Raw genomic sequence first — 243,793 nt, 5'->3', positions numbered from 1 at the left:
GTGCTTGAAAGTTTGTGGTGTAACGGTGGTGTAGTGGTTAGTGCTGTCGCCTCACAGCAAGAAGGTCCGGGTTCGAGCCCCGTGGCCGGCGAGGGCCTTTCTGTGCGGAGTTTGCATGTTCTCCCCGTGTCCGCGTGGGTTTCCTCCGAGTGCTCCGGTTTCCCCCACAGTCCAAAGACATGCAGGTTAGGTTAACTGGTGACTCTAAATTGACCGTAGGTGTGAATGTGAGTGTGAATGGTTGTCTGTGTCTATGTGTCAGCCCTGTGATGACCTGGCGACTTGTCCAGGGTGTACCCCGCCTTTCGCCCGTAGTCAGCTGGGATAGGCTCCAGCTTGCCTGCGACCCTGTAGAACAGGATAAAGCGGCTACAGATAATGAGATGAGATGATATATATTCAACTCCTTAAGCTGAATGAGCATGAACTCTATCTCCTCATTGCTCCAGAAGTGCATGTTTCTACTACTGTTGTCATGCCGACCGAGGCTGTTGTGTTTCCCGCTTGTGGTCTCGTCACTCGTCACTTCCGGAAGGGGCGGTGCTGAAGTAAGTAGCTCGACTACGTAGCTTGATAGGGTTTACATGCACTAAGTAGCTCGGCTACAATCGCATAATCTAGGTCGCGTAGCTCGATTACGAGAAATTCAGTTCGGTTCGATTTCAGCCGAGCTAAGGTGTTTCCATGGCATTTAGAACTTCGATTTCAGTCGAGCTACGGCAGAAATTCGATTTTCTCTATGTGCATGTAAACGCACTGAATGATGGTGCACTTTTACACTGCCATCATCGAATCCATCCCCACCCCCTCCATCACTGTCTGGTCCGCTGCTGCCACTGCCAGGGCCAAGGGCAGACTGTAGTGCATCATTTGCTCTGCTGAGAGGATGATTGGCTGCATCCTTCCATCTCTTCAGGACCTGTATGAGTCCAGGACCCTGAGGAGGGCAGAAAGAATCGTGGCCGACTCCCCTCACCCCGGACACAAACTTTTTAAATCACTCACCTCTGGTAGGAGGTTGCGGTCCATCCGAACCAAAATCTCATGCCACAAGGCCAGCTTTTTCCCCACTGCAACTGGCCTGATTAATAAGGCCAGAGACCCAACTGACTCACCTCACACTTTCAAACTGTGACATTCATGCACTTTGTCTCTGAACTGCGATTTTGCACATCTCATGGTCATGCAGGGCTCGACATTAACTTTTTAATGCACTTGTCCAGTCGGACAAGCAGCAAGGTTTTTCACTTGTCCTGACCAGAACTTTTTTATTACTATGTATTTACTAGGTCAATGAAAGGAAAGTGGTTAACAAAGTTTATCAAAAAGCATGTATTGGTTATGATAATCATTATACTTTAATGATTTATAATTTTTTAATAAAACTCAAACTTTAAATGTAACAATAAACAAAAACTATCCAGTGCCCCATGATGGTGCATGTGTTGTTATAACCCATTACCTGATGCAGTTTTAAGAGTTAGACTCATCCAAACTCGAAGCTTCTGGAGGAAATAGAGTTAAATCTTGATTAATCCAGTAAAATTTGAAGTATAAATTAATTTAAAGAAATGAAACAAAAAGAAAACAAGTTGGATATGATAAGGGTGACAGAATCACGCTGTGAATGAAAACAAACCGTAAGTGAGTTCGGCACTGTCGTAAAATTCCCCTGAAATATTTTACGACATTTGTGATGGTTAATGTGAACCATTACCATACAAAAGAAAAATCCAATGAATGTCCGAATGAAATGAAGCTTCAACACAGATATTTATTTTATTGAGGTATTTTGATTGCCATTTTTCTTATTTCTATGAAATCAAAGTCTAATAATCTAGAATTAGATATTACAATGTGGTTATTTTTACACACACACACCTGCTGTGCTCAGTTTCCCTGGAATTTCCGAAACAAGAACACGGCCGGATCACTGAGGTGATTGAACTACTTTTGTTGGAACTTTATTGATGTAACTCTGGAATTATTACTATGAAAATGGTGATCTCATCTCATTATCTGTAGCCGCTTTATCCTGTTCTACAGGGTCGCAGGCAAGCTGGAGCCTATCCCAGCTGACTACGGGCGAAAGGCAGGGTACACCCTGGACAAGTCGCCAGGTCATCACAGGGCTGACACATAGACACAGACAACCATTCACACTCACATTCACACCTACGGTCAATTTAGAGTCACCAGTTAACCTAACCTGCATGTCTTTGGACTGTGGGGGAAACCGGAGCACCCGGAGGAAACCCACGCGGACACGGGGAGAACATGCAAACTCCACACAGAAAGGCCCTCGCCGGCCACGGGGCTCGAACCCGGACCTTCTTGCTGTGAGGCGACAGCGCTAACCACTACACCACCGTGCCGCCCCGAAAATGGTGATTTTCAACAAATATTCAACTTGTCCCATCAGACAGGCAGATGCGAATTTGACTTGTCCAGACCAAACGTTTGGTTGTCCCGGACAGTCAGACTACCATTAATGTTGAGCCCTGTCATGTCATACATGATCGTTCTGTGAACTTTTATTGCACATTCCGGCACACACTGTACAGCTTGGCTATTTATTTAACCCATTGCACATATTCTCTTCTTCTCACACATTCATGTCATGACTCTTCTTTATCTTCATCATGTGACCATTCCAGGACATACTGTACAGCTTGGACTTCAAAACAACCCACACACATACTCCTTAAATATGTCTATTTTTCAAATTTGTATATATTTGTGATATTTCTTAATTTTTTTATTCAATGTATATAACGGGTGCTCCGGTTTCCCCCGCAGTCCAAAGACATGCAGGTTAGGTTAACTGGTGACTCTAAATTGAGCGTAGGTGTGAATGTGAGTGTGAATGGTTGTCTGTGTCTATGTGTCAGCCCTGTGATGACCTGGCGACTTGTCCAGGGTGTACCCCGCCTTTCGCCCGTAGTCAGCTGGGATAGGCTCCAGCTCGCCCTGTAGAACAGGATAAAGCGGCTACAGATAATGAGATGAGAATTTATATAACCACTTTTGTCTTTTTTTTAAATCCTTCTATCTTAACTGTTCAAGCACCAATCACCAAAGCAAATTCCTTGTATGCGAGAACATACTTGGCAATAAACTTGATTCTGGTTCTGATTCTGATGCCTTTAATCATGCCTGAAAAAGTATTTTTTTTTCTCTCCATACTTTATTACTCATTTTCAAATAACAAAACAGGCAATATCTCTTTTACATACACTCAACAAAAATTCCAAGCAGCATATGACATAATAATAATAATCTTCTTCTTTTGGCTGCTCCCGATTAGGGGTCGCCACAGCGGATCTTTCATCTCCATTGCTCCCTGTCTTCTGTATCCTTCTCTACCACATCTGCCACTTTCATGTCCTCTCTCACCACATCCATGTATCTCCTCTTTGGCCTTCCTCGTTTTCGTTTGCCTAGCAGCTCCATCCTCAACATTCTCCTTCCCACATGCTCTGCATCTCTTCTCAGGATGTGCCCATGTCATCTCAGTCTCATCTCTCTGAGCTTAATTCCCAAGCTCTCCACATGTGCTGTCCTTCTGATGTGCTCGTTCCTTATCCTGTCCAACCTCGTCACTCCCATCGCACACCTTAACAGCCTCAACTCCGCCACCTCCAACTTTGCCTCCTGTCTCTTCGTTAAGGGTACGGTCTCCAATCCGTACCTCACAGCTGGTCTCACTACTGTCTTATACATCTTACCTTTCACTTTTGCTGGGACTTTCCGATCACAAATGACTCCCGAAATCCTTCTCCAACTGCTCCACCCTGCTGGCACTCTCTTTCTCACCTCACTATCGCAGCCCCCATTTTCCTGCACAGTTGACCCCAGGTACTTGAATTCACCAACTTTCTTTACGTCTGCTCCTTGCATCTTCACTACACTCTCATCCCCATTCTCATTGATGCAAATGTATTCTGTGCATAATAATAATAATAATGAAAAATCTCATCTCATCTCATCTCATCATCTCTAGCCGCTTTATCCTTCTACAGGGTCGCAGGCAAGCTGGAGCCTATCCCAGCTGACTACGGGCAAAAGGCGGGGTACACCCTGGACAAATTGCCAGGTCATCACAGGGCCGACACAAAAAAAAAAATCTATAAATTAAAATTCAAAGGGGGTTTAATCAATACAGTGCCTTGCAAAAGTATTCATACCCCTTGAACTTTTTCACATTTTTCCACCTTACAACCACGAACTTAAAAGTTTTTTATTGAGATTTTATGTGATAGACCAACACAGAGTAGCACATAATTGTGAAGTGAAACGAAAATGATAAATGGTCTTCAAAATTTTACCATTCACACTTACGGTCAATTTAGAGTCACCAGTTAACCTAACCTGCATGTCTTTGGACTGTGGGGGAAACCGGAGCACCCGAAGGAAACCCACGCGGACAACATGCAAACTCCACACAGAAAGGCCCTCGCCGGCTACGGGGCTCGAACCCGGACCTTCTGACTGTGAGGAGACAGCGCTAACCACTACACCACTGTGCTGCTAATGAAAAATCTCATCTCATCTCATTATCTGTAGCCGCTTTATCCTGTTCTACAGGGTCGCAGGCAAGCCGGAGCCTATCCCAGCTGCCTACGGGCGAAAGGCAGGGTACACCCTGGACAAGTCGCCAGGTCATCACAGGGCTGACACATAGACACAGACAACCATTCACACTCACATTCACACCTACGCTCAATTTAGAGTCACCAGTTAACCTAACCCGCATGTCTTTGGACTGTGGGGGAAACCGGAGCACCCACGCGGACACGGGGAGAACATGCAAACTCCGCACAGAAAGGCCCTCGCCGGCCACGAGGCTCGAACCCGGACCTTCTGACTGTGAGACGACAGCGCTAACCACTACACCACTGTGCTGCTAATGAAAAATCTATAAATTAAAATTCAAAGGGGGTTTAATCAATACAGTGCCTTGCAAAAGTATTCATACCCCTTGAACTTTTTCACATTTTTCCACCTTACAACCACGAACTTAAAAGTTTTTTATTGAGATTTTATGTGATAGACCAACACAGAGTAGCACGTAATTGTGAAGTGAAACGAAAATGATAAATGGTCTTCAAAATTTTAAACAAATAAAAATCTGAAAAATGTGGTGTGCATTAGTATTCAGCCCCCTGTACTCTGATACCTCTAAACACAATCCAGTGCAATCAATTGCCTTCAGAAGTCATCTAATTAGTTAATAGAGTCCTACTGTGTGTAATTTACTCTCAGCATAAATACACTTGTTCTGTGAAGGCCTCAGTGGTTTGTTCGAGAACACTGAAGAACAAACAGCATCATGAAGACCAAAGAACTCACCAGACAGGTCAGGGATAAAGTTCTGGAGAAGTTTAAAGCAGGGTTAGGTTATAAAAAAATATCCCAAGCTCTGAACATCTCAAGAAGCACTGTTCAATCCATCATTCAAAAATGGAAAAAGCATGGCACAACTGCAAACCTACCAAGACATGGCCGTCCACCTAAACTGACAGAGCGAGCAAGGAGAGCACTGGTCAGAGAAGCAGCCAAGAGGCCCATGTTGAAAGACAGGCATAAGAAGCCATGTAGGGGACACAGCAAACATGTGGAAGAAGGTGCTTTGGTCAGATGAGACCAAAGTTGAACTTTTTGGCCTAAATGCGAAGCGCTATGTGTGGCGGAAAACTAACACTGCTTATCACCCTGCACACACCATCCCCACTGTGAAACATAGTGGTGGCAGCATCATGCTATGGGGATGCTTTTCTTCAGCAGGGACAGGGAAGCTGGTCAGAGTTGATGGGAAGATGGATGGAGCTAAATACAGGGCAATCCTGGAAGAAAACCTGTTGGAGGCTGCAAAAGACTTGAGACTGGGAAGGAGATTCACCTTCCAGCAAGACAATGACCCTAAACATACAGCCAGAGCTACAATGGAATGGTTTAGATCAAAGAATATTCATGTGTTAGAATGGCCCAGTCAAAGTCCAGACCTAAATCCCATTGAGCATCTGTGGCAAGACTTGAAAATTGCTGTTCACAGATGCTCTCCATCCAATCTGGCTGAGCTTGAGCTATGTTGCAAAGAAGAATGGGCAAAAATTTCAGTGTCTAGATGTGCAAAGCTGGTAGAGACATACCACAAAAGACTTGCAGCTGTAATTGCAGCAAAAGGTGGCTCTACAAAGTATTGACGCAGGGGGGCTGAATACTAATGTACATCACATTTTTCAGATTTTTATTTGTTTAAAATTTTGAAGACCATTTATCATTTTCATTTCACTTCACAATTATGTGCTACTCTGTTGGTCTATCACATAAAATCTCAATAAAAAACTTTTAAGTTTGTGGTTGTAAGGTGGAAAAATGTGAAAAAGTTCAAGGGGTATGAATACTTTTGCAAGGCACTGTATATATTGATATGACAACTTGGCCAACATCATCCTCTCCCCCACTACATCCACTGAGTCCAGTGCACAGCCCAGGACAAATCCTGTCTTCCTAATCAGTTTGTGGACTGGTGCCAACGGAATTCCCTCAGATCAATACAAGTAAAACCAAGGAACTGGTGGTGGATTTCCGCAGGACAAGGTTCTCTTCACCTACCCCAGTGAACATTCAGGGAAAGGACATTGAGATCATTAGGAGCTACAAGTACCTGGGTGTTCATCTGAACAATAAACTGGACTGATCACACACACGCCCTGTACAAGAAAGGCCAGAGCAGACTCCACCTGCTGAGGAGGCTCAGGGCCTTTGGAGTACAGAGTCCACTTCTGGACTCTTTTTATGACTCTGTGGTGGCATCAGCCATATTGTCTGGAGTTGTCTGTTGGGGAAGCAGTATCACAACAGCAGAGAGGAAAAAACTGAACAAACTGATTAGGAAGGCAGGATCTGTCCTGGGCTGTTCACTGGACTCAGTGGATGTAGTGGGGGAGAGGAGGATGTTGGCCAAGTTGCCATCCTTAATGGCGAACACCTCCCATCCACTGTAGGAGACAGTAGCAGCACTAGGCAGCTCCTTCAGTGACTGGCTCCTCCATCTGTGGTGTGTTAAGGAGAGATACAGCAACTCCTTCCTCCCTACTGCTGAGAGACTGTACAACCGGCACCTCACCAAGCACAGCACCAATCACTCCTCACAATAATGAACAATACTGTCCAGATCACTTCTACAGCCATAGAAACCCCTCTGAACGTATACTGTGTGCACTGACTATCAGCAGCAGTACTGCATGCTTTCGTCTAAAGTGGGGAACGGGGTGCTGCGCCCTCTTACTCTCGGTGTGCAACCCCTTACCGAAATGCCGATTGAACCCCAAGTCACACTTAGGCCATGCACTTATATGCTACTGCACAACATGCAATCTTTCTCAAAACAATCTTTTGTCTGTGAAAACATCCCAGCAACACCACGTGACAATGTGTCTAATCATCAAATACGTTATAATTACTCCCAAAATATTCCAATCATAGTAGATACACCGTCAGATGGTCCAAAACAATCTGAATCGGCGTTTTCCAGACCGAGGCGCCATGTCGTTTAGTTGTTTACTTGTCGTAGCTGCTCTCGCGAGATTTGACATAGGTTACATATAAGGTCAGCTGACTTGTCGAGCGAGATTTCTCGAGACTGAATGACCTTTCACCCACCAGCGCGGGAACTTTTGACAAAAGAAGTTCGCGAGTTGTTTTCGTTAACACTTGGGCATTTAAAGATGTCATCCCGCGGCACGAAATGGAAGAAAGCCAAAGACTGTCTGGGACAGAAGATGACTTCTTTTTTCTGTCACAAAGCGGATAAAGATGTTTCCGATGGCGAGATCGCGACAATCGAGGGATCGTTCCGTGCCCTCATTGAAGGACATGCCAACTGAGCGCTGTGACAGCGGCGTCGCGGAATCTGTGACGAACGAAGACCAGATGTCTTGCTCTGATGAAGGCACCAAGTGTTCAGTGGAAAAGCAAAATGAGAAAAAGGCAGAGTTCCAGGAAAAGTTCAAGTTTTTTTTTTTTTTTTTAAGCGCGCTTACATTTTTTGCATGGTTTCAAACTTTGTGATTTGGGTTGGATTCCAACTTTACAATGTTTACTTTTTTAGTTTCCTTTTAAAGAAAATAATTTTGCTCTGGAAATTTTTTTTTCCATTTTGAACAACTAACTCTACCTTATTCTAGTATAAGAAAACAACAGATTTCTCTGGTGAATGTTTAATACTTTAAGTTTGATTAATTTGAATTTGAATTATAAATTTCAGTTTGAATCATGAGGAATTAGTATTATGTGCAATTTGAATTATGAGGTATTAGAATTTGAATTAAGTGTTGTTTGTGACAAAGTTTAATTTTCTTTTTCAATGTTGACAAATAAACAATTTGTTACAATTTCTCTCTCAGATAGCCTCAGAATGTCCCATTGTAGCCTCAATTTTTCAAAGGTTTCGCATGGTGGAACCCCCTCTTCCGCACCATCCCCCCCCCCCCCCCCCCCCCCCCGGTGCGCGCCCTCATACTAAATTTTTCTAGAAAAACCCCTGAGTACTGTACAGCAAACTGCGAGCTACACATGGTTAAAATGGCTCTTGTGTAATATACTGACTTACTTGTGCAATACTATCTGGGTAATACTGGTAATAATACCTGTGCAATACTTGCACATGCAATACCACGTTTGTAATACACTTAGGTTAACTATATATCTGCAAACCATTTAATTTATGCAAATTTGTTAATTTTTTTTATCTCTAAATTTGTAGTTTATTTCTTTATATATATATATATATATATATATATATATATATATATATATATATATATATATATGAGTGATTCCACGCTTATGGGTACTGAAATGGGGACATGAACGTATTTTTAAAAATTCACCTAAAACCATTTCTTTTTTTACCATCAGGTCACAAAACATGTAATCTTTAATGAATGATATGTTAAAAGATAACTTTAATTTTCTGAGATGTAATAAAAACATATTTATATGCCAAAGTCAAGCCTATGAGTTCCAAAATGATGTCTGTTACATTACTTCTGTTACGATTGTCCATCTCGCGTCTGTTACAAATTAATTACAATCTAGCTATATACCATGTTAATCTTATTGAAAGAATGTGTATGTTTATTCTACTACACATGTTTATTAATTATATTTGCTAAAACATCACCTTCCTATGTTTCAAAAAGTAATTCTACATTGTTAAAATTGAGAATATATATGTCCACAACACTTCTGTTACGTTCTGACTTTGGCATATAAATATGTTTTTATTACATCTCAGAAAATTAAAGTTATCTTTTAACATATCATTCATTAAAGATTACATGTTTTGTGACCTGATGGTAAAAAAAGAAATGGTTTTAGGTGAATTTTTAAAAATAAGTTCATGTCCCCATTTCAGTACCCATAAGCGTGGAATCACTCACATATATATATATATATATATATATATATATATATATATATATATATATATATATATATATATATATAAAATTACTGCAACTTCGAGAGTCTTAAGGCACTCTATCATTCTTGTTAAGGACTTCAAGAAAACTTGCAAATCGTTCTTAAATGCTACAAACCGACCAAACGTTTGGTTGTCCCAGACAGTTGGACGACTGTTAATGTCTGTAACTGTCATACATCTTCATTCTGTGAACTTTTATTTCACATTCCGGCACACACTGTACAGCTTGGCTATTTATTTAACCCATTGCACATATTCTCTTCTTAAACTCTTCCCTCTTCTACTTCCTAGTTACGCGCGTAGGAACCGTAGCTGAGCAACTGTTTAAAAAAAAAAAAATCTCCATTTGTCCATGCCTGGCAAAGTAGTCGACCACAGAGGCTCCAACTCTCCCGCTGTGGGTGGGAGATCTCCCGCTTTAGGGAACATTTAGAAAATCCTCCCAACCTCCCGCTGACAACATAAAAATCTCCCGCCTACCCTTACTACCCATGATTAGTAAAACATATATAATGTGATACGTTTATGTTGATGAAAATTAATAGTTGACTTTCCACTTTTCGTGGTCTGACATTGTATGGGTGGACTTAAGTGTGTACCCTGCAGTATATGCCGATTCCCTGGTTGGTACACCGATCGGTGTAACGGGAGGATTGGAGTGAGGCATGCGCGTGCAGATCAAGCACGCATATGAATCGAGCGGAATTTGGTACGCCGCGGGGTACACACTTGAGCCCACCCAATGTCTTAGCAGTTACCCATAAAGCATACAGATGGCGCTATTAATGATACACGCAAGAGAACGAGAAAACCCGCGACACTCAACCATTTTGTTTTTTTTTTTTGCGTCTGCATTTATCGCCTGCTTGCCTTTAACTTTATGTTCTCTTGAATGAGATAATGAAACGAAGTTCCGTTGGTGGAAATGGCGAAAGCCAAACTACAAAGAAAAAATATCAGAAAATCTCATCTCGTTATCTGTAGCCGCTTTATCCTGTTCTACAGGGTCGCAGGCGAGCTGGAGCCTATCCCAGCTGACTATGGGCAAAAGGCGGGGTACACCCTGGACAAGTCGCCAGGTCATCACAGGGCTGACACATAGACACAGACAACCATTCACACTCACATTCACACCTACGGTCAATTTAGAGTCACCAGTTAACCTAACCTGCATGTCTTTGGACTGTGGGGGAAACCGGAGCACCCGGAGGAAACCCACATGGACACGGGGAGAACATGCAAACTCCACACAGAAAGGCCCTTGCCGGCCACAGGGCTCGAACCTGGACCTTCTTGCTGTGAGGCGACAGTGCTAACCACTACACCATCGTGCCGCCAAAATATCAGAAAATCACCAAGATAAAGTTCGGATCGCCCGTTGCGATGGTCGCCAGGGACGAATGGCAGACTATTTTGGACGGCAGCAAGACGACCCTATATCTGACAAGGTTAGATCACCAGACTTTAGATTCTCACAAACTTGTCTGACTTTTTCAAACTTAGAGAAGAACATTATCATCAGAGAGTCTACCATTGGCAATTTATAATAGTCATTATTGACATTAATACTGACTTTAGGCATATTCAAGTTTGGTCTATAGTCACTGGATTTATCTAGATCTGTTACTATTAATAAAATTTAATTGACACGAAATGGGGCGGCACGGTGGTGTAGTGGTTAGCGCTGTCGCCTCACAGCAAGAAGGTCCGGGTTCGAGCCCCGTGGCCGGCGAGGGCCTTTCTGTGCGGAGTTTGCATGTTCTCCCCCTGTCCGCGTGGGTTTCCTCCGGGTGCTCCGGTTTCCTCCACAGTCCAAAGACATGCAGGTTAGGTTAACTGGTGACTCTAAATTGACCGTAGGTGTGAGTGTGAATGGTTGTCTGTGTCTATGTGTCAGCCCTGTGATGACCTGGCGACTTGTCCAGGGTGTACCCCGCCTTTCGCCCGTAGTCAGCTGGGATAGGCTCCAGCTTGCCTGCGACCCTGTAGAAGGATAAAGCGGCTAGAGATACAGTAATGAGATGAGATGAGCCTCTGCGACTACATTACCCACTTTTTACACAACACTCAGTTTTTCGTATTTCCGCTATCACTGGAACTGACACACTTTTAAACCAATCAAGTTTTGCTAACTCACAGCGCCCAGCAATGAGGTCAATACCAAATAACGCGACATTATATACATAGTGCTCTAGATAGGGTGCAGTATTCATTCATTATAGTGTGGCTATGTAGGGAAGAAGGAAGCGTTTGGAGTTCGGCCACGGTTCCTACGCGCGTAACCAGGAAGTGGAAGAGGGTAGAGTTTAAGCCCCGCCCTCTACATGTGAGTCGCCTTTTGCACCACGCGCTGTCGGTTGAGGAGAGACGGAACCGGCGGGGAGAGGCGACGTCATACAGACAGCTAACGTTCGAAACATTCGACCGAGAGAGAGAAAGAGGAGACGGCGGAGACTGATTAGGTACAGAGATTTGTTAAAGATATAATGAATTAGGTTAGTGTGTTAAAAAAAAAACAACAGGGATGGTTTGGTGTTTCTAAGGGCAACCAGATAAAGTCGTGGATTTGGGTGGGAAGGACCGGAGGCCTAGATTTACCGCGCACTTCCCCACTGAACAACACTTAGATCATGTCCGAGGGGTCATAATTTTACTCTGTGGCTGTTTGTGAGTCGTGTACATGAACCAAGAACAAACAGAACACATTTCCGGTGTGTATTTTAAGCTTGGTGCTGCGTCAGGTGAGCCTCAGTCAGGTCAGCTAACGGTAACATTGACGCTGAAAAAAATCAACCAGTCGGCCTCTAAACTGCTCTGATTTTTAAACAATGCACAGAAATGTCCATGCTAAAGCAAGCTGCCAGGGTGTAATGTGAATAATGTGGTCTTTAACCAACGTTAATGTTCCTTTTTTTCTTCCCCCCCCCCAGGTACTGAAGTGATTAGTGAGCTGGGAAGATGGCGGACGATCCGAGTGCAGCCGACAGAAACGTGGAAATCTGGAAAATTAAGAAGCTCATTAAGAGTTTAGAGGCTGCTCGAGGGTATGTGAACGCGTCCGAGCTGTCCAAACAAAGTGTTGGATTTGACTATGAATAACTGACCGGATGAGTGATTTGCTAACTCGGCTGCTAATGGAAGTGCTAGCTGATTAGCCGGGCCTTGGGAGGAGTAGCGTCAGCGTTTACGTTAACGTGACAGGAACCGGTAAATGAGCAGCAAGTCGGGCGTTTAATTTCTTCCTAGAGCTGGGCTGGAATGTGAATGAAACGCAGCGTAGCGCAGTGTGTTGATTTTGTCGCTAGCCATGCTAAGTCGGTGTAATTTTGTTGGACTAGCCGGTGGTGCGCGTGACTGGAAGTTGTACTACACGTCAGTCAGAGTGCGGTGCGGTGCGGGGGGAAATGTAGCGGCTAGCTAACCGCTAACAGCGCGGTAGGTACGGCGACAGGAATTAACGTCCTGAGGATTTACTTTTACAGCGCGTTTCGGTGCCGTTAACGCGGTTCTTGGTCGGTGTGTTAGTGACTTGTACTTACTTGTGGCCGGTTTTCCTTTGTTTTAACCGTGTACCGGTTGTTTGTGCTGCTAACAAACTGGCTGTAGCCGGTATGAGCTAGCAGCGCCTCAGAAGGGCTCACGCGCTCAAAACTGACTAAACCAAAGCGCGAGCTCTTCTTGACATGAGCCGCCCTGGTCACGTGGTTTTTAATGTCACTTATGCATCCGGTGCCAACCGTTAGTTTAGTGTGTGTGTGTGTGTGTGTGTGTGTGGGGAGGATAATAGTGGCACCAAGCAGTCTGTGTTTAAATAAGCCATGTGGAAAAGCAGCATGCTTCACTGCCTTTAACTGTTCCTTTTGTCTAGTAGTTATGGGCTAAGGACACACACACACACACTCTCTCTCTCTCTCTCTCTATAGTCCTTCATTCAAGGACAGTGTGTGTGTGTGTTGGTTTTGGCCTTTCACTGTATATAACATGAGGTTAGAATACTGTACTGGACACACACACACAAAAAAAAAAAAAAAATGGACATTTTGTTCGAAACTGACCTGTGGCGGGCACGGATCCGATTACCGTTCTGCTGTGATTTACTGAAATGATCGCCTATTTTCCGGGCTTATAGATAAGTCTTCCGGATTTACCCAGAAATCCGGATATTTGACAAAACTCTTGAAAATCTCCGGTTTCCCGAATGGACAAACTTATGCCGCTTTTCCACTACAAACGCGGCTGAGCCGTGCCGTGCTGAGCGGGGCTGTTGGAGTTGCATTTCGACTACAACCGCGCTGAACCGTGCTGGCTGGAAGTGGGTGGACACATTGGGCGGAGTTAGCGAAAGTGCGTGGACGTCACGTGATGTCGTTAAGCGGCGCAAACAGTGACATGAGTGATCTTTTAAGCGGTAGTCTCACGACCCGAATAGTAAACAATAAACATGGAGTCGTTAGTGTTGCTGGTCTTGGTGCTGTGGCTTGTTGTCACCGACAACGCGGACAGATACTGGCAAGAGCGTATAGATGAGGCGAGGCGCATAAGGCTTCAGAAATTCTCGTAATTCTCCTCCTTCCAGGTTTACGGTGTTTACAGATCCCAGCGCGCTCGCGGGTTCGTGTGTGGGCGTGTGAGGGCACTTCTCCTCACCAATCAGTGCACAGGGGAGTGTCTGCTCATGCCCCCAGCCTCACTCGGCTCGGTTTGGCTCGCTTCAGCCCCACTCCAAAACGGTGCGAGTTTTAGGGGCTAAGCAGGGCTGAAGCGAGCTGAGTCGTGCTGGTTTTTGGTAGTCGAAACGCGAGCCGTGTCGGGCTGAAGCGAGCTAAAAAAGGGTAGTGGAAAAGGGCCATAAGACCAGCACGACTCAGCTTGCTTCAGCCCCCAAAACTCGCACGGTTTTGGAGTGGGGCTGAAGCGAGCCAAACCGAGCCGAGTGGGGCTAGGGGCGTGAGCAGACACTCCCCTGTGCACTGATTGGTGAGGAGGAGTGTCCTCACACGCCCCGCGAGCACGCTGGGATCTGTAAACACCGTAAACCCGGAAGAAGGAGAATTACGAGAAGCCTTATGTGCCTCGCCTCATCTATATGCTCTTGCCAGTATCTGTTGGCGTTGTCGGTGACAACAAGCCACAGCACCAAGACCAGCAACACTAACGACTCCATGTTTATTGTTTACTCTCCGGGTTGTGAGACTACCGCTTAAAAGATCACTGATGTCACTGTTTGCGCCGCCTAACGACATCACCTGACGTCCACCCGCTTTCGCTAACTCCACCCAATGTGTCCACCCACTTCCAGCCAGCACGGTTCAGCGCGGTTGTAGTCGAAATGCAACTCCAACAGCCCCGCTCAGCCCGACTCAGCACGGCACGGCTCAGCCCGACTCAGCCGCGTTTGTAGTGGAAAAGCGGCATTATACCGTGTCCACACTAGGGATTTTGTACCGATACGAAACTATACTAAGTAACTTTAAAAACGCACAATGGAATTCAACACGATATCACTTTAGATCCATGCATATATTTGAAATTTATGATATTGTATGTAATGCACACACACATCTTGAAACATCGATAAAGGACATTTATTGTCAAACTCAAGAATTAATTCACAATAAAAAAATTCAAAGTGACAGTTGGTCCATGTTCGGACCGTCATGCTGGAGATTCTGGGTCTGTGTCGTCCAGGGGTCTCAGCAGCAGTGACTGAGGGTGTCAGGAATCTGTCACGGAGGTGAGCTAGCCTGATGTGCTGATCCTGAACTGGCGTCGTGACTCGAGGCTGACCAGGGTGTGGACGATCCCTGGTGCTCCCTGTCTGTCTGTAACGCTGACTCAAACGGGAAATGGTCGAATGATGAACACCGAAGTGCCGGGCGACCTCTGTCTGTGTACTTCCGGCACGCAACATCCCGATGGCCTGTTCACGTTGATTTTGGCTTAGGCGTGGCATCTTCAATAATGACAATTTTCCCATCATTTCCCCCGGGTATTTATAGGCAAGATTGTGTGTGTACAGTGTATGCAAAATTTGTTTGAAAATTAAAGCCTGTCCATGTCATTGACTACCCGAGTCATATTGTACGTTATTGAGTACAACTCCCTTAAATTCTGATTTGAGCACAGATTTGGAACTTATTCGGGCGGAACGAAGTTATTTTTCCATTGTGATATATTTCTTTTCTTCTTGAGATAAACTCAGCACGAATTCAGCAAGTTTTATCAATGTGCATTTTTAAAGTTACTTGGTGTACTTTCGTACCGCAACACCTGTCCACACGAGCAACTATAGACCCCTTTCACTGCCGTCACCCGAAACCGGAAGTAAACAGACCCTGCGCCATTTTGGAAGACCAACAAACTCGTGATTAGGGGATAATAACGGCAGCGGTATGTGAACCCACGAGAATAAAGTGGAGTGGCAAACGACTTAAACAAACAAATCTGAGCTGTTTTATTTATGATTTATTGGCCCAACAGTAGACTTGAAAGAAACCTGTGTGAGACTTGGCAAAAAACTGTGGATATAATGGATAAGTCTGTGCATGATCTGCGGACACTTTGAGGTAAGCAAACGCAAGAAATTCAGATTTAAAACATGCTAAAGTGGCCCCAAGTTGATAACTGTATGAGGAGCAAGCCTCCCAGACTTCTACAATTTAATAATAATAATAATTTAGGATGGTTTGGGGCTTGCTCGCTGCTGCCAGGTTGGTTGTTGAGTAGCCTGACTTTTTTTTTTTTTGTTGTTCTTGCGTGTGGTATCATTGTTGACGCGAGGTTGTTTTTTGAACATGCCAATGCGGACACGATTTCCCCTGATGAGTTATGACTTCAGACGCGATGCGTGTGTGGAGGTGTGGAGTCCGCGTGATATGTGCGTAAGATAGGCTTCTCATGTGTTTGGAGATCCGCGCTCCGAGACAAGCGCAAGCGCCCCAAGGGGATAAAAGGGGCACCCCGAAAATATCGGCATAGTTCGAACACTGAGTGTAGGCACTGGGTGTAAACAACAAATAGTTTACAATGTCTGGGTAGCAAACAGATGTCAGAATTGGTGTCCGGTCCTCCTTATGTTTCCATTCTCCCTTGCCGCGAGTCGTCTTATATGGGTCAAACCCATCAATCACAGCCAGTTTCTCCACATACCGTGCCCTTTCTGCAGCTGGTAATGTACTCACATAACCCGAATTATCAGCCATCGTGTCACTTTACTCTCGCTCGTACTTTGTTTTATATTGTGAGTGCATGTACTTGGTCTTCCAATATGGCGCCTCACAAAATCTTGCGGCGCGGTGACATCATGTGAAAGGGGTCTATACCGGTACTGTAGCGGTATAACTGTATTGGTACGAAACCCACAAATGTATGGGTTTCGTACCGGTACTGTAGCGCTTCGCTGTAGTGTGGACAGATGAAGCGGCTCTGTATCGATACAAATATAATGCGCAAAGTCACACACCTTAATCGATGTCTTCGCTGAATAAAATAGTGAAGAACGGAGATTCGTTTTCTTTGTTTCTTTCTCAACTGCCTCGCGCGTTTTATACGATTCGACTGAATAAATGACCACCAGAAATACAGACTGTACATTGACAACAAAAAGCACACACACGTCGTTTCGTCCGCCATATTCTCGGAAGGAAGTTACTCGGTAACCATGGAAACATTTCGCGCACGCGCATTTCAACTACCGTGAAAGAAAACCACAAGCATTTCTCGTTAGTGTGGACAGATGCACTAAACTGTATCGGTATACTTTGTATCGATACAGTTATACCACTTTCGTACCGGTATAAGTGTGAACACAGCATTATTTTTCGGATTTTTCGCGTTCCTAGACGTGGCGTAATACTTCGCATCGTCCTTGCATGGGCGCCGTCCTTAAATAGCCCAAACGTAGCTCATTGATTAAGGGGTCATTGTTGTGGGGTTCTTTCGAAAAAACAGGCTCAGTCGGAAAATATGGTTGTGGGTTTTTTTTATTGTCCTCACTTCACCAGGTGCAAGCAGTGCCAGTATTTACAACCCAAAATCCATATAACATGAAGGAAACAAAAATTAAACAGAAATGCACTATATACACAAATGGGGAAGAAAATAAAAGAGCTCTTCAACAACTCAAAACAAGACTCCCTGTTACCTTCTCCGTAACTCACCACATTCACCTAGTAGGGCCCAGGCAGCCCCTTTTTATACCCGTAGCCCCTCCCACTAGGCCTCAAAAAAACCATAAACTACTTCCCTTCATTGTAGTTTTTTTTTTTTTTTCCATAAATAATCTCTCCAAACATCCCACAAAAATATACATGTACTATGACCATGGCCAGATTGACATTATTATTAAAACATATTATTTTGCATCACCTGACCCGTCTTCCCCCGCGTCATTCCTCTATATAAGTGACTCCTATTCTCCCGCCTGGTTTTGCCGCCGGAAGCGGATGGGTAGGTTATGGTGGTGCGTTTCTATAGACTGGGTAAGTTTTTATCGGTTTGTGTATGCGTGTGTGTGTGTTGCGCCACCGCAGTCAGTGACGGAGCTGCTCCGTCACAGTCATCCATAATTTTCATCATTATCACGAGCGTACAAACCGTACGCGGGGGGGAGGGGGTTAATGACCGGGCGTACACTTTTTTTTTTTTTTTTTTTTAAAAATGAAAAAATGATGATCCGTCAATGTGCGAATCGGCGGCCGCCATGTTAAAAATTTCATGCCACATCGGTGTTGTCAGCTAGCTCTACACGCTTTCTTTCTTCAATACAACAACGGCTGACCCAGATTTTGACCGCATTTACAAATTTGTGAATGGCAGAAATACCGCTATTCACAAGACTCCTTCAAACGAGTACGAGCAGTTTTTAAACATTTATTGTTTCCTGTATTCATCTGAGAAGCGGCAGGAGGCAGTTAGGGCAGGACAGGCTGCTTGGAAAGAATCAAAAACGAACGTTTCAAAGCCAAAAGGCAACGGCTCCCCTTAAAAAGACAGTCCCTAATTTTCAAAAATGAATCGCCTGCTTTCTATGAAAACTTGTGGACCTGTCTTGTGTCTTCTTTTCTTCTCTTGTCATTCTTTGTATTGTCCTGTCATCCGATTTTAATAAGTAATACAAGACATGGTTTTATTTTGAATTCCTATTCCACGTAGATCCATCTTTTTTTTTTTTTTTTTTGTCCGCTAATAATATACACTTTTTTTGGGGGGGTTGCTCAAAAGTCTACTCTTTGTAGACTCATGATAATGATGAAAATTATGGATGACCCCTAAAGACAGGCGTTCTTTGTTAACGGTGTGCGTGCCGGAGCTCGTTAGGCGCACGTGCTAAGGCGTGCAGGACTGACACCGTTCTACGCAAGCGCAGCACAATCGCACTAGAAAGCGTGTTGAAGCTGCCAGTGGAGCTGCAGTCTTTTTAGTTGCGAATTACAAGTATTTCCTCTTGTGTTAATAATTCGCCGTGTCAAAACAAGCAAAACTTTCCTCCTCCTTTCGACGTGAAGAGAGGTCAGCAATTTATTATATATTTTTTTCCATCAAAGTTGCATTTTGTGGTTTCGAAGCGAAGTTTTAGTGCCGTTTCTAGAACACAACATCAAGAAACCGTGGAAGAAACAGCAATAATGGAAGAGCCGGTTTCTAAGCTGCCTAAAACTAGCAATGGGAATTTTATTTTTTGTTACATAATGCACTCAGGCTGCCAGTCAGTGTGTGACGCACACGAAAAATCCTAGCCACGCCCCTGATTTACATGAGAAATGTGGTATTCATTGGCGTGTTTAAATTTACAGACAATACGAACTAATGTAAACAATTGGCTTCAGCTCGCATAAATCTGAATTGGAACTGTTTAGTTCACTTTAGCTTCTGCAAACGCACAACTCGACTAAAAGATTGATAAACGAGGCTCAACGTCCCCAACACTGAAACCTGAAAGCTTTAGAAACTCTAACAGACCTTTACTTTAACAGCACTGTTTTGGGATTTTGCTGAGTTTACCGTCAACTGTCTGATTTTTTTCAGAGTAATGAAGTGTGTAGCAGGAAAATCACCGCGTTTTCTAAACGCACTCCTGAAAATTACTCATTAACTCGGGGAATTAAATTAGATATTTTTGACATGTTAATCATTAATGTACATGAAAGAAAAAGGCTTAAAAGGTATAACTTGTTTTAGTGAAAATAAATAGTAAAATGCACTAGAATGCAGAGTTTTGCGTGTTATTACAATATTTTCAGGGGACGTGTCCCCCCCCCCCCCCCCCCCCAATCTTAGTTTGACTTTCAAAAGTTCAGGATTTTTTTCTTTGCTCCACTTTCATCTCTAAGGGTTGCATACAAGTCAAGTCACAGCACGGTGGTGTAATGGTTAGCACGGGCCTTTCTGTGTGGAGTTTGCATGTTCTCCCCGTGTCCGCGTGGGTTTCCTCCGGGTGCTCCGGTTTCCCCCACAGTCCAAAGACATGCAGGTTAGGTAAATATGGGACGGCCTTGGGCTGAGGTGCCCTTGAGCGAGGCACCGAACTCCCAACTGCTCCCCGGGCGCTGATGGCATGGCTGCCCACTGCTCTGGGTGTGTGTGTGTGCGCTCATTGCTCACGTGTGTGGGTTAAACATGCAGAGAGGAAAGTGTGTGATGAATAAAGTTGTGCTTTTTTTCTTTTTCAAGTTTTTGTATAGCGCTTTTAACAATAAACATTGTCGCAAAGCAGCTTAACAGAATTTGAACGACTTAGTTTAACCAAGTGGTTACTTCAATTGCACACCGGGGCGACCCGAGTTCAACCTGCTGGCACTGCCTGATGTTTTGGGGCGGCACGGTGGTGTAGTGGTTAGAACTGTCACCTCACAGCAAGAAGAACCGGGTGCATACAGAACATTGAAATAAATAAAATGAATTAAAATTCCAAAAAATTATAGTTACACTAATGCAGATCATCGCCGCCTCATGCATCATCAAAATTTGTCTCACGGCCCCCTTTCCCATGTCACAATGTCACTGTCGGGGTCAGCGTGGCTGCGTGTATTTTATATGGGCGTGCCTTGAGAATTTGCATACTTCTGAAGGGTGCCGTGACTGAAAAAGGTTGAGAAACACTGCTTTAGGCCTTGGTAGAGCTGGGCAATAAATCAATTTTATCGATTAATTCGAATTTACAGTTAAGGACGATGTGTTTTTTATGAAAATCGTTTTTCTCTCAGTTTTAACTTCCACCACCGACACTCCTCTCTGCGCATGTGCAGAATGGATCAGGCACGGACACTATAGCCCTCCTCCCGTGCGCTTGCCATAGAGACACACAAACAACATGGCAGCGATTGGGGGGGAAAGCTGCAACTTGTGCCCAAGAAAGGAGTAACTTCCTCCGTGATCTGGAATTGGTTCGGTTTTGCGGCATCAGACGCAGACCAAACAAGGCCTCGTTGTAAGATGTGTTTGAAAACGGTTGCCTCCAAAGGAAGCAGCACGACGAATTTATTCCAACACCTTAAACAGAAGCCTGCAGCGGAGCGGGAGAAGTGCTGCTCCCAGCGGAATGAAAACAGCCGCAGCACAGCACGGTGGTGTAGTGGTTAGCGCTGTCGCCTCACAGCAAGAAGGTCTGGGTTCGAACCCAGTGGCCGGCGAGGGCCTTTCTGTGCGGAGTTTGCATGTTCTCCCCGTGTCTGCGTGGGTTTCCTCCGGGTGCTCCGGTTTCCCCCACAGTCCAAAGACATGCAGTTAGGTTGACGTGTGGCGGCCTTGGGCTGAGGTGCCCTTGAGCAAGGTACCTGACCCCTGACTGCTCCCTGGGCGCTCTGGTGTGGCTGCCCACTGCTCTAGGCGTGTGCATGTGTTCACTGCTTCAGATGGGTTAAATGCAGAGGATGAATTTCACTGTGCTTGAAGTGTGCATGTGACGAGTAAAGGTTTCTTCACGGGCACACCATCCACAGTAAAGCAAGCAACCGTCCCGGACACATTTTCGAACTGTGTGCCTGATGATAAGAATGGGGTGCGGTGGAAGGCAATCACAGATGCTACCGTATCTCATCTACAAGCTTGTTTTTTGGCTGCTTTTTGGTTTCTGGTTGCACTTTAACCCCAAAGGAGAAATTTTATGGAATCAATTTTGTGCCAAAATGTTCATACAATACTTTTGAAATATCAAACAAAAATGATAAATCAAAATTTAAAAAAAGTCAGTTTTTTAGACTGGCAAACAAATTATTCGTGTAATCGTGCAAAATATCAGTCTATTACTCTTCAGAAACCTTTTATTTTTGTTCCGCGTCTTTCTCAGTTTTGTTTGACGTAATTTATTTTGGTTGCGATTCCAGCTTTCTCGTTTGCGCTCCCTGACTTTCTGCTTGCAGTTTTGGCACAAACTTCCCGTGTGGGTGGGCTGTCCAGGAACGCATTCCCATTGGCTAACTTGTGTTTGACTGACAGCTACGCTCAGCGATTCCCTACTCGGATTCTGGCGGACTGTTTGGCGAGTGACCGATCCATTGACGGTAAACAAGGATGGAGTGGACTTCAGTGGCGACTATGATATTGAATTAATTCAACAAAGTGTAAATGCGGGACAGATGTGCTGTATGTGTTGCAGTAGTGCACATTATGCAGGCGTGTTTAACGTTAGCAAGACAGCTATTATATTGGGTAGTGGAGCGAAGGCTAACATTTGACTTGCCACGAAACACCTGCATAATGTGCACTACTGCAACACATACAGCACATCTGTTCCATTGCTCATTTCATGGGGGGGGGGATTGCTGGTATGTGCCGTGCAGGAGTGTCTGCCCAAATTTTTGAGGCTGAGATGAACTTATAGTTTTTGATTTAAAAAAATTTTCCAATATGTAATGCCCATTGTACATGCCTGTTCTTTAATTCAAAATCCCCATCTCGATCTTCAGATTGACCATATGGTATCTGTATTACATTACACAACATCCTGTCCAGATAAAACCTAGTTAGTTCACACAACAGTTGAAAGGGAAGTGATGAGTGATGTTGAATGTTGCCTGCTTAATATGCAAGACCTCCTGCTGCCATGATAACATCAGAAGAAAGCTTAAAGCCTAGGTCACAACCGGACGTACGATTTTTTTGGCCGTGCGATTTTTGGCGTTTCCCAAATCGCTGCTTTTTTTTTTTTGTTCGTGGAGAAAGACGCACGTTGGCCGTAAGTTTGTCTTGCAACCTGAAAAAAACGTAAGCGCCCGTAGAGTTTGTTTGACGTGACAAAGAACCTCTGCGGCCGGTCTGCGGCTCGAAAATCAGCACGTCACACGCGCCCTCCGTGCGTTTCTTGCGTTTTTTGCACGTGGACCAGCCGTAGGAGCACGTACGGCCGGTTGTGACGAAGCATAAGAGAATTATATGATCAAGCTTTTTTCTGGTTTGCACTTCATTTTAAAGGATTGGAGTATTCAAGGACATGAATAGCAAAAATGCAGAAATATAATACTGTACAGCTCGTTTATATTAAAAGGTGCATTGATTTTTTTTTTTTGAAATCAAATGTGAATTGATGAAAAGCAAGTCTCTTGTACCATATTAATCATTTTCACCTGGTAGTCCACCAAGAAGGGGAATTTATTTCCAAATACATTGCAACTTTTTGCTGATAAAATTAATGGTTTTGGGGTTAAAAAAAAATAGCCAAAAATCATTAGCTCCCGTCTCCTGGGCCCCCACCGGGGCTCTGCCCCTGGGCCCCCCTGGGTGCTTGTGACCCCCAAACCCCTGTCTTTTTTCAGACTTTTAAAATATTTTTCATTCTCATCCCCGCTCTAAGCCAGGTGGGTATAAAGTTAGATTTGTCCATGTCCAAGTAGGAGTGTGATATGGAAAGATCTTGCGATACGTGAGGATATTTGCACGACACAGGATGCACGGTTATCCTCCAGGCATATAATGCAGGAATGGGAAGTGTCATCTGGTGACTTTTTGTGGCTAGTGTCACATAGAGGCGAAGCGAGGCCACTCTGTCATGTTGTAAGAATGAGTGTAACAAGCAGGTGTTCCTATAAAAATGGCCGGTGAGTGTATACAATTCGGCTCACTATTTGAAATGAATGGACGAGACGAAAGAAATCGCTTTCAGACATGTTTATGCTCATTACCGAGGGAAAGTGCGTTCCTATTTTAAAATATACTCCAGGTCGTCCCCCTTTCCTCACCACCTTCGGCCAGTGGGTCGCATGTGTGATGGAGATGCAACGCACCTCAGAGTTGTTACAGGAAGTTGTCGAAAAGAGTATTGAGACCACTGAGCTCTAGCGCTGGGCCTTTTCTGGGAAATAAGAGTTTGGGTCATGGCGACAGCGTGTGCATGTCAGCCTCGGTTCGGAGGTTTCAGTTTCGAAAACTGTAAGAGCTAAGACTAGAATAATATAAAGTACAGACACTTGGTATATTTTACTTCTGTTTTTTTTCTTTGTTCATTTTTGGTTTACGCTTTATTTTTGTGGCTACTGCCTCAGAGTAAATATATACGGGTCTGTCTCAGAAACTGGTCTCTCATTTGGGACATTATGGCCAAAAAATACATTTTCTAATTTTACTTTTTTTTTTTTTTGCATTTACCCAACACTCAATGTTTCTTTTGTCATGTTTAATAAGAATAAAGATAGCATCTTGCTTTATCCGCCTTCCACTGTGGAAAATTTTTTTTTTTGATTACAATTCAAATGCTTTTGTAAAATTGATTTCCATATAAAATAACTCTGTCATGAAGAATTAAAGCCCCTCCTTCACAGATGAGTGAAAATATTGAATAAATTTCCTCTTTCTGATTGCTTGGGTTAAAAATGCCAAGTTATGATGACTGAATTGATTTTTCACTTAAATATGAATAATATGATCCATTTTGGGTATTTGATATGGCGAAATACAGTAGGACACAATGGAAAAATCAAGAACACACCGGAAAGATGAGAATAACGGCGGTGGTAAAAGAACAGCGACTGTACCGGCTGAAGGTCGCGCGGGTCTCTGCTGCGGCGCGCGAGCATAGGGACGTCACTACCGCACCGGACGGAGCGTGAGGCGGGGGCGGGGCAAAATGATTGGCCGTAGATTCTATCAAAAGTTCGATCTAAATTGACCATGGTTGCAAAATATCGGCCAAAAATACGCAAACACGACAAAATACGAAAGTAAGATGAAAAAGAAACATTCTATTGCCTTATACTGCAAGACTAAAACAAAATAAAACTGTCAAAACTCACCTTTTCAGCGATAACGTCCGAACAGATCACTCGCGTAACAGAGAGACCGCAAATGGAAGCACAGTCAACTTCTAACTGTTGGAGTGGAAAATTCCATTCTACACATGCAAATTGTTAATGTGTGTCCTTCCCCGCACACAAATAACACGCTACGGTAAAAAATAGACCACAACTCATTTTATAGCTCAGAAATTCATACAGGCGGCACGGTGGTGTAGTGGTTAGCGCTGTCGCCTCACAGCAAGAAGGTCCGGGTTCGAGCCCCGGGGCCGGCGAGGGCCTTTCTGTGTGGAGTTTGCATGTTCTCCCTGTGTCCGCGTGGGTTTCCTCCGGGTGCTCCGGTTTCCCCCACAGTCCAAAGACATGCAGGTTAGGTTAACTGGTGACTCTAAATTGAGCGTAGGTGTGAATGTGAGTGTGAATGGTTGTCTGTGTCTATGTGTCAGCCCTGTGATGACCTGGCGACTTGTCCAGGGTGTACCCCGCCTTTCGCCCATAGTCAGCTGGGATAGGCTCCAGCTTGCCTGTGACCCTGTAGAAGGATAAAGCGGCTAGAGATAATGAGATGAGATGAGAAATTCATACAAGACCAGCTACCATCGTAACATATTCTGTAAGAAACAGATTCTATACCTAACTTTCAGCTTTCGTTTTAAAAAACAAAATTGCAGATTTATAAACTAATGTTTATACGGCGTAGTGATTTTAAGTTACTGCTTTTGGTGAGGTCGTGACCTTGACCCTGAGGCTTTCCGTTTAGATCAAAACACACGATCGTATCGGTTTTGGGTATGTGGAAAATGGAGTTACAACGGTGATCAAATATTTTGCATGATTTATTACGGTTATGATTATTCTGTGAGCGCACCAATCCTTAGGTGTATAAAGTTACAACTTAAAATACAATTAGTGATAACTGTAGACTTTTCAGTGGACTACAACCTTGTTAAGCGAATGCGATGTAGTCAAACGTTTATCATGTCCCAGATCAAGCCGCCATTTTTCCACAAATTTGCAGAATTTTTGCCAAATTCTGAATAGAGTATTCACATCAAAGATTTAGTTTTATCTGTAGTATTTCTTTCAGCATTTTATTTCAAATTAAAACCAACATCACCATTCAAAACCGTATAGTTTATTGACTGAGTGGGGAAACCCCACAGTACCCAGTTTCTGAGACGGAGTAATATGTGAAATTTACTGTATGGACATGGTATCAGAAAACAATTTTATTTATAAGCAGTAGCCACGTACCCATAGAGTACCTTTTTTATTTATTTATTTTATTTTTTTGTTCGCAATTTTCCATCAAGTCAGTAGATATATTGGTTATTTTTTTATTCTGCTTCCAATGAAAGGTGGTTTATTTATTTAATGCTTTCTTTCATCACGGCTTTTATATGCTTAGGAAAATCTTTCTTGAGGATGTTTGTGCAACGCACCATGCAATAACACGTTACACAGCGAGACGAGGGCGAAGTCTTTCAAAACTCAAGGACAGTGAATACTCACTGGGCATGCTAACTCGACAGGACAATATTTGATGGATTATATGGCATTACAGGCTTAGTGTCTAGATTGAGTGTGTTTACTGAATATCTCTCTCTCTCTCTCTCTCTCTCTCTCTCAGTAATGGGACCAGTATGATTTCGCTGATCATCCCTCCGAAAGACCAGATCTCCAGAGTGGCCAAGATGCTGGCTGACGAGTTTGGCACAGCTTCCAACATCAAGAGTCGAGTTAACAGACTGTCTGTGCTGGGAGCCATCACCTCTGTACAGCAGAGACTCAAACTCTACAACAAAGGTGCGTGGGTTTGTTTTACTTCATGACCACCTTCACTTCCTGTTTGAATACCGAAGGAGCTTCATGGTTTGGCGTGCTGTACTCGGGTGTGTCGAGCTCCATCCAGGTTTCTGTGAAGCTGCTTTGTGACCGCTTATTGTTTAGAGCGCTGTAGAAATGCAATTAGATGATGGACATTAAAAGTAATTATTTTTTAATGGGGGGGGTGGCATGTACGACTCTACACACAACCCCGATTCCAAAAAAGTTGGGGCAAAGTACAAATTGTAAATAAAAACGGAATGCAATGATGTAGAAGTTTCAAAATTCCATATTTTATTCAGAATAGAACATAGATGACATATCAAATGTTTAAACTGAGAAAATGTATCATTTAAAGAGAAAAATTAGGTGATTTTAAATTTCATGACAACAAATCTCAAAAAAGTTGGGACAAGGCCATGTTTACCACTGTGAGACATCCCCTTTTCTCTTTACAACAGTCTGTAAACGTCTGGGGACTGAGGAGACAAGTTGCTCAAGTTTAGGGATAGGAATGTTAACCCATTCTTGTCTAATGTAGGATTCTAGTTGCTCAACTGTCTTAGGTCTTTTTTGTCGTATCTTCCGTTTTATGATGCGCCAAATGTTTTCTATGGGTGAAAGATCTGGACTGCAGGCTGGCCAGTTCAGTACCCGGACCCTTCTTCTACGCAGCCATGATGCTGTAATTGATGCAGTATGTGGTTTGGCATTGTCATGTTGGAAAATGCAAGGTCTTCCCTGAAAGAGACGTCGTCTGGATGGGAGCATATGTTGCTCTAGAACCTGGATATACCTTTCAGCATTGATGGTGTCTTTCCAGATGTGTAAGCTGCCCATGCCACACGCACTAATGCAACCCCATACCATCAGAGATGCAGGCTTCTGAACTGAGCGCTGATAACAACTTGGGTCGTCCTTCTCCTCTTTAGTCCGAATGACACGGCGTCCCTGATTTCCATAAAGAACTTCAAATTTTGATTCGTCTGGCCACAGAACAGTTTTCCACTTTGCCACAGTCCATTTTAAATGAGCCTTGGCCCAGAGAAGACGTCTGCACTTCTGGATCATGTTTAGATACGGCTTCTTCTTTGAACTATAGAGTTTTAGCTGGCAACGGCGGATGGCACGATGAATTGTGTTCACAGATAATGTTCTCTGGAAATATTCCTGAGCCCATTTTGTGATTTCCAATACAGAAGCATGCCTGTATGTGATGCAGTGCCGTCTAAGGGCCCGAAGATCACGGGCACCCAGTATGGTTTTCCGGCCTTGACCCTTACACACAGAGATTCTTCCAGATTCTCTGAATCTTTTGATGATATTATGCACTGTAGATGATGATATGTTCAAACTCTTTGCAATTTTACACTGTCGAACTCCTTTCTGATATTGCTCCACTATTTGTCGGTGCAGAATTAGGGGGATTGGTGATCCTCTTCCCATCTTTACTTCTGAGAGCTGCTGCCACTCCAAGATGCTCTTTTTATACCCAGTCATGTTAATGACCTATTGCCAATTGACCTAATGAGTTGCAATTTGGTCCTCCAGCTGTTCCTTTTTTGTACCTTTAACTTTTCCAGCCTCTTATTGCCCCTGTCCCAACTTTTTTGAGATGTGTTGCTGTCATGAAATTTCAAATGAGCCAATATTTGGCATGAAATTTCAAAATGTCTCACTTTCGACATTTGATATGTTGTCTATGTTCTATTGTGAATACAATATCAGTTTTTGAGATTTGTAAATTATTGCATTCTGTTTTTATTTACAATTTGTACTTTGTCCCAACTTTTTTGGAATCGGGGTTGTAGTACCAATCAAAAGTTTAGACACCCCTTACTCATTCATAGGTTTTTCTGTATTTTGATTATTTTTGACATTTTACAGCAATACTGAAGACTTCAAAATAGCATGGAATTGTGCGGTTACATTTATTTTAGGTTCTTCAAATTAGCCACCGTTTACCTTGACGCTTTGCACACTATTGGTATTAGTTTAACCAGCTTCATGAGGTAGTCACCTGGAATGCTTTTCAATTAACAGCTGTCTCGTCTAAAGTTAATTAGTGCAATTTCTTGCAGCCTGAAAGGAGAACTGAAGTCATTTTTAAACTTGCTTTATTATTTCTTAATTAACGTGTTATTCAATTATGTTTTTGGTTTTAGTAACCTTATATCGTGACTCGTACTGGCAACTAATTGCAATTAAATATTACACTTGGACTACGTTCAGACTGCACCCTGAAACGACCCATATCCGATTTTTTTGCCCATATGCGACCTGTATCCGATTTGTTATTGACAATCTGAACGACACAGATCCGATTTTTTCACGTGCGACCCAGGCCGCTTGGATATGTGGTCCTAATTCCGATGCATATCCGTTATTTTCACATGCGACTGCAGTCTGACCGGACAGGTCGCATTCATGCGACCTACACGTCATCAACAAGAGACAAACGTCACTATTCTGCGTTGGCTAATCCCGCCTCTTTGGTGGAAAACAACAACATTTGTACAGTTTTCAGAATTTAAATAGACTTTTATAGAATTGATCAAGCTAATGGTGGATTTGGTAGGGACCTGGATGTTAAACCATCCTGTATTACAAGATTATAAGATTGTTCTGGAAATTTCCAGTAATTTGACACCTTCGGCCTCATTACTCTGCTGCCCACATTAATCAGATTATTGTGTGAGTTCCGCTGCTGCCACAAAAACCACATCGCCAGGTCTCGCCTCATCTCCATGCTTTACTTGCAAACTTGAAGAGTGCGGGGGTTTTTTTGTTTACGTATTACGTAGATGTGCTTATTACGTGTCAATTTGCGCATGCGGGACACTTTTGGGTCGTTTTCCGTTCATATTGGAGATCGCATACAAGTCTCATATAATTGGTAATGTGAACGGCCTAACAAAAAAATCGGATTTCACAACAAATCGGATATGGGTCGTTTCAGGTTGCGGTCTGAACGTAGTGTTATTGGCCTGTTCGGTTTTTAGCCGTGTTGAATTTAGTGTGTTTGGTCCACGGCAGGCGTCGCTTATCCGCGCAATCTTCATGAGACTTGTGTGAAACTTCGAAACATGAAGCGTCAGCCAGGTGTTGGTGCCACCATTTTGAAAACTGTTTTCCAAACGAAATATTGCACAAAAACGAGTTTAAATGACGATTCCTGCCTACTTTTTTCAAACTTTCCTGATTGCTATCAAAGCAAACAAAACTTCTGGCTTGATTACATCAGCGTTCGAAAGAGGGCGCGCGCGTCTTTTGACAACGTTGGCAGATGTCGGTCACTTTGATTTCCGCTGTACGTTTTACTTCCGTCCTACGATGTCTCGCACAGGTCTCGACGAATCTCGTTTACAGCCATCGCTTTGCCATATGGACTGATATATTACAGAGCATATTTCAAACACTCATAACTTGCTATAACAGTGACAAAATATCTATCAAAAATGCATTCCGATATTTTTAATAAAATGAGTTAAATAGAATTTTGATGATAAAAAAAATTTGCCTTCAGTTCTCCTTTAATGGGTTTGAGATCAAACATTGTGTATGTGAAATAAATAAAATAAGGGGGAAAAATAAATAAAAATATACACAGACAGGTGTTTTATTGAGAAACCCCGCTTGTATTTTTCATACGAACTACATCCAGGATGTTGAACAAATTTTCCAATATCTTCACTCATGAAGATATAGATGGATTTTGATTAACTTGTGTAATTTTTGTTTGTGAATGTGTCGCTGTAATAAGAAAATTACATGTTGGCTTGAAGATATAGTTTATTTTCTTGTGTTGAAAAACTCGTATTTTTCATACGGAATCCATCGTGGATCTGAACGACATATTTAAATAATATTGCTGGTGTTGAGTGGTACATCAGATACACTACCGTTCAAAAGTTTGGGGTCACCCAGACAATTTTGTGTTTTCCATGAAAAGTCACACTTATTTCCCACCATAAGTTGTAAAATGAATAGAAAATATAGTCAAGACATTTTTCTGGCCATTTTGAGCATTTAATCGACCCCACAAATGTGATGCTCCAGAAACTCAATCTGCTCAAAGGAAGGTCAGTTTTATAGCTTCTCTAAGGCCAAGTTTACATTAGACCGTATCTGTCTCGTTTTCTTCGCGGATGCACTGTCCGTTTACATTAAACCGCCGGGAAACGGGAATCCGCCAGCGTCCACGTATTCAATCCAGATCGTGTCAGCTCCGGTGCTGTGTAAACATTGAGATACGCGGATACGCTGTGCTGAGCTCTAGCTGGCGTCTCATTGGACAATGTCACTGTGACATCCACCTTCCTGATTCGCTGGCGTTGGTCATGTGACGCGACTGCTGAAAAACGGCGCGGACTTCCGCCTTGTATCACCTTTCATTAAAGAGTATAAAAGTATGAAAATACTGCAAATACTGATGCAAATACTGCCCATTGTGTAGTTATGATTGTCTTTAGGCTTGCCATCCTTCCACTTGTAAGTGGTAAGTGATATGCGCTGGGATCTCACACACAGCGGCTCAGTCCCGAATCACAGCTTGTGCGCTTCACTCGCGCGCTGTGTGAGCTGCGCAGGGCCGGAGTGCGCACCCTCCAGAGGGCACTCGCTGTTCAGGGCGGAGTGATTTGGAACGCAGGATGCCTGCGGAGCCGAGCGTATCCGTGTATTGGTGTTGCTGTGTGCACGCAAATCGTGTATTGGCGTTGCTGTGTGCACACTAATCGTTTTAAAAACGTTAATCTGATGATCCGCTGATACGGTCTAATGTAAACATGGGCTAAAGAGCTCAACTGTTTTCAGCTGCGCTAACATGATTGTACAAGGGTTTTCTAATCATCCATTAGCCTTCTGAGGCAATGAGCAAACACACTGACTACGTTTACATGCACGTCCAAATCGAGCTGCTGTTGGTAATCGAGCAAAGGGTCCCAGCAGGGGTGCCAGAGAAATCCAATCCTACATGCACAAGTGAAATCGGGCTATTGTGCAAGGTGCATTGTGCACCCGAGCCACACGTGGCGCTACACGCCCCATCGTGTTGGTACACTTCCGGTTGTCGTCATGAAGAAGAGCTTATAGTGTTGCCAGATACTGCTGACGTATTCCAGCCCAAAACATGTTCAAATCCGCTAAAATGCACTTAAAACCCCCAATCTGGCAACACTAGGTTCCGTGTTCAAGCTGTTAGGCTTACTCGAACAGACTGTATGGCTACAAACTGTCCGGCGCAGACCACTGTTTTGTAAGACAATTTATTTTGCACAATAATATTTTTCTAAAGTCCATTTTTTGCTTACAAATTTTTTTTTTTTTGCTTACAATTTAACTTGTCTTAATAAACACACAAAAAGTTCAATTGTTTTGTTTTTATTGACATTCTTCAGATGTTGGACATATATACACACACACACAAATACAATGACTTGTTTATGTACACAATTCACAGCTATGCAACAGCTGTACAGATGTATTTGGTGATACAGTAAGTGAGCTAAATTTGAACAGTGCAAACAATGCCACAAAAAGAAAAGATTCATGCCGTTGTCATGATTCGTTGTCATGCCGACCGAGGCTGTTGTGTTTCCCGCTTGTGGTCTCGTCACTCGTCACTCCCGGAAGTAGCTCGACAACTAGCTCGATAGGGTTTACATGCACAAAGTAGCTCGGCAGAAATCGCATAAACTAGGTCGTGTAGCTCGATTCCGAGAAATCAAGTTCGGTTCAATTTCAGCCGAATTAAGGTGTATACATGGCATTTTGAACTTCGATTTCAGTCGAGCAACGGCAGAAATTCGATTCTCTCTATGTGCATGTAAACGTAGTGACTGTACCATTAGAACACTGGAGTGAGAGTTGCTGGAAATGGGCCTCTATACACCTATGGAGATATTGCACCAAAACCCAGACATTTGCAGCTAGAATAGTCGTTTACCACATTAGCAATGTGTAGAGTGGATTTCTGATTAGTTTAAAGTGATCTTCATTGAAAAGAACAGTGCTTTTCTTTCAAAAATAAGGACATTTCAAAGTGACCCCAAACTTTTGAACGGTAGTGCAGCTAGCATGATATTGAATGAGTCTTAATTATCATGCTAGCTGAATGGAATGCATCTGATAGACCATGAAAAAAGGCCTATTATTATTATACATGCACATTCCCTTGGTGTTCAGCGTGTCGTCTTTTTTTTTTTTTTTTGTCAGAATCATTTGTATTTAACGAAGCAAACCTGGCAGCCATGTTTGTTTACAAATTGTCAGTCGCTAGTGTGGAAGTTTCATGTCTCTGATGTGTGACACGTGTTGATAGCCATGCAGTATTGTAAACCATATTCAACGCTCATTCTCCGTTGGGTAGAGTGGTGTAAGATAAACGATATACTAACAATATTGCATGCTATCAAACCAAATAAATGAAACCTGCTAGAAGGGAATAGAACGTTTTTATTCCATCGAGAAAGTGTCCTGTATCTATAATAATCACTGATATTTCACTCCAGTGATGTCACTCCCAGTGTTTTCTCGCTGACTTGATGCAGATTGTGAAAATGTGTGTTCAAACCTTTGATTGGTAATGCTGTGTGTGTATATGTATAAGATATTCACAAATGCGTATAATTTTTTCATTCTAATATGCACAGACCAATTTATTCTCGCTTAGTTTAATTACGTTTATAATGTATAGGGCCAAATTACTCAATTCTGATTGGTCAATCAAGGAGGGCTTTTTTTTCCTTAACACGGAGCCATATTTCTGAAATGCTATTGGCTAGTTCGTTGCTTGGTTACGGTCACAAAAATGAGCAAATTTTGTCAACAAAATGGCTTTTGTAAAGAAGTTCCAATAAAATTTTGTAAACCACTTTCAAAATCCTCATGTCGCGTCGCCGTGTCGTGATGAAAGACGCTTTAGAAACTGATTCAAACGTGCAAGATAGTCTCGCACCCTGATTGGTTCAGAAAACGTGAATGACAAATGTTGTGAACTTGAATGGCTTCCGAAGTATGAATTTGGCCCGATATGTTATAAACAAGCAGGGTTCAATTCAGGTTACGTATCAAATTGATCAGTTTATTCACATGATTTCCGAAGCATCTCACTCGATGTATTGTTTTGATGAATCGCCGGATGTTTCTATTCAGAAAGATCGATGTGCGCATGCGCAATATTCCACTTGCGAAACCGGCCAATACCGCTTTGTGTATTTGAGCTGAAAAGTAAACGGTCGTGTATGATTGGTTTTAATCGTGTCATACACGTGGATTTGTTCACATTTCTGTTGGCGGGATCATTCTTCAACTGTATATTTACGATGAGTGTGTTAATTTCCAAATCTTTGAATTGTTGTTGATGGTGTTCATTCTATAGCCGAGCGCGCGCTGGCAGGGAATGTGCGCCTGCATGCGTGTGGATTGACAGGGAGTGAGGTAGGAGTGGGGAAAGTTATCTATGAAATACCAAGCTGTCAAATGGCTGCTAATTAGGTTACCGGCTGTATTAATTAATTAGTAATGGGAGTTTAGGAATTTGAAACATAAGGCTCTATAATTTAGATATAATTATGGATTATTTGAAATTATTTTTTGACCATTAAATACTATACAGGAGCCACACTGAATAATTAGACAATAACAATTAATCAGTGGAGGATATACTGTATATTCAAAGTTAATAATTTAAAAATGAAAATATATATAATTTTAATTTTCTGGTTTTCAGTTTCTCATAAATTGATTAATGGAGTCCAGTTTTTTTCTGCAGTGAATAGATTTTTGTGTTAAAGCAATTCTGTTGAAATGATTTCTTTATTGGGTATCAAATAGGGCTGGGAATCGATCCGGATTTCCTGGATCGATTCGATTTCGATTCATTAGGTCACGATCCGATTCGATTCGATTTGATATCGATTCATGTTCATATTGCTGTATTGTCACTTTAAAACTTTTAAATAAAAACTGACCCTATTGACAAACAGCTCCATGTCTGTTTGTGCTTGTATCTGTGTATGTGTAAGAGGGACACACAGACGAGTTCAAGTTTGAAAGAAAGCTTATTTATTTTGGAATGAAACATTTCCAGGTTTTATTTGAAGTCTAAATCAAAATTATGACATTTGGTGGCCCTCTTTTAGTTAAATAACATACCCAGGTCTGGGTTTCTGACCACAAAAAAAAATAGCTCATCAGTCAAGAAATTACTGTCTCGCTTAGATAATTACTGTCTCGCTTAGATGTTTTCGGCTGGGCAAGACGTAGCGTGGCTCTAACCTCTTTACTAGTAGCCTAAACCCAGCATTTTCGACTACGCTGTAGGGGCGGAGGTCTTTACAAATAAAGATCCCGACTCCCTCTGTAAGGCTCATAGCACGCTTAGACTGTGGGGGAAATTTCACACCAAATGCATTTTCAAGTGGCGTCTGCTTCGCGTCAGGTTTAGCACTAGCTGTCTCGGGGTGGTGCCTGGATAAATGGTTTCTTTAGATTGGTGGTATTGCCCAGATATTTTACTTCTATTTGGCACAACTTGCAAACTGCATTCATTTTGTCCAGTTCGTCTCTGTCCTCATACCGTTTGAAGCCGAAGTGTTTCCACACATCCGACTTCATCCCCAGCGGTGTTTTTAACCGGGCAGCTTCGTCCATCATCTTGTTTTCTTTATAAGTTTCGTTTTGCCGGCACCCGCTTTTAGTGCGCTCCTTGCGCGTTGGAGGAAATAGTCCCTTGCGCGTTCGAGAAAATAGTGTTATAGGCACTTGGAAGAAATCGATTCACATGTTGTTGGATCGATATCGTGTTTTTTTTTCGCGTGAATCGATATCGAATCGTGGATCGAATATTTTTTTTTTTTTTGACCACAGCTCTAGTATCAAACACTTTTTTGCGATAAGTTTTGGCAATCATTTATTCAGAACCTTTCTATTTTAGAAAATGTCTCTCCTGAAGTTTGGCTTCACAAGGGACATAAGGAGGTTTTCATAAGATATATTATCTTGCCATTTGATAACTAGATTTCAGTGTATAATAATCAGTGATTTACAGTATTAATCAGTTCATAATTTCTACTCTATTGGAATATATTGCTTCTGAACTTCAGCATAATCGGTGAATTATGGTATCAGTCAGTCTGTTTTACTATATATTTTTTTGAACTTTTGCCTCAGTATATCAAGTATTGATTACTTTTGATTCATAGATATTATGCATATGTTGTGAATTCGGAAACAAATGCAAGAAAGATTGTTGGGTTACAAATAGTTTGGGTTTTTTTCTCAAATATTTTTTCGGACAAGTAAATTTCCTTTCAACTTGCCCGACAGGACAAGTGGTTTCAAAAGTGAATGTAGAGCCCTGACAAGTAATCGTATGGTTCCTCGTAAAATTAAGGATCAATTTCACTCGTGATTTCGAAGTTTTGAATTTGCCCGAGTCGCGAAAACTTCGAAATCACTCGTGAAATTAATCCTTAATTTTACTGGGCCCCATATGATTACCTATATATATGCAGATGTGGTAACGTTTGTGGCCAGCATAAATGTTTGGTGTAGCTTTTTTCTTTCCTCCTTTCCTTCCTCCCCTTGCCTGTGGCAGTATGGGAGATGGTGTGATTCGCTGCTTTCTCAGATAAAGCAATGGTTAAAGCGAACAAGAATAAATGAGAAATTTGCCTGGCATGAAAGCCACTTGACTGAAGGGGAAAGGATTCGGGGCATGAAGGATGCTTTTGCATCAGTTACCAGCTTGGACCTGCGAGTTCATGAGCCTCGGGCCTGAGAGCTGTTTGAAAGCAAAACAGTGGGTTGATTAAATTTTTTGGTGGGTTAATGGTGGAGCTGCTCACACCATAGGTTTGTCTTGATGGGTTTTTCTTCCTGTTGCTTGGCACACATCCAGGAAGGCAGGGGGGAAAAAACAAAATCATCCACAACTGTGCGTTTCTGTCTGTGGGATCTTCTTGTTGGCAGTGTTGGAGTCTGATTTGTAAACCTTGTTTATATTTTGCAGTGCCCCCAAATGGTCTGGTAGTCTACTGTGGTACCATCGTGACTGAAGAAGGCAAAGAGAAGAAAGTCAATATTGACTTTGAGCCTTTCAAACCCATCAATACCTCGCTTTATCTCTGTGACAACAAATTTCACACTGAGGTAAGTCATGCATTTGGATGAGTTTCTGCTGCGTGAGACAGCCCTCATGTGTGTGTGTGTGTGAGGGAGAGAGAGAGATAACGAGTGGGCCGTGGAGGTTTGATTAGTGTTCTTTCAGCAAAATTCAACCAGTTTGAGGTCAAAATTGTTTGTACATGTAAATCACATGACCGCCATCAGCAAATGACGGTAGGATCAGCGGTGCCGTGCTGCGAAAATCCGACGGGCTGCTTGTTTTGTGACCCGTCGTTGCTTGTAAGTAAAAAATAATTATAATACATAGGGCCAAATTACTCAATTCTGATTGGTCAATGAAGGAGGGCTTTTTTTTTTTTCTTAACACGTGGCCGTATTTCTGAAATGCGATTGGCTAGTTCGTTGCTTGGTTACGGTTACAAAAATGAGCAAATTTTGTCGTCAAAATGGCTGACTCAGCAATTTTGTAAACCACTTTCAAAATCGTCGTGTCGCGTCACCGTGTCGTGACGAAAGACGCTTTAGAAACTGATTCAAACGTGCAAGATTGGTTCAGAAAACGTGAATGACAAATGTTGTGAACTTGAATGGCTTCCGAAGTATGAATTTGGCCCGATATATTATAAACAAGTAATCGTATGGTTCCTCGCAAAATTAAGGATCAATTTCACTCGTGATTTCGAAGTTTTGAAATTGCCCGAGTCACGAAAACTTCGAAATCACTCGTGAAATTAATCCTTAATTTTACGAGGAACCATACGATTGCCTATACTAATAATCCAGTGTTAACATTACAGCAAATGAATCAGCTGATTAAGTAAATGCCATTTCAGTGAGTATAAAATAATAGTCACGTGTCGAAAAGCAGAGGCAAATTGAGTAAGATAGCGTCGCAAGAGTGGCAGTTAGTTGCAGTAGCTCAGAGCATGTTTGTGTTTTGGTGTGTTTCTTTTTGCACTAGTCTCAGTCGGAAGTGTGCACCTAGGGATGTACTACTCGTGAGACTGTGCATTTGTATTTTTCTCTTTTTCTTTCTGGGGCTACTTAAATCGGCATCAGCGGACCCTTTCAGCCACGGCTCCATTGTTTACACTCGGGAGCAGCTGTTAGCACTGTGCAACACCAAGGTACTCCCCGTGGAAAGACCGGTGATCCCCGCGGAATTAAGGAGAAGGGGATGCAGAGCTGGAATGAAGTGCCAGGAGAAGAAAAGACTGTATAAACCATGCATACCGTCTGTCATCATGGGAAACATAAGATCTCTCCCTAATAAGATGGATGAGCTAACGGCGCTAACCAGGCTGCAGAGGGAGTACCGGGAGTGTAGCCTTATGTGCTTCACAGAGACTTGGCTGAATGAACTCTCACCGGACTCGCACGTCACTCTGGACGGATTTCAACTCGTGAGCGCGGACAGGAAAGCCAAGGAGAGCGGTAAGAGGAAAGGAGGGGGTATAGCGATGTTTGTGAATGACAGATGGTGTAACCCGGGGCACATCAGGGTAAAGGAGCAGTATTGCAGTAAAAACATTGAACTGCTAGCGGTTAGCATTCGGCCATATTACCTCCCGAGGGAATTCTCGCACGTTATCGCGATAACTGTGTACATCAGCTGCTGCAGCCTGTGAGCTCTTACACACTACAGTGTCAAGGCTTCAGACATCGCACCTCCAGTCCCTGCTACTAATCTCTGGTGACTTCAATCATGCTTCCCTGTCCTCCACTCTCCCAACCTTCACTCAGTCTGTGAAATGCCACACCAGAGACAATAGAACTTTGGATTTAATGTATGTGAACGCCAAGGACGCATATAGTTCATCACCCCTCCCCCCGCTGGGCCGTTCTGACCACAGTCTGGTTCACTTGTCCCCTACATGCATGCCTATGGTGAATAAACAACCACCCACCAAGAGGTATGTAAGGAGCTGGTCTGAGGAGACCAGTATGGCACTGATTGACTGACTGCTTTGACACCACGGACTGGGATGTGTTGTGTGAACCTCATGAGGATGACATTGATAGCCTGACAACCTGCGTCACGGATTACATTAATTTCTGTATTGAAAACACTGTGCCAGTCAGGAAGGTACGGGGTTTTCCCAACAATAAACCCTGGGTGACCTCTGAACTAGAAGCCCTATTAAATGAGAAGAGGGTTTTTAAATCTGGCAACAAGGAGGAGATGAGGAGAGTGCAGAGAGAGCTGAAGAGGGGGATAAGGAGAGGCAAGGACAGCTACAGGAGGAAGCTGGAGGAGTGCCTCAAGGGGAGCAACACCAGAGGTATGGAGAGGCCTGAAAACCATCTCTGGCCATACAAAGGACAGTGGGAGGGGCCCTGTATCTGGGGGCCAGGACTGGGCAAATGAGTTGAATCTCTTTTTCAACAGATATGACTGTGCCACCCCACCCTCCCCCACTCACCATAGTCCTGACCTGTCTATCACTCCACCACCACCCTCTCCCCTCATAATACCTCTGACACCAACAGCTCCCTCCTCACACCACATCACCCCCCTCCGCTCCCTGCCAGACCAATCCACATACTCCACCCCTGACCTCACTCTACAGGAGTCACACCTCGGCTACACCCCTCGCCTCTCCATAACAGCTGATCAGGTGTTAAAGGAGCTGAGGAGGATCAAGACGAGGAAAGCTGCTGGCCCTGATGGTATCAACTCCAGACTGCTTAAGGACTGTGCAGATCAGCTCTGTGGGATTCTTCTGTACATTTTCAACCTGAGCCTCAGTCTGGAGAAAGTTCCACTTCTGTGGAAAACATCATGTGTGTTTCTAGTTCCCAAGACTGCGCACCCCAGGGAGCTCAACCACTTTCGGCCAGCAGCTTTAACGTCTCACCTAATGAAGATCATGGAGAGGATTGTTCTCTCCCACCTCCGACACCTGGTGAACAGTGAGATGGACCCCCTGCAGTTCGCATATCGACCGGGCATTGGTGTGGATGACGCTGTCATTTACCTGCTACACCGGTCACTTTTACACCTGGGAGCACTGCGAGAGTCATGTTCTTTGACTTCTCCAGTGCTTTCAACACAATCCAGCCATCACTGTTTAGGGGGAAGCAGGAGGGAGCTGGTGTCGACTGCCATCTGGCTGTATGGATCATCAACTACCTCATTAACAGACCGCAGTATGTGAGGCTCCGCGATGGTGTGTCTGATGTGTTAGTCTGCAGCACAGGGGCTCCACAGGGTACAGTGCACTCTCCTTTCCTCTTTACACATCTGACTTCAGCTACAACATGGACAGCTGCCACCTCCAGAAGTTCTCAGATGATACAGCCATCGTTGGACGTGTGTCAGAGGGGGACGATCTGGAATACAGAGAGGTAATCACCAACTTTGTCGCCTGGTGCGAACTGAACCACCTGCGCATCAACGCCAGCAAGACAAAGGAGGTGGTGATCGATTTCAGGAGGACGGCTCCTCAAATTGCACCAGTGAACATCCAGGGTTTGGACATTGAGATCGTGGTGGACTACAAATACCTGGGTGTTCACCTCAACAAACTGGACTGGACTAACAACACAGATGTCCTGTACAAGAAGGGCCAAAGCCGTCTCCACCTGTTGAGAAGACTGAGGTCTTTTGGTGTGTGCAGGACACTGCTTAGGACTTTTTATGACTCTGTGGTGGCATCAGCGATTTTCTACGCTGTGGTCTGCTGGGGCTGTGGAAGTTCAGAGAGGAACAGGAAGAAACTTAATAAACTGGTCAGAAGGGCTGGCTCAGTCTTGGACTGTCCTCTGGACTCCATTGAGGAGGTGGGTGAGAGGAGGATGTTAGCCAAGCTGACATCAATCGTGGAGAACCCCTCTCACCCCCTACATGAGGCTGTAGGGGCTTTAAGCAGCTCTTTTAGTAGTAGACTGCTACACCCACGGTGTAAGAAGGAGAGATACCGCAGGTCATTCATACCTGCTGCTGTCAGACTTTGGAACACCCACAACTTGTAATGTAGCACCAGTAACCTGTTTGCCGTTATATTTTCACTACTTCACCACTACTACCTCTGCCATCTCTCATCGATGCAATTATGATGTGCAATAATATAGGCCTTTATGTGCAATTTTTTCCGAGCCTCTCAATAAGGCAATGTTTCTATACTTTTTCACAGTAGATAATGCAAATAGCCCTCCGTATTTAATCTTTCGTTTGTCTAATTTTATTTCAGTTTTATTTGCCATCTGTATGACATTTTTCTTGCTACTGTAACACGTGAATTTCCCCGATGTGGGATGAATAAAGTGAATCTAATCTAATCCTTAAAGCCTTGATACAACAGCCCCCCCCCCTTCCCCCTCTTCTTTTGGCGCATGTGATTAATTCACATGTCGATATATATTTATTAGCTGTTTTTGTCATGTGTACTTTCACACAATGTCAATATATTACGCAGCAAAAAAAGTGACTTTCTTTGTTGCATCAAGTTCAGTTTTTCAGAGTTTTTGCACAGCAAATAAACGCATCAGCCAATCACATTGTGCAGGACATGCACTATATTGCCAAAAGTATTTGCTCACCCATCCAAATTATCGGAATCAGGTGTTCCGATCACTTCCATGGCCACAGGTGTATAAACTCAAGCACCTCGGCATGCGGACTGTTTTTCCAGTTTGGAGCTGCCCCTTCCTCTTCCAACATGACTGTGCACCAGTGCACAAAGCAAGGTCCATAAAGACATGGATGACGGAGTCTGGTGTGGATGAACTTGACTGGCCAGCACAGAGTCCGGACCTCAGCCCGATAGAACACCTTTGGGATGAATCTGAGAGCCAGGCCTTCTCGTCCAACATCAGCGTGTGACCTCACAAATGCGCTTCTGGAAGAATGGTCAAAAATTCCCATAAACACACTCCTAAACCTTGTGGACAGCCTTCCCAGAAGAGTTGAAGCTGTTCTGGCTGCAAAGGGTGGACCGACGTCATATTGAACCCTATGGATTAGGAATGGGATGTCACTTAAGCTCATATGTGAGTCAAGGCAGGTGAGCGAATACTTTTGGCAATATAGTGTATGTCACATGATGTCAGAAACAGCCTCGAGTGTCGCAGTCTGCTTTTGATGCATGCTGGAATCACTCGTGTCCAGGAGCTGAGCGGCTGTATTTCTGTCTTTAATCAGTGGTGTAGCCTTTCAATTTCAAAGCAGTCTTTATTCTTTTCACGTTCAGGTTTTGCATCTGTGAGTAGAAGATTGGCAAGTTCACAAAGTCTGAGCATGACCAGGGACTAGCTGAAAGGGTTTTTAAAATTTTTTTTTTTTTTTTTTTTTGAGCAAAAGCAGAGCAAATTCGCATGCAAGTTGTGCTGTTTTGAGAGAGAAAGGGGAAACCTGGCAAAATGTGAAATGAATGAATCAAATCAAAGTCCTTCCCACGCCATGTGGCGCATTGGGCAGCGCCGATCTCCGTTTCCGTAGCTCTCAGCCTCTCGCCTATTACATAGCTAGGGTTACAGTGAGGGGGCTGGTCCTCTGGTAACCACGAGAGTTTGACTCCCTACTCGCATCTGTATTGCAGCGTGCCTTGCCAGATGGCAGTAGGTACCATTTTTATGATGGTCTTTGGAATGACCCGACCGCGAGTAGAACTCGCGATCTCCCGATCGAGAGGCGGACACGCTACCCACTAGGCCACGAGCCGGTGAAATGAATGACTACTGCTCTCAAATTGAAAGACCACGCTCTTGATTAAAAGTAGACGACCTTTCGATTTCATAAAATGAGTGAAATTTCTGTAATATCTAAAAAAAATAATAAAAACCCAGGCCATTCTGTGGCTGGAACATTATTTAATTTGAAGGGATTCCCGAGCAAATAATGTGCATGAAATCGCTCGCTTTGCATGGTCAAGCAGACCGAGGAAGTCCGTGTGCGCATGCGCAAGTTTACCTTCTTTCTTCTTTTGGGTTTTCCATCACGCAGCATCCAGTGTTGCGTTACTGCCATCTACAGGTTTACCTTTGACCGTGCACTGACAGTTCTGTCGCTAAACAAACAGCTGATCACACCGAGGTGCTCGCTGATGCCAGTATTTATTAGTTTGGGCCTGCATTTTGTTTCCTTTCCTTCGCAACATAACTTTTTTCTTCTCGCTTTCCGTTACTGTAGTCGGTCTTTGACATTTCATTCGCACACTCGCGTCCTTTATTGTCCTCTCCCGTTTCAGATTTGTATCCCACAATGCCTTGCGCGAACAGAGAAAGCCCACCACGTGATGCATGATGTAGTATCTTGCATTGGGTCATGGTGAAGCAGGAAAAAAATAGTGAAGAATTTAGGGCCACATGGCTCTAAATTCATTAATTGTTCTATTAAAAAAAACTAAGAAAACTGGAAGTCTGTGATTTGAATTCGGTAGCTTTCAGTCCACTAAACAAAATAATTGGGTGTCGGGAACATTCTTTTTCTGACCTACAGTTGAAAAATCTGGAAGTCAGTCTAGCTTTAAAGATGAGAACAAAACTCCATATTTTTCCACCCATGAACACAACCCCGTGAGCGTTGCTAATTTTGTGTAACGTCCCGTTTCTCAACTTAAACTCTTGAAATCAGATTGAAACTCTTCCTGTTTGCACCCAAAAGTTTCTTTAAGATCATGTCTATATTTTCATCACTGCTAGATGACTCCACCATTCACCCAGGACATGACTAATACTCATGGCACAAAACCAGCGTGAAACGAGCACGAAATAGACCCCTTGCGCATGACGTCGTGCATCACATGATGACTATTTCACCTGGGGAGCAAACGTACCATCTTTCCTGTAAGCAAGGCTTAATCTGTCTTAAAGGGGAACTGAAGTTATTTTTAAACTTGCGTTGTTTCTTAATGAACATGTTATTCAATTACATTTTCGGTTTTATTAACCTTATATCGTGACTCGTATTGGCATATTATATTACACTGTGGGTGGTAGAAATGGGCAACTGGACTTGCTTGAAAATTCTTGAAAACGTTTCACCTCTCGTCCAAAAGGCTTCCTCAGTTCTGTCAGATAAATATCTGATACTCCCTATTAGTCAGACAACTGAGGAAGCCTTTTGGACGAGAGGTGAAACGTTTTCAAGAATTTTCAAGCAAGTCCAGTTGCCCATTTCTACCACCCACAGTTTACTATGACCTGGATGATTGAGAATCTTCAGACACGCATCATATTACACTTATCGGCCTTTTCGGTTTTTAGCCATGTTGGATTTAGTTCGTATGGTCCACGGCAGGCGTCGCTTATCCACGCGATTTTCACGAGACTTGTGCGAGACTTCAAACGTGACGTGTCGGCGCCGCCATTTTGAAAACTGTTTACACAGCGGCCAGATCGCCACATCATTCCAATTTAGATTAATTTTGAGATTGGCCAGCTTCATCAGTGATGTTGATTATTCCATACGACTTCAAACCAACGTGGAGTAGAGAAGAGTTGGAAAGACGACAGAATAAGGACGAGTCCGTCGTGCTGGTATTTACATCTTTACTGTTGCGCAGTTAAAATGTTCCAGATCAGGCGGCTGGTGGGTTTTCAAAATAATAAATGCATGCGTGTATTCTTGTGATAATATCCTGAGCGCATTTCCCACATAATCCTCACTAAGGTTAAGGACAGCGCTACAAAATGGCGTCCGCACTATATAGTGCCTTATATAGTGAGTAGGGAGCGATTTCGGACACGGAAAACTTCCGACTTGATTACGTCAGCATTCGAAAGAGGACGTGCACGTCTTTTGACGACGTTGGCAGATGTTGGTCACTTTGATTTCCACTGTACGTTTTATTTCCGTCCTACGATGTCTCGCACAGGTCTCAGCGAATCTCGTTTATGGCCATCGCTTTGACATACGGACTGATATATTACAGAGCATATTTCAAACACTCATGACTTGCTATAGCAGCGACAAAATAGCTGCCAGAAATGCGTTCCTATATTTAATAAAATGAGAGAAATAGAATTTTGATGATAAATTTGCCTTCAGTTCCCCTTTAAATATGGTTCAGGTTTGTGCTGTTTTTGGTTGTTCCAATCGTTAAAAAAGAGAAAAAGGTATTCCCGTCTCCCTGCCATCAAGAAGAATGTTAACAGAGAGAAGCAAATTGTTCAAGAACAACTCTAAATAATAGAGTGCAAATAGCTCTGTAACTAGATGTCCTTGGGGTTTTTGAGTCATGAAGGGCTGGGAATACCATCTAGCCAACAATTCAGGTCGGAGTCCTTTTGAGGGTAAAATGCTTTGGCTTTCGCAACATTTTCTTCCCAGAAGCTGATGTCGGGGAAAATTCTTTCCACAAAGGTCCCCCCCCAAAAAAAAAGTTGTGGGGATTTTTCTTTTTATTTATTTATTTTATTGTATTTTTTTAAATACTGTTCATCCGTGTGGGGACTCTTCGGGGGAGGAGAAAGACGTTGGAATGTACAATGTCAGTAACACTTGGTCACAAATCTGCTTCGTCACTCCAGTCGTTTCGAGGAATTCTGTACAGATCATAACCGCTAATAAACTCTAATTTCTGTGTATATCTATCCATTGCTTCTTTCTGACTAAGGTTATCCAACTAACCCGGCAGTAAAGCTTTTTTTTTTTTTTATAGCTGTAATTTTGTTCGGATAGCAGACGTTGGGCATCTTCGCTCGTCTTCAGTATGTAAACCAAGTTTGCGTATCCCCCAGGACAAGGGTAGTGGCGGTTGCTAATGTAAATGTGACGTCAGTGCAAGGGGTCTGTAGAACACAACATATTAAATTTGCATTGGACTCGGGTGTGCGTACTTTTTGTGCAAAAATTTCACACTTTTTTTTTTTTTTTTAAACGTTTTCACAATTTTGTTGTATCCAGTGCGTGCCATCAGAGTGCAAGGAATACCTCAAGATGAGAAGTAATGTTTATTTGACTTTTAGCATTATCGCCTGTCAACAGTGTCGCACAAAATGGCTGATTTGTCCTGCTTTATTGCTCAGATTACTGACCTCGAGTACCGACCAAGCCATATATCTTTTTCTGCACACGTTAAGAAAAGGCTAAACTGCTGAACTAAAAATCCCCCACCCACAAAAGCTGCTCCTGCTATTATCTTAGTGCTCCCCATGCTGTTATCGACACTATCTGTTTCGAAACACTTGTACTGATATTCACCTTCAGTCCAACGCCTGTGGTGGGAGTTCACACAGTTTGCCAGTGTTGTAGTCGAGTCACTAAACCTTGAGTCCGAGTCCAGTCTCGAGTCCCTAGTGTTCAAGTCCAAGTCATTAAAGAAAATTTCGAGTCGAGTCCGAGAACAAGAGCCCAGATGCACCATTTGACGGCGGCTGTTGCTGCCTTTATGTGAAGTCGTCTCTGCTGCCGTGTTGGACGAACGTTCCTGCTCGACTGCCCCGTTTTAGTTAACAGGCTACAGATAAAAAGCTTGTTCATCGCTCAGCAAGCCCCGCCCACTATCAACAGGGCAAATAACATGAGAGAGGGTTAACACTAGCTAGTTCATCACTCAGCAAGCCCCGCCCACTATCAACAGAGCAATGAACATAGCGTGTCACTTCCTTCTCTGGGTGGAGTCTTGCCAAATGACGATTGAAGTTCGAGGTCGTCCCCGTCGTCTCCTCGATAGTTCTTCTACATACGGAACACACAGCAGTGCATTCCCCCGCACGAGGAGTCTGTAAAGCAAAGCGGACAATCCTAGGGGCTTCTCTCCAGGCATTTTAGCACCATTAACGTTAGCTTGTTCCTGAACATGGCGTATGAACAGGTGACTGTGCGTTCTCTTGCACAAAATTAGTATAAAAATTAAGATAAGCCTGCCTTTTATTATCCCACAAGGGGAAATTTACATTGTTACAGCAGCAAAATATATAGAGAAAAAGATGAGACAGACATAAATATCTTATGCCAAATTACTATGGCACGTAAAAAAAAAAAAATCAAGAAAAAATCCGAGTCCTCGTCTCCAATTTACGAGTCCGAATGCAGTTAACGCACGAATCCAAGTCAAGTCACGAGCCCTTAAAATTCGGGCACGAGTCGGACTCAAGTAAGCCTGCAGTTTGCCCATGTTATGGTGATGATACACGGGGCAACTTTTTGGGCAATGTTGCCGAGCAATGTTGCTGGCAATGGGCAACTAGGTGAGACACAGGGCAACTTTTCAGGGCAACTAACAATGGGCAACAACAGTTAGCAGCTAAAAAAAAAAATCAATGTCTTAATTTTTGCTGTGACCATTTAATCAAGCTGTCTGTTGTTTTTTAGAGCTTTGGTGAGGTAAATTCCTCCATATAGAATATTCAAATAACTTACCGGCGTAAAAACAGATGAGGAGTCTCTCCATCTCTTCACTCCACTGACACTCAGCGGCTGCCATATTTGTTTGAAATTTCTGATCCGAACCTCACCGGAGGTCACATGACTCGATACTCGCGTTCTGATTGGCTTATCTCAAAAAGTTGCCAGAGATCATCAAAGAAACAATGTTGCCCAATCTCAATAGAAAAGAGTCAAAACGCAATTGCCCAGCAACATTGCTTGGCAACGTTGCCCAAAAAGTTGCCCCGTGTATCACCACCATTACAGTAGGTCAGTTATTTTTTTTGGGGGAAAAAAGTGGATGTCTTTCACATTCCCAAACGTTATGAAAATATGAACAGTGATGTTTCATCCCCCCCCCTGAAGAAAGCCCGAATTTAAGCCCCACCCCGGTGGAAAAACCTGCATTAAAACAAACTGAATTAAATTATCTACTCAGCGGTTTCTAATGGTGATGATACACGGGGCAACTTTTTGGGCAATGTTGCCGAGCGAAGTTGCTGGCAACGGGCAACTAGGTGAGACACAGGGCAACTTTTCAGGGCAACAACAGTTAGCAACGGCAGTTTACAGTTAGCTAAAAAAAAATCGATGTCTTAATTTTTGCTGTGGCCATTTAATCAAGCTGTCTGTTGTTTTTTAGAGCTTTGGTGAGGTAAATTCCTCCATATAGAATATTAAAATAACTTACCGGCCTAAAAACAGATGAGGAGTCTCTCCATCTCTTCACTCCACTGACACTGAGCGGCCGCCATATTTGTTTGAAATTTCTGATCCGAACCTCACCGGAGGTCACATGACTCGATACTCGCGTTCTGATTGGCTTATCTCAAAAAGTTGCCAGAGATTATCAAAACCATTCAGAAAGAAGCAATGTTGCCCAATCTCAATAGAAAAGAGTCAAAACGCAATTGCCCAGCAACATTGCTCGGCAACATTGCCCAAAAAGTTGCCCCGTGTATCATCACCATAAATGTGTGCATATATTAAATTTACATTTGAATTGCTATTTATAAACCTCTGGCGACGAAGCAAGACTTCGAAAATTTTCCTCCTTTTTTGCACAGCAAACAGTAAATGAACGACTTGCAGGTCGGGTCAAAGTAAGAAATGTCAAACAGCGTGCCTTTTGATTGGTCAGAGGAATTATTCGAGCCAGGTGTTTTGGTTTTGTTCCTTTCTTTCTCAGCAACCACAAATCATAGCTGCTTGGCACCAAACTTCAGCTTGGGGTTCTATACCGTGCTTACAGTTTTCAGGTCTGTCGCACATCCACTTCCTGTTTACTGACGATGTATTTACGAAACGTATAGTGTAGGGTTGGGCGGTATTACGGTAAGAAGGTATCCCGAGGTATCCAAAAGTACCAACGGTATCGGTCTCATTACCATCATTTAAAAAAATATATAATATCTAAATAAATATGGAGTACATGAGGTCATAATATAAAATAATAAATTGAAGATCATCCCGAATAACTGTGTGATCGTATTTTCACTAATTCTATCAATTTCCTAAAGAAGTTCTCATCGCGTGCAGGGTTGTTTATGTCGTTACCATGGCAACCCTGCGTGACATTTGGAGTCTGACAGAAAGCTTCGCAAGAGACTGAGACCGGGGGTGTCATGGCTCAGATGGCTAAGGCACCGCACCATAAATCCGGGGACCCGGGTTCGATTCCGACCCGAGGTTATTTCCCGATCCCGTCTCTCTCTCCCCCGCTCATTTCCTGTCTCTCTATACTGTCCTATCTAAAAAAAAAAAAAAAGAGACTGAGACCGCGGTTGAAAGATGGCAAGTCAAGATAACGAGTTAGTGGCAAAAAAAAAATACAACATCGGCAGTGTGGCAGTGTTTTGGTTTCAAACCAAACGAAAAATCTAATATGTCCCCTAAGGCACACCATAGCCTGGGGTACTCCACTTCCACGAGATCTCTCCAATGAGTTGTGTTTTGAGTAGGTTACATGAGTAACAACAAGGTAAAATAATATAACGTATGACATTTGGGATGTGGGTAATAAACGTTTGAAATGTCATCTACTGAAGAAACGGAAGAAAACATCGTAGCGTAAACTGTTAGGTTTCTGGTGGGAATTAGCAATGCGCTTGCTATCTTTGTTGGGTGTGTTAAACCGTATGGATTTAAGTGGAATAATTGTAAGGAGTTATGTGATCAAGACAACGTTTTAAGCAAGGTAAGGCCATTTGATTATTAATTTCCCCGCCATGGCATGACGTGGGCCCATATGATTTTGCCTTGTGCAGCTACCACGCATTTGAATTAGGTTCGCCTCATTTGCGCTGAAGAATATGGTTTATCGCGCAGTCTAAACGGACTTGGGTGTTGGTTGATTTTTTTTTTTTTTTATTTCCCATGCTTGAAAGGGTATGATCCTGCTCATCATGTACTTTTTTTTGATGGAGTAGGTGAAATAGTGCTGGAAATGGCGTTTCAACGCAGACATGTGTAAACGACAGTTGAATGCTATTTTCAAGATGAAGGAAGAGTTGCGTGATGCTTTGAAATATCTCTTAATCCATTCATCAATGCACAAAATTCGCTTTGCTGCTTAATCCATACCACAATGCACACAATTCGCTATGCTGCTTTTAAATAGTACATTTGAGGCATAGGCGCACGTTACACAGTAGGCCGAAACTAAATATTTTTTTCTCGGTAATACCGTATACCCCGGGAAAACACAGACAGTTTAAAGGTATCAAAATTTGGATACCGCCCAACCCTAGTATAGTGTGGATTTTAAGACTTCGCAACTACAAATCACAACTGCTTGATTCATAATAATCCTTCGATTGTTTGCATTCTGACAGAAGCGGGAGCGAGGGGTATACGGAAGCGAGCAGTAGCTCACAGGTGATCTTGTAAAGTTCGAATATCGAATTGAGACTATCTCAATCCAGGAATTTTTGCGTGTATGTAGAAAGTGAAGGGTCGACTCGTTGCTTGCGAGTGTGAGCGTATGGAAAGGCTTTTAATTTCGCAGCCCGGGTGTACAGTGGGGCAAAAAAGTATTTAGTCAGCCACCAATTGTGCAAGTTCTCCCGCTTAAAAAGATGCGAGAGGCCTGTAATTTTCATCATAGGTACACTTCAACTATGAGAGACAGAATGAGAAAAAAAAATCCAGAAAATCACATTGTCTGATTTTTAAAGAATTTATTTGCAAATTATGGTGGAAAATAAGTATTTGGTCAATAACAAAAGTTCATCTCAATACTTTGTTATATACCCTTTGTTGGCAATGACAGAGGTCAAACGTTTTCTGTAAGTCTTCGCAAGGTTTTCACACACTGTTGCTGGTATTTTGGCCCATTCCTCCATGCAGATCTCCTCTAGAGCAGTGATGTTTTGGGGCTGTCGCTGGGCAACACAGACTTTCAACTCCCTCCAAAGATTTTCTATGGGGTTGAGATCTGGAGACTGGCTAGGCCACTCCAGGACCTTGAAATGCTTCTTACGAAGCCACTCCTTCGTTTCCCGGGCGGTGTGTTTGGGATCATTGTCATGCTGAAAGACCCAGCCACGTTTCATCTTCAGTGCCCTTGCTGATGGAAGGAGGTTTTCACTCAATCTCATGATACATGGCCCCATTCATTCTTTCCTTTACACGGATCAGTCGTCCTGGTCCCTTTGCAGAAGAACAGCCCCAAAGCGTGATGTTTCCACCCCCATGCTTCACAGTAGGTATGGTGTTCTTTGGATGCAACTCAGCATTCTTTATTCTCCAAACACAAGTTGAGTTTTTACCAAAAAGTTCTATTTTGGTTTCATCTGACCATATGACATTCTCCCAGTCCTCTTCTGGATCATCTAAATGCTGTCTAGCAAACTTCAGACGGGCCTGGACATGTACTGGCTTAAGCAGCAGGGGGACACGTCTGGCACTGCAGGATTTGAGTCCCTGGCGGCGTAGTGTGTTACTGATGGTAGCCTTTGTTACTTTGGTCCCAGCTCTCTGCAGGTCATTCACTAGGTCCCCCCGTGTGGTTCTGGGATTTTTGCTCACTGTTCTTGTGATCATTTTGACCCCACGGGGTGAGATCTTGCGTGGAGCCCCAGATCGAGGGAGATTATCAGTGGTCTTGTATGTCTTCCATTTTCTAATAATTGCTCCCACAGTTGATTTCTTCACACCAAGCTGCTTACCTATTGCAGATTCAGTCTTCCCAGCCTGGTGCAGGTCTACAATTTTGTTTCTGGTGTCCTTTAACAGCTCTTTGGTCTTGGCCATAGTGGAGTTTGGAGTGTGACTGTTTGAGGTTGTGGACAGGTGTCTTTTATACTGATAACGAGTTCAAACAGGTGCCATTAATACAGGTAACGAGTGGAGGACAGAGGAGCCTCTTAAAGAAGTTGTTACAGGTCTGTGAGAGCCAGAAATCTTGCTTGTTTGTAGGTGACCAAATACTTATTTTACCGAGGAATTTACCAATTAATTCATTAAAAATCCTACAATGTGATTTCCTGGATTCTTTCCCCCCATTCTGTCTCTCATAGTTGAAGTGTACCTATGATGAAAATTACAGGCCTCTCTCATCTTTTTAAGTGGGAGAACTTGCACAATTGGTGGCTGACTAAATACTTTTTTGCCCCACTGTACCTGTACATGTGCTCCGGTTTGGTTTGTATTATAAACTGCTCCAGCTGTGCGTAGGCCAAGTGTACGGTTTATGTGCAGGTTTATTTCAGTGCCCTTATCTCTGGTGTTTTTTTTTTTTTTTTTTTTGGTGTTTTGGCACGATACGCACTTTGCCGCACAGTCGTTTCACTATTAATTCTTTTTATTTCTCCTTGCTTGTCTAGGCTCTGACAGCATTGTTGTCTGACGACAGCAAGTTTGGCTTCATCGTGATTGATGGTAGTGGTGCACTATTCGGGACCTTACAGGGCAACACTAGAGAAGTGCTGCACAAATTCACAGTGGACCTACCCAAAAAACACGGTACGCACACACTCGTGTGTGTGCGTGCGTGCGCGCGCGCGCGCGCGCACACACACACACACACACATACACCCCTATCCAGTAGCTCTGAATGGTCATTAGCTTGAAAGCAGTGTCCTCTTACTACAGTGTCACTTTCATTTGCCTTGTGTTGGAACTTGTATACTTGATCAGTAAAACATTGTGGTGCAGGAGGATAAAGTTGATATTTTTTTCTCTCTCTCTCAGGTCGTGGAGGACAGTCTGCGCTGCGTTTTGCACGATTGAGAATGGAGAAGAGACATAACTACGTGCGTAAAGTGGCCGAGACGGCGGTGCAGCTCTTCGTTTCCAACGATAAAGTCAACGTAGCCGGCTTGGTGCTGGCTGGTTCAGCAGATTTCAAGACCGAACTCAGCCAGTCGGACATGTTCGACCCGGTACGAGTGAAAACACATTTCAGTTATGCACAGAGGCTGATTCATTTCTTACATTTGGGGCCCTGCACAAAATACTGCAATTTCTGGCACTAGGAAACTGAATAATTCAAAGTATTTTTTTTCCTTTTTTTTTTTTTTTTTTAAATTAAAGTTCAAGCCCGATACCAACAAAACCCAGTGGTAGTTCGGGGCCAGCTGCTGCTGTTTTCATTATACATACCGCTACTGAAAAACACTCAAACACTGAAACACGGTGTGTTTGCGACAGAAAGGTATGTAAGGAACTAAATTCTGAGGTTCAGTGCGAACTGATGACATCCTTACAGTGTCACCATTCGTTTTGTTGTAATATAAATATATATATTCTTCTATTCTGTGTCTCCACTGGAGAAAAGGGCCACTGGTCTTGACGTTTTCCATCCATCCGTCCCTGTTGCATGCTTGTCTGGCTACATCGTGACATGAATTCCAACCAAGATGTTTTCTTTCATTCTCAGTGGTACATCTCGCTGCCTTTATCAGTTTCGGCTTTCGCTAATAAACGTTACTCGATCTTCGTCCCATCTTAAGGTGAATGTAATGCCTTATAATCAGCGCTCGAAACTAACGGTGTCCCGATGTCCTGGGGACCATAAAAAATGTCATCGGGACACAAAATTATCATATCTGGGACAATCCCGGGACAATGGAAAAAAATAGATCTAGAAAAAAAGTTCTACATTAATATTATTTACAAAGCCGTAACACATACGTAGACATTCACCTAATTTGTCAATTTTAATTTTAAAACGTTAACAGCGAAAAATACATAGTAGCTACACTTTCGATGCACCTGCATCCGTAGGCTACAGAGCAGCGCATTCTGTTCGAGAATCTTCGGCCGGAGTCCGCATTATATGGACTTGGAATGGAATTGCTACCGCACACGCTGCGCCGACTCTTGCCAGAACAAAAATGCTGAAGTGGTTGAAGCGGACCGACCGCGGGGAAGAAACTGAAAGCCCAGACATAATGTCTCCGGGACCTTCAGGATCCAAAGTGTCATCGCCTGGTCTGCAGGCAACGCTAGCAACTGAATGAACTTAATGAACACTGTTAGACACGTTATAAAATACAACAGGAATGATGTGGATGATATTGACGGAAGATACCGTTCAACAGAATAAGTGAGTTTTCTTGGTGTCTTTCTAGTTCAGAAAGTTTAGTCAGTCAGCAGCACAACTAGGCTCGGACCTGCCACTATGCTGATGTTGCTAACATTTGCACCCACGTTTCGGCAGCGAAAGTTCATAAAAATGGGTAATGGAAAGTTCATAAAAATGGATAACGGTAATGGATAACGGAAAGTTCATAAAAATGGATAACGGTCTCATCTCATTATCTCTAGCCGCTTTATCCTGTTCTACAGGGTCGCAGGCAAGCTGGAGCCTATCCCAGCTGACTACGGGCGAAAGGCAGGGTACACCCTGGACAAGTCGCCAGGTCATCACAGGGCTATGGATAACGGTAATGGTGAAAATGATAAGTTGGCCTTATAAATGCCAACAGATATTCAAGGTATAAGTAGATGAAATGAACATAAAAGGGGTCTTATTTTCAGCTAAAGTGTACTGCAGATGTAGGGAGTTGAAACATTTTCTGAATGAGCTAGTTGGCCCCTTTAAATAAACGGGTATCTATTCATACAGTGAGATCGCCAAAGTTTAATAAACTGAAAATGCAATAACTGTAGTTTTGAAGTAGATGATGTATAGGACATGTGTCGCTTGTGACTTATTGTAAAAATGATATAAAGGGTTCAAAATCGCATAGTTACAAATATAATAGTAACTTCATATGATAATATTAACCACTGGTTATTTCAGAGAGGAAAAAAATGGGGACACTATTGCTTCCATTCGGGACAATACAACACAGAATTCAGGACCACTGGGGGACACAAAGAAAAAAAGTTAATTTTGAGCCCTGCTTATAATGCTTTAAAATGAATATACATCATTATTAATTACCAAAATGAATGAATAAAGCAGGATAAAAAAATATCGTCAAGCACAAAACTATTGATAAATCATGGTTTCCGGATCCTGGAAAAAGGCAGCCTCTTTGCCCCAGGGCTAATCTCGTACGACATCACACATGGAACCCCGGTTATCTGGGTTATTTCGGTTCATCTGACGCCGTATTTGTTTACTCGCTGAAATTGGATATTGTTGTTGGAATCTTCTAAAAATAACGATGGGAAAGTGCTGCGTTGTGTTTGGATGTTCACGAATTTCCAAGAAACGAGACGAACGCGACAGTGGGTGAAGTTTGTGCAAACGAAGCAGGCAGGTTTCATGTCACCGACGAATAATAAATCTGATTCATCAAGTGTTCACCACCAGAGTGACCACATGGGAATTATTACGATTGGAGCAAAAAAAGAAACCCACTGATTTTATTAAATGACATTTGAGCTGACATTTGGGCAGTTCGTCGATTCCCCCATTATCACTCACTTCATATTTTCTTTCAGGAATTACACCAAGTCTATGTTTTAAAGATTATATTTCTTTATTTTTTTTTGCGGTCTGGTTTCCATCAAATCCTGCACTCTGGCTGGTGAGCGGGTCCGTATCCTACGGTACGGACCCTGGTTACGGACCTCTGGCGACTCACTTGTTCACAACGACAGCAAACATAGCAATTTTTGTCAACATTTGTCTTTATTTTTTTTTTATAAGATTTATTTATAAGATTATCAAAAATCTTATAAATGTTTGCCAGCATTTCTCAGGAGAATAGCATTAATTTTACAGCATGGATAGCGATAACGACAGTGTTCACAGCGAAAGCGAGTTTTACTACCCTGAGGAAGAAGAAATAAAAGAAAACATTTCAGGAGAAAGCTAAAAACCTGTAACTTGTTAACGCCGAGCAAAAACATGGCTGAATCCTGAATGACTCCTATTTGTATAAATAGGGGACTACATAGGCCGCAAAATGTAGTTTTTTTTTTCCTGCCATGGAAGTGCACTTGTATACTGAGGAGGAAGCCATTTGCATTACAGCCGTGAATGAGGATTCAAAATGGCAGCTCACCTCGGCTCGGCTTTCCCCTTCAGGCGCTCTCGTTTTCTGTTAGAATTTGGTAAAGAAAAAAATATATTATTTACCAGCTTAAGGTCGGGCCGTATGGTGAAATACCGTGACCTTGGCCTTAAATACTGACCTTGGCCCAGAGGACCTCGTTCAGTACTTTCAAGACCTCGGTCACGGTATTTCACCATACGGACCTCCCAGCTGGTAAATAACATGTATTTGGCAGCGGCCAGCTTAGAATTAAAAAAAAAAAAATCTACAAACCAATCTGTTTCCGGTTCTCTCTGGCTGGTGGTGCACTATCGGCGGTGAGTGGGACTCGTGAACTGGCAGTTTCTTGTCTTGGGGGCTTGAAAAGATGACCATTTACTCAGGAATATCCTTGATAACCTTCTGCCCCTTCATCCAACACATAAGAATCCTATTTGCTATCAGAATTCTCTCCAAAACGTGATTCCATATCGAGACGGGTCTCACCACTGCTGCACACATGAATAATACCTGGATTGTTAGATGTGTGATGTCACGCACCCCTTCAGGATCTTCTGGACGAGTCTCGGCAGATTCCGTGAAAATCGGCTGATCTTATTGATTTTCCATCAATTTATGGCCTTTTGGATCAGCTATAGTTTGAAAACACATGGTCAGTCAACATAACGATTGTTGCTTTGTGTAAAGGAAAAAATAGGGTTTAGGGATATTTTAAGTTCACTTTAAGAAGTTTAAAGTTTATCAAATACAAAAAAGGAAGGAATATATCATTTAAAATATCTATTTCTTAATTGTTTGTATTTTATAAACTTTCAGGCCTTTTTAATGCAAATGCTTTTTTCCCCATGTTTGAACTTGATCTGTATGGAATCAATTTTGTGCCAAAATGTTCATACAATACTTTTGAAATATCAAGCAAAAATGATAAATCAAAATTCAAAAAATAAGTCAATTTTTTTTTTTTAGACTGGCAAACAAATTATTCATGTAATTGTGCAAAATATCAGTCTATTACTCTTCAGAAACCTTTTATTTTTGTTCTGCGTCTTTCTCAGTTTTGTTTGATGTAATTTATTTTGGTTGCGATTCCAGCTTTCTCGTTTGCGCTCCCTGACTTTTTGCTTGCAGTTTTGGCACAAACTTCACGTGTGGGCGGGCTGTCCAGGAATGCATTCCCATTGGCTAAGTTGTGTTTGACTGACAGCTACGCTCAGCCATTCCCCCGGAGGCTGTTGCGGCCATTCCCTACTCGGATTCTGGCGGACTGTTCGACGAGTGACCGATCCATTGACGGTAAACAAGGATGGAGTGGACTTCAGTGGCGACTATGATACTGAATTAATTCAACAAAGTATAAATTCAATATCATAGTCGCCACTGAAGTCCACTCGATCCTTGTTTACCGTCAATGGATCGGTCACTCGTCGAACAGTCCGCCAGAATCCGAGTAGGGAATGGCTGAGCGTAGCTGTCAGTCAAACACAAGTTAGCCAATGGGAATGCATTCCTGGACAGCCCACCCACACGGGAAGTTTGTGCCAAAACTGCAAGCAAAAAGTCAGGGAGCGCAAACGAGAAAGCTGGAATCGCAACCTAAATAAATTACGCCAAACAAAACTGAGAAAGACGCGGAACAAAAATAAAAGGTTTCTGAAGAGTAATAGACTGATATTTTGCACGATTACACGAATAATTTGTTTGCCAGTCTAAAAAAATTGACTTTTTATTATTTTTTTTATTTTGATTTATTGTTTTTGTTTGATATTTCAAAAGTATTGTATGAACATTTTGGCACAAAATTGATTCCATAAATCAGCGCGGTGGCTTTTATTCCCGCAGCTGACCGTTCCATTCACCTTGTAAGTTGGTTGAATATTAATTAGTGATGTTAGTCGAAGTATAATTCTTTCCTGTTTGGGGAGTGTATTGTGGAAAAGCACATTTTGATACAGGAAATATTTCCCACAGGAATTTCTTCTGCATCAGCAAATATTTCAGCTTCATAAACTGGCCTTGGTTCCATCTCTGTGTTTTTCTGTTCAAAATTCCACAGTAATTACATGAACTCTACCACATTCAGGCTCTGAATTGGCGCCTTTTCTTCATCATTAGCTCATCCGGCCGACAGGCGATGCGTTTGTCGTCATGCGTTGTCCGTTCATCCACATTTCACAATCACTTCACTGATTTTGATTCTTTCTGGCAGGCATTATCTGCATGATGCATATAACTTCCACCCAGCTTTGCTTTATTACAGTTATTAATGAAGTTATGGACTACTTAAATTGCATATCCTGGAGCAAATTCCTTTTTTTTTTTTTTTTTTTTTAATATGAATGTTCCTTTACACACTCATCCAGAAGGGTAATTTTGCACAAGGCCATCTGTCTACAGCAGAAAAAAATAAAATAAAACGCGTCTGGAAAAATCCCAAGGGAGTCTGGAGCCAGATTCGTGACGTCACCTGTGGAAGCGCCAGCAGGCTGCGCGAGCTTTGCACGGTTTCAGTGCACAGCCTGTGTAGACCAAGCGCTCCCATTTCTCTCTCATTGTCCGGTCTTTTGGGAAACAATGAGTACTAATCCCATCAAGATTGGTGTTGCTACACCCTCCTACGATACATCTGTTAACCATTTTAATAATTACGCGATAACATTGAAATTTGCAGAAAACCACCAGGTCGTTTTCTCATAAACAAACCAGCGCTGACGTAGGATTCAGAGGGAGGCGTCCCGCATGCGACGTCACCAAAATCAATGTTTGCCGGGAAATCCAAACGCCAAGTTTTTTCAGAGGCGGACCAATTCACCTCAAATGGCTTGATTTCAACTGAATTTTTCTGGTATTGCGCAAGGTAAAAAAATTGCACAAAATGTGACAGATATTTGACCAAAGTTTAATATAAAATAGGAGAATTACATCGATCTCGCTCCTGAATTTACCCGTGATATGCACTTTAAGCCTTAATGAGCAGTTCAACAAAAATGGCTTCTTCACGGTCAATTCCTCGCCGTTTTGGATTCTTTCTGGCAAATAGTTAAGTATTCCTAAGGTGTATATAACTTCTATATATAGCTTGCAACATTTATTGCGCAAGGTGGCCCACTTTAGATTGTTCCTTCTAGGCCGGATTGAGCTATGCCATCATTGACGGTCTTGTTAATAATTATACCCCTGCTCTGAAGGGGGGGGGGGAGATACTGGTTTACCTCTGTCTGTCTGTCCGTCCGTCCAAAACACTCTTTTTCTCAGCAACCACAAATCCATAGCCACTTGTTCCTAAACTTCAGCTTGAGGTTCTATAGAGGATGTGCAGTCACGTGACCCGCACGTGTTTACTCCGCCATATTGGACGGCATCAGGATTGTTTACCTTGCGCGAGCGTAATGGATCCAGTGAGTAATCCCCAAGAAAATTCGGAAAATACCCCATCTACATCGCGCGATTACTTGTCTAAGTTTGTTCAGCATCTTGAAGGTGACGTGAGGCAGCGTTACGTGGAAAAGTGTTCCAGGTTGGGGATTGCAGATCCGTACAACTTGCCGCAATCCTTGTTCAGGGAAATTTGGAGCTGTGGTGCCGGCGATTTGCCCGATCTGGCCTACCATGACATTTACAATTTTCTGGTTAATCGTGAATTGTGTTACACTGGCAAAGCCCTCAAAGCTTACAAGAGCCTGGAAGCTTATAAATATTTTGTTGCGGGATGGGTATCCCAACTATACCTCTGGAAGGTTCCGAAGAAGAATGTCTACTTGATAACCTCACGGGTAAGTGGCATTAAGACGTTTATCATAAAGAGACTATGCAGGACGTTTTATCGTAGGAATGTTTGAAATCTAAACTCTAAAGTATGAGAAGAAAACAGTAAATCAGAAAGCTGCGCACATTTGCACAGCTTCTGCGAAAACATGCGTAGCTTTCTGATTTACTGTTTTCTTCTCATACTTCGTATGTTTCATGGACTGTAACAGCATTTGCTTATTTAGTAATTTTAATACAGAATTTACTCTGATGAAAGTATTCAGACACTCCAACGCACCCCCTAAAAAAAAATCGGATCTGCACGATTCAGCCGTGAAAAAGGCGGCATCCGCCAAAAGGCGCATCCGCCGTTTGCATCCCTGTTTAAACTCGTAGGTTAACCGACTTTAACCGGCTAATGAGGCTCGGTGGTCGGTCAAGATTTTTTTTTAGTTTTCGCCATCCCTACTATGGATTGGCCTTTCAAAGGCGTATATGAGCCAAAAAGATAAAACATTGTCATAGACTAGGCCAGGGTAGTAGGGCTAGGCATAGCCATTTTAAACGTTAGAGATCAAGCGGACTGGCGGCCACAAACACTGTTCTGTCTAGTTTCTGAGTTTGCAGTTATCATTCAATCCGAAAATCAACTTAACAGATGTACTAGGAGTATTGAATTAGAAGATTACACCTACCTGATATGAAGTGTTCACTACAAATTCGGCTGGTAGAACTGGGGTTCCAGTTTTCTCTTCGCACAGCGGACACCCATTTTGCGCGTCTCTCCTCGTCTGCGGGGAATCTATAAAATGACAGGCCCTCCTTTTGGCCCTGTCTATTGGTGCAACCAAATGCTGAACAAGATATAACCATTCTCAAAAGATCTACTCCCACACACTTGATAATTAGAACGGGTTCGTCTAAGTTCTATGCGCGGCCTTGCCGTCCAAGATGGCAGTTAAACAAATATCACGTGACGTCACGTGCACACACACTATACCATGTATACCATTTTCAGGTCTGCCGCACATCGACTTCCTGTTCACCGACTGAATGTATTGACAAAACACACAGGGTGGATTTACAGAATTTTCGTAACACTTCTCAACAACTGCAAATCACAACTGCTTAATATTTGGTACCGAGCTTCAGCTTGGGGTTCTATACCGTGTGTACCGTTTTCAGGTCTGTCCCACATCAACTTCCTGTTCACCGATTGAATGTATTTACAAAAAATATAGGGTGGATTTTGACACTATTTCAAGAAGCAAAGTGCTATTTCAAAATGACAGGATGCTATTTGAAATCCCTGGAGAGACACTGCTCTTTACTGACTTGTTTCAGGGTCAATTCAGGGGCGTTCACACAGCAACTTTTACTCCGGTGTAGCACCGGGGCTGCCCCGGTAGAGCGTTCACACGGTACAAAGTTATACCGGTGTCGCCCCTGAAAGCTGCTTAAACCGGTGCAAATCTAACCCTGCTCGGGAGGTGGTTTAAGAAATTTACTCCGGAGTAAATGCTAGTTTGCGGGGCAGCACCGATATAAAATGGGACGTCTGAACGCTACAGGGGTAGACTCACTACGCGTGAGGAGAGTTGATTACATACAGGCATTGCATAATTTGCATCCTGGTATTTTGCGCTTCCAAAATGGCGAATATCAACAACAGAACTGCGTGTCTTCCAGTGTTGCCAGATTGGGCGGTTTATGTGCATTTTGGCGGATTTGAACATATTTTGGGCTGGAAAACGTCAGCAGTATCTGGCAACACTGGTGTCTTCATCCACGTTGTTTTCCCGGCGCTTGGTGATGCCATGACAACCGGGAAAAGGAAGTACATTTTCACGCATGCGCATATTTCATTTCCGCATTATTACGATCATATAACACGGTCGCAAAAACTGCCGTGTGAACGCAAGTGGGGCTGCACCGGTGCTAACACGCTTCTCTCTAGTAAGCAGGTTTGTGACGTGTGAACGCTCCACAGAATTTACACCCGTGTAATGCCGCTTTTCCACTACCAACGCGGCGGAGTTGGGCTGAGCCGTGCGGTGCTGAGCGGGGCTGTTGGAGTTGCATTTCGACTACAACCGCGCTGAACCGTGCTGGCTGGAAGTGGGTGGACACATTGGGTGGAGTTAGCGAAAGTGGGTGGACGTCACGTGATGTCGTTAGGCGGCGCAAACAGTGACATCAGTGGCCTTTTAAGCGGTCGTCTCACGACCCGGATAGTCAACAATAAACATGGAGGACATGGAGTCGTTAGTGTTGCTGGTCTTGGTGCTGTGGCTTGTTGTCACCAACAACGCGGACAGATACTGGCAAGAGCGTATAGATGAGGCGAGGCGCATAAGACTTCAGAAATTCTCGTAATTCGTAATTCTTCTTCTTCCGGGTTTACAGATCCCAGCGTGCTCGCGGGGCGTGTGTGGGCGTGTGAGGACACTCCTCCTAACCAGTCAGTGCACAGGGGAGTGTCTGCTCACGCCCCCAGCCTCACTCAGCTCGGTTTGGCTCGCTTCAGCCCCACTCCAAAACCGTGCGAGTTTTGGGTGCTGAGTAGGGCTGAAGCGAGCTGAGTCGTGCTGCTCTGAGGTAGTCGAAACACGAGCCGTGTCGGGCTGAAGTGAGCTGAAAAACGGTAGTGGAAAAAGGCCATAAGATATATCGCAACAAAATACATCGGTGCAGCATCGATGCAAATATGTGCCGTGTGAACACCCCTATAGACCACCAGCTGAAGTTTTGAATAACTAATGAGGTGGATGTGATGTCACGTGAAACCCAGCAATAATCACCGTGCTTGAAGTTGTTGCAGGTTTGATCTAATTAGTTTGCTGGGCTACACGTGACGAGACGTTCCTTTTCTTGTTTTAATATCACTGCTCCCAGACACGTGGCCTGTAATTCTTGACTCCGTATCAGATCAGTAAATCGTGTGTGCTGTGTGATGTAGTGTCACCCACGCCGGCCTTCATAAACATCCTGTCAGTACTGTTTATCTTGGTGAACGCTCAGTTGTCCTTTTAATGCCTCCGAGTTTTTCACTTCACTGGCAGGTCATAAAAAGCCTTACTGACATCAGTTTGCAGCGACGTTCCTAAAAAGTCTCTTCCTCTCCTTACTTCGCTGTTACAAGTCTAAGTGGAGCGCTAAAACTTAAATACTATTATTGTTTGGTTTCTTTTTTCGCCCCTGGTTTTGACGCATATCATTTGGACTGCTGAAGTGTTCTGGGATCTCATATCTGCCTCGGCGACACTGCTCGTACCCAGACATGTGACTCAGAGCTTTATCATTTACTTCCAAAGCTAAAGTGGTATTGTGGCTTTGGGTTTACAGTAAATGCAGCGAGCGTGACCTCAACACGGAGCTGATTTTTGCATTTTGGGTTGATCTTCTCTGCTACCAATTACATGGGACTGTTGTAATGCCTGTCCACAGTTCTGTTGGGAATGTTTTATTTATAAAAAAAAAAAAAAAGTGCTCCACATACCCAGAGATAACCGCAGTATAACAGCTGTGCCTGTTCCCATGCGGCTTTAATCTCTACATACTGTACCAAACCCTACACGTTACCCAAATGCCGGAGCAGCCGCACCATCTGTTCTGCTCTTCTCGTTACTATTAATTGCTTTCTTTTTACTCCCAGTTATAGTGGCGCTTTTTCTTTTCTTTTCCCCCTTTGTATTGGTGACTGAAATCAAGAGCTGCTTATTTCAGTCACGATTTTCTCGCAGTGTTCGGCGTCACATTAATGAGAAGTTCACTGTGGAAGGATCACAGTGGAGACATCAAATGTTAGACTAAAGGTTCCTAAACGCTGCAGTTGCACGGCGTTACGGCAGCAGGGCTGATTGATCTGCAAGCTGACAAGCACGGTGATTATTGCTGGGTTTCACGTGACGTCACATCCACCTCATTAGTTATTCAAAATTGTAGCTGGTGGTCTATCAAAGCTCCGTTATAGAGCTGTGCGATATATTGAATATACTCGATATATCGCCGAAAATTCTGTGCGCGATATATAAAATTATTATATTGTAACTATCGAGTATTTTATGGTCATCTTCCGACTTGCATTCGTTTTGTGTTTGTTTAAAACATCTCTCTGTCCCTCAGGCAGTATCGTGAGAGGCTGCCTAAGGGTAAAGAAAACAATAACGTCACGCACTCGCCAACCAATCCCGCGCGACATCTCGGTGCTGAAAGGAACTTCTGGGAAGATTTTCTAGTTTCGGTTGTGTTGCCAGATTGGGCGGTTTTAAGTGCGTTTTGGCGGGTTTTGAACATATTTTGGGCTGGAAAACGTCAGCAGTATCTGGCAACACTGCCGGCGGGAAGATTTTCTGGTTCCGGTTTCCAGCGCTGACTCAGTTCGTGCAATCGCTGGTGTTGCGTAGGCTACCATGTAAGCTCTGTCAATTTCAGCGACAAATTAAAAATGGAAGCGGACGAATTGGTTCCTAAAAGAACGAGTAAGGGGTCAGTCATCTGGCATTTTTTGGATATCGCGAGGAGGACGTGGAACAGCAAATGCCAGTTTGTAAAGTGTGCAAAAAAAAAAAAACCCTGTCATCACGAAAGGCAGCAGCCGGAATTCTACACATCTGAGAGGCAGAGCCAGAAAACATTCAGTTCAAAAGTGTGCAAAGAGAAAAATGATGTTTTGCAGATCTCTCTTCTCTCCCTCAATCTCTCTCTCTATTGTGAATGTTCCAGTGGTTCTCAGTAGTCAGGTTAAAGGAACAGTCCACCGTACTTCCATAATGAAATCTGCTCTTATCTGAATTGAGACGAGCTGCTCCGTACCTCTCCGAGCTTTGCGCGACCTCCCAGTCAGTCAGACGCAGTCAGACGCGCTGTCACTCCTGTTAGCAATGTAGCTAGGCTCAGCATGGCCAACGGTATTTTTTGGGGCTGTAGTTAGATGCGACCAAACTCTTCCGCGTTTTTCCTGTTTACATAGGTTTATATGACCAGTGATATGAAACAAGTTCAGTTACACAAATTGAAACGTAGCGATTTTCTATGCTATGGAAAGTCCGCACTATAACGACAGGCGTACTAACACCTTCTGCGTGCTTCGGCAGCGCATTGATATCTGAGCTCCGTATCAATGCGCTGCCGAAGCGCGCAGAAGGTGTTAGTACGCCTGTCATTATAGTGCGGACTTTCCATAGCATAGAAAATCGCTACGTTTCAATTTGTGTAACTGAACTTGTTTCATATCACTGGTCATATAAACCTACCGTATTTTCTGGACTATAGAGCGCACCTGTAAATAAGCCGCATCCGCTCTATTTAAAAAAAATAAAATAAAAGATATACAAGCCGCACCGGGCTATAAGCCGCAGATATCTATGTTGAAAAATTAGATATTTACTGCATGTACAGAACGATTTTGTACTGTAAATGTACATGTATGTACCTGAACAGATTCTTTCCGAACAGTGCCTTTTAACACGGCAGCAACTTTGCTGATTAAAACGGAACAGAACCAAGAGAAAATAACCGGTATTTATTTACCTTCATTTCTCCTGTGTTTGAAACCACAAGTCACTTTAATCATCTTCGCTGGATTTGAAAATAATTACCAGTTAGTAATTTGTCGTGCGTGTTCTATCTGCTAAAGATCTGTTAATTCTTCTTTGCATTGATTTTTCGTCTATCTTATTTTTGATTCTACTTCCGGTTAGAGCGCCCCTAGCGGTGGAAGAAAAATCCACAGAATAGCCGCACCTTTGTATAAGCCGCATGGTTCAAAACCTGGGAAAAAAGTAGCGGCTTATAGTCCAGAAAATACGGTATGTAAACAGGAAAAACGTGGAAGAGTTTGGTCGCATCTAACTACAGCCCCAAAAAATACCGTTGGCCATACTGAGCCTAGCTACATTGCTAACAGGAGTGACAGCGCGTCTGACTGACTGGGAGGTCGCGCAAAGCTCGGACAGGTACGGAGCAGCTCGTCTCAATTCAGATAAGAGCATATTTCATTATGGAAGTACGGTGGACTGTTCCTTTAATAGCTTGGAGATCTATTTTTTTAAAGTAATTTAATGAAAGAGCACTTTTCTTATTTAGGCTAAATGTCTTTCTCAGTGTTGAGCTGCACTTTACTGATTTGAGCTCTGAGCAGCTCTGTATTGTTTTGCCCCTTTGTTGCAATTTTCAAGATTGTTTTTGCAGTTTGTGCCACATCTTCGTTGAATAAAAATAGTCTTATTTCAATTCAATTGTGATTAATCACCAACATGAAAATGTAAAATGTGTTGTTGAAAACCACCTGTAAAGTTAACCAAGAATGTTATTTAATCTGCAGGGATTGTAGTGAAAACAGTAAAGAGTAAAAGTTAGATTTCATGGGGTCCTTTAGAGGAGATTTAAATATATCGAGATGTATATCGTGAAATGGAGAAAATGTATCGGGATATTCATTTTTTCCCATATCGCACAGCCCTACTCCGTTAACAAAGCGCTTGTACGGAAAAGGTGCATTGCTCGCATGAAAAATGCCTTACGCTCGCGGCGTTCGAATCGATCAAACCATGAAACTGAAAAGTTTCTTCAGGGTTCCCTGTGAAGGTGAACGAACACAGGATTTCACAAAAAGACGTGGAGAAAGGTGGCTTTTGAACCTCTGACTGAAATCGAAGGGAGCAGAGTCGAAGCATGCTCGAGTTTGCAGTGATCACTTGGTGAAAGGTTTCTAAATCCCTCTCAGCTACGTCCTTAGTGTTTTCCTAGTACTTTTCTTGCTGTGTGTCGTTATTTTACAGTACCCTTTTTTTTTTTTTTTTTTTCTGGGGGGGGGGGGGTCACGAAGCGCTAAAGTCCCCAGCTGTTTCTTTGTTTCCTCCTCACAAAATCCATATGCATGAAGGTCGCGACAAAATCCTTCCCCAGCCGTACAGTTACAATGCGCCGTGATCACGTCTCCGTCTTGTTTAACTAAGATCCAGGTCTTTAAAGGGGTTTCTGATGATCTTTGTGAATGATTTAGCTGAGAGATAAGAGCCAACACAAGCGAGAATCAAGCCAACTGTTCTTTGTTTGCACTTCAACTTGCAGCGCTTCGTTGTAAAGACACGAACGAAAAACTTAAAGCATATACGCAGAACCATGGCCTCACTTTTTGTTTGTAAATGCCTTGAGACCTCAAGAATGGCACAGGAATAGTTTTAAGCGTTAACAATAAATCTAAGTCATTTTTACTATTGGTCATTTTATATAGGTAGTGGTCTGAGTGAATGACCTTGACGTCCATGATGTCGCAGTTTCCGCTATACTAAAACACAGAGCTGACTGCAACTCCGATCCTCCATTTTGAGTGAATTTATCGCCATGCCACATAGATGTGTTGCTGGGTGGTGCAGCAACACGACAGAAGGTGGATTTACGTTGCATTCATGGCCCAAGAATGTTCAAACTGCAAAGATTTGGACACGTTTTGAGAGAAGTTCACAGGCACATTGGGCGCCTACAAAGTGGTCTCTCCTCTGCTCTGCACATTTTACTGAAGACTCGTACGAGACCTCTGATGCGTTGGCGATAAGCCCGTATTGAAAGAGGGTGCAGTACCAACAATTAAAGGAAAAGAAAACTACAAGAAAAGGAAAGTACCGTATTTTCTGGACTATAAGCCGCTACTTTTTTCCTAGGTTTTGAACCATGCGGCTTATAGAAAGGTGCGGCTATTCTGTGGATTTTTCTTCCACCACTAGGGGCGCTCTAACCGGAAGTAGAATCAAAAATAAGATAGACGAAAAATCAATGCAAAGAAGAATTAGCAGATCTTTAGCAGATAGAACACGCACGACAAATTACTAACTGGTAATTATTTTCAAATCCAGCGAAGATGATTAAAGTGACTTGTGGTTTCAAACACAGGAGAAATGAAGGTAAATAAATACCGGTTATTTTCTCTTGGTTCTGTTCCGTTTTAATCAGCAAAGTTGCTGCCGTGTTAAAAGGCACTGTTCGGAAAGAATCTGTTCAGGTACATACATGTACATTTACAGTACAAAATCGTTCTGTACATGCAGTAAATATCTAATTTTTCAACATAGATATCTGCGGCTTATAGCCCGGTGCGGCTTGTATGTCTTTTTTTTTTAAATTTTTTTAAAAATAGAGCGGATGCGGCTTATATACAGGTGCGCTCTATAGTCCAGAAAATACGGTAAGTTCAGTTGCACCAATTCTCCTGGAGTGTGAGCCGAGGGTTGTTGCTAAAACCCGGGACGGGACCTGTCGCTCAGGCAGTGACCTCCCTGCGGTTGTTGCTAAAACTGGTGTCATCCCATCCTGGGTTTTAGTAATTGCCTGAGCCGAGCAGTCATGGCGGAGTACTTGGTACTTTCACCATAAATTCTTATTTATGTGACTTTTGGTCGATAGCTGTCAAAGGCCTCGGCCTTAAAACTGGTTCCTGCTGTGACGTCACGCACTCAGGGCTGGCTGGCTCAGTGGGGCAGCTTGAACGCCAACTTTGCGGTCAATAGATAGATAGATGGATGGATGGATAGGATGGAGATACTGTCCATTCATTTATTTAAAAATAAAGGTTTTGTGCATCTCCTTTAAAAAAAAAAAAAAATACTTACACGGGCAAGAACAATACAGGATTCATTCGGCAGTGACTTGATAGCGAGGTCCTTTACCCAGCCACATACAAAATAAGTTGTAAGCCTCCATACTCTTCCACACTTTCATCTGTTTTGTGGTGTAGAAGGATGTCTGTAACACCGGATAGTTCGAGATGTTGGGGAACTCGACTGAAGGGTAGTTTTCGAGATCGTATGACAAATCCTTCTTTCCCAGACTGTAGGGGTCGATTCCATTGCACATAGCAATCTTCTGAATATATCTAAAGCGAGCAGTGGCTTCTAGATTACGAGCGTACTCTGATAAGTCATCGCTGGTTGTTTGCACTACGGCAGCCGTTTAGACCACCAGCTATTTCACTTCCGGTAAAACCGCTAAGAAAAGTCACGTGACTGAAACCCAGCAATTGATCTGCAAGCTGACGAGCACAGTGATTGCCAGGGTATTAGCATTCAAGTTGATGCTTTGGAACCTGATCTGTTTGAGCGAGGTGTACTGATGAGATGCTGAGAGACCTGGACAGATGTTATGAAACGAGAGCTTTTCCTTTGAGGTGGAGAAAAAGGGCTCTCGATGGGTAATCAGATGGCATTGTGGCGGGGGAAACTTCTCAAATATCGGGAATTATTATACGTACAGGACACTTTTTCGATGGAATAAAAAGCCTGTATTCTGTTCCCTTCTAGTGGGTTTCTTCATTTGGCTCGATAACACGCGATGTTAGCATATCGCTTAACCTGCGTGTATTACTTCACTCTACCCAATGGTTGAATATTTATTTATTTATTTTGCATGTCAAGACAACATGATGTCACACGTCGAAAACGTAAAATTTCTGTGCTAGCGAGTAGGGCTGGGTCTCATCTCATTATCTCTAGCCGCTTTATCCTGTTCTACAGGGTCGCAGGCAAGCTGGAGCCTATCCCAGCTGACTACGGGCGAAAGGCGGGGTACACCCTGGACAAGTCGCCAGGTCATCACAGGGCTGACACATAGACACAGACAACCATTCACACTCACATTCACACCTACGCTCAATTTAGAGTCACCAGTTAACCTAACCTGCATGTCTTTGGACTGTGGGGGAAACCGGAGCACCCGGAGGAAACCCACGCGGACACGGGGAGAACATGCAAACTCCGCACAGAAAGGCCCTCGCCGGCCACGGGGCTCGAACCCGGACCTTCTTGCTGTGAGGCGACAGCGCTAACCACTACACCACCGTGCCGAGTAGGGCTGGGTATCACAGTCAATTTCCTAGATCGATTCGATTTCGATTCTTAGGGTTTTAAATTGATTAATCACGATTCGATTCAATCTGAATCGATTCAGTCTGCTCTTAAATAATGAAAATATCTCCATGCAATGCGTTGCAAAATACACGTCTTTATTTTGTAAATTTGACAGTTCACACGTAACTGAGCTCTGCTTGGCATATCTTGCAAACTACCTCGGTTTTATCAAGCTCTTCGTCCTTTGTCGTTTTAAATTTGAAATGATTCCGCACGTCAGATTTCATTTGAGACGGCTTGCCGAGCGGTGTTTTCCCTGCCTCAGCCGTGGCTCTGGCCTCAGCCATTTTGTGTGCATGCTTGAACGTCATGACGTGCGACTGCGCAGCTGCGTCATCACGCACGAGACGGCTGAGGGAGGAAAATCACACAACACACGAGATTGTGTTGTGGGAAAAAAAAAAAAAACTCGATCTCATGCCCTGTGAATCGATAGTGCGAAATTTAAATGAAATCGATTTTTTTTTTTTTTTTTTTTTTTTTAAACCCAGCCCTACTAGCGAGCGACTGTGACTATTTTTGTAAACAAGCATGGCTGCCAGGTTTGGGTCATTAAATGCAGAAGATTTTGAGAGAATTTTGAAAGCGAGATGCACTGAACACCCAAAAGGAATGTGTATGTATAATAATAATGATATTGGCCGGCGTTTTTCATGGTATATCAGATATATTCCATTCAGCTAGCATGATATTGAATGAGTCAAAGCCGACGAGCCAGCCAATATTCTTTAAATGTTAAATAAGTTTGTAATGTCAGTTACAAAACCAGTCCAGGACACCGTTAATTAATTAATCATGTTAATGATGAATATCGATCTGCAGTATACATTCCTTTGATGTTGGCAGTGGCCGGAAGTGGCCTGGTAGCTGCTCTTCGTTTCAGTCTGAAGTGTATGGAAAGATTTGGCTTTGTATTGACGCACAGGAACGTGACGGACTTGCGTGCCTTTGTTTGATTGCAGAGGTTACAGGCAAAGGTGCTGAAGCTGGTGGACATCTCTTACGGAGGAGAGAACGGTTTCAACCAGGCCATTGAGCTATCGGCCGAGGTCCTCTCCAACGTCAAATTCATCCAGGAGAAGAAACTAATAGGTACGTAACATGATGGCTCTCAAACATGAGTGGGCGAGTGGTTTGTTGATTTCCAAAATGTGATTCTTCTTCTTATTTTTGTCGAGTGCATTTAGCTCCTCTCTATAGGAGTGTTCACACGGCACATATTTGCATCGATGCTGCACCGATGTATTTTGTTGCGATATATCTTACACCGGTGTAAATTCTGTGGAGCGTTCACGCGTCACAAACCTGCTTACTAGAGAGAAGCGTGTTAGCACCGGTGCAGCCCCACTTGCGTTCACACGGCAGTTTGTGCGACCGTGCTATTGACCCTTTTCAGTCACATGACCTTTGTAAACGCGACCGCCATTTTGGACATGTAGTGGACTTCGGCTCGAATCGGTTTGAATGCGAGGAAGGCGACAAACGAAAAACATAAAAGAAAAAGGAGCGAGATGCAGAAAACACCTTCACTATCCAGCGATGTAGGGCATTTACAGGGCGAGCAGAGGGAGAGGTATTTGCAAAAATTGAGGTTAGCAGGCTTAGAGAACGACGTTTACCTGCTTCCACCAGGATTGCTCACTGACGTACGGAAGTACACCAAGCCCTCGTCTTTACCTGACTTCGGCCCACATGATCTGTATACCTGTGTCGTTAAAAACCCATCGCCATACACGTACACGCCAACGTCCGAGGTTCCGGAGCGCGCTCCGGCTTGCTCCAGGAGTGCTCCGGCCGAGGTTCCGGAGCGCGCTCCGGCTTTACTGGATTTACTAGTTTACTGTAATTATGATCCGGCAGCTATTTACACCGGATCCAGTGTAAATAGCTGCTGGAGCCAACGTCCGAGAATTAAGCAGCGCGCTCCGGCTTGCTCGCGGAGTGCTCCGGCCGAGGTTCCGGAGCTCGCTCCGGCTTGCTCACCCTCAAATTAAGCAGTGCAGTCTGGCTTGCTCGCCCTCAAATTAAGCAGCGTGCTCCGGCTTGCTCCGGAGCAAGCCGTTTAATTTGAGGGCGAGCAAGCCGGAGCGAGCTCCGGAACCTTGGCCGGAGCACTCCGGGAGCAAGCCGGAGCGCGCTGCTTAATTCTCGGACGTTGGCTCCGGCAGCTATTTACACTGGATCCGGTGTAAATAGCTGCCGGATCATAATTACAGTAAACTAGTAAATCCAGTAAAGGAAAAACTTGAGACTGAAAGGTTTTAACAGTCATCCAAATGACTGAACGTTAACATTGCTACAGTAACATACCAGCTATGATGATGTTGACATTAGCTAGTCAACAATAGCTACTACAGAAGAACAAAGAGGTTACAATGGGTTATTTTAGCCTATTTGGTTACACACTCGCTGCCACAGAATGTTAACAGCAATGTAATGCCTTTTCTGGCTAATTTTATTCGTCTTACCTCCAACAAAGTGGTCACTACACAAGTGCTGGTATGCCGAGGGCTGCCAATCTGTTAATGGCCGCTATCCGTCTTCTCCATCGGGATCCGATAAAATGATAACCCTTGCCTTGTTTGTTGATGGTTACTACATCCAGGTGCACAACAATATAGTGGCATGATGGAAGTCTTGCTGAAAGTAAAAGCTTTCTTTGCTGCCGTTCCTCAATGCTGGCTGTGGTAAACTACTGGTAGTACATGTCCAAAATGGCGGCCGCGTTTGTCGTGACGTCACGTGAAAAGGGTCCATACGATAGTAATCAGGGTTCTCCACGGATTGAAAATATAGGGGGGTGGGGTGAATCGGATGACCTTGAAACAAATTTGCATAAATTTACATATGTCATTTGCATAAAATACTCTCAAATAGTAATCATTTAGAATAGAGGAATCAATTGGACCGATGTTTTTGATGTTGACAGTGGAACGCTTGCACGTAAAACCGAATCGCTCGAGAGACATTTCGACAGAGTGTACGCACTTCTTCAAGAGCGACAGTAACCCTGACAGCCAGGTTATATCCTCACGGTTTCATAGGCAATATCACGCTTGCCGCACCAACTTTGAACTTTTTGTTTTTATCCTTTATTTCTCTGCCGACAATAACAATCCGTTATCTCGAACTTGGTGTCGATTCACACGTTATTATAAAGGCGTGTTATCTCCCGGCGCAAGAACAATGTGTCAAAAACGCCGAAGTGTGAAACGCTTATCTTAGACTATAATCGTCAGACTGACTAAACTAATTGCTGGTAAATGAGTTTCACACTCGGGTGTTGTCACGTTGTCGGTACTCCAACAGAGAAAGGCTATCTGTCACAAAGAAAACAAAGGGACGTCTCTTCCTCATACCTGCTAACCTTGAAAAAATTTTATGAGTACAATTTCATGAGTGTCCCTCACCCCAACCCGGCGCGCATGCGCCCCCGCAGACCAAAAACGCACTTTCAGTCCAGTTTTATTGATTGACCTTGGGAACATAGTCCAGTTTTGTAAAACATTCCTATTGATAGACTTTGGGAAACTGTTATTGATGGCTCTTGGGAACGTCCTTCCGTTTTGAAAAGCACAACAAACATTAAATACATGTGCAAATGAAATGAAATTAAACCAGAGCCACTCTTTCAAAATAAATAACACATTAAATTAATACAGTATGTAAAAAAGGCACTTTCAACACAAAACATGGTCTGCACAAATTTCCCATGCAATAGGTTTAGACTTCTGCATTTTTTAACATGTTGGAAGTATATTGCATTATACAGTAAAAATATTGCATTATACAGTACACTGCAGTATTTTGTAGTACGCCTTTTTCATGTGCAAACTATTGCATTTGCATTCGAAATATTGCATTTACTGCAGTAATACTATATAAAAAAGCATTTGATACTGCAGTACCACGCAGGGTTTTTCATAAGAGGGATGACCAATTTTCGACTTCACATCATCTGCAAACATTCTAGGCTACCACTGACAGAAGTTACCGACTGCCCTTAAGATATACAACACACTACGTTTTGTTGAGCACATCAACAAAGTGGTACTTATTAGGGCTGTAACGATATGCGTATCGAAATCGCGATACGCAGAGCCACGATCCGTATCGCGATACAAGAAGGCAGAATCGCGGTACACCCTTTCAAGCTTCTCCTCAGCCCAAAAACAGAGGCGCTTCCAAACTTCAATTTATGAATACTTTTTACTTTTTATTTAAATTACATTTTAAACTTACTTAAATTACTTTTATTTTTGTATATCTATTAGTAAGTCGTTTTTTCGCCGACCTGCGACAATCTTCTGCGAGTCACGCAACGTCCACACTCGCCACTGGCAGAGCATTCATGTCTTTTAAGCGGTCGCCATTCTGGTTGCGACGCAGGGAGCGAATCTGTAAACAAGCAGCTCATTGGCTGGCTAGGTGTGCCACAAGCCAGTCACAATCACTTGACCGGAAAGGCATGCAGTGTTGCCAGATTGGGCGGGTTTAGTGCTTTTTGGCTGGTTTTGAACATATTTTGGGATGGAAAACGTTAGCAATATCTGGCAACACTGAAGGCATGTCTGCTTGGGCGGAAGCCTTCTGCGGCAGTTACATTTTGACACGCGAGCAATGTTTCACCATAAAAATTCCGTAATTTCCATCTGTTTTCCGCGATCACAGAAAATCATTGGCCCGATGAGAGTGAGACAGTGAGAGAGCCACACCACCCCCCAAAAAAAAAATCTTAATGGATTTACACGATTTGGAAAAATTATTTTTTCAGAACCGAAAAAAACAGAGCTTCCGGCTCAACAGTATTATTTTGAGAAATAAAACAATCTTTGGATATACATTTGTTCATTTTTGCATACATATTACTCATTCTCTGCAGTGGTCTGAATTATTTATTAAATAGTTAATGTAAGTAAGTAAATGTTAAGTCAAATTTACTACTTTAAAAAAACATTTTTAAAAAAAATCGTGGGCGTATCGAATCGTGGGTCAAAAATCGCGATACGAATCGAATCGCGAGTTGGGTGTATCGTTACAGCCCTAGTACTCATCATAGTGATTCAATGAGAGCGCGAGAGGAATTGTAATCAGGTTTCGTTGGTTACCGCATCGAATATGCAACCTCGAGTGACGGCTTCCAAGTTAAATGAAGAACTTGCAAATGCACAAAATAACGGCTAGGAAGCTTGAGTACACGTGAAACACAACCGTTTCTGTTACAAATATAAAAACGACGTCTCTAACCGACGTTTCAATCCCCGACTCGCTCTAGCCACCTGGCTGCACCGCTGCACTCAAGTCAGAGACGTGAAGGAGGAAGGGGAGGGGCTGAAGAGGGCGGAGCCACACGCTCTCGAAGAGGGGCGGGGGGATCGGGCAAAGCGTTCCATTCTGGCTTTGAGTTTTCTCACAGATCAGCGGTATCAACTTCAGCAAGAACTTGACTGAAATGCGAGTTCGGACGATATGCGTACTTTTTAATGGGAAAACGTACAGTCGTACAATGAGGTAAAAATTCGTAGCAGCTACGCAAGATGCGGACAGGTTGGCAGGTATGCTTCCTTTTGTAAAGGGGCGGCAGAAATTAAACGGGGTCGGGAATCACAGAAAGGGGGGCGGCCCGCACCTCTAAAACCCCTCGTGGAGAACCCTGGATAGTAATAATGCGGAAGTGAAATATGCGCATGCGTGAAAATGTACTTCCTTTTCCCGGTTGTCATTGTATCACCAAGCGCCGGGAAAACAACGTGGATGAAGACACCAGTGTTGCCAGATACTGCTGACGTTTTCCAGCCCAAAATATGTTCAAATCCGCCAAAATGCACTTAAAACCGCCCAATCTGGCAACACTGGAAGACACGCAGTTCTGTTGTTGATATTCGCCAATTTGGAAGCGCAAAATACCAGGATGCAAATTATGCAGTGCCCGTATGTAATCAACTCTCCTCACGCGTAGTGAGTCTACCCCTGTAGCGTTCAGACGTCCCATTTTATATCGGTGCTGCCCCGCAAACTAGCATTTACTCCGGAGTAAATTTCTTAAACCACCTCCCGAGCAGGGTTAGATTTGCACCGGTTTAAGCAGCTTTCAGGGGCGACACCGGTATAACTTTGTACCGTGTGAACGCTCTACCGGGGCAGCCCCGGTGCTACACCGGGGTAAAAGTTGCTGTGTGAACACCCCTTATGTGCTCTGTCCGTCTCCCTCAGGTCGCTATTTTGATGAGATCAGCCAGGACACGGGGAAGTACTGTTTTGGTGTGGAGGACACGCTGAAGGCCTTGGAGATGGGCGCAGTGGAGATCCTCATCGTTTACGAGAACCTGGACACCATGAGATACATCCTACGAGTACATGGGACAGAGGGCAACGGAGCAGAGAACGGTAAACACACACACACACTGCCTGACACCATGATCATGCTGTAATAGAAAACAGCAAAGGTACACAAACACTGGTGCACACGCACACTTTTTTTTTTACTCCACAGCCCTGCACTTGGATCCATGAGCGATATGAGTGCATGGATCCAAGCTTGGGTACACACTGATGTGAGATTTGTTCAGTGAGTAGAAAGAAGTCAAGGGCAGTGGAGCAAGCTCTCTTCGAGCAGGATCATCCAGCTGTCAGGTGTGTGTAGTGTTTTTCCTGCATTCCTGACCCTGGTCTATTTGATTGTTAGCCTTGGACAGGACATCTTGTATCCTTTAGGGCTGTCTCAAACGATCACTCTTTAAACGATTAATCTAGCCATTTATTTTTTCGATTATTCAACTAATCTAACGCCTAATATATTTTGATTAACCTCATAATTTTATTGCAATTATTTTCCAGTTAGTTATTTAATATAACAATTTGCCCCGTCCAACACACACACACAAAAAAAAACCTTCTGAAATGTTAAAGGAACAGTCCACCGTACTTCCATAATGAAATATGCTTTTATCTGAATTGAGACGAGCTGCTCCGTACCTCTCCGAGCTTTGCGCGACCTCCCAGTCAGTCAGACGCAGTCAGACGCGCTGTCACTCCTGTTAGCAATGTAGCTAGGCTCAGTATGGCCAATGGTATTTTTTGGGGCTGTAGTTAGATGCGACCAAACTCTTCCGCGTTTTTCCTGTTTACATAGGTTTATATGACCAGTGATATGAAACAAGTTCAGTTACACAAATTGAAACGTAGTGATTTTCTATGCTATGGAAAGTGCGCACTATAATGACAGGCGTACTAACACCTTCTGCGCGCTTCGACAGCGCATTGATACCTGAGTTCCGTATCAATGCGCTGCCGAAGCGCGCAGAAGGTGTTAGTACGCCTGTCATTATAGTGCGCACTTTCCATAGCATAGAAAATCGCTACGTTTCAATTTGTGTAACTGAACTTGTTTCATGTCACTGGTCATATAAACCTATGTAAACAGGAAAAACGCGGAAGAGTTTGGTCGCATCTAACTACAGCCCCAAAAAATACCATTGGCCATACTGAGCCTAGCTACATTGCTAACAGGAGTGACAGCGCGTCTGACTGCGTCTGACTGACTGGGAGGTCGCGCAAAGCTCGGAGAGGTACGGAGCAGCTCGTCTCAATTCAGATAAGAGCAGATTTCATTATGGAAGTACGGTGGACTGTTCCTTTAACATTTCGATATTTATTAAAACATTTCTTAAACACCACACTGAGCATTATTCTTTAACAAAACACTTTCCAAACTCAAAAAGCAAGACCTTTTGGTGAGATTTTGGATGTGACATATTTTTCAGGGCAGCTTTCACTTTGTCTGTGATGGCCAAGTACAGTGCTGAGCATAAATGAGTGCACCCCCTTTGAAAAGTAACATTTTAAGCAATATCTCAATGAACACAGTTTCCAAAATGTTGACAAGACAAAGTTTAATATAACATCTGTTTAACTTATAACATGAAAGTAAGGTTAATAATATAACTTGGATTACACATTTTTTCAGTTTTACTCAAATTAGGGTGGTGCAAAAATGAGTACACCCCACAACAAAAACTACTACATCTACATACCTGCAAACTAGTCACCTTTCGGCGAAATTCGCCGTTTTGATCCCAAAATAGGTCACTTGTGTGAATCGTGTAGATCCGAAGGGGGGGGGGGGGTGCGTGAGGCTACGTTGCCGAACATTTGGTTTCAATGTACTACTACTTCAAAGTACTACTACTACTTTTCTCCTCACACCCACATTCAGACCATTTCCGCCTTCTTCATACTTCAAACGTCTCTCTGATTGGATGACATTCCAACGAGCCAATAGTCTTACAGAACGCTGGACAGTATCCGTGAATTGTAACTGAATAGAGGCGGGGTTTTCTTGAATACGGGTGTGTATAGGAGGATGGCAGAGATCATCCAAACGCAATGCAGAACGGGACACTGAGTCTTGAAAACAGTTCACGGAATCATATTTTCTGATTTTTTCCGGAACTCTATATTACATCTGGAGACGGAAAAACATTTTTAGTATGCGGAGAAAGCTGTGTTACGATGAGTGCGATTTAAAGAGGCTTTAGGGTGTTTTTTTGGTACCTGTGATTTGGTGGTCTGAGAGTCGCGTTTTTATGACGCAAGGGGCGGGGCTGTTACGTTTGAACCGAACGCGCGACACGGAAGATGTTTCTGTGGGCTGAAACAAAACAGAAAAAAGTCAAATCAGTTTGAGTAAAGTCATTTTTTGTTGAATATAAGGATCTATAAACGCGTGTTTTGGGTAAGAGAAATAATTTTTATGTGAAACTATTGGTGGGATTGTCAAAACTATAACGTAATGTGTTGATCTCGGTTGTATTCAGAGACCCAGTTAGTTGTGTGTGAGTGAGAGAGAGTGAGTGTTTGTGAGAGAGAGAGAAAGTGAGAGAGTGTGAGTGAGAGAGTGTGTGTGTGAGAGAGAGAGAGAGAGAGAGAGATTCTCTCTCACTCACTCACACACACACACACTCTCACACCATGAATTTGGCAGCACTGAAGGAAAGGAGGGCTGAATTTGGTGTCCAGCCATCTACCAGTGCTGCTGGTAATAGGGCAGAGGTGGTGAAGAAGGATAGCATGGCGCGGAAGAGGCACATGGCAGAGCAGCATAAACGTGCCCTTGAACGGCTTGTTCGGGCCAAAAGGTCTAAAAAAAAAAAAAAAATGATAAACTGGTCTGCTGAAGAAAGTTTCCAGTGTCACACTTCAAAATTTACTTTAAATTCAAATTTTACTTTTTATACTTTTCCTTCCTTAATGGTAATGTAATGAGGTGTCGGATGCAAAACTGAAAATTGCAAAGCTAAAAATGAATAAATCTTGTTTTTGTTTTAAATGTTGTCTCTTCCCTTTATTTTCCTTGATCGCACGCTGTTTAAGGGGGCCGGGGGGGGGTTACCGGTAGTTTGTCACCTTTTTCAACCCTCATGAGTTTGCAGGTATGCATCTAGTACTTTGTATGGCCTCCATGATTTTTAATGACGGCACCAAGTCTTCTAGGCATGGAATGAACAAGCTGGCGACATTTTGCAACATCAATCTTTTTCCATTCTTCAACAACGACCTCTTTTAGTGACTGGATGCTGGATGGAGAGTGATGCTCAACTTGTCTCTTCAGAATTCCCCATAGGTGTTCGATTGGGTTCAGATCAGGAGACATACTTGGCCACTGAATCACTTTCACCCTGTTCTTCTTCAGAAATCCAACAGTGGCCTTAGATGTGTGTTTAGTCATGTTGGAAAAGTGCACGACGACCAAGGGCACGGAGTGATGGTAGCATCTTCTCTTTCAGTATAGAGCAATACATCTGTGAATTCATGATGCCATCAATGAAATGCAGCTCCCCGACACCAGCAGCACTCATGCAGCTCCACATAAGGACACTGCCACCACCATGTTTCACTGTAGGCACCATGCATTTTTCTTTGTATTCCTCACCTTTGCGACGCCATACAGTTTTGAAGCCATCAGTTCCAAAAACCTTTATCTTGGTCTCATCACTCCAGAGTATAGAGTCCCAGTAGTCTTCATCTTTGTCAGCATGGGCCCTGGCAAACTCTAGGCGGGCTTTTTTGTGCCTGGGCTTTAGGAGAGGCTTCTTTCATGGACGGCATCCATGCATGCCATTCCTCTGCAGTGTACGCCGTATTGTGTCACGGGAAATAGTCACCCCAGGTTGGCTTTCTACTTCTTTAGATAACTGCAGTGAACTTGCAGGCCGATTTTCTTCAACCCTTCTCATCAGAAGACGCGCCTGTCGAGGTGTTAAACTTCCGTGGATGACCTGGACGTCTCTGTGAGATGGTTGCAGTTCCATCTTTCTTAAATTTTTGTACCACTTTTGCTACAGTATTCTGACTGATAAGTAAAGCTTTGCTGATCTTCTTGTAGTCTTCACCTTTGTGGTGTAAAGAAATTATTTTCTTTGGGGAATTCTGAAGAGACAAGTTGAGCATCACTCTCCATCCAGCATCGTCACTAAAAGAGGTCATTGCTGAAGAATGGAAAAAGATTGATGTTGCAAAATGTCGCCAGCTTGTTCATTCCATGCCTAGAAGACTTGGTGCTGTCATTAAAAATCATGGAGGCCATACAAAGTACTAGATGTAGTAGTTTTTGTTGTGGGGTGTACTCATTTTTGCACCACCCTAATTTAAGTAAAACTGAAAAATGTGTAATGTAAGTTATATTATTAACCTTACTTTCCCATTGTAAGTTAAACAGATGTTATATTAAACTTTGTCTTGTCAACATTTTGGAAATTGTTTGTGTTCATTGAGATATTGTTTAAAATGTTACTTTTCAAAGGGGGTGCACTCATTTACGCTCAGCACTGTATATTCTCTATTAAATCCATGAAGTGATGCCTGGAGGGAAGTGCATACCCTGGGTGAAATGTTTTAATCATGTCACAGATAGGGCTGGGTTCAAAAGATCGATCCACGATCCGATATCGATTCGCGTTCAAAAAATACGAGATCGATTCAAAAATGTGTGGATTGATCTCTTCCAGGTGGCTATAGGCACTATTTTCTCGACCGCGCAAGGACCGCTATAAAAAGCGGGTGCCGACAAACGAAATCGAAACTTAAGAACGCGAGATGGCTGAAGCTGCGCGGCTAAAATCACCGCCTGGCCTGAAAGCTGATGTATGGCATTACTTTGGATTCAAACGTTACGAGGACAGAGACTAACTTGACAGAACAAAAGCAGCGTGCAAACTGTGCCACATAGAGGTAAAATATAGTGGCAATACAACCAATCTCCGCAACCACTTATCCAGGCACCACGCCGACACAGTTTCAGCTAAACCTGCGGCGAATCAAACTGCACTGGAGAAGGCATTTGGTGTTAAATTTCCTTCAAATTCTCAGCGTGCCTTGAGCATAACCGAGGGTGTTGGAATATTTATTAGTAAAGACCTATGCCCCTACAGTGTCGTAGAAAATGCTGGATTCAAACTACTGGTGAAGAGACTGGAACCACGCTATGTCCTACCCAGTCGCAAACATTTGAGGGAAACTGTTATCCCAAAAATGTATGCGAAAACAAAAGACACACTTGCACATTGGCTGAAGTCTGCCGAGAGGGTGGCGTTGACCTGCAACTGCTGGACCCAGCAATATCTAAGTAGATCGATATCGAATCGGATCGTGACCTTAGGAATCGGAATCGAATCGATCCAGGAAATCTGGATCGATTCCCAGCCCTAGTCACAGAAGCCTTCACCTTCCACAGTGGAGACGGGTCTCATGTCCTTTATAAGCACCTGTAAAATGCTGTCAGTGAGGTCTGCAGCCGTCCGGGGATTGCAGGGATTTGAGGTCCTTTTTTTTGAAAAAAAAAAAAATCCCCCACACTGCTTTGTCCAGGGGCTTCAAAGTTTGGGAGAATAGCAGGGTACAAATAATTTACAGCAGGGTGCAAAATGGTAAAATGTCTGCCAGCGGCATACATAATGCACGCAAAGCGTGCAGGGCGATAGATAGATAGATAGATAGATAGATAGATAGATAGATAGATAGATAGATAGATAGATAGATATGCATGCATGCATGCAAGTACAAATTTTTCATGGAGCGGGATGGTTTGGAACAGGCCATCTAAAATTGGGATAACATTTACCCGGGACGGGTATTTGAGGCGGGTCATCTAGCTTAAGCTTGATTAGCGTTGTTACGCACGCCAGTGTTTCCCACAGAAATTTTGGAGACTATGGGGGAGGTGCGGGGGTTGTTTAAAATTGAGTGATATGTTAAATATTAAGTTATTACTGAAAAACTATTGATTTAAAAAAACAAAGACACTGAGAAATGGTCCTATAAACAACTTTACCAATATAAAAGATTACCAGGACTACAAAAATGCAGAAAAATAGGCTTTACTTATCCAAATGCACCTGTTGGTTCAAAAGTTAAAGTGCAGAGAACCTCACAGCACAACATGAAGTTACCTTAAAATATAATATAAACGCCTCAGCTTTCATGTAAGAAAAAAAAAACTATTAATACTAGTACTGTGTGCAGGCAGTCCCTCCTGAAGACTAAATTAAACAATTATAAACTAATAAAATAAATGGCTCAGGCTTCATAGAAGAAAAAAACAATTTGAACAGAATCTCACAGTGTGATGCTGAAGCTGCCTAAACAATGGACAATAAAATACCATTTTGGCAAAAACGTTGGCATCCATTAATTTCTTGTATTAAGTAAAAAAAAATATGTTGCCAGATACTGCTGACGTTTTACAGCCCAAAATATGTTCAAAACCCGCCAAAATGCACTTAAAACCGCCCAGATTGGGCGGGAAAACGCGCAATCTGGCAACACAGGCGGCAGTAATGGCTGCACTCGTGTCGAGGATGTAAACGCAGTTGATGCGGCAACGGACATACATGACATAGTGGATGTAATTTACGTTCACAATTTTTTTTTTTTTGCTGTCAGAAATATTGAATATTAAATTTTGTGACTTGACTGACAATAGCCGGCGGCATAACAAGCCATAGCCGGCGATTTGCCGCCGGTGACCGGCTACTTTTGAGACCGCTGTTTGTCTGCTCTGAAAAAGATTAACATAATGCACATGAATGACAATCGCAAATCTGAAACCTGAGGATATAATTTCTAAGCTATTGCTGTGTTGTCATGCACCTATTCAGAGATATTGGTCCTCAAATTCAATAGGATTTCTATCTCTAGGATTAAGTTAATAATCACTGCAATATTTTTTACTGAATAAATTGCTTCAGTAGGCCGATAGTTGCTAAAAGATGGAATGATTTCAAAACTAGAGAAGCATTTTTATCATAGTTAGGTTTACGTCAGTGAGCAAGGAAGCTACATTCTGTGAAAATAGTTGTAAACGATAATTTGGCTTGCTTGCTCACTCACTCACGGAATAAGTAAACAGAAAGAAAACGTAAACCGGCTAAAACAGCGTTAACGTCAGCTCCAGTAGCGGTGCAGAATTTAGTATGATATAAAAAAAATTACACAAATCAATCTGACTGTGGTGACGTTTCCAGGCTTGGGTGGAGAAGAGGCAAAGAAAGTAAACAGAACTTCTGGAGTTTTGCTGCCATCTTGACTCGCTGCACCAGCGTGTTTCCTCTTCATGTGCCCGTGCATGACGGTCGTGCTAGAGCGATATGCCAGATGCACTTTGCAGAGTCTGCAGACGACCCCACTGTTGGTGTCAAGATTAAAGTATTCCCAAACTTTGGATGACCGTGTGCGAGCCTTTTTTGCCACGTGTTGCTCGACACGCTCCGTTGTACTGCTGGTAGACGCAGCCATGTTGCGAAAGTAGATTACACAGACGCAAATTATTCACGTAATCCATTACGTCAACGCGTCGTCCCAGCCCTTGCTCTGCGTTTGTATCCGGTTAAACCAAAGACGATTGATATAAACGTTCCGGTTTTGTTCTATGAAAATTTTCCCTGTGTGGTTTTACACAACGTGTCGACACTAAAATTCCACGTCGAATAATTTTTATAGTCGACAATGTCAATTACGTCGGATAATCGTCCCAGCCGTAGTATCTTCAGGGTCTCCGCGGATCCTTAAAAAGTCTTAGTCTTATTTTTAATGTGTTTTTTAAGGTCTTAAAAAGCATTATATTTCGCTATTTTTTGAGCTATGGTATTAAATTTCACATGGGAGGTATTAAATTTCATCCGCGTAGCCTACGGTAAATGAAAAAAAAACATATGTCTGGATTTTTTTTCCGCGCTAACATTATTTATTCAACCAGCGTCGTTTGTTATCAAGATGCTGAACAAGTAGCACAAGAGCCGTTGTGTGTCTAGCATTAGTTCTAATAGCGCAGGAACCACGCCACAGGGGCAGTGTGTTCTTTTACCCATGTAGTAGAACCATTGAGAGTAGAGCAGACGAGGAAGAAGTGGTTGAACTTGAACGGAGATGGGGAAGTGTAAGTTTAGTAACAAGTGGCTTGAGGAGCCAAAATACAAAAGTTGGCTAACAACAGCAACTTCAGAATATGAAGCGAGATGTAAGGTATGTCGGAAAGACATCAAGTTAACAACAATGGGCTGTAAAGCCCTTGACGCTCACTCGAAAGGGGAAAAGCATATGCGCTATGCTGCTAGTCGGGCAACAACAGTCCTCATGCCAATGTTCGCCTCTACGGTCACAAAAAGTGCAACGCCAGCTTTAGCGTCTCCGGCAGCGCTCGAAACTAACGGTGTCCCGACGTCCCGGGGACCATAAAAAATGTCATCGGGACACAAAATTATTATATCTGGGACAATCCCGGGACAATGGAAAAAAATAGATCTAGAAAAAAAGTTCTACATTAATATTATTTACAAAGCTGTAACACATACGTAGACATTCACCTAATTTGTCAATTTTAATTTTAAAACGTTAACAGCGAAAAATACATAGTAGCTACACTTTCGATGCACCTGCATCCGTAGGCTACAGAGCAGCGCATTCTGTTCTAGAATCTTCGGCCGGTGTCCGCATTATATGGACTTGGAATGGAATTGCTACCGCACACGCTGCGCCGACTCTTGCCTGAACAAAAATGCTGAAGTGGTTGAAGCGGACCGACCGCGGGGAAGAAACTGAAAGCCCAGACATAATGTCTCCGGGACCTTCAGGATCCAAAGTGTCATCGCCTGGTCTGCAGGCAACGCTAGCAACTGAATGAACACTGTTAGACACGTTATAAAATACAACAGGAATGATGTGGCTGGATAACGGATAAAATGGATAACGGAAAGTTCATAAAAATGGATAACGGAAAGTTCATAAAATGGATAACGGTAATGGTGAAAATGATAAGTTGGCCTTATAAGTGCCAACAGATATTCAAGGTATAAGTAGATGAAATGAACATAAAAGGGGTCTTATTTTCAACTAAAGTGTACTGCAGATGTAGGGAGTTGAAACATTTTCTGAATGAGCTCGTTGGCCCCTTTAAATAAACAGGTATCTATTCATACAGTGAGATCGCCAAAGTTTAATAAACTGAAAATGCAATAACTGTAATTTTGAAGTAGATGATGTATAGGACATGTGTCGCTTGTGTCTTGTGACTTATTGTAAAAAGGATATAAAGGATTCAAAATCGCATAGTTACAAATATAATAGTAACTTCATATGATAATATTAACCACTGGTTATTTCAGAGAGGAAAAAAATGGGGACACTATTGCTTCCATTCGGGACAATACAACACAGAATTCGGGACCACTGGGGGACACAAAGAAAAAAAGTTAATTTCGAGCCCTGGTCTCCGGGTCCCAGCACAAGTGCTTTCGCGGCATTCGCCCCAACCGCTACGCTGAAGGCAGAAATACTGTGGGTTCTGCAGAAGATGCACTTATTTATTTAAAAAAAATGCTTTGAACTTAACCTAGAGTGTGCTTTTTTTTTTAAACTGTACATATTTGTTCCGCGGTAGTGGTCTTATTTTTTATACTCAGTGGTCTTAAAATGGTCTTAAAAAGTATTATTTTTGCTGGTCAGAAATGTGCAGAGACCCTGATCTTTTACTATATGTCGAAACTGGTAAACTCTGGTCAAACTTGGACAAGCTGAGCTCGCGAAGGAGTGTGTGTGTGTGTTCAGAGTAGAGTTAAATGGTTCACCAGTCCTCGATGGCTGATCCTGATTATGTATTTGGGTCAAATTTGTTGGCCCAGTTCACATTTGTATTTTTGAAAAACAAAGACTTTCTCACAACTACTACACACGGTTCCAAGATTGTTATACACTGCAGAGTCCAAAAAAAAAAAATGCGTACTAATTTCATTGGACCACCTTTAGCTTTGGTCACGGCACTTGTTCACCGTTATTGTTTTAACAACCTTGTACAACATTGATATCCATCCAGAGTAGCTTTTCTTTTTTTTTTTTTTTTTTTTAAATCCCCCCTGTTGGCCAAAAGGCCCGAAGGGAGGTTATCGTGGCGATGTCTATCCCGGGAAGGGCACTCCTCCTTCTGAGGTAGGGATGTTAACCGATGACCGTTTGACCGGTGGTTGACCGAATCGTCACCTGGTTAATTTTTTTTGGTTGTCGGTTAAAAAAAAAAAATCAATCGTTTTGAAGCTGCTGATTTTGGAGCAGAGAACCTGGAGTTCTGTGTTGTAAACGCTTGGGGCATGCCATGCGGTGTAAGGACGACAGCTGACAAATCAGAAACACCCATTCAGTCATGTCCCGCCCTCCCGCCCCAGTTGAAGACAGCTGCCACTCGGCGAAAGAAAAGTGTAGACACAGGCTTTTTAGCTTACAAATTACTTTTTTTATTTTTTTTTTTTAATTATTATTAGAAGGAAGATCGAGTTTAGTCCTGCCTTGGCCAGTGCATTCTGAAAGTATGTTTCGGTCTGTAGCCAACAATACATGTTATTGCAGATCAGATCTCTCCACACAAACTAAAGGCGCAGATGCTGACTTTTGGAGGGAAGGGGAGAGAATGAAACGACAGCGGTGTCTGGAGGGGGAGTGACAAACGCAGCTTTTATGTCTGTGAGCCAAGTCGGTGACGGCTTCAGAGCAACTTCAATACCATGCAGTAATGGCGTGTTGATATTGGTAACGGCGTTATAACGATTGTAGCTAATTAATTAGATTACCCGGCGTTATAACAGCCTTTATTTTAACGCCGTTATTCCCATCACTGAATGTTATGTACTACTTCTAGCACTTGACTTTATTTCCAACATCATCATGGCCAACTGAAACTGTCTCTAAGCTGGAGCCATTTGTCCTCCGCTCCAATACAAACCCCTCGACAGCAGTGCCGCGTTTGACTAAATGTTTCGCGCTGTAGAAAAGGTAATGTGAGTGGAGGGCAGCGACTGGGACTGAATGTGCGGATGCTCGCGGTTAGATTTAGAATAGATTATAATAATTCCAATTCTAGAATTTTAACTCCTAGGTTAACCGACTTTAACCGGCTAATGAGGCTCGGTGGTCGGTCAAGATATTTTTTTTTTTTAGTTTTCGCCATCCCTATTCTGAAGTCGTCGACTCTTAGAATTTTTGGAGGAATTTCACGAAACTTGACAGGATTCTTTGTTATACGTCAGTAATACGCGTATTGCAATGTCGTTCAATTCAGTCGTATTTTCCCAGAGTTATGGCAGAGTTGCCAGTGGGGGATATTGTGCCCTCTGAACACTCTTGTTGCGATCTTGTCTTGATGGCGAGCTTCAAACCACTCTGTAAAGTCTTCTCAAGCACGTCCCAAAGGCTTTCAGGCTGGGTTGCACCAATGTGGTTTAATTTTTAAACTGGATTAAATCACAGTTTATTGACTGTTGCACCAAACTTAAACCTAGTTTACGTTAATCTCTGGTTAAATCGAAACCATGGATAATCTCAGGTTTAAATCACACTTAAACGTAGGTTAAATTTAAATCTGTTGCACCAGTAATTTTTAAAGCCAGGATAAACCTGGATTGCCAGTTTAAAATAAACCACCCCCGGAGGAGGTTTAAGTTAAAGGTTTTCAGTGTTACTAACATGGCTGCATATACTCGCTTGTTGGAATTGGAAGAAAGAGGTCCACGCAGGAATATTCGAGATAGGCTTAACCCTATGCAACTTTATAGCAACAGTGAGTTTTTCCAGCGGTACAGAGTCACAAAAGAGTCTGTAATTTACCTCAATGGGAAAGTTGGGCCAGCTATCAAGCACAGAAGTGACGGGAACGCTGCTGTGCCGCCGCCACTTCTCCAGCTCTTGGTTGCTTTGCACTTTTGTGCCACAGGTTGCTTTCAAATGGTTGATGGGGATCTATTTGGAGTTCACAAGTCCACAGTTTGCAGAATTGTCAACAGGGTGTCTAAAGCTGTGTTCACATATGGGCAATTCCATGTAAATGTCAACCTCACCATGCAAAAATAAAGCAACATGTAATGCATCAAAACCACTCCCAGAGATCTCACCTAGGCCTGTATTTTACAGATGTGAATAAGTTGAACCAATTTGTAACCAACCTAATCTGTCACTGTCAGTCTTTCTTTCTTATAATGTAAAACCCAAGCTAAAATCAACTTTGATCATGTACAATTCTATATTATTGCCACAAGCCACAGAAATGTATGCTAAAATCCACAAAACAGCAAAACAATAGCCATCCTAAATATTATTTAAGAACTTTGATAGTTTTAGCTGATATTTAGAGAGTTTTTCAAAGGGTTATGGTGGTTAAATTGCTGATTTTCTAAACATATGCCATGTCCATTTCAGACGCGTCACATCCATAACGGAATTTCGTCACATCCATAACGCTGACTTTTCCTTCCGAAACTCTGCATGAAATACAAAATATTTTAAACAAAGATTTTTTAATATTCACCTTGGACCCCTCTATCAAACGGATATCTCCATTTCGACATTAGGTTTACAATTTCACAGAGTTTGATAAAAATGTACAGTCACCCAAGAAAAGTGATACTTTTTCTGTCACATCCATAACGCATCTTTTATTGGCGTTTTCTGGCATGCCCTAGATGTACTATGGGAATTGTTCTTGTTCTATCACTTCTCCAGTATGGTACAGCCTTAAAATATGCAACACCTGTTTAAATACTGGGAGACAATAAAACATGCACTGGGTCATTTGTTGCCATTTTGAGTTCAAGTGTCACGTCCATAACGCTGGAATTGCTCATATACAGTGAGAGTAAAAAGTACTTGATCCCTTGCTGATTTTGTTGGTTTGCCCACTAATAAAGACATGATCATTTTATACTTTTAACGGTAGATGTATTCTAACATGGAGAGACAGAATATCAAAAAGAAAATCCAGAAAATAACTTTAAAGAATATATTTTGATTGATATGTATTTCATCTGTCCACACTACGGCAAAGCGCTACAGTACTGATACTGTACCGGTACGAAACCCATACATTTGTGGGTTTCGTACCGATACAGTTATATCGCTACAGTGCAGAACTGTTTTATGTCACGTGAGCCATCCTTGGCCAACCCCTGCATGGGAATGTGCTCGTCGCTCTGGAATCGGGTAAATCTGGATGCCTTTGACCACATGACGACCTTCCATTGCTTCAGATTCCAATCTCTGTGCTCCTGAGCAATGAGAGGTCTTCTCATCTGATAAGAGAACCACTTTAGTGAGGTTAATATCCATTTGGCCACTCATGGTTTAGTCCCAGTCTTGAATTCTCATCGCATTATGCATGTGTCAGTGCTCTTACCTTGAATATTAAACATAGCTCTGAGTTCTGCTGTTGATTTCTGACAATTCGACTTCAAGCGTTTAAGCGATCTCGGATTACGGTCAGTCAGAAGTTTTTCCAAACGCATTTCTTCCATTGAAGTGCATATCCTGGACCAATTTCGTGTTTTTTTTTTAATATGAAAGTATGTCCCTTTACACACTCATCCAGAAGGGTAATTTTGCACAAGGCCATCTGTCTACAGCAGAAAAAAATAAAATAAAACGCGTCTGGAAAAATCCCAAGGGAGTCTGGAGCCAGATTCGTGACGTCACCTGCGGAAGCGCCAGCAGGCTGCGCGAGCTTTGCACGGTTTCAGTGCACAGCCTGTGTAGACCAAGCGCTCCCATTTCTCTCTCATTGTCCGGTCTTTTGGGAAACGATGAGTACTAATCCCATCAAGATTGGTGTTGCTACACCCTCCTACGATACATCTGTTAACCATTTTAATAATTACGCGATGACGTTGAAGAAATTTGCAGAAAACCACCAGGTCGTTTTCTCATAAACAAACCAGCGCTGACGTAGGATTCAGAAGGAGGCGTCCCGCAAATCAATGTTTGCCGGGAAATCCAAACGCCAAGTTTTTTCAGAGACGGACCAATTCACCTCAAATGGCTTGATTTCAACTGAATTTTTCTGGTATTGCGCAAGGTAAAAAACATTGCACAAAATGTGACAGATATTTGACCAAAGTTTAATATAAAATAGGAGAATTACATCGATCTCGCTCCTGAATTTACCCAAGATGTGCACTTGAAGTTAATGATTCACCACAAGGGTGCATGAAATCCCGCAAGGTGATAAAAGTAATGTCCCTGTCTTAATTATGTACCAGTGACCAAAATGGAAAGGATTGAAAAATATTTCTTAATTCTATAAATTCTTCAGGGGTTCACCTCAAGCTTGATTTTTATTTTTTTTTATTTTTAAACCTATTTGCTATTACAGGCCATTATGAAGATGTGCGCATGAACATTGTCGGCATTTTTCCACTCAGGGTACACATTTCTGTTCCAAAATGGTCGTTTTCTGAAAGTTTTCAGACTTTTATAGTCAGTGCATTTTGTTTCCACATATGTTAATATTAGTGTGAAAATTTCATAAGGTATCCTCATCGGATTCAGAAGATATGGCCTGTTGATCAAGACCATCGTTTCGGTGAATTGGTGGGGGCCTCGGAGACGACACCAGTATATGTGCCTGTGTTATTATGCAGTTGGCGTGTTAAAAGATTTATTTCCGGTTGTAGAACATTTTAATGATAGCTTTAACTTAAATAAAAAAACCATGTATGGCAATGAGCACAGAATCAAAAATCTTTTCTCACGAAGAAACGCCTAACGAAGAATTGGGGGCTACGGAGACTACATTTCTCAATTAAACCACTACTCAGTGCAATTACTTCAAGTCTGTAATGACTAAAGGCATTTTTCTACCTTTATTTCTCATGGCAATTATAAAAACATTACGGGAAATTCTTTAACCCTGATTAAACCCCGAGTTTAGAGAGGGCTACGGAGACTACATTGCTTTTTCCATTATCCCAGTGAACGTTTTCAATGAACGCTGAAAGGTGTCGGTGCCTTACAGTCAACACATTTTTTTCTGTGCATTATTCCTACATATATAGAGACTGAAACTACCAAAATGGAGACCATTAAAAGAATCAGTGCTTGAATTTCTGGGTTCCTTTTTGAGAACACTGACCAAAAACATCATTTGGCATAACAACGGGCACGTTATTAAAGAACTGCAAAATTTTTGCCAGGTGATAAATGACTCCTTTATATGCAGATATTAAATTAAGCAGAGATAGTACATTATCATTCATATCAATCTTCTAGCACAAAATGCACTAGAAATGTGGGATTTTGTATGATATATAGCGCTCAATGTACAGTGGAACAGTAGAACATGCCAAAACGGCCCTAAAATGGACCAAAAAGGCATAAAAAAAAAATGAAAATCAACATGGAAACTAAAAATTTAAAAAGCGTTCTCTGTGGTGATCCGATGACACTAATGTAAACATACAAGTTTAATACAAGAAACTTGACATATTTTTTAAAATACACCTGCATAACGTCTTATTTCTCCAAATGTGTACCCTGAGTGGAAAAAATGCCGTTGTCTATTTTTACAGAACTGTTACGTTGCTTAGAATTGTAGATGCAGATTTTTTATATTTTTTTCTTTAAAAAAAACAAAACTCACTGAAACATTGGGCATATTAGGACTCCCTAAAGTGAATGACGCATGAAATGGAATGACGAATGACAGGTAGTAAATTTGAACAATAAATGGTCCCTTGTCATTCAGATTCTTACAAATGGAATAACGATTGAAATCTTTAGTTTTAGACCTCCCTAGGATAAGATAAGTGGGTGCTTGGTGGGATATCAGCTTTTACAAATGGAATGACAGGGTTTCTATATGTATTGCCTTACTTTGAGCTAATGTTGTCAGTGATGTCACCTTTTACAAATGGAATGATAAGGTTTCTAGGTGGAATGACATACTTTGAGGCAATGTTATCAGTGATATCAAATTAACAAATGGAATGACATTGTTTCTAGGGTTAGGGTTAGGTTATAGGTGATATCACTGATAACATTGCCTCAAAGTATGTCATTCCACCTAAAAACACTGTCATTCCATTTGTAAAAGGGGATATCACTGATAACATTAGCTTAAAGTATGTCATTCCACCTGGAAACGCTGTCATTCCATTTGTAAAAGGTGATATCACTGATAACATAACCTAAAAGTATGTCATTCCACTTAGAAACAATGTCATTCCATTTCATGAGCTGAAAGCATGTCATTCCACCTACATTTCAATCGTTATTCCATTTATAAGAATCTGAATGACAAGGGACCATTTATTGTTCAAATCACTAGCTGTCATTCGTCATTCCATTTCATGCGTCATTCACTTTAGGGAGTCCCGGCATATTATACCCTGGGAAAAGGAGTGTGTGTGTGGGGTGGGGTGGGGGGAATGGGTGATCTATAGATGAAAGTCTTCCGGATTTACCCGGAAATGCGAATATTTCACAAAACTCCTTGAAAATCTCCGGTCTCCCGAATGGAGAAATTTATTTTTTGGATTTTTCGCGTTCCTAGACGCGGCGTAATACTTCGCATCGTCCTTGCATGGGCGCCGTCCTTAAATAGCCCAAACATAGTTCATTGATTAAAGACAGGTGTTCTCTGTTAACGGCACGCGTGCTGGAGCTCGTTAGGCGCACGAGCTAAGGCGCGTAGGACTGATACTTCTGCGCAAGCGCAACACAATCGCACTAGAAAGCATGTTCACGCTGCCAGTGTAGCTGCAGTCTTTTTAATTGCGAATTATGAGCATTTCCTGTTTTTTTTAACACTTTTATTTTTATCTTTTTCCAACAAGAAAACAGAAACAAGGGAGGTCTGGGACATGACAGCACGTAATACAATCAGTAAAAAAGGAAAAAAAAAAAAACAGTCACAGGTACATACCACCAGATTTAAGAGGTGTCAAGAGGATATAGATATAGCTACTCAATGTTTATTTGGTAATAACAGTCCCATTTATTCCAAAGTACATCCCCCTTCTCTTTTTGAAGTCGAAGGGTGAAAGTCATTTTCTCCATCAGACGGATAGTATTGATGAGGGCAGAGATGGTGGGAGGGTTCTTCTGAAGCCAGCATTTAGTTATTGCTTTTTTTTTTTTTTTTTTTTTTTTTTTTTAAAAACTTGCAACCATAAATATCTTCAGGAGATATGTGTCACTTTTACTAAGACCTTGAGGGACATGTCCGAGGTACAGTACATTGAAAGAGAAATCAATGACCAGGTCCAGAACCTCTATCAAGTTTCCCACTCCCTTCCAAAAAGGCTGAACATGTGGGCATAACCAGAAAATATGCGCATGGTCTGCCGAGTCCGATCCACACTCCCTCCAGCAGAAGTGTTGCGACCCACTTGATTTTGATTTTTGATAGGGGGTAATGAAGAAACGGGTCAAAGCTTTCCAGTAAGTATTTCCTCTTGTGTTAATAATTCGCCGTGTCAAAACAAGCAAAACTTTCCTCTTTCTTTCGACGTGAAGACAGGTCAGCAATTTATTATATTTTTTTTCCATCAAAGTTGCATTTTGTGGCTTTGAAGTGAAGTTTTAGTGCCGTTTCTAGAACACATCAAGAAACCGTGGAAGAAACAGCAATAATGGAAGAGCCGGTTTCTCAGCTACCTAAAACTAGCAATGGGAATTTTTTTGTTACATAATGCACTCAGGCTGCCAGTCAGTGTGTGACACACACACACACACACACACACACACACACACACACACACACCCTACGCCCCTGATTTACATGAGAAATGTGGTATTCATTGGCGTGTTTAAATTTACAGACAATACGAACTAATGTAAACAATTGACTTCAACTTGCATAAATCTGAATTGGAGCTTTTTAGTTCACTTTAGCTTCTGCAAACGCACAACTCGACTAAAAGATTGATAAACGAGGCTCAACGTCCCCAACACTGAAACCTGAAAGCTTTAGAAACTCTAAGGCAGCTGGGCCATAGAAGGTTCACGCTGCATGCTGCACGCTACACGCGTGTAAAGAAAAGTGGACAAACGTAGCATGACTTGCTCTGGGCCATAGAACGGCGTTCACGTTGCATGCTGCACACTTCACGCGTGAAGCGAGAAATGAACATGCACACTTTTTTCTAGGCGTGAAGATGGAAATTCCAGTCAATGCATGCGGTCACCGCCGCGCCAGCCAATCAGAACGGGTCTAGGGAGATAACTATGCTTTCAGGGGAAAACTTCAGAAAAAATATAATTGAATGGTATAATTGAAAAATAGTTCTTCATCGGGATTGTCAAGCAGATTATAGAATGTTCGGTGAAATTCACCACGGGTTTCTCTCAGAAGGAAGTGTTCTCGGCTCCAAATTCTGTTCCTTTTTCTCTTCCTCTGTCTCAGTAAAAGCAGAATGAGGCAATCGTCGTCATCCGAAGAGTCCATATTGTTGGTTACTCGGTCAAAGTAGAACAGACGCAACACGTGAACATCCAAGCATGAAGTTTAATGGCCCAGGGTCCGGTTCTTCACGTGAACGTGCAGCGTGAACCTTCTATGGCCCAGCTGCCTAACAGACCTTTACTTTAACAGGACTGTTTTGGGATTTTGCTGAGTTTACCTTCAACTGCCTGATTTTTTTCAAAGTAATGAACTGTGTAGCAGGAAAATCACTGCGTTTTCTAAACGCACTCCTGAAAATTACTCATTAACTCGGGGAATTACATTAGATATTTTTGACATGTTAATCATTAATGTACATGAAAGAAAAAGGCTTAAAAGTTATAACTTGTTTTAGTGAAAATAAGTACTAAAATGCACTAGAATGCAGAGTTTTGCGTGTTATTAAATTTTTTCAGGGGACGCCCCCCCCCCCCCCCCCCCCCAAAAAAAATCTTAGTTTGACTTTCAAAAGTTCAGGATTTTTTTTTCTTTGCTCCACTTTCATCTCTAGTGATCTGACTGAAATTTCCCCAAAGTATCACCTGATGTAAGCCTCATCTCATCTCATTATCTCTAGCCGCTTTATCCTGTTCTACAGGGTCGCAGGCAAGCTGGAGCCTATCCCAGCTGACTACGGGCGAAAGGCGGGGTACACCCTGGACAAGTCGCCAGGTCATCACAGGGCTGACACATAGACACAGACAACCATTCACACTCACATTCACACCTACGCTCAATTTAGAGTCACCAGTTAACCTAACCTGCATGTCTTTGGACTGTGGGGGAAACCGGAGCACCCGGAGGAAACCCACGCAGACACGGGGAGAACATGCAAACTCCGCACAGAAAGGCCCTCGCCGGCCACGGGGCTCGAACCCAGGACCTTCTTGCTGTGAGGCGACAGCGCTAACCACTACACCACCGTGCTTCCCCTGATGTAAGCCTGTAAGGCTGAGTACCCACCAGGAATCCAAGAGCCAGAAAAATTCAACCCGTCCACAAGTAGCCAGAAATAGACTTGTTTTCTCAAGGTAGTTCACTAGAAACGATGACTGCTCGATGATATCACGGCTTTAATCCAGTTAAATATGATCAGTTTTAATCTTGATATACTCTATTAAATTTACTGTTATGGGTAACATTGGGTATTGTATTAAGAAGAAACCTTTGTTGCATGCACACTCAACCACAGAGAAATTCATCCTCTGCATTTAACCCATCTGAAGCAGTGAACACATGCACACGCCTAGAGCAGTGGGCAGCCATACGACAGCGCCCGGGGAGCGGTTGGGGTCAGGTACCCTGCTCAAGCGCACTTCAGCCCAAGGCCGCCCCATGTTAACCTAATTACATGTCTTTGGACTGTGAGAGAAGCCCACGCAGACATGGGGAGAACATGCAAACTCCGCACAGAAAGGTCCCCATCGGCCACTGGGCTCGAACCCAGAACCTTCTTGCTGTGAGGCGACAGCGCTAACCACTACACCACCGTGCCGCCCAATTCCCAAAGCATCATTCTAACGTTTTCTGCAAATAAACCTAAATATGGAAATTGTGTATTTACGTTATTCATGAAACTATTCACTGTTCAGGTGGACCACGTAAACCATTAGAGAATTGCTCAGTTTTTGTTAGTAGGCCGAATTTTGGTAAAGGAACGAATTTAGTCTGCGGACAGAAACGTTCAAAACCTTGAAATTTTTTATTCGGGAAATGATTCTCCCTTTTTACCCCTGTCCTCCTAGATTTGAATAATGTGTTGGACCGTTCTTAACCCAATTCCAGTCATTTCAGCAATCGGGGTTGTGGTGTTTGCTTGATGCAGGCCAATAATTTGGCCCTTCTGAAACACAGTAACATCTTTTCCATGACCACGGGATACATCTTCCAACGTGGCCATGTAAGAAACGAGAAGCTACTCACTGCTTCAGTTAGGGTTAAAAGAATTTTTGCTATTTGAAACATACTAGTCCCTGCAGTAATTATCCAATCAAAGGCTCCTAAGTATTTGCTTATTGAAATCCAAATAGTGACTTTTTTTGCGCCCAGGCATTGTATGTTTTTTGTGATCTGATGAAATTGATTTAAAGCTGTTGCTCATCAATCCCCGTGTCCGAAATCACTCCTTACTCACTATTGCCTCGGTCACAACCGGCTGTACGTGCTCCTACGGCCGGTCTACATGCAAAAAACGCAAAGAAACGCATGGAGGGCGCTCGTGTGACGTGCTGATATTCGAGCCGTAGACTGGCCGCAGACCGGCCGCAGAGGTTCTTTGTCATGTCAAACAAACTCTACGGGCGCTTACGTTTTTTTCAGGTTGCAAGACAAACTTACGGCCTCGTGTGTCTTCCGTACGGCCGACGTGCGCCTTTCGTACGATTTGCTGGTGTCAGGTTTGGGCAAAATGTCAATTTTTTTCGTACGTCGCACTTGCGGACTCTGTATGTGTGTCGTGCGCCCCACATACGTAATTAGTGCGGCCAACGCACGTTCAGATATTTCGTACGTCATCCATGCGTGTCAAGTAAGTCGGCCGTGCATTGGCCGTACGGCGAGAGGGCGTCAATCGCACGAAAACTCGGGTATATAAAGCTGCAGGGGTGCCTACGGCCATTTGTACACGTAGGCTTTGAGAGAAAACCCAGTTTCATTTAATTTCATTTCATTGCATTGCATTGCATCGCTTCAATTCAATATGCCGAAGGCAGAAGGGAAGAGGAGGATAGAAAAGGTGTCGGAGACGGAGGAGAGAGAGAGACGGCGGCAGAGAGGGAGGAGAGAGAGAGACGGCAAGGAGCAGTGAGGAGGAGGATGCAGGCCAGGAGTTTGAGACGAAATCTTTGCGGAGGGATTGCCATTTTCACAGTGAGAAACCAAAGTATGCCTATATATATAAAAAACCCTCTCCAATCACTGCAGTGCGACAAACGAACGCCGTTGGTACGCACAACGTACAGATCGTGCGCAGTTCTTGCAACCTTCATACGAAGCCTGCATGGAACTCACGGTCAGTACGATTAGTGCACGTTTGAAGGTGCGTTGGCTGTACGAATGAAGCGACAGCCATACGTCCGAGCAGCCTCAGGTTTCGTGCGTGGTACGCACGTTCGACTTCCGGGTTGTACGTTGGGTGCGCGGTGATCTTACTCCTTCATGGTCACCACAACTATGTTCTCCACGAACAAAAAAAAAAAAAACGCAGTGATTTGGGAAACGCCAAAAATCGCACGGCCAAAAAATCGTACGTCCGGTTGTGACCGAGGCTTATATCGTGAGCTCGCCATTTTGTAGCGCTGTCTGAATGTATAATGAGGATTATTACACCCTATACAGTGCACTCATAGTATCCCACAATGCATCATGAAAAGTAGTGTACAACCGATGGTCACTAACCAAGCAATATATACACCATCATGCATTGCAGTCGCGCTGAAAGAAAGTGTATTGGGGTGAACGGACAGAGGAAGAAACGCATTATAAACGGACTTTCAAGTACAATTAAAAATAGTATGAGAATAGAAAACAAGCTAAAACAGAATAAGACGGATAAAATACAAGAACAAAAGTTCTAGTCCAGAGCGAGGAATTAATCCAAAGCCTCAAATTTGGTTTAATAAAAGGCAGCGGCAAAGAAGAAAGGATTCAGCCTTGATTTAAAAGAACTGAAAGAGCAGCAGACACAAAGTACTTTGTATTTATTCATGTGGGACATACGCTCAGTATAATATGGATTTATCACAAAAACACATGCACGTATTTATTTTGAAAACCCACCAGCCTGGCACCAGATCTGGCACGTTTTAATTGTCTCATCTCATCTCATCTCATCTCATTATCTCTAGCCGCTTTATCCTTCTACAGGGTCGCAGGCAAGCTGGAGCCTATCCCAGCTGACTACGGGTGAAAGGCAGGGTACACCCTGGACAAGTCGCCAGGTCATCACAGGGCTGACACATAGACAACCATTCACACTCACATTCACACCTACGGTCAATTTAGAGTCACCGGTTAACCTAACCTACATGTCTTTGGACTGTGGGGGAAACCGGAGCACCCGGAGGAAACCCACGCGGACACGGGGAGAACATGCAAACTCCACACAGAAAGGCCCTCGCCGGCCCCGGGGCTCGAACCCAGGACCTTCTTGCTGTGAGGCGACAGCGCTAACCACTACACCACCGTGCCGCCCCGTTTTAATTGTGCGACAGTAAATAACAAAGCAGTGGAGTAGTGTCCGAAAGTGGGTCCCCCCTCCCCCCCCCCCCTTTCATTTTGCCAATGAGCTCACTGTATAGTCCTCTATATAGTAATTCCCTATATAGGGAATCGTGAATGAGTGAGCGATTTTGGACATGGGAAACGTCACACTTTCAGGTCTGAAAAATAAAGTGCAGGCGCTACGACCACATGGAAAGTGCGCCTCCTCAGAAACAGGAGTGAGTGTGCAGTAAGGATGGCGAAAACTTTAGAAAAAAAAAATCTTGACCGACCACCGAGCCTCATTAGCCGGTTAAAGTCGGTTAACCTATGAGTTTAAACAGGGATGCAAACGGCGCGCCTTTTGGCGGATGCCGCCCTTTTCACGGCTGAATCGTGCAGATCCGATTTTTTTTTTTTAGGGGGGCGTTGGAGTGTCTGAATAATTTCATTAAAGTAAATTCTGTATTAAAATTACTAAATAAGCAAATGCCGTTACAGTCCATGAAACATAGGAAGTATAAGTATGAGAAGAAAACAGTAAATCAGAAAGCTGCGCACGTTTGCAAATGTACGCAGCTTTCTGATTTACTGTTTTCTTCTCATACTTCCTGTTTCATGGACTGTAACGGCATTTGCTTATTTAGTAATTTTAATACAGAATTTACTTTGATGAAATTATTGACACTCCAACGCCCCCCCCCCCCCTTAAAAAAAAAAATCGGATCTGCACGATTCAGCCATGAAAAAGTCGGCATCTGCGCCTTTAGTTTGTGTGGAGAGAGATGATCTGCAATAACATGCATTGTTGGCTACAGACCGAAACATACTTTCAGAATGCACTGGCCAAGGCAGGACTAAACTCGATGTGCCTTCTAATAATAATTAAAAAAAAAAAAAAAAGAATAGTAATTTGTAAGCTAAAAAGCCTGTGTCTACACTTTTCTTTCGCCGAGTTGCAGCTGTCTTCAACTGGGGCGGGAGGGTGGGACATGACTGAATGGGTGTTTCTGATTTGTCAGCTGTCGTCCTTACACCGCATGGCGTGCCCCAAGCGTTTACAACACAGAATTCCAGGTTCTCCGCTCCAAAATCGGCAGCTTCAAAACGATTTATTTTTTATTTTTTTTTTTTAACCGACAACCAAAAAAAAATTAATCGGTTGACGTTGATTTGGTCAACCACCGGTCAAACGGTCATCGGTTAACATCCCTAGTGTGCAGGCACTAGGACCATGCAGAACCATCCCCCGCTCAAGCTGCGCTCTCCTCTCGTGCACTCAAAAACGATTCGATTCAAACAGTTCGCAGTGTCTGAACCCCAAGAGCTGCAAAAGATAGAGGATGTGACTTTTTTCTTTTTTTTTCCTTCTTCAAAAAAAAAAGTGAGTCGTGTCTTCAGACACACACTAACATTTATTCCATGAAATCAAGTCGTACATGAGCTGATGGGTGATGAGGCGCCAAGCCAAGCTGTAAGCCATGTACGACACGATTGAGTGGAATAACTGTTTTATTCTGTCCACACTGACTGGATTTTGAGAAACAGGATGATTTTTATTTTTTGCAAATTCGATAAATAATAACCTTTTAAACAAAATGTCTGACAAAATAATTTCTGCTTAGAATGTAAACAAACCGGTGAAATGACAGGAGCAATTTGTGAAAAGTGCTATAATTATTGAAAAACAAAAGATGTTCTTACCATCAAATACTTTTATTCCATATTTTGCTTTGTATTTTTCGGGGGTTTTCGAGGAGTTATTTTATTTTGTCCTCTTTTGGTTCAGCAATACCAGGGTTTCCGCGGAGTCTTAAAAAGTCTAAAATTTGATAATCCTAATTTAAGGCCTTAAAAAGTCTAAAATACGAGCATATTTTGCATTGTAGGTCTTGAATGTAATTTTGTGAAGTCTTAAATCCTTGCGTCCATTTACCCTATTCGCTTTTTTTTGTTAAATGCGTTGGTGATATTCATAATTAGTCATATAGGCTAGGCCTACTTAGTGTCAGTAGGCTACGCTGCAAACTACAAATGAGACACAGTGGAATCCGGCGTCTAGCCCGGTTGGCATGGTGATGCGCAGGGCATGGTACGTGCGCGTTTAGAGCCTAAAAGAAGCGAGGGAGATTGTCACGGTTTGTAGCAAAATGGGCAAATGCAAGTTTAACGACTGCTGGCTTGAACGCAATGATTTCGTAGACTGGTTAAAACGTGTACCAAACAGTCCGTTTGAGGCGTACTGCACATTGTGCAAAAGAACACTCAGACTCGGCACCCTGGGTGTAAAGGCACTGGAATCACACGCGAAAGCGGAGAAGCACCAGGCTGCCCATAAAAGTCTGCAACATTCGCATGCCATCACTCAATTTTGTTCAGCGTTGTCAGGTCCAAGCACACCTCGAGACGGTGTATCAGCTAACTCCGTGCGAACTGTAACGCTACAACACGCAAACCGTACGGAATCGAATGCCTCATCCTCAAGTGATTTGCGGGATGTCTTTGGCTCCACTGCAACTTAGTTCCTCATTAATGCAAGAGCACACCCTAGGGATGTAATGAGTTCATTGGTGAATGATATAAATTGTTATTTTGAAAGTAATTCAGGCTCTCCCAATTTTCTTTATTTTTTTGTGCGGCATAAGTCTTAAATTTAACCTGTTATGGTCTTAAAAAGTCTTAAATTGAACTTGTTCAAGCCTGCAGAAACCCTGTTCTGCCATTTTGTTTTTCTCTACTCACGCTGATCTAGTCGTAGAGTAGCCAATCAGAGTGCATGATTGCTCATCCAGTGAATGTGGATACAATAAATTAAGTTAGCTAACGTTGTTATGAATATTCATAATGAGGTCATGTTGGAATATATCGCTTTGTAAACATGAAGTTAGCTAGCCATAGAAAATGACTATATAATATATATTAGTGCTGTCAAAAATGTCGCGTTATTAACATGTTAACTTGACTCAATTTTAACGGCGATAATTTTTATCGCGAGATTAACGCTCTGTGACATGTAGGTTTTTCATAAGCTTTTGAAACTGCCAGGAACTTGGAACAGAGACTTTGCTTAGAAAAACGATAGCAGCTAGACTGTAATGCCACGCCCCGCACAGCCAGAGTCCTCTGCCCTCCCTCCCCCGAAGAGCCACGGTGCTCAGCTTAGGTTTCGTTTTCCCATCGGCGGCTCCAGGCCCACTTTGCAGTGGCTGTGACAAGACGTGTTATGCTCTGCAATAAAAAAAAAACATTGGTACAACCAGTGTTCGAACTATGCCGATATTTTCGGGGGGTCCCTTTTTTCCCCGTGGGGTGGGGTGCTTGCGCTTGTCTCAGAGCGCGGATCTCCATCGCGCGCTCACTTCGGATATGCAAATGCTTCCCGTTACACACGATTGCTATGTCAATAAACATCATTTTGCCAATATTTTAGAGACCCCCCAACATTTCCCAAACCATGTTTTCAAGGGATCTCATGTCTGTTTCAGGGGATCTCGGATCCCCCGAGTACCCCCGTAGTTCGAACGGTGAGCAAGCCCATTCACTTTTTTATGCTAAGAGAATTACATGGTTTTTCATGTGACAAAAATGTGCGATTAAATTGCGATTAATTGCGAGTTAACTATGACAGTCACGACATTAATAGTGATTAAATATTTTAATCGCTTGACAGCACTTTTTTATTTTTATATATATATATATATATATATATATATATATATATATATATATATATAAAAAAAAATTTTTTTTTTTTTTTCAAGCAAGCAGTCTGTCTACTACCGTACTTAACACACAAATCAAAGTAGGGATGAGCAGTGGAAAGGGAGAGGTGAATGAAAACAAATTACACAAAGAAGAAATGAGCTCTCCGACTTCCTAATTAGAATTATAAATCAATTGGAACGCTAAATGGTTCATATGCCATTTTAATCTGTAAGTCACGACAGTATAACGCTTCCTTTCATGAGAGTATTTTTCTCTGGAAATAACTTCTTGTGTCTGTAACTCAGCAGGAGCATCTGCCCCAGGTGGTAGGCAGGGAGCAGGGACAGCATGTAGAAAGTGGACAGGTGAGCGAAGTACAAATTACAGAATCGAGCGATGAGGTACGAGAGGCTGTGGTACAGGTGGGTGACAAAACCAAAATGAAGTGTTTTAGTCGTCGTGAGGCCACCATGAGTCTCCAGAATATCTTCAGTGCTCTTTGCTAAGTCTGTCAAACTACTGGAGGGATGAACTTTCCTCCGAGATGGTCCCTCACTGATGCACACCCTTTATTTAATCAGGCCATTTAATCGAGATTAAGATTTCTTTTGTAAGAGAGGCCCGAGTACAGCAGATAGGCCTCAGGGAGGGGTATCTGAAAAACTGGAGCCCTTTTGAGGATTTTGTCCCCCACCACCTTTGAAATCACCCCGCCCGAATAGAATTGCTGGGTTTCACGTGACGTCACATCCGCCTTGTTAGTTATTCGAAACTTTAGCTGGTGGTCTACCAAAGCTCATTTTGACAAAGCGTTTGTACGGAGAAGGTGCATTGCTCGCATGAAAAATGCCTTGCGCTTGAGTCGTTCGAACCGATCAAACCGTGAAACTGAAGAGTTTCTTCAGGGTTCCCTGTGAAGGTGAACGAACACAGGATTTCACAAAAAGACATGGAGAAAGGTGGCTTTTGAACCTCTGACTGAAATCGAAGGGAGCCGAGTCGAAGCATGCGCGAGTTTGCAGTGATCACTTGGTGAAAGGTTTGTAAATCCCTCTCAGCTACGCCCTTAGTGTTTTCCTAGTACTTTTCTTGCTATGTGTCGTTATTTTACGGTACTTTTTTTTGTTTAGTCACGAAGCACTAAAGTCCATATGCATGAAGGTTACGACAAAATCCTTCCCCAGCCGTACAGTTACACTGCGCCGTGATGACTTCTCCGTCTTGTTTAAGATCCAGGTCTTTAAAGGGGTTTCTGATGATCTTTGTGAATGAGTTACCGGAGAGATAAGAGCCAACACAAGTGAGAATCAAGCCAACTGTTCTTTGTTTACACTTCAACTTGCAGCGCTTCGTTGTAAAGACACGAACAAAAAGCTTAAACATGCTTACACGGGCAAAAACAATACAGGATTCATTTGGCAGCGACTTGATAGCGAGGTCCTTTACCCAGCCACATACAAAAAAAGTTGTAAGCCTCCATACTCTTCCACGCTTTCATCTGTTTTGCGGTGTAGAAGGACGTCTGCAACACCAGATAGTTGGAGATGTCGGGGAACTCGACTGAAGGGTAGTTTTCGAGATCGTATGACAAATCCTTCTTTCCCAGACTGTAGGGGTCGATTCCATTGCACACAGCAATCTTCTGAATATACGGTACACTACCGTTCAAAAGTTTGGGGTCAACCAGACAATTTTGTTTTGTTTTTTTCCCATGAAAAGTCACACTTTTATTTCCCACCATAAGTTGTAAAATGAATCGAAAATCTAGTCAAGCCATTTTTCTGGCCATTTTGAGCATTTAATCGACCCCACAAATGTGATGCTCCAGAAACTCAATCTGCTCAAAGGAAGGTCAGTTTTATAGCTTCTCTAAAGAGCTCAACTGTTTTCAGCTGTGCTAACATGATTGTACAAGGGTTTTCTAATCATCCATTAGCCTTCTGAGGCAATGAGCAAACACATTGTACCATTAGAACACTGGAGTGAGAGTTGCTGGAAATGGGCCTCTATACACCTATGGAGATATTGCACCAAAAACCAGACATTTGCAGCTAGAATAGTCATTTACCACATTAGCAATGCCTCATCTCATCTCATTATCTCTAGCCGCTTTATCCTGTTCTACAGGGTCGCAGGCAAGCCGGAGCCTATCCCAGCTGACTACGGGCGAAAGGCGGGGTACACCCTGGACAAGTCGCCAGGTCATCACAGGGCTGACACATAGACACAGACAACCATTCACACTCACATTCACACCTACGCTCAATTTAGAGTCACCAGTTAGCCTAACCTGCATGTCTTTGGACTGTGGGGGAAACCGGAGCACCCGGAGGAAACCCACGCGGACACGGGGAGAACATGCAAACTCCGCACAGAAAGGCCCTCGCCAGCCACGGGGCTCGAACCCGGACCTTCTTGCTGTGAGGCGACAGCGCTAACCACTACACCACCGTGCCGCCCACATTAGCAATGTATAGAGTGGATTTCTGATTAGTTTAAAGTGATCTTCATTGAAAAGAACAGTGCTTTTCTTTCAAAAATAAGGACATTTCAAAGTGACCCCAAACTTTTGAACGGTAGTGTATCTAAAGCCAGCAGTGGCTTCTAGATTACGAGCATGCTCAGATAAGTCATCGCTGGTTGTTTGCACTACAGCAGCCGTTTAGACCACCAGCTGTTTCACTTCCGGTAAAACTGCTACGAAAAGTCACGTGACTGAAACCCAGCAATATGACCAACGGCTTTGAGTTATGGGGAGGGGTCCTGCAGGTGACCATCCTCATCCAGCCCCCATTTAAAAAAAAATAATAAAAATAAGTCAGTAAACTCGGGGGGGGGGGGGGGGGGGGGGGACCACACTGAGATTGGATAATTTTACCCTTGCTTTGTTTCAGATGAGAAGACCATTTATTTGACACCTGAGCAAGAGAAGGACAAGTCCCACTTCACAGACAAGGAGGTGTGTAAAGTTTCCATATTGTGCACTTTATTCTTGAGTTGAACAGATCTGTGTAAAGTCGCATGGTTTGTACTGAGACTCGCACCTGTTTATACAACTACCGAGCGAATGCGTCCTTTTAAAAGGAGGAAAGTAAACAATGCCGTTTAAAGCATACGTGTTGAAGCGCCTTCAGTTCTAGTGACTGTATTGTTGTCAAATTTAATTTTGTGTCCCAATTTGTGTGCTCGTCAGACGGGGCAGGAGCACGAGCTGATCGAGTGTATGCCACTGCTGGAGTGGTTTGCTAATAACTACAAGAAGTTTGGAGCCACGCTGGAGATCGTCACAGACAAAAGTCAAGAGGGTTCGCAGTTCGTGAAGGGATTCGGAGGAATTGGAGGTGGGGACACAAACCCATGCATTTCAGCTGTTCTTTCTTACCGTGTTAATAAACTACTTATTAACCGAGCGCGAGGTCTTTACGGGAAAATATCAGACCGAGGTCTTGACAGGACGGACCGAGCCAGACAAAAAGACAGAGGTCTGATATTTTCCCATAAAGACAGAGCAAGCGAGGTTAATCTCATCTCATTATCTCTAGCCGCTTTATCCTGTTCTACAGGGTCGCAGGCAAGCTGGAGCCTATCCCAGCTGACTACGGGCGAAAGGCAGGGTACACCCTGGACAAGTCGCCAGGTCATCACAGGGCTGACACATAGACACAGACAACCATTCACACTCACATTCACACCTACGGTCAATTTAGAGTCACCAGTTAACCTAACCTGCATGTCTTTGGACTGTGGGGGGAAACCGGAGCACCCGGAGGAAACCCACGCAGACACGGGGAGAACATGCAAACTCCATACAGAAAGGCCCTCGCCGGCCACGGGGCTCGAACCCGGACCTTCTTGCTGTGAGGCGACAGCGCTAACCACTACACCACCGTGCCGCCCAGCGAGGTTAATAAAGGGTTTATTATATGGCTTTTTTTTTTCCCAAGATGAAAATAGACGGTCATTATAATGAGGCATGACGCTGCTTTCAGTCACGTCGTATTTGTAACGTAGTTGAGTCAGAATAAACGGCTGGCGGTTTCAAAACAATATTTCTCCACTCAAGTAATACATGACGCATGTTCTGAGAAAGATAAAAATATAAACTATATATATTGGTTTATTTTTTTCAACAAAATGATACTAGATAATGGACGGGGGCGCTTGGAAAGAAAGTCCGTAATTGCCCATGGGCAATACGGGAAAATTCTGCCCGCTAAGGAACCAATCAGAGCGCACGATTTTACTGGAAGTAGCTCGTGCCATGTAATAATTGTATTTACAGTTCATCTGACCTACGTTATATAAGTGTCTAGTTGAAGGTTTAGGGTTCTTGCTGAAGGTCCTAACAACAGTAGCTCTTTGACAGTGCGGAGTTCTGAAGTTTTGCATATTTCTAGTCGAGTAGAAATGTGCAGAGTTATTTGAATACCTGGTTAATCTTTGGAGGCGCCGTTATTTGAATGATGCAGTCACTGTTCAGATGTTCATTATTCCCCACATACTTGCGGTGGCAGTTGGCTTTTGTGAATGTTACCCAACGCCACAGAATTAAAGCTGTCCTGCAAGTTTAGGTCATAAAAAGAATTTTCCTGACACCCGATTATTTTTGTTTAGTGGACCGAAAGCTACTGAATTCGAATCAGACTTTCAATTTTATTCTGTTAGGCCCACTTTACACGGGGACGGTCTGAAACAAAAACGCAAAAGTCCGTTTTCGTTCTCACTTTTTTCCGCGTCTACACGACCGTTTTCAAGGAGGAAATCTGCGTCTAGGTGGCTGCATCTAGGAAATCTGCCAGGCGGCTAGGTGGTGCTGTGAAAGACCTCCGCTATGTCTGCACGCATGCGCAACGTCTTCTGTCTTGTCTGATCTGCACATCTGCACCACGAAAACTTTGACTACTCTGGCTATGGTAAGTAAAAAAGTAAGAGCATACTATACCCGCCTCTGTTCATTAACGGTATATGTGCAGATTCGGTATAGATGTTCGAAGGACTCCTGGACGTTTATTAAAGCTGCCAGAGCAGCTTGAAGGTCCGTTGGATCGATGTAATCAGACATGCTCTTACTTTTTTACTTACTGTCTTACTTCCCGGGCTGGCATGTACAGTATATGACACATGTATGACGTAAACGCGTACCCGACGTGAGCAGATCCGAGCAGAGTTTGGCGTATTGGGTAGTTTAGACGGATATGCAACGGGGGCTGTTTTTAACTTATCCACTCTGGAAGGCGTTTTCAATTTTTTCTGTTTTTCAGCCTCGGAAACGCCGTCCCCGTGTAGACGAAAGGCACTTCCGATAAAATATTTAGTTGTTTTTACCCGACAGCGTCCTCGTGTAAACGGGCCCTTAATCGAAAAATTAATGAATTTAGGGTCACGTGGCCCTAAATTCTCCACGATTTTTTCCTGCTTCCCCATGACCCAATTCAAAATACTACATGCATGACGTGGTGGGCTTTCCCTGTTCGCACAAGGCATTGTGGGATACAAATTTGAAACAGGAGAGAAAAATGGAGGACGTGAGCGACCGACTACAGTAACGGAAAGCCGGAACATGGATGCAAACTGCGCGCCTTTTGGCGGATGCCGCCTTTTTCACGGCTGTCTGGGGGACTTGTGTGAATCGCGCAGATCTGATGTTTTTTTTTTTTTTTTTTTTAGGTGGGCGTTGGAGTATCTGATTATAATTTCATCATTAAAATTACTAAATAAGCAAATGCCGTTATAGTCCATGAAACATAGGAAGTATGAGAAGAAAACAGTAGATCAGAAAGCTGCGCACGTAAAGCCAATTGGCTGCGCGCCATTATCTGCTGCTGGCTGCACTTCACTGCACGCGCAAGGATTTCCATCAGTCCAACGCAAGTTACGTAATTGGCTTTACGTGCGCAGCTTTCTGATTTACTGTTTTCTTCTCATACTTCCTATGTTTCATGGACTGTAACGGCATTTGCTTATTTAGTAATTTTAATACAGAATTTACTTTGATGAAATTATAATCAGACACTCCAACGCCCCCCCCCACAAAAAAAAAAAAAAACTCCTCGGATCTGCGCGATTCACACAAGTCCCCCAGACAGCCGTGAAAAAGGCGGCATCTGCCAAAAGGCGCGCCGTTTGCATCCATGAGCCGGAAGAAAAGGCGTTGTGTTATATACGAAGGAAAGCAAACGCAGGACCAAACTAATAAATATCGGCGGTCAGCGAGCACCTCGGTGTGATCAGCTGCTCGTTTCGCGACAGAATGATGGCGGTCGAGGTAAACCCGTGCGTGCGCAGCACACGGACTTCCTCTGTCTGCTTGACTGTGTGAAGCGAGCGATTTCATACACATTTGCGAGAGAATCCCCTCAAATTCAATAACTTCCCACCCCCAGAATAGCCTGGGTGGTTAAGCTATTGCAGAAATAAACATACATCACTGCCCAAATTTCAGAGGGAACTAAATTTCACTGATTTTATGAAATTGAAAGGCCGTCGACTTTTAAATAGGTTCCACCTCCAGCTGAATGTCACCAAATACCGGTTTGAATATTGAAATGTAAATTGGGTAGAAGGCATGTCGTGTCTACTTTTTTGTGCGTTTTGACTTTTCAGCTGGACTCCTTTCAGTTTTAAAATGAAGACATGCTGATTTGTAGCGCTATTTATGGATAGATGTTTGGTTGAATCGCTGGTGCGGACATGATGGCTTGTTCAGAGTTAAATAATTTGACGGGAAAATATTTGCGTTTTAGTTTTGCTTTGGGATTTTTTTTTTCCTTCTCTAAGCTAGCTTTGACTGTCGAGCAATCGTACAGTGCTTCTTCCAGAATATTTCTGATGAATTCTCGAGCTTTAAAGGAAAAGGCAACTTTTGTACAGTGTGTGTAATAGGAGAAAAACGTATACGTAATCAATTCCGTTAATTATTTCCATTATATATCGAACATGAAAAAATATTTTTAACTTTGAAATCATGAATTGACACAGAGGAGCCGAAGTTGGAGGAGGCAGCCATTTTGAGATTGTGGGCAACTATAAACCAATCAGAATCTTTCGTTAATGCGCCTCTCTCTGATCTGTGACGTCACTGGGCCCATGAAAACAGTGTTTACAGACAGATCACTGTGATGACAGTAAGGAGTCCCGGCGGGTGGCTTGTATTCGATTCGTTTATATCCCGACCTTGTCAGCTGTCAGATTTATGTTCATGGACCCGGTAAGCTGGTAAATAATATTTATTTATTTTTTCTTTACCAAATTCTAACAGAAAACGAGAGCGCCCAAAAGGGAAAACCGAGCCGAGCCGCTTCACGCATGCGCAGTAGGCTTGGTAGGACAAATCCAAATAGGAGTCATTCAGAATTCAGCCATGTTTTTGCTCCGTGTTTTTACTCGACCAAAGTTCTACAGTATTATGAGCTTTAAGTTGCATAAATAAAACCATTTGGTGAAACTTTGAAGAAGCGATTGTACTGGTTTTTTACCTTATTACCATGAAGCACTGAAGAGTTCTTTTCAGCGGTGGGCTGCATGACGTCACGCAGTAGATCAATATGGCGGAACGCATCTTCGCTGAGCTCAGCGCAAGCCCATATTATTCAAAGTTAAAAGATACTGTTATGCGGTCTGTTCTTTCTCTATAAATTCCATGATCGATTACTTTATATATTTATCTATCTATGGCGGCACGGTGGTGTAGTGGTTAGCACTGTTGCCTCACAGCAAGAAGGTCCGGGTTCGAGCCCCGTGGCCGGCGAGGGCCTTTCTGTGCGGAGTTTGCATGTTCTCCCCGTGTCCGCGTGGGTTTCCTCCGGGTGCTCCGGTTTCCCCCACAGTCCAAAGACATGCAGGTTAGGTTAACTGGTGACTCTAAATTGACCGTAGGTGTGAATGTGAGTGTGAATGGTTGTCTGTGTCTATGTGTCAGCCCTGCGATGACCTGGCGACTTGTCCAGGGTGTACCCCGCCTTTCGCCCGTAGTCAGCTGGGATAGGCTCCAGCTTGCCTGCGACCCTGTAGAAGGATAAAGCGGCTACAGATAATGAGATGAGATCTATCTATTTGTGATGATTTTGTACAAAAGTTGCCTTGTCCTTTAATAATGGTTAAAACTAACTTTGGGACCGGTGATTTGCTTCCTTGTGGGTTCCGAACTCTTGCTAATCCTGAATAATTGAAAAGCATGACCACTGAATCCAAGTTTTCTCTGTCCCCTCACGGAGTCTGTTTTTTCTCTCAGGTATCTTGCGGTACAGAGTGGATTTCCAGGGGATGGAATACCAGGGAGAAGACGACGAGTTTTTCGATTTGGATGACTACTAGGTAGTCTGAGACTGAAATGAGAAGCGAAATGAAAAAGTATGATATGGAGTTCCAAAAAAAAAAACAAAAAAAAATTTCCGGAAAGAAATGTCTTTCTTTTGCAGCAAGCGAGTGTGTGGACCCTAATTAACCACAAACACACACAAAAAACACACACGGGCAGTTTCAGAAGCCGAAGAGGAATTAACTGTCTGTCAGTCAAATGAAGGACAGCGCCCTTCACGAATAACAAATCTGCTCCTGCCTTAGAGCGCTCTGATTGGATAAGACTTTGCCTCATTTTGTTGATTCTTTCCCTTTTGAAGTCGAGAAGTGACAGCACGCGCCCCTGATGTAACTCTACTCAGTCTGACAAAGAACCATCTCTGGACTCACTTCTCTAATAAAGAAATATATATATATTTTTTTTCTTTATATTCATCTCCCTCCCCTTGTATTGTCCTCCCCGATAATTTTTTTTTTTTTTTAAACTGGCAATTGCTGCTGTTTTATGACAGTGTGGGGATTTTTTTTTTTTTACCTGGATTTCTGTAGCGAAATGATGGGGGGGGGGGGGAGGGGGGCAAAAGTATTAAATTTGAATTGCTTAAAATCCAATATGCATACATGTGACTTGGTTTTTTGTTTTGTTTTTTGTTTTTCCTGGAAAGAGAAGGATTATGGTATTGGTTATCTACATATATAAAATACTTTGTCAATCTTTGTAAGGCTTTTACAGTGATTTTTTTTTTTTTGTTGGTTGGTTGGTTGGTTGGGCTTTTTTTTTTTTTTTTCTCTCTCTGTTAAGATTGTTTGCTTTGCAAGTCAAGTCACATCGAAAGTCAGATTTGCCCTGAAATCACTCAACAAGACGAAGAGCCTGAAAATGGGATTCGAAGACTTTAATGAATAAAAGATCAGGGTTCGTTTTGGTTTCGGATCAGATCGTGTATTACCGTGGAGTTGTACTTGGCCAAAGCGAATCTTGCCAACGACCAATATTACATACAGGACTTTTCTTGTCCATACTTGATCAAACAGAATGCCTCTGAAGCAATTTGTGGTGTTCAGTAGGGTTTTCTGTAACATGTACAGGTCCTCAATCATAAGCAAGGTTTTTTTAAGACATCCTTTGGCAAGGTCAGCCCATCAAAAAGCTGTACTGTACAGTTGTATTGCGCGAGACGCACAATGTCCCGAGCTCTCCACCTATAATCATTGTCCTTCAAGATAGTTTGGTATTTGTCATGATAGTGCGCTATTTCAGTACACACTAAATCAGGATCCTTTTTCTAAGAATCTGTCGTTTTCTTTTCCACACGTTATTTTTCACCGTATTTAGTAACTCATGTCTGACCTTAAGCTGCTCCTGAATGAAAAATGAAGCGCACTACATTTCCATCTAGCTTGTTTTGTCTTTATTTGAAATCAACCCTTGTGTTACAATTGTGTAAATGCTTGAGTGGCAAAGCTTCACAATCTGCTCACAGTCTTGATGAAAAACTGTGCGTTCCTATTCCAATCTGTTCTAACCCATAACATCCAGTGGGTGTGGGTTTTTTATATATAATAAAATTTATTTTTTGGGGGGGCAATTGATAAGGCTTCCTGCTAGGCTGTTCCAAGCTGGCTAGTCATGGAGGCAACATCTGTCTGCCCCTGTTAGTAGAATGGACTGAAACAGGTGTTGGAATTAAATTTGGTTGATCAGACCATCTCCAGGTAATGCAATTTGTGTGCAAAAGGTAACCCTATGGAAATGACCAGAGATTTTTTTTTTCTTTTTTTTTTCTCTCTTAGTATGATTGTTGATATTCTAAGGGAAATATTGTTTGACCTGTACTGAATATATTATAATGTGTGGACAAAGTTTGAGTCTGTACACTTGCCATTTCAGGGTTTAATTTCAAACCGAGGTCATTTGAGTCCAAGTTTAGATCTCCTGAGGGGAAAATGCAGGCTTTCATTAAGTTGGAGGGAAGGTTGGTTAGATTTAGTGCATCATGGTGGTTCGGTGAGTCGCGTTCAGGGGCCCCGGTTCCATTCTGAGTTCGGCTTAATGATTGTGACGAGACACTGGAGACCTCCAGCTTCCTACAAACATGCAGGTATGTGGAGTGACTACTGTAATTGCCCCGATACTCTGAGAAAATTAAGTACGTTGTTGTACCTTTAGGAGTACAAGGGCTTGTCAGTGGGGCAGTACCTTTTAACGTACTTATCTGTACACTTTTCTATACTGATTAGGAACGCCGTTACCTAGAGGTGTAATGATAAGCCCGAGGGGGCACGTTAGTGTAGATTGTACTTTGGGGAACAGAAATGGACCCCTACTGTACACCTGTTTCTGACGGTGGGTGGGTGTTCCTGGGATCATGCGATGACCTGAGATCTCCTCCAAGATGTATTCTGTCTTACATCCCAGTGTTCCTGTCTCTGGATCAAGCTGTTCCTGGAGGTAGATGAATGAAAGTAAGTTATAATTAGAGTGAACCATTAATAAAGCTCAGCTTTGTTGTATGTGGGTTTTTTTTTTTAAATATATTTAACCTCCTAGGGCTTAGCGGTCACATGCGTGGACAGCACTTTTTAGAAATTCAGAACAAGAATCCACATATGTGGACATACTTTTTCTCTAAAAGTACATCTTATCAAAAGATGATGCTTAGTTTTTATTCTAATCAGGTTCTAATAAGCCCAAATAGCAAAGAGAAATAAAAAATGCATGTAAAAAAAAAAAAACAGCTTGGGCCTTGGGAGGATAAATAAAGTTTAGGCTCAGGTGAAAAAAAAAGTTAAATTAGGAAGTTTTTCATATAAATAAATACAAGCATCAGTGTGTAAAGGCTGAATAACTTTGCTTCCATTATATTAAACAGTGTTCTTTATGCTGTGGTGTGATGTGGAGGCCCAGTGACTATAATAAGTACATGCACTATATTGTGGTTTAGCTGCTGGTTGATCAGGAAAAACCCCAGCAACACACTGTGCCAATCAGAAAGCAGCATGATGTTGCAAAATCACGCCCCTTGACTTGGTTTAGCCAATGGGACATTCTTGCAGAGTGACATCAACGCGTTTGGTACGTATGGAAGCCAGACTCAACAATCACCGCTCAGTGATCCAGAAGGAGCAAACAGCCCAGTCCAATAGTGTTCATTCAATCAACTGTACACCAGTTAATCTTCAACGCTTTTATGGGATATTTCTGTCAGCCTTTCCATATTGAAATATTGTGTGTTTGAAAATGTTAAAATAAATGCATTATTGTGAAACACCCACATGTGTAAAAAAAAAAAAAAAAGTGTTGAACAAAAGGTGTATAAAAGCCAGCATGTGTAAATTTATCATGCTCTTAATCCACACTGGTGACTTTTCTGTATGTACAAATTTGTGTGTAATATATATATATATATATATATATATATATATATATACAGGGTGTCTCAAAAAAATGTACTCACACTTTGAATGACGAGAAAACCTTTATTTATGAACATAGAGTGAAATGGAATAGCGTCGAATACAGAAGACAAATGTAATCGAAGAATCATGTTCGCAAATGTTCAAATTGATGACCGTTATTGTCCAGACAACGCTGATAACGCGCACCAAGGGATTCGCAAACGTCACGAAACAGGTCATTAGGAATATTGCGACATTGTCTTTCAATTTCCAATTTCAATGCGTCAATTGTTCTTGGTTTGGTGCGATAAACTTTGTCTTTGAGATATCCCCGCAAAAAGAAGTCCATGCTGTGATTAATTAATTACACCTGCAACACAAAAAAGGCAGCATGTTAGGGACAGTTAAAGTGTGAGTACATTTTTTTTTAGACACCCTGTATATATGTTATTTACCAGTTGGGAGGTCCGTATCGTGAAATACCGTGACCGAGGTCTTGAAAGTACGGTATTTCAACATACGGATCGACCTTAAGCTGGTAAATAATATATATATTTTTTTCTTTCCCAAATTCTAACAGAAAACGAGAGCGCCCGAAAGGGAAAACCGAGCCGAGGCAAGCGGCCATTTTGAATCCTCATTCACGGCTGTAATGCAAATTGATTCCTCCTCGGTATACAAGTGCACTTCCATGGCAGGAAAACAACTACATTTTGCCGCCTATGTAGTCCCCTATTTATACAAAATTGAGTCATTCAGGATTCAGCCATGTTTTTGCTCGGCGTTAGCAACAGTTAGAGGTTTTTAGCTTTCTCCTGAAATGTTTTCTTTTATTTCTTCTTCCTCAGGGTAGTAAAACTCGCTTTCGCTGTGAACACTGTCGTTATCGCTATCCATGCTGTAAAATTAATGCTATTTTGAATCTTCATTCACGGCTGTAATGCAAATGGCTTCCTCCTCGGTATACAAGTGCACTTCCATGGCAGGAAAACAACTACATTTTGCCGCCTATGTAGTCCCCTATTTATACAAATAGGAGTCATTCAGGATTCAGCCATGTTTTTGCTCGACCAAAGTTATACAGTATTATGACTTTTATATTACATAAATAAAGCCATTTGGTGAAACTTTGAAGAAGAGATTGTACTGGTTTAAAGTTTTGACCTAATGTAATATTATGTATTAGGATAACATGGTTCAAAATGGGCCTCATTAACTAATGAAATCAAACTGTTGGCAAGTTAGAGGTTTTTAGCTTTCTCCTGAAATGATTTCTTTTATTTCTTCTTCCTCAGGGTAGTAAAACTCGCTTTCGCTGTGAACACTGTCGTTATCGCTATCCATGCTGTAAAATTAATGCTATTCTCCTGAGAAATGCTGGCAAACATAAGATTTTTGATAATCTTATAAATAAATCTCATAAAAAAAGATAAATGACAAAAATTGCTACTATGTTTGTTGTTGTGAACAAGCGAGTCGCCAGAGGTCTGTAACTGAGGTCCGTATCGTAGGATACAGACCCGCTCGCCAGCCAATCAGAGCGCAGGATTTGGACCGCAAAAAAATATATATATATAAGTAAGGACTGAAATACGACATAAACACATTATGTTCACCAAACACTTCTCCATGTCTGCTCCTGTTTCAGTTCATTATTAAATAGGGCTGTAACTATACAACAATTTGGATTTATGCATCGATTCAAAAGGATATGAATGAAATGAACCTGTGCAACAATCATAAATTTATTATTATTACAGACTCTCATTGTTTATTAATAATAATAATAACGGTGGTGTAGTGGTTAGCACTGTCGCCTCACAGCAAGAAGGTCCGGGTTCGAGCCCCGTGGCCGGCGAGGGCCTTTCTGTGCGGAGTTTGCATGTTCTCCCCGTGTCTGTGTGGGTTTCCTCCGGGTGCTCCGGTTTCCCCCACAGTCCAAAGACATGCAGGTTAGGTTAACGTGTGGCGGCCTTGGGCTGAAGTGCCCTTGAGCAAGGTACCTGACCCCTGACTGCTCCCCGGGTGCTCTGGTGTGGCTGCCCACTGCTCTGGGTGTGTGTGCGTGTGTTCACTGCTTCAGATGGGTTAAATGCAGAGGATGAATTTCACTGTGCTTGAAGTGTGCATGTGACAAATAAAGGTTTAAAATAATAATAATAATAACTGATGAACTGATCCATTTCAAATAATCCTCATCTATGTAATCATTATTGCATCGAATTAACCCCAGGCTCTGAATCAAAGTGTATCCAGTGGTTTAGCCCCATTATTCCCATGTTCATATGGTTTAAAGAAAGAAAGCACAACTTTATTCATCATACACTTGTGAAATTTCTCTTTGCATTTAACCCATTTGAAGCAGTGAACACACACCTGCACACAAACCCAGAGCAGTGGGCAGCCATGCTAACAGTGCCTCACTCAGAACCCAGAACCTTCTTGCTGTGAGGCGACTGTGCTAACCACTTACACCACCGTGCCCCCCCACATGTTCATGTGGTTTAGCCCCATCTTCAAGCGTTTTATCCTCATCTTCAAGTATTTTATCTACATCAAGTGGTTTCGCCTTGTTGTCCCCATGTTCATGTAGTTTATCCTCATCAAGTGGTTTAGCCCCATTATTCCCATGTTTGTGGTTTAGCCCCCATCTTCAAGCATTTTATCCTCATCTTCAAGCAGTTTAGCCCCATTGTCCCCATGTTCATGTAGTTTAGCCCTATCTTCAAGTGTTTTATCCTCATCTTCATGCAGTTTAGCCCCATTACCCCATGTTTATGTGGTTTAGCCCCATCTTCAAGTATTTTATCCACATCAAGTGGTTTTGCCCCATTGCTCCCATGTTCATGTGGTTTATCCTCATCAAGTGTTTTAGCCCCATTATCCCCATGTTCATGTGATTTATCCCCCATCTTCAAGTGGTTTAGCCCCATTATCCCCATGTTCATGTGATTTATCCCCCATCTTCAAGTGTTTTAGCCCCATTATCCCCATGTTCATGTGATTTATCCCCCATCTTCAAGTGGTTTAGCCCCATTATCCCCATGTTCATGTGGTTTAGCCCCCATCTTCGTGTTTTATCCCCATCTTCATGCGGTTTAGCCCCATTATCCCCATCATCCCCATCTTCAAATGTTTTATCCTCATTATCCCCATCTTCATGTATTTTATCCCTATCTTCAAGTGTTTTAGCACCATTATCCCCATCTTCAAGTGTTTTACCCCCATTATCCCCATCTTCAAGTGGTTTAGCCCCATCTTCATGCGGTTTAGCCCACACCTTCAAGTGGTTTATCCCTATCTTCAAGTGTTTTAGCCTCATTATCCCCATCTTCAAGTGTTTTACCCCCATTATCCCCATCTTCATGCGGTTTACCCCCATTATCCCCATCTTCATGCGGTTTAGCCCCATTATCCCCATCTTCAAGTGTTTTACCCCCATTATCCCCATCTTCAAGTGGTTTAGCCCCATCTTCATGCGGTTTAGCCCACACCTTCAAGTGGTTTATCCCTATCTTCAAGTGTTTTAGCCTCATTATCCCCATCTTCAAGTGTTTTACCCCCATTATCCCCATCTTCAAGTGTTTTACCCCCATTATCCCCATCTTCAAGTGGTTTAGCCCCATCTTCATGCGGTTTAGCCCACACCTTCAAGTGGTTTATCCCCATCTTCAAGTGTTTTAGCCCCATTATCCCCATCTTCAAGTGTTTTAGCCCCATCATCCCCATCTTCAAGTGTTTTAGCCCAGTTATCCCCATCTTCAAGTGTTTTACCCCCATCTTCATGCGGTTTAGCCCCATCATCCCCATCTTCAAGTGTTTTAGCCCCATTATCCCCATCTTCAAGTGTTTTATCCCCATCTTCATGCGGTTTAGCCCCATTATCCCCGTCTTCAAGTGTTTTAGCCCCATCATCCCCATCTTCAAGTGTTTTAGCCCCATTATCCCCATCTTCAAGTGTTTTATCCCCATCTTCATGCGGTTTAGCCCCATCATCCCCATCTTCAAGTGTTTTAGCCCCATTATCCCCGTCTTCAAGTGTTTTAGCCCCATCATCCCCATCTTCAAGTGTTTTAACCCCATTATCCCCATCTTCAAGTGTTTTTATCCCCATCTTCATGCGGTTTAGCCCCATTATCCCCATCTTCAAGTGGTTTATCCCCATCTTCATGTGGTTTAGCCCCATCATCCCCATCTTCATGCAGTTTAGCCCCATTATCCCCATCTTCATGTGGTTTAGCCCCATCATCCCCATCTTCATGCAGTTTAGCCCCATTATCCCCATCTTCATGTGGTTTAGCCCCATTATCCCCATCTTCATGCAGTTTAGCCCCATTATCCCCATCTTCATGCAGTTTAGCCCCATTATCCCCATCTTCAAGTGGTTTTAGCCCCATTATCCCCCTCTTCAAGTGGTTTAGCCCCATCTTCATGCGGTTTAGCCCCATTATCCCCATCTTCATGCGGTTTAGCCCCATTATCCCCATCTTCATGCGGTTTAGCCCCATCTTCAAGTGTTTTAGCCCCATTATCCCCATCTTCAAGTGTTTTAGCCCCATTATCCCCATCTTCAAGTGTTTTAGCCCCATTATCCCCATCTTCAAGTGTTTTAGCCCCATTATCCCCATCTTCAAGTGTTTTAGCCCCATCATCCCCATCTTCAAGTGTTTTAGCCCAGTTATCCCCATCTTCAAGTGTTTTACCCCCATCTTCATGCGGTTTAGCCCCATCATCCCCATCTTCAAGTGTTTTAGCCCCATTATCCCCATCTTCAAGTGTTTTATCCCCATCTTCATGCGGTTTAGCCCCATCATCCCCATCTTCAAGTGTTTTAGCCCCATTATCCCCATCTTCAAGTGTTTTAGCCCCATCATCCCCATCTTCAAGTGTTTTAACCCCATTATCCCCATCTTCAAGTGTTTTTATCCCCATCTTCATGCGGTTTAGCCCCATCATTCCCATCTTCAAGTGTTTTAGCCCAATTATCCCCATCTTCAAGTGTTTTTATCCCCATCTTCATGCGGTTTAGCCCCATCTTCATGCAGTTTAGCCCCATTATTCCCATCTTCATGCAATTTAGCCCCATTATCCCCATCTTCAAGTGTTTTAGCCCAATTATCCCCATCTTCAAGTGTTTTATCTCCATCTTCATGCGGTTTAGCCCCATCATCCCCATCTTCAAGTGTTTTAGCCCCATTATCCCCATCTTCAAGTGTTTTAGCCCAATTATCCCCATCTTCAAGTGTTTTTATCCCCATCTTCATGCGGTTTATCCCCATCATCCCCATCTTCAAGTGGTTTTAGCCCCATTATCCCCCTCTTCAAGTGGTTTAGCCCCATCTTCATGCAGTTTAGCCCCATTATTCCCATCTTCATGCAATTTAGCCTCATTATCCCCATCTTCAAGTGTTTTATCCCCATCTTCATGCAGTTTAGCCCCATCATCAAGTGTTTTATCCCCATTATCCCCATCTTCAAGTGTTTTAGCCCAATTATCCCCATCTTCAAGTGTTTTATCTCCATCTTCATGCGGTTTAGCCCCATGATCCCCATCTTCAAGTGTTTTAGCCCCATTATCCCCATCTTCAAGTGTTTTAGCCCCATTATCCCCATCTTCAAGTGTTTTAGCCCCATCATCCCCATCTTCAAGTGTTTTAGCCCAGTTATCCCCATCTTCAAGTGTTTTAGCCCCATCATCCCCATCTTCAAGTGTTTTAGCCCCATCATCCCCATCTTCAAGTGTTTTAGCCCAGTTATCCCCATCTTCAAGTGTTTTAGCCCCATTATCCCCATCTTCAAGTGTTTTAGCCCCATCATCCCCATCTTCAAGTGTTTTAACCCCATTATCCCCATCTTCATGCGGTTTAGCCCCATCATTCCCATCTTCAAGTGTTTTAGCCCAATTATCCCCATCTTCAAGTGTTTTTATCCCCATCTTCATGCGGTTTAGCCCCATCATTCCCATCTTCAAGTGTTGTAACCCCATTATCCCCATCTTCAAGTGTTTTTATCCCCATCTTCATGCGGTTTAGCCCCATTATCCCCATCTTCATGCGGTTTAGCCCCATTATCCCCATCTTCAAGTGGTTTTAGCCCCATTATTCCCCTCTTCAAGTGGTTTAGCCCCATCTTCATGCAGTTTAGCCCCCTTATTCCCATCTTCATGCAATTTAGCCCCATTATCCCCATCTTCAAGTGTTTTAGCCCAATTATCCCCATCTTCAAGTGTTTTATCCCCATCTTCATGCGGTTTAGCCCCATCATCCCCATCTTCAAGTGTTTTATCCCCATTATCCCCATCTTCAAGTGTTTTAGCCCAATTATCCCCATCTTCAAGTGTTTTATCTCCATCTTCATGCGGTTTAGCCCCATCATCCCCATCTTCATGCGGTTTAGCCCCATCATCCCCATCTTCAAGTGTTTTAGCCCCATTATCCCCATCTTCAAGTGTTTTAGCCCCATTATCCCCATCTTCAAGTGTTTTAGCCCAATTATCCCCATCTTCAAGTGTTTTTATCCCCATCTTCATGCGGTTTAGCCCCATCATCCCCATCTTCAAGTGGTTTTAGCCCCATTATCCCCCTCTTCAAGTGGTTTAGCCCCATCTTCATGCAGTTTAGCCCCATTATTCCCATCTTCATGCAATTTAGCCTCATTATCCCCATCTTCAAGTGTTTTAGCCCAATTATCCCCATCTTCATGCAGTTTAGCCCCATCATCCCCATCTTCAAGTGTTTTATCCCCATTATCCCCATCTTCAAGTGTTTTAGCCCAATTATCCCCATCTTCAAGTGTTTTAGCCCAATTATCCCCATCTTCAAGTGTTTTATCTCCATCTTCATGCGGTTTAGCCCCATCATCCCCATCTTCAAGTGTTTTAGCCCCATTATCCCCATGTTTAAATATGAATAAAGTTGGCCAAACGTGTCTCGGATTGATCATTCTAGATGTAAAGAGAACAGAGCTTTTTACAGTTAAGTTTGAACTTAAATCCAGTCAAAAAGTTTTTCATCTGACTCCTGTAAACCAAAGTTAGCTGAAGAAACTCTGACTCGCTGACTGACTCAAATCAAGAGTTTGCATCTTTAAACCTCTGCAGTTTCACACAACATTCTCAATTTAAATTCTCAGAATGCTCAGACGTTCTCATTGTCGTGCTCTCTCAAGAGCTGAATAAATCCTTCACAGCGCTGGCAGTCTGTCCAAATCCAGCTGAGTTATAACCAAACCGCTTCAGCGCTCTCCGGACTGTCACCAGGTGAAAAGCCGACAGAATGTTGAAGCAGAGCGGCCTCACTGCTGCTGCTGGCGCGTCGTGTTGTTTCTGGCTTCACACGTGACTGCTCTCTGTGACTGGTTTCCATTTTCGCAGAGAGGCGGACAGACAGACAGGCAGGCAGGCAGGCAGGCGGCACAACAACATGGAGCCGGAGATGGAAGACAAAACCCTGGAGCTGATGGTGAGTTAAAGCCGAATCCAGACATGTTCATGAGCTCATGTATAGAATTCAAGACAATCTTAAGGTTTAGGAGTTTGTGTGTGTGGATGGTAAATAAATAAACAAACAAAGCACATCTATTAAAGGGATTAACATTAGCTAGCTAGCTAAAGAGAGACAGAGCTAGAGCTAGTTTTGCTAACTATCGATAGCAGAGTGTAATTCAAGGGCCTGCGGTTGAAATAGGGAGAAAAAAAATGTCCGCCTTTATGCATTTGAAACCAGTTCGAGTTAATAACAAAATGATATATTTAAAGCTAATGCAGGATTAGCAAAACGTCGCAGAAGAACTGCGTAGTTGTTCCTAGAAAGCAGCCGCGTTCAAAATCGCACATTATAGCCCTTTATAGTGTGCCAGAATACGCGCTCGCGCTATAGCCGTAGCCATGGAGATTATTGGTGGTGCGCAAATCTCACACTACTGCCTATTTACAGTTGCATGCGGTTTGGGACGGAGCCCAGATCAGTGTTCTGGGAGCGTCCAGTCATTGATTGCAGTGGTGTTACTGCGCCATTCAGTCCTGGACTGGAGACCAGTTAACCAGGTTAGATGTTTAACCAAATCCACTAGCTGGTAACTGGAACTGTTTCCTCGTAGTAGGTTTGACATACAGTCCTTAACTCTGGGTTTTGTTTCATTCTGCAGTGCATGAGGAAGTGAACTCTTAGTAGGTGAATATCATCAAAGGCTATATATTAAAGTGCAGAGAAATGACGTCATGACCTTTTACTTTGTCAGTAACAGTCTGGTGAGTTTTGTATCCTGATTGCTCACAGGCTTCTTGTCATATTTACTGTTGTGATAATTCTGCTATCCTTTTGTAAAGGACTAACCGTACTACACTGCAGTGTGTGTGTGTGTGTGGTGGTTATACACCAGGGCTGGGTGATATGAGGGGGAAAAAAAAAACACTGGCGTCCCACAAAGTTCTCTTTTAAGCCCTCTGTTATTCTCTTTTTATATCCTCAACGATGTAATGAATGAACACCGTTTACAGAATATGGGTGAGTCACGGAATACAGATTCATGGAAAATATAATATAATACAAAGGACATGTATGTTATTTACCAGCCGGGAGGTCTGTATCGTGAAATACCGTGACCGAGGTCTTCAGTATACAAGGCCGAGGTCACGGTATTTCACCTTATGGACCGACCTTAAGCTAGTAAATAATCTCATCTCATCTCATTCTCTCTAGCCGCTTTATCCTTCTACAGGGTCGCAGGCAAGCTGGAGCCTATCCCAGCTGACTACGGGCGAAAGGCGGGGTACACCCTGGACAAGTCGCTAGTAAATAATATATACATTTTTTTCTTTACCAAATTCTAAGGGAAAACTGAGCCGAGACGCTTTTTTGAATCCTCATTCACGGCTGTAATGCAAATGGCTTCCTCCTCGGTATACAAGTGCACTTCCGTGGCAGGAAAAAAACTACATTTTGCCACCTATGTCGTCCCCTATTTATACAAATAGGAGTCATTCAGGATTCAGCCATGTTTTTGCTCGGCGTGAGCAACAGTTACAGGTTTTAGCTTTCTCCTGAAATGTTTTCTTTTATTTCTTCTTCCTCAGGGTAGTAAAACTCGCTTTCGCTGTGAACACTGTCGTTATCACTATCCATGCTGTAAAATTAATGCTATTCTCCTGAGAAATGCTGGCAAAAATTTATAAGATTTTTGATAATCTTTGAAATAAATCTTATAAAAAAAAGATACATGTTGACAGAAAAATGCTACTATGTTTGTTGTTGTTGTGAATGAGCGAGTCACCAGAGGTCCGTAACTGAGGTCCGTATCGTAGGATATGGACCCGCTCGCCAGCCAATCAGAACACAGGATTTAAACCACGGAAAAAAAAAGTTATTTACTAGCTGGGAGGTCCGTATGGTGAAATACTGTGACCAAGGTCTTTTAAGTACTGAAAGTCAGTATTTAAGGCTGAGGTCACGGTATTTCACCATACGGACCGACCTTAAGCTGGTAAGTAATATATACATTTTTTTCTTTACCAAATTCTAACAGAAAACGAGAGCGCCCGAAAGGGAAAACCGAACTGAGCCGCCATTTTGAATCCTCATTCACGGCTGTAATGCAAATGGCTTCCTCCTTGGTATACAAGTGCACTTCCATGGCAGGAAAAAAACTACATTTTGCTGCCTATGTAGTCCCCTATTTATACAAATAGGAGTCATTCAGGATTCAGCCATGTTTTTGCTCGGCGTTAGCAACAGTTACAGGTTTTTAGCTTTCTCCTGAAATGTTTTCTTTTATTTCTTCTTCCTCAGGGGAGTAAAACTCGCTTTCGCTGTGAACACTGTCGTTATCGCTATCCATGCTGTAAAATTAATGCTATTCTCCTGAGAAATGCGAAAATAAACGTTGACAAAAATTGCTACTATGTTCGTTGTTGTTGTGAACGAGCGAGTCGCCAGAGGTCCGTAACTGGGGTCCGTATCGTAGGATACGGACCCGCTCGCCAGCCAATCAGAGCGCAGGATTTGATGGGAACCGGACCGCGAAAAAAATAATCATCTTTTATTCAAAGATGTGTGATATTTTCTGTGAAGTATCAGTAGTAAATTAAAATGCATGTTAGATATTTTAATTATGAACTTCGGCAGTCCGAACATTTATCAGTGATGCATTATCCGTATGAAATCCGTAATATAGTGAAACATCTGTGACCAATCCGCGATGCATCCGTATTAAAATCCGTGACCACGCCGTATTTTGTATCCTTTTTTTTTTTTAAATTATAATTTATGTATGACCATCTCTGCTACCCAATCCGTACTTTCTACATCAGTCTTTGGGTGAAACACACAAACTTCACCCCTTTTTGGCAAAAATGGCATTTCAGAGTTGTGTTCTCCGTATGCTATTAGGTGTTCCGCATCTCTTATCGAAAGACTCATCTGCTGATTAGTGAGTATTGGTTTGAATTTATCTGGCGCGTCTGTCTCCATCATGTAGCTACTATCGGCAGATAACGTCACCATGGAGACGATCTTTGTGACATCCGTGTCATTGTTCCATAGACTTGTAGCAACGTCCGTAAAGTTAACCGTCCTTGACGCATCATCCATAACCAATCTGTAATATGCTGAAACGTCCGTGACCAGTATGTAAATGACTAGCAGCCGTGATGCATCTGTATTAAAATCCATAACCACAGCGTATTTTGTATCCTTTATTTAAATTATATTTCCATAATCCATAGTCTGTGACCTATCCGTATTTTGTCAACCACCACGGATGAACGTAATCGCGATGTGCAGCTCCATCGCTAAGGCCAGTGTAATGCAAAATCAGATGATGCTATGCAATTTGATATGGTACAGATAGTTTGAATTTGGTTCTTCTTAAGACGACAGCAAATCATAAATTAAATTAAAAAAAAAATCAAATTTTACCGATGCATAGACGTTAGAAATGATGTGTCTCGAGTGCATCTCAAATGGTATCCGGATTTATTTATTTTTTTTAAACAGTGACGATCACATTCTGAACTTTTTTGCCGATGCACCGATACAAATTGGTGAATCTGACCATCCCTAGAACATAATGTTGGCTTTTACATCTCCACTGATGAAGTAGGGTTTTCCCCGAAGCGTGGATACGTGGCGCTCCGCGACGTCAGCGCCACGCTGTCACTTGCACACCAAAAAACAAAACAAAAAAAACATAAATTGAACAATGCGGAGTACTTTCCGCACCTAAATATCTCCTATTCCCCTCTGAAAATGAGTAACTATAGAAATAGGAAGATATTGTAATATATAGGTCTAGATTATCCTGGAACTCCACCTAGAAGTGAAAGTAAACCGTTTCGCTGCGTGCACTGACTGCCATTCGCAACCGTACATAATAAAACCACGGAATAGGCGCTGGTTGCTAGATGGCGCTGTTGCATGATTTGACCTTGATTCTGTTCCTGGCATCCTGGAATTGGAAAATGAAGAGGCAGCGTGCGGCGAAGTGTTTTAATTTCAGGTCTAATTTTGCCCCTTGCATGTCTGACAAGGTAAAAAAAACAGCTAATTTAATAATGTTGAATTGTGCCTAAATCAGCACTAGATGCCACCAGGATGTACCATATGAGGTCTAATTTTAAAATTTTCCAGAAGAGCATGACCCCGGGCCCTGCTAGCAGCCTTCGGGCCCTTCCGGGCCAGGCCAGTCCTTTCAGACTGGGCTCTGCGTCAGTAGCACCGTTCTGATATTTTTATTTTTTTTCTGCTGAAGCCCAACTACATTTATCATCTCTGGCAGATTGAGCAGCAACAGCAGCGCAAAATAAGACAGCGTTAAACATGATGTTAATTTGTTAACCCTGAGGATCCCTCGCGGAGCAGGTGACGGGAGACGTTTATCCGACGTTGCCCTGGGGCCATTATTAAAAAATGTTCTGTTTCCGGTCCACCGGCCGGGTGAGTGCCGTTTGTGCGGTTGAAAATTTTTTTTTTTTAACGCCGGTTTTTCGACATTTTTTTTTTCGGGTTCGTAAATCTAAAATCGAACTTGACATTTACACATTCCCAGGGCTTTCCACTAAGGCTCATACTAGCCAGCCATGACAAATAAGTAGCCAGCCGGGGGGGCGGGGTAAACACAAAATAAACTGCTGTGCATGCAGTTCCCAGGATTAAATGTATTTTCCACAGACCATTTATTTATTCACTTTACTCAAATACAAAGTAAAATGGCAGTAAATCTTCTTTCTTTTCTTGCGTATTGCATCATGAGGCGTTCCTGGCTTGTAAATCTCTTATTTTCGGTGCATGACACATTCACGCAGCTGAGCATGCTATGAATTAACAACGACAACGGTCTGCAGTGGGGCGACACAATTACACACTCAGCCAACATTTCTCCATTTGTGTATGAAAATACACTCCAACCACTCAGTTTGGGTTCATTTACAACCAACGGTGTCTTTTGATGCCAGCACGTAATTGAACGAGAGAAGACTGGTTTACCGGAGACAAAATAAGCGTCATCTCTGCTTCTGTTCCCTCCGACACACTACTGCCTCCGCCGAGCGCGCGCGCACTCTGAACTGAATCAGCTCTGCGCATGCGCCGTGCGGCACAAAAAAATGGCAGCCACCATGAAGGAAGCAGATCCGGAGTTTTAAATTTTGCTTAAGTGTGAAATCGCAAAATGGTATTCTAGCGAACAACAAAATAATAAAGATTCAGAAAAACAAATCATTCAGTGATCATTTTAATAGTGTAATTTCATCCGAACTCGGCCTAACGCTCGATTTAGAACTACAAAAAGTCCGTGTGTCGGACATTTTAAGTACCTTTGTAAAAGTTTTGCAAATGTTGCAGTCAGCATTTAAAATGCTAACTTAAAGTTTTTGTACAAGTTTCAGTTGATTAAACTGTCATTTTATTAAATGTGTCTGCTTTTGTAATAAAGTACTGAAAGAAAAAGCAAACACAGCATTGCGATTTCTTAAGGCCTCTGCATGCTCTTGCGACAAGGCTTTCGCAGATAGCTTTTCGCAGACAGTTGTAATTTATCGTTGAGCGGGGAGTAATAGGCGTGCGCGATGTTATTCACCGCCACAACGCAAGGGGGCGCGAAGTCGTGAAATCGCTAGGAGTAGTTGGTGGGTGTGGTTAGTGGAGTGTTTATCCTCCGGTTACTTATAATGACTAGAACTGGAGTTGTATAGATGTACGTACTTCCTCACTTCCTCAATCAACCGCTCTTCATGCTGCTCCATCTTCGCTCGTGTTTTTAAAAATGACGGTCATGAAAACAAACCAAACCGGGAAAGTAGGGAAGCGGAAGTGCGTGTACAGCGGATGTAGAGTGGACCAATCAGAGCCCTCTTGTCTGCGGCGCTGTCTGCGAGGCGTCTGCGGTGGTCACAATTTTTGGGAGGTGCGCACAGAGCGTCTGCGAAGGTGGGGGGGCTACGCAGACACTGTCTGCGAGGACTGGATTGTCAGCATAAATTGGCCTTTATCCATATATATATATATATATATATCCCTCCCGACTGAAAATTTTTTTGCTCACCCGGTGGACAGGAAACGGATTTTTTTTAAGGATGGCCTGGTTTCAAGTCCAGCTTGAAAACGTCGTTCTTTTAACCTGCTCTATTTGTCCTAAATATCGTCTCTTCTTAGTAATAAAATCTACTTCTCGTTATTTGTATTCGTCGAGGTTGTGTGGTGTTGAACTAAGTAAGGAATAAAACTCTTCGGAGCGTTCTATTAGAGGAAAATAATCAACGAGAAAGCGATGTGATGGAGCTTGATGTTAAGTCGTTCAAGTTACTGCCCCAGTGTTATTTACTTTCCAGTTTTTTTTTTTTTTTTTTTACTGTTTTATTTGCCAAAATCTCCCACTTTTATTTGACAGATTGCTATTTATCCGTTTATAGTTACTTATCATGTTGATCTTGTCATGTTCCCCAGCCCTTGGGAGTACCCTGATGATTTTTTTTTCTCCCCTCTTACCCCTTTTCCACCAAAGCAGTTCCAGGGCTGGATCGGGGCTGGTACTGGTTCACAACTCATTCAACTTGCGAGCCAGCTGAGAACCGGTTTGCTTTTCCATATCTCGCGGTGCTAAGGGAAGACACGTCATTACGTCGCTGTATATGTCAGTTACGTCACTACATTTGCATAAACCTTGGCGCGAATATCGAAGCAAAAACAACACGGAAGCAGCAGCAGCAACAATAATAATAATAATGGATGACTTCATGTTTGTACAGCTGCTGCTTCTCGTCGCTTAAAAATGGCGATCTTTCACGGTCTTGTTGTTGGTCTTAACAACTCCGCCCCACCACTGACGTAAGCGGTTCTTTCCTCTGGCCCAGCAGAGAGTTAGTCTGGTTAACACCAGACCATATCACAAGTGAGATATGGTCTGGAATCCGCCTACTGAATTTCTCGTAGGGGAGGTGTGGTTTACGATTGTCAACGGCCGTTTATTGGACGTTGCGAATGTCTATCGTTTGGCGTATACGTAGCCCATGGCCAATCATGGCAGTTGTACCCGGTGACGTAGTTAGAGCGACAAAGAGGCAAAGAAAGACTGTAACGCCAAACGCTGTTCTTTTTTTAAAACAAACTTTCGCTCTAAACTATTCAGAACAGTGTGTAAAGCTTGATCGAAAGTTTGGTTCGTATCGCTCGCCGCCATGTTAAATGTGATCCGTAAACAGTCCCAAATAAACTACAAGCTTCCGTTTGTCGAGTAGTACGCGTCACCGTCTTTCCACCCCTCCCCACTCTCTGATTGGCTCCCTAACTCAGGCGAGCCTTTAGACCATAGTTTCCATGCTGTCTTTTCAGATCGGAACGATTAAGTGCAAAGCAGCATGGGATTTCCCAGGCTAGCAGAGAGTTGGTGCTAGCCTGGAACCGGTTTTTCTGGCCCCAGAGCCAGTTCTTTGTCAGTGGAAACAGAAAACCCGGTTCCAAACTAAGCACTGGCCCCGAACCAGCCCTGGAACTGCTTTGGTGGAAAAGGGGCATCTGTATCTTTAGGATAAAGTTTGTACACCCCCCCCCCCCCCCCTTTTTTTTTTTTTTTTGGGGCATGGGCATCAGGTGAACATGGCATTATTCTTGTGGTCACGTTGTGCCTCATTGTGTCAGAGACTGTCAGCACCAAACTCTTCCATTCGTCACACTCCTGTGGTTCTAAAACGAGAACCACATTGAGAACCTGTTTTACTTCCTGGTTCTTCATCCTCCATTGGTTTCGTGTTCATCTGTGATCCAGAGCTTAGTGTGACTCCAGCTGATTGTTCAGTCGGACTTTGGGTGTGGTCATACGTTTGTTTGTGTGTGTGTGTACACTCTGAATGTTCACATAAACACTAATTAAGCCCACTCTCTTTGACGATGAAAAGAAGGAGTAAAGCCAAGCCCCCTCTCGAAGCCACGCCCACTTCATAATACAAGCCTGATGCTTAAATGTTGTGTGTCTAACACTGTCTGCAATTAGGTGGGTGTGTCTGTGTGTATTTGCTCACTGTATGTTGCTCTAACACTGTTTTTTTTTTTCCTTCTCCCTCACTTACCCCCACTCTCTCATTTCCTCCTCTTCTCACTTTGCCTTTCTTTCTTTCCTTCTATTCTTTCTCTTTCTCACTCTTGCCTGACATTTCTCAATAACATCATCCGAATTGCACTCATATATTCTTTCTCTCGCTCTCTTTCTCTCTGTTTCCCCTTCACTATTAACTACCCCTTTTTGCTTTTCCCTTTAACACTTCTTTCATGGCTCATTTCCTCTCTTTCTCTCTCTTTCTCTCTCTCTGACGCAGTGCTCTTTGCCTCGCTCTCTCTGGCTGGGTTGTTCCTCGGTGGCAGAGAGCCTGTGTGCTCTCAGGTGCCTGCAGAGCCTCCCCACCTCCCGGGCCCACAACCAGGTTCTACTCTTCTCTTCAATACTCCCTCTATTTTTCCACTTCCTCCTCCTCTTTTCCATCTCCTCTTTTCTCCTCTCCGTGTGGTTCCACCCCACCATCCACCCATCGTCTGTGTGTCTGTCACCTTTACTCGCTCACTTCGCAAAAATCTCTTTGAGTAACACGGATTTCAACAGAGTCGAGCTTTAGTTTCCTGGATTTTGTGCACGAGCCTGTTGGAGATGATGGCGGTGACGCAGGCCGGGTCAAGTCAGTGTTACTCGAACTCTCCTTCTCGTATTCCAGTTCTTTACGTCATGCGTTGCTGTCTGTGAGAGCAGCGATAAATAGATAAAGTGCACGGCAAAAACTTTGATTACTGTGAAGTGAGAGCTCGTCCGAGTCTGCGCTTCTTTTATTACAGTTCCACGCAGCGTAGCGGCTCGTCACGTCGGGGTCATGACAAACCCGGACATCCGGGACAAGCAGGTTTCATGTTCAGGCGAGTCATTTTTCATAGCGGCCTGGTGAAACAAGCGGAGAAAGAAAATAAACCCAGCTCTTCAGATACTAATGTTAAAGGTTTTCGTTTCGTGTTTAACTGTACTGCGACGAACCGTCTAACTCTAACATGCACTTTTCCACCACCTGCTGCACCACACACATGGGCTGATATCTGATCTTCGCAAAAACAGGACACTCAAGCGTGTGGAAAGTTAATACGAACAAAACGGAGCAAAATAACACGTATGAACGATCACCTCAGACCTATTGAGAGAAAATGAAGACGATCAGCTGAATAGGTTTACTTGCCATGGAACAAGCGAATTCCGCAACTCGGAGCCAAAACGTTCAACACTGACTGACTTTTTGTCAAGGGCGCAAACACAACGTGACGCATCGAGCACTTAATCTGGATTGGATAAGAACAATGCTTGCATGGTCATCCCCGCTCTGGGGATTCATACTCGTACGTTTCCCTGAGGTCTCATTTATGCTCCCTTTATGTCCGTAAATTAAATGTTGTAGCCATCACAGCCCACGTATATACTTCATATGCCCTTTACATTGGTGAGGATGTTAAGCAATACATCTACAAGACGCAGAGATGCCAACGTGCACGATTTGGGTGTCGAAGCGACGGATTTGAAGCACAATGATGGTGCTACGTGTAGACCAGTTTTTCCGTGTATCGATTAAGGCTGGGCGATATGGAGAAAAAAAAATATCTCGATATATTTTTGCTATATCTCGATATACGATATACTGTATATCTCGATATCTATGCAGGAAAAACAGACACACCAAATTCAGCAAGGTGTTTTTTTTTTTTTTTATTGAAGTGCAAACAGGTAGACAGCCAAGTGCCTAGAGGTAGACAGGTACTAGTAACAAAGTGCTTGTGCACCATTTTTAACATGAATTATCAAACCAAGGAAGTAGTATATTGCCTTATTTTAATTACAAACATAAAACCTGAGGGTAGGCAGTTCTTATAAAGTGCGTCTTAAACATTTAAGATAACAAAAAAAACCCCTCATTTCATAAATAATAATTTGACTTATAGAAATAATACATATTGCCTTCCTTTTCCTTAAAAACAAAACTCAAACTCATCTCACCGCGTTAACTCTCAGCCTGGCACACTCCTCGTACAAAAGTTTGTGGCGTACCTGTAAATGGTTGAACAGGTTCGTGGTGCTCGACGCTTTGGTTGCCACCAATTTCTTGCATTCCCGGCAGTAGACCTCTTTCTGTTGTTCGTCCGATGGTTTAAAACCAAAATATCTCCATATAATGGAGCCATTTGTCCTTTTTTTTTGGTACGAGTTCTGCCGTCTCCGGGCTTTCCGTGGGTGCCGCCATGTTGAATGAGTTAACACGCCGCCTACACGCGAGGGGAGGGGGTACAAATGCAAGAAGGAGGCGGGGCGGGCAGCACCATAGCACAGTGAAGGAAATTAAGCACAGTGGCGAAATCATATTAATTTAGAGCATTATCTCGATATATACGACATGCCAAAATCTTTTTCGTGTTCATAAAACATATCGATATATCGCAAATCTCGATATATCGCCCACCCCTAGTATCGATCAAATCGATATATTTTCGGCATTCGGACTGTTCACATGTCTTTGTTAACACTGATTCGGATAATTTCAAGAATTTCCATGTCCTTACATTAGCTGCGCTATGATTGGCCGATAGGCAACCCGATTGATGCTCCCGGCCAGTCGCAGCACGTGTTAAATGTAGCGCTCAGAAATGCGCAGTAGTGATGCGTAGTCGTCTTCCTGGAAGCAAACTGTCTTGGTTGGTCACGTTCCAGAACTGAAACTTTTGGATTTCTCTTACAAACTAGTGTCAGGTGTGACCATGGATTGTGAATGATGGAGTCTGTGCTGAAAACAGGAGGCGATGCGAACAGCGACTTCTAGCCGGATACGCAGCTGAGTGGCCGTGCGTTGTACAGTCGAAACTGGACAGCGATCACGCCGACTGTACTCTGTGTAGGTGCGATTTCAGCGTGTGACACAGGGGGGAAGGAAGAGCGAAGTGTACCGCCACACGAAAACTACCAAACACAATCCCAATAAAATGTTAAGTCCAGACTGGTGCACAGTTCAGGAAGTAAATACCGTGTTTAATTTTGTCGTTATTGAAAGACCTGTGCATAAATCTTTTCTTTTACGCTGGCTTTTGTGATCATGATGAAACTGCTGAAACGCTATTACAGTACAAGCTCAGTTATATGAACGTCCTCTTAACCAGCCAAACTTTTTCCCCAGAGAGTTTGGATAATTGAGCTTATACTGTACAGCATTTATTTTTCCTCAAAATGGGGCTCAAAATGGCCTAGATTGCATCTCTGAGCGTCCCTGAAATTTGGTTTCTGGGGCCTCGGTGGCCCCAGACCCCCGGCCTAATAGGATGCCTTGCTTTGCTCAGCTTCACTCAGAGATGCTACTTTTTTTTCCCCTTCCCCCCCGTCCATGTTGGCGTCTCTGTCGAGGGCAGCTTAGAGTCAAGTTTCTGCAGAGGTGGACAAAGTACCCAGCTTCATTACTGAAATCAAAGTACAGATCCCGCTGGTCAAATGTTACTCCGATGCAAGTGAAAGTTGTCGTCAAATTTTTACTTAAAGTACTGAAGTACTAACTTTTAAAAATACTTAAGTATTAAAAGCAGGGCTTTGAACCAGAATTTTTTTCCTATTGGTTCGTTCCGAACAGAAACGGAATTTTAACGTTTCTGGTTTTGGGTTCCACCATTAAATAGACGTTCCCGAACCGGTTAGAACAAAAAAAAAATTCGTTCCCGGAACGGTTAATTATGTTCCCTGTCAGCTGTTTAACAAATGGCTATAAAATTATGTCTCTGTCTCATCCAGCTTAAGCCAAATGTAGGCTAATTCTATTACAACCTTCATTAAATAAGACAAGAAATAATTCAAAACAATTATTATTTCAAATGTTGGCGATTTGGATTCTCAGTATGTCTTCCCATCTACACAAACAGAAAAAGTGCCAAAAATGAAAGATAATTCATTTAGTGTGTTACCAAAGGCTAGTCAGGCCCTATGCATTGATAGGCTAACAGAGGTTAACGTCATTTAATGTTCGCGAGCCTCTCATTAACGTGGACAAATATATTGATATCGTGTTTGAAATTGACGTTTTTGAATAACGATAGACTGCAATATTTACCTCTTATTTAAGATGTGGAGACGTGATAGTAGTCCACCCTCCCGCTCTCTCCATTCAGTCAGCGAACGTCACACAGGAAGTGAACCCCAGTGGGTCATAGAAACTTGCGCAGGAGAAGAATGACTTTTTTATTTGTAGGCTACGGAAACTTTGAGGAACGAAATAAAAACCGGTATTAACCGGTTACCATTATTTTTAATAAGCGTTTCTGTTCCGGAACATAAAAAATAATAAAGTTTCTGGTTTCGTTTCTGTTCCATGTGAAATAGAAAAAGTTTTCGTTTTTGTTCCTTGAACCGGTTCAAAGCCCTGATTAAAAGTACATTTTCTGTCAACGCATCGTTGTATTATTGCCACAACGCTTACAAAACCTAACGTCGTTACCAAAGACAGAAATGCGAATTCACAAAATGAACGCATGCTGTGCATCATGGCAGCTTAACATTAAGCTAGCTCGTCAGTGAAACTCCACCTGACATGCTAGCGAACGCTTTTCAAACTCGAAATCATATTCAGTAGCTAACGTTATTAGAAAAGAAAGATTTCTACATTGTTTATTTGGTAAGATTATGCTAAAACATATTTCTGAAAGAACTTCAGATAAGTTAACGTTATTCATGTTAGCGTAACTCCATTCTTGCATGCTAACTAACAGCGTCCAAGTTAACTAGCTACAGTGTGTGTTAACGTTAGCTGTGGACAAGGCGATGGCAGCTTGGCGGGCAAATCCATAGAAAGTCATGTGACTAACCAGACTGCATAGCTATTGCAACGTTATCGCTAGCTCTAAAAGCACAGACAACTGCGTTGCAAGCTTTCTCTTGGAATAAAACGTTTACAGACATCAAGATGCTTCCGCAGTTTGGATGGCGAGTTTTTATAGGCCGTGACGTGGTTTGTTTTCAGCAAACATGTTTAAAACGAAACGAATCTTTAATCATTTCAGAACACTGAAACATGGGTTCTAGGTATAGCCATGAGTGCGTGCGTTCTCCAGAGCAACCGCCTCCCTCCGTTCTGCCATCAGCTGATCGTGTTCAAATAACAGTGTTGAGAAATCACTGAACTCGATTTTATCCAGTCTATGGACGTGATGTGACCCTAGTGATTTTACTGATAGGTTCTCAGTGTCACCTGCGGAAAAAAACCAATCGCGTTTTATAAAAGAAAAGAAAAAACATCCACTTTCAAAGCTGCTTCATAGTAACGAGGACCTTGAGAGAAATGTAGTGGAGTGACGAGTATGATGTTTGTCTTTCAAATGTAGTGAAGTTAGTCATAAGTTTCCCAAAAAAATACTCAAGTACAGATACTCAGTGTACTCAAGTAAAGCCTAGGTCACAACCGGACGTACGATTTTTTTGGCCGTGCGATTTTTGGCGTTTCCCAAATCGCTGCGTTTTTTTTGTTCGTGGAGAAAGACGCACGTTGGCCGTAAGTTTGTCTTGCAACCTGAAAAAAACGTAAGCGCCCGTAGAGTTTGTTTGACATGACAAAGAACCTCTGTGGCCGGTCTACGGCTCGAAAATCAGCACGTCACACGCGCGCCCTCCGTGCGTTTCTTGCGTTTTTTGCACGTAGACCGGCCGTAGGAGCACGTACGGCCGGTTGTGACCGAGGCTTAAACGTACTTCGTTACTGTCCACCTTTGAGTTTCTGATAACCGACATGGTGATGGTGAAGAAGGTCGTAATAATGTACCTGTTAAGAAAGAAGCCAAAGCAGAGTTCTGCCAGTCATCTTGCTACAGTGCGCCCGTGATTTCCAGTGGTACTGCTCTCTTTCATCCGTATCCATAAGCTTTCAGAAAACGTGCACAAATCCAGATGAAATGAACTGAGTACGGACAGAAGCCTCCGCCCATATCCGTATACATAATATCTAACGTTGAGCTAAAATGAGACTTTAGTCTGTATAATATGCTTCAGTAGCTAGCTAACTATAGGCACGTAACGATTCGGCCAGTTCACGATTTGATTTGATTTTCCCACAATAGTTTAAAAAAAAAAAACTAAATGAAGAAAATTTTCATCTCCAGAAAGCAACGTTTATTTTCCTATTCTTTATCAGCTTAAATATTCCTTTTGTTAAATAAAAAAAAACAACTTTAATTTTTTTTAATAACCAATAATTAACCCAGATTTGTAAAGGTTGGAGTAAAAAAAAAAAATTTGTAGCCTATTAACTGAAATTCCTTTTATGAAAAATGAAACGTTAATAACACGCAGGCCTTTTCTTAAACTTTTTAAAAAACATTTTATGACCTCCATTTGATTTTCTCTTCAGTTTTCAGCAGTCTGTAAAAACAGAACTCTGATTTCTTGTTAAATCTATTTTTACAGTCAGTTGCACAACAGCTGTTTCCCGTTTTAGGTACGCTCGTGCGTTTTAGCGGCAATAGCACTGTGTTACTTCCGCCTGTGCTGAAGTCACATGCATTCCCATTATTTTACATCCTTTTTCACCCCTGCATGTTTTCACACCACTTACCGTGACCCTGCTGTTTTATTTATCATTTATTGCAAGAGTTTGTTCTTATCTTTTTTGCATTTTGTGTGTGTGTGTGTGACTCAACATGTTGTCTGGAAGCTCATCACGATGTCATCGTCCACATTTCAGCTGGAGCTAGCTCGCATCAGAAGCACGTACAGGATGTTCCTGAGTCAGTTTGTCATTACCTTCAAGCTGCGTGATTGAGGGTCTGTAGGACAGGAAGAGTTCAGAATGTACACGTATTCATTTCCTTCGCGTGTTTTTAATCCTGCGAGTTTAGCCTTCCGACGTGTCCCGTTTTTTCCTTTTATGCGTAATGACGTTAATAACTAACAGGAATAATAGACAGGTCTGAGTTTGCTTCACAACAAAAGCAAGAACCTTTAACACCGATCGCGTCTTTGATTAACTCAGGATTAATGACGGTCATATCAGTGAGCTTAGCTAAAGTTAGCTCTTTGGTTAATTATGAAACCCTTACTGTTACTACCGTGAAGTTGCTCAAGGAGCAGAGTTAACACGTCCTGCGTGTTAATCCTTTTACACACTAATTTTTCATCACAATTTTTTTTTTTTAAATTGAGACCTATTGTATTCGGTTCAAAAGCACCAATAGTGGAGACTTCTTCTGAAAATGCTAAATAAATAGGGGTGTTCACACGGCACATATTTGCATCGATGCTGCACCGATGTATTTTGTTGCGATATATCTTACACCGGTGTAAATTTTGTGGAGCGTTCACACGTCACAACCCTGCTTACTAGAGAGAAGCGTGTTAGCACCGGTGCAGCCCCACTTGCGTTCACACGGCAGTTTTTGCGACCGTGCTATACGATAGTAATAATGCGGAAATGAAATATGCGCATGCGTGAAAATGTACTTCCTTTTCCCGGTTGTCATGGCATCACCAAGCGCCGGGAAAACAACGTGGATGAAGACACCAGTATTGCCAGATACTGCTGACGCTTTCCAGCCCAAAATGTGTTCAAATCCGCCAAAATGCACTTAAAACCGCCCAATCTGGCAACACTGGAAGACACGCAGTTCTGTTGTTGATATTCGCCATTTTGGAAGCGCAAAATACCAGGATGCAAATTATGCAATGCCCGTATGTAATCAACTCTCCTCACGCGTAGCGAGTCTACCCCTGTAGCGTTCAGACGCCCCATTTTATATCGGTGCTGCCCCGCAAACTAGCATTTACTCCGGAGTAAATTTCTTAAACCACCTCCCGAGCAGGGTTAGATTTGCACCGGTTTAAGCAGCTTTCAGGGGCTACACTGGTATAACTTTGTACCGTGTGAATGCTCTACCGGGGCAGCCCCGGTGCTACACCGGAGTAAAAGTTGCTGTGTGAACACCCCTTATTAATACAAGCGAAGACAGGTGAACAATCCAGAACGGCAGGCAAAACGGTGAAACGGGCAACAGGTCGAGCGAGGCACAAACAAGCTATCGTAGACTCGGCAGAATCAAAGACAAGAAACAGGAAATCAGGGCTCAGGAAACCAAACAAGGAAATAACACTACGTTCAGACTGCAACCTGAAACGACCCATATCCGATTTGTTGTGAAATCCGATTTTTTTGTTAGGCCGTTCACATTACCAATTATATGAGACTTGTATGCGATCTCCAGTATGAACGGAAAACGACCCAAAAGTGTCCCGCATGCGCAAATTGACACGTAATAAGCACATCTACGTAGTACGTAAACAAAAAAAAAGCCATTGTTGTTGTTTTCCACCGAAGAGGCGGGATTAGCCAACGCAGAATAGTGACGTTTGTCTCTTGTTGATGACGTGTAGGTCGCATGAATGCGACCTGTCCGGTCAGACTGCAGTCGCATGTGAAAATAACGGATATGCATCGGAATTAGGACCACATATCCAAGCGGCCTGGGTCGCATGTGAAAAAATCGGATCTGTGTCGTTCAGATTGTCAATAACAAATCGGATACAGGTCGCATATGGGCAAAAAAATCGGATATGGGTCGTTTCAGGGTGCAGTCTGAACGTAGTCAAAGGCTCGGTAATGTGTCAGCAGTGCAACTCAATACTTCGCGAAGTAAGTGTGTGTTCACGGTGCGCTGATTGCGCGTTAATCCTGTGCAGGTGCGAGTCGTTTACGGCGTGCGCACACTGTCCGGAGCGCGCCCGAGAGTCTATCCGATGCACGCACCAAGGTGCACAAGTGTGTCACTCTGAGACAAAATTAGTATAAAAACTAATGTAGATATAAATATGCCAAATTATTATGGTATGTTACAAAAAAATCAGAGTCCTCGTCTCCACTTTACGAGTCCAAATGCAGTTACTGCATAAGTCCGGGTCATCAGCGCTCAGATCCAAGTCAAGTCACAAGTCCTTAAAATTAGGGCACGAGTCGGACTTGAGTACTACAAGCCTGGTTCCAGCATGTAGGTGATGAAGGGCACGTGTGTAACAGCTCCGTGCTGGTGGTGGCTGTGATGTAGGCAGGGTGTGTGGGGTGTAGATTACAGGGAGTCATGTCGACTGTGACCTAATCATCTCAAGCTTCTGTTTTGTTATTTATTTCTGTGCAGCTTATAATTGTGTGGTGCTGCCACTGAGTCAGTGTTCAGTCTGTGTGGTCATGGAGCTGTTGCTTGAACTTGGGCTCTTTCTTTTTCTACCACATTTCTCTCTATAATCAGTGTTTTGCACCTGTATAAATTAGGGCTGTGCCGATAGACGATGCCATCGTCCATCGATGATGGTGGTCATCCATCACGATGGAGAGCCACCATCGTGATACCACGCCCCCTCCTGTCATAAACATGCATATACGGTATCATCTGGGCCTATTTAACCTAAAAAGTTAGTTTTTTGTTAGTTTAGTTAGTTAGTTTTGTTTAATATATAAATATAACATATAAATATATAAATCATTGTAAAGTAATATCCTATTACCGCTTGTTCACGTAGGCTATGGTGCAGGGACGTGCTAGTGAACATAACGTGGTTACACAAATACAGTATGCTACTAATAATACATTTTGACTTCATTTTTTAGCCTACACTATACTTTTAATGTAAGATTTGTCATGTTGTTCAAACAAATAGCCACCATTAACGACTTCAGTCGGGAAATATTGCACCTTATCAAACGGCAGTGAAGCGCAGACTTCGGCAGAAGTCAAATAACTTTAATCTGGTAAATAGGCCTACTTTCAGACTCAAAATGGTCCACTCTAAGCCATAATGTCAAACCAAAGGGAAGAATGAAGGTGATTCTGATAAATGTAAAGACGGTAAAAAAAAAAAAACAATATTATATCATGATTTTAAAAGCTGGTGCAATAATTCAAACACTAATAAATTGGAAAAATTAGCGCGTTCAAGTGCGCGCTAAAGGCCGAAACGCATCTTCAGTTGATATGGTGTAAATAAACAATGAGTAATAGCTTAAGTGTAGTTTCTTCTCATAGTTTGAATACTAGTCTTTCATTGTTAGAGCAGATTAATATCTTGCTGTGATCAGTGAGTGCTCGGGGAGGTTCATTTCCACCTGCGCTTTGCGCAGCTCATTTCTCCGAAGCCAGCTGTGCACAAACGCAGTGTTGACTGCTCGGCAAACTCCAAACGCTCGGTCTGTACTGGCCCTCTGTTGCGCAAGCGAGTTGGTTATGGCCAGGTTCAAATTGTGCCCAAAACAACTTAACCACGGCCATTTCAATTGCCTGATGGCTGTGACAGTATTCGCCCCGTTGTTGCAGGCGATCTTTTTCTCCTCTATTTTCCATTCGGCAAGTGTCTCGCGCAATGCGTCTTCTAAATTGTCCGCTGAATGTGTCTCTGGCATGAAACTCGTCTGCAGGCATTTGGACTGCATTGCCCACTCTCGGTCCACATAATGTACGGTAGCTGACATATAGGGCATCATGTTGCAGCTGGACCACATATCTGTTATCAAGGCCAAATATTCCACATCACCAAGCGCTTTTTTTTTCTTTACGTGCCAAAGCCTCGGATGAGTATCTAATACTTTTAATAATAATAATAATAATATTTAATAATGTGGTATTAAAATCCCCCCCCGCCCACAATATGATCGTCCATCATGATGTTTGCACAGGGGACATCGCACAGCCCTAGTATAAATCTCAGATTAAAGATGCTGCGTTTCATCGATGGCGTCTCTTGGAGAGATCATATCTCGAACAAAGTGTTATACATTGGATATAAAAAGTCTACACACCATGTTAGGGTTTTTCTGATGTAAAAAAAATGAGACCACGATAAATAATTTCTCAACTTTTCCCACCTTTAATGTGACCTATAACCTGTACAATTCCATTGGAAAAACAAACATCTGTTCGGGGGGGAACGTATAATAAGCTGGTTGCATAAGTGTGCACACCCTTAAACTAATACTTCGTTGAAGCACCTTTTGATTTGATTTTAATTACAGCATTCAGTTTTTTTGGGGTCGGAGTCTCTCAGCCTGCCACATCTACTGTAGACTTGGCAATATTTACCCACTCTTCCTTGCAAAAGCGCTCCAAATCTGTCTCCTACCCCTTTTCCACCAAATCAGTTCCAGGGCTGGTTCGGGGCTGGTGCTGGTTCACAACTCGTTCAACTTGCGAGCCAGCTGAGAACCAGTTTGCTTTTCCACAGTTTGGGGTGCTAAGGGGAGCTACATCATTATGTCGCTGTATACGTCAGTTACGTTGCTGTATTTGCATAAACCTTGGCGTGAACATCGAAGCAACAACAACATGGAGAAGAAGAAGCAGCAGCAACAACAACAATAATGGCTGACTTCGCATTTGTACAGCTGCTGTTTCTTGTCGCTTAAAAATGGCGACCTTTTGCGGTCTTGCTATTGTTGTTGGTCTTAACAACTCCCCCCCGCTGATGTAAGCGGTTCTTTCCTCTGGCCCAGCAGAGAGTTGGTGCTAGCCTGGAACCGGTTTTTCTGGCCCCAGAGCCAGTTCTTTGTCAGTGGAAACAGAAAACCCGGTTCCAAACTAAGCACTGGCCCCGAACCAGCCCTGGAACTGATTTGGTGGAAAAGGGGCAAGATTGTGAGGGCATCTCTTGTGCACAGCCCTCTTCAGGTCACCCCACAGATTTTCAATTGGGTTTAGGTCTGGGCTCTGGCTGGGCCATTCCAAAACTTTTTTGGGGTTGTTGTCATGCTGAAAGATGAAATTTATCTTCAGCTTTCTAGCAGACACCTGAAGGTTTTGGTCCAAAATTGACTGGTATTTCGAACTGTTCATAATTCCCTCCACCTTCACTAAAGCCCCTGTTCCAGCTGAAGAAAAACAACCCCAAAACATGATACTGCCACCACCATGCTTCACCGTGGGTATGGGGTTCTTTTGGTGATGCACAGTGGTGTTTTTGGACCAAACATACCTTTTGGAATTGTGGCCAAAAAGTTCAACCTTGGTTTAATCAGACCATAACACGTTTTCCACATGCTTTTGGGAGAGCTGATGTATATATATTTTTTTGCAAAATTTAGCCGGGCCTGAATGTTTTTCTTTAACCCTACCTCATAGTCCAGACATATGGAGAATACGGGAGATCGTCGTCACATGTAGTACACAACCAGTACTTGCCAGAAATCCCTGCAGCTCCTTCAGTGTTACTGTAGGCCTCTTGACAGCCTCCCTGACCAGTTTTCATCTGGTCTTTTTCATCAATTTTGGAGGGACGTCCAGTTCTCGGTAATGTCACTGTTGTCCCATATTTTCTCCACTTCTTGACGACGGTCTTCACTGTGCTCCATGGTATATCTAATGCCGTGGAAATGTTTTTGTACCCTTCTCCTGACTGATACCTTTCAGCAATGCTTTGTAAGCTCTCTGTGAACCCTGGCTTTTGCTGGAGGATGCAACTGAGTAAATATCTCAACTTTATTTGGGGTTAATCAGAGTCATTTTCATTGATGGCAAGTGTGAACCCAAAAAGCCTGAATGCTGTAATTAAAAGTTGGGAAAAGTTTTTTGAAATTATTTATTCTGGTCTCTTAGGTTTTTCTGATGTAAAAAAAAAATGTTTTAACAGGGTGTGTATGCTTTTTATATCCACTGTATGGTTCACTCCAGCCTGTCTTCACCATCATACAAAAGAAACAATTGGCATTAGCTGGATATGTCATCCGTAGTAATGAACCTGCTGGCAAACAACTTCTCTGGGAACCAGATATACGAAGGAGAATTGGTCGTCCTTATGTGACTTTGAAGAAAATCATAGAAATGGAAACAAATCTCGATTGTGAAGACCTGAAAACCACAATGACTGGTAAGAATTTTTAGCGCTCCAACTTCATGGTTTCACCGTCGCCTCAAGGCATCGGATGAGTCAAGCAAGAAAATCCCAAGTTACCTCTGCAAGCTTTGTAGGAGGAGGTTATATTTTCAGCTTTTTTTTGGGGGGGGGGGTCCGTTCTCAATGTAACTCAGAAATTAGTGGACATTTTGATGAGATTTGGTGTACAGCTTTAGTATTATCCTCGGTTCAAGTGATTTTGATTGTTATTGATGATATTTGGCTTTGCGGAGGTACACACCCTACGGAGTGCCCTTCTTGTTTGGATTAAAATGGAAAATAACGTTTTGTTCAGGTGTCATGGATACCCTGAGAAAGGACACAGTTTGTACCTGAGAGGGCTCGAGTTTTGAACACTACAGGAACAAATGCTTCAGAAAGCAAACCAAATGATGACAAAATGGCTTTTTTTTTCTTTGTAGGGTATTGAATGATGATCGTGATGCATTGTCATTGCGAATATATTTAGCAAAGAATGAAGCACAACAGGATGTGCTGTGACAGGATAATAATCTAAATAGTAGTCGTCCCCCCCAAAAAAAAAAAGTTATTTTCCTATAACAGCACTATTTTTTTCTCTTATACCTCAGCAGCTTTCCACAAATAACTTTTTTTTTTTTAATTGGTTAACGAATGACCTGTTTATGTTCTGCTTTTTAACCAGTTATAGTAACACTGACTACGTTTACATGCATGTCCAAATCGAGCTGCTGTTGGTAATCAAGCAAAGGGTCCCAGCAGGGGTGCCAGAGAAATCCAATCCTACATGCACAAGTGAAATCGGGCTATTGTGCACCCGAGCCACACGTGGCGCTACACGCCCCATCGTGTTGGTACACTTCCGGTTGTCATCATGAAGAAGAGCTATAGTGTTGCCAGATACTGCTGACGTTTTCCAGCCCAAAACATGTTCAAATCCGCTAAAATGCACTTAAAACCCCCAATCTGGCAACACTAGCAGTTCCGTGTTCAAGCTGTTAGGCTTGCTCTAAGAGACTGTATGGCTACAAACTGTCCGGCGCAGACCACTGTTTTGTAAGACAACTTATTTTGCACAATAATATTTTTCTAAAGTCCATTTTTTGCTTACAAAAAAATATATTTTTTTTGCTTACAATTTAACTTGTGTCTTAATAAACACACAAAAAGTTAAATTTTGTTTTTATTGACATTCTTCAGATATATATATACACACACACAAATACAATGACTTGTTTATGTACACAATTCACAGCTATGCAACAGCTGTACAGATGTATTTGGTGATACAGTAAGTGAGCTAAATTTTAACAGTGCAAACAATGCCACAAAAAGAAAAGATTCATGCCGTTGTCATGCCGACCGAGGCTGTTGTGTTTCCCGCTTGTGGTCTCGTCACTCGTCACTTCCGGAAGTAGCTCGACAACTAGCTCGATAGGGTATACATGCACAAAGTAGCTCGGCAGAAATCGCATAAACTAGGTCGTGTAGCTCGATTCCGAGAAATCAAGTTCGGTTCAATTTCAGCCGAATTAAGGTGTATACATGGCATTTTGAACTTCGGTTTCAGTCGAGCAACGGCAGAAATTCGATTCTCTCTATGTGCATGTAAACATAGTGACTGACAGGCCATTTTTAAAGGTCATAGGCAAAGGTTTACAATTTATGCACATTTGAAACTTTATATGTTAAACCCTTTGTAATTTTCTTCTGGTCCCAAAAAGTATTGTTAATAAGTTAGCACGGATTGCGGCGAATTTCTGCTCGGCGATTTTCGTGACCACTCGGCGTGTGACGTTATTCATGGCAAACAAATTGCTTGAGTTGAGTCCACTTCAGTTTATTTGCATTGCCGTTCGGCTTGAGTGCAGACGTGCGTTCGGGAATTTCCAAAGAAAAACCATGCCTTATTGTTGTGCAGTGAACTGTAACAACGGGACCGGTTCAGGAAGAAGTTTTTACCTTTTTCCGAGAGCGGAGAAGAGGCGGAGAGAGTGGATTGTGTGCGTGAAGTGAGAGGGTTGGCAGCTGGGTAAATAGGCCACTCTGTGCTCCGATCACTTTTTGAAGAATCCCCGTCTGTTGGAGAGTTTAGGTGTCCGTGTCGGACAGAGAAGGCTCAAACCTGACGCTGTTCCGACAAAATTCGAACACAAAATCAAGCAGTCAAAGAAGAAACGGAGCAGCAACGCTCAAGCAAAAAGGAGAAGATTGGAGGTAAACAGTTTTACTTTTGCTTGCAATTGACAAGTCAAGAATCCTGAGGGATCCTGTATAATCATTGTGGAAATGAGACAAAAGGGATATTTCCTCGCTTGGAGTCGGATATAAATAGTATAATGCTTGTATTACTATTAGCAATATATTATATTAGCAATATAAACGAATCCATGTTATATTATAGGGATTGTGTGTGTGTGCCCGTGTGGTTTAATTATTCTTCAAAAGGGCTCTTATTTAGTATTACGACGAACTACCAGGATAAATCGTTTGGGCGCGAGTCTTGTTGAGGTCCGGGGTCACCGCGATCAGAGTCGGCCGAGTCGCTGTCCGATTCCGAGGCCGCACAGTCAAACCAGTGAGCCACGTTCACCGATTTCTTCGCAACAGCCATAGGTTCATACATGTATGGTTTCACCTCTCGATATTCAATTTGGAGAGTTCCTACTTCAAAATCGCTATCACTTTCAGACATTTTACACAACCTCTCATGACCAAAGTCCGTACATGTGTGCTCGGTTTGCAGGTTAACGCAGAACTGCTCTTGGTCTGTTTGCCTTGAATAACGTCACGATGACGGTCCCCTGGCGGTGAAAGTACGCAGAAGTGAGATGTCGTCAAACCTTCAGAACTTGCTCAAACCAGTGTATTTTAAATGTTTTATACAGTTTTAGGGTGTAAATTAGACACCAGGAAGACTGAATTTGCTTTTTGGGTCATTGTTCTACAACCCCGATTCCAAAAAAGTTGGGGCAAAGTACAAATTGTAAATAAAAACGGAATGCAATAATTTACAAATCTCAAAAACTGATATTGTATTCACAATAGAACATAGACAACATATCAAATGTCGAAAGTGAGACATTTTGAAATTTCATGCCAAATATTGGCTCATTTGAAATTTCATGACAGCAACACATCTCAAAGTTGGGACAGGAGCAATAAGAGGCTGGCAAAGTTAAAGATGCAAAAAAGGAACAGCTGGAGGACCAAATTGCAACTCATTAGGTCAATTGGCAATAGGTCATTAACATGACTGGGTATAAAAAGAGCATCTTGGAGTGGCAGCGGCTCTCAGAAGTAAAGATGGGAAGAGGATCACCAATCCCCCTAATTCTGCGCCGACAAATAGTGGAGCAATATCAGAAAGGAGTTCGACAGTGTAAAATTGCAAAGAGTTTGAACATATCATCATCTACAGTGCATAATATCATCCAAAGATTCAGAGAATCTGGAAGAATCTCTGTGCGTAAGGGTCAAGGCCGGAAAACCATACTGGGTGCCTGTGATCTTCGGGCCCTTAGACGGCACTGCATCACATACAGGCATGCTTCTGTATTGGAAATCACAAAATGGGCTCAGGAATATTTCCAGAGAACATTATCTGTGAACACAATTCACCGTGCCATCCGCCGTTGCCAGCTAAAACTCTATAGTTCAAAGAAGAAGCCGTATCTAAACATGATCCAGAAGCGCAGACGTCTTCTCTGGGCCAAGACTCATTTAAAATGGACTGTGGCAAAGTGGAAAACTGTTCTGTGGTCAGACGAATCAAAATTTGAAGTTCTTTATGGAAATCAGGGACACCGTGTCATTCGGACTAAAGAGGAGAAGGACGACCCAAGTTGTTATCAGCGCTCAGTTCAGAAGCCTGCATCTCTGATGGTATGGGGTTGCATTAGTGCGTGTGGCATGGGCAGCTTACACATCTGGAAAGACACCATCAGTGCTGAAAGGTATATCCAGGTTCTAGAGCAACATATGCTCCCATCCAGACGACGTCTCTTTCAGGGAAGACCTTGCATTTTCCAACATGACAATGCCAAACCACATACTGCATCAATTACAGCATCATGGCTGCGTAGAAGAAGGGTCCGGGTACTGAACTGGCCAGCCTGCAGTCCAGATCTTTCACCCATAGAAAACATTTGGCGCATCATAAAACGGAAGATACGACAAAAAAGACCTAAGACAGCTGAGCAACTAGAATCCTACATTAGACAAGAATGGGTTAACATTCCTATCCCTAAACTTGGGCAACTTGTCTCCTCAGTCCCCAGACGTTTACAGACTGTTGTAAAGAGAAAAGGGGATGTCTCACAGTGGTAAACATGGCCTTGTCCCAACTTTTTTGAGATGTGGTGTTGTCATGAAATTTAAAATCACCTAATTTTTCTCTTTAAATGATACATTTTCTCAGTTTAAACATTTGATATGTCATCTATGTTCTATTTTGAATAAAATATGGAATTTTGAAACTTCCACATCATTGCATTCCGTTTTTATTTACAATTTGTACTTTGTCCCAACTTTTTTGGAATCGAGGTTGTAGAAAATAAAGTTGATATTCTACGTTCCACCTCCGACCCTTGCCTATGACCTTTTTAAATCTAGTTGTGATCAAGGATTGTAGCATATCAGAAGAAAGAGTATGAAGTTCTGAATGGGAAAACTGGTTTTATTTCCCCCTCTTGGTTAAATAGAACAGAAGTTGCAGCTGTTTTGAAATTTAAATTTTTGTTTTTCCGTCAGCCTTATTTGGCCGCTTCCAGCAATATACATCCATCTTGAGAAAGTAAAGCACCTTCAGGAGCAATTCTTGTGCCCAAAACATCTATCAGTTGCTCAGAAATTTAAAATAACCTTTTGCTCCAGTATCTTTTTTTTTTTTTTTATTTATTTTGAAATTTAATTGCATTATTTTTATAGTGAGACGGCATAAACTACTCAAATCAATTTCAGCAACCGAGCAATGGCACGACCAGAACTGTTGATTGTAGGTACTTTGCTGGCCATCGTACCAAATCATTCAAACCCAACTAAAGATCATTAAGGATAACAATCTACATGGATTCCTTTTAAAGTATTAAATCTGTTCTCTCTGATTGTGTTCTCTTCTCTACAACTCATCTAATTGGCATACAGACACCCCTTATTGCATGTGACGGCACAACAAGGAAAAAGATGGCAGCACAGATCCACATGTTACTTTTCAGAGGGTGGTGCTCAAAATCGCTGTGTATTACATGCTTCTAATCAAATGTGACTACTTCAGAACTATAGGAGTGTTCACACGGCACATATTTGCATCGATGCCGCACCGATGTATTTTGTTGCGATATATCTTACACCGGTGTAAATTTTGTGGAGCGTTCACACGTCACAAACCTGCTTACTAGAGAGAAGCGTGTTAGCACCGGTGCAGCCCCACTTGCGTTCACACGGCAGTTTTTGCGACCGTGCTATACGATAGTAATAATGCGGAAGTGAAATATGCGCATGCGTGAAAATGTACTTCCTTTTCCCGGTTGTCATGGCATCACCAAGCGCCGGGAAAACAATGTGGATGAAGACACCAGTGTTGTCAGATACTGCTGACGTTTTCCAGCCCAAAATATGTTCAAATCCGCCAAAATGCACTTAAAACCGCCCAATCTGGCAACACTGGAAGACATGCAGTTCTGTCGTTGTTGATATTCGCCATTTTGGAAGCGCAAAATACCAGGATGCAAATTATGCATGCCCGTATGTAATCAACTCTCCTCCCGCGTAGCGAGTCTACCCCTGTAGCGTTCAGATGTCCCATTGTATATCGGTGCTGCCCCGCAAACTAGCATTTACTCTGGAGTAAATTTCTTAAACCACCTCCCGAGCAGGGTGAGATTTGCACCGGTTTAAGCAGCTTTCAGGGGCTACACCGGTATAACTTTGTACCGTGTGAACGCTCTACCAGGGCAGCCCCGGTGCTACACCGGAGTAAAAGTTGCCGTGTGAACACCCCTAATATGATTAACATCCCTGAACCTTCTCTTTTTTCTCTATTCTCCAGAGTCCAATATTTTTATTGTTTTTCATAGAAGGATACACATCTGTTGACCGTGACTAGAACTTCCCCTGACTCTGGTTGGCTTCTGGTTTGACCGAAATTACCGCAAAAAGGCCCACCAGGTGTCATGATTGTTCCCGACCTCTGGTATCAAGTTCGGCCAGTGTCGACCAATGGAAAGAGAGCTAGAGTCTAACGTCACAGGGGTGGCACGTCATCGGCTTTCGACCAAAATCCAACATGGCCGCACCCAGCGGTTTCACCGTCAGCGTTCAGAAAAAAGATTGTCGTGTCAAAAGTGATCACTATCGTGCAAATCTGAGTGCATATTCTGAAAGTTAAGTTTTTTTCCTATAAAATACCCAACTCTTGTAAAGCTGAACGTACTTTTTATGTTGGTACATGGCGATCGAAAATTTGCATTTTACCATGTAAACAGATAGGCGCTTCCTGCATGGCAAGCACTGCTGGTATTGTTAGTTATAGTTACTTTTCATGTTGTGGACCAAGTTCGTTCCTGTTATCACTTGCGTTAAAGCAGGTATATGTTATTTACCAGCTGGGAGGTCCGTATCGTGAAACACCGTGACCGAGGTCTTGAAAGTACTGAAAGTCAGTATTCATCAGGGTAGTAAAACTCGCTTTCACTGTGAACACTGTCGTTATCGCTATCCATGATGTAAAATTAATGCTATTCTCCTGAGAAATGCTTGCAAAAATTTATAAGATTTTTGATAGTATAAAAAAATCTTATTAAAAAAAGATAAATGTTGACAAAAAATGCTTCTATGTTTTGTTATTGTGAACGAGCGAGTCGCCAGAGATCCGTAACCAGGGTCCGTACCGTAGGATAAGGACCCGCTCGCCAGCCAATCAGAGCGCAGGATTTGGACTACGAAAAAAATAAATGTTATTTACCAGCTAGGAGGTCCGTATCGTGAAATACCATGACCGACGTCTTGAAAGTACTGACTGAGGCCCTCTGGGCTGAGATCAGTATTCAAGGCCGAGGTCCTGGTATTTCACGATATGGACCGACCTTAAGCTGGTAAATAATATTTTTTTCTTTACCAAATTCTAACAGAAAACGAGAGCGCCTGAAGGGGAAAGCCGAGCCGAGGTGAGCTGCCATTTTGAATCCTCATTCACGGCTGTAATGCAAATGGCTTCCTCCTCGGTATACAAGTGCACTTCCATGGCAGGAAAAAGAACCCCTACATTTTGCCGCCTATGTAGTCCCCTATTTATACAAATATGAATCATTCAGGATTCAGCCATGTTTTTGCTCGGCGTTAGCAACAGTTAGAGGTTTTTAGCTTTCTCCTGAAATGTTTTCTTTTATTTCTTCTTCCTCAGGGTAGTAAAACTCGCTTTCGCTGTGAACACTGTCGTTATCGCTATCCATGCTGTAAAATTAATGCTATTCTCCTGAGAAATGCTGGCAAAAATTTACAAGATTTTTGATAATCTTATAAATAAATCTTATTTAAAAAATAAAAGATAAATGTTGACAAAAAATGCTACTATGTTTTGTTGTTGTGAGCGAGCGAGTCACCAGAGGTCTGTAATTGGGGTCTGTATCGGAGGATACAGACCCGCTCGCCAGCCAATCAGAGCACAGGATTTGATGGAAACCGGACCGCGAAAAAAATAAGTTATTCCCTTGACAACTTCACCCCATCCCCATTTCATTTTGTCATAAGACGTGCACAAAAAAAAACTTTCTTGGAGTGGAAGCTTTCCTTTTCTGACTGTTACAAAGCACTCACACTGGAGACTCCTTCCGTAAATGCGCAAGAAACATCTCTTTGCAGAAAATATCATCATATCATATATACATCGAAACAATGCCCCATGTTTTTAAATCAGTTTGCATGTAAGGTATTACAGAAACTGCTAGAAGGCCAAACGTAGAGCACAGACCTCCGTCAAAGACAATAGTTGACTTCTCTATGATATGCAGATCTGCAACCGCAACCACTTTATATGCCTGGATACATTTCCAAAACTATTATGTCCCTACGTGTGTATCCTAGATGATTACTGGTAGACGTGAATGTGGATTGCAATTCGGAGTCATCGCATTTTTACGTTGGTTATGTTTCGGCACGGTTTAACTTCACTGCTATCTACTGGATTTAATGGTGTATGGCATTCTTGAGCACACACTTCCACTAAGGCCAAATGCCCTAACATTTTAGAGAGTAAATGAAATTAAATTGGTGGATCCGTCCCATGACTCAAATCCGCTCCAGAATTGAATGGTTTCTTCCTTGGCCCATGATCCACCCTTCGGCCAAGTTTCATGGAAATCTGGTGGATAGGTTTTGTCCGTAGGTCGCGTTAACCGACAGTTGTCCGTCATTGAAAAATCTGAAGGCCGTCGGTCATTTTGACGGATGTTTACCGTTACCATTACCAATAACAATAATAGCCTAATAATAACAATAATAAAACATAATGAAACACACAATTGAAACGATTGTCAAGTTGTGGCAGAGTTTTCTTACATACAGTATACATAGTCTTCACTGCCGTCACTTTCAATCTGAGCCGACGTTGCGGCGAGTCTTGATGTTCAGTGCATAGGATACTCATGTATACACTGTAGCCACGGCGCAAGGCTGTTCCCCCCCCATCGCGCTCCTGACCGCGCTAGGACTTTTCTAACCACTAGCACAGTGAGATGTATTAATGTTTTCCTTCTCTGCAGAAGACACGTCATTTTTGCTATTAAAAAAAGGCAAGGCAAGTTTATTTATATAGCACATTTCATACACAATGGCAGTTCAATGTGCTTTACAGAAGTAAAAACAAAAACCGTAAACAATGGAGAAATAAAAATTACATAAAATAATTTTATTTTTATTCTAAAACAATTAATAAAAGAATTAAAAGAAAATAATAAGAATTAAACAATAGTAGAAATAAAATAAAGTAGAAATAGGAGGAGAAAAAAAAAGAAACCAGCAGAATAGAATAAAGAATAAAATAGAATAAAGTTAAAATTAAAGTAAATTTAAAACATGCAGAGAAAGTAAAAATTATTTAAAAAAAAAAGACAATATTAATTATTTAACAGAAAGCATCTGAGAACAGCTTGGTCTTTAGTCTAGATTTGAAGCTGCCAACAGCAGGAGCATTTTTAATGTCCTCTGGCAGTTGGTTCCATAGCTGTACTGCATAGTAGCTAAAAGCTGCTTCACCATACTTTGTTTTAACGACTGGTTTTAATAGTAAATTTTTCTGTTGCGATCTGGTAGATCTGATTGGGTTAGGCCGCTGCAACATATCAGAGAGGTAACTGGGCCCTGTACCATTTAGAGATTTGTACACCAGCAGCAATGCTTTAAAGTCAGTTCTGTAGCTTACTGGAAGCCAGTGAAGGGACCTTAGAATTGGAGTAATGTGCTCTGTTCTTTTAGTTCGTGTGAGAACCCTCGCCGCTGCATTTTGAACCAGCTGAAGTTGTTTGACGGTTTTTTTTGGCAGGCCTGTGAAAAGGCCATTGCAGTAATCAACCCTACTACAGATGAAGGCATGTATTCGTTTTTCCAGATCATTTTTTGACATAAGTCCTCTTAGTTTGGAAATGTTTTTTAGGTGATAAAATGCCGTTTTAGTGATTGCTTTCATGTGACTGTCAAAGTTTAGCTCGCTGTCAATGAAAACACCAAGATTTTTAACCATTTCTTTAGTTTTCATCCCTTTTGTGTCAAGAATAGTGGTAATCCTGAGTCTTTCATCTTTTTTTCCAAATAGAATTACTTCTGTTTTATCTGTGTTCAGCTGAAGAAAATTTTGTGACATCCAGCTATTGATTTGATCGATACACTGGTAGAGACACTCAAGGGGGGCATAATCATTAGGTGATAGAGCGAAATAAATTTGGGTGTCATCTGCATAGCAGTGATACAAAATTGAATTTTTATTGATAATTTGCCCAAGTGGGAGCATATAAAGGTTGAAAAGTAATGGTCCAAGAATCTCTTTTAAAAAAAGAGATGCATTGGGTTGTTTGTGTCGTTTCCCTGCCTGTACAATAGCACTCATTTAGGCTAGTTGTTTTCAAAATGAAACAAATGTCGATTTATTATATTCTTCCCCAGCAAGCTTAGGAACATCACTGCTTGAATATCTGCTAAACTATCATTTTAATGAGAGCACGGGTAGACAAACTAACATTTAAACATAACTTCGTTTTATTTAAGACCTTCCGTGTCAGGTTCCAGGCTCCGCGGGGTGCAGCGGCACCACTGGTGCAGAAAGACCGCAAGCTGCAGGATTTCCTCCCTATGAAGAGAGTACTAGCAGGGTCGGGAAATCCAACTTTCAGAGGCTCTTGCCGGCTTCTGATCACTTCCCTGGGAGAAATGTTTCCCGACTTCAGAACTTTGGCTGAAGTGGCGCTGGTTATTCCAGTCTCCAGTGTCGCAGCAGAGCGCGGGTTCAGCCTTCAGAATAAAATTAAAACGTCAATGAGAAGTCGTCTGTCCGAGGCAAAGACGCAAAATTTAATGACGATTGCCTCGGCAGCAGTCTCCATTGACGACTTTTGATTATGCACAAGCGAGCTCCCAATTTAAATCCATGCGGGCCAGAAGGAAGGTTTGAGCTCACGCAAACAGGTCAAATTAGATCGTCACTTAAATCGTTGTAGTGGACTGTTCATATTTTAACTGCAATTGTCTTGCTACGTTGTAAAATGACATTGTTCATATGCCCGTTAAGGCACAACAGCCGCAATGTTTTTAGCGGAGGGAAAATGGGTTCACAAGGGCCATTATTAAAAAATGTTCTGTTTCCGGTCCACCAGCCGGGTGAGTGCCGTTTGTGCGGGTGAAATATTTTTTTTTAACACCGGTTTTTCGACATCTTTTTCGGGCTCGTAAGTCTAAACTCGAACTTGACGTTTACGCATTCCCAGGGCTTTCCACTAAAGGCCTCTGCATGCTCGTGCGACAAGGCTTTCGCAGATAGCTTTTCGCAGACAGTTGTAATTTATCGTTGAGCGGGGAGTAATAGGCGTGCGCGATGTTATTCACCGCCACAACGCAAGGGGGCGCGAAGTCGCTAGGAGTAGTTGGTGGGTGTGGTTAGTGGAGTGTTTATCCTCCGGTTACTTATAATGACTAGAACTGGAGTCGTATAGATGTACGTACTTCCTCACTTCCTCGATCAACCGCTCTTCGTGCTGCTCCATCTTTGCTCGTGTTTTTAAAAATGGCGGTCGTGAAAACAAACCAAACCGGGAAAGTAGGGAAGTGGAAGTGCGTGTACAGCGGATGTAGAGTGGACCAATCAGAGCCCTCTTGTCTGCGGCGCTGTCTGCGAGGCTTCTGCAGTGGTCACAATTTTTGGGAGGTGCGCGCAGAGCGTCTGCGAAGGTGGGGGGGCTACGCAGACACTGTCTGCGACGCCATCTGTGAGGACTGGGTTGTCAGCATAAACTGGCCTTAAGGCTCGTACTGCCTCCGCCGAGTGCGCGCGCACACCGCATGTCGGGGCCGCGGATGAGTTACTCTCCCCTGATCAACGAAGTCGGCGGGGAATTTGTGGTTATTATCGGTACAAACAGCGCGAATCACAACTTGAATGAGTGCGGTTCAGTTTGACATTATTGTCAGTCCGTTAGATAAACATTTAATTTTATTAAAATCGAAAATTAATATTTAGAGCCTGTGGGCTACAAAAATAGTCATTAAAGTAGCCGGCTGGACTTAATTGTGTAGTCGGCTGTATGGCCGGCAGCCGGCGCTTGTGGAAAGCCCTGTCGAATCAGCTCTGCGCATGCGCCGTGCGGCACAAAAAAATGTCAGCCACCATGAAGGAAGGAGATCCGGAGTTTTCAAACATTTGCTTAAGTGTGAAATCGCAAAATGGTATTCTAGCGAACAACAAAATAGTAAAGATTCAGAAAAACAAATCATTCAGTGATCATTTTAATAGTGTAATTTCATCCGAACGAGGCCTAACGCTCGATTTAGAACTACAAAAAGTCCGTGTGTCGGACATTTTAAGTACCTTTGTAAAAGTTTTGCAAATGTTGCAGTCAGCATTTAAAATGCTAACTTAAAGTTTTTGTACAAGTTTCAGTTGATTAAACTGTCATTTTATTAAATGTGTCTGCTTTTGTAATAAAGTACTGAAAGAAAAAGCAAACACAGCATTGCGATTTCTTATCCATCCATATATAATAAAAATAAAAAATCCCTCCCTCCCAACTGAAAATTTTTTTTGCTCACCCGGTGGACAGGAAACGGATTTTTTTTAAGGATGGCCAAGTGACCGAACGTCAGAATCTCTGTTCATCTTTTTGCATCATAAATAAATGATTAAATAATACAAGCTTGTTCTGTGAATTAATTTTTAAATGAAACTGAGTCCATGAAAACACAAGTTATTAAATGTATAGCATTTATAGCCTATACACATTGTCATTTAAAAGTTAAAATAAAGTGACCGATAATAATGGACAGTGACGGAATTTTTATGATCCTGTCCGTCAAAATGACGGACAATGAAAAAGTCTAACGCAACCACTGGTTTTGTGTAATCCTGCTGAGACAGACAAAACAACCTGGACAGGAAACATAACCACTTTGGCAGGGGTAATGACATAAAAAAAAAACAGTTTAAAGGAACCAAAATGTCCGACTCGCATTTATTCATTCATACGGGCTTCATTTTTAAACCCTTTCATCAGCACTTTGTACTCTGTTATTTTATCTCATTATTGTCTTGAATGAATAGTGTGTTGACTCAGACCGAGTCCTGTCTTGGCGTCCATTTGCTCTCCCCTCTGTTCAAGTGTGTGCATGCATGTTAGTTTTTTTTTTTCCTCCCCTCTCTCTTTCTTTTGTGTGCGTACTGTTGTGCCTGTTGGCTTTTCAAGCATGCACCTGCCTTTTGCTCATTGAAGCTGTAGGTTTGTGTGGCTGTGTACTCCGCAGTTAACTTCTCCTTTAAAGTGCCGGGTTTCCGAGTACACGGTGTCCTTGTGTGCAGGCTTAAAGATGGCGAGTTTGGACTGCGTGCCTCTTTTCAGCGGGCAGCTATAATAATGTTACATGCGCAGAGGCTGCGAGCTGTACAGTACACAATGATCTGCTCTGTACTCCTACTCGGTGTGGGGGCTGAACGGTTTGTTAAAACCTCTTCAAGCTTAAAACATCTTCCATTGAGATACAGGGTGCTATAACATTTGATCGCGATTATCACACAGGATTCTTGCTGGCCTTTTATTACCAATTCGAGTGGATTGTATTTACGGGAGGCTGATTTCCTAAAAATGTCATATCACGATACTTTAAGGTGCACGCATCACTACAGTAGTTGTACAGTTTTTTTGGGGGGGGAGGGGGTATTTAAATCAGCTAATGATACCAATGACATAATTTATTGTAATGATGATTCTATGTGGGTGGCACGGTGGTGTAGTGGTTAGCGCCGTCGCCTCACAGCAAGAAGGTCCGGGTTCGAGCCCCGTGGCCGGCGAGGGCCTTTCTGTGTGGAGTTTGCATGTTCTCCCCGTGTCCGCGTGGGTTTCCTCCGGGTGCTCCGGTTTCCCCCACAGTCCAAAGACATGCAGGTTAGGTTAACTGGTGACTCTAAATTGACCGTAGGTGTGAATGGTTGTCTGTGTCTAATGGCCCTTTTCCACTACCCTTTTTCAGCTCACTTCAGCCCGACACGGCTCGCGTTTCGACTACCAAAGAACAGCACGACTCAGCTCGCTTCAGCCCTGCTTAGCCCCTAAAACTCGCACCGTTTTGGAGTGGGGCTGAAGCGAGCCAAACCGAGCTGAGTGAGGCTGGGGGCGTGAGCAGACACTCCCCTGTGCACTGATTGGTGAGGAGGAGTGTCCTCACATGCCCACACACGCCCCGCAAGTACGCTGGGATCTGTAAACACCGCAAACCCAGAAAGAGAAGAATTACGAATTACGAGAATTTCTGAAGCCTTATGCGCCTCGCCTCATCTATACGCTCTTGCCAGTATCTGTTGGCGTTGTCGGTGACAACAAGCCACAGCACCAAGACCAGCAACACTAACGACTCCATGTTTATTGTTTACTCTCCGGGTTGTGAGACTACCGCTTAAAAGGTCACTGATGTCACTGTTTGCGCTGCTTAACGACATCACGTGACGTCCACCCACTTTCGCTAACTCCACCCAATGTGTCCACCCACTTCCAGCCAGCACGGTTCAGCGCGGTTGTAGTCGAAATGCAACGCCAACAGCCCCGCTCAGCTCGACTCAGCACAGCACGGCTCAGCCCAACTCGGCACGGCTCAGCCCAACTCAGCACCGCACGACTCAGCCCGACTCAGCCGCGTTTGTAGTGGAAAAGCGGCATATGTGTCAGCCCTGTGATGACCTGGCGACTTGTCCAGGGTGTACCCCGCCTTTCGCCCGTAGTCAGCTGGGGTAGGCTCCAGCTTGCCTGCGACCCTGTAGAACAGGATAAAGCGGCTAGAGATAACGAGATGATTCTGTGTATAATATTTTGCTAAATGACACCGCGATACCTTTTGAATGAAAGTATTGAAGATAGAGGTGTATGATTTACATTCGCTGTCCACTTTATTAGAAATGCTTGCACATTCATGCGCTTATCTAATCAGCCAATCATAGAGCAGCAGCGCAGTACTGCTGCCATTGTTATGCAGATAGAGGTCAAGAGCTTCAGTTAATATTCACAACAAATATGATCTGTGACGTTAACCATGGTATGGTTGTTGCTGCCAGATGGGCTAGTTTGAGTATTTCCGAAATTACTGAGCTCCTGGCATTGTCTCACACAACAGTCTCTCGAGTTTAGACAGAATGGTGCGACAAACAAAAAACATCCTGTGTGAGGAGGGGCTGCAGGCTGAAACACCGTTTTGATGATTGAGATGAGGATCAGGAGGTGGTCTGCACTGACAGGAAGTCTGTAGTGACTCGTATCGTCACTCTTTACAGCCGTGGTGAACAACAACATCTCGGAAAACGCAGCACATCCAACTTTGAGGTGGATGAGCTACAACAGGATATCACATAAGGTTCCACTCTTGTCAGCCAAGAACAAGAATCTGAGGCCATTATGGGTACAGACTTGCCCAAGCTGGCGTATACTTTATTTATTTAGGGGGAGGAGGAATGGTACCTCTCACACCCTGAAGGTTTTTAAGTTTACCCCATCTGAGGGAACCTTGGTCTTCGCTTCAGACTCTTTGTTCATGCTCTGATATGTATGTGTGTGTATTATTACCAGCTGGGAGGTCCATATGAAATACCGTGACCGAGGTCTTGAAAGTACTGAGCGAGGCCCTCTGGGCTGAGGTCAGTATTCAAGGCCGAGGTCACGGTATTTCACCATACGGACCAACCTTAAGCTGGTAAATAATATATTTATTTTTTTCTTTACCAAATTCTAACAGAAAACGAGAGCGCCCGAAAGGGAAAACCGAGCCGAGCCGCCATTTTGAATCCTCATTCACGGCTGTAATGCAAATGGCTTCCTCCTCGGTATACAAGTGCACTTCCATGGCAGGGAAAAAAACTACATTTTGCCGCCTATGTAGTCCCCTATTTATACAAATAGGCGTCATTCAGGATTCAGCCATGTTTTTGCTCGGCGTTAGCAACAGTTAGAGGTTTTTAGCTTTCTCCTGAAATGTTTTTATTTTATTTGTTGTTTTTCCTCAGGTTAGTAAAACTCGCTTTCGCTGTGAACACTGTCATTATCGCTATTAATGCTATTCTCCTGAGAAATGCGAAAATAAATGTCGACACACATTCTACTATGTTTCTTGTTGTGAATGAGCGAGTCGCCAGAGGTCCGTAACTGGGGTCCGTACCGTAGGATACAGACCCGCTCGCCAGCCAATCAGAGCGCAGGATTTGGACCGCAAAAAAAAAAATTTAAGTTATTCCACGAAATCGAGTCGTACATGAGCTGACAAGGTGCGTAGTGCCAAGTTGGCTATAAGCCATGTATGATGAGATTCACTGGATTTTGAGAAATGGAGCATTTTTTGCAAATTTGATAAACTTGATACAAAACGTCCGACAAAATAACTTCCGCTTAGAATGTAAACAATTCGGCAAAACAACAGTAACAATTTGTGAAAAATGCAGTAATAATAATTCGTGAAAAATAAGAGACCTTCTTACCGTCAAATACTTGTATTCCATATTTTGTTGCTTTTTTTTGGCGGTAATGCAACTTAAAGGTGCATTACCGCCACCAACTGGGCTGGAGTGTGGAACAGGAGATATTGGGGGGACGGACTGTATTCTTTTAGCTATTTCTTTTTCTTTTAAATGCTTGATGATGATGATTTTTGGGTTTTGTTTTTGAAGAGTTTTTATTTCGTCCTCGGTGGGTTCAGCAACGCGCTCCGTCATTTTGTTTTTCTCTATTCACGCTATATGAGCTGATAGCCTTGTAGTAGAGTAGCCAATCAGAGCGTGCAATTGGTCATATCCAGTGAATGTGGATAGAATAACATCTGATATATTTTATACACGTCCTTGAGTATGTTGACGATTGCAGCGTGGTTGACTCGCCGCACTGAATGTCACGGTGAACCGTATTCCTGATTATCAGCACGTCCCTACTTCGGTGTTTCCTCAAGGACAAGTGCACTAAACCCTTTGCTAAATGACGTTAAGAGGCACCAAGTACACCAGGATAATAGTATACTTTTGCACGGATCATATTCTCACATTATTTACCTGCATAGGTGTAAATGTTTCATGCATTTATTTATGACTTGCTGACTCGTGTATAATCTTAACTCAAAGCCCAGAGCTATTCGTTCAGAGCAGGATCCAGACTTCAGGACATGTGGCTTCCTGCTTTTATTTTATCCTCTGGCATCGATCATAATCTGCATTTACAACATGAATTACATGCTTGGATGGCGCCGTTCGTTCCGATCATGCTTTCCTCTTATCAGTTCTTTCATTTTCCCTCTTTGGTGCAGCATTTTAAACACATGCACACGGTTTTGTAATATGCTCGCTCTCTCTCGGTCTCGTGGTAATATCCTCTCATTCCTCTTTTTTTCTGTAGAACCTGTCTGTGATGGAGTCACAGAATCTCACTGACGACCTCTCGCCAAAGAAGACGACAGTTTTTAAGGTTGGTGTTTGTTTATGGCTCCTGTGGCCTTTGTTTAGTTCGATTTAGCCGTTTAATGTGTTTGCTAAAAAAAAAAAAATCAGAAGTAGTCACAACCAAGCGCACTCTCTTCTCCAATCACTGTCAAATATTAGTTGTAGAAAGAATGCTTGTTCTCAATATTACAGTTCTGGTTGTCAAGGGACTTGGCTAAATGTTTTTTTTTTTTTTCCTTTTGTTTGTTTTGTTTTCCTGAAACCCCACCGATGTCTTGTCTCTTGCACCAAGTTCGTTGTTGAATAGTTGGCAAAACGGATCAAGACATTTCAGTAACTTGCTCAATCAAACTTCCTTAACTTTGGCTTCCTTGTCGAAAATGTTGTTAACGCCCTGATAATGTGATCCAGATTAGGGGAAATGTGGCAGTATGTTACCGATAATGTAATATAATGACCTCATGAGTCACTCCGAAGTATGACAATTATAGGTAACGGATGGGACCGTTTCATCTCGTTGTTATTGTTCTTCCTTTATCTTTTCGAAATGGTTTAATTTTGAAGACGTTTGACGCAAACCTCATGAACCCATAGCGTGCGTGTGTGTGTAGGAGATATATGGCCTGTTCTATAATTGTGGCTGCATTTCAAGTGTTGACTCTGTTAGTCGTCGTCAACTCTGTCGTTAAACTGGGCAATCCATGAACAGAATTGGTGATAGGAGTTGACGTTTTCCACCATTTTGTGTCTTAGGCTACGTTTACATTACGTCGAATCAGCAGATCATCAGATTAATGTTCTTAAAACGATTCGCGTTTACACTAAAACCGTTAGCCGTGCACACAGCAATACCAATACACGGATACGCTCGGCTCCGCAGGCATCCTGCGCTCCAAATCACTCCGCCCTGAACAGCGAGTGCCCTCTGGAGGGTGCGCACTCCGGCCCTGCGCAGCTCACAGAGCGCGCGAGTGAAGTGCACGAGCAGTGATTCGGGACTGAGCCGCTGTGTGTGTGATCCCAGCGCACATCACTTACCACTTGCAAGTGGAAGGATGGCAAGCCTAAAGACAATCATAACTACACAATGAGCAGTATTTGCATCAGTATTTGCAGTATTTTCATACTTTTATACTCTTTAATGAAAGGTGATACAAGGCGGAAGTCCGCGCCGTTTTTCAACAGTCGCGTCACATGACCAGCGCCAGCGAATCAGGAAGGTGGATGTCACAGTGACGTTGTCCAATGAGACGCCAGCTAGAGCTCAGCACAGCGTATCCGCGTATTCTCAATGTTTACACAGCACCGGACCAGATACGATCTAGATTGAATACGTGGACCCTGGCGGATTCCCGTTTCCCGGCTTTTCCAGGTGGTTTAATGTAAACGGACAGTGCATCCGCGAAGAAAACGAGACAGATACGGTCTAATGTAAACGTAGCCTGAAGCTCAAACTAGTTACCACGTGGCATGTGTTCAAAACAGAATTTAATGGATTTTAATCATATTGTGTGTTTTTATTTATTTTTTAAATTGAGCGAGAGATTCATCCCAATAACAGATCTGACGAATAATTACTCTACTGTCGGTGTATCCTCAACATTTTGCTCAAATTAATGAGAAGAAACATAACGTACCTCACTGCCTTTCTGAAGTTTCCCGCCAGAGGAAGTGACATCTCTCAGTGCAGGTGTCATGCGGATTATTAAGCCTTTGTGGATTTTATGTGGTTTCATAACAGATTAAAAAAAAATAATTATTATTACTGAAATTTCACGTCATACAGAAAATGGACTTTCTATGCAGTTGATTTTGTAACAGTGAATAGAATAAAGGCCAATTTATGCTGACAACGCAGTCCTCGCAGATGGCGTCTGTGTAGCCCCCCCACCTTCGCAGACGCTCTGCGCGCACCTCCCAAAAATTGTGACCACCGCAGAAGCCTCGCAGACAGCGTCGCAGACAAGAGGGCTCTGATTGGTCCACTCTACATCCGCTGTACACGCACTTCCGCTTCCCTACTTTCCCAGTTTGGTTTGTTTTCACGACCGGCATTTTTAAAAACACGAGCGAAGATGGAGCAGCACGAAGAGCGGTTGATCGAGGAAGTACGTACATCTATATGACTCCAGTTCTAGTCATTATAAGTAACCGGAGGATAAACACTCCACTAACCACACCCACCAACTACTCCTAGCGATTTCGTGACTTTGCGCCCCCTTGTGTTGTGGCGGTGAATAACATCGCGCACGTCTATTACGCCCCGCTCAACGATAAATTAAAACTGTCTGCGAAAAGCTATCTGCGAAAGCCTTGTCGCAAGAGCATGCAGAGGCCCTAAGCCCCCAAAAACAGATTGTTAGACTGAATCACTTCATGTTTATTCGAGTTGAATGGATGAATCAGGAGTCGAAGACGGCCAATAATGTGGGGGGAGTCATTTAGTTCATGTTTTATGGATAAATTGGGTCTAAAATGTACATCGAGCATTGCTGTTGGTGAAAGTTAGTCATAATTTGCGTTTTTGTTCAAAACTTTGTGGAAAATAACCAAAGATTTATCTCCAGAGATGTGAAATGTACCCTGAATTCTAGAATGATATACACTACCGTTCAAAAGTTTGGGGTCACTTGGAAATGTCCTTCTTTTTGAAAGAAAAGCACTGTTCTTTTCAATGACGATCACTTTAAACTAATCAGAAATCCACTCTATACATTGCTAATGTGGTAAACGACTATTCTAGCTGCAAATGTCTGGTTTTTGGTGCAATATCTCCATAGGTGTATAGAAGCCCATTTCCAGCAACTCTCACTCCAGTGTTCTAATGGTACAATGTGTTTGCTCATTGCCTCAGAAGGCTAATGGATGATTAGAAAACCCTTGTACAATCATGTTAGCACAGCTGAAAACAGTTGAGCTCTTTAGAGAAGCTATAAAACTGACCTTCCTTTGAGCAGATTGAGTTTCTGGAGCATCACATTTGTGGGGTCGATTAAATGCTCAAAATGGCCAGAAAAACGTCTTGACTATATTTTCGATTCATTTTACAACTTATGGTGGGAAATGAGTGTGACTTTTCATGGAAAACACAAAATTGTCTGGGTGACCCCAAACTTTTGAACGATAGTGTATAAAGTGGCTGGATGATCACAATCTCCATAGCCACACTCCAAAATCTAGTGTTAAAGGGCATATTCTGAACTAATTTCGGGGGGTTTTTTTTATATGAAAGAATGTCCCTTTACACACTCATCCAGAAGGGTAATTTTGCACAAGGCCGTCTGTCTACAGCAGAAAAAAATAAACTAACAAAACGCGTCTGGAAAAATCCCAAGGGAGTCTGGAGCCAGATTCGTGACGTCACCTGCGGAAGCGCCAGCAGGCTGCGCGAGCTTTGCACGGTTTCAGTGCACAGCCTGTGTAGACCAAGTTTAGCAGCTAGCGATTTTGCATGGAAATGTATGGAATTGTCGCCTGAGCGCAACGTTACTTCACCTTTGGATGAAGAATATAATGAGATGTCAGAATTGGGGCTTCATCGGTTTGGATTTGATGATGATTCAAGTAGTGAAGACGACGGAGACAACACCGGGGATGTAAATAATACGGTCGTTTTCTCATAAACAAACCAGCGCTGACGTAGGATTCAGAGGGAGGCGTCCCGCAAATCGGTGTTTGGCGGGAAATCCAAACGGCAAGTTTTTTCAGAGGCGGACGAATTCGCCTCAAATGTCTTGATTTCAGCTGAATTTTTCTGTTATTGCGCAAGGTAAAAAAACATTGCACAAAATGCAAAATGTGACAGATATTTGGCCAAAGTTTAATATAAAATAGGAGAATTGCATTGATCTTGCTCCTGAATTTACCCGTGATATGCACTTTAAGCAGACTTCCCAGAAGAGTGGAGGTTGTTATAACAGCAAAGAGGGAAGAAACTCTGGAACAAGCACAGGAGTGTGATGGTCAGGTGTCCATAAACCTTTGACCACATAATATAGTTTCAGCTCTCTGAAGCTTGCCCTTGGCCTCACCCACTAAATCATTTTATTACTCGGATATCCAGATAAAAACCCTCGAGTTACGGTTGTGTCCTTCGACAGAATAACCATAACATGGAAGGTGTCAACATGTAACATACCTGCCAACCTGTCCGCATCTTGCGTAGCCGCTACGAATTTTTACCTCATTGTACGACTGTACGTTTTCACATTAAAAAGTACGCATATAGTCGAACTCGCATTTCAGTCAAGTTCTCGCTGAAGTTGATACCGCTGATCTGTGAGAAAACTCCAAGCCAGAATGGAACGCTTTGCCCAATCCCCCCGCCCCTCTTCCAGAGCGTGTGGCTCCGCCCTCTTCAGCCCCTCCCCTTCCTCCTTCGCGTCTCTGACTTGAGTGCAGCGGTGCAGCCAGGTGGCTAGAGCGAGTCGGGGATTGAAACGTCGGTTAGAGACGTCGTTTTTATATTTGTAACAGAAACGGTTGTGTTTCACGTGTACTCGAGCTTCCTAGCCGTTATTTTGTGCATTTGCAAGTTCTTCATTTAACTTGGAAGCCGTCACTCGAGGTTGCATATTCGATGCGGTAACCAACGAAACCTGATTACAGTTCCTCTCGCGCTCTCATTGAATCACTATGATAAGTACCACTTTATTGATGTGCTCAACAAAACGTAGCGTGTTGTATATCTTAAGGGCAGTCGGTAACTTCTGTCAGTGGTAGCCTAGAATGTTTGCAGATGATGTGAAGTCGAAAATTGGTCATCCCTCTTATGAAAAACCCTGCGTGGTACTGCAGTATCAAATGCTTTTTTAGACAGTATTACTGCAGTAAATGCAATAGTTTGCACATAAAGGCATACTCCAAAATACTGCAGTGTACTGTATAATGCAATATTTTTACTGTATAATGCAATATACTTCCAACATGTTAAAAAATGCAAAAGTCTAAACCTATTGCATGGGAAATTTGTGCATACCGTGTTTTGTGTTGAAAGTGCCTTTTTTACATACTGTATTAATTTAATGTGTTATTTATTTTGAAAGAGTGGCCCTGGTTTAATTTCATTTCATTTGCACATGTATTTAATGTTTGTTGTGCTTTTCAAAACGGAAGGACGTTCCCAAGAGCCATCAATAACAGTTTCCCAAAGTCTGTCAATAGGAATGTTTTACAAAACTGGACTATGTTCCCAAGGTCAATCAATAAAACTGGATTGAAAGTGTGTTTTTGGTCTGTGGGGGCGCATGCGCGCCGGGTTGGGGTGAGGTTGACGCGAGGGGGGGGTACTCATGAAATTGTAAAATTGTACTCATAAAATTTTTTCAAGGTTGGCAGGTATGATGTAACTTTATCATTCTGTAACGGCTACACAAACACCTATTCGGATGTAAATTGGACGAGGATTGTTCTCACAAAACCTTGCATTCCAGTCACACTTTGAAAATGTAATGCTGTGTTCACACTTATACCGGTACGAAAGTGGTATAACTGTATCGATACAGAGTATACCGGTACAGTTTAGTGCATCTGTCCACACTAGTGAGAAATGTTTGCGGTTTTCTTTCACGGTAGTTGAAATGCGCGTGCACGAAATGTTTCCGTGGTTACCGAGTAACTTCCTTCCGAGAATATGGCAGATGAAACGACGTGTGTGCGCTTTTTGTTATCAGTGTACAGTCTGTATTTCTGGTGGTCATTTATTCAGTCGAATCGTATAAAACGCATGAGGCAGTTGAGAAAGAAAGAAAAAAGAAAGGAAGAGAAACAAACGAATCTCCGTTCTTCACTATTTTATTCAGCGAAGACATCGATTGAGGTGTGTGACTTTGCGCATTATATTTGTATCGATACAGAACCGCTTCATCTGTCCACACTACAGCGAAGCGCTACTGTACCGGTACAAAACCCATACATTTGTGGGTTTCATACCGATACGGTTATACCGCTACAGTACCGGTATAGTTGCTAGTGTGGACAGGTGTTGCGGTACGAAAGTAGTATCATATCGGTACAAAATCCCTAGTGTGGACAGGGTATAAGATGAGCGTACACTGATTGATTTTCTAGACTTGAATTGTTTTTGCTGAACCGTGTGTGTGTGTGTGTGTGTGTGTGTGTGTGGTACAGCTGGGAAATGGTACTCTGTCTGGCTCGAAGAAACGTCTGTCACACGCTACCTTTGAGAAGGAGAAGGAGATGTGTATCCAGATGTTCGAGCAGTGGTCAGAGGCTGATCAGGTGGAATTTGTGGAGCATCTCATCTCACGAATGTGCCACTACCAGCATGGCCACATCAATTCTTACCTCAAACCCATGCTACAGAGAGACTTTATAACAGCCCTGCCAGGTATACACACACACACACACACACACACACACACACACGGGGTGTAATGGTGATGATACACGGGGCAACTTTTTGGGCAATGTTGCTGGGCAATTGCGTTTTGACTCTTTTCTATTGAGATTGGGCAACATTGTTTCTTTCTGAATGGTTTTGATAATCTCTGGCAACTTTTTGAGATAAGCCAATCAGAACGCGAGCATCGAGTCATGTGACCTCCGGTGAGGTTCGGATGAGAAATTTCAAACAAATATGGCGGCCGCTCAGTGTCAGTGGAGTGAAGAGATGGAGAGACTCCTCATCTGTTTTTAGGCCGGTAAGTTATTTTAATATTCTATATGGAGGAATTTACCTCACCAAAGCTCTAAAAAACAACAGACAGCTTGATTAAATGGTCACAGCAAAAATTAAGACATCGTTTTTTTTTTTTTTAGCTAACTGTAAACTGCCGTTGCTAACTGTTGTTGCCCATTGTTAGTTGCCCTGAAAAGTTGCCCTGTGTCTCACCTAGTTGCCCGTTGCCAGCAACATTGCTCGGCAACACTGCCCGAAAAGTTGCCCCGTGTATCATCACCATAACCGTACACAAAAATCAGTTCGGTATGTACCGCGGTTTTGAAGTCACGGTTCGGTTAATTTTCAGTACAGTAAGAGGAAAAAATGCACAACGTGAAATTGCAGGTGGTTTATTATGAACTTTTGTAAACACCAACAGTTTATAAGTTTTATCATTTTAAATGAAACGTACTAAAAACAGGAAATATAATTAAAAAAAATAGAACTGATGCAAACCACTGACGATTTCTCCAATAAATAAAAGATTCTCAAATAAATTAAAATGAAATGAACTTTTCCTTTTTGACTGAAGTGCAGCATCAACAGTTCCAGCTTGTAGGCCTGCTCACATTCATTCAACTTTCATGTAGTGGGTTTTTTTTTTTTTTGGGTTTCCGTCTGAAAAATTAACTTGTCCACATTGACCTTAATGATGAGGGCGGGTCTTTTTAAGCTCTGCCTTCTCATTCACATTACCCATGACGTTCGCTAGCTTGACTGTGCGTGTAGTGCGCTCAAAGTGCGAGGTGGAAACTTAAAGAAAATATCTTACAAATAAACAAATTGAGCCAAAAGTCGGTCTTTATGCCTGTCCTTTATTAAAAAAAGCTCCATGTCGAGTTTGTTCTTAACCACTAAAGTGATGAAAATAGACGAGACTGTTTTTGTCAAGGAGGCCGCCATGACTCCATCGTGCGTGATGTCATTTTCTACGAGCACAGCGGAGGTGTACAAGTGCATGCTATACTGGATTATAGTATATTATTTTTTTCGCGGTCCAAATCCTGCGCTCTGATTGGCTGGCGAGCGGGTCCATATCCTACGGTACAGACCCCGGTTACGGACCTCTGGCGACTCGCTCGTTCACAACAACAAACAACATGGTAGCATTTTTTGTCAACATTTATCTTTTATAAGATTCTTATAAATTTTTGCCAGCATTTCTTAGGAGAATAGCATTAATTTTACAGCATGGATAGCGATAACGACAGTGTTCACAGCGAAAGCGAGTTTTACTACCCTGAGGAAGAAGAAATAAAAGAGAACATTTCAGGAGAAAGCTAAAACCTGTACCGGTAACTGTTGCTAACGCCGAGCAAAAACATGGCTGAATCCTGAATGACTCCTATTTGTATAAATAGGGGACTACATAGGCAGCAAAATGTAGCTTTTTTCCTGCCACGGAAGTGCACTTGTATACCGAGGAGGAAGCCATTTGCATTACAGCCGTGAATGAGGATTCAAAATGGCGGCTCGGCTCGGTTTTCCCTTTCGGGCGCTCTCGTTTTCTGTTAGAATTTGGTAAAGAAGAAAATAAATACATTATTTACCAGCTTAAGGTCGGTCCGTATGGTGAAATACCGTGACCTCAGCCTTGAATACTGACTTTCAGTACTTTCAAGACCTCGGTCACGGTATTTCACGATACGGACCTCCCAGCTGGTAAATAACGTATATATCATGGTCTAGCATGACTTCTCGGTTAATTTGTTTGCATTTCTCCACAAAAATGATGTATTAGAAAAGGAATCAAAATAAAGTAGAGGCTAGTTTATTGCCTATTTATTTAATAAAAATAAGTTTACCTGCTTATTTTCCATCTGTTTGACGTGTGACACGGTCTGCTGTCGTGCTGCCGGTGGTTTGTAGCGAAACAGTCGGGATCACGTCCGGCTTCAGTTGGCGTTTCTGTCTCGTTTCTTCACAGTGATTGATTTTTCTTCTTTTATACAAGCCCTCCACAAAACAATCTTCTGTAAAATGCTCACTGCACAAGTTGCTGCTTTTTCCAGGAGTAAAGTTTTCTCGCTTTGCTTTTGATGAAGCCACTCAGCTAAACGTCTTGGATCCAGGACGGAATGAGGAAAATGCGCTGCGCGACGTAGGATTCCACACCGCCCTCATTTTCGTCTCCTAATGCATCCATGTATCTGGTTAATCCAGTATGGCTGCGCCTGGGGAAATGACCCGATGGACTGATGTTAGAACTTTTAACATTTTTTTTAAGCTAAAGTCCGCTTAATTTTTTTTCATCTCAAACATCTTGTATTAATGCATGATGATGGCATTTCATAACTCCGTAATTTCAAAATTTCCTGGTTAATCACTTTAACAAATGTATGGTCTGCCATTTAATACGTTTGTGTGGAATCACGGATTTGAAGTATGTCCTGCGTGCATAAAAAGCCTACTGTTAATTACTGTTAAAGATTGCGTTCGGTTCACATCTGCACCGTACCGAAACAGTCTGGTACGAATACGTGCACCGCTACACCCCTAACACACACCCACACACAAGCTCCTCTCTTACCTAAATCCCATAGTACAAAGAGACCGCTAAAGCTCCCTGCTAGGTACACACACCTCCTCCTACTTCCCACTGCTACAGAGAGACTTTTTATCCTGCTTTCAAATCTGCACACACCCTTGTGTACACTGTAATCATCAGGTGTCTACACTAGTTGGTAACTTTTTTTTTTTTGTGTGTGTGTTCTACCATGTACATTCAGACAAACACTTTGTGTTTTAGAGAAGAATACTCCTCAGCTATACTATGGTCCGTCATCCTCTGAAAAACTACTTTAACAAGAAGACAGAGTGATCTATATCCCCCGCCCTGTATACCAACTATATACCAAGTTTCAAGATATTATTTGTCACATTTTTCAAGTTGTGCTGCAGTAAACCAACCAACCAACCCTACCTCTTTACACTGATCTCAGCAGCCCATGGCATAAACCCACCGGACCTTTGGTCCAGGTGAGCTAAAAATGAAAAATTCTCACATTTCTTAGTATCAAAAGGCACAGATACATTACTTAATCAAGACGTACACCAACTTTCAAGACCATACCACTCATAGTTTTCAAGTTCTGCTCTGGAAACAAAACCTACGCCTAAGACTAACCTGAGAGACCAAGTCTGAAATTGTTTCCATGGAAACATAAAAAATTTAAAATTTCTCAAATTTCTTAGTATGAAAAGGCACATCTACATCACCTTGTTAACATGTACACCAAGTTTCAAATCCGTATCATGAATAGTTTTGGATATACTGTATGCTCCGGAAACGAACATTGCTCTTAGAAACGGAGTCAAAATCTACTTTTTATGTAAAAATTTGAAAAATACACTTTTTTTTTTTTTCCAAAAATCCAAAATAGCAAAAGGCACCAGTTCACATGTTGCTTTGATATGTATACAAAGTTTCATGAAGAGATCTTCAGTAGTTTTAAAAATATGGCCCGGAAACGAAAACATGACTGGATGGACGGAACACGTTTCTACGGAAGCCGCGAGAGGCCCTTCATATAATCTTTTTTTTTTTTTTTTTATTCACCTTGTTATCCCGAGATAACGACATAATTCAGGATCTCGAGAAAACAACACAACTAATTCAAGATCTCAAGAAAACAAAACCGTTATTCCGTGATCTCGAGAAAACAAAACAATTATTTCATGATCTCAAGTAAACAGCTGAGAAATGGTTCATTCAGGTGCGCCAAGAGACTTGTGATATGCTGACTTTGGGGCCGTTTCTCATTCTGTATAGACGCAACTTTGGTCATTAGAATGTCTGGAATAATCGATCACCTAATAAGGCAATATTTTGATCAGGGGTTGACACAGGGAGAGATTGCATTAAGTCTTTTAATAAGGGATCATTTCAAAATGAGTCCACGGCACCTCCGCAGAAGACTGGCCCGGCTTCGTCTCTACCGACGGAGATACAGTGATCCAGCTGAGATCATGAAATAATTGTTTTGTTTTCTCGAGATCATGAATTAATTATGTCGTTATCTCGGGATAACAAGGTGAATAAAAAAAGATTATATGAAGGGCCTCTCGCGGCTTCCGTACGTTTCTATATCCCCTGCCAAACTTCATTTGGGTGGGAGATAACCATTGAACTTGTCTGCTCCATTGTGTTTGTCTCTGCAGCGCGGGGTCTAGAGCACATAGCAGAGAACATCCTGTCGTTTCTGGATGCCCGTTCTCTGTGCGCGGCTGAGCTGGTGTGTCGCGAGTGGCACCGGGTCATCTCGGAGGGCATGCTGTGGAAGAAGCTCATTGAGAGGATGGTGCGCACTGATGCACTGTGGAAAGGCCTGTCTGAAAGACATCAATGGTGAGCTGGAGGATGTAAATGAATTCTCTGTGGATTGCGTTTTCGATGTTGAAAATCTTTGTTCTCCCAAGCGGCTGTGACGTGATGCGGATTTTATTCCTGCTTAAAAGTCGAGCGCCATAGCTGGGCGAAAACTTTGTCACAGTCGACAAAGTTTTGTTTTGGTACTCGACATCAAAATTAGTAACGCTACTTGGTGTGAAGAAATCAGGGGCCTTGGGGTACGTTTTATATTTAGCTCCGGTTGTTTTTCTGGTTTTCATGTTGGCCATGAATAGTGCATGCAGGCATGTTCCTGCCCTTAACAGACTAAACTTTTGCTTTATAACCTTCGCCAGATCTCAATTTCAGTGCGTTGTGCTGGGTATACGCTGATTTTGTGCTGTCCCAGACGATAGATGATGAATGTGAAAGAAGCATCTTTGGCTGTGGTCCAAGTCACGCTGTGGGAGAGGTTTAAGCGTGGCCGTTGTCAGGATCTCGACTCTGCTGCCGTGACCTACGTCTACTCATCTCATCTCATCTCATTATCTCTAGCCGCTTTATCCTTCTACAGGGTCGCAGGCAAGCTGGAGCCTATCCCAGCTGACTACGGGCGAAAGGCGGGGTACACCCTGGACAAGTCGCCAGGTCATCACAGGGCTGACACATAGACACAGACAACCATTCACACTCACATTCACACCTACGGTCAATTTAGAGTCACCAGTTAACCTAACCTGCATGTCTTTGGACTGTGGGGGAAACCGGAGCACCCGGAGGAAACCCACGCGGACACGGGGAGAACATGCAAACTCCACACAGAAAGGCCCTCGCTGGCCCCGGAGCTCGAACCCAGGACCTTCTTGCTGTGAGGCGACAGCGCTAACCACTACACCACCGTGCCGCCACCTACGTCTACTAACCAACCAATAGGAATGCAGCATGAAATGATGCACTGACCAACATGGCACTGGCACTAAACCCATTCTTGCTTCGCTTCATTGTTTACTACTATAACAGCACAGATAGATGACGACGTTTGATTCTTCACTTGCATCATGGCATACAATTCAGTCGGTGTTATACAGTCTGCATACATCAAACTCGATGTCTTACATATATATTATTTACCAGCTAGGAGGTCTGTATCATGAAATACCATGACCGAGGTCTTGAAAGCACTGAGCGAGGCCCTCTGGGCCGAGGTCATGGTATTTCACCATACGGACCTCCCAGCTGGTAAATAATAGCCTGGGCCCGCCCATCCTAAGCGTGACGCAACACGAGGACCTGTTGCGAGCTTAGTCTGGCAAGGCAAGCTATCTACAGCTCTTCCAAGCTCCCGAAAAATCAGGAACCAATCAACTTTGAGCATCTCCAACGGCCCTGGGTAGAGGCGTGTTCAAGGCACTGACGTAGTAGAACTGCGACCGGAAGCCATAGATTGTTTACAGAATCTATGCCGGAAGCGCTTCATTCACGAATGCTGTATTGAAAGCATTCAATGGGGAGTTCTCATTGAAAACGGAGCAAAGAGCAGCCCTGGAGGTATTTATTGAAAGGAAGGACGTTTTCGCCTTGCTTCCGACCGGCTTCGGTAAGAGTTTAATAATAGGATGTCTATGGTTTAATCTACCAGTTAGCCCCGTCGCGTCACATACATCAGAGGAAAGAGTAATGTGATTGGTTTAAGCTTCGTCACAGCCTTTTCTGGCTTTGACCAGTAGCAAACTGAGGCATTTCAGGGAGGCGGGTCAACCACGGGCTCTGGGAAACGGTTGGGCATAATATCTTGGCCAGACCAAATGCTCGCAGAGCTTTGAAGTCACGTCAGCCAGACTAGGTAAATAATATATTTATTTTTTCTTTACCAAATTCTAACAGAAAACGAGAGCGCCTGAAAGGGAAAACCGAGCCGAGCCGCCATTTTGAATCCTCATTCATGGCTGTAATGCAAATGGCTTCCTCCTCGGTATACAAGTGCACTTCCATGGCAGGAAAAAAAATACATTTTGCCACCCATGTAGTCCCCTATTTATACAAAATTGGAGTCCTTCAGGATTCAGCCATGTTTTTGCTCGGCGTTAGCAAGAGTTACAGGTTTTTAGCTTTCTCCTGAAATGTTTTCTTTTATTTCTTCTTCCTCAGGGTAGTAAAACTCGCTTTCGCTGTGAAGACTGTCGTTATCGCTATCCATGCTGTAAAATTAATGCTGTTCTCCTGAGAAATGCTGGCAAAAATTTAAGATTTTTGATAAAAATCTTATAAAAAAGATAAATGTTGACAAAAATGCTACTATGTTTGTTGTGAACGAGCGAGTCGCCAGAAGTCTGTAACCAGGGTCCGTACCATAGGATACGGACCCGCTCGCCAGCCAATCAGAGCACAGGATTTGATAAAAACCACAAAGCGAAAAAAATCAAGTTTATTAGATAGATGTCACACATTGTGGCTTGCGATAAACTTTTACGATTGCTTAAACGGGTGGCGCAGTGGTTAGCACTGTCACCTCACAGCGATAAGGTTCTGGGTTCCAGCGTCACAGCTGACTCAGGTCTTTCTGTGTGGAGTTTGCATGTTCTCCCCGTGCCTGTGTGGGTTTCCTCCCACAGTCCAAAGACATGTGGATTAGGTCAGCTGGCCGCTCTAAATTATCCATGAGCATGAATGGTTGTTCATCTCTGTGTTAGCCCTGTGAGAGAATGGTGACCTGCCCAGGGTGAACCCCACCTCTTGCCCAAAGCTAGCTGGGATTGGTGCCAGCCTCCACTGCGACCCTGACGGATAAGCACTCGCAACCACGTGATCAAAATGTGCTACGTCATGAGCGTCCGCCATGATGCCAAGCGACTAGGACGGCAGCCGCTGAAAGCGTGTCTGTAAACAATGCTGAATTTTCTCAGTATTACCACAAGTTGAATGATCAAGCAAAGATTCGATACAAAGAGAAGATGGATACGTGTGCTTTTGACCCATGTTATTTAAAAAAAGTCAGACATTTCTGAAGATAAGACGCTTCTACCGACCATAGAGTACGAACACGGGTCATTTCGTCCAAAGCCTTTTTCATACACAGTCAATTATTTTATATTTCAGGTATTTGTTTGTTTGAAAAAAGGAATTCTCAATGGAATCTGACCGAAGCGGAACACACTTTTGTAAAGCAAATGTGTGCCATAGTACGAGCGCTTTGACACTAAGGGCCTCTGCATGCTCTTGCGACAAGGCTTTCGCAGATAGCTTTTCGCAGACAGTTGTAATTTATCGTTGAGCGGGGAGTAATAGGCGTGCGCGATGTTATTCACCGCCACAACGCAAGGGGGCGCGAAGTCGCTAGGAGTAGTTGGTGGGTGTGGTTAGTGGAGTGTTTATCCTCCGGTTACTTATAATGACTAGAACTGGAGTCGTATAGATGTACGTACTTCCTCACTTCCTCGATCAACCGCTCTTCGTGCTGCTCCATCTTCGCTCGTGTTTTTAAAAATGGCGGTCATGAAAACAAAACAAACCGGGAAAGTAGGGAAGCGGAAGTGCGTGTACAGCGGATGTAGAGTGGACCAATCAGAGCCCTCTTGTCTGCGACGCTGTCTGCGAGGCTTCCGCGGTGGTCACAATTTTTGGGAGGTGCGCGCAGAGCGTCTGCGAAGGGGGGGGGCTACGCAGACGCCATCTGCGAGGACTGCGTTGTCAGCATAAATTGGCCTTTAACAGCGTACTAAGGGGGGTAACCACGTCGGCCCGTGCCACTTGCTGACCCTGGGATGAGTTCACTCCCTTGTCATTGCAAGCTGTTCACTTGCATATCAATGTTTCTGGCTGGATCATATTAAATCTTCATGCGCCAAGCAGCGCTCTCACGGGGGTTTTGTTTGCTAATCCCGGGCCGAGGTGCGGTCCTACCGACCCGAGACTGTGCTTTTTCAAAGGGATTACCAGAATATAAAATAATTGATAGTGTTTATGGAAAAGGCTTTGGACAAAATGTCTTAACGATTGGACAAAATGATCATTGGACAAAGTGTCCTGATCCCATCGTCTCCTCGCCGTACTCAGCCTCAGAGTTTCCTCGCCCTCTTTCCAAATCAGGGATGGAATTCTAAAAAAATCTGAACATGCCACAGTCACAAGTACTCTTGTGACCACAACCATATACAGCAAAAAGATACAGCAGAGCTAAAAGAACACTTAAAGCAGTGGAAAAACTAAGAGAGTTGCGCACGCATGACTGTTTTGTATGGAATGTCACTTGACCCCGCATTTGTGTCTCCACTGACATGGCCGACATCCGGGTTTCTATTTTTGCTTTGACGTCACTTGCGAGTCAAGGATAGATGATGGATGGTTGACTGAAATTTGTCTGTAGACGCATTAGATGGCTACATTAATTGGTTTCGATCAAGCAGGGTTTTTTCCTTTCCAAACACTTCTGTATATCTGAGTTTGAACATGTATTACTTAAAGGAGAACTGAAGGCAATTTTTTTTTTATTACCACAATTCTATTTGTCTCATTTTATTAAATATCGGAATGCATTTTTGATCGCTATTTTGTCGCTGCCATAGCAAGTCATGAGTGTTTGAAATATGCTCTGTAATGCATCAGTCCATATGTCAAATCGATGGCCGTAAACGAGATTCGTTGAGACCTGTGCGAGACGTCGTAGGACGGAAGTAAAACGTACAGCGGAAATCAAAGTGACCGACATCTGCCAACGTTGTCAAAAGACGCTCTTTCGAATGCTGATGTAATCAAGCCGGAAATTTTGTTAGTTTTGATAGCAATCATGAAAGTTTGAAAAAAGTAGGCAGTAATCGTCATTTAAACTCGTTTTTGTGCAATATTTCATTTGGAAAACAGTTTTCAAAATTGCGGCACTGACACCTGGCTGACGCTTCACGTTTCGAAGTCTGGTGAAGATCGCGCGGATAAGCGACGCCTGCCGTGGACCAAACGGACTAAATTCAACATGGCTAAAAACCGAACAGGCCGATTAAGTATAATATTTAATTGCAGTTAGTTGCCAGTACGAGTCACGATACAAGGCAGACCTGGGCATTTTCCGGCCCGTGGGCCGCATCTGGCCCTTTGGTTCATTCTGACCGGCCCACGTAAGGTTAATGAGAAATTACAAAATAAACGCATTTTCTAATTTTACCTCATGCATGGATTGAATGTGCATTGCTTTTATTTTGAAGTTGTGTTCAACAAAAACGCAATGCGCACGACATGAAAATGACATGAAATCCCACGAAACCTAATCCCGCGATAACTACTTCCGTAATTTGTCCAGACCAACCACAAACTTGTACGTCATCCTTCAAACGGTCCAGCCAATCACATAGTGTGACGTCACCAGCAGGCGCCGGAGCCGATCTCCAGCGAAAAGCACCAAATGAGGTGATTAGACTACAAATGTGGGCATCATTATTATAATATGATGTATCTTGCTTGATATTTGGAGTAGAAAGACAATATTGTGATGTCTTTATTGTGTTTTGGGGTGAATGTGACTGAAAAAAAAAAAGGTACAAACGTTCACATTTTGTTAACCATTGTTTTGGGAAATTTGATTGAATAAATGACATTTTTTGTAAGGCAACCTCATTTTTTCCATACTCTTACCAGTCTTAGCAGCTTGTAAAAACAATGATATTTATTGCTTTATATAAAGAAATACAATTAATATTATACAGAATTTAGTTCAGCCTTTTGGTCCGGCCCTCCACAAAATTTCCTGTTTCTCATGTGGCCCCAGGGAAAAAAATAATTGCCCACCCCTGATATAAGGTTACTAAAACCGAAAACGTAACTGAATAACGTTAATTAAGAAATAAAGCAAGTTTAAAAATGACTTCAGTTCTCCTTTAAATACTGGGGTGTCAAACCATGTCGTCTTTTTTTTTTTTTAAACTGTCAACACAGCATTGTTCTGATAGCTCGTACAATACTGTCGTCTTAGTTCCCGTGAAGATTCTCCCTGCTGCTTTTCTAAAAGCTGGTGTTCCTTGGCAGTATCCTAATTGAAAATAAGCAGATTTAATATGAACAATGTCCTTTAGATGAAAAATGCAGTGCATGTACATAAAATAACTTTTTGTTTTCCTGCCCATTTCCAGGGAGAAGTACTTGTTCAAAAACCGCACAAATGAAGTCCCACCCAACTCATACTATCGCTCACTCTACCCTAAAATTATACAGGACATTGAGGTGAGCAGTTATTATTATTATTATTATTATTAGTAGTAGTATCTATACATGGGCTGTAATGAGAACCGTCTCCTTCTGTCTGTCATCTCATTTCTGTGCGTGTTTAGACGATTGAAGCAAACTGGCGCTGTGGCAGACACAACCTGCAGAGGATCCAGTGCAGATCAGAGAACAGCAAAGGGGTTTACTGCCTCCAGTATGATGACGACAAGATCATCAGCGGCCTCCGAGACAACTCCATTAAGGTGTGTGGGAGTGAAGTGCTGCTTTTCAGAAGAATATCTTAATGTTTGTATTTAGTCACGTAACCCATGATGCTTACTAATACCGTGTCTTTATTTTTTTTGCGGTCCGGTTTCCATCAAATCCTGCGCTCTGATTGGCTGGCGAGCGGGTCCGTATCCTACGACGCGGACCCCAGTTACGGACCCCGGATACGGACCTCTGGCGACTCGCTCGTTCACAGTAACAAACATAGTAGCAATTTTTGTCAAAGTTTATTTTCGCATTTCTCAGGAGAGTAGCATTAACTTTACAGCATGGACAGCGATAACGACAGTGTTCACAGCGAAAGCGAGTTTTACTACCCTGAGGAAGAAGAAATAAAAGAAAACATTTCAGGAGAAAGCTAAAAACCTCTAACTGTTGCTAACGCCGAGCAAAAACATGGCTGAATCCTGAATGACTCCTATTTGTATAAATAGGGGACTACATAGGCAGCAAAATGTAGTTTTTTTCCTGCCATGGAAGTGCACTTGTATACCGAGGAGGAAGCCATTTGCATTACAGCCGTGAATGAGGATTCAAAATGGCGGCTCAGCTCGGTTTTCCCTTTCGGGCGCTCTCGTTTTCTGTTAGAATTTGGTAAAGAAAAAAATAAATATATTATTTACCAGCTTAAGGTCGGTCCGTATGGTGAAATACCGTGACCTCGGCTCAGAGGGCCTCGGTCACGGTATTTCACCATACGGACCTCCCAGCTGGTAAATAACATGCATGTCTCTCTCTCTCTCTCTCTGTCAGATCTGGGATAAGCACACACTGGAGTGTCTGAAGATTCTCACAGGTCACACTGGTTCAGTTTTGTGTCTGCAGTATGATGACAGAGTAATAGTCACCGGTTCCTCAGACTCGACTGTCAGGTACACAAATATACACGTGACACGTTTGCAAATAATTATTTGCAAAATTTAGCCTTTTGTTTCACCTTTTCAGTTTAACTCCTGTCTTTTCATCCTTTGTAAAACTAGCTGAACTTTATTTCATCTATAAACCATTTGTTGTATGTTTACGACAATCTAATTTATGTAGCCTAATACGATTTATAAGGATTTAGACTCAAATCTTTCAGTCACCTGGCCATGTAGGCTATCAGTAAAGCTTTCTACAGAAACCCTGGTTGTGCAATCTTTTTTTAATTGAATTTAAACTCCTTTCATGATTTCTGCAGCATCTTTATGGCTACTGCCTCATAGAGGCGAAGCCACTATGTCATCATGTTGTAAGAATGAGTGTAACAATAGCGTACTGTGCATAAGCATTACAATCATCAGAACGGTGCATCGTGATCTCACGATACGAACAGTTGATCTCGCGTTATCAGAGGTACACAAGAACGAGTGGCGAAGCCACTATGTCATCGTGTTGTAAGAATGAGTGTAACAGTAGCGAAACTTCGTAACCAATCAGCACTTGTCAAGTTCGATTACCCGTTCTACTTCTTGATAAACTTCGGAACCAGTCAGAACTGGAAACGAAATAAGGGAAAACCTCGTTATAACTTCGTAGTATCAGAAGATAATCGGCAGATAAAAAGATAAACGAAATTCACCTCGTGGTTTACCAAGGCTGCTGATTTGATATCAAGTAAGTGGTGTTTATTTTAAGAAAACTTACCTTTTGATTATCACAGCTTTAGTTTGGTCCTTCTGAAAGGTCAAATGAAAGGTTTTATAACGGGCGGAGTTTTTTTTTTTTAGCTTTTTGGCAAATATTTACACTAAGAATTCCAGTCATTCAACAAAAACTCGAAGGCAGCGAAGATGTTGGAATCTTTTGAGCGATCCGCTCGGTTTGCAATTATAAAAGTCCCATGTGGGAATAAATCGGCTCCTTTGTGAAAACCAAGAGTAAAAGTTAAAAGTATTGGTCAAACTTCTGCTATTCGCTTTAATTTTTTAATGTAATTTTTTTTATTTTAGAGTCTTTACACTACACTTGTGAAACACAATGTGTTCATTAGTACTAAATAATGCTTCTAAGACAATTCATGAACAAGTGCTTTCTTACTATATTGAAAATATAGTTCACAGCACTGTATTTTGAACAAAACGCAGTAAACAAAATTGGTAACCAAAATACTACAAGCCCCTGATGCTGCTCACAGCTTCATGATGCTTGCAAGAGATGAGAGGAGTATATTTGATAACATGTATATATGCTATGGCTATGGTAGCAGCAATTTTTTTTTAAACATTTTGTAACAGTTTAAAGACAACACTCTGGTTTTTGCTTCTCTCAACCTCTCCCAGGGTTTGGGATGCGAATTCCGGGGAAGTTCTGAACACTCTGATCCACCACAACGAGGCAGTCCTTCACCTACGTTTCTGTAATGGCCTGATGGTGACATGTTCTAAAGATCGCTCCATCGCAGTGTGGGACATGGCCTCCGCCACTGACATCAGCCTGCGGCGTGTGCTCGTGGGCCACCGGGCCGCCGTCAATGTCGTCGACTTTGATGACAAATACATCGTCTCAGCCTCAGGAGACAGAACTATAAAAGTAAAAATACAACAATGGCTTAATTATGAAAAAATAAGTTTGGGGTTTTTTTTTGTTTGTTTGTTTTTTAAATTTGAAGATGGGCTTTGATGATCCATTTTATACAAAATGTCAACTAGATGCACCATTTTTATATTTAATTTTAAGTTTGAACAGACACGAGGTGATTTTAGTAAACAGGGAATAAACAAACCAGTATTAAAATGTAATAAATGTTATTTCCTTAAATGTATATGACCATATACTCATGTTGCAAGTTGCTAGATAAAGGTTTAAATTAGTGCTGTCAAGCGATTAAAATATTTAATCGCGATTAATGTCGCGACTGTCATAGTTAACTCGTGATTAATCGCAATTTAATCGCACATTTTTGTCACATGAAAAACCATCATAATTCTCTTATCAGCATAAAAAAGTGAATGGGCTTGCTTTGTACCAATGTTGTTGTTTTTTTTTATTGCAAAGCATAACACGTCTTGACACAGCCACTGCAAAGTAAAACCTAAGCCAAGCACGGGGGCTAGCAAAAGAACCATGAGTGTAGTGATCTACTGCTTGAGTTAGTCTACAACTCTAATCAGAGAGACAGGTTACACAGTGACGGTAGGCTTGACATGCTTGATTATAATATAAAGTACACTATTATATTAGCTTTAAGTTGTTCGTTGATAAATATTGCATTGAATCTGATCTTTACTGTTTCAGCTCACTTAACACATTTTGTACTTTTACACTTTCTGCCTGTTGATGCGTCGCGCTGTCCAATCAGAGGCGGCCAAATTTGCATATTACAGGAAGGATTTCTGGGATAGCATTGAGTTTACAGTTCAGAGGGATCTGGCTTCTTTAGACGCTGTCTTCTTAAAACTGAATAAGTATTTAAGAAGAGCCAAATGAGCCAGTCTTTTGAACGACTCTTTTCAAAGAACGGATCACAAAGATGCGGATCCCATCAAAGAGCCATAAATCCCATCTCTACTAGCGCGCCCTGCCCGCGCTGGTTCTTTGGGGGAGGAGGGCAGAGGACTCTGGCTGTGCGGGGCGTGGCATTACAGTCTAGCTGCTATCGTTTTTCCTAAGCAAAGTCTCTGTTCCAAGTTCCTGGCAGTTTCAAAAGCTTATGAAAAACCTACATCATGTGTCAGAGCGTTAATCTCGCGATAAAAAAATTATCGCCGTTAAAATTGAGTCAAGTTAACGCGTTAATAACGCGACATTTTTGACAGCACTAATTTAAATACATTATAAAAATGTAGTTTATGCACTCCCTTTTTTTTTTTTTAAATTATACTTGTATTAGCTGACCTATTGTAGAGCAATTCCAGCGTTATGGACGTGACACTTGAACTCAAAATGGCAACAAATGACCCAGTGCATGTTTTATTGTCTCCCAGTATTTAAACAGGTGTTGCATATTTTAAGGCTGTACCATACTGGAGAAGTGATAGAACAAGAACAATTCCCATAGTACATCTAGGGCATGCCAGAAAATGCCAATAAAAGATGCGTTATGGATGTGACAGAAAAAGTATCACTTTTCTTGGGTGACTGTACATTTTTATCAAACTCTGTGAAATTGTAAACCTAATGTCGAAATGGAGATATCCATTTGATAGAGGGGTCCAAGGTGAATATTAAAAAATCTTTGTATAAAATATTTTGTGTTTCATGCAGAGTTTCGGAAGGAAAAGTCAGCGTTATGGATGTGACGAAATTCCGTTATGGATGTGACGCGTCTGAAATAGACATGGCATATGTTTAGAAAATCAGCAATTTAACCACCATAACCATTTGAAAAATTCTCTAAATATCAGCTAAAACTATCAAAGTTCTTAAATAATATTTAGGATGGCTATTGTTTTGCTGTTTTGTGGATTTTAGCATACATTTCTGTGGCTTGTGGCAATAATATAGAATTGTACATGATCAAAGTTGATTTTAGCTTGGGTTTTACATTATAAGAAAGAAAGACTGACAGTGACATATTAGGTTGGTTACAAATTGGTTCAACTTATTCACATCTGTAAAATGCAGGCCTAGGTGAGATCTCTGGGAGTGGTTTTGATGTATTACATGTTGCTTTATTTTTGCATGGTGAGGTTGACATTTACATGGAATTGCCCTGTACTGTTTTTTTTTTAATATTTGTTTATACCCTGGTCATGATTGTGATTGCTGTCCTGATGTCACGTGTGTGTGGTTTGTGTTTTAGGTGTGGAGCACCAGTACCTGTGAATTTGTCCGAACGCTAAATGGACATAAGCGAGGCATTGCCTGCCTCCAGTACAGAGACAGACTGGTGGTCAGCGGTTCCTCAGACAACACCATACGGTGTGTGTGTGTGCGCATACGCATGCGTCTGCTTGTTACAGAGATACTTGTGTATGAAGTCTGTTAGGAATTAAGTGGGCGAAATGAATGTACTGTATGTTTGTGCTGTAAAAAGAAATATTACGTTATATGAGTATATTAAGGCTGGATATCCTGATATACGTGTGTCATGCAGATTGTGGGATATTGAGTGTGGGGCATGTCTGCGAGTCTTGGAAGGTCACGAGGAACTCGTTCGGTGCATTCGGTTTGACAACAAGAGGATCGTCAGTGGAGCATACGACGGGTAACGAACACCTTTATGTTTAAACTTCTTCCAGTCGATAAAACCTGACCGTCTAAATCCATTATACATTGTGACCTGTAGTTCTGTAGTTATCTAGCAAGCTAATGTAGATGCTTAAAGGAGAACTGAAGGCAACTTTTTTTTTTTTTTTTAAATCAAAATTCTATTTCTCATTTTATTAAATATCGGAATGCATTTTTGATCGCTATTTTGTCGCTGCTATAGCAAGTTATGAGTGTTTGAAATATGCTCTGTAATATATCAGTCCATATGGCAAAGCAGCGGCCGTAAACGAGATTCGTTGAGACCTGTGCGAGACATCGTAGGACGGAAGTAAAACGTACAGCGGAAATCAAAGTGACCGACATCTGCCAACGTTGTCAAAAGACGCACGCGCCCTCTTTCGAATGCTGACGTAATCAAGCTGGAAGTTTTGTTTGTTTTGATAGCAATCAGGAAAGTTTGAAAAAAGTCGGCAGTGATCGTCATTTAAACTCGTTTTTGTGCAATATTTCGTTTGGAAAACAGTTTTCAAAATGGTGGCGCTGACACCTGGCTGACACTTCACGTTTCAAAGTCTCGTGAAGATCGCACGGATAAGCGACGCCTGCCGTGGACCAAACGAACTAAATACAACATGGTTAAAAACCGACTAGGCCGATAAGTATAATATTTAATTGCAGTTAGTTGCCAGTACGAGTCACGATATAAGGTTACTAAAACCGAAAACGTAATCGAATAACACGTTAATTAAGAAATAAAGCAAGTTTAAAAATGACTGACTTCAGTTCTCCTTTAATGTTTGCTGAGAAAATTGCTGCACTAACTTGACTACTGATTCTACAAGTCCCACTAGATAATGTGTATTAGCTAATTAACAATTATTCCACGAAATCGAGTCGAATAATTGTTTTATTATATCCACTTTCACTGGATTTTGAGAAACGGAGCATTTTTATTTTTTGCGAATTTGATAAATTTAAAAACTTTCTACAAAATCATTTCCGCTTAGCGGACACGTGATGAATTGCAGACATGCGTCGTAAAGTATTCAAATTTGACAAGCTTTACTTCAACGGTTGATCAATGAAAACGCGTATTATCAAAAATTACACTTCAAACTTTATAAAGGAAGTGAAGGTGTTCAAAGTTGATTGAAAAATGCTATAATAATTCTTGAAAAATAAAAAAAAAAGATACGTTCTTACCATCAAATAACTTTTTTTTTTTGTGGTTTTGTTTTCTAGTAGTTTTTATTTCGTCCTCAGTTGGTTGAGCAACACGGTCCACCATTTTGTTTTTCTCGACTCGCTGTATACGAGCTGATGGCTTAGTAGTAGAATAGCCAATCAGAGTGTGTGATTGCTCATATCCAGTGAATGTGGATAGAATGTCTGTTCTTGTTCTTTTAGCATGGATGCTTCATGCAAATGGTGATTTCAATGCAACAATTTCAGCACATTTTTCTGCTTCTCTCTCCAGGAAGATTAAAGTGTGGGATTTGCAGGCTGCTCTGGACCCTCGTGCTCCAGCCAGCACACTCTGTCTGCGCACACTAGTGGTGAGTGTACAAGTGGTGAATAAATTATACACTAGCTCCATTCTATACTGGATGCCACATTCTTCGAAGGCGAGTGTCTTGTGTCTCTCAGAACAACCTTCGGTGTGGTTATGGGTCATAACGTGCTGCGCACGTGACATTTGTTGAATTGCTGTCACTCGCGAGTTTTCTCTTCAGCTTCCCTCAGGATGGATGTCCAACTTGCACCAACTATGTGCTCTCCCCCCTGGGGGATATTGAGGACTGTTCCAAGTACACATCTGAAGCTATGCAAGTTTTTGTCCTGGAGACATACAAGTGATACCATTAGAAACCTTGAATCTTCTAGTTTTCAAACGTGTGTTTAATTTTTATCGATGGCTCTTTGTAAAGACAATAAAAAGAAATCTTAGGATTTTCAGCTCTCTAGGCAGTAGCAGCTTCTTAATGACACACCCCTCAGCTATTCAGATGCTAAGCACTCGGGCAATCAATAGCGTCATTGGGTCATTGTCTAGCAGGACTGGGTGAGAACATGCCCCATTTCACCGGTATAAACAAGTCCACATGTTCACTTGTTTACATACCAACTGAGAAACTTTGAGGAGAGACTATGACCAACGCACCAATTTATTGAGTATGTACAGTTGAAGAGGATTTTTATAAGCTCTTTTGGATTTGGACACACTTGGAACGAGGTTGCCTATGACAGACTGTACATGGGAGCAGAGAGCCACAGTTACCCCTTTTCCACCAAATCAGTTCCAGGGCTGGTTCACAACTCGTTCAACTTGCAAGCCAGCTGAGAACCAGTTTGCTTTTTCATAGCTCGGGGTGCTAAGGGGAGCCACGTCAGTTACGTCACTGTATACGTCAATTACGTCGCTGCGTTTGCATAAACCTTGGCGCGAACATCGAAGCAACAACAACAATAATAATGGCTGACTTCGCGTTTGTACAGCTGCTGCTTCTTGTCACTTAAAAATGGCGACCTTTCGCGGTCTTGCTATTGTTGTTGGTCTTAACAACTCCGCCCCGTAACGTAAGCGGTTCTTTCCTCTGGCCCAGCAAAAAGTTGATGCTAGCCTGGAACCGTTTTTTCTGGCCCCGGAGCCAGTTCTTTGTCAGTGGAAACAGAAAACCCGGTTCCAAACTAAGCACTGGCCCCGAACCAGCTCTGGAACTGATTTGGTGGAAAAGGGGCAATAGATAGTTTTCACTGACGTCACGGCATTCCGGGGAACGCCCTCCAGCCGCCATCTTGTGGGGCAAACAAAACGGACCATCGCCATTACCGGCTACTTTATCTCGGACGAATTTATGAAGTTATATAGTCAGTTTTCTAAAATAAAGATCAATGTCGGCAAAATCAAGCAAACAGAAGTATATAGATACATTAGACGACATCTCACGACAACGGTATGCAGCCAAACTGGCCTTGATTGGGGGAATTGACCCCTACGAAGTGGACAAAGATGCATTTTCAAGTGACTATGCAGGGCTGCCAAAGCCTGAAACTGCCAAAGCCTGCTCCAAAGCCTGAAACTGACTTCATCAAACTTTAAAGGCTGTCTGATCTATACAACTTTATATATTCACAGCGTGCCTTTTGTCGGATGCCGCCTTTTTCACGGCTGAATCGCGCAGATCCGATTTTTTTGGGGGGGCGTTGGAGTGTCTGATTATAATTTCAAAGTAAATTCTGTATTAAAATTACTAAATAAGCAAATCCGTTACAGTCCATGAAACAGGAAGTATAAGGATGAGAAAAAAAAACAGTTTAAATCGGAAAGCTGCGCACATTTGCGCAGTCCTGCACACCGCTCGGGCTGCGCAAATGTGCGCAGCTTTCCGATTTAAACTGTTTTTTTTCTCATCCTTATACTTCCTGTTTCATGGACTGTAACGGATTTGCTTATTTAGTAATTTTAATACAGAATTTACTTTGAAATTATAATCATACACTCCAACGCCCCCCCTAAAAAAAAAAAACCGGATCTGCGCGATTCAGGCGGCATCCGCCAAAACACATCCCAAATCAAATCATACAGAATAGACGTAAAATATTTTTCAAAAATTACCCTTGCGTGAGTGAAGTGACAAGTTTCAAATAGAAACGTGACATACGAGCGATATTCAGTGTACATTACAATGTAAACGTACACTCAGCGGTTCCAGTTAGGCATTCTCCAGAGAGTGTTCACATGATGTTTTGGTTTCCAAAAACAAACTTAAACACAATTGATTGTTGATTTAAACAACTTACCACTTATAAAATGATCGGAGCAGACTTTGCTGTGTTTGGAAGGCTGATAATCCTTGCGGTTGATTCTCGCAAGCTATAGATTTCTCCTTTGTATGCTGAGTTTCTTTGTTTGCTCGCCTTCGTGCTCCCGTACAGTGGGAATTCCATAAAAGCTCCGCTTGACGTCATCATCGGACCTATTACGACAGCCATGAATACAACAGGTGTGCACCATTGCTAGCTTTAAATAGCCTGTTACAATGTGTGCTCAGTCACCCGTACGGTAAGCTTGACCCGCAAGATGGCCGCCACTAGGGAATCCCCGACTCTGTGACGTCATGTGAAGACTATCTATAGACCCTTTTCACTCACGTGACCTTCGTAAACGCGACCGCCATTTTGGACATGAAGAAATAACGGTTTATGGCACAGACCCTTTTGGTTCTCGCTCATCTAGCTGCTACAATGACTGCTTAGACTGCAACAATAATACCTAACACACATTTAAGTATCTGTCGTAAAGACATGAAACTCGTCGAGTGACGAGTGTGTTCATTGATAAGCTAACACAATCTAAAGGTAGACATACCGTCACACTGCCCTGGCGCTGTGTACAGTTTACCTTCTATGGTTTGTGCACTCACTATTTGCCATTACTTTCTCCAACCCAGTCCACATTGGCATGTTCAAAAAACAACCTCGCGTCAACAATGATACCACACACAAGAAAAAAAAACAGGCTACTCAACACATCTGATCCACAGCAGCACCAAAGCATCACTGGAAATCATGTCAACAACCAATCTTCCATTTCAACACGCGTCAACAAACAAATGGCACCACAAACATGAACGAATCGGTCAGGCTACCGATTCCAAACCCACAGCAGACGAATAATTAAATGCACCTTAACTTAAAGCAGAATCAACCACAAAGGAAGTGTGTTGGCACTGTTGGCACACTTCCTTTCTACTAGTTTGTGCCCCCAACCTGGCAGCAGCAGCCGTTGTCATATCGGTTTATTTTATCTTTGATGTAAACACAACACTTCGGATATGCAAATACTTCCCGTTACACACGATTGCTATGTCAATAAACATCATTTTGCCAATATTTTAGAGACCATCCATCTTCTCCGTCGGTCAGCATCTGTCGGGATCCGATAAAATGATAAACCTTGCCTTGTGTGTTGATGGTTACTACATCCAGGTGCACAACAATATAATGGCATGATGGAAGTCTTGCTGAAAGTAAAAACTTTCTTTGATGGCTATATTCCTTTTGATGCTTCGCTGTCGTTCCTTGTTGTTGGCTGTGGTAGACTACTGGTAGTACATGTCCAAAATGGCGGCCGCGTTTGTCGTGACGTCACGTGGGAAGGGTCTATAGACACTTACTTTCTTTGCAGTAGCTTGCAAAGCTTTGGGGGAAGGTAACAACAGTGCCCTGGCAGAGCCATTGACAAGACAAAGACAGCCATTGACGGATTGACTGCCAACACCACATGGACAGTGACGGGGGGTGGGGGCAGTTACAGGTGTGATACACCCATCTAATCGGTATTCATTTGAAATAGCCACTGGCTTCAGTTTGACTTTTTTTGCAATTTGTATTGAAACTACATAACATTACTGAATGCTCTTACTTTTATGTAGCCAATACTTATGTTTACAAGGTTCAAACTTCAAAAGTCTTGGCTAGATATATTTATAGTGTTTTTTTGTTTGTTTGTTTTTTTACAAGATTTGAAGACCTTTGAAAATAGGTTTTTGTCTAGTTGTGTTTACACTGAATTTTAATAAAAACTAATTTCATTACATTTACTTTACTCTCATATTGTTATTGTTGAGGTTTTCTAGAATATCACCATATGTGCCACTTTTGCATAGATGCTTTTAGTTAGATGAAAAACTTAAAAATGTCAAGGTGTAGCAGACTGCCTCAACCTGTCTGAAAGGCCCCGGATCTCTGTTGCCCCTTTTCCACCAAAGCAGTTCCAGGGCTGGTTCGGGGCCAGTGCTTAGTTTGGAACCGGGTTTTCTGTTTCCACTGACAAAGAACTGGCTCTGGGGCCAGAAAAACCGGTTCCAGGCTAGCACCAACTCTCTGCTGGGCCAGAGGAAAGAACCGCTTACGTCAGCGGGGGGGCGGAGTTGTTAAGACCAACAACAATAACAAGACCGCGAAAGATCGCCATTTTTAAGCGATGAGAAGCAGCAGCTGTACAAACGCGAAGTCATCCATTATTATTGTCGTTGTTGCCACTGCTGCTTCTTCCGTGTTGTTTTTTCCTTTGATATTTGCGCCAAGGTTTATGTAAACGTAGCACCGTAACTGACGTACCGTATTTATCCTAATGAACGCGCCCGGGCGCGATGCAAAACATGAAGGGGGAGCGTCAATTTCGACCCTTAAATGACAAAAATCGAACATGACAAAATCATCGGAATTTAAAACATTTATTTTGAAACACATGAAAATAGTTATATGTCCAAAAAGTCAATTAAACAATGTCCAGCTCGCTTATAAGGATAACATTGGTAAGTAAACTATTTGTAGTGACGTCACAATTCACGTCATCGTCGATGTTTATGAGCTCACAAAACAAAATGTCGTCCTCAAAACGATCCTTCACCGCTAGTTTTAAGTTAAAGGTTGTAGAACTGGCAGAGCAGAAAGGCAAACACTTAGCTGCAAAAACATTTAATGTTCACCGTAAACGTGTACAAGAGTGGTGCAAACAAAAGGTACGTCTCCACCCGTATTGATATCCGCAGCAGAGTGAATGTCCGTATTTTATACTGTCCATGTTTACTAACGCGATTTCCGGTAAAAAAAAAAATCAGTGGTGAAATTGAACGTCTCTGTTGTGGTTTGTTGGATTTAAAGTTTGTTAAATGAAGAAAATGGTTGGTAAATACTATTCTAGCTCTGAAAATCGTGGAGGCGCGTCAAATAGGGAGGGCGCTTCTATAAGGATAAATACGGTATACAGCGACGTAATGACGTGGCTCCGCTTAGCACCGCGAGCTATAGAAAAGCAAACTGGTTCTCAGCTGGCTCGCAAGTTGAATGAGTTGTGAACCAGCACCAGCACTGGCCCCGAACCAGCCCTGGAACTGATTTGGTGGAAAAGGGGTACGAGTGTTTTAAGGTGCAATGTAAATGTATTCCTTGGCAGGAACAACAGTTTAATCTGTCATGTTTATAAACATTTGCAGAACCCTGGTCAAGTGAAACAAATTAAGGGTAATTGTCAAGAATTTAGGCCCGGAGTCATGAAACTGGCAGACCACGGTCTGGATGTGAACCCGGCAAGGTATTTCAAACAGAACGCTCAAAAAATACTGTTTCAGAACCAATCAGTAGTCAAGGGGGAACAAAACAAAACTTGTCACAGTTTAGCAAGTCTTTATTTTAACAAAATGAACCGTTGTGGCTTGTTGCTGCCAATCACATGCCTTTTCAATGTATAACAATACTGAAGACCTCAAAACTCTAAAATAACACGACATTATATGGTAAACAAGTGTTTAAAAAAAAAAAGTTTCATATTTTAGATTCTTCAAAGTAGCCAGCGTTTACCTTTGATAACGCTTTGCACACTTGTCATTATCTTAACCAGCTTCATGAGGTAATCACCTGGAATGCTTTTCAATTAACAGGTTTGCCTCGTCAAAAGTTAATTATTCCGATTTCTTGCCTCCTTAATGGATTTCAGATCAAACAGTAAATAAAAATACAGTAAACAGCCCTATTCCACAACTGTATTGATCCATATTGCGTCAAGAAGCGCTCAATTAAGTAAAGAAAAACGACATCCATCCTTACTTTAAAGTGCCATTCCACCATTGGATGTATTCTTTGGCATAAAATACAATATATTTTATGACAACATGACTAGACAGAGGGCGGCACGGTGGTGTAGTGGTTAGCGCTGTCGCCTCACAGCAAGAAGGTCCTGGGTTCGAGCCCCGTGGCCGGCGAGGGCCTTTCTGTGTGGAGTTTGCATGTTCTCCCCGTGTCCGCGTGGGTTTCCTCCGGGTGCTCCGGTTTCCCCCACAGTCCAAAGACATGCAGGTTAGGTTAACCGGTGACTCTAAATTGACCGTAGGTGTGAATGTGAGTGTGAATGGTTGTCTGTGTCTATGTGTCAGCCCTGTGATGACCTGGCGACTTGTCCAGGGTGTACCCCGCCTTTCGCCCGTAGTCAGCTGGGATAGGCTCCAGCTTGCCTGCGACCCTGTAGAAGGATAAAGCGGCTAGAGATAATGAGATGAGATGACTAGACAGAGAAATCTTTTAGCTTCAAAATGATATATCAAACATAATTTTTTGACGGCAAGTATATTAATTTTGCGACCAAAGTCACCTACCCTTTTAATTTCCGCGCGGTAGTGAAACGTGATGTCATCAGCAGGTTCCCCTTTTTGTGTACCACGTGTCGGTCTATTTTTAGACCAGGAAACCCCCAAAGTGAGAGAGTCATTACTCCTCGTATATGGGGGCCAAAAAAATTGCGAAAAAAATTGAGTTAATCTTTCAGTTAGCTAGATTTATTGGTATTAGCTAGATTTATTGGTATTATTTTTATCGCGTTCTATCCGCCATTGCTGATGATATGTGCCACGTCACACGTCACGTGGTACACAAGAAGGGGAACCTGCCGATGACATCATGCGCGGAAATTAAAAGGCTAGGTGACTTTGGTCGCAAAATTAATATACTTGTCGTTGTCAAAAAATTGTGTTTGATATATCATTTTGAAGCTAAAAGATTTCTCTATCTAGTGACACCATTTATATATGTTGTCAAAATATATTGTATTTTATGCCAAAGAATACATCCAATGGTGGAATGGCACTTTAAGACATTGAAGTGACCTTTTAATTCATAAAAATAAAGAAAAAACGTTGAATTAGAAAGTATGTCCATACTTTTGACTGGTACTGTGTGTGTGTGTGTATATATAGTTTAAATTTAATTTCCCCACTCTGGTCTGATTAGCGAAGTGCCGATTTGGCTTGTTAAGAGAGAAGATATAATTTTATTTAATCCCCAAAGGGGAAATTCACTCATCACAGCAGCCAAAGAATAGATCAGACAAAGATAAGGATAAAAATATATAGAACTACTGCCTAAAAAAGTAGTAAAAGATGAAAACAATAAATAAGTAGATTAATAAATCAATAATTTACACATTTTGGATTACTACATGCATCCCCCTGCATGTAGTAGATCCTGGCTTATGATATATCCAATATAAATATGATGTACACAACCAGAGAGAGGATATGCACAGTTAAACATGAGGCATAAAATATCGATGGTGAAAACAGAAATGTTCACTGTGTCCGAAATCACTCGCTCATTCACAACTGGGGAATTCTATATAGAGGACTATATAGTGAGCTCATTGGTAAAATGGGGGAAAAAAAATTCAGACACTACTCCACCACGCCGGTATTTACGTCATTACTGTCGCACAATTAAAACGTGCCAGATCAGTCGGCTGGTGGGTTTTCAGAATAATAAATACGTGCATGCATTTTTGTGATAAATCTATATTATACTGAGTGTATTTCCTACATTTAATCAATACAAAGTATTTTGTGTCTGCTGCATCTTTCAGTTCTTTTAAATCAAGGCTGAATCCTTTCTTCTTCGCCGCTGCCTTTTATTAAATCAAATTTGAGGCTTTTGATTAATTCCTCGCTCTGGACTAGAACTTTTAATCTTGTATTTTATGTCTTATTCTATTTTAGCTTATTTTCTTACTATTTTTAATTATACTTGAACGTCCGTTTATAATGTGTTTATTCACCCCAACACTTTTTTTCCTCCCCTTCTTCCCCCTTTTTCTCTTTCAGCCTGGCCACAATGCATGATGGTGTATATACTGCTTGCTTAGTGAGCATCGGTTGTACACGACTTTTCACGATACATTGTGGGATACTATGAGTCCACTATATAGGGTGTAATAATTCTCACTATACATTCGGACAGCGCTACAAAATGCCGAACTCACTATGCAGTGAGTCAGTACGTTTACATGCACATCCAAATCGAGCTGCTGTCGGTAATCGAGCAAAGGGTCCCAGCAGGGGTGCCAGAGAAATCCAATCCTACATGCACACAAGGAAATCGAGCTATTGTGTGAGGTACATTGTGCACCCGAGCCACAGGTGGCGCTACACGCCCCATCGTGTTGGTACACTTCCGGTTGTCGTCAAGAAGAGCTATTCAAGCGTGTAAACAAAGTTATGAGTTCCGTGTTCTCCATTGCGTGTTTTTCTCCCCTCCATGAATTTTAATACATTCAACTCCTTAAGCTGAATGAGCATGAACTCTGTCTCCTCATTGCTCCAGAAGTGCATGTTTCTGCTCGCCATTTTCTCTTCTTCGTTTGTTCCTCCTGACCTCTTCTGTTGCTCGCTACTACTGTTGTCATGCCGACCGAGGCTGTCGTGTTTCCCGCTTGTGGTCTCGTCACTTCCGGAAGGGGCAGTGCTGAAGTAAGTAGCTCGACTACGTAGCTCGATAGGGTTTACATGCACTAAGTAGCTCGGCAAAAATCGCATAATCTAGGTCGCGTAGCTCGATTACGAGAAATCAAGTTCGGTTCGATTTCAGCCGAGCTAAGGTGTTTCCATGCCATTTAGAACTTCGATTTCAGTCGAGCAACGGCAGAAATTCGATTTTCTCTATGTGCATGTAAACGCACTGAGTGATTTTCGGACACAGGGATTCAGAACAGGAGTCTCTTCTGTTCAGAGTCCAGAGCCCTATTCAAAAGTGATACTGAAGCGCCAGTGTGCAACAATACATAACCACTTCAGATTGAATGAGTCATTAATCATTAAGCCTTAAAGGTAGCTGTTGTCGCTGTTTCATGATGTGTTTTGGTCATCTGTTCCTTTGTAAAGAAGGAAAATTTCCACCTTCACAAATTTTAATTGGATAGCCCTAGTCTTGACCAAGAAAGTTATGCTCAAGCTGTATTACAATGAATCGATGACCTAACCCAAAAATGTAATTTGTCATTTTTGTCGCAAAGTTGAGTTGTTTCTTTGTGATGTACCAACACATCAAATGGGAAATGTACATATTCCTGTTGGTTTAATGTTGTTTCCCAAGTCATTCTGCCTTCATCTGTATAAAAGAATGAACCACTACATGCTAACTGCCTAAATCATTCGTCTCCGTCATTACCTTGCTTACACTTGGTGTACGTTTTTCCCAGTTGCCTTGCAACAGTCCTTTTCACAACCTTAAGTGCTTGGAAAGCAAACAAATCAAGTGCTCACTTTCCCACAAACGTTTGAATGCACCAATAAACGGAGCTCAAATGCCAGGTGCCTTTAACAAAGGCCAGCTTTTTCTCAGGAGGCAGCAAAATGCAGCCGATGTAGAGAGCTGCCTTCTGACTGGAACACAGCCGGTCATCTAAAGGCAGGTGGAACTGCTTGTTTTAATAACCTGAGTAACTCGGCATCTTGCACCTGGCATGTGCGTTTTATGATGTGATTTCCTTTTGAAGTGTGTGTGTGTTTGTTCATTTTGTGCCGTCATGGTTACCGTTCGCAGGAGCATTCTGGCCGCGTTTTCCGTCTCCAGTTTGATGAGTTCCAAATCATCAGCAGTTCCCATGACGACACCATCCTTATATGGGACTTCCTGAATGTCTCCTCCAATGGACAGCCAGACGGACTCCCTTATGCAGCCAGATCGCCCTCGCGCACTTACACGTACATCTCCAGATAGCGGGTACATGTGCGTATACACACACACACACACACACACACACACACACACACACACACACACACACATCTATTCATCCTCAGATGCTTGGATTTGTTTTAACCAAAAACTATCAACTAATAATAGCCTTATGGCGTATTCACACCTACGTTGTTTGGTCCGGACCAAACGAACCAAATTTCCCTTGGTCCGGACCTTTTGGGTTGGTCTGAATACAAACCACCGAACTCTGTTCCGGACCAAACAAGCGGACCGAGACCGAGCTGCAAGGTCGGACTCGGTCCGGACCAAAGGAACCCTGGTGTGGATCTTTTGGAGGTGTGAAAGCAGACCGGACCTAATCCGACAGTTTTGCTTTTTTGTACCTCGGGAGCTTCCGTCGTTTGTCGAGCATTATGGGAAACAGAGTCTTGACACTCCACCGCAAAGTGCAAACACTGTTTCAGTTGCCAAGGGAACCTTACAACAGTCGTTCAGTCATTCAGACCAGTGGTAGGCTAGACTACAGAGTACAAAAAATGAGTAGGGGGCAAACGTGAGCCGAGGAAGAAACGCGTACCCTTGTGGATATATGGGCAGATGTCCACATATCTGAGCTTTTGGAGAGAACACACAAAAATGCCGACGTGTTTGCTGTATTCAGTGAGAAAATGAAGGAGAAGGGGTTCACGCGCTCCCCAGAACAATGTCGGCTAAAAGTGAAGAAACTCCGTCAGACCGACATTAAAATCAGGGACATTCTTTCAAAAAGTGGCGGTACTAGCGACGCAAAAAAGAAATTCATCTATTGCGTGAAGAGCCAGAACTGTCACAACATGATGTGCGCTCATCAGCACTATCCTCCGTAGCCGCCTTGCCCTTTGTCGTCGTCGTTGATAAATTACTTGTACAACAGCATAGTAATCGCACAATTGTGAAAACAGTAAAAACTAGAAAAAACATATAGCTTTGATGACATTAGAAAGAATAACAGCACGGAAAGCCTCCATGACTACTTTTGAACTTAACGCTTTGTGCGCGTGTCGTCTCTGACCAATAGCTGAACGACCTCAGGGCGCGTGGCTTTGTTGACCGATTTTGGTCCGCTTACTAAAATGTACAGTGTGAAAGCGAACCGCACCAAAATGGGAAAAAAAAAAAAAAATTTGGTTCGGACCAAAGCAAGTGAACTATCGAACTATCCTGGTCTGAATACACCCTTAGTTGGAAAAGAATTATTTTGGTGCACCGTAAGTAAAGCATATGCACATACCGTTGTGCACATCCACAAGAAAAACAATGCCACAAAGCACTCGATAACTGTTTCACACACACACACACACCTGTTTTCAGCCAAGGACCGACTACTAAAACCCCCTTATCTCCAATGAGGTGTTTTGACTCCTTTTCTCAAATCCAGGTGCCTTTGATGTGTGCCAGTGTGTCCTGGGAAAGCTGAGAGCTGATTGGCTACAGGCTTTGTCTGTCCCAGAAAAGAGTGAAAGGAACTGCCTCCTTATTTTCATCTCTGGTCTGATGGGAAGCTTCTCCAGTAACACTCAACAAGTTTGCCACAGAAACTTTCACACACCAACTATGAGCCGATGTGGAACCCCTGTCTCTGTAATACAGTAGCACATAGCACAATTTTAACAGTTTTGCTCTGCATTAATTCTAGATTCACACTGCAAATGGCATTTAGAAGCTTGAAATGATATCTATTGCCAGACTATTGCTAAGACGTTCTTAGAATAATAATATAAACTCTTGATACCTGCACTAACTCCCCCACCCATGTATACAAACAACACTATCCATAGATGATTTAACTTTCCCACTTCTCTTCTGAAACTGCTGAAGGGACAGACTGCGATGTTTGAGAAAGAGACTCTTAATGAACCTGCCAAGGAAAATGGAGTGAATGGACTACATGGACAGACTAGTGAAGCATTTCTATCTCGTTGTCTGTCTAGCCCTGGGCTTTTCTCCCGGACTAGAAACATGCGCGCGCACACTCTTATTTAAGTGTCGGAGAATGACCGCTCTGCGTCGGCAGAACGGAGTTTGATTTCTCCACCTCGTCTCGTTCTTGTCTCAAGGCTGAGGCGGGCATGGTGCATGTGAGACGGTGTGGAAGCCCTCCTCCTAGCTTTGCTTTCTTCTTTTTTTTTTTTTTTTAAACTTTGATTTGTTTTATTCCTTTTTTTATTTAAGTGTACTCATTTTCATTGTATACTTATGCTAGGCATTGTAGAGCTCTTTGTTCCACTCAGTGGCTAGTGTTTCTCAAATCTCTCTCTCTCTCTCTCTCTCTCTCTCTCTCTCTCTCTTTCTGCTTGCTGTATGATAGCGGATTCTAGTTGTAAACCAAACTGTCTTGTCCAAGATTGTGTTGTATATTAAAATTATTATTTTTTAAGAAAGACATTTATTGTGAATAAAGTACAAGACCATGGCGATGTTTCTTGGTGTTCGAGTTGTACAGTTGAACCTCGTGCTAATCTAAATGTTGTATATCTGTGTTTAACATTCATCCATCTATATGTGGATGAAATGCAGCACTACTTCTGGTGGTGTACCATTTGCTCACTTGTGGTCATCTTTCCATCAATGATTGACTGACTAAAAATGTATAAAAATTAAATTAGGTGGACCACTTAATTTAATGAAATGTTACTGAGACTACTGAAAATAGAAGCTTGTCTGAATCTCATCATATGCATCAAGCTGTATTAGTGACCCGTCTAACATCTGCTGTGTTTACCCAAAGATCTCCTGATAGTATGAGTAAAGAATCTCACTATGGGACATCTCCATCTCGGACCTCAGGCGATCATCTTTCTGGACCCACTGCAGTTTGCTTTACTGACTTGGGACTGGTGTTCAGGATGTCCTCATCTACCTGCGTCAACAAACCCACTCTCACCTGGACAAAGCTAGCAGCGCTGTGAGGATCGTGGTGTTTTATTGTTATTGTTTCTCCACTGCCTTTAACACAAATCAGCCTATACTGCTGCATGAGAAGCTCAAAAAGATGCACTTCCACAACTTCCTGGATTATTGACGACCTGATCGACAGACCACAGTTTGGGATGTGTGTCTGAGTAGGTCATTAGCAGCATAAGAGCACTACTGCAGGGGACTGTACTCTCTTATCTTTCCTCTTCTCAGACTTCCAGTACAACCCTGGAGAGCCCTGTCATTTGCAGAAATTTTCAGTTGATTCTGCAGTTGTAGGGTATGTCAGTGGTGCACAGGAGACTGGGTATGGAGAACTGGTAGACTGCTGTGTGGCATGGTGTGGGAACAACCGCCTCCTCTTAAAAGTGGCTGAAACGAAGGAGATGGCTGTGGATTTTAGGAGGAGGACCCATATGAGGTTGAAAACAATCTCCATCCTGGGGGTTGAGGTGGTGGAGGGATACAGATACCTGGGTGTGTTCACCTTGACAGCAGATTGGACTGGAAATGCAACACAGAGGCTGTCTGTAAGAAGGGACACTGCAGACTCTACTTCTTGAGGAAGTAAAGGTCCTTTAAATTAATGTGCAGCATCTTGCTGAACACATCTTTTACCAGTCTGTTGTTGCTTGTGCATTTTTTTTTTTTTTAACAGCCAGATGTTGGGGCACCGCGAGTTGGCCTAGTGGTTAGCGCGTCTGCCTCTTGACGAGCAATATAGATGCGCATGGGGAAGTCAAACTCATGGTTATCAGAGGACGAGCCCCTCACTGTAACCCTAGCTGTATAGGCGAGAGGTCGAGGTCTATCGAAATGGAGATCAGCGCCGCACTCGTATGCCTCAAGGAGCTGGTTAGTATTGGGACAGGAGACTGCCTGAGAAGACCATTCTGGTGTGAGAGGGACTTTGATTTGATATGTTGGGGCAGCAGTTTTAGAGCCAGTGCCACTAAGAAACTGAACAAGTGGATAAAGAAGGCTGGCTCGATGCTGAGGACTACTCTGGAGCACCTATAGTGGTGCTTGAAAGATTGTGAACCCTTTAGAATTTTCTATATTTCTGCATAAATATGACCTAAAGCATCATCAGATTTTCACACAAGTCCTAAAAGTAGATAAAGAGAACCCAGTTAAACAAATGAGACAAAAATATTATACTTGGTCATTTATTTATTGAGGAAAATGATTCAATATTACATATCTGTGAGTGGCAAAAGTATGTGAACCTCTAGGATTAGCAGTTAATTTGAAGGTGAAATTAGAATCAGGTGTTTTCAATCAGTGGGATGACAATCAGGTGTGAGTGGGCACCCTGTTTTATTTAAAGAACAGGGATCGATCAAAGTCTGATCTTCACAACACGTTTGTGGAAGTGTATCATGGCACGAACAAAGGAGATTTCGGAGGACCTCAGAAAAAGCGTTGTTGATGCTCATCAGGCTGGAAAAGGTTACAAAACCATCTCTAAAGAGTTTGGACTCCACCAATCCACAGTCAGACAGATTGTGTACAAATGGAGGAAATTCAAGACCATTGTTACCCTCCCCAGGAGTGGTCGACCAACAAAGATCACTCCAAGAGCAAGGCGTGTAATAGTCAGCGAGGTCACAAAGGACCCCAGGGTAACTTCTAAGCAACTGAAGGCCTCTCTCACATTGGCTAATGTTCATGAGTCCACCATCAGGAGAACACTGAACAACAGTGGTGTGTATGGCAGGGTTGCAAGGAGAAAGCCACTGCTCTCCAAAAAGAACATTGCTGCTTGTCTGCAGTTTGCTAAAGATCATGTTGACAAGCCAGAAGGCTACTGGAAAAATGTTTTGTGGACGGATGAGACCAAAATAGAACTTTTTGGTTTAAATGAGAAGCGTTATGTTTGGAGAAGGGAAAACACTGCATTCCAGCATAAGAACCTTATCCCATCTGTGAAACATGGTGGTGGTTTGGGCCTGTTTTGCTGCATCTGGGCCAGGACGGCTTGCCATCATTGATGGAACAATGAATTCTGAATTATACCAGCGAATTCTAAAGGAAAATGTCAGGACATCTGTCCATGAACTGAATCTCAAGAGAAGGTGGGTCATGCAGCAAGACAACGGCCCTAAGCACACAAGTTGTTCTACCAAAGAATGGTTAAAGAAGAATAAAGTTAATGTTTTGGAATGGCCAAGTCAAAGTCCTGACCTTAATCCAATCGAAAGGTTGTGGAAGGACCTGAAGCGAGCAGTTCATGTGAGGAAACTCACCAACATCCCAGAGTTGAAGCTGTTCTGTACGGAGGAATGGGCTAAAATTCCTCCAAGGCAGTGTGCAGGACTGATCAACAGTTACTGGAAATGTTTAGTTGCAGTTATTGCTGCACAAGGGGGTCACACCAGATACTGAAGGCAAATGTTCATACTTTTGCCACTCACAGATATGTAATATTGGATCATTTTCCTCAATAAATAAATGACCAAGTATAATATTTTTGTCTCATTTGTTTAACTGGGTTCTCTTTATCTACTTTTAGGACTTGTGTGAAAATCTGATGATGTTTTAGGTCATATTTATGCAGAAATATAGAAAATTCTAAAGGGTTCACAAACTTTTTAAGCACCACTGGAGAGTTGGTTGTTGAAAGAAGGCTGCACAAACTGCTTAACATAATGTACACCATTTCACATCTACACAACCTACTGGTCAGACAATAGTGTTTTCACTCAGAGGCTCCTTCAATTCCACTGTAACAAGGACCACTACAGGAAGTCTTTCCTGTCTTCTGCAATAATTAATATATAATGACTCCCCTTGGTGCTGGGAGGGGAGACTTATTGTCTGAGTGGCATTGCGTATTGTACATTTTTAGCTCATCCGGCCGCAGCCCAGGCCGGATGAGCTTATGTGATGACGCATCGTCTGTCATCTGTCTACAATTTACAAAAATCGGTACTCCTCCTACAGGATCGATTGGATTTCGATCAAACTTGCAATGTTCTCCAGGTGGGTGTGCATAAAAGTTGTCAAGATGGTGGTGCCACCTGTCATTTACGATTTTATGGGCATCTTAGCCAGTATGAGCTATAGCCTCATTGAGGCTATTTTTTATTTTTTATTTTTTACATGTTCTACTTTTAATTGCTCAGTTTTTATTCTATTATTTTCTACTATTTTCAGTCTGTCTTACCTAGTCGTATAAGTTGTTTGTATAGATTATCACTGCCGAACCCGATTCAAGCTTGAGGCAAACTATGATTGATTGATTTGGCCAGAATTGCAGCAGTAGGGTGACCAGTTCCTTTGTGTACGTTTATACACACATTCACACCTATGGGCAATTTAGAGTAGCCAGTTAACCTAACTGCATGTCTTTGAACTGTGGGGGAAACCTGAGCACCCAGAGGAAACCCACGCAGACACGGGGAGAACATGCAAACTCCACGCAGAAAGGCCCCTGTCGGCCATGAAGTTCAAACCCAGAACCTTCTTGCTGTGAGGTGACGGTGCTAACCACTGCACCACCATGCTGCCCAGTTTGTACAGATAAATATTTGCAAATAATTTTTTAACCTACCTAATTGTCTGTCTGTATTGGTATTTATGTGAATTAGCTGCTGTAGTTTCCCTTTGGGGATTTGTCCATCCATCGTTAATCAATTAATTGTTGGACTAGCTTATCTCAAAGACCAATGTCAAATATTACCAGTCGAGCTGACATGTTTGTTTGTGAGCGTGCTCATAAAGACTGAATGAGCCTGTGCCATTGTGTGGTGATGAACAGCTCACTGCAATGCAAATCAATATTCCTGAAACAAGACCCAGGATATGGCTTTTCCTTGAGAGGCCCTGGATGATGCAGTGGGGCAGCAACTGCTGCTTCAGGGTCCAACATGTTGGTAGATTGACTGACTGACTGACTGACTATAAATTGAACAAACATTTGCCAAAGTGCCTGGGAGCAGAGATGTTGGCTTTCTGGCCATGCATAACTTGAGCTTTTCAGTCTGTCTACTGCTTTACAGCATTTCACAATCATGGAGTATTGGAACTAATGGGACTTGATGAAGTCATAATAGACTTCTGGGTGGGGTGGGGTGGAGATGGGATGCCATGAAGTGTGCAAATTTTCTGCCTTCTTTACAGATCTAGTCAAACGCTATCCATCACTGGACTGTGTTTTTAGCAGAACATGGATTGCTCCAAGAATGAATGGGTTCCATGAGGCATTTCAAGAAGACTGGCAGTAGCTGTCTTGTCATTTGTCACTTGGCATTTGGCAGCTGTTTTCCTTCATAGCAAGATGTGGTTTCCCTACCCAGGGAATGCTGAATCTTTCAGCTGTTCTATTGTAGACCTTGTCCATGCTGGTGTGGTAGCCCAGTTCTGTCACTGCATTCACTTTCTGACACTATGTACTTTGAGAAGAAGAAACCTTTATTTATCACATGCACACTTCAAGCACAGTGAAATTCATCCTCTGCATTTAACCCATCTGAAGCAGTGAACACATGCGCGCGCACACAGAGCAGTGGGCAGCTACACCAGAGCACCCGGGGAGCAGTCAGGGGTCAGGTACCTTGCTCAAGGGCACTTCAGCCCAAGGCCGCCCCATGTCAACCTAACTGCATGTCTTTGGATTGCAATCTGTGTGGAAAGCATGAAAGGCTTGTCATCAACTTTGTCCTCTTTTGAATTTGGAAAAGACTTGTCCACTGAGTCAGACTTGTCTTCTGTGCCTGCAGAATTCATAATGAATGTGGCTGTCATCTTTCTCACCCAGTCATAGAGAAAATGGGCAAGCTGGTTACCCCAGGTAGCTTGCTTGAGAGTGAGGCCATGAAAGTAGCCTGCTGAGACTTGTCATGGAAAAGTCATTGCTCCCATGATGGGGTGTTCTGTGTTAGGCTTCCATCAGCACTTGTCTGTACCTGAGAACATTGAGGGAAAAGTGGGCACAGTGTTCACATTGGGGATGATGGTGGCGTTGAGCACAGAGCAATCAAAGTCCCTCCCGTACCATGACCTGGTCTTCTCAAGCAGTCTCCCATCCCAGTACTAACCAGGCCTTTAAGGTGCATTGGGTAGCTTCGATAGCCCTCAGCCTCTCATACAGCTAGAGTTACAATGGGGGTCTGGTCCTCTGGTAACCACAAGAGTTGGACTTCTCACTCGCATCTGTATTGCAGCGTGCCTTGCCAGACGGCAGCAGGTACCATGTTTATAATGGTCTTTGGTATGACCCAACCACAAATAGAACTCGCTATCTCCTGGTCTCAAGGCAGACACACTAACCATTAGGCCAACTCATGGTAGAGTACAGAACAATGCTTGAAAAGAAAAAGATTCAGGATTTTTAAAGGAATTCTGATATATGCACAAACATTGGACAGCGGGGTGACACGGTGGTAAGGTTATTTTCACAGAGTTCCAGGGTCCCTAGATGTGTCTGTGCGAGACAAGTTGTAGATTAGTCGTTATTATCTGTTGATGTCCAACAGGGGGCAGCAGACACCAGTGAATCATCTGATAACTGGTGCATTCAATCTGAAAATCTACTGAAGGACTTAAAAGGTTGTTGCAGAAAAGGTTGCTATAGATCACAGTTAATAGAATTGGTGAGCTTTCGGTTTCATATGGATGAAAGATTATGACCCTACATAACCGGACACCTTGAAAATGAATTACATGTCCTGTTCCTCAGAGTCATATTACGACCTTTGTGTAATTTAGGTTCCCTGAAACAGAGGTTTGAGACTTTTATGTGATTCCCTCCCACAGGTCTCTTAGAATGAGGTCATGAGTGTGAACTCCGACAAGCATGTGGTCTTGACATGTATATCAGGGGATAACCTACGAGTGCGCCAATGAGTACACATTTTGCAAGTGTGTGCGTGGCGCGTGCGCTGAACATCCCCTGTGGGGGAATATATCTCTGATTACTGTAGCAGATGTCTGGTGAGAGGTGGAGAGAGGGAGAGAATAAGGAAAATAAAGATGTGCAGATAGCAATAGATGAGTGAGTTGTTCATGCCAGTCAGACCCTGCTGAATTGAAATTTTGGCAGAGGTGGACAGGTTATTCAGAGTGGACAGAATGAGTGAAAGGAGGGGTGTGAGAGAACAAGATTTATTAGGGGGGATTGAAGAACAGTAAAACTAACAGTGCGGAGCAACCTGGCTGGGATGACCAAGGCTGAGTTGGAGTGACTGAGAAGATAGAGGAGAAAAGGGACAGACAAAGGCGAAGTAAACAGACTAGAAATGAGGACAGGAAAGTTAAAAACTAGAGGAGAAGAAGAAAGGAGAGTTTTTTTGCACATGCTGCTCAGCTGTGTAAACTGGAGAGAGGCAGGGTCTCGGATTCCCTGGGAAAAAGGCCTGATATTTATAGGAGACTGGCAGCCCACATGCCTCTCTCTCTCACACACACACTTACTAATATTATTATTATTCCTGAACACTCAAAAATGGAAAATGGCAGGAACCTGAGATGCCTGGAGAGGTGTGTGTGTGTGTGTGCACGTGTGCTCATGAGAAAAGGCAAGTATGTCTATGAGTGTGTATGTACAAGATGGAGCAAAGGGAATCAAGAGAGTAATGATAGTCTCAGTGGAAAAAAAGACAGGATAGACAGAAAAAGAGGAAAAGGAGAACATTGGCATGGCTGTTAGAGGTGTAACATGATCTACAGAACAATGTGTGAAGAGAAAGGCAAAGAGTAAAAAGACAGAGATAGTGGGCGTCAATTGCATTCAGACATGATCATGTATTCCAGCATGAGATCAAATGATTCCTGCAAGTATGGTACAGACATGTTGAAACAGCACACACACATGCACACTTGTCAAGAAGAAGAAGACGAAAACTCCACCAGTAGGTAACAGGTGGGCAGGACATGTTGTATCAGTAAAACTTATTTGATATCATCTGTGTCTCGTAGTTCATGTATCAAAAATCTGTTTTGTGAGCAGAAATTAATGACCGTGATCTCTCTCTCTGCCTTGCTTTTTCTCTCTTGTGTTTTCTCACCAATTCTGTCCTGAAGGTGGCAGTACTGCACACATCTGTTATCCTTCTCCATCCCTAATTAAAAATGACAGTATGTATGAATAATTAAGTTATCCCACGAAATCGAGTAGTACATGAGCTGATAGTTGATGAGGCGCGTAGCACCGAATCGGCTATAAGCCATGTGCGACGAGATTGAGTGGAATAACTGTTCTGTTCTATCCACATTCACTGGATTTTGAGAAACGGAGCATTTTTATTTTTTGCAAATTTGATAAAAACTTTATACAAAATGTCCGCCAAAATAATTTCTGCTTAGAATGTAAACAAACCGACGAAGTGACAGTCGCAATTCGTGAAAAATGCGATAATAATTCTTGAAAAAAAAAAATGTTCTTACAATCAAATACTTTCATTCCATGTTTTGTCACTTTTTTTGTATTTTGGGGGGTTTTGTTTTCGAGTAGAGTTTTTATTTCGTCCTCAGTTGGTTCAGCAACATGCGCTGCCATTTTGCTTTTCTCTACTCACGGTATATGAGCTGATAGCCTAGTAGTAGAGTAGCCAATCAGAGCGCACGGTTGCTTATATCCAGTGAATGTGGATAGAATAAACATTAATATTCATTCTGGAAATCTTATAATAGTCGTCACAGGTTGGCAGGAGTGGAATTTCTGAATCAATGTCATGATTTGCATCAACATTTTGATGACGGTAGCCAAATCTCCTAAAATATACCATAACAATCACTAACATTAGCCAAGTTATCAAGCCAACTGCTTTACTCAGGTCTCCAGGTAATAAGTCATGTTGGGAATAAAACATGACTAGACATCTAGTTATAGGGAAAAAAAGAAGAAAAACATCAACGACAAACTGGTGCAATGAAGCGGCGTTACTGCTACTTCCAAATTACCAAATTTTATTTTTATTATTTTCTGATAACATTGCTTTCAGAAATGCTTTACTCCTTATAGCACAGGAATTTGTGAATAATTACAAATTTTATTTATTAAAGACAATTCCTTTATGGTTATATTTAATGCGGAGGAATGGATTAAAAATAGTCCCCTCCCTGAAAGCTTCACCATATCAAAATTTATGTCTGTAGCTGCTGTTATAGACAATTAATCAACACCTTCTGACCAATCAGAGCCAACAGCATGGTCGTATAAGAGCCGTTCCACCGAATCGGTGCCATTTCCATCCCTAGAAAATTACATGTATAAATGCACACAAAAATGTACTTTAAAATACATTTCCTTATTATGCAGAATGTCCTGCACATTGATCTGATTTCAATAATAATATAATTGTAAGGATTAATAAAAGCTACCTAAAACACTGAAAAATAGCATGTGTTACCTGTCCCCGCACTCTATACTTAACTATGAAATATTATGATTAAAATCCTTCAGAAACAGTATTTCTTTTGCACTGTTGTGTGACTCCATATCCTATCCATAGTTTAAATATATTTTTTTCATAAGAAATCCACAATATCTTAGTTAAAATACACATTTTAGTCGTGTCCCTGGGTTTTCACTCAGTCCTGTTACCCAAACATATTACCCCATCTGACAAATTTGGAACATTCCATAAATCACATGCTCAACAGGAAGTTACATCAGTTGTGTCTTCTGAAGGCCATGGGAAGACCAAAAGTTAGTTCTCTCATTTACTTTTTTGTATATTTGATGATTTTTTAACTTTGACTGATAAGGTCAATGTCAACATACAGTACTGTCCTGTTACTTAAATTATTTCTTAGATGATATTTGTTTATTTTAAAAATACAGATTTTTGGTAAATCACTAGAATGTGTTAAGTGTGGTCATGCTATTAGTGATGACACCATGTGGCTTAATTCCATGTATTAGCTAATCCTAGGCTAAAAACTCTGTCCTGTTACTTTCAGTCCTGTTACTCATATAAAGAGTATGCAGCCATCTTTGACTTCCAAACCTTGTAAAAAAAAAAAAATAACGTAGCCTGAGGTTGACCAATACACATTTTGAATAGTTAAATATGTGTTATTATAATCAGTGTTGAAAAGATATACAACCCCGATTCCAAAAAAGTTGGGACAAAGTACAAATTGTAAATAAAAACGGAATGCAATGATGTGGAAGTTTCAAAATTCCATATTTTATTCAGAATAGAACATAGATGACATATCAAATGTTTAAACTGAGAAAATGTATCATTTAAAGAGAAAAATTAGGTGATTTTAAATTTCATGACAACAACACATCTCAAAAAAGTTGGGACAAGGCCATGTTTCCCACTGTGAGACATCCCCTTATCTCTTTACAACAGTCTGTAAACGTCTGGGGACTGAGGAGACAAGTTGCTCAAGTTTAGGGATAGGAATGTTAACCCATTCTTGTCTAATGCAGGATTCTAGTTGCTCAACTGTCTTAGGTCTTTTTTGTCGTATCTTCCGTTTTATGATGCGCCAAATGTTTTCTGTGGGTGAAAAATCTGGACTGCAGGCTGGCCAGTTCAGTACCCGGACCCTTCTTCTACGCAGCCATGATGCTGTAATTGATGCAGTATGTGGTTTGGCATTGTCATGTTGGAAAATGCAAGGTCTTCCCTGAAAGAGACGTCGTCTGGATGGGAGCATATGTTGCTCTAGAACCTGGATATACCTTTCAGCATTGATGGTGTCTTTCCAGATGTGTAAGCTGCCCATGCCACACGCACTAATGCAACCCCATACCATCAGAGATGCAGGCTTCTGAACTGAGCGCTGAGAACAACTTGGGTCGTCCTTCTCCTCTTTAGTCCGAATGACACAGCGTCCCTGATTTCCATAAAGAACTTCAAATTTTGATTCGTCTGACCACAGAACAGTTTTCCACTTTGCCACAGTCCATTTTAAATGAGCCTTGGCCCAGAGAAGACGTCTGCACTTCTGGATCATGTTTAGATACGGCTTCTTCTTTGAACTATAGAGTTTTAGGTGGCAACGGCGGATGGCACGGTGGATTGTGTTCACAGATAATGTTCTCTGGAAATATTCCTGAGCCCATTTTATGATTTCCAATACAGAAGCATGCCTGTATGTGATGCAGTGCCGTCTAAGGGCCCGAAGATCACGGGCACCCAGTATGGTTTTCCGGCCTTGACCCTTACGCACAGAGATTCTTCCAGATTCTCTGAATCTTTTGATGATGATATGCACTGTAGATGATGATATGTTCAAACTCTTTGCAGTTTTACACTGTCAAACTCCTTTCTGATATTGCTCCACTATTTGTCAGCGCAGAATTAGGGGGATTGGTGATCCTCTTCCCAGTTTTACTTCTGAGAGCCGCTGCCACTCCAAGATGCTCTTTTTATACCCAGTCATGTTAATGACCTATTGCCAATTGACCTAATGAGTTGCAATTTGGTCCTCCAGCTGTTCCTTTTTTGTACCTTTAACTTTTCCAGCCTCTTATTGCCCCTGTCCCAACTTTTTTGAGATGTGTTGCTGTCATGAAATTTCAAATGAGCCAATATTTGGCATGAAATTTCAAAATGTCTCACTTTGGACATTTGATATGTTGTCTATGTTCTATTGTGAATACAATATCAGTTTTTGAGATTTGTAAATTATTGCATTCCGTTTTTATTTACAATTTGTACTTTGTCCCAACTTTTTTGGAATCGGGGTTGTAACAAATTAAGTTTAATTTGGGAGTGGTACAACAAGCAAATGGCACCCATTCGGTGGAATGTCCCATAATCTCTACTCTGCTTGGTGTCAGGCTGCATCACACCTTGTGTCAAATGGTTTCTGTTACGAGCTAGTCCTCTTTAGCACTCATATAAACTAGCTTTAGTCTCTTTCAGGTTCTCAATCCTTGAAGTTTTGTCTTCAGCTATTTGCATGTTTTGTAAATGGCTCTGGAGTGTCTGTTAAAAGATCGACGTGGGAAAAAAACAGCACATATCCATATCATATACTGTAATTTTCTTCAAATATTGTGATTTATTCATGCCATATCTCCCATTTTTAGTACTGAGCAGAAAGGAGGAGTGAAGGAAGAGAGGAGTGTGTTTTTGGAGGAAAAAAGAGAAGAGGTACATGACCTACCACTGAGTTAGAAATCCCTGATGAGTAGTGTTGATAAATCACTGAGAGCAGGCCTTGGGCTCATAACTGCACAGAAATGGAGAGACAGAGGGATAAAGGGATAAAGAATGGAGGTGTGGTGCAGAAAGACAGAATTTCATTTGTTCTGGGGGTCATATGAGGAAAAGAGGTCAAAATTCAGATTACAGCCTGGCTCTGTGGTTGATTACATGTGTGTTAAAGTGCATGGCTATTACTTAGCACTGGTTTAACAGAATATTACACGGGAATATTACAAGCTAAAATAAAATTAACATGCACATTTTAATCTGCTGACACATTCTGTAACGGATTCGGTTCAAATGGTCTTGATTTCCTTTTGCATTTTGTGAGTCAGCCTGGGAAAAGTAGTCCGATATCGCTGTGGCTGAATTCTGGCAAAATGGCCAAAAATGATGAAAACTCTGGCTTGGACTACTCTAAGAATAGAGCTCAAGTGCAAAAGTTTGTCATACGGACAAAGTACAATGTAATTCTTACTTGGATGCTTCTCCACAGACCAGATAACTAGTGTTAGAGTAGTGCAACATGACATGAAAAAATACAAAGTATAAAATATTAACTACTTTGAGATGGCTAACAATGTCTAACAACATTTAACAAAACATTCCACATTTAACATGAGGTAATAAAGTTTAGTGACAGAGCAAAGTGTCGTAGTGGGTAGTATATGAGGATTGCAGTCATTGGCTGTCCATCGCTAGCGATGATGGACTTCATTAGGATGCGCAGAAACGCAGATAGGCTGTGAGGCCCGCACCAGAGCGACAGAGCCGTCTGCAGTGGTGGCACGAATGGCCTGGCTGAGCTGTCACGGAATACCTGGCCTCGTGAGCTCTCGTATACTATTCTCCTCTCCTAACGAAGCGTCTTGCACAGTAAGGTAAGATAAATGATGTCGTACCCCATCATGTTGTCTCTCTGGACCTCCAGACCTGATGCCAAGTGGTGCACAAAAGTGTCACAGACCCAACGGGTATGGTAGTTGCCCCGCACTGACAAGTGACTCGCCATTTGAGTGGCTCTTCTGCATGCCATCTGGTGGTGTGCCATTGACCCTGTTGGGTTCATCTGCCACATTGCACTGAAAAGCGCCCTGCTGCCAGCGCCTTATTAGTGATGTACTATTTAACCCATAGCTAGAACCCAGGCAGGTGCTACCACTCCAGGTCAGAGCGGACCTAGGAGCAATGGTGATTAAGGGGTAACTCCACTTTCCTCAATACTCAAGTCCTTGTGGACCTGAGACTCACCACCGGTTGCAGTTTAAAGTCATACCCAAGACTACTGCAATACAGAGAAAATTGTAATACAGGAGGATTGAGAGAGAGAGAGAGAGAGAGAGAGAGTGTGTGTGTGAATGGGATTATTTTAATGGCACTACAGGCATTTACTGTACCTACCATTCATTTGCAAACTAGTATGCACTCATACTCTCATAAAACACACGATCACATTTTCTCATAAACACATTAAGTAACCACTACCACCAGAACAGAAGGGAAAATACCACAGAGACATTCTTACCCCTCCCTTTTTTATACCTTCTATATACTAATACCCCGTCTTTCTCTCTCTTTCATACTAACTCACAAGAGATTATTACTGAATTCCTGTGAAGGAATGAAGGCATTACATTACTTGTCTCTCTTTTGAAGTTAATCTCCACATTTGCTGTCAGCTCTTTGCCTATAATTGCACCTTGTTCTTACTTATTCGTCTATTCCTTTTTTGTTGACTCTCCCTTACTCCTTTTTCTCTTCAACTCTCCCCCCATCCCTTCCTCCCTCCTTCCCTCTTTCTCTCATTCACTACCTGATGTTATGGCCCAGTGCCTTGTGAGTCACAACTCTGGTAAAACCATCAGAGAGTGAGAGACGGAGAGGTGGGCAAAGAGCAGAAAAGAGAAAAGGTACAGAGTTCACTTTCATTTTATTTATTTATTTTTATTTATTTAACCTTTATTTAACCAGACAAGTTACTAAGAATAAGATTCTTATTTACAGTAGCGGTCTGGCAAAATGAAAAGCATCTTGAGCATTCATGTTTGGAGTCCAAGTAATTTGTGTGTGCGTGTCACGATCATTTAGGTTTTCAGTACAAATAGTAGGCTACAGACACGTGCACATATGAATGCATGCATGCATACCATCCAAATAGTATTACAGTTCAGCATATATAACCCTCCCCTTTACTCCCATACTGTTGCTATTGGATATTACACAAATAATCCCTACTGGGCAATGCTAGGAGTCAGAGGAGGATGTGGGTCATTCTCTCTCTTTCTTTCTTCTGCCCATTTTCTCTCTCTCTCTCTCTCTCTCTGTTAATCACACACTCACTCACTCACTCTTTATTACCCCTGTGTGTAAACGTTCTTTACATCATGTGCATAAATCCAAACACTCTGAGCAAGGGGTTTTAGTTGCTATAAAATTATTTCATAAATCTATAAGTAATGTATGGCAATTTAGTAACTCTTTGTTTTCTGTGTTTGTGTATTATATGTGACATTTTCTGCTTAATAAATATAAATTCCTCCTTAGCAAGTACCTACTGTACCTTGTTCATCCCACCCCAACCCATCACATAACAGCCCAACACTTATCAACCTATAACTCCTCACATAGTCCTTACCAAAACCAACCCTTACCAACCTACTACTTAATTCCACTTGTTAGTGTTATTCTTACCAAAACTAACCCTTACCGTCCTACCACTTACAACCCCGATTCCAAAAAAGTTGGGACAAAGTACAAATTGTAAATAAAAACGGAATGCAATAATTTACAAATCTCAAAAACTGATATTGTATTCACAATAGAACATAGACAACATATCAAATGTCGAAAGTGAGACATTTTGAAATTTCATACCAAATATTGGCTCATTTGAAATTTCATGACAGCAACGCATCTCAAAAAAGTTGGGACAGGGGCAATAAGAGGCTGGAAAAGTTAAAGGTACAAAAAAGGAACAGCTGGAGGACCAAATTGCAACTCATTAGGTCAATTGGCAATAGGTCATTAACATGACTGGGTATAAAAAGAGCATCTTGGAGTGGCAGCGGCTCTCAGAAGTAAAGATGGGAAGAGGATCACCAATCCCCCTAATTCTGCACCGACAAATAGTGGAGCAATATCAGAAAGGAGTTCGACAGTGTAAAATTGCAAAGAGTTTGAACATATCATCATCTACAGTGCATAATATCATCAAAAGATTCAGAGAATCTGGAAGAATCTCTGTGCGTAAGGGTCAAGGCCGGAAAACCATACTGGGTGCCCGTGATCTTCGGGCCCTTAGACGGCACTGCATCACATACAGGCATGCTTCTGTATTGGAAATCACAAAATGGGCTCAGGAATATTTCCAGAGAACATTATCTGTGAACACAATTCACCGTGCCATCCGCCGTTGCCAGCTAAAACTCTATAGTTCAAAGAAGAAGCCGTATCTAAACATGATCCAGAAGCGCAGACGTCTTCTCTGGGCCAAGGCTCATTTAAAATGGACTGTGGCAAAGTGGAAAACTGTTCTGTGGTCAGACGAATCAAAATTTGAAGTTCTTTATGGAAATCAGGGACGCCGTGTCATTCGGACTAAAGAGGAGAAGGACGACCCAAGTTGTTATCAGCGCTCAGTTCAGAAGCCTGCATCTCTGATGGTATGGGGTTGCATTAGTGCATGTGGCATGGGCAGCTTACACATCTGGAAAGACACCATCAGTGCTGAAAGGTATATCCAGGTTCTAGAGCAACATATGCTCCCATCCAGACGACGTCTCTTTCAGGGAAGACCTTGCATTTTCCAACATGACAATGCCAAACCACATACTGCATCAATTACAGCATCATGGCTGCGTAGAAGAAGGGTCCGGGTACTGAACTGGCCAGCCTGCAGTCCAGATCTTTCACCCATAGAAAACATTTGGTGCATCATACAACGGAAGATACGACAAAAAAGACCTAAGACAGTTGAGCAACTCGAATCCTACATTAGACAAGAATGGGTTAACATTCCTATCCCTAAACTTGAGCAACTTGTCTCCTCAGTCTCCAGACGTTTACAGACTGTTGTAAAGAGAAAAGGGGATGTCTCACAGTGGTAAACATGGCCTTGTCCCAACTTTTTTGAGGTGTTGTTGTCATGAAATTTAAAATCACCTATTTTTCTCTTTAAATGATACATTTTCTCAGTTTAAACATTTGATATGTCATCTATGTTCTATTCTGTATAAAATATGGAATTTTGAAACTTCCACATCATTGCATTCCGTTTTTATTTACAATTTGTACTTTGTCCCAACTTTTTTGGAATCGGGGTTGTATTTTACCCCCACTCCGAAGGACAGAGGTAAACCTAAAAAGGGTGTTTCGGATGGACGGAGATATGGATGGACAGACAGACAGAGGTAAACCTGGACAGGCAGAGGTATACTGGTTTACTTCTGTCTGTCCATCCATATCGTCGTCAGTCTAAAACACCTTTTTTCTCAGCAACCACAAATCATAGCCACTTGGTACTTGGTACCAAACTTCAGCTTGGGGTTCTATACCGTGTATACCATTTTCAGGTCTGTCGCACATCGACTTCCTGTTTACCGACTTAATGTATTTACGAAACATATAGCATGGATTTAGAAAATTTTCATAACACTTTTCTCAGCAACTACAAATCACAACTGCTTGATATTTGGTACTGAGCTTCAGCTTGGGGTTCTATACCATGTATAACATTTTCAGGTCTGTCGCACATCAACTTCCTGTTTACTGACTGAATGTAATTATGAAAACATATCGGGTGGAGTTTGATGCTATTTCAAGAAGCAAAATGCTATTTCAAAATGACAGTTTACCAGGATCTCATCTCATTATCTCTAGCCGCTTTATCCTGTTCTACAGGGTCGCAGGCAAGCTGGAGCCTATCCCAGCTGACTACGGGCGAAAGGCGGGGTACACCCTGGACAAGTCGCCAGGTCAGTTTACCAGGATGCTTTTTGAAATCCCTGGGGAGAGACATTGCTCTTTACTTATTTGTTTCAGGGTTAATTATTTGTTGAACTCAACATTCATAATAAGTGTCTGTAGCGCGGACAATGCGTGGGTGGAGCACAGAGGACGGCAGGACAACGTTTGGAGGTAGTAACAGCGTATTTTATTAATAAACTTTTCAGTCTAAAAAGAACTCGCAGCACACAGACACACTCTCAGCCTCCACTCCCGGGTCGCGCTCCCTCTGCTCTCTCTCAGCCTCTTAAAATAGGGAGCGGTTTACTGGGAAAACACACACAAAACACAGGTTAATTACCGTCAGGTGTAGCGAATCTGCCACTCACCTTCCCCGGCTCCACCCTCCTGTCACAGACCGATGCTTGACCACGCCCCCGCTGCCACATACCCCCACCGCCCGACTCAGGCCGGGCGCCCGTCCGGCCCGCAGCCGACTCCCCCCCCCCCTTGACGGGAGAGGAAGTCCGCCACGACCATCTGCGCCCCCGGCCTGTGGACCACCTTGAAGTTGAAGGGTTGGAGTGCCAGATACCAACGGGTGATCCGCGCGTTGGCATCCTTCATGCGGTGGAGCCACTGGAGGGGCGCGTGGTCCGAACAGAGGGTGAAAGAGCGCCCCAGCAGGTAGTAACGGAGGGCGAGGACCGCCCACTTGATCGCCAGGCACTCCTTCTCAATGGTGCTGTAGCGCCCCTCACGCACTGACAGCTTGCGGCTGATGTATAGGACTGGGCGGTCCTCCCCCTCCACCTGCTGGGACAAAACGGCCCCCAGCCCTCTGTCCGACGCATCCGTCTGCAACAAAAAAGGGAGAGAGAAGTCAGGGGAGTGTAAGAGTGGCCCCCCACACAGTGCAGCCTTTACCTCAGAGAAAGCCCGCTGGCACTGCTCCGTCCACTGGACCGGATCTGGTGCCCCCTTTTTAGTGAGGTCAGTCAGCGGGCTGGTGACGTCCGAATAATTAGGTATAAACCTACGATAGTAGCCAGCCAGCCCCAGGAACTGTCTCACCCCCTTTTTGGTCTTGGGCCTCGGGCAGGCCGCAATCGCTGCAGTCTTATTAATTTGGGGACGCACCTGCCCGTTGCCCAAGTGGAAGCCCAGATACCGTACTTCCACCCGCCCAATCGCACACTTCTTCGGGTTGGCAGTGAGTCCCGCCCGCCTCAGCGACCTAAGGACGGCCCTCAGGTGTTGCAGGTGCCGCTGCCAGTCATTGCTATAAATGATGATGTCGTCTAGGTACGCGGCCGCATAGGTGGCGTGCGGCCGGAGGACCCGGTCCATCAGCCGCTGAAACGTAGCGGGCGCCCCAAACAGCCCAAACGGAAGTGTGACGAACTGGTGTAAGCCGAACGGTGTGGAAAAGGCCGTTTTCTCTCGGGATAATGGAGTCAAGGGGATCTGCCAATATCCCTTCGTCAAATCCAGTGTCGAGTAAAAGCGAGCCGTGCCTAGTCGATCGAGCAGCTCATCAATACGAGGCATTGGGTATGCGTCGAATTTAGACACCGCGTTGACTTTTCTATAGTCCACACAGAACCGGACCGACCCGTCGGCCTTGGGAACCAAGACCACTGGGCTGCTCCAGTCACTGTGGGACTCCTCGACGATGCCCATTTCGAGCATGGCCTGAAGTTCTTCCCGAACCACCTTTTTTTTGTGTTCGGGTAGTCTATAAGGGCGGTTACGCACTACCACCCCCGGGGGCGTCTCTATGTGGTGTTCTATGAGGTTCGTGCGACCGGGCAGGGGCGAGAACACATCCGAAAACTCGGCCTGCAACTGGGCGACCTCCGCGAGTTGGGTCGGGGAGAGGTGGTCTCCACAGGGGACCGGAGAGGTACGTGATGCCAATGACCCTTTGGGGACCTCCGGCCCCAGCTCCGCCTTCTCCGGAACTACCGACACCAACGCCACGGGGACCTCCTCATTCCAGAGTTTCAGCAGATTGAGGTGGTAGATCTGTAGCGCCCCCTCCCTGTCCGTTCGCCTAACCTCATAGTCGACGTCCCCGACTCGCCGTGTGACCTCAAAGGGTCCTTGCCACTTGGCGATTAATTTGGAGCTCGACGTGGGCAACAGGACGAGTACCTTCTCTCCCGGAGTGAACTCTCTAAGGCGCGTGCCCTTGTTGTACAGGCGGACTTGCCGTTCCTGGGCCTGCCGCAAATTCTCCTGAGTTAGGTGGGTGAGCGTGTGGAGTTTTGCGCGCAGATCCATAACGTACTGAATTTCGTTTTTGCTCTGTGAAGGTCCCTCCTCCCAATTTTCCCGCAGTACATCTAAGATGCCGCGCGGCTTACGCCCGTATAATAATTCAAACGGGGAAAACCCCGTGGAGGCTTGGGGGACCTCTCGCACTGCAAACAACAAGGGTTCGAGCCACTTATCCCAGTTACGTGCGTCCTCACTTACGAATTTCTTAATAATATTCTTGAGGGTGCGATTGAACCGTTCAACTAAACCGTCCGTCTGTGGGTGATAAACGCTGGTGCGGATCGGCTTAATACCTAGTAGCCCATACAGTTCGCTCAGTGTTCGTGACATAAACGAGGTGCCTTGGTCAGTCAGAATCTCTTTCGGGATTCCAACCCGGGAGATGACGTGGAAGAGGGCCTCTGCAATACTGCGTGCTGAGATATTGCGAAGAGGCACCGCTTCCGGGTATCGCGTTGCATAGTCCACCAGGACTAATATAAAGCGGTACCCTCGTGTTGACCGATCTAATGGCCCAACGAGATCCATCCCAATTCTTTCGAACGGGGTCTCGATTAATGGTAGGGGGCGCAAGGGCGCTTTTGGAATGGCCGCTGGATTTACTAACTGGCATTCGCGGCACGCCGTACACCACTTACGGACGTCGCCGCGAATCCCCGGCCAATAGAATCGGGCCATTATCCGGGCGAGTGTCTTATCCTGCCCGAGGTGTCCAGCCATGGGATTAAAGTGGGCCGCCTGGAATACCAATTCCCGGCGGCTCTTTGGAATTAATAACTGGGTGACTCGCTCTTTCGTCTGAGTGTCCTGCGTCACTCGATATAATCTATCCTTCAAAATGGAAAAATAGGGGAAGGACGGGGTGGCGTTCGGCTGGAGCGTTTGACCATCGATTACTCTCACTTGGTCAAACGCGTGTCGCAGAGTCTCGTCTCGCGATTGTTCCAGTGGGAAATCCACGAGGGACTCCCCAATAGAAAGAGGAGGGGCCGGCGGCTCCTCCCCCTGTCGCGGAGGTGACGTAGACGGCTCTGCGACCGCCGCTCCAGCCAAAGCGACACCGGGACCCTCCCCCGTCAACCGGCAGGACCCACTCTTTACTAGGCGTGCCATTAAACCCCGAAATCCCAGCCAATCGGTCCCCAAGATCAAAGAGTGGGTAAGGCGAGGATTAACCGCCGCCTTCACTATAGATTTTTCCCCTCTAAAATATATGTGGACTGACACCAACGGGTAGCTGTGAATATCCCCGTGCACACACAACACCTTCACCCCTTGTGCTCCCCCCAATGCCTCGTCTTGCACCAGGCTTTGGCGGATCGAGGTCTGATTGCAGCCTGAATCCACCAACGCCTGATATGTAGCCCCTTGTACACTTACCGGTATGCGATACGCTCCGGCCCGATCGAGGGCAGCCTCTGGCGCGTCGGGGATCCGCACCACCGCCCCCACCTCCATCGCTGCACATTGTTGCTGCAGGTGGCCCGGTTCCCCGCAGCGCCAGCAAACCGGCCCGGGCCTCCCCTCTGCAACTGTGTTCTGGGGCTCACTCACCTGAGGGGGGGGAGAGACAGACACAGAAGGGAGAAACGGGAGGGCACCACGGGTGCGGCGGGCCGGCTGGGGTGGGGCCGGCCCCCGCCTCCGTGGTGGGGGAATGGGGCGAGGACGGGACACGGGAGGAGGGGGGGAAGACAGAGAGAGAGAAGAGGAGACAGAAGACGATGTCATCCGTTGTCCTGCCGCCGGTACAGCCGCCAGATGATCCTCCGCCAGTCCTACGGCCTGATCCAGCGACGCCGGGCGGTGGCACTGGACCCACTCCGCGGTTCCGGCTGGTAAGCGGGCAACGAACTGTTCCAGCGCCACCTGGTCGATGATTCCCTCGGCGTCGCGATCTTCGGCCCTCAGCCACCGCCAGCAGGCGTCCCGGAGCTGCTGGCCAAACGCGAACGGGCTGCCGGCTTCCTCCATCCGCAGCGCGCGGAAGCGCTGGCGCTGCTGCTCCGGCGTGCGCCCCACGCGCTGGAGGACGGCCCGGCGAAGGTCAGCGTAGGCCAGCCGGCGGTCGGCGGGGAGCTGTAATGCGGCCAGCTGCGCCTCTCCAGTCAGGAGGGGGAGGAGGCGCGCCGCGCGCTGCTCCATCGGCCACCCCGAGGCTTCGGCGACCTGCTCGAACAAGGTGATGAAAGCCTCGGGGTCGTCCTGCGGGCCCATCTTGGTCACAGTGAGGGGAGACGGGCCCGCGGCCGGGGCGCTGGTGGACCCCGCCGACGCGAGGAGCCGCCGGAACGCCTCTCGATCTTCCTGTTGAGCCAGCACCAGGGCTTCGAAGCGGCGCTCCTGCTCCGTTCGGAGCGTGACGAGTGCCTGGTGCTGGCTCTGCTGAGCCGTGGCGAGGGCGTGGACCAAGTCCGCGAACGGGGAGGATTCCATGGAGCTGTAGCACTGGTGCTCCACCTTTTCCCGGGTTTCGGCACCACTGTAGCGCGGACAATGCGTGGGTGGAGCACAGAGGACGGCAGGACAACGTTTGGAGGTAGTAACAGCGTATTTTATTAATAAACTTTTCAGTCTAAAAAGAACTCGCAGCACACAGACACACTCTCAGCCTCCACTCCCGGGTCGCGCTCCCTCTGCTCTCTCTCAGCCTCTTAAAATAGGGAGCGGTTTACTGGGAAAACACACACAAAACACAGGTTAATTACCGTCAGGTGTAGCGAATCTGCCACTCACCTTCCCCGGCTCCACCCTCCTGTCACAGACCGATGCTTGACCACGCCCCCGCTGCCACAGTGTCCTATTCCTTCAATTGCTTGCATTCTGATATAAGCGGGAACGGGGGGATACGTAAGTGAGAAGTAGCTCACAGTTGATCTTGTTCCCATTTGTTATCACTAAGGTCAATTTATACTTCTGTATCGAATCTACACTGTAGGGTACAGTGTAGCCATGTACCCTACACAGTAACCTATGCCGTAGCCTGACATGCACCTCTCCAGAAATCTAACTACACATCAAGGCAAAGCAGACTGCAACAACTGTGACTGGTTGATCCACTTGGTAGCATCACATTTCTGGCTGCTCTTTGTTCTCTGTGAAAATCAGAAATCTACTATTACAATATTATGGTTATATAAATATATAAATTGTGAGGCTCGATAGCAGTTGTAGATCATTATAATGGCCAGTATAATCAGGCATCTAATCCTGTGGATTTAAACACTATTGCATTATTTTTGTGCCTCATTCCTGAGAGCACAGAGTGACTTTGGCTTTGAGCCGCTCATACTGATGAATACAGACGAGTTACAACACTTCAGAAATGCTTTCATTGAGAATTCACTTGGCTTATAATTAATTGCGTGAAGTTTCATTTCCCCCAGTAGATCTATTTCAAAACATTTTGGACACATTATTTTCTATTTATTATTCCTACAGTGAAATATGGAGCTTGCATTCCGCTCTTCTTCTATGCGTAAAAGCAGTAAAGTCTGGTGTGTTTCATGCAATAACACCTCCTAGAGAAGATGCACAACTTATGTGCACGTATAAATGCTTCATCTTGTGCGAGTGTCAGTGCTGTACCTACAGTATACATTCGATGCAGAAGTATGAATCAGGCTTTATACTTACCAAAACCATCCCTGTCCAACCAACTACTTATTACTACTTATTAGCTCAATTCTTACCAACCTACCATTTATTACTGTCACCAGTGTTATCCTAAACAAAACCAACCCTTACCAACGTACCAATTATCAATTTAATCTTTAGCAAAACCAACCCTTACCACCCTACCACTTATGACCACATATCGGTGTCATATTTCCCAAAATCAACCCTTTCCAACCACCAACCTACTACTTATTACCATTTATCAGCATTATCTTTTCCAAAACTAACCCTTACCAACCTACTACTTATTACCACTTATCAGCTCAATCCTTACCAGAACCAACTCTTAACAACCTAGCACTTATCAGTGTAATCCTTATCAAAACCATCCCTTTCCACCATACCACTTATTACCACTTTCCAGGGGTGGGTTTCCCAAAAGCATCGTAGCACAAAGATCATCGTTAAATGGTATATCAAGCATCACAATGAACACTCTCTCTCCTAGTGAAGATGCTCTTCACATTAAGAGGCTTTTGGGAAACCCACCCCAGTTCATTCCTTACCAAAACCAACCCTTTTCAAACTACTACGTATTACCACTTATTAATGTTATCCTTCCCAAAAACAATCCTTACCAACCAACCACTTATAACTTATCAGCACAATCCTTACCAAAACTGTCCCTTACCAACTTGCAACTTATTATCCTTACCAACCTACCATTATTACCAGCTATCAGCATTATCCTTACCAACCTACTACTTATTACCATTTGTTAGTGTTATCCTTACCAAAACAATCCCTTTCCGACCTACCACTTAATACCACTTATCAGTGTAATCCTTACCAAAACAAACCCTAACCATCCAATCACTTATTACCACTTATCAGCATTATCATTACCAAAACCATCCCTTACCAACCTACCACTTAATACAGTACCACTTATCAGCTCGATACTTACCAACTTATTTCTTATTACCACTTATCAGTGTGATCCTTACCAAGACCAACCATTATCAACCTGCTACTTATTACTTGTTAGCATTATCATTACCAAAACCAACCTTTACCACCCTACTACATATTCCAATTTCTTAGTGTTATCCTTCCCAAAACCAATACTTACCAATTTATCCTTTCCAACCTACCACGTATTGCCATTTGTTAGTGTTATCCTTACCAAAACGATCCCTTTCAAACCAGTCACTTAATACCACTTATCAGTACCAAAACCATCCCTTACCAACCTACCACTTTGTAACAACTTTTTAATTGTGGGAAACAGAGAAACAGGAAGCAGGCTTCAGAACAAGTGAGTTCTTTTATTTTCGTACATTTTTTCAGTGACAAACACACACAACAGGGTGGCACAACTCTCTCTCTCTCTCTCTCTCTCTCTCTCTTTCTCTCTCATTCCTGATTGTCTGAAAGACACACAGAGACACAGGTTAATAGACAGCCAATAATTTGACACAGGTGCACCTCATCACATGTTACCCGCTGGTTCAACCTGCCTCCTCACCATTCACAGCTGACGCTCGACCACGCCCCTGCTGCCACACACTTATTACCACTTATCAACATTATCCTTTCCAAAACTAACCCTCAGCAACTTATGACTTCTTGCCACTTATCAGCTCAATCCTTACCAAAACCAACCCTTACCAACCAACTACTTTTCTGCTGAATCCTTACGAAAACCATCCCTTACCAACCTACCACATATTACCACTTAACAGTGTAATCTTACCAAAACTAACCCATACCAACCTACTCCTTATTAACACTTATCAGCATTATCCTTACCAAAACCAACACTTACCAAACTACCACTTATTACCACTTACTTGGATTATCCTTACCAAACCCATCCCTTACCAACCCACCGCTTCTCTTCTCTTATTAATGCAATCCTGACCAAAATTGACTCTTACAAACCTAACACTTATTACAACTTATCAGAGATATCTTTACCAAAACCAACCCTTATCCTGAGCTAACTATTACCAAATTAACTAATAATCTAAAGATACAAAACTGTTAATAAGCTGTGTTATACAAAAATCAATGCTTACCAACCTGTAGTAATTCTGTCAAACCCAACTCAACCCTTGACAGTCCGCTTTCTATCAAAACAGTCCTTATGACTACAGACAATACCAAGCCAATTCTTACTGCTCCAGCATTTGACAAACAGGCCATTACCAATCCAACCCTATCAACCCAATCCTTACAAATCCCTGACATAAATATACAAATAACCAGTACTTATCAACTCAAGCAACATCAATATCATCTTCAGCCTATTCCAAGCCAGCCCTCATGGACCTCTCTTTTGTAAACCCAATCCATATCAATACAATCTTTACCAACTTAACCGTTCCTGGACAACCCTTTACCAGCCAACCTTTTCCTCCCCAAATTTGTGTCAGTCTAGCTCATACCAAGCTAATCCTTATGACCTTGCCCAAACCCAGTTCTCATCAACTCATCCCAATACAGTTCAGAACAGTCCTAATATTCAGTGCAACTTAATATAGCCAATTTGTACTACCAAAAGTCAGACTTCTTCACTAGAAAGAGTAGAATACCATAGATCAATCAATTTATTGGACTATTTATCTTGTGTGTGTGTGTGTGTGAGATATTTTCTCTCTGTCTCCTGTTTGCTGCACAATTGTACAGAAAATAAAAACTAAGTATAATTTAATGTCTGGTATCCGTTAGCTGATGTAAGATAAGGAAAGATAATGTTTAGTCTATTTTCTGTTAGAACAAGCATGCACTGTAACAGTGAAAATGTAGGAATGAGGGGAAAAGGAGTTGTGCTCCAGAATGAGTTGTTTACTGGCGATAAACCATTGCATCACTGAAGGTTCCAAAATGGGCACTAAGGAACAAACAAGATCAACTGTGAGCTACTGCTCACGTACGTATCCCCCCGCTCCCGCTTATATCAGAATGCAAGCAGTCGAAGGACTAGGACACTTATTATGAATGTTGACTTCAACAAATAATGAACCCTGAAACAAGTAAGTAAAGAGCAGTGTCTCTCCCCAGGGATTTCAAATAGCATCCTGGTAAACTGTCATTTTGAAATAGCATTTTGCTTCTTGAAATAGTGTCAAAATCCACCCGATATGTCTTGTAAATACATTCAGTTGGTTAACGGGAAGTTGATGTGCGACAGACCTGAAAACGGTATACATGGTATAGAACTCCAAGCTGAAGCTCAGTACCAAATATCAAGCAGTTGTGATTTGTAGTTGCTGAGAAAAGTGTTATAAAAATTTTGTAAATCCATGCTATATATTTTGTAAATACATTAAATTGGTAAACAGGAAGTCGATGTGCAACAGACCTGAAAACGGTATACATGGCATAGAATCCCAAGCTGAAGCTCAGTACCAAATATCAAGCAGTTATGATTTGTAGTTGCTGAGAAAAATGTTATGAAAATTTTGTAAATCCACCCTATATGTTTCATAAATATATTCAGTCAGTAAACAGGACATTGATATGCGACAGTCCTGAAAATGGTATATACGGTATAGAACCCCAAGCTGAAGTTTGGTACCAAGTACCAAGTGGCTATTATTTGTGGTTGCTGAGAAAAAGGGTGTTTCAGATGGATGGAGATATGGATGGAAGGACAGAGGTCAGCCAGTATACCCCCTCCTTTGGAGCAGAGGTATAATAAACCACTATATCCCCCTTCTTCAGAGCGGGGGTATACAAAGACACAAAATCTTACTGAAATCAACTCATTCCTCATACATACAAGGAAAGTGCATGGATTAACAGCACTCAGAAATTGAGAGATGATCTTATTCTAGACGATCACATAATTATGAGATGGACTGTGGATAATTCACATCTTTTTATTGAGCTGGATGAGGCAAATCAGATTTTATGACGACTCAGTGTACATTAGGGTAGAATTTAGAATTTTAGAAATTAGAATATCGCTGTTTGCAATAGTCGAGGTAGCCGAAATCTTCCAAGCGCTATCACGCACAACACCAAATCACTGCACCCAGTGGCCAACTCTTTCCCTCTGGTTGGAACCTTACTCGAGGCCCAGGCTTTCCCAGAACTGAGGCCTGTGCCGATTTCCAACTCAAACACACATCAATAAGCAGTCACTCCATGCTCTGGACTCAAACTGACAGTCAAAGACAGTTTTGGAGCACTTCCACATGAGAACAGTCACTGTGCATATTTCCCTTTTCACTGCATTTGTGTTTAGAGAGAGAGAGAGAGAGAAAGAAAGGGGAAGAAGGGTCAAAAAGCAATTACAGTAAAAATGACTAATACGTCACAGACACATTGAAGTTGTTTTTTTTCCTTCAATCATTCTGTCTTCTTTTTACTCATAATTCCCTTTATTCTCAAAGTCCCTATAATTACAAACAAAAGCTCTGACTTCTCTTCAGCTGCTCGGATGATGATAATAGAGAAACGTGACGAAAGCAAACACATTAATGAGAGCAAAGATAGAGGATTAGCACAATCTGGGCACTCACACAAATTGAGGGTATGTGTGTAGTTGTGTACTGCCGTCTTCCTTGACTTCATATCTACTTGTTCAAACACAGCTGTGCTCAATTGGTGGCGAATCCAATCATCGGAATCGACGCATAAACAACGAGAATCGATAATTCAGAAATGAACAGATACTGAGTGAAAGACACACACAATCACAGACATACATAAACAGATCAGTGTTTGCAGATAGTGGCATTTGAGGGGAAAATGGCTCTGTTAATCATAATTGTTTAGCGTGACACAGAGCACACGTCAGTGTAATTATACAAGTGGTAAATACTGAGTATTCCGGTCTGCGTACTCAGGAACCTCAGGCTCCGTAATGAATAATGGTTGTAATAGTTTTATTAGTTAGCATGGTAGAATGGTGATAATTGTAGTTATAAAAGCCTGATTTAAATTTGTACACGATGGAAAACACACATACACACAGAGTATTGAATGTCATCATCACCACTGACAGAGCCAAGCAATAATCACACTCAGATCACCTACACTCTTATGCCAAGAGACGATTACACACATAGCATGCGTGTGAACGTGTTTGTATGTGCATATGTGTTACACCCACATAACTTACCCACTTATGGTTTTAAAAAAGGCCTTTAAATTGCAAAACAACAAAAATGGGTGTGTGTAGGGGGGTTGTTTGTTGTTTTTTTTACTTTTAGCAAGCAACAAAGAAGATGACTCGAATGGCTGTTCTATAGGAGAGAGGGTGCATTTTTATCTTCTCTCTCTCTCTCTCTCTCTCTCTGACTTTAATTCTCTCATTCCTTCCCTCCATTCTCCATTTTCCATTTTTATATGCAGCTCCAGATGTTGAAGCAGTGAAATATTAAATTACAGAATTTGGCTTGTTTCTGCACTTTGGCTATATCAAAAACAACCCTGCCCTTTCTTCTTGCATATGTACGTTCACTTGCACATTCTCTCTCTCTCTCTCTCTCGTATAGTCTGTGCTAAGCAGGGCCTGCAAATTCTGCACTAACTTCAGTCATAGCCTAATTCAGTGTGATAGGTGAGAACTCTCTCCTTGAGGCTCCAGATGTTTTCTGGCCAGCTGCTCTGAGGCATTACAAAAGACGTTAGCTTATCCATAAATTAGGTACTAGCCACATCACCAGATTGTTAATTCACTTTGAATTCCGGGTAACCAGGTGCAAAAACAAAAACAACGGGCCGAAAACGCAACCCTGCAGGACCCTGAGGTGCTCACTTACCAGAGTCTTCTGGGAGATGACTCAAACCTCTGAACATTCACACACACAACTTCAAAAAAAAAAAAAAAGTATAAAATGCCAAGCTATTCCTGTTAACACATCTTTCTCCTTCTCTCTGTATCCTGGAGTTAAAGTAGTGCTTAGTGCACAGAGTGCATAATGTTTCGGAAGTGATTTCCCCCCGTCTGCTTGTGTATTCACATCAAGTGAAGCATGGAGACTTGAATACATCTACATGGACTATGAATGTTTACCTATCTGTCTGTGTGTGGCTCCCATGCACTGTGTGTGTGGGCAGGTTTGCTGTGTATATGCAATGAGTGTGTTAGCAATGGATATGTTTTGTGTATGTGTGTGTACCTCAGAGTGTGTGAGGGCTTGCCTGCTCAGGGCATCGGCTGAATTGTTTCCACATGTGTCTTAATTCAGAGTGCTGGGTGGGTAAGGGGAACATGAGTGTGTGTTTGAGTGGAGGGGGGTCAGGTTTCATTGCACCAAGTACTGCATTTGGGCCTCTGAATACAAAGTTAAAGTTCCCACGACTACCAGCACACACACACACACACACACACACACACACACACACGATGGACACCATGCATGGAAACATGGCAAAACACAACTCGTGACAGACACAATGTATTATGAATAACACTGTAAACAAGTGGCTCATTCCGTGCTGCTGTTACACCAATCACCCACACTTACCGGCACACTCACACTCCCCTGGCACAACTGTCCTCAGTGTCGTGGGGCTTACAGGCGTTTCGCTGGCACAACACATTGAAAGGAAAATATGAATGTGTCCACTAATCACTACCCCATTACACTTGGTGAGTAGGGAAGACATGGAGAGAAAGAGAAAGAAATTGTAGAAGGAGAGACAGGGAGAGAGAAAGTAAGTCGGGGGGAGTGATAGAAGGATAGAGTGAAATCTACATGCTGTCAAAAGCTCCTAATACCACAAACAGAGTAAAAGGGGAGCAAGTGCAAAAGAAGCTGAAGTACAGTAAAGTGAGTGAGAGAGAAAGAGAAAATACTAATAGATTCCAGTTGGGTATATATAAAGTACATATTAAATACTGAAGGGTATGTATGTATTTGTGTGTGTGTGTATGTGTGCATATTTCAAATCCATTTCCTTGCTGAATTGCATTGAAGGGGTGTTGGCTCTTGCTGCCCACATAACAGCCTAATAATTTCCGAACTATAAGTGCACATCACCTTGACTCATCTGCTAGTAATGCTCATCTACTCTGTGGCAGAATAAAACCATAAAACCAGGCATATATAAGCGCAATATGCAAGAAGAGTGTTCAAAACAGAAACGTGTTTGCCCTATCATTGGAAGATCATGACGTCATTCCTCATGATGTAGCCAGGATTCCAAGAGAGCATCACTTTTCATGCTCTCCCCCTATCAATCCGAGTGACACTAGCCAATCATGGGCATCTGTAAGCTCATGTGTATGAGTAAGGGGTCAGTTTGAACATTCCTCCAAGTGTGTTTAGCTGCCTTGTGATATAGGGTGAGCAGCAGCTCAGAAAAGATGTGATGGCTGGCTTCATATGTTTCAGAGGAAACATGTATTTGACCTCACCCTCCCCATTTGGGAGCTGTTGTATGATAATGGAGAACTGGCTGGTAGGGGGAGAAAGCAAGAAGAAAATTTGGTGGTCATTGACAATACATGAGTAAACTATGTGTTCCCACAGTTTGAACACAAAGGCGGTACGGTGGTGTAGTGGTTAGCACTGTCGCCTCACAGCAAGAAGGTCCTGGGTTTGAGCTAGCAGCCGGCAAGGGCCTTTCTGTGTGGAGTTTGCATGTTCTCCCCATGTCTGTGTGGGTTTCCTCTGGGTGCTCCGGTTTCCCCCACAGTCCAAAGACATGCAGGTTAGACTAATTGGTGGCTCTAAATTGACTGTAGGTGTGAATGGTTGTTTGTCTCTGTGTCAGCTTTGCAATGACCTGGTGACTTGTCCAGGGTGTACCCCGCCTCTCGCTCATAGTCAGCTGGGATAGGCTCCAGCTTACCAGTGACCCTGTACAGGATAAGCAGCTACAGACAATGGATGGATGAATATACAGAGTAAATTGACACTTAGCTAATTTTCCTGCACCATTAATCTACCAGAAATGTCAAGCTACAGCCTACTAATTAGCTAGCTAGTATTAATAGCAAAGAAATATTGCTAGCTAGCTATCTAAACCCTGTGTTTATATTAAAAATAGTTAACTTACACAGTGTTCGAAATACCCGTCTGCAGTCTGCATTTTGCAGAATGATTTTCAAGATTGCAGAAGAAAAATTAAACAACCTGCAATTTTGCAGAATGAAAAAAATCAGGCTCGGGATTCAATGGTTCTCAATTTAGCAAACTAGCGCCGCTGTAAATAAACTGAAACCTGCGCCGCGCAAACCTGACGGCGTTTCCCAGGTCAAAGTTGAGCAATATTACGTAATGGCGATGACAACCAAATAAGGGCAGTTGCCATTTTCCGATGTAAGATTTCATCACTTTTAATACCCGCCGGGAGGACCTGACAACTACCTCGGCAGTTTCCGCCATGCATCTCCCAGAATTCAATGCGGCACAACAAACATGGCTCCTAAGGAGAGGATTGTTTCTTCAGGGCAAGAGTCCGACAAAAATGCCAAGAAAACAAGGACGATTTTATCGTATCTTGGCAAAACCGGCAGCCAGTGTGACTCCAACAACAACAGCGACAGATTGCACGTCCGCGAGGGGGACACAAATGAAAACGGTCGCTGTTATAGTTGCATACATATATATTGTATTGTTGAATCATGCAAAATTATACTGATATTATATCCCTTTTGAAGACAGCAACAGTATTTTACCTTTATTCATAGATACTTTTCAGTATTGGGCGGCACGGTGGTGTAGTGGTTAGCGCTGTCGCCTCACAGCAAGAAGGTCCTGGGTTCGAGCCCCGGGGCTGGCGAGGGCCTTTCTGTGTGGAGTTTGCATGTTCTCCCCGTGTCCGCGTGGGTTTCCTCCAGGTGCTCCGGTTTCCCCCACAGTCCAAAGACATGCAGGTTAGGTTAACTGGTGACTCTAAATTGACCGTAGGTGTGAATGTGAGTGTGAATGGTTGTCTGTGTCTATGTGTCAGCCCTGTGATGACCTGGTGACTTGTCCAGGGTGTACCCCGCCTTTCGCCCGTAGTCAGCTGGGATAGGCTCCAGCTTGCTTGCGACCCTGTAGAAGGATAAAGCGGCTAGAGATAATGAGATGAGACTTTTCAGTATTTTGTTTTCTCATACCAAGCTACACTAATACATGTTTTGTGTACATGTTCTATTTTTTTTTTACTAGTGCTGTCTTGCCTGTGGTGCAGACTAGCACAAAGTAAAACAGTTGCCCTGTAAGACAAAGCTCATAGGTTCAGTTCTGTAGCTCTCAGTAGTTCTGTAGCTCTCAGTTCTGCCGTGATTAGTTTGTACCCTGTTATTAGTTTAGAGTAGTGAAGCCCCTGCAGTCGTTCTCAGTTCAGTTCATGACCTTGCACTTTAGAAGCCAGCCAAACACAATGAACCCAAACGTCTTTCCATTTGCCAGTTGGGTTTTATTCCTTAATGGCATCAATTCTTTGCATCATCGTAAGATGTAACAGAGTGTAGAATTGAAACCTTGCTTTCAATTTAAAACTACAGGTTGCAGATGCAAACACTGTGAATGAAGTACATTTTGGGTAACAATCTATTGTTCAAGCTAGAAACTTAATCTTGACAAAATGTAACATGACATGTAACATGAAAATGAATGTTTTGTTTCTTGAAGAACAGTTGTGTTCTATTTTTCATTGTGGTGATCCCTTTATTAGTATGTTGTGTGGAAGGATAATGTGTGGGTGTGATAACTAGTACATTTATGAATTAGTTGGTATACTTCAAGTTGTAGTAGCCCGTAGTGTCAGGGTGAGGGGGATGAAAGACCTGTGGAGGTATCATGGAATGATAACTTTGCTGCAGAGAAGGATCTGTGAAGACTGAAATTAAAAATAGAGTGAGAGAATTACAGTAATGCTATGAGTTGTAAAGCTAGATATGATGTAAATATAGGCATTATTAGGTTGAGAAGGGTGTAGTATGGAGGCTTGTGTATTTGCAGAAAATATTTCCAAATTGCAGAACAAAATTTTGACATTCTTCAATATTGCAGAACACTGGAAAAAAGTATTTCGACCACTGCTTACATGAAAGTAAATCCCCTAACAAATAGCTAAAGCTAGAGAATATACCTAAACAATGGTAGTTAGTTAACATTAGAAAACCAAATAAAGCTACAGTGGTGCTTGAAAGTTTGTGAACCTTTTAGAATTTTTGAAATTTCTGCATAAATATGATCTAAAACATCATCAGATTTTCACACAAGTCCTAAAAGTAGATAAAGAGAACCCAGTTAAACAAATGAAACAAAAATATTATACTTGGCCATTTATTTATTGAGGAAAATGATCCAATATTACATAGCTGTGAGTGGCAAAAGTATGTGAACTTCCAGGATTAGCAGTTAATTTGAAGGTAAAATTAGAATCAGGTGTTCTCAATCAATGGGATGACAATCAGGTGTGAGTGGGCACCCTGTTTTATTTAAAGAACAGGGATCTATCAAAGTCTGATCTTCACAACACATGTTTGTGGAAGTGTATCATGGCACGAAAAAGGAGATTTCATGAGGACCTCAGAAAAAGCATTGTTGATGCTCATCAGGCTGGAAAAGGTTACAAAACCATCTCTAAAGAGTTTGGACTCCACCAATCCACAGTCAGACAGATTGTGTACAAATGGAGGAAATTCAAGGCCATTGTTACCCTCCCCAGGAGTGGTCGACCAACAAAGATCACTCCAAGAGCAAGGTGTGTAATAGTCAGTGAGGTCACAAAGGACCCCAGGGTAACTTCTAAGCAACTGAAGACCCCTCTCACATTGGCTAATGTTAATGTTCATGAGTCCACCATCAGGAGAACACTGAACAACAATGGTGTGCATGGCAGGGTTGCAAGGAGAAAGTCATTGCTCTCCAAAAAGAACATTGTTGCTCGTCTGCAGTTTGCTAAAGATCATGTGGACAAGCCAGAAGGCTATTGGAAAAATGTTTTGTGGATGGATGAGACCAAAAGAGAACTTTTTGGTTTAAATGAGAAGCGTTATGTTTGGAGAAAGGAAAACACTGCATTCCAGCATAAGAACCTTATCCCATCTGTGAAACATGGTGGTGGTAGTATCATGGCCTGTTTTTCTGCATCTGGGCCAGGACAGCTTGTCATCACTAATGGGACAATGAATTCTGAATTATACCAGCGAATTCTAAAGGAAAATGTCAGGACATCTGTTCATGAACTGAATCTCAAGAGAAGGTGGGTCATGCAGCAAGACAACAACCCTAAGCACACAAGTTGTTCTACCAAAGAATGGTTAAAGAAGAATAAAGTTAATGTTTTGGAATGGCCAAGTCAAAGTCCTGACCTTAATCCAATCGAAATGTTGTGGAAGGACCTGAAGTGAGCAGTTAATGTGAGGAAACCCACCAACATCCCAGAGTTGAAGCTGTTCTGTACGGAGGAATGGGCTAAAATTCCTCCAAGCCGGTGTGTAGGACTGATCAACAGTTACCGGAAACGTTTAGTTGCAGTTATTGCTGCACAAGGGGGTCACACCAGATACTGAAAGCAAAGGTTCACATACTTTTGCCACTCACAGCTATGTAATATTGGATCATTTTCCTCAATAAATAAATGACCAAGTATAATATTTTTGTCTCATTTGTTTAACTGGGTTCTCATTATCTACTTTTAGGAATTGTGTGAAAATCTGATGATGTTCTAGGTCATATTTATGCAGAAATTTCAAAAATTCTAAAGGGTTCACAAACTTTCAAGTACTACTTTATCTATTTAATATTAGGGTAGCATGGTGGTGCAGTTGGTTAGCACTGTTGCCTCACAGCAAGAAGGTCCTGGGTTCAAGCCCAGTGGCCGACGGGGGCCTTTCTGTGTGGAGTTTGCATGTTCTCCCTGTGTCTGTGTGGGTTTCCTCTGGGTGCTCTGGTTTCCCCCACAGTCCAAAGACATAATAGGTTAACTGGCTACTCTAAATTGTCCATTGGTGTGTGTGTGTGAATGATTGAGAAGAGAAAACCTCTATAATAATACAATAGAAGGCAACAGGAAACCACTACTGTAATTCTTCCCTAGATACTTTGATGGCTGATGCTGTCAGATCAGCCACATCACTATAGTGATATGCTAGATAGAATTAATGTTAGAGAATGTCTCCTCTATTAGAGAAACTATCCCTACCTAGCTAATGCTACAAAATTCTCACACAAAGCTAACAACATAGCTAATGCTGTGAAAACTGGTAACTACACTGACCAGTGAAAGGCTTTGTTTTATTACTGCAGGTTTATATTATGTCTTACTAAACAGGGAACAGTCATATTTGGCTAATCGTACTGTGTTAAGCCAAAGCCTTATGTGGATAAAAAAAATCATACTATTTATGAGCAAGGCCATGTTGAAGAAATAACCCAGAAAAATCCCAACCAGTGACATCACCGTGACTGTATGTAAGAATCAATTGGTGGTGTGACATTCATATTAGCCAGCAGCACTGGCGTATGACTATAGATTTTTGTCGGCAGGACAACATTAATAACAAGATATCCTCAAAAAAAATGAAGTTGAAAAACTGTCATACTTGCGCTATCAGCTACTATCCAGTGAATTTTTAGAGTAACCCCATAATAGGCAGTTGATCGTCAACAACATATTGTCATCTAGCATACAGCAGCTCCTTTTGTGTGGTTTTAGACATGTCGGATTGTGTAAGGCACATACAGAAGAGCTAAAAATTGTTTAAAAAAATGGGTTGCCAGGTTTCAGCAAAATTTCCAGCACAACTACATTACAAAAACCACACAAAATGCCTAAAACTAGCCCAGATATTCCGGGGAAAGGGGACATATTTTTCTTAGCTCTTGCATGGGAATCAAGGTCACTGTGATGCACACACATCGCTGATGTATGGACATTCACTCATTTCCACTTTCCTAATCTTTGCAAAATATACTTACAATAGAAGTGGTTTTATACATCATATGCACTGTCAATCTCATACTTTGCCTTTGTTTGTGAAATGTATTAATTTAATTCCAATTATTACCTATCAAACAAGATCTTGATGGTCACAGAGTATTTTTAAAATAGCCCAATTTGGCATAAAAATGTGACTCCAGCAATCCCCATCATAAATTTCCTCTCTGCTCCTACTCTACTGAGAATGTTCATTGAGTGAGCATAGGGCAATATGATTCCTGCCCCAATCGGTCTGTATTATTGGGTCTTATTGTAGGTCCCATTTTTAATCACTAGATACAGTAATAACTCTATGGAGATAAATAAGGGCAGTGCATATGCAAGCATACGGTTGTGCAAATTGACCAAATCAATGAACATCGGCTTATATCTGTCAAATAGCAACTTTTTTTTTTAACTCACTCAGAAGAGGTAATTGATATTTTAACAGAATATGCAGGATATTTGTATTTTCTTTGGCATTATTTATGCCAAAGTATCATAGTGTAAGAGGTTGGAATTCACTGAGTCTACCCTTAAGCTGCATAATATCCATGACTATGCCTTGGCTAATGTCACTTGAGTGTGGTTTTTATTCTTCTGATGTGGCGTCTTACACTGAAAGTTGAATAAAAAAAGTATACTTCATAAAATTCATTGTATGATTGTAAAATAAAAATGTTACAATAAGTACAGGAAAAACAAGCCATGCCCCGATACTTTTGGCTGAACTCTGCTGGCATGAAATGTCATTGTTGTTATAGTTTACATTCACATTTAATTAAATTTGAAATGTGAAACTTTTATAGTAAAAGGTGTGTTATTTTTCTGGAATCATCAGTACTTAATATTACATGTCCCAGTGCACTTAAAAGTAATGACTTTCATTAATGTATGTAAATAAACACATTAAAAATAGTTTATAATCAGTACCAGATTCAGTAATACTTCAGTAATTGACTCAATACTGATTATATACAGGGTTGGGTAAAAATAAATCAAAATGGATTTTGATACACAGTACAAATTATTAAATGTCAAATGTAAATGTAACAAAATTCATTCTGAAAGAAAGCTCTTTTTCTATTACTTTACACTTTAGAGGACGTGAGATCATTAATGCCATTTCTATTGGTAATGTTCTGGTGGATAATAACTCACACTTAGTATCTTCCAAAAACCATGCTGAGTTATTTGTTAAATGCAACTTATTGCTAAGTCTCCATTTCCTCCCTGTTGTGTCCTGACATTTGGAAACTGTTCCCTGACAGCAAGCGTGTTTGGGCCAGATGACCAGGAAAGCCATGAAATAAGTCTTGCCAGTTGTATCCACAGTGTGAACTTGTGCCAAGTTCAGGCCAAGCAGCTGTTAATGCCACTGAGCTCTGCCAGTCAGCAATCTCACAGCAAGTATGGATTGCATTCATAAAACAACACAACAAACTGGATATGGAAAATTAGAGAAAGTTGAGTACAAAATACATATATGGGTGATGGATGTTGCTGTGGTTGAAAGATGGAAAAATAAGTATATTTCACCAAAATGTTTTGGAGGTTTTTTTTTTCATTTACTTCATAATCTTGCCTTGGCTATCTTCTTGCAAAGGTCTTGTTGGGTAAGGAGCAACTTTATCAAAAAAGCTGATAAAAATCTATCTAAACCTCACTAGCTTAGTATAATTTCCTCACATGGTGAATATCAGACTACGAACAAGTTCAGAGGTGGGAAGCAAAGAAGTACAAATACTTCATTACTGTACTTAAAGGAGATACGCAGAACCTTTATTTTTAAATACATTTCTGAGTGGATAGTATCTCCATCCTTGACTCTTGTATGCTGCATAAATGGGAATAAAAATATATATTTTTGATTGTTACAATCGACCGCAAAGTTGGCATTCGAGCTGCTCCGCTGAGCCAGCCAGCCCTGAGCATGTGACATCACAGCGGTAACCGTTTTAAGGCCAAGGCCTTTGACAGCTATAGACCAAAGTCATATAAATAAAAATTTATGGTGAAAGTAAGAAATACAATTACTGACTTGCTCAACTAAGACTGATTTGACTTAATTGATTGTGGGTTGACTCTCATTAAAACAGGATAGGTGTTATAACTTATACAACAGACATGTACATGCATGCATTTTCACTGATAAAACATAAAAGGCTAATTAAATAATCTGATGAACTGAGACAATCACATTCTGAAGCAAATTAAATAATCTTATACCGGTAACTTAAACACACAATACAAGTTACATGTATTAATCTAAACGCAGGTAAACAATGAGTGCTGTTGTTTTTGTTGTTTTGTATCCAAATGAGAATTGGAGCTTACCCATCTGTGTTCTCACTTCTTGAAGGCCGACTTTGTGGCCAACTGTTTTGAAACAGTCTGACTTTCAGTTGTTTGTTCAGTTCTCCGTTCATTCACTTCTTCCATGTAAGGGCAAGATATTGCTGCTGAGGCAAGCATATCCAGCAAAGAACTCAGATGGCTGGTCCACTCATTCTCCATTTTCTCCATACTGAGTACTCCACCATTACTGCTCAGGTCAGGCAATTACCAAAACCCAGGACGGGACGTCACCGGTTTCAGCAACAACCGCAGACAGGTCACTGCCTGAGCGATGTCACATCATGTCCCGTTCGGTCCTGGGTTTTAGCAACAACCCTCGGCTCACACTCTGGGAGAACTGGTGCAACTGAACTTACTTTCCTTTTCTTGTAGTTTTCTTTTACTTTAATTGTTGGTACTACACCCTCTTTCAATACGGGCTTATCGCCAACGCTCCTCAACAGATCAGAGGTCTCGTACAAGTCTTCAGTAAAATGTGCAGAGCAGAGGAGAGACCACTTTGTAGGTGCCCAATGGGCCCGTGAACTTCTCTCAAAACACGTCCAAATCTTTGCAGTTTAAACATTCTTGGGCCATGAATGCAATGTAAATCCACCTTCTGTCATGTTGCTGCACCCACCAGCAACACATCTACATGACATGGTGATAAATTAGCTCAAAATGGAGGACTCATCTCATTATCTCTAGCCGCTTTATCCTTCTACAGGGTCACAGGCAAGCTGGAGCCTACAGCTGACTACGGGCGAAAGGCGGGATACACCCTGGACAAGTCACCAGGTCATCACAGGGCTGACACATAGACACAGACAACCATTCACACTCACATTCACAGTCAATTTAGAGTCACCAGTTAACCTAACCTGCATGTCTTTGGACTGTGGGGAAAACCGGAGCACCCGAGGAAACCCACGCAGACACGGGGAGAACATGCAGACTCCGCACAGAAAGGCCCTCGCCGGCCACGAGGCTCGAACCCAGAACCTTCTTGCTGTGAGGCGACAGCGCTAACCACTACACCACCATGCCACCCTACCTATATGAATCTTTTTTTTAATCATAAAAATTACTATATTAGATTTATTGTTAGCACTTAAAACTATTCCTGTGCCATTCTTGAGGTCTCAAGGCATTTATAAACGAAAGTGAGGCCATGGTTCTGCGTATCCCCTTTAAGTAGAGTTTTCAGGTACCTTTACTTGAGTATTTATTTTTCTGACAACTGTTTAACACAAATATTGGTACTTTACACTCCTTACATTTTCAGATCAGACTTGTTACTTTACTTTTAGTGCATTTAAGGGGAATTATCGATTATTAGCTCATCCGGCTGACAGGCGATGAGTTTATGCCATCATGTGTCGTCCGGCGTCATCCACATTTCATGAAAATTGCTTCTTCTCTCTCAATTCTTCACCGATTTTTATTCTTTTTGGCAGGAAGGTAGGTCTGCCTGGGGTGCATATAGCTTCTACCCAAATTTGCATCATTGCAATTAATAATGAAGATATGGAGTAATTAAGCCCTAACAAGCAGTTTCCACACAAATTGCTTCTTCTCCCTCAATTCTTCACCAATTTTGATTCTTTCTGGCACCTATGGTGCATATAACTTCTCCCCAGATTTGCTTAATTACAATTATTAATAAAGTTATAGACTAATTAAGCCTTAATGAGCAGTTCAACAAAAATTGTTTCTTCTCGGTCAATTCCTTGCTGTTTTGGATTCTTTCTGGCAAATAGATAAGTATTCCTGGGGTGTATATAACTTCTATATAGCTTGTATATAGCTTGCAACATTTATTGTGCAAGGTGGCCCACTTTAGATCGTTTCTTCTGGACTAGATGGCGCCGAAGTTAGCTACGCCGTCATTGACAGTCTCGTTTTTATTTTGCATCATTGTGCGCCTTCCCAACATCAAGACCAATTTCAACTTAAATGTATGGGACAATAATAGATACAAAAGTCAACACTGATTAAACCAAACCCAATCTGGCAACCCTGACTCAAACATGAGCTGGGTTCAAATTTGGCAAACTGAGATAAACTGGTTTTCTCTGAACATTTAAAAGTTTTAGTGCAAATATACCAAATTGTTCAATTTAAATCCTAATGCTTTAATTGTACTTCTCCTTTAGTAAAGAATGTGTGTCTTTTGTGACCTCTGATCAAGTTGTTAGTGAAACAGATATAAGCCTAATTAATTCAGTTTTGAATCTGATACCAAGTGTCAACATATCTGTGATGCATTTTGGAGGATAATCTGACTTTAAAATTCTGTTTTAACAATAGTTGTAGTTGAGCTAAAGCAAAGATAAAACACATTTCAGTTCAGGAATGTCTGTAGTTTTCACAACGCTATTATATACACTGCCTGCCCCCCCCCCCCCCCCCCCCCCCCCAAAAAAAAAAAAAAAAAATCACATACTAATATTTCACTGGACTGCCATTAGCTTTGATTATAGCACACATGGGCGGCACAGTGGTGTAGTGGTTAGCGCTGTCGCCTCACAGCAAGAAGGTCCTGGGTTCGAGCCCCGGGGCCGGCGAGGGCCTTTCTGTGCGGAGTTTGCATGTTGTCCGCGTGAGTTTCCTCCGGGTGCTCCGGTTTCCCCCACAGTCCAAAGACATGCAGGTTAGGTTAACTGATGACTCTAAATTGACCGTGAGTGTGAATGGTTGTCTGTGTCTATGTGTCATCTATGTGTCAGCCCTGTGATGACCTGGCGACTTGTCCAGGGTGTGCCCCGCCTTTCGCCTGTAGTCAGCTGGGATAGGCTCCAGCTTGCCTGCGACCCTGTAGAAGGATAAAGTGGCTACAGATAATGTGATGTGATATAGCACACATTCCCCACAGCATTGTTTCAACAACCATACCGGTATGCAATGTCACAACATTTATTTCCATCTAGAGTTGCATTCATTTTTTTTCACCGAGATCTTGACTTGATGACTGTAGAGTCAAACAACTCTGTAAAGTCTTCTCCAGCACATCCCAAAGACTTTCCATGGGGTTAAGGTCAGGACTCTGTGGTCGCCAATTCATGTGTGAAAATAATTCCTCATGCTTCCTGAACCACTCTTTCACAATTTGAGCCCTAATTTTATGCCTGTGCCATCAGGGATAACATGGTCATTCAGTACATTCAGGTTATCAGCTGACTTCATTTTATTGCCCCATCATGTTGCTGAGCCTTGACTTGACCAACTGAAGCAACCCCAGATCATAACACTGCCTCCAGAGGCTTATACAGTGGCCACTATGCATGATGGATGCATCGCTTCATGAGCTTCCCTTCTTACCCTGACACCCCATCACTCAGGATTAGGGTAAAACTGGACTCATCAGACCACATGACCCTTTCCATTGCTCCAGAGTTGAATCTTTGTGCTCCTTAACAAATTGAAGCCTTTTCTTCTGATTAGTCTCACTAACAAGTGGTTTTCTTATGACCACACAACTTTTTAGTCCCAATCCTGTAAGCTCTTGTTGCATTGTGCGTGTGGAAGTGCTCTTATTTTCACTATTAAACATAACTGTGAGTTCTATTGTCAAGTTTTGAATGATTCAACTTCACCAAGCATTTAAGTGATCTCTGATCATGGTCAGTCAAGATTTTTTTTTTCGAGAGCATTTCTCCTGCAAAGTTGACAGTTCATCACAATCCTTTCAGGTTTTAATCATGTGTTGGACAGTTCTTAACCCAATTCCAGTAATTTCAGCAATCTCCTTAGTTGTTTTCTTTGCTTGATGCAGGCCGATAATTTGATCCTTCTGAAACACAGTAACATCTTTTTTATGACCACAGGATACATCTTCTGGCATGTCTAAGAAATGAGAAGCTACTCACTACATCAGTTAAGGTTAAAATAATAGTTGCCAGCTGAAACATATTAATCACTGCAGTAATTATCCAACCATAGGCTCTTAAATATTTGCGTTTTTAAATCCGAATGGTGACTTATTTTGGCCAGGCAGTGTAGTATAGTAGAAAATTTCAAAAGTTTACCATGTGAAGAGTTTTCCTAAGCCACCCCACATATTAGTAAATTAAAATCAATTTTATTTACCATTGTCACAAATATTTTATTTCCTATTTTGCCCGCGATATTCATATTTACCATTACTCAATACTTGAAACTTCCTCCACTGACCAGATTCATATGGTCCATCTGGAAGTCCTGCTAGCCTGTATGTTTATGAACTGATTAGGTCTATAGAAGCTGTTTACAAGAGCCCAGTTTCTCTCTAAACTCCCAGTATACTTTAGACATCAACAAACATATCAGCTGTTGGTTTAACCTGGCATCAGATGTGGGAGGTAATCATACAGTTCATTTACCTCATTTATGAGATTATGGTTCATGTAACAATCCCAGCGTTGATTAATATTAGCAGTGGTCTGCTTCAAAATGCTTGTAATTCTGTATGATATACTTTTATTGCCAATATGTATGATTTAATGATTGTTGAAAAAGAGTGGCAAGGTCCAGGGTCAGTCCTAAGCTTGTGGGACCCTGTGCTTGCATGGGATTCCGTTGGGGGCTTTGGTTTTCTCACATCTTCAAAAAAAACATGCCGGTGAGCTACAATAAATTGTTGCTAGATGAGAATGTGTGTGTGCATGGTGCCCTGGTGTGTGTCACTTGGTGTTCTTGGGATGGGCGCTGGATCCACTGCAACCCTGATCAGGATAAAGTGGTTACTGAATATGAATGAATGAATGAATGTTTAAAGTGAAAGGGTTTGTTTGTTTGTTTGTTTGTATCATGAGGTGAAAATGTGAATTTAATTGCATTTAGGCCATAGGAAGCCATGGCCTAATGACTTTGGGACCAAAAGGTCACTGGTTCAATTCCCTGGACCAACAGGAATGGCTGAAGTGCCACTGAGCAAGGCACCTAACCCCCAACTGCTCCCCAGGCTGCTCTGGGTACATTGTACATCAATCTGGATAAGAGTGTCTGTTAAATGCCATTAACATAATGTAATGTAATTTAATCTGAACCTTAAAGGAACCTTAAATTTAGTATTCTATTTAAGTTACCTTTAAGACCAGCCTTTAAATTTAGTAGGAAATTTAAGTACATTTACTGAACTTTTTAAATTCATTAAATATACTAGTAACTTTAAGACCCTTTATTGGCATTCTTACAAGTAGTAGTAGTGAGTCTGAGTACATTTAAATGTTAAACTCAGTAACTGTAGGTGACATCATAAACATTATTTTTTAAACAGCATTTCATTATCTTTTTAAGAAGGCGTCGAGTCACTTAAAGTTATAATAAGAATTCTTCAAGTTATAAGTAAATACGCTGAAATTTAGCATTTTGTAAATTTTAGGCTACATTAAGAATATCTCAAAGCTGTTAATTCGTCCAGTGTATATTTTAAAAGCATAAAGTTAGAAAACAAAAACATTTTAATCAAAAAAATACACGCTTTTTCTATGACCATCAAACACAAGTACAAAATTAGATTTTGTATTTCAATTGCATGCATCAGATGTATTACCCATGCTTGACTGTGGGTGTGTAAGTGTGTATTTATGTGTGCAGAATGTAACCTTTGAGTGAAAGTGACAGTGCGCTGAGTCAGTCTGTTTCACTTTCAGGCTGTTTTAACAGGGATTAGATGATAGCACTTTATGGAATCTGTTTTCGAGTGACATTTTATTTAAAAGAGACATTTTGTTCCTTGAAGGTATTTCAGAAATGTTTGTGATCTCCAGAGCCTGCATTTTTCAGTTCATACTATTACTGAAACGATACTAACAAACATTTAATATACGAATTTTCATTTATTCAGAGCCTCAGGGCACACTTGCTGAACTTGTCATGGCTCTGAGAGGGTCTGCTCCATAAAGGGAACCTGATGATGACCCTTTCACATCACATGCACATGGAGCAGTCAAAATATCCAGATACATATGAAGAGTGGACACACACACACGCGTTCTAGTTCATAATTTTCTTAAATATGTGCATGCGTGAGCACATTAGGACTGAACCCCCACAACACCATCCCCAAACATTTTCCATGCCTGTGCGAAAACACTAGATGTGAGATGGCACAAACAGAGAGAGAGATTCAGAGAAGACCTGACTTTGCTGAAATTCTCCCTGCTTCCAATTTATAGTTTTCCACCATCCTCAGCTAAGGAGACAGAAAAAGAGAGACAGACAGGCAGGCAGACAGACAGACAAAGAAAAAGTGTGTTTATATACAGTAGGGATATGGAACATTTAGCTTTGGACAGTCCTGATAATTGCAGGTTATTCCCCCTCCATTCCCCGGCATCTGACCCACAGCCAGAGCGAGACAAGTGCAGCTCTTTGCGGCTTGTCTGGGCTTGGCGTGGAACTTTGGGGCGCTGTGGTGAGCAGCTCATGAAAAAAAAAAAGTTGTGGTGTTCACTCTGCTCAAATTGCCCGGGACAGTCACGATTACCCTGTGGCCAACCAAAGCATTTCCTGGGTTAGCATATGTGATGCGTGCCGCTTTGCTGTGGTGGCATGGGGTGTCATTAGCTGCTTGTTTTACTGCTCCCCGAAACACGGCGTCAAGCCACATCCCTACTCTGTGTGATGCTGTGGCAACGTTATGGAACACAAAGGAAATGTCTTTACAGTGCTGCTGCATTGCTTTTCAGACTGTATCAAGAGGTGCTATTGAGGCTGGAATTTGTTTGGCTTTTAGAGTCCTAGTTATGACTTTGTAAAAACATAGGCTGATGTAGTAAAGTGTTTTGAGGCAGTCAGTTTACAAGTGCCTGAAGAATGTCATAAAAATGCTGTAAACATGTTGTAAATATGCTTCACTCACATGATAATGTTGTTAATGAAAAGGTACTGTGCAAGAGTACAACCCACTCAGATATAAGAACTAAAGCGGGACCTAACCTGTGTGCTACAATCAGGTTCTCCATGGTTCTGTGTGAGCTGAGCGTAAGGAGGGACGGATCCAGCCAAAGAATCTGACAGATGCGCGTTTGCAGAAATAGTTTCACTAATTGTACCAGATCACTATGGATTTTCACATGGGCATAGAGCACGCCAAGCCCTTTCTAAAGAGGGCAGCCATGGCCTGCTACGACTCCTGCCTCGGCCCATTATTCGCCCTTGAAGCCCTGCGCAAGCATGGCTCACCGAAAACTTTAAAATGAGCCCTGGGTCCAGCTGCATGCACACGCAGGGATTTAAAAATTCATAACTCGGCCACTGAAAGTCCTAACCCTGCCAAACTTCACAGGCACCTCTCTCTCCTTGAGACCTTTCAAAACCGTCCAGCCGCAGCCCGCTACGACCATAGCTCGGCCCGTATTTCATGGCAAATTTCAAATTTTGACCTCTTTCTGGAGCATTTGACCTCGATTGTTTGTCTCAGATAACGCTATATAAAGCATCACGAGAATACAGATAATTAGGTAAGGTAAGCATCACCACTTACCACAGGTGGCTGGATCCTGAACCAGTGGTCTGTTGGTTGAGTGTGGTTCTAACCCATATAGCTGGCTAGCTGTAAAGTAAACAAACACCCCATGACCGATGCCAAGTGGTGCACATATATTTCTGACTGATGCACGTGCGTTGGCTGCATCGGTCTGGATCCATCCTTGGCATAAGGGTGTGTTTCTACTGGACAGTGTGATACTAATACTAATCCAGAACTATGCATACCCTGAGCTGGGCCCATTTCCATTGCATGTTCTCTGTGACAGAAGTCCTCAAGTTAGTATGGCAAGCTTAGGTATTAGTTTAATTTACTGATACAATCCCATTCAGGCAAAGAAGCTAAATTTCTTGGCAGACCTTTTCATATCGGCGGCACGGTGGTGTAGTGGTTAGCACTGTCGCCTCACAGCAAGAAGGTCCTGGGTTCGAGCCCCGGGGCCGGCAAGGGCCTTTCTGTGTGGAGTTTGCATGTTCTCCCCGTGTCTGCGTGGGTTTCCTCCGGGTGCTCCGGTTTCCCCCACAGTCCAAAGACATGCAGGTTAGGTTAACTGGTGACTCTAAATTGACCGTAGGTGTGAATGTGAGTGTGAATGGTTGTCTGTGTCTATGTGCAGCCCTGTGATGACCTGGCGACTTGTCCAGGGTGTACCCCGCCTTTCGCCCGTAGTCAGCTGGGATAGGCTCCAGCTTGCCTGTGACCCTGTAGAACAGGATAAAGCGGCTAGAGATAATGAGATGAGATGAGACCTTTTCATATCATATGCTTTAGCTCTGATGAAGGCTTGCACAGAACTTTCCAGATTTTCTGTTGTACTTGTGGGCGGCATGGTGGTGTAGTGGTTAGCACTGTCACCTCACAGCAAGCAGGTTCTGGGTTCAAGCCCAGTGGCCGGCGAGGGCCTTTCTGTGCGGAGTTTGCATGTTCTCCCCGTGTCTGCGTGGGTTTCCTCTGGGTGCTCCGGTTTCCCCCACAGTCCAAAGACACACAGGTTAGGCTAATTGGAGGCTCTAAAGTGAGTGTGAATGGTTATTTGTGTCTATGTATCAGCCCTGCGATGACCTGGTGACTTGTCCAGGGTGTACCCCGCCTTTCGCCCATAGTCAGCTGGGATAGGCTCCAGCTTGCCTGTGATCCTGCACAGGATAAGCGGTTACGAATAATGGATTGATGTTGTACTTGTCATACTGAGTACTGTTTTACTGTGTGATTCTCATCTCATCTCATTATCTCTAGCCGCTTTATCCTGTTCTACAGGGTCGCAGGCAAGCTGGAGCCTATCCCAGCTGACTACGGGCGAAAGGCGGGGTACACCCTGGACAAGTCGCCAGGTCATCACAGGGCTGACACATAGACACAGACAACCATTCACACTCACATTCACACCTACGCTCAATTTAGAGTCACCAGTTAACCTAACCTGCATGTCTTTGGACTGTGGGGGAAACCGGAGCACCCGGAGGAAACCCACATGGACACGGGGAGAACATGCAAACTCCACACAGAAAGGCCCTCGCCGGCCACGTGGCTCAAACCCAGGACCTTCTTGCTGTGAGGCGACAGCGCTAACCACTACACCACCGTGCCACCTTGTATGATTCTATCTACCAAATTATTTCACAAAATGATGGCTGTCTGATTCTAGGGATGATTGTGTGGTGGCTGCATTTGACAAGTTAATGCTCTCTAATATGTCTAGCTCCTGAAATATTGGCGCTTTTGGTACGAACAGTTACTGTGGCAAGAACAGTAACCGATTCTGCACTTGGCATCTGAAATCAGACTAAAATGTAGGGGCAGAGATATTTCACCCTCCCCATATGGAAAAGCTCTATAAGATGCATATCAATGATACAAATGAGACACTTAATATCCTTCTTAGAATCCAACTATTATATAAGTCTGTGTCACTGATGCATTTCAGCGACACCTCTCTCTCTCTCTCTCTCACACACACACACACACACACACAAGTGGAAAGAAGAATTAGATGAAGTGATGGAGGGATAGTTGAAAGAAATGAGCATGGCATCATAGCAGGGGTAGCTATGCATGTGACTGAGCAAGCCCATCTGTGTGTGTGTGTGTGTGTGTGTGTGTGTGTGTGTGTGTGAATAATCATGTGTGATCATGCAAGCATGCTATTTTCTGTAAGTCGATTTGTTTTAGAGTTTTTGTTTGAGGATGAGTGAGGAAAGAGAAAGTGTTTTTTTCCATTTGTGTGTGTGTGTGTGTGTGTGTGTAGTTGCCCATCTGGTCCTTCTCTGCTGTGCTCCTATGCCAGCCGCCTAATAGCTTCAATAAGACTGTGGTTTACAGTCTTTCAAATACACACACACACACACACACACACACATAGACGCAGACAAACATATGCTTCTGTTATTTTTCTCCAGGAGAAATATCCTCAAAAAACTGCCATTTATTTACTTTGAGTTGCATGGTTGTGGTAATACGCTCCTGCCAGTGCTAACCAGCGAATTAAGAGAGATGGAGAAAGAGCGAGAACGCGAGAGAGGAACAGGTTGGCATGTTTTCACCTGCTTGAGAGACAAGAAGAAAATGTTGCTCTTTTTCTCTCAGAATTGGTTATGCAAATGCTTGCTCAGCTCAAGAATTTCTGCTGGGTCAGTACAGTATGTTTGCCTAATGAGGGTCTAAATGTTTATGTAAGCGTGTGTTCAGCAGAGATGATCGCTGTCCCCCGTTGGCTTATTCCTCTGTCGGCAAAGGTGACCTCAGTTACCTGCTCATGTGTTCTCTCCACCCCAGCCTTCTTCTTCTTCTTCTTCTTCTCCTCTCCTGCTCTTTTTCACCCCTTGCTCCCTCCCACCACTAATCTATTCCAGAGCATTCTGTGATCACATGGAAAAAACATAGCAAGTGTACATATTTCTTCTCAAGCCAAGAATGAAAAAACACAGGACAGGCAGGGGGGGTGAGGGTGGTGGTGGGGTGAGGGGGTAGGGTGGGGGGGTCAGTAGAAGGAAAAAGAGAAAGAGAGAAAGGAAGAAAGAGAATGAAAAGGAGGGAGGGGGTGAAATAAATTGTTTATTGAGTCTGGGCA

At 42.7% G+C, this 243,793-nt stretch overlaps 2 protein-coding genes across 5 annotated transcripts; both read left to right on the top strand.

The window, feature by feature from the left end:
• The first annotated feature begins 11,823 nt into the window (after window positions 1–11,823).
• etf1a (eukaryotic translation termination factor 1a) lies at window positions 11,824–111,435 on the top strand. The gene is made up of 11 exons (XM_060910449.1): window positions 11,824–11,955; window positions 12,424–12,537; window positions 26,348–26,523; window positions 36,560–36,699; window positions 51,814–51,952; window positions 52,181–52,371; window positions 70,052–70,181; window positions 75,303–75,476; window positions 104,637–104,701; window positions 104,936–105,083; window positions 109,973–111,435. Exons 2-11 carry the CDS (start codon window positions 12,452–12,454, stop codon window positions 110,053–110,055), a joined length of 1,332 nt encoding a protein of 443 aa, XP_060766432.1. The 5' UTR covers window positions 11,824–11,955; window positions 12,424–12,451; the 3' UTR covers window positions 110,056–111,435.
• A 9,376-nt stretch (window positions 111,436–120,811) lies between these two features.
• fbxw11a (F-box and WD repeat domain containing 11a) lies at window positions 120,812–195,573 on the top strand. Of its 4 annotated transcripts, XM_060915183.1 has the most exons (15): window positions 120,831–120,899; window positions 121,374–121,483; window positions 121,585–121,687; window positions 158,925–158,993; window positions 165,098–165,317; window positions 169,812–169,998; window positions 176,097–176,187; window positions 176,295–176,432; window positions 177,211–177,329; window positions 178,719–178,968; window positions 181,181–181,299; window positions 181,475–181,585; window positions 183,068–183,146; window positions 192,958–193,143; window positions 194,534–195,573. In XM_060915183.1, the coding sequence occupies exons 3-14, from the start codon at window positions 121,658–121,660 to the stop codon at window positions 193,132–193,134; spliced, it is 1,590 nt and encodes a 529-aa protein (XP_060771166.1). In that variant the 5' UTR covers window positions 120,831–120,899; window positions 121,374–121,483; window positions 121,585–121,657; the 3' UTR covers window positions 193,135–193,143; window positions 194,534–195,573. The 4 variants fall into 4 exon arrangements, with proteins under 4 accessions (XP_060771165.1, XP_060771164.1, XP_060771163.1 ...); XM_060915181.1 differs by lacking the exons at window positions 121,374–121,483; window positions 121,585–121,687 and adding an exon at window positions 129,242–129,346 and having other exon boundaries at window positions 120,822–120,899; window positions 192,958–193,137; XM_060915180.1 differs by lacking the exons at window positions 121,374–121,483; window positions 121,585–121,687 and adding an exon at window positions 129,242–129,346 and having other exon boundaries at window positions 120,822–120,899.
• Window positions 195,574–243,793: the final 48,220 nt, after the last annotated feature.

This window comes from Neoarius graeffei, chromosome 2, assembly GCF_027579695.1.
Source record: "Neoarius graeffei isolate fNeoGra1 chromosome 2, fNeoGra1.pri, whole genome shotgun sequence".
Lineage (NCBI taxonomy): Eukaryota > Metazoa > Chordata > Actinopteri > Siluriformes > Ariidae > Neoarius > Neoarius graeffei.
The sequence above is the reverse complement of the archived record's forward strand: the minus strand, read 5'-3'. Positions and strand labels throughout refer to the sequence as shown.

Excerpts from the sequence above, each read along its gene's own strand:
- etf1a (XM_060910449.1), top strand. The coding sequence starts at position 12,452 with ATGGCGGACGATCCGAGTGCAGCCGACAGAAACGTGGAAATCTGGAAA. Across the intron at positions 26,524-36,559 it reads ACTCAAACTCTACAACAAAG|TGCCCCCAAATGGTCTGGTA; the intron begins GTGCGTGGGTTT and ends TATATTTTGCAG. Across the intron at positions 105,084-109,972 it reads GGGATTCGGAGGAATTGGAG|GTATCTTGCGGTACAGAGTG; the intron begins GTGGGGACACAA and ends TTTTTCTCTCAG.
- fbxw11a (XM_060915181.1), top strand. The coding sequence starts at position 120,861 with ATGGAGCCGGAGATGGAAGACAAAACCCTGGAGCTGATG. Across the intron at positions 176,188-176,294 it reads AAATTATACAGGACATTGAG|ACGATTGAAGCAAACTGGCG; the intron begins GTGAGCAGTTAT and ends GTGCGTGTTTAG. Across the intron at positions 178,969-181,180 it reads CAGGAGACAGAACTATAAAA|GTGTGGAGCACCAGTACCTG; the intron begins GTAAAAATACAA and ends TTTGTGTTTTAG.